Source organism: Leopardus geoffroyi, chromosome B1, assembly GCF_018350155.1.
Source record: "Leopardus geoffroyi isolate Oge1 chromosome B1, O.geoffroyi_Oge1_pat1.0, whole genome shotgun sequence".
In the NCBI taxonomy this organism is placed as follows: domain Eukaryota; kingdom Metazoa; phylum Chordata; class Mammalia; order Carnivora; family Felidae; genus Leopardus; species Leopardus geoffroyi.
The window spans coordinates 191,971,528-192,259,885 of NC_059327.1; the positions used below are offsets into that span (position 1 = coordinate 191,971,528).

General features: G+C 43.4%; 7 protein-coding genes and 1 long non-coding RNA gene across 14 annotated transcripts in view; 4 read left to right on the forward strand and 4 right to left on the reverse strand.

The window, feature by feature from the left end:
• The window catches only part of NCAPG (non-SMC condensin I complex subunit G), a 45,972-nt gene extending 42,085 nt beyond the window's left edge, over nt 1-3,887 (reverse strand). For 2 of the 3 annotated variants that reach the window (XM_045474442.1, XM_045474441.1), the window contains exons 1-3: nt 3,570-3,859; nt 2,162-2,365; nt 1,457-1,685 (exon numbers count right to left, since the gene is read on the reverse strand). In XM_045474442.1, coding sequence (XP_045330398.1) covers nt 1,457-1,685; nt 2,162-2,365; nt 3,570-3,680 — 544 coding nt within the window. In that variant the 5' untranslated portion in view covers nt 3,681-3,859. Of the gene's footprint in view, nt 1-1,456; nt 1,686-2,161; nt 2,366-3,569 lie in introns of all 3 variants that reach the window. The other variant, XM_045474443.1, reaches the window with a different exon arrangement.
• An 8,833-nt stretch (nt 3,888-12,720) lies between these two features.
• On the forward strand, nt 12,721-197,357 carry FAM184B (family with sequence similarity 184 member B). Of its 3 annotated transcripts, XM_045474438.1 has the most exons (20): nt 12,721-12,837; nt 20,758-20,883; nt 40,381-40,507; nt 115,976-116,728; nt 117,461-117,596; nt 118,919-119,058; nt 119,587-119,793; nt 141,072-141,182; nt 145,219-145,326; nt 157,405-157,508; nt 168,316-168,445; nt 169,198-169,410; nt 177,484-177,637; nt 180,409-180,572; nt 183,304-183,476; nt 184,555-184,701; nt 186,565-186,682; nt 188,260-188,364; nt 189,383-189,582; nt 191,332-197,357. In XM_045474438.1, the coding sequence occupies exons 2-20, from the start codon at nt 20,852-20,854 to the stop codon at nt 191,423-191,425; spliced, it is 3,216 nt and encodes a 1,071-aa protein (XP_045330394.1). In that variant the 5' UTR covers nt 12,721-12,837; nt 20,758-20,851; the 3' UTR covers nt 191,426-197,357. The 3 variants fall into 3 exon arrangements, with proteins under 3 accessions (XP_045330394.1, XP_045330396.1, XP_045330395.1); XM_045474440.1 differs by lacking the exons at nt 189,383-189,582; nt 191,332-197,357 and having other exon boundaries at nt 188,207-188,364; XM_045474439.1 differs by lacking the exons at nt 12,721-12,837; nt 20,758-20,883 and having other exon boundaries at nt 38,605-40,507.
• Nucleotides 12,837-15,509, forward strand: DCAF16 (DDB1 and CUL4 associated factor 16). The gene has a single exon (XM_045474444.1). It carries the CDS (start codon nt 13,092-13,094, stop codon nt 13,740-13,742), a length of 651 nt encoding a protein of 216 aa, XP_045330400.1. The 5' UTR covers nt 12,837-13,091; the 3' UTR covers nt 13,743-15,509.
• On the forward strand, nt 78,925-97,024 carry LOC123596135. The gene is made up of 3 exons (XR_006711551.1): nt 78,925-79,069; nt 94,434-94,437; nt 96,971-97,024. It is a non-coding gene; the product is annotated as an uncharacterized LOC123596135 (long non-coding RNA).
• MED28 (mediator complex subunit 28) lies at nt 190,882-205,791 on the reverse strand. 3 transcript variants are annotated; one of them, XM_045474448.1, is made up of 5 exons: nt 205,586-205,771; nt 200,649-200,715; nt 199,864-199,976; nt 198,155-198,380; nt 190,882-197,297 (listed from the first exon to the last, which is right to left on the reverse strand). In XM_045474448.1, the coding sequence occupies exons 1-4, from the start codon at nt 205,733-205,735 to the stop codon at nt 198,183-198,185; spliced, it is 528 nt and encodes a 175-aa protein (XP_045330404.1). In that variant the 5' UTR covers nt 205,736-205,771; the 3' UTR covers nt 190,882-197,297; nt 198,155-198,182. The 3 variants fall into 3 exon arrangements, with proteins under 3 accessions (XP_045330404.1, XP_045330402.1, XP_045330401.1); XM_045474446.1 differs by having other exon boundaries at nt 190,882-197,300; XM_045474445.1 differs by having other exon boundaries at nt 190,882-198,380; nt 205,586-205,791.
• Nucleotides 205,792-209,187: 3,396 nt separating this feature from the next.
• LAP3 (leucine aminopeptidase 3) lies at nt 209,188-237,746 on the reverse strand. Its single transcript, XM_045474449.1, has 13 exons — nt 237,416-237,746; nt 234,939-235,054; nt 233,559-233,613; nt 232,983-233,088; nt 231,753-231,912; nt 229,465-229,629; nt 226,734-226,892; nt 222,475-222,599; nt 220,957-221,045; nt 219,773-219,875; nt 212,657-212,736; nt 210,469-210,578; nt 209,188-209,737 (listed from the first exon to the last, which is right to left on the reverse strand). The coding sequence occupies exons 1-13, from the start codon at nt 237,515-237,517 to the stop codon at nt 209,548-209,550; spliced, it is 1,560 nt and encodes a 519-aa protein (XP_045330405.1). The 5' UTR covers nt 237,518-237,746; the 3' UTR covers nt 209,188-209,547.
• A 33,632-nt stretch (nt 237,747-271,378) lies between these two features.
• Nucleotides 271,379-281,748, reverse strand: CLRN2 (clarin 2). The gene is made up of 3 exons (XM_045450784.1): nt 281,282-281,748; nt 275,466-275,645; nt 271,379-274,820 (listed from the first exon to the last, which is right to left on the reverse strand). Exons 1-3 carry the CDS (start codon nt 281,532-281,534, stop codon nt 274,555-274,557), a joined length of 699 nt encoding a protein of 232 aa, XP_045306740.1. The 5' UTR covers nt 281,535-281,748; the 3' UTR covers nt 271,379-274,554.
• Nucleotides 281,749-286,199: 4,451 nt separating this feature from the next.
• Nucleotides 286,200-288,358, forward strand: part of QDPR (quinoid dihydropteridine reductase) — a 17,931-nt gene continuing 15,772 nt past the window's right edge. The window contains exon 1 of the mRNA XM_045474450.1: nt 286,200-286,397. Within this exon, the coding sequence (XP_045330406.1) occupies nt 286,299-286,397 (99 nt within the window). The 5' untranslated portion in view covers nt 286,200-286,298. The remainder of the gene's footprint in view (nt 286,398-288,358) is intronic.

The window sequence follows — 288,358 nt, forward strand, 5'->3', positions numbered from 1 at the left end:
TGGATTAAAAAAAATTATTAAATCTGACAATATCAAACACTGGAGAGAATATGGATCAACGAATGCTTTTATTCACTGTTACTGGGAATATTAATTGGTAAACTATTTTGTAGAACAACTGTACCTTATCTGATAAAGTTGAATGCACACATATCCCAACAAGTCCACACTAGGTATATACCTTAGAAACTCTTAAAAAAAATTTTTTTTTAACGTTTATTTATTTTTGAGACAGAGAGAGACAGAGCATGAACGGGGGAGGGTCAGATAGAGGGAGACACAGAATCTGAAACAGGCTCCAGGCTCTGAGCTGTCAGCACAGAGCCCGACGTGGGGCTCGAACTCACGGACCACGAGATCATGACCTGAGCCGAAGTCGGCCGCTTAACCGACTGAGCCACCCAGGCGCCCCCCCTAGAAACTCTTTAACCTGTGTACCAGAAGCCAGGTATAAGGAAGTTCATAGCAGCAACATTACTTTTTCAGAGCAAAATAACTGGAAACTAGAAGGTCTACCAATATTAGAAATAATAAACCGTGTTACATTTATACAACACAATGCTATAAAACAGTAAAAAAGGGGCACCTGGGTGGCTCAGTCAGTTAAGCATCTGACTTTGGGTCATGATCTCACGGTTCAGTTTGTTAGTTCGAACCCCACATCGGGGTTTCTGTTGTCAGCACAAAGCTCACTTGGGATCTTCTGTCTCTCTCTCACTCTCTGCTCCTTCCCCGTTTCCGCTCTCTCTCAAAAATAAACATTTAAAACAATTAAAAAAAATAAAACAGTAAATAAATATTATCAACATGGATGAATGTTACAATTATAATTGTTGAAAGCAGAAAAATATGATTCACATAGCATACAAAATGATAGGCAAAACTTTTTAGAGATACACACAAATGGCTGTTTAAACACAAAGGCAAAAGAATAATTAACACAAAATTCAGGGTAATCATGAACTGTGAGGGCAAGTGATGTAATTGGGGTGGGATGTAAAACAGGCTTCAAAGGTACTGATGATTCTATTTATTTTAATGTTTATTTATTTTTGAGAGAGAGAGAGAGAATGCGGCCAGGGGAGGGGCAGAGAGACACAGAATCCAAAAATAGGCTCCAGGCTCTGAGCTGTCAGTACAGAGCCCAACACGGGGCTCCACCTCATGAACCATGACATCGTGACCTGAGCCAAAGTCAGACACTTAACCGACTGAGCCACCCAGGTGCCTTGAGGCTCTATTTTTTTAAGCTGGGTGGTAGCTACTTGGGTATTTTTAAAAGTCATATATTTATACATATACATATAAAACCTATACTTTTCCATAGAGAGAAAGAGAGAGCCAGAGAGAGAATATATTCAAAAATAAAACAAAAAACAAAAAACAAAAAACCCTCTCTAATGAGAATTTAACAAAGTCAAGGAAACTGAAAAGGAATTTAGGAGGCTACACATACCTTTAACCACTGGACACTCATCATCTTTGGGATCCTGAAGTCGTGAAAGAGCCAGAACTGCCTGTATCCTCACATTTGGAATTTTATCTTTCAATCTAATAAGCATGGCTTCATTAATTTTATCAAACAAATCATCATCAATCTGGGCATTTTCTGGCATACTTCCCAAGAGCTTGTTTATGAGCTGGCATGCTCTAAATCTAACTGCATTGCTGTTTGCTTCATGAGACTGAAACGGAAACAAATCAAAATTTATTTACAATCACATACCATTTGAATTCTATAGGTTTAGAATACAAAAAGTTACCAAATCCATTACCTGCAGAGAAACAAGATTACCTTGATCCCTATGTATACTAAACATACATTACATCAAGTCCCACAATATACACAGCTCAAAGTAAGTATAAGCTCAACTACAAGAGCATACTTCTGTTGTAGGAATTCTTCTAAAATAGCTCATTTAAAACAAATGACGTGAGAACTGGCTCACAGAAGTCATTAAAAATTTAATGCTGGAATTACTTTAAGTCCACTTTTTAATCCTAATGACAGTTCTAATATTTCCTACAAAAGGCAGACTCATTCAGACATTTTCTCAGTTACGAAATATTTCATTCTCTAAAACATACAAACGTCCATGGATGGCCCTTTTAATATTGCAAAATTTTCTACAATGCTTCCCCGAAGTTCTAGTTTTCATACCTTTAAAAGAAAGGTAAACAAATAATTTAAAATGCCATGATCTTCCTCTTCCTCATCATCTTCCGTATCTGATTGGTGAAATGAAGTAACAAACTTTGCTGCAAATTCTATTACTCTCTCCACAGCTGGCTCACGTTTATAGACCACCATAGCATACTTAAGGTAATGAACAAACTCCTCATGAAAAATGGTCTTATCATCCATCTGAAAGACAAAAAGAAACCCTTCACAATATAATGCATTGATATAATCCCTTTTTCCCAAAAGTACCGTAAGACTGCTGAAAGCAATACTCATAATTGCTCACACTAAAATCATTATTTAGTAAACTCTCAGGTGAGTTTCCAAACTGTTGAAGGAAAAATATTTGCACAAATTTCTCTCCAGAGCAATTTACTTCTCCAAGGAAGAAAACAAACATGAATTTTGACAGTGAAAGGATCCCTTTCATTTTTTTTTTTTTTTAAATACCCTTGGGGGTGCCTGGGTGGCTCAGTCGGTTGAGTGACCGACTTCAACTCAGGTCATGATCTCCCGGTCTGTGAGTTCGAGCCCCGCATCGGGCTCTGTGCTGACAGCTCAGAGCCTGGAGCCTGGTTCTGATTCTATGTCTCCCTCTCTCTCTGCCCCTCCCCCGCTCATGCTCTGTCTCTCTCTGTCTCAGAAATAAATAAACTTAAAAAAAATTTTTTTAATTAATTAAAAAAAAAATACTCCTGAATCCTCAATATGCCTTGGTGCCAGTTTAGTTTAAAAAAAAAAAAAAAGAGAGAGATTCTTCCTGAAACAACCCAAAATCAACAGTGGCTTTCTTATTTTACCACAGTTAGCCTTCCTTTTCCACGGCAATTTCCTTTTCATATAACTTTCACATCCTATCTCACTCATATCCTTAAGCCCGATTATACTGACAATTTTTCTTGGACCTCAAGATAATTTCTTTTCCCAAAATTCAGTGTCCTATTCTTCTCAGGGTACCACCTAAAACAGTATTTACATAAATAGGAAGAGCCAGGTACTAAGGGTTAATTTGTTATTTGGTGATTCAACTCAGTTTAACTGTGATTAATTTGACCGACGGTCGGACTTCCCGAGGTGGGCGGTGACCTGAGGGACAACCACCCACGAACCACGTTCAGGATCTACTAAGCGGCCCAGCACTTGGCGCCGGGCCGCTTCGGTGATCGTAAACGTCGCTCTCCAAATTCACAAAGAATTAGCGGTCCGCGCCGGAGGCCGCAGGGAAGAGGGGCTGCGCGGACGACCTCGGGGAGGTCTCCAGACCTTTCCGAAGTGGGTGCGGAAGGTTAAGAAGATTGGAATCCGGGGGCCACCCACAGGAGACCCCTTTGGGAGGCTGGTCCCGGGAGCGCAGGGGGACGGCGGCCGAGGCTGGGGCCGCGCTTACCGTGCAGTAGGTGCGGCTCAGCGCCACCACGAGCTTCGCCTGGTTCTGGTGCGGCTGCTGCGCCAACTGAAAGGCCTCCTTAACCGACAGCAGCTTCTTCTCCGCCCCCATGGCGCCGTGACTTGGCTGGGACGAGCCTCGTCCGCGCAGGGGTACAGCGGGCCCCACCGACCGCAGGACAAAACTCCAAGGTCGCCTCAGGCTCCGGTCAGCCGGCTGCTAAGCACCCAGGGTGGGGTTACCGCCAGAGCGTTCAAAAAACTCCCGCGGGAGAACCAAATACCGCGAAACTGCCGCGAGAGCGGGAAGAGATGGCTCCACCTTCCTCAATTACGGCAGTTTGGACGCATGCGCTTAGAATCGTTGCTGCGGGTCTTTGAGAGGGAAGTGGCGTTTGTAAGAGGAGGGGGCGTTGGCCCGCCCGGAAGTGAAATCGGCCGCTCGCCGAACCGAGATGCGACTGTCGGGGCAGAGCTGGTGGTGCTAGGCCTAGCCGGGTCGTGCAGCTGGGCGTGGGGCGAGAAAGAAGAAAGGATCCTCCATGGGTGAGAACAGGGAATCTGCTGAGGGGAAGATTTCCTTCTCCGGCTAAAGGGGAGCAGGGGATCCCAGGTGTAAGGGTTCTTTTGGAGCTCTGTCGAGAAGGGCGTGCTGGAAGCTGAGCTGCGGCCGGGCTTCCATTGAGAAAGCAGAAGTTCTTGTTCCGCAGAGGGGGCGTTACGTGGTGCCCTGATGGAAGCGGGCCTCGGTCATTTTAACCCTTAGGTAGCTGGCGGAGGGTCTGCAAGAAGTACGCAGTTTGGGAAGAGTTGCGGAGAGAGGCACGATTTAATTTGGATCCAGCTTATTCCAGCTTTCGAGGCCTGGTTTACAAAGGTGCCTAACAGCGATGTATTCAACCAAGAACACAGGGGATGGTGTTTAGGTAGTGGTAACGATAAATTTGCAGTGCCTTCGAGCAGGAACTGACTCTTTAAACTAAAAAAAAAGGTGGGGGGCGCCTGGATGCCTCAGTCGGTTAAGCGTCTGACTTCAGCTCAGGTCATGATCTTCACAGTCTGTGGGATCGAGCTCCCCGCCCCCCCCCCCATCGGTCTGTGTGCTGACAGCTCAGAGCCTGGAGCCTGCTTCAAATTGTGTGTGTGTCTCTCTCTCTGCCCTTACCCCTCTCTCTCTCTCTCTCTCAAAAATAAATAAACATTAAAAAAATTAATGGAAAAAAAAGAGGGGTATTATATCAGACAAAAACAAACATCTCAGTACACACAGCCAGCTAAGATAAAGAAGATTACAAAGTCACCTGTATACCTTTTTCCTATTGAATTACATTCTCTCTACAGCATTAACGGCTTTTCTGAACTTTATATATTAAAGACATATGAATAAGTCTCTGAATAAATATACTGTATTATTTTTATGTTGTAACATTATATAATAATTTGCCAAAAAAAAAAAATCCTTTGCACCTTGCTTTTTTTTTCAGTTAGTATTGTTTTTGAGGTTTATTCATATGAATACTTTCATAATGATAACTTATACCTTATGGACCCTTATGTGCCAGACACTGTTCTAAGCACTTTACTAAGTTCACTCCTCACAAACAACCCCTGTAAGGTAACTTCTAGCTCCTTTTAAGGTAAGGAAACCAAGGCACAGACAGGTTGCTGCAGTATTCTTTTGTATGAATATGTGATAATTTATTCATCCATTCTCTTCATATTATACATACAACACTATAGGTATTCAAATGCCAGTTAAAGTAATGAATATGGTAGTATTGGGTTGCCTGTAATTTCAAAATTATCAAGAGGTCTATTATTGAAAAGGCAAGAAGGATGAGTGTTTTAGGTTAATCAGCTAGAGCAAAAGCAGAGGCCCATGAATTCATGGACACACTGCTAGCATAATCTAACTATAGCTAAAAGTATAGAATGCCTGGAAAGCTGTGGAGAGAGAAACCCAGAAAGGGCATTAATTTTTTAGCCAGTTATGACCAAAATATCATTTCAACATGTAATCAACAGATTATTAATGGAATGATTTACATTCTCTTATTTCCCTACTAAGTCTTTGAAATTCGGTATTATTTTACATTAGCCACAGGAGTGCTCCGTAGACACATGGGGCCAGTGACTACAGTATTGGACCGTGTGGAACTATGCTCTTATTTGAGAACCATTGCATATACCATTTGTTTTTCATGTAAAATTGGTAAACTAAAAATTATAACAAGTATTTGGAGACATTTTTCTATTTTGTAGCCTTTAATTGCTCAATTTTCTTTATACTTTGGATGCTTGCTACCTTTATTACTCTGTGAGGTTTCTAACAATATTATTTCCTCTACTATATTTTGCTTGGTAATCGACAAATGAGAGATGACTTCCTATCATGTTGTCGGATACTGAAAGATGAGGCATCTGGCCACCAGAGGTCAGCCTAACTGTTTTGATTAGCTTTTTTTTTTTTTTTTTTTTTAGGATTAACATGTAACGTTTTTGTTTAGTATTTTTAGAACATTATATCAGAAAAAGAGAAAAAGACACGTTATGAAGTGAAGAAGCATCCTTTGTAATGGGAGAAAATATTTGCAAACTATATATCCCATGAGAGGTTAAAATCCAACATACATAAGAAACGCCAACAACTCAATAGCAAAAAAACAAATAACCCAATTAAATGAGCAAACGACCTGAATAGACATTTTCCACAGAAGACATAAAGCCAACAGGTATATGAAGAGATGCTCAACATCATTGATGGTCAGAGAAATGCAAATCAAAACCTCAATGAGATACCACCTCACAACTGTCAGAATGACTATTATCAAAAAATCAAAAGATAACAAGTGTTAGTTAGGATATAAAGAGAACCCTTATACATGTTGGTGGGAATGTAAATTGATATGGCCATTATAGAAAACAGTCAAGATTCCTCAAAAAATTAAAACTAGAAATAACCTTGTGATCCAGCAATCCTGCTTCTGAGTATATATTTAAAGGAAATGAAGTCACTATCTCAAAGATATATCTGCAGTACTGTGTTTATTTCAGTGTTAGTCACAGTAGCCAAGATAGGGAAACGTTAGTATCCATAATGGATTAATGGATAAAGATGTGCTTTACATATAATGGAATACTCTTCAGTCTTAAAAAGGAAGGAGATCCTGGGGCACCTGGGTGGCTCAGTCAGTTGAGTGTCTGACTTTGGCTCAGGTCATGACCTCTCAGTCTGTGAGTTCGAGCCCCGCATTGGGCTCTGTGCTGACTGACAGCTCAGAGCCTGAAGCCTGCTTCAGACTCTGTGTCTCCCTCTCTGTCTGCTTCTCTCCTCCTCACACTGTCTCTCTCTCAAAATAATAAATACATTTTTTTTTAAAAAGGAAGAAAATCCTGCAGTTTGCTACACCATGGGTCAGCCTGGAGGATATTCTACTAAGTGAAATAAGCCAGACACAGAAAGGCAAATACTGTATAATCCTACTTATATGTGGAATCTAAAAAAGTTGAACTCATAGTAACAGAGTAGAATGGAAGTTATCGGTGGCTTGTGGGATGGAGGAGATTGGGGAATGTTGGACAGAATACAAAACCTTGAGTTATAAATTTTGGAGACCTAATGTATAGTATAGCAACTGTTGTTAATGTATGTATACTTGAAATTTGCTGAGAGTAGATCTCAAGTGTAGATCTCAAGTGTTCTTATAACACACAAGAAAATGGTAACTGTGGGCTACAGATGTTAATTAGCTTGTTCGTGGTAATCATTTCACGGTATATACATATATCAAAACATCACATTGTACATGGTAAATATATACAACTTGTCGATCATACCTCAATAAAGCTGGTAAAAAAAGATGCTGTGTTAAACATCATAGTATCACTGCCTTAAAGCTTACTGTTTCTTGACTTTGTGGGAAAAATGAACAAGTAATAGCAACTATGGGAATTTCTTCCTATCCTTGGTAAACTTAGTTCAGTTGAAGAGGAAATAACAAAACTAAAGACTTTGTAAGGTAAGGCTATTTAGTTCTGAAATCATGGTAAAAATCATTCTTTAAAGGCAAATTATACATGGGAGCATACAGAATAGGTTAATTCAGTTTTGATGCTGGAAAATTATGCACATGGAATGTAAAGGAGTAACAGTGGTAGATTCACTCTAGAATTTATATATGCCCCCAAAGAGACTTTCTTATTTCTGCTAAAAAAAGTGGAGTGGGCCATTTACAGAGTGCTTTGAGTAACACAATAAATGATGTATAGCCAATTAATAATCTTGCAGATGGAATCTAGTTGAAATGAAAATAGTAAAAATGTAGGAGGACAGGAGAATTAAAAGCCAACAGCTTCTCCTGTCTCAATTAATAAACTAAAGACTTAGAGTATATTTTGAGTTTTCTTTTGGTTTTCACATTGAACTGGGTAACAATATAAACTAAAAGTATTTGCATTCATTTTTCTTCTTGAAGTTATAAGCAGTTCCTTTATATTGCTTTAGTAGCATCATCTGTTGATCCTGCTTTTAAAAAAAAAAAAAAATGTTTCATTTGACTTTGTGCAACATACTACCAAATCACCCGAATATAATTTGGGAATTTTTGTCTCCCTAGAATAAATACAGAACATGCTTGTATAGTTACTTATAGCAGACCTTTGTCATTCTCTCATTTTCTTTCAAAAAACTTACTAAGCTATATGTGTCAGACATTTTGTGCAACAGAGTTAAATAAGAATATGCAGAAGCCAGAGAAATGTCCTTTAGAGGAATACTATTGACATGAAGCAATAGCGCAATACCCTCTGACCTTACTAGCACAACTCAATGTGTTTTTGAAAGTAGAGATGTTTACTAACTCATTTTGGAAATCACTCCTATAGAATGGGCATAAGTGGGATATTAATATTTTGCTTTCTGCTTTTTTCATTTAGAGTTAATGCCTTTAGTATATTCATGTGGCTATGTATACTTCTAGTGTCCTTTCACCACATTTTGCTTATCCACTCCCAATGATGGAAACCTAGAAGCTTCAGAATATATGTTGGTCTTACGGAGAATATCTTTGCTATATATACATAAGAGTAGAATTGCTGGATCATGAGATGTGCAAATAGTTTGACTAAATACTGCTGCCAAATTTCTCAAGAAAAATTACCCCAGACTGTAATATCACCAGCAGTACTGGTTCCTAGAGGGGCTATTCCTTTAGTTTCCTCACTAACAGTTGGCCTTGTCTCCAGCTTCTAATTTTTGCCAAATAGAGTAGAGCGATAACTCTTTATTCATCATATGGCTAATGGCCTGTTGATTTTCTCTTTTGTAAATTGAATATTTTTGTTTTAGCCATTTCTTTATGGAGGTTGCTACCTTTTTGTTGTGGATTTGTAGTTTACTTAGTTCTTGATATCTTTAGTTCAATCCAGAAATAACTTTGATGTGATTCTGAATTCATCATTTTTTGGTCTTGTGCTTTATGTTTTTTTATTTAAAAGTCTCCCTGTCCCCAAGTCACAATACTTTATATTCAGGTATTATATTCTATTAACCATATAGTTTTACCATTCTCATTTTGGCCTTTCATCCAACATGAGTCCTCCTTTGTATGTGGCATTATGTAGGTATACATTTGATTTTTCTTCATGTAATGGGCCAGCTTTACCAATATTGTGTACTAAATGTATCATTCCCCATTGATTTATATGCTAACTTTATTTTGTACTGCATTCTAAAACTATATGGCTGTGTTTCTCAATTTTGTTCTGTTACATTGGACTATTTGTCCAATACACTAACTCCACCCTATTTTAAACTCTGTAACTTTCATAGTATGTGTTAATATCTTGTAGGCCAAGAGCCCCTCTACTCTTCTGTTTAAATAGTTGGTTTGGCAAGATGTGGAATTTTACTCTTTCCGTATTAGGATTGTATAAATCAATTTGGAAAAAGTTTTTATAATATTCATCTGTTCCATCCAAGATTTTTAAATCCTCTTCTGTCCTTTATTAGAATTCTACATTCTTCATAGAGATCTTATATATATCATTAAGTAGTTCCTAGATCCTTGATAGGTTTGGTGTTGTTGGGTTTTTTTCTCATTATGAAAGATAGATATCTTTAACTTCTTTTTTTTTTTTTTTTTTTTTAGTTAGTATTGCGTGTGTAGAAGGTAAAAGTGTCTGGGTTTAAATCCAGACTGTCATTTAGTAGAGGTTTGACCTTGGGACATTTGAAGTTCCTAGAATAGTACCTGGTAAGCACTATATAAATAATGAATATCCATAGATTAATCTCAGATTCAGAAACCTTGTTGAGCCCTTTTATTAGCTCTAATCATTTATATGTTAGGTTTTTTTTTAATTACATGACCATATCATTTGTAAATTGTTACATCTCTTTTCTTCCATTTCTTACACTTGTCATTATTTTTTTCTAACATCGATTAAGACTTCTGGTACTATATCAGCCAGTATCAGTCATCATGGCCATCCTTATCTGATTTCACTTTTAGAGGGAATATATCTAAAGTTTCTCATTTAGGTTATATTTGCTAAAAATTTTTGGTAGGTAACTTAGGTACGAAGTTGAGAAAGTAGCTTTTCTTCCTGGTTTGGTTAAGAGTATTTTGTTACGTTTTTGAAGGAACTAAGAAAGGTTAAATATCCACAGTTGACAAAATTATCAGCCTTTTTGGTTTTTTGCTTCATTTTATTATCATAGTGACATATATTTGTACATTTTCTGAAGTTGAGGTATTCCTCCTTTCCCTGGGATAAGCTGTACATGATAGCATATTCTTTTTTATTTTTTTTTTCTTTAATCTACTATTAGATTTTGTTAGGTAATATTTGGAATTTATGCAAGTGAAATGAGACTGTATTTTTTTATTTGGCTCATCTCTAGATTTAGAGTTGATATTTTATTAAAATATTCCTAAAAGGAGTTTGTCAGTTTATATGTTTTTTTTCTTTTTTTTTTAAAACAATTCATATTAAACAGGTATTAATTTCCTTGGAAGTTTAGTGGAACTCACTTTACAAAACCATAGGGGCCCGCTGCTTTTAAAAGGAGGTTGGGGCCTTTTTGTTTTGTTTTGTTTTGTTTTTTAACATTTAGTTATCTGTTCTATTCAAGTTATCTATTTCTTCCTATATGAATTTTAGTATTTTCTTCCAGAATTCAGCCATTTCATCTAGATTTTCACATTTATTATGTATTTGTCATTTTTAAAATTTTTAAATCTTTTATTTTTAAGTCTCTTGATAAGTTTCACTAGTTTCATTTTTCTTACTCATATTTTCAAAAAACCATCTTTTAGTTTTATCAGTCTTCTCTATTCTCATATGCTGTTTCATTTCTGACTTTATTTCCTTCTTGCTTATTTTGCTCTTGCTCTTTTCCATTATTTTGAATTGAATGCTTAACTTGTAGGTGTTTAAACTTCCTCTTTTCTCATCAGTGTATTCAAAGCTATAATTTTTTTTTTTTTTTTTTAAGGGAGAGAGAGAGAACAGAAGTAGGTGAGGGGCAGAGGAAGAGAGAACCTCAAGCAGGCTCCACACCCAGTGCAGAGCCTGATGTGGGGCTCGATCTCACAACTGTGAGTTCGTGACCTGAGCTGAAATCAAGAGTCAGTCAGTTGCTTATCCTACTGAGCCACCCAAGGTGCCCCTAAAGCTATAACTTTCTTTTGGGTACTGGTTTGGCCATGTCCCACAATTTTGCCTTGTGTGGTTTATATCAGTCAGTTTTAATATTTAATATCTTTTGTAATTTCCATTTTAACCCATGAGGTATTTAGCTTCCTAACATAGGATTCCTTTTAACTAACCTTTAATATCTACTTTACTGCATTTTGGTCAGAGAATTTAGTCTGAATGAAATTGACCCTTTGGAATCTAGTTACACTTTCAAACCTAACACATGATCTATTTTCATGTGTGTGTATGTGCACTCTCAAGTATCTATTCTGTTTGGTATAGAGTTCTGAATATTTATATAATAATAAAGTATATTAATATTTTGACTTTTTCAGGCTTCTTATATCCCTGCTTAATATTTTCCCCTCAGTTCTATGAGTTGTTACTTAAGAAATTTTGAGGTTGTGCTTTCAGGATCATATATACCTCATATATGTTTATGATGAGTACTATATAATTTTATGCTGTTCCTTTCACTGGTATTAATGTCTATATTTGTCCCTTGTATTTTTTGACTTGAAATCTTTTTTTGATGGGTATTAAGATTGCTATCTCAACTTTATTTTGGTCCACAGTTGCCTGATACATCTTTTTTCATTCTTTTATTTTTTACTTTTCTGTGTCTTTTTGCTTTGAAGTATCTTTTGTTAGTTGCATGTTATTGAATTTTATTTTGTTTTTCTAATCCAGGCTGAATGTCTGTCTTTTTAACTGTGAGTTTTAACATGTTTACATTCATTGTAATTCCTACTATATTAAGATTTACACCTGCCATCTTCTCTCATATCTGTTGAGTATGGTTATATGACCACAACCTCTGGGGTCCCAGCAAGAATCCTAATGTCTAACAGCTCTGTAACCAAGACAGGTCCCCTAAAACTAATCCCAACAAACCCATCTAAAGGAAAACAGCAACAACAACAGTACCACCGCCTTTTATAGCTCTCTATCTGGAGTTTCGAGTTTGGAGCATAAAGGAACTACTTTTGCGGGAGTAATTTTCTGGGCTAGAACAGCATACTAAAAAATAAACTGACCCAGATATTAACCAATAAATGATTAAAATGACCCCAGTCTCTCCCAATAGAAAAATCTGCCTAAGACTAGGAGATAAAGATGGGAAAGCTCAGTAAACCTTCTTGGTCAGCATCCATGTTCTTAGATACAACCAATAATATAACCCATTGCTTTCAGACTTTAATATCATTTCTCTAGTCTTCTCATTCACAGGTTAAAGCTACCTTTCCAGATATTTCAACTAAGTCACCAGTTTCCAAGGGCATTTGCAACCTACGGAAAACATGAGATTCGAGTACACCAGGTGTCCTTGACAACTCATCCCACCGCAAAATTTGCTCCACCAGCGGACAACAAAGGCAACCACTGTGTTTCTTTCCATTACCAAGTAGATATAATATCCCTGCCAACAAGACAGAATACACGAAGTGTCTCCTCGCAGTATCACAACCAGTTGAGACCACGCTAAGAAAGTCAGCTTGCCTGGAGGAAGACCCCTTCTCTTCTTGGGTAGACACAGTTTGAAGGAGAAACTCTGACCTGTGCCACTGGTAAGTGACTTAACACTTTTACACACTGAACTGGTCCTGAGAACTGAGATACCTTCTTTGTAAGTGAAGAATATACAACATAATCTTGAAGAACTGCACAGTGATAGGAGCCAGAGGCATACTGTGTGTGTATAATGGACTGACAAGTTAATCTTGTTGAAGGATTCTTCATCTTTTGTTTCTATTTGATAGTTTTAGTATTTTGCTGGCTTAGATTGTTACCTTTTTCTGGTTTCTTCCTCCGTTCTAATCTAATGGGTCCCAGGAATCCCTCTCCTGACCCCTTATCAGAATCAGAAAGTGAGGAAGAAGAAAATGCTAACTACCTAAATGAGAGTTCTGGGCAAGAGTGGGATTCCTCTGAAGAAGAAGACCCTGTGGTGCCCAACCTGACACCTCTTGAGAGTCTTGCCTGGCAGGTTAAGTGCCTTTTAAAATACTCTACAACTTGGAAACCTTTAAATCCTAATTCCTGGTTATATCATGCTAAACTCTTAGATCCAAGCACACCAGTCCATATACTTCGAGAGATAGGTCTAAGACTCTCTCATTGCTCCCACTGTGTACCCAAACTGGAACCAATTCCTGAATGGCCTCCTCTGGCTTCTTGTGGAGTCCCGCCTTTTCAAAAGCCCCTTACAAATCCCAGCCGGCTTTCTAGAGATCATGCCACTCTAAATGGAGCACTGCAATTTGCCACCAAACAGTTAAGCCGAACGTTGAGTAGAGCCACTCCCATACCTGAATACCTTAAACAGATCCCTAATTCATGTGTTTCTGGTTGTTGCTGTGGCTGGTTAACTAAAACAGTTAAGGAAACAACCCGAACTGAACCCATCAATACTACTTACTCCTACACTGACTTCCAAAAGGCAGTTAACAAACTCCTAACTGCATCACTGTAAACGTCCACCATTTGTTCTGATACCTCTCATAGAAAGTCACACACCCGACAGTTGAGACACTAATGCCTTCTCAGCCAAACTATGCCCTGTCCTAATAAGCCCTTAAGCCCTACCAAGTACAGTAGTCCCATAACTCAGCTGCAGAAAATGCATGGTGAGCATCCCCTTTGATAGACCCTGTAGATAAAATGAGAACTTTAGTAGAGAATTAGATAAAAGGGACCGTATGATAAAAATTGACTGTTGTCCACACTCAGTTCTCTCCCCAATTTATTCTTCCTATCTGAATGGACTCTTAACTAGATATCTCATTGCTAATGGGAAGGAAGAAGCAGTGAACCCCTACCCCTTTTGTTACCTAACCTTCAGAACAGCCAGTGGGGAAAGTGGGGACTTAGCTACTCCCAATAACACCTTTCTGAGCACACTCTTTTCTAACACTAATTTCTATGAGATAGTTGAATTAAATTGAATACCTAGACAAAAGAAAATGGTGGGGCTATGGATTTACCTCCTGGCTTTTATATAGATAGTCTTGCACACGGCACCCTTGAGAGTTCCTATTTTGGGGGGAGGGAGTGCAGTTTCAAACCTAGCCCACACTACTTCAGACCAATTATATTACCTGCAATTACAGTATAAACTTTTATATCACAGGCTCCCACCAGGCCTAAAAAAATTGTAACTGGGGACTAATCAGACACCTGTTCTGTAGGGAAGATGTTTCCTGTATCTCGGCATTCAGACTTTAGTTAAGAGCAGATCACATTTGAAAAGGCCAGGGAAAAGATGAAGAGCATTTATGCTTTCAATATTAACTGCTTGTAAATTAAAATATTTCATCTATATAATGTTCCAGCAGTACTTTATGCACCGTTTACGTCCATTGCAAATTTTTCTAACTTTAAAGAACTTCACTACTACAGAACATCTCAGCCTAATAACAGTCTGAAGTTACAGTTTTTTTTAGCATCATTGTTTTTCTGCATAGATTAGCTTTAGATTTTCTTCTAGCTGAACAAGGAAGAGTATGTACCCTTGTAAATGAATCTTGCTGCATTTAATTAGATGAGTTAAAACCTAGAAATCCTACATAAAAGAAAATGCATGAGACCATTAAATCTTTTCACACACCTACAGTAGAGTGAAACCTGTGTGTGCCCCTGGTTGACTGGGCATCTGAAGGGAATCAGCAAATAGATTGTTAAAAATATATCCTATATCCTCTTTTAGTTTTACTTTTTCCGATTCTCCATAATTAAGTGCTGTATATGATATGGCATCGAAACACTGAAGCATTAATGGAATCACAAATTCTGTACATGTATAGCAACTTTAAGGAGAGAGGAAAATGTTTATAATCCAATGAGTATTTCTGCTGAGCCTTAGTTGTCTTAAGGAAAAAGGAGGGAACTGCAGTAGGTAGAAAAACTATCTGTTAGTGGAAAATTACTGAATTGAAACATATACTGTTAGTGTAACTGAATGTATCAGAAACTGTTCTGTGTACATGTTCTGTGAAACTGGGTTTTTTAAATGTTATAAGAACCTGTTTTTTGTTTTTGTTTTTTTTTAAGGGGGAGGTGGGAAGAGGTAGGGAGGTCTGAAAATTAAAAGATATTGATGTTTATGTAACCATAATATGTTCTTTTCCCATGTGTGTACATAAAAGTGCCTTGCTCATGAAGCATTTTTGCTATTCACTCCAAAAGGAAGCCTTTCCCCAGCTTTGCAGCTGAATAAACCAACGGCTTTGTACATGCTGAACCAGAGTATGGTCATTTGTTCTCAACAAATGAAATAGATCCTGCTTTGCTTAAGCCATAATCAACATTCACTAAGTGCTGAATAAAGTCAACTGACATATGTATATACGTATATATACGTGTGTGTGTGTATATATATATATATATATATATATATATATATACATACACATATGTATGTATATATACATATATATACATAAACACACACACATATATGTAAATAATATCTGTATAGTGTCTCTGATAGGAGGTGACTTGGCAGCTCTAGAGAATGAAACATACTTGTGAAAGAAAATGTTAGACATTCAGTCAAGACCTGAATTTGAACGTGTTTGTTTGTGCATGTTCAGTGATTACAGGTTACACAAAATGGTAAATACCTGAAAAAGCCCTAAGCCTTTACTCTTTTTGTGTGCCATGGACGCGGGCTGTGGGGTCAGGGCTGAGTGTACCACTTTGACACTCTCCCTATGAGGGATTAGGAGAAACAACAAACTTATGTATTTGTAGAATATTTGTCAAAGGAAACAGGATTTCTAAACCAACAGACATTAATGTTATTTAAAGGTATTCTCTCTCAGTGCAGCTAGGCAGCCTCTTGTTGAAGCAGTCCAGGTAACTTGAGCACAGAAGACCATAGTCATGTATTTTTTTTTTTCTAACGTTTATTTATTATTGAGAGACAGAGAGACACAGAGCATGATCAGGGAAGGGGCAGAGAGAGGGGGAGACACAGAATCTGAAGCAGGCTCCAGGCTCCGAGCTGTCAGCACAGAGCCTGACTCAGGGCTCAAACTCAGGAACCGTGAGACTATGACCTGAGCCGAAGTTGGATGCTTGTTTAATCAACTGAGCCACCCCGCCGCCACCCCCATAATCATGTCTTTTAAGCCCATCAGCTTTCCTAAGAGAAGAAACAAATTATGCATGCCTGCTAAGGAACAGGTCTTAAATACTAAATGGCCTTTTAGGGATTATCCTTCTGGGGCTCCTATCACAAACACCCGTTTAAAAACTTTTCTCTGTGATAAAAACAATGTTCTGATATTAGAGTAGATTATTAAAGCAATTAGGGACTTGAGAAGTCACTTGGGTTATTTTCTTACTGTTAGATAAATTCCCTCTTCTATCTAATAAATTATTTTCTACTTTTGGCTCCAGTATTAAAGAATTTAATGCCTTTTGGAGCAGCCCATTACTTTGAAATGTCTCTTAGAAATTCAGTCATTCATCTAATAACAGTACAGAGTGCCTACTATAATCTAGACACTGGGAGTACAAAACTAAATGAGATGCTATAAAGAAGAAATTAGCTTTAAAATATATTGAACCAATATAAATAACCCCAAAGCTTTTGGCCACTGATGCTATTTTTGCTCTCTAGGGTCACATTAAATAAGCCTCGTCCTCATACAGACCCTTAGGTATTTGTAAATGTGCAGTCATCCAAATATAGTGAAAATTCACATGGAGGGCACACTCCCACTAATTAAACCCCAAAAGGGGTGGTCAGCTAAGGGAATAGTCAAAGAGGTCCTTTACACACAGATTTAAGTTGTATTTGATAAGTTCACAAGGCAATGGCACACAAAAATCAGGGCCAGGAGCGTTTTGCTGGGCTGGGATATACAGAGTGAATGGCTGGGGTATACAGAAAAGCCCAGAAAGTTTGGATAACTCCTCGGACTGCATGATGCAAGTTTCTGCAGGCTCCTGGTAAATGACCCCACCAATGAGCAATATCCACTGGACCGAGGGAAACTGAGGGAGCCACACTAGCTGCCCTCAGCTGCCAGGTGTTTCTCCTGTGTCATCGACTTGCCGTTATCCAAAAGAAAACCTCCAGCATATCTTTGCCATTTTAAGCAAAGTTTAGTTAGTGGCTGCATATTTGAGTCTGATCATTGCATACCATCCTCTAAATTCTTCCAATTGGTGGCAACAGTGGGATTATATAACAGTTAACAGTTCTGGACACGAGACCAAGAAAATGGAAAGGATGAAGGTACCACGATGACCCGACACTTCCCTGGCTGCCCAACTCCTGTTGGCCCTGAGAGCAATGACCAGCCCTTCTCCGGGAGATGGGAGAAAAGAATGCCCGATTTTAAAAATAAAATAACGTAGTGAGCAGAGAGGCCCAGAGTCGTTGCTTCTAAACAGCATGGAGTCAGTTTAAAATGTCAGTGACAGTTTAGGGTTGGATCATAAAACAAGTTGACTGGAGTTTGGGCAGTTTATTTGGGAAAACATAGGTGATAACCCTGACAACATGATATGAAAATCTCTGGGATCATTTGGGAATTGATGCCCTATTCCCTGGAGTGGGACATAATCTGTAATCATCTAGGAGACTTGGGATCCTGGGCAGCCTAACAGGATTAAAACGAAGTTCCTAGTATACACAGAAACCAAACTGGTGTGGTGTCAGATTAGATTGCACCAGAAACCAGATGAAACTGTCAGAATCAGTGCTGCAGTTTGTAAATCCAGGAGCATGTTCTTCAGGGAAAATCATGTTTGGGTTAAGTGCTAAACCCATGCTCGTTTAGTACTAACATTCCATTCATAGTGTCAAGTGTGGGACCTGACATTCTAATATATCCACCGCTGTTTTACAGTGTTTTAATTAGGCAATGGTCCGAAAGGGACAACTTTCCTTTGAGAGGCAGCCAAACATTTGGAACAGTCCAAGGATATGGCCATTTTTCATGAAAGAAGACCCTGGATCGCACCCTGAGCAACCAGAGTGACTCGATTTTGCATCAGTGACAGAGCCCTGGTGACACAAGAGGCCAACCATCTACCTAAAGAACTAAATTCCTATATAATCGAAAGCATTAATGTTGACCAGAGCCAATGCATCCAATGGGAATTTATCACAAAGTAGGTTATGTGGTGTTAGCCCCTGGCTACCTGCCTAGTAGTAATGTATGTGGACTCCTGCTTTGGCCCAGATCCCACTTTCCTTCTTTGCCCAACTTGTTTATGTGGGTCACTTACCTACACACTGTTTCTTTAAATGTCTTGGGATACTGATTTAGCAAATAAAAATACAGGAGGCCCACATAAATTCGAATTTCTGATAAACAATGAAATATGGGACATACTTCTACCAGAAGAAAATTATTTATCTGAAATTCACAATCCACTTTTTATCTGGCACCTCTATAAATGTGTTAGCATTGATGAAGCTTGGGTTGTCGTCCTGTAGTTGCTTTTGGAGAGGAGTCTGGTTCTTCCCATTATGTGTTGTTTCCTTACCTCCAAATAGTTGATGTGGGGAGAGGTGACCCAAAGTTAGAATGGTTGTGAGTTTTATAGGAGACACATTTTATTTGGCTAAAATAATCACATAACCATTAAAACATTTACAGACATACTGTCTTAATAGGTAGTTTGGGTTTGTTGTTGTTTGTGTTCTGTTTGGGTTAACTGCTAGATCTTAAGCAGTGTTTTAAGCAGTTAATTTCTCATTTTGCTTTACCATGAAGGGAAAGATTAAGTATTACTTTTTTTTTAATGTTTTGTTTATTTTTGAGAGAGCGTGCACAGTGGGGGAGCAGAGAGAGGGGAGACAGGATCCGAAGCAGGCTCTGCACTGACAGCAGCGAGCTGGATGCAACGGCTCAAACTGAGCTGAGCTGAAGTCAAGCCCTCAATCAACTGAGCCACCCAGGTGTCTCAAGATAATGTATTACTTAAAAAAAGAAATACTTGTGGGGCACCTGGGTGGCTCAATTGGTTAAGTATCAGACTTCGGCTCAGGTCATGATCTCAGGGATCGTGAGTTCAAGCCCTGTCTCGGGCTCTGTACTGACATCTCAGAGCCTGAAGCCTACTTTAGATTCTGTCTCCCTCTCTCTCTGCCCCTCCCCTGCTTGCAATCTCTCTCTCCCTCTTAAAAGGAAATAAACATTAAAAAAATTTTTTTAATGTTAAAAAAAATACTTGATGGCACAGGTCTGACAGCCATTCTGCATTGCAGAAAAGGACGACAAATTTGGAACACTTCTCTTTTCCTTCCAGAACCCCCAAAAGACGCAGGGATTTGAAGCACCCTGGGAGATGGGAGTGAGGAGCAAAGTTTGAACACAGGTATTAAAGTTTATCTTTGTCTCCTTTTGTAACCAGGTTACCTGTCCCTCTTTCTAGCCAAAGACTGGAGGCTTATTCTCTGGAGAAATTGAACCAAACAGATGAGAAGTGGGACTTGGGGGAGAGCAGAGGTGGTAGTGAGGTGCTACACTGAAAACAGGAGACTGAGAGAATGTCAGTATTTGGAACATGAGCCTTCAGTCCCCTTCTCACCCAGCTAACGAACGTGCCAGCAGGGCCTCTACCCAGCCCGCCCACTCCACCCACAAAGATGAACAATTATAAAAACAACTTTCCACTTGATTATTTGTTAAAATGAAACCCAAGAGTCCACAAGTCCTGCCCATTCATGCAAGGCTTTCAGTCTCATGATTATGATAAACTGATAACTGAGGATCAATTGACATTTGAGGATAACTTCAACAATGAAACATAAGACCAAAACAAAAGAACCAAAAATAATAATAATAATGGAAGGAACATATGCTGTAATACTCTCAGAAACAAGAAAATATACTGTCTCTATGAAGTAAGAACAGGGTGCTAGAAAAAAAGGAACAATCAGAAAACGAAAATATTGGAAAAATCGAGCTAGAATTAAACATTCAGTAGATGTGTTGGAAGATAAGTTGAAGAAATTTCAGGAAGCAGAACAGAAAGGCAGAGACGGAAAACAGGAAAGAACAACAACAAAATTAGAAGATCAGAATGGGATCCATCTGATTAGTAAAAGCCCCAAATAGCAGAGAAAGGAAGTGAAAAGAGGTAACAAAATTAAAGAACATTTCCCCAAAATGTAGGTCATGAGTCGTATAAATTAAAAGGATCCAGAGTGCCCAGCACAATGAATTTAACACAGAAAAGCATATCATGATATTTCAGGATGCCAGAATTAAAGAAGATCCTGAAAGTTTACAAAGGAGGTGAAACGAGAGTTACACAAAAGACTTTTTCACAGTGATACTTAGATTTCTTGGTAGCAACACTGGATGAAGGAACACTGTGAAAGTAAGGCCTTCAAATATAAGAGGAGAGATTATTTCCAATGCAGAATTCTGTACCCAAACAATCCAATCAAGTATGGGGCTAAAATAAAGTTTAGACTTGCATGGTCTCAAAATGTTATCTTCCCATGTACCCCTTCTTAGGAGGCTACTGGAGAGTGTGCATCACCAAAACAAAAGAGTAAGTCTAAAGAAGGCGGCTTGGCATCCTGAAGACAAGATCTCACAAAGGAATGCAATGAAGGAAAGTCAGGATGGCTACCATGTCAAGTAAGTAAGGTGGGGGTCTCAGGAAGTAGGGCTCTAGGAAACTGGGAACCAGTGTTTGAGTACGTAGAAAATGCAGAAAGGAGTGAGTCAGATGTTAGGACATTAGAGGAAACAAAAAGGATAAGTACATGGGATACTTGGTTAATGTTAAAATGAGGCAATTAGAAGTACCCCAATACACATTTTTGGATTTTGGATTTTGGACACATTCCAGGGTGTCACTGTGTCACGAAAATAAATCTCAAATTTTATTTCTTAAAATGCAGTTATTTTATGACAATTTTAGTCAGAATTTAGAAGTTTGGCATTAAAAACGTAGTATCAAAATTGTAGTCGTGTCAGTAATTATATGGTTTCTTCAGGTATCATACTCCATAATTGCAACAGATGCACCAATAAGACATGCACTGCATAAGGCTTTTTCAGAAAAAAAATTACAGTAAAATCTTTGTTTGCGAGCATAATTGGTTCCAGAAACATGCTTGTAATCCAAAGTACTCATATATCAAAGCGAATTTCAAGAACCATTGGCTCAGTTGTGATCATGTGACACTCAGTGTCACGTACTACTCAGATTGCAAGATATCACTCATTGATCAAGTTAAAATTTTTTAGAAATGTTTGCTTGTCTTGTGGAACACTCACAGACCAAATTACTCGCAATCCAAGGTTTTAGTGTATTATAACTTGTTTTGTAAAAAGAACTTTGTCCCTTCCTTAGGCAAACCTCAAAATTTTCTTACTAACAGAAATGATACATAGTCTATAGCAGTAGGGTGAATAGCATTTTCATGTAAATTTTAGCCTCTGTTGTTTCAAAAGCATGCTACTTTAAAAATAATATTTTGAATTTTCATGTTATTTTTCATCTTCCATACTGTTTTTGCTATCAAGATATAGTTATATCCAGTGACAGCTCCATAACATATTCCCATATAATGCCTTTGGGTTTTTTTCTGAGTTATGATTGAGGGTCTTTCCTATAATTTGTTTATATTAATATTATATAATCAAATAAATTTTGATTTAATTGCAAGTGATTATGTGTCATGACGTGTGTTTTCTCTGTTATCAAATCTATTGAGGAAACCAGGCCAATTTATCTATCTGCCTTTTTTTTTTTTAAGAAACAGATAACATACCTACAGTGGAATACAAAAAGTGTACTTGATGATTTTTCACATGTATACACTTCACATGTATACACATTTCACATGTATACGTGTATACACATGTATACAATACATAAGTGTACTTGATGATTTTTCACATGTATACACTTGTATCAGGATGTATACACTTAAAGTACAAAAAATGTCCTGATTACCTAGTTTCCCTCCCCAAGAAAGAACCACTCTTCTTTTGTAAAACTCAATTAGTTATGCTTGTCCTCAACTTCATGTGAATGGGATCATGCAGTGTATATTGTTTTATACTTGGCTTCGTTCATCAACACGACTGCTGTGATTCATCCAAATGTTTGCATGTATCAGTGGTTGATTTCTTTTTATTGCTGTAGACTATTTCATTGAGTGAATATACCATAATTCATTTATCCATTCATGGCATTTGAGTTCTTTCCAATTTGGGGCTGTTACAAATAAAGCTGTAATATACATTTTTGTACCTGTGTTTTTTGTGGGTGTATGTACTCATTCCTCTTGGGTTTATACCTAAAAGTCCAATTGCTGTGTCATAGGATACGTGTATGGTTTTTTTAGTAAAACTGGAAGCTTCTAACACTTATCAAGGTGATTTTATAATTTTACACTCCCACCAGCAAAGTGTGAAAGTTTCAGTTGCTATACATGTTTACAAACACTTGTTATTGTCAGTCTCTAATTTTAGCCATTCTGACATTATGTAATGGTATCTCATTGTGGCTTTCATTTACATTACCATGATTAGCAACAGTGAGCACCTTTTTGTCTGCTTATTGACTATTCATACACCTGTTATAGAAGTATTTGTTCAAGTCTTTTGTCCACTTGTAAATGTTATTATCTTTTTCTTATTGATTTGTACAAATTCTTTATACACCTATTATATAGGTTGTCAGATATACAGTTGATCCTTGAGCAGTGGGAGGAGAAGGGGTGTTAGAACCCCAACCCCTGTATAGCCAAAAATCCACATGTAACTTTTGGCTCCCCAAAGACTTAAGTACTAATAGCCTACTGTTGACCAGAAGCCTTACTGATAACATAAGTTGTCAATTAACACACATTTTGTATGTTACCTGTATTATATACGGTGTTCTTACAATAAAGTAAGCTAGAGAAAAGAAAATGTCATTGCGAAAATCAAAAGGGAAAGAAAATACATTTACAGTACTGTACTGTACCAAAAAATATCCATGTATAAGTGAACCTGTGCATTTCAAGAGTCATCTGTGTATATGTGTTATGAATATCTTCTGCCAGTCGCTGCCTTGCCTTTTAATAGTATATTTTTTGAGTAGAAGTTTATAGGTTTTTTTTTTTAATTTTTTTTTTCAACGTTTATTTATTTTTGGGACAGAGAGAGACAGAGCATGAACGGGGGAGGGGCAGAGAGAGAGAGGGAGACACAGAATCGGAAGCAGGCTCCAGGCTCTGAGCCATCAGCCCAGAGCCTGACGTGGGGCTCGAACTCACGGACCGCGAGATCGTGACCTGGCTGAAATCAGACGCTTAACCGACTGTGCCACCCAGGCGCCCCAAGTTTTGATGAAATCCAGTTTATCTTTTTTTCATTGTGGTTAGTGCTTTAACAAATCATTGCCATCCTGAATGTTATGAATATTCTATGTTTTTTTTTAAGAAGGCTAATAGTATTAGCTTTCACATTTAAGTCTGTGATCCATCTCAAATTAATTTTCTATATGATATGAGGTAGAAGGGGAATTGTCTTGATTAAAATATTCTTGTTACAGCTGACATTTTGAAATTTGATCACTGAGATCAGAATATTATAGGCGTCTCTGTTTTCTCTAGTACTTTCTCCTTTTCTTCATACTCTTTATATTCTCAGTCTTATCCAGGTCACAGATGATTTATCTAGATGTGGTTTATATTTTTTAGAGTTTGTCCTTTTCATGAAATTTGAGGTAGGAAAGTTGACATTCTGGATTTTTTTTTTAATGTTTATTTATTTTTGAGAGAGAGAGAGAGAGCTGGAGAAGGCACAAGCAAGGGTGGGGCAGAGAGAGAGAGGGAGACACAGAATCTGAGGCAGGTACCAGCTCTGAGCTGTCAGCACAGAGCCCGATGCAGGGCCCAAACTCATAAACCACGTTTTTGGTTTTTTTTTTTTTTTTTTTTTTTAATGTTTATTTATTTATTTTGAGAGACAGAGAGAGCCTGAGCAGGGGAGGGGCAGAGAGAGAGGGGGACAAAGGATCTCAAGCAGGCTCCGTGCTGTCAGTGCAGAGTCCTATGCAGGGCTCTATCTCACCAAGTGAGATCATGACCTGAGCTGAAATCAAGTCAGACGCTCAACCACCTGAGCCACCCAGGTGCCCCTTGACATTGTGTTTTTAAGCTATCCTCAAAAGACTGAAGAATTCCCAAATTAAACTTTTTCTTGAAAATTAATTATCTAAGTGGCAAAAAATAAAAATCTAATGCAATTATTTGCTTAAAATTTTGAATGTTAGTATACCAATTCTGTAACTACTGGAATTATGAATAAATGTATTTATTATTCTGCCATGTACTGTTTTAAATGTTTTTATGCGTTTAAGATATTCTTCTAAATGTTATCTAATCTAATATTCTTACCATCCATTTTCCTGTTATTCAACTATAAGAAATTTCTCAATATCTGCTTCTGCACATAAATTTAACAGTTTTCACAATCAATAATTTGTTGCACTTTCAAAATACATTCACATTAATATTTTGGCTGACTAATAGAATTTGGCACATAAATCACATTCATTCAGTTGAATATTCAGCAGATATTTATTGAGCACCTTCCAAGTGCCAAGTACTATTCTAAACACTGGGACTTCAGCAGTCAGCAAAACAGACAAAAATTTCTACTTTCATCAGCTTACATTTTTGTGAGATTTTTTTGCACTTCAGTTTATATCCCAAATATTTACCTTTATTTACAAGTGAATGTTCAGATATGAACAGTAAGTCTGAATGATTTGCAGTAGAATATTATGTGCCCATCAGATTGTGTGTTCCCCTTTTCACAGTATGGAGTTCTTTTGAGCAATTGCTACCCAAGCAGGAATTTTATTTCCCAGACCCTTATATCTTTGGCTGTGCCTTTGGTGTCAGTTCTTGCCAAAGGAATGACAACAGAATTGTTGTGTCACTTCCAGTCCAGGGTATTTTAGAATTGAGTATACCTCCTCTATGTTCTCTTTACCTTTTGCTGGTTGAATGAGGATGACAGTGAGGTCCTAGGGGATGATGGAGCACAGAGGGAAAGAGCCAGCCACAGATTCACTTTAGACAGGAAAGGTGGGAGTCTAAAGACCAGTAACTCAGAGTTTATTGTGACCAAAAAAAACAGCCTTTCTGGTGTTAAGACAGTGAAATGTGAGTTTATTTTAGCAATTAGTATCACCATAACTAGCATACTTGTCTGGTTAACGTTGCAGACATTGTTAATCTGAAGAGATATGATGTCTACCTGAAAATAGAACCATTATCATTGATCTAGCATAATTTGAGGGTTGCCAAAAATGATATTAAAGAAGAAAGTTAGATATTCAGCCTTCCAAAGGGTAAGGCCAACACCTAACAACAGATTTTTGCTGAATATTGAGCCAACACAAAATTAATTGAATCCCTAGCAGTTAGTGACTTAGAAGTGGGGGGTGTGGGGTTGTAAAAGAAAGTAGGAGTAATCCTGGTCACACTTTGGCCCACGAATCATATTTATATAGTTACAATGTTAAACAGTTACTATTGGAATTCTGATAAAATAAAGATAAGGAATGTGGAGTGGGTACAGTGTAGGAAGCCATGGTCTTCATTCAGTATAGTAGCAAGCATAAAATGGGTCAGACAATAATACATACATACTTTATATGTTCATACAGAAAGAGAATTTGTTGCCTCTGGAAGTCGAACCAGTGGCTAGAAACAGGTGGGAGAGAGACTTCATTTTTTTCGTTTTTGAATGTCCCTTATATATTGATTGCCATGGGAGCTCAGAGAGAGCATCTCTGACTGGAATAGTCAGGTCAAACCTGCCTCAGAAGCGTGATCTGAGCTGAAACTTGGTGGATGACAGGTTTGAAATAGGAGAAAGGACAAGAAGGACATTATAAAGCAAGACCTAGAAGGAACTGACAAGGTTTGTTAGAGCCTTTAATGGCAATTTTCAATTTTCAAAGTGGGGCCTGGTATCATCCACAACAGCATCACTGAAGTGGTTATTTAAATGCCTTACTCATACCTACTAAATCATAATTTCTCCTATGAGGAGACTGAAATACTCAGGGTCCTGAGTTCAAACTCCATGTTGGGTGTAGAGCTTACTTAAAAAAAAAAAAAAAAAAAGTTATAAATCCATGTAAATACTCTAGACAATACTTGGAAATTTATTGCAGAAGCACCATAGATGATTTAAGGGGAGAAAAAAAGTAGTCAGTTCCAAAAAGAGAAATTGAGAAATTGCTACATTGAAATATTCGACCGTATACGGGTCAGTCATATTACCGATACTTAACTCAGTTAAAAACATTTGAGTTTCCATTGAGTGCTGAGCACTCTATTGCTGTTACAAAGAGAATTAAAAAGCATCGGTTCCATTCCTTTTTTGAGTGTTGGAGAGTTCTACGGTTTAATTCTCTTTGAACTCTAGAAAAAGACCAGAAAGGCAACAGTATTCACTTCCTACCTGTTTACCCTAAGGCAATGTCCAATGTACTTTGCAAATTGGTTAATATTTCAGGTATTGAAAAGACCACTTCTGCCATGAACTACTCTTAGGTGAAGTACTCTACTCTTTTATCCCTGTGTTTCACACCTTTGTTACCACTAATGCAATTTTAAGGTAAGAAGATGAAAAAAAAAAAAAAAACTACCAATGCTAGAGTTCCTGGACTCAGTTCCCACAGGCTGTTTCCAGAACCGTATGGAGCGCATGGTGTTCATACTAATATTAATGTTGATGAGGGATAGAAGCACAAAAGTGTTCACCTTTAGCCCAGAAGGCTGATCTATAGGCTATATAGTTCCGATAAGGATCAAATTGCAGGCTGGTTGCTACTTTCTTAAAGGGTGTCATGACTGACTATATATCTCACCAATAGTTAATATCTAACTGAATGGTAAACACCAGAGAAATCTTTCAAAAGTAGTTTTATGAGTAGAAATCTGAAGAAGACATTTATGATCTAATACTCCCTGTACGTCCCCTCCCCTTTGAGCACTAAGCATATAATCACCAGCTTCATACAGCAAAAGTGCAGCTCTTTTCTGCCCAGGGGTCCTGTCCCTATGTTTCTTACTTAAATAAACTTACTAAGTTGCACCATACAATGTCAAGAATTCTTTCTTGACCCTTTCACTCCATGACCCTGCAACAATATAATCTGACTATAATATTGTCCCAAACCATTTTATTCCAAAATGGCGTGTCCCGTGGTGTTATGTTGATATTACTGTCAGTTCAGCATAAGTCTTGTCATTTCCTGACAAGGGGTTTTGTCTTTATTTTCTTCCTGTGGAGATGATACAGAAGACCTCATTCCAGGCTACCCGTGGGGCATCCCGATCTGATTGGAGGCGGAGAGTCAGGTGGCTGGGCCAATGAAAGAATGCACCCAAGTCAGAACCAAAGAGATAAAAGTTTATTGAATACACAACAAGGGAGCAGCAGGCAGGACAGCAAAGGATAGACTGTCTGCCACGAGGTGGTGGTGAGGGGCTACACTTACAGGGCAGGGTGAGGAGGTATGGGAATGTACAGAAGGTTCTCTTTTTCTGTAACTATGCCTGGTTATAATTGGTCAGTTAGGGCCTAAGGTGGATAGCTAAATGAGGCTGTTTCCAGTCAACTCTGTAGTCACTGTGTGCCCTTTTCCCTTACTCAGGTTTCCATTGCTCAAGCTTATTGCCTAACAGTGGCCTCTACACTACCTTTATGGACACCCTGGTACTAATCAATGTGTGTGAGGATTATAACAAAGGCATAGTCCCAGTTCAAGCTGTGTGTTCATTTCTTACATTCTTCCCTCAAAAGGGGTTGGGGGGAGAGATATTTGACAAATAAATGTATTTTTTTAAGTTTATTTATTTTGAGAGAGAGGAGAGAGCACAAGTGGGGCAGGAGCAGAGAGAGAGACTGACAACGAGAATCCTAAGCAGGCTCCGCACAGTCAGCACAGAGCCTGATGTGGAGCTCAAATCCAAGAACCGTGGAATCATGACCTGAGCCAATGTTGGACGCTTAACCAGCTGAGCCACCCAGGCACCCCAACAGAGAACTTTAGCTTTTAAAAATATTATCTAGATGCTATACAGAAATGCACAGCCTCGAGCACATATTTTAGGGACTTGCAAGCCAGTCTGAAAGATGAGTAGTGTTAAAAAAAAAAAATTAAGCCGAGGGGCACCTGGGTGGCTCAGTCAGTTGAGCGTCCAACTTCGGCTCAGGTCATGATCTCACAGTTTGTGAATTCGAGCCCCACGTCGGGCTCTGTGCTGACAGCTCAGAGCCTGGAGCCTGTTTTGGATTCTGTGTCTGCCTCTCTCTCAAAAGTAAATAAACATTAAAAAAAATTAAAAAAAAAATTCAACAGAGTAATTTGAAGGTCTAATTGGCTTTTTAAAGCAATTCATGAATCGAGCAGCATCCTGTCAAGTAAGTAGAGGGAGCATCAAGGAGTTGTACTACAAAATGGAAGGTTTTTATAGGAAAGAGGGTGAGGCAAGGAAGCTATTAGCAAAAGAAAGAAAGGATTCTTCCCAGAAAGGTCACTTTCCCTTTGGGGGGAATGGCAGAGGATGTCATCATGCAGATTACCTCATCTTCCTTTGTGACAGATTACTTTATTTGTTCTTATAAACAAATTCCTGACTGACCAGTTAGGACTACATTTATGGGGGAGATTGAAACTGCACTTACACTAGGCATTAACCCCTGGTTTGGTGACTTGACCTAAGTAACGCCATTTTGGACCTGTGGTTTTCCTTTTAACAGTAGGAATAAGCAGAGTAAGCCTTCTACGTAAAGGGGTTAAGTGAAATAAATAAGAATGTGATCTTGGTTTTAGATGAGTAGTAGAAATATATTGGTAGTGATAATAATCAAGTTACCCATGCTACTTAACTGATAAGGAAATAAAATTATTAAGCAAAGGCTAAAAGATTAGTAAATTTCTACTGAAGAGCTCACCTAAGGCAGCACTTAGATTATCAATGTGGTAAAGATGAATTATTCAATACCCGTTGAGACAATTGCTTACCCATCTGGAAAAACAAGTCTGTATTTCAACCTCACTCCATATATGAACATAAATCACAGCTAGATCAAATTTAATAAACATAAAAAGAAAGAAAGAAACCATAGAATTACTAGGAGAAACTGATGGGGTCTTGGGGTGATGGTTTGGGGTTCGGAGCCAACGACCAAGAAAGAACTCTGGAAGGCATCTTTGGTGCAAAAAGGTGATTTTATTAAAGCACAGGGACAGGACCTGTGGGCAGAAAGAGCTGCACTCAGGTGGTGAAGAGTGACTCATGATATACCTTCACTTTGGGAGGGGGTTAGGGACAGTGCAAGTCTCTAAGGAATTTTGGAAGCAAGGTTTCCAGGACCTTGAGGGGCTAGCTGTTGTTAAGAAAACGTCATGTATTACTGTTTAGTAAAACCTCAGTCATGAGACCCTTCAGATGTATATCAGCAGGCCATAAGCCCCAAGTATGATTGATAACGTATACTCTGAGGTTAAAGATAAAGAAGGTTTGCAAAGGAATTTTTATGTGTTTAAGGATACTCACAGGATCCTGGGGGGGGGGGGGTGCGGGTTGTCAGGATAATATTAAGCCAAGATTCCCTTTTGCCCCTAGCAAAGTCTCATCATCAAGGCAGCTGAGCTCCTAGAGGGAGGTCACTCTGCCAGTTTCAAGGACTTGTCAGTGGGCTATAGGCAGTAAGGGAATTTAATTTTTCACTTGCCTTAGTTTCCCACATCACCATGGCAAGTATTTAAACCCCTTTCCTTTGTTCTTGGGTAGCCCGGAGTGTCCAAGGAATATCACACATAGTCCACCGGGATGGTGGGGGGTGGGGGTTGGGGTTGCTAGCTTGTACTTTGCCTTCAGCTTGTGTTATACTCCTCATCATATCCCCCATGAACAATTTTGACCCTTAAATCTTGAAGTTTGCTGAAGGTGGAAGGTCTTGTCTTCTGTAGCTTCTTCCTGCTAAGCAAGGGCATAGAGTTGTCCCTGCCTATGGGTCAATATTGATCAGTTGAGAAACATACAGGAGAGTTACAAATGGCAGAGACAGCTGGATCCAACGTGGACAACGTGAACCTCCTTGAATAGAAAGGATCATCTGTTGGCTTGAAGTTACTGCAGTGATGGAATCTTGGGACCAGGCGAAGAGACATGGGAGAAAACAGCAAAACATAATTAGAATAACTAGAAAGATTAGCTCAAATGAAAGTCCTTTGGTAGCTGTCAAAAATCCTCTAGTCTAGATGTTTAACCAATCATTAAAGGAAAGAGAGGGATTGTTTGTTTTTTTATACTTTTTTATAATTTTATTTTTTTTATTTTACATCAAATTAGTTAGCATATAGTGCAACGATGATTTCAGAAGTAGATTCCTTAATGCCCCTTACCCATTTAGCCCATCCCCCTCCCACAACCCCTCCAGTAACCCTCTGTTTGTTCTCCATATTTAAGAGTAAGAGAGGGATTGTTTAAAGCACCAATTTGAGAATTCATATCAGTTAAAATCCAGAAATATTTTTGTGGTAATATAGAATGTATACACAGCATTTTGTTTTTATGAGAGTAGAAGTTCCACGTTGTGCAGCAGCTAAAACATCTAATGCCATTCTATTTTGTAGAACTATTTCATGCATTTGAGTTATTTTAGTATTTAATAATGTAATGTTATTTCGAGAGTCATTTAAGGCCTTAACCATGTAACAGGTGGTGTTTAGCCATCATAAAGACTCTGTTTTGTTTAGTGAACAATCGGGTAATTAATAAGAGGTGTTTTTATGGAAACAAGAAAAATACAGTTTAATGGTTACAGCAAATTACAAACCCGGTGTCTGCCAGTGAGATTTTTTGGATGTCAGGCTTGAAGCATCCTCAGATGGGAGTGGGTCCAGGCAGCAGGTCAGATGGGTTTTTCTGGTTTGTAAGTTAAATGTCTGTGGTGATCCTTTTGAATGGCCCATTGTAAGAAGGAATTGTCCATATAAATTGGGGAAAGGAGAATGAAAAAGAAAGGTACAACCGGCCTAAGAGAAGTTTGCAGTCTTCTACAGGGTCACAGGAATAAGAAGACACATTAGTTTACTCATTAGTTTCCTGTTATGGGGATACAGGTTTTATTTTGGATACAGGAGCCCATGAAAAATGCCCCTCTAAGTTTATTGCAGTGGGAGTACATAATATGACCCAATAGGGTCCCTTCCATTTTGGAATTAAATTCCCTGCTATTTTGGACTTTCAATGCTTTCATTAAACCAGGTCTCCTGGGTTTATATGGGGTAGGCTTCTAGGAACTGTCAGTTCAGGTTTAGGAAGGATTTAGAGATTTATTAATTAACCTGGCCTCAAGTAAATAACTTAATAAAGCATTATAGTCTTTATCTATTGATAGATCTACAGTGAGTAAAGGTTTTTCATATACAATTGTTGGGTGAGTTCATCCCATTTTCCAGTTGTTTAAATAATATAGCCATAGGGTCCTGTTACTATCTCCACAAAATAACAAGAAGATTGTCCATACTTGTGCTATCGTGACAGTGTCTCTTAAGTTTACCTCAAGTTGTCCAGCTTAGGCAGATAATAAACATTTAAAGACAATCAGAACTAGAATTTAACATCCATGAATGTGTGTTATTGAAACATAGTTTTTCTCTCTAAAAACCCTCATTTCCAGAGATAGCCAAATCAATACTAATTTGCTTGTAAAACAAGTCCAGTTTTAATAAACTTGGCCTAATTATCTACATAAGCTCAGCAAGAATAGTGATTGATCATATAGATCTTTTAAAGTTTGCTTTGTTGGAACTTTTTATTTTTTTATTTATTTATTTTTTTTATTATATGAAATTTATTGTCACATTGGTTTCCATACAACACCCAGTGTTCATCCCAAAAGGTGCCCTCCTCAATACCCATCACCCACCCTCTCCTCCCTCCCACCCCCCATCAACCCTCAGTTTGTTCTCAGTTTTTAACAGTCTCTTATGCTTTGGCTCTCTCCCACTCTAACCTCTTTTTTTTTTTCTTTTTTTTTTCCTCCCCCTCCCCCGTGGGTTTGTTGGAACTTTTTATAAGGAATCACCAGATTGAACTTTTAGTAGCCTCTCCAGACCAGAAGCCAAGCCAAATACTTGCCATCAGACATGCCTGCAATACCTGTAGATTTGGGCAAATTCCTCTTCACCAGGTCCCCAAGATGTCCTGAGGTTCCTGCACCTGCCAGGAAGTAACATTCTTTACTCACCTGGTAAGGCTGCTGGGAACTCTGTAAGCAATGTATCAGGCCAACATTTCCAAGAGGCTCTATGGCTCCATGTTTCATAAAGTCAACCTTAGTTCCTTAAAGCTGTCTGGTCATATCTGAGTCTGTGCATATCACTCTCAAAGATGACATTCCAGCCTTGGTAAAATAATCAGCATTTTCAGTCATGTGTTGTTACAAGGAGAATAGATTTTTACTGAACTTATGCAAATAAGAATGATTGCTGGAAGAATACCCACTGAGACTTTTTGAATTTTAGAGGGTTTAGGTAAAGAAAAGAGTTATCTTTTGCTTCAGTTTACAAATGAACATTTTATCACATTTCTGTATATCATAGATATTTTAAGAGAAAGTTTCCTTAATATAGAAGAACAGACATTAGAGAACCAGCAATATTTCCAACAAGAGTCACAAAACTATAATCTTCCTCAGTTCATTAGTCCCATGTTCCTAATTCTTGTTCAGTTTGGATGCAACTTTTTAGTTCTGGAAATTCTAACCCATTTTAGTATTCATCTTAAAGATGTCAAATACCTGTATTTGTCCTAAAAGTCCTTTTTATGAATCTCCTTGAATATAAAACACGTTTTGTTACAGCCTAAGTACAAAACTATTAGTGACAAAATCTCAGAAATGGGCATTGTTAAAGATCTGGTAAGAGTTCATTATGATGCAAATGACAAGGAAATTCAGTTATTTTTATGACACATAACACTTCCATAATAAGAATATCAGTCAGGACCTTATCCCAAAACATTAAAACTTTAGGAATTGCGTATATATTTGAGCAGTTATAGCATTTACCCATGCAGTACAACCTAAGGTTTACCATTATTTGAAAGTTCTTTTCCAAGTAACTTAGCATACCAAATAAAAAAGCCTAATTGGTCACAAAGACTTCTTTTACAATTTAAATCTTGAAAGTTTGTTAAAACCTTAGATAGTTATAAAGCACATCCTAACTAGGATTACAGGTCATTACAAATCTCAAGACTTTAAATTATTTATTTAACCAAGATGGCAATAAGATTTCAAAAGCAAATATGTAGCATTATATAGTTGTTAGCAAAGTTAAGCTCCTTTAACATTGAGAAGTTTTAACTAAGTAATCAAAGACCTGAAAAAGACAAAAATACAAGCTTTGGTTTTCCCGGCAGACAAAAGAGAAAAAACCTTTGTTTATATTTTCTTATCAAGAGCAGATCAGGGGCCCCTCAGTGGCTCCGTTAGTTAAGGGTCCGACTTCAGCTCAGGTCATGATCTTGCAGTCTGTGAGTTCTAGTCCCACATCGGACTCCGTGCTGACAGCTCAGAGCCTGGAGCCTGCTTCGGATTCTGTGTCCGCACCCCCCCCCGCCCCTCCCCCACTCATGCTCTGTCTCACTCTGTCTCTCAAAAATAAATAAATGTTAAAAAAAAAAAAGAGCAGATCAACAGTCCAAGAAAATTTTGTGTTTTGAACAGAGAGAAAAGTGGGAACTTCAACCTTACACCATTATACTTTTAAAATCCATTCATCTCAATCTTAGTCTATCCTGACCACACATAAAATTCTTTTCCAAAGATTTCCCTTCACGAACCTTCTACAACTTTCCTTTGCATTCAGATTTTGTCCCAAGCTACTTCACTCCAAACAACCAGTCTCATTTAGGATGCAATTACTTTCTTTTACCTTCAACAAAAGTGGACAGTCTGTGTTCAGAGACTACAAAATAGGATAGAAGGCAGGAAGCTTTTGTAGAATAACGGATAAAGAACAAGCAGGAGAAAAAGAGAAAACACCTGATTGGCTGGGACCACCGAGTCAACCTCGTCTGGAGTGAGGAGGAACAGGAAATAAGCCCAGGGCCCAGAATTGGCTTGGGGTTTGAGGCTTGGCTGACTGCATACACTGATTCTGGTCAGGCAAAAAATTTACAAGGACACAAAAGGTATTTAAGTTTCAGTTGGCAGATGTGGCACTCTGGGCACTCCAACTTGGGCCTAGAAAATTATTCCAACATAAGGAAGAAAGCCCCATGAAAACAATGAAAAAAGGTTTAATTCCAACAACTGATCAATTTGTGGAAAGGTGTTCCAATAGCCCTACTAATATTCACAAAAATGGTATGTAGGGAGAGACATGCTTCACCTATTAAAATGGAAGATATTTGAAGATCAGAAGCTGCTAGTGTGGGGCCTCTGGGTGGCTCAGTTGGTGGCTCATCCGACTCTTGATTTCGGCTCAGGTCATGATCTCACGGAATAGAGCCAGCTTTGAGCTGGCAGTGTGGAGCCTGCTTGGGTTTCTTTTCTCTCCCCTTCTCTCTCCTCTGCCCTGCTCTCTTTCCTTTTCTCTCTCAAAATAAATAAATAAACTTAAAAAAAAAAAGCTGCTAATTTCAGCAAGGGTATGGGAAAACACTCATTTTTGTGCACTATTTAAAAAAAAATTTTTTTTCATTTTGGGGGGGGGGGGGAGAGTGTGCAAAAGAGGGGGAGAGAGGCAAAAGGAGACAGAGAATCCCAAGCAGGCTCCATGCTCAGTGTAGAGCCCGATGCGGGGCTCAATCCCACAACCCTGGGATCATGGCCCAAGCTGAAATCAAGAGTCAGACACCCAACTGGCATAGCCACCCAGGCACCCCTTGTGCCCTATTAATGAGAGTATAAGTTGGAATAACTTCAAGAGAACAGTATAGCAATATATATCAACATTTAAAATTTGCTGACCTATTGAAATTGGTTTATGAGGATTTATTCCTATAGAAATATTTGCACATGTATGCAAAGATCCATGTATGATGTCATGTAGGAAGTTATCTCGATGCAGTGGTAGCCTCCAAATACACTCTCCCATATGTCATGGACAGGAAGCTCCACAGCCCAAATTAAGGTGCTCAAAGGGGCGCCTGGGTGGCGCAGTCGGTTAAGCGTCCGACTTCAGCCAGGTCACGATCTCGCGGTCCGTGAGTTCGAGCCCCGCGTCAGGCTCTGGGCTGATGGCTCAGAGCCTGGAGCCTGTTTCCGATTCTGTGTCTCCCTCTCTCTCTGCCCCTCCCCCGTTCATACTCTGTCTCTCTCTGTCCCAAAAATAAATAAAAAAACGTTGAAAAAAAAAAATTTAAAAAAAAAAAAAAAGGTGCTCAAATCACAAGGTTTACTGAATCACTTTTCAATAGAAGTCAGCTGGAAAGTACAGTGAAGGTGAAGACATTGAGGATAAGGTGCCAGGGAGCTGGGAGGACCTTATTACCTGAACCCTGTGTCATGCAGTGTTATGTCCCGTCTGCTGCATCAACCTTCACTTCTGATAGTGCACTTAAAAGGGCAACAGCTGAAACTGAAAAGGGGGCTCAGCAGAGAGAGGGTGCCTAGAGCCGATAAGTGCTTCTATCAGAAATGTGCAGGGACAAGTATGCCTGGTTAGAGGTCTGCTGAGAGCCATGTTTTTTATCTTTTTCTGGACAGAACATTCATGGGGCCAGAATGGGTGTCAACAACGAATGGCATTTGAGGGGATAATGTAGCTATTGACCCAAAGTTGGTATCATCTTAATTGACAGCTTGGCCTTCCCATCATTTTCAGTAATACTCTTGTTTGTGCCATCCTTTTTATATACATTCCATTCTCTTTATCGTGTCTTACAGTATACTTTCTGTACTTAACACTTCTTAACAATTTAAGCTACTTGTTTTTCCTATTATACTTAACAGATGAATATCATATATCCTTTTTGTTTCTCCTGTCCTTTAGGACACAATTGAATATTCTCAATACAGAAAATACACACAGCAAATAGGAACATATAGGAAACATTTTGCTTAAAATATAAATTTTTTTTCAATAGGGGATAGGATAAATAGGATATTTTGTATACAACGGAGTACTAGTTGTTAAACATGGGATTGTAGATCTTTCTTGCCAAAAGAGGAAGAAGATGTATATTTTATGTTGAGTGAATAGGGTTCAAAAACATTATGTACAGTATCCCACTTATGTCTTAAAACTGCATATATGAACATAACATTTTTTAGATGTGTGCAGAGAGACATCTACAAGAATCTTCTCTAAAATATTAATAGTTATTTTCTCTAAGTGTAGAATTTGGGGTAATTTTTTGCCTGCTTCTTATATTTTGTCTTATTACAGGCGAGGGTCTTTTTTTTTTTTTTTTTTTTTTTTAGGCAAAGACTACTGTAAGAAGCTTATATTTTTACAATCTAAAGAAAGAAAAATCAATTATGGCTTTAAGAATTTCATATTGCCAGCATCGTGCTCTGGGAAAAATAGCCTTCAAAATCAGACCCAGATCCATTACTAGCTGTATAAAATTGGGTGCTTAGCCTCCCTTAACTTCATAGTCTGTAGAATGACAATAATAATAAGTACCTTAGAGGAAGTAAGAACATGTGCCAAGAGCATAGTACAATGCCAAGATCATGTTAGTGGTCTAATAATTGTTCCCCACATACACACCCCATATGTGATACAGTGCTTAATTCTCTTCTGCCCTCTCTTTCATTCCTGATAGTGTGAAAGACCTACTAATCATAGCCCTAGCAAATCCCAGCAGCTGCAGAGGACTCTTTCCAAAACAGGTCAGCTATGGTAACTTCCTTACAGCAGCTGTGGTCCAACAAAGCCTGATAAGGGAATCTGAGGTTTTCCCAGTCTTCCATTATAAAGTTGAAAGTATAATATATCCTACTGGAAAAGTATTTTGGCCCCTAGACATGATCATATTTAAATAAGTAAAACTTGTGGTTACATTGCAGTATTACTTTAGTGTGTATATGATCATCTACAGGAGTGATGCTCAATCCTATTCAGACCCAGTGTCACTTTTCTTTATAATGTTCATGTTACTATACTGAAGTTCAGAGATAATTTTAAAAATTAGTACACACATTTTAGGGGTGCCTGGGTGCCTCAGCTGGTTAAGCGGCAGCTTCAGCTCAGGTGGTCATCTCGTAGTTGCTGGGTTCAGGCCCACGTTGGGCTCTGTGCTGACAGCTCAGAGCCTGGAACCTGCTTTGGATACTGTGTCTCCCTCTCTCCCTCTCTCTCTGCCCCTTCCCCATTCGTGCTCTGTCTCTCTGTCTCTCTCTCAAAATTAAATAAACATAAAAAAATTAAAATTAGTACACACATTTTTAAAATCAATATAATTCCTTGACAGTAATATAAAGGAGAAATAAAAGGAAAATAATTATAATTAAGTCATATATATTTCAATATAGACATGCTCTGATATGATTAACCTTATGGTATCATATAGTATTCAGATGCTTGCACATATAGGTAAACCCCCCCATGAATGTGTCAAATATAGTACAAGGATGTTGCACTGGCAATCAAATACCATGAGTCATGTGGCCATTGTTGGTGTGACTTTCCGAAATGGTGCACAACTTTTGGTAAAGTTTTGCACTAAAAAGGCTAATTTCCCTCGAGTTTACACAGTGGTGGAATTCCAATAAAATTTAATGTGTAATAAGATCCTGCAGAAACTACTCTAAAGGGAACTTGTGTAAAATGTCGATTCCTGGACCCTCAACTCCAAGTATTTTGACTCTGGGAGTCTAGCTTAAGGCTGGAAATCTGTGTCAGTCTCCTGGTGTAATGCCCCCAATTTCAAATCCGAAAGATCACCAAGGAGCCGATTCGATGCAAACGCACGAGGGTTTATTTGCAAGCTCCAGCTTGGGCCCAAGTATACCCAACACAGCAGAGCAGGGACTTGGACCCCTAGGTTAAGAGGCATAGCAGTTTTATAGGGGCCAGTGGCCAATGAGATTGTAACACACACACAGAAAGTTGCATAGTCATGCCAGTCCACACGCAGGTGGCCAATTGAATTACAATTTACCTTATAGTAACTGTTTGAACTAGCCTATCACTCTGGTCAGAATTGGCGCGCAAGTTTGGCGGGAAAAAGGCGAGGTTTACATTCTTTGGCGGTTAGGGGTTCCGTATTCCTATATGAGCCGGTTTCCAGTAAGGGTGTGCTCAGCGGCCTGACTAGGGTGGGGGAGTGTCTTAAAGCAATAAGTAGGTCATGTGGGGGTTATACATGAGATGGTGGGTATAGCACAAAATGGAGTTAGTCTTGCTCTGCTTGTCCAGGGGTAGGGGATTTTTGTTAAATTCCTTGGGTCCCACATTGGCAGTGATTCTGATCCAGGCATTGTGTTTTCTAAATGAATCGGAAACTAAGATGTTGCCTTGGAGAGGGAATCTAAGATAATATACTAGGAGCCCAAAACCCAGATTGGCCATTCCTACCCAGTGTAGTATACTGGGGTTAAAGTAAGGAATTTAGAAGAGGAATATGTTGGTTTCAGACACAACTGGGCTACTTTTGCAACTGCCTGACTGTACAAATTTTCTGGATCTATTCCCTTATCTATAAAAATGGGTATAGTTACCTGCGGTGTAGAGGGATGGGATTGTGATTTCTGAAACCATTTGGAAGCTTGCTTGCTTTATCAAGATTATTAAAATTCTTGATATAAGGCAGTTTCTAAAATAAAATGCATTAACCATGAACATTGCTTATTATGTTGACGCTATTCTTCATATGTTAGGAAAATCTGATGAGGGTGCTATCACTTTCCCCAAAGCCCACTGTTTGAAACCAGAGAAAGCAAGTCACAAAGAAATTTGGCCGCTAACTCTTACATTCAACAAACAAAAAGGCACAAGCTCGAAATCGTGACAAGATCTGCCTCCAGTTGGCCAGTGGCCAAGAGTGTGGAGAGGGATGAGTCACTTCCCTTTCACTGGGCTCTGTGTACTTAGACTTTCAGCTCCATCTGTTACTCAACTACCCCATTCCTCTTTGCTTCCTCCTTTCCCACACCTGCTACCATCGTTTCTATCTCTCTGAGACTTTCCCTCTTCGCTCCTGCGGCTTCTGGTACTACGCGTTCCGCGCTCTCTTCCCAGATTTCTGTCACCAGCTCCTCGGCCGCCCCTTTGGCTTCTTCCCTTTGTTCGGTGATCTACGGCAATCCTCCCGCAACGTCCGGGCTCCTCCCCAAGATGGGGGAAGGGGGATTGCCACCCGCAGCCCCCGCTGGGGTCCGCACCGTGCGCCCTGGTCCCGGTACCTCCTTGCAACCGCGCGACTTGCTCTTTACCTCCCTGCCCCTCTCTCTATATCCCGCCCCCATCTCCGCCTTCAGCGCCGAGCTCCGAGGCTCCAGAGCCTCCGGCTGAGCGCGCCCATCAAGGTTGCCCGGTCCCTCGCCACCCGTTCGCCCCGGAGAACATCGCCGAGGGCCCCTTCCCAGACCGCGCGCCCCGGCTGCCCGAGGCTGAGGCCGGCTCTGCTTCTTCCTTGGCTTGGGATGCGCACCGCCGGCGGGGGCAGTCGCTGCTGAGTCCAGAGCCCTGCGCCACCCACGTGTCCGAGAGCCCGGCGCGGGGCCAGCGCGAACCTCTCCAAGGCCAGCGGCTCCTCGTCGCGGAAGCACTTCTGTTGCAGGCGAAACCCGCACGGGCGGGAGAGCGGCGCGCGGGTCACTAGCGGCACGTGCGGATCCTCGGCGTGTCGCCGCAGGGTGCGGGTGCCCGCAGAGCCAGAGACCCAGCGAGCCAGCGAGCGAGCGAGCGCCGGAGAAGGGAGGGTGGGCGCGGGGACCGCCGAGAGGCCGACACCTCGGGGCAGTAGGGGCCGCTCGGCGGTGCGGGCGGCGGGACTGCAGTGCCACCGCTCCGGAGGAAGCCCACACGCTCACACGCCCGCGCGCGCACGCACGTGCACACCACGGGCAGCGAGAACACTAGCGAGAGCCCTTGAGGGTCGGACGCGTTTTAGCCATGGCTTCTGTCCTTAACAGCAAAATTCACGCGTCCGGGACTTGCCAGGGCTCCAAAGCTGATGCCCGCGGTGGCACCGACTGGAGAATGGATTGGGATCCCGAGATGCACGTGAAAATGTGCAAGAAGATCGCCCAGCTCACCAAGGTAAGGTGAGGCGCTGCGGGCAGGCGAGCTGCGCGTCCAGGGGCCCCAGGTTGGGGGAGGGCAGACGCACCCAGGGGAGGCCCAGGACGAATCCGGGCAGAAACTTTGTCTGGGAGGCCAACCGGTTAGGGGAGCGGTCCTAAATCTTGGTAACTTGACCTTCTGGAAGCACCATCCTTAAAGCAGCTGAGAGGATCCTTGCCAAGGAAACTCCAACAGACTGCGTGCGCCGAGCAGGTGGTCTGTGTTCCCAAGGTGGGAAACCTAGTTGAATCAGTGTGTGTGTGTGTGTGTGTGTGTGTGTGTGTGTGTGTGTGTGTCTGTTTTCCTTTGGCAGCTCTGCTCAAGTGATCGTGCCTGGAATGTTGTGATTTTATTCATCATTGTACTTTAGAGCTGGGGAGGTCATGCGGGCTCTATTTAAACACTTGATTAATTTATTCCTTCATTCAACAAATATTTGAGCCATTTGTTGAGTGCCAGCAGCTTGCCTGGCACCGTACTAGACCTGGAAGGCAGCCCAGAGGACTTACTATCAAACTGGGTGCAGATGTGTGTGAGAGCATAAGTGGGGAAGTGTACGGCTCCCCCATTAATTATTGGATTACAAAAGACCTTGGGAGGTCAGCGGGCCCATCTCCCTACCTCCTCCCAGGAACTGGATTGAACCTCTCCAGACCCTGATGTCTTCCTTATGAAGACCAGCAAGAAAATACCACACTGGCCTTTGTTAGCCCTCTGCAGCTTCCCTATTAGGAGCTCCTTGTGGTAGGTTCCCTTTCTGTGCCTTGTGTATAGCTGGAAATAGCATCCCTCTCTGTTTTCTATACAAGGCTCCCAGTGTGAGAATGTAGCTTTTGCCTCAGGGTTTCCTTTTGATCTCATAATAAATTCCTAGTACCGTGCCTGCTAGTGGAAGGGTCAGGTCCAGATTCTGTCCAGTAGTGTACGGGACGTGCTCTCTTCTCTATCTTCCTCCACTTCCCCACACCCATTTTTTGGTAGGTTCACAGGCATTTTCCTCTCTATTTTGCTGGAAGGAAGACAGCAGGGAGACTTGGAATTGGCTTGGAATTGGGCACTAGCTGCCCTCTCCCGCCCCTCCCATCAACTTGTCCACATTCTTTGCATATGACCCCGTCTCCAAACAGTGATCTCTTTAGTCAAGGATTGAAAAAAGAGAATGAAGATACCCCTTGAGACCTTGGCACCACTGATCTACATTTACTCAAATATGACATTCATCCCCCCAAAAAGTATTGATTCAAGGTGCTAGGCACAGTATAAAACATCGTTATCTGTAAGGAATCTAAAATACTTTTGGAAAAACAAGGTTTGAAATATGAAAAGAAAACTAAAAGACACTATTGTGTAATCAGTTGCTAAATTGGATATTTCAAATTATGAGTTCTATAGAAGTGGAAACAAGGGGTAAGCCATTATAGGCAGAGACAGGGAGATTTTATGGAAGAGATGAACCTTGAATTCATTTAAATTTATGGAGTGCCTGCTGTGTGCTGGGCCCAGTGCTGAATATTGATGGCACAAAACTAAGACGGAGTCCCTACCCCTGTGTAGAACAAACACGTAAACAGATTATTTCAATACAATGTGGTGATCATTCCACTCAGTAGTATTTATGGCACACCTATTATGTGCCAACCACTGAAGACACAGCAGTGACGAAAGCAGCATGATCCCTAGCACATAGTAGGCAATGTTTCTCAAAGGCTATTTTGCATTAGAAGTCATATTGATTCTTATTATGTAATGCCTCTCTCCCTCTCTCTGTCTGCCCCTCCCCCACTTGCACACTCTTTCCTTCTCTTTCCCCCCAAATAAACATTAAAAAAATAAAAATCATTTTTATAGTCAAGAGTTATTTAAATTCACTGACACTTCATCAGGTTCTTCTCACTATTTTTCCCTCAAATCCAAAGCCTTCTCTTTGGGTTTGCTTTTCTTCTAGCTGAAGTTCATTTTTTAATAATCCTTTCTGTTGGGGTCTGGGTGGGGAGGGAATTCTTTGTATATTTGGAACTGTATTTTGCCCTCAGTGTTGGGTGAGAACGTATTTGGGTGTAAAATTCTAGTGAACAGTCATTTTCCCAGAGCGTGAAAATGTGTTTGGGTGTAAAATTCTAGTGAGCAGTTATTTTCCCAGAGCACCTTGATGAAGGTGCCCCATTGTTTTCTGGTACTGATTGTCACTGGTAAAAATTCTGCTGCCAGTCTATGTTTCATTCCTTTGTAGACAGTCTGCCTTTCTGTTGAAAGTATTCAAGATTTGTGTTTGTTTTATTTTGACGTGCAGCGGTTTCACCAGAACTCTCTAGATGTGAGTGAGTGTCCCTTCTGGTGAGGACTGGTGTGCTCTCTTTAATTCTGGAAAATTATCAATGATTTTCTCTTCAAATATTGTTTCTCTGTCATTGCCTACATTCTCTTTTCTGGAACTGCTGTTAGGTCAGTGAGGAAGCCAGCCACTTCATCTATATCCTGAAATGTGATTTCAAAAAAAAATTTTTTTTGCCTCTGCGTTGCCTCCTGGTGAATTCCTTAATCCAATCCTTCTGTGTGCCAGTTCTCTAAATAATTTATCCAGTCCAGAGTTTCTTCTCCCTGTTAGCTTTTAGAATTTCAATAATTATATTTTTCATTTCTAAGATTACTGTTCATATTTCCTTTCTGATTTTAATAACTTCTTAATTTTTACAGTTTTATTCAAGTATAATTTACATATTATAAAATTCATCTATGTAAGTGTATGATTCAACTTTTTTAGTAGATGTACAGAGTTGTTACTCTATAACCATAATCCAGTCTGGGGACATTGCTATCACTGTAAAGAAACCTATCCTAGGGGGGCACCTGGGTGGCTCAGTCGGTTAAGTGTCTGACTTTGGCTCAGGTCATGATCTCACGGTTCATGGGTTTGAGCCCCGCATCTGGCTGTGTGCTGACAGCTCAGAACCTGGAGCCTGCTTCAGGTTCTGCGTCTCCCCTTCTCTCTCCCCCTCCCCCGCTCATATTCTGTCTCTGTCTCTCAAAAATGAATAAAAATGTAAAAAAAGAAAAAAAAGAAACCTGTCCTAGGTACCCATTAGTACTTAGTCCCCATTCCAACTCCAACACCAGGCAACCATTAATCTACTTTCTGTCTATAAATTTGTCTTTTCCAGACATTTCATCTCAGTGAAATGATACAGTATGTGGTATTTCCATCTAGCTTTTTTCACATAGTTGCTAAATCTTAGCAGAATGTTTTTGAAGTTAACCCATGTTGTAGTATGTATCAGTCATTCATTCCTTTTCATTGCTCAGTAGTACCCCAATGCATGAATATGTACCTTCTGTGGCACACATTTGGGTTGTTTCCACGCTGGGGCTACTATAAATAATGCTCTACAAACATTACATTCCTGTGTAAAGTCCTTGTGTGGACACACATTTTCATTACACTCAGGTAGATACCTAGGAATAGAATTGTTGGATTGTATGTTAAGTTTATGTTTAACTTTTGAAGAAACGGCCCAACTATGTTTCAAAGCGACTCTGTCATCTTGCATTGTTCAGCCTACTTTTCCAAGAAAACCTAATCCAATTCCACGCACTCAGTTCTCAAGTCACAATGAAGTACACTTCTTTGCTTACTCCATGGTCACTCACTTCTCTCTATTGTCCTCTGGATGTCTCCTCTCCTGAAATGTCTTCATCTCTAAAAGTTGAGTCCTACTTATCTATTAAGTCTCACTGGTCCCAAGAAAAGCCTTTGAAAAACCTCACTTTTGAAATTAGCCATGCATTCATTCATTATTAATTGTGCATTGATTATTTTTTTCTTACATCTGTTTTTCCAGAAGTTCGTACAATGCCTGGCACATTGTACTCTCAGTGAGCTTGTTAAATTTAATTAGAGTTTCCTCCCACAGACTTGGTAAATATTCTTTCATGATATTTATCCATCTGATGTTATAGTTGATTTGTAGATAGTATGTCCCTTAAAAATCATAAACTCTAATTTATTCACAATACTTTGCACCTGGTAGACACTCAGTATGTATTAGTGTGGTAAATATTCATTTACATGGGTTCACATTACAGTCATCTGGGGAGCTTTTAAAAATACACCAGGGGTGGGGTGCCTGGGTGGTTTGGTGGGTTGGGCGACCAGCTCTTGATTTCAGCTCAGGTCATGATCTCACGGTTCATGGGGTGGAGCTCCACATCGGGCTCTGTGCTACCACCGCGGGAGATTGCGATTATTTCCCTCACGCCGTGGCCCTCCCCCGCATGCGCACAAGAGTGCTCTTTCTCCCTCAAAATAAATAAATTAAATTAAAAAAATATATACACCAGTGAGCCGACAACTAGATGCCATGCCTGATCCTAGACTGGAGTCTCTACTGGGTGGAAAAATTGCTGTGAGGAGACAGTGGAGTTGACTGGCAAACTGGAATTTGATGATAGAGAAAGTAAAAGCATTTATATCACTGTGATATAATAGGTCTTACTTTCCAGGACATGAGTGTGATGTCTTATTCTCAGAGCATTTTATCTTATAAATAAAATATAGAAAATAGAATATAGAAAGAAAGCAAACGATAAAACAAAGGGCACTGATGTTAAGAACAGGTGAAAACAAAGGGCACTGATGTTAAGAACAGGTGAATGGGTGTGGGGATGTTCTTTGTGCTGTTCTTCTGGCAGTTTTTTTCCTAAGTTTGAAATTGTTTCCGAATAAAAAGTTAAAAACAAACATGAAGCATACAACGCCCCAGGCCCCACCTTTGAAGGAGACGAGAGAGAGGTGACAGGCATTGCTGTTTTCTCAAGGCCAAGAACAACCGTTTCAGAACAAGTGAAGGTTTAAACAGTAAAGTGGACGCAGAAGGGTTATTTGGGCAACAGGAGGTTCCAAATCCATCCCTATGAAAGCCTTTGGGAAGCTTTCAGTCTTGAAAACATCAGGCAGCTTGGCCCAGCCAAGCCTGGGACAGTCAGGCCTACCTCTGCTTTTGCTCTGTCCCAGCAATCTCAGGCTGATTCTTTTTTTTTTTTTTTCAGGGCTCTCCACATCCTCATACCCAGAAGGCTTGGCATCCCTCATACTCAGGGATTCCCCAGTTTCAACTTTCGAGGGATAGAAAGTCTTGCCCCAAATAGAAGCTTTAATGAAGACCCCTTTAAATTAGAACAAGCAAATGAGTGGGAAAGTGTGCGTTCCCTGTCCATGAACCATTTCTCCAACTGAAGACTGACTCTCGGGAACCCGGACTACAAGTAACCACATACCCACGGCCCTCCCTCTCATCTCCCGATCAGAGAAAATGGGCCCGGGAGACAATGAGCAGTTCTGCTAGGTGCCAGAAGCTTCCCAGCTAAAAGTAGAAGGAGTAGACTAACCCTACGGGACCCTTTCAGTCACTGTTTTAAAAACATCTCCGCTAGTCTCTTGGAAGACCCTGCAAGCAAGGGCCTGCAACTTCCACACATTTGTGATACCTTATGATTTGTTAGTGTTTGTAATCTTTTCTTTTTGAGCTTCAAGGCTTTATATTAGTTCCCTACCCCCCCTTTCATTTTTTACTTATTTATCTTATTATTTTTTTTAATTTTATTTATTTATGGGGGGAGGGGCAAAGAGAGAGAGAGAATCTCAAGCAGGCTTTGCATTATTAGTGTGGAGCTCGTCGCGGGGTTCAGACCCATGAACCATGAGATCGTGACCTGAGCCGAAATCAAGAGTTGGACGCTTAACCAACTGAGCCACCCAAGTGGCTTTAATTTATTTATTTATTTTATTAAGTATAGTTGACACATAATGTTGTATTAATTTCAGGTGTCCCACACAGTGATTCAGCAATTCCATACATTGCACCATGATAATCATTGCATGATACAACATTATAATAATATTATTGACTACATTCCCTATGCTGTACTTTTCATCCCCTTGACTCATCTATTTTATAACTGGAAGTTTGTACCTCTTAATCCCTTTCACCTATTTCGCCCATCTCCCCGAATCCCCCTCCTCTCTAGCAACTACCAGTTTGTTCTCTGTATTTATGAGTCTTTCTGTATTTGTTTGTTCATTTGTTTTGTTCTTTAGATTCCACATATGAGTAAAATCATATGGTATTTGTCTTTCTCTGTCTTATTCCACTTAGTGTTGTACCCTCGAGATCCATTTGTGTTGTTGCAAACGGCCAGATTTCATTCTTTTTTTTTGTAGTGTGTGTGCTCTCTGCAAAGCCTTTGACACACTTACTCATCCTGTGCGCACAGCAGTTCTGTCTGCATGGCAAGGAGGGAAGCACCATCTCTAATTGAGAGAGAAGAAATCTGAAACCCAGAAGAGAGCCAGCATTCTTGCCCAATGTCACATTAGTATGTAGTGACAGAACCAGGACATCCAGAGCCTAGTGCTGGGTGTGTGTGGAGGGTGGGGAATATTTCTTCCCTGGTCATCCTTATGTGTCCAGACTTAACCTCTCCCAGTCATCTTTACTACTTTTTCCCATGGAAGGGGGAATGCGTATCCAATTACTGAGGCTAAGAGTAGGAATTGGGCAGAGCTCTTTCCTCTTCCTCCTTTTTTCTCATGGAGCCATCTGCCCATAGAAACACACGTTGTCTGCCATGCCGTTGGTTTACATGATCTCCCCCAGATCCAAGGTCTACTAAGACATATTAGCAGAGACAATGGTACTAATGTGTGAGGGAGATAGTGGATGTCTGTAGGGATGGAGTAGGGGCTATTGTTATGGAGAGATTAAGGAAAAACAATGACAATTTTTTTTTTTTTTTTTTTTTAATTTTTTTTTCAACGTTTATTTATTTTTTTTTTTTGGGACAGAGAGAGACAGAGCATGAACGGGGGAGGGGCAGAGAGAGAGGGAGACACAGAATCGGAAACAGGCTCCAGGCTCTGAGACGTCAGCCCAGAGCCTGACGCGGGGCTCGAACTCCCGGATCGCGAGATAGTGACCTGGCTGAAGTCGGACGCTTAACCGACTGCGCCACCCAGGCGCCCCAACAATGACAATTTCTACTCAAAGTTATCTTTTCAATCAATTTAAACTTGATTTGTTTCTAGAGGGATACTTCTTACTCTTATTTATGCTAATAAATAAAAATTAAATGAAAAAAAACATGAAGACACGTGGAGAGCTAGCTAATGAATGATTTAGGGGTTTACTGTGGACTGTTCTTCCTCCTGATCTGGACGTGGCTGGTATCAGCTTAAATACCATCTCTTTAGAGAGGCCTTTTCTGACCTTCTGAGCCAAAGGGGCCAACTTTCCGCGTATCTAATTGGAAAAAATAAATGTTTCTTCCTTGGTAATTTGACAGAAGAGGTTTTACTGACTGCAAATGGAGCGTCTCACCCAGGGCTGGTCATATTGTGAGCTTGATAGACACTGGCTTCCCATTCCTTTCTGGACTGGAAGAAGTGCCGAGGGACAGGACTCTTGCCCAGTTGTCCAAAGCAGCAATGGGAACAAAGCCAGCCCTTCTCTGGGACAGAGAGGCAGGGTCCAAAGGCAGTAGGAGTGATGCCTGTTGCCACAGGAGTCCTCAGCCACAGGCTGCCACTTGAGCCCTGGGCTTTCATGGCTTAAAGGTGTGGAAGCTTTATTGTACCCCCTGACTCCTGTAGCTTCTCTGAAAATACCCTCCTGCTTGTAGGAGCTTGTTTGGGGACAGATGTTCACTCAGTTCCATACCAGTTTGCTTTAGGATCCTAGATTTGAAAACTGCAGATCTGTTTTAACAAGTTCTCTCTGTTGGAATCTTTTCATTTAATGATGTGATTCATGGTATAAAGATGGCTTCCTCACAAAAATCTTTTTGCCATAAAACAAACAAATGAAGTACACCTTAAGTGGGGTGTCTGAACTCTACTAAGATAACCTCCACTTTTGCATGGCCATTCTGATGTCTGCATCAATCCTTTTTCCACACAGCAGCCAGAGTGACCATAAAACAGGATCAAAGCCTCGGGGCGCCTGGGTGTCTCAGTTAGTTAAGTGTTGGACTCCTGATCTCAGCTAAGGTCATGATCTCACAGTTCGGGAGCTCAAATGCTGCGTTGGGTTCTGTGCTGATGGCGCAGAGCCTGCTTGGGATCCTGTCTCTCCATTTCTCTACCCCTCCCCTGCTTGTGCGCTCTCGCTCTCACTCTCTCTCTCCTTCTCTCAAAATGAATAAACTTAAAAATAATTTCCCTTATAAAAAAAAAAAAACCCAAATCAAAGCCTCACACACTGTTGGTGGGAAACACACAACATTCCACCTGCTTTGGAAAACAGTCTGGCAGTTCCTCCAACAGTTAAACAGAGTTATCATATGAACCAGCAATTCTGCAGTACCCACGAGAAATTAAAACATACACCCACACAAAAACTCATACACTTTTCATAGCAACATTATTCATAATAGCCACAAAATAGAAATGAGCTAAATGTCCATCAGTGGAAGAATGGATAAATGAAATGTGGTACAAAGTACGAGGTGGGGGGCAGGTAGTGGCTAAGGGATACAGAGCTTCTTAGGGTAAAGAATATTATGTTTTTATATAATATATTTTTTAAGTTTATTTACTTTTGAGAGAGAGAGAGAGAGTGAGAGTGTGAGTGGGGGAGGGGCAGAAGAGATCCCAAGCAGGCTCTGTGCTGTCAGTGCAGAGCCCGACACAGGGCTTGAACTCACCAACTATGAGATCATGATCTGAGCCAAAACCAAGAGTCGGATGCTTAACTGCTTAACTGACTGAGCCAACTGAGCGACCCAAGTGCCCCCCTGAAGGGAATATTCTAAAGACAGTTGTAGTGATGGTTACACAACTCTGTGAATGTACTTAAAGCCACTGAACTGTAGTTTAATTAGGCAAATTGTATGGTATAAGAATTGTATCTCAATAAAGCTGCTAAATTAAAACAACATTAAACAAAATAAACTGAATCCTATCTTTCTCCTGCTTGAATCCAGTTCTGAAAGCAAGTCCTGGTGACTTCACCCCATAAACAAATAACGAATCAGTCCATCTCCATTCTCCTTGTCCACCTCCACCTCTGCTCCAACCCTGGCTGTGGCCTCCTCAGGATCCTGTGGTCTACCCTGGGCTCCTCACACAGTGGCGAGCATGAGCCTTTAAAATATAAACCAGAACGTGTCGTTCTTCTGTTTAAAATGCCGTGGCTTCCTGTTTCTCTTGGAATGAAATTTGTTCACCTAGAATACATTCTCAATGGTGGTCACTTGAGGTGGCTGCTGACCATGTCTCAGTGTCACCTACCGGGCCACATCATCCTTCTTTTTGGCCTTTCAAATGTGCCCAGTTTTTGCTGCTCGGTGTCTTTGTCCTGTGGAGTCTTCTGCCCGACCCCTGGCTTGGCTGACCGCTCTCGGCTCAGATGTCTCTTCGGACCCGGCCTCCCTGTGCCCCTAGACTGTGCTGCTGCCCTGCTCATTTCTGAGGTCCTCTTGGCTCTATCTGCTATTTTCTTCTTCTCCTCTATTTATTGCCTTCTCTTCTCCACAGAGGGAGTTCCTTGAGGGCAGGGATTTCTGTGTGCTTTCTTTTCTCCTCTACCTCTAGTGCCCAAAACAGTGCCTGGTTAGTGATCGGTGCCCACGTGTGCTCATTGATGGACTAAATGAATACAGCTCTACCCTGACCTTCCTCTGCTCCTAGGATAAAGTATCAAATTTTAACCAGAGTTTACATACATTTTGTGGGAAAGTGGGGAAGCTCTTCTCAAGGCCAGAACTCAGGAGGTGCTACTCTCTAATTTTCTGAGTGCCTTGGGGAACTGGTCAAATCTGACAAGTAAGTGGACTTCTTCCATTCCCTCCCAAGCCAGCATCTGACTTAGTCACTTCCAGCCCCTGACTACGGACACAGGGTCTGACCAAACTTGGTGCTTCCATTGGTCAGATTCCAATTCCTTCGGGACACCAGAATTATAAGGTAAAATAAAAGAGCAATGACCAATCATATACTATTTTAGAAGAACGCATCCAGGGGTACCTGGGTGGCTCAATTGCTTGAGTGTCCGACTTCAACTCAGGTTATGATTTTGCGGTTTGTGGGTTCGAGACCCGAGTCAGGCTCTGTGCTGACAGCTTAGAGCCTGGAGCCTGCAAGCCTGGAGCCGCCTTCGGATTCTGTGTCTCCCTCTCTCTCTGCCTCTCCCCTGCTTGTGCTCTGTCTCTCTTTCTCAAAAATAAACATTAAAAACAATTAAAAAAAAAAAGAAAAACATCCATTTTAGAAAAATCAAAAATACAAACAACAAGATTTTAAAGCATTTTCAAATATGTAGTAACTATAGTGATATAATAAGTAATATTTTTATACATCCTACTATATAATTCCCCATGCAAATATAGACATATAATTTCCAAAAATAGGGTTACATGATACATAACTATTGTGTTACCTTCACAATAGATCTTGAGCTCTCCAACATAATTTTTTTCAATGTTTATTTATTATCTACTGTTTTTATACAGCAAGCAAATTACAATTTTGATATGTTACCAAGCAAGAAGTATGAAAACACTGAACAGCCCGAGGCATCAAGGAAGTTTCCCTGAGAACTATTATTGGTGGGCATTTTGGTTGATTCCAGTTTTTCATTACTGTAATTAGTATTATGATGGATGTTCTTGAGACTGCACACGTGCTATATTATTTTCTTTGGTTAAATTTCTATGAGTAAAACTCACCTTCGTTACAGGTAGACTCCTATGAAGGAATATCAGGAAGTTTGGAAGGGAGAGACCTGGAGAGAGGGCTATTTTGTGACTAGTTGAAAGCAGTCTCATATACAAGATGTTCTCCTGACTTGTTAACTGCAAAGCTTGCCATTTTTAAAGGCATTTATTACAGCTCTCTACCTCTATAAACTGCTGGGACAGTTCCATGAGAGCAACACTCATAGTTTCTGAGACCATGATGTACAGTGGTCCCCCCTTCTCCGTGGTTTCAGTTACCTAGGGTCAACTACAGTCCAGAAGCAGATGATCTTCCCGATACAGTGTGATATACATGTCACAATGCCTGTGGCATTTGCCTCACTTTGTCTCATCATGTAGACATTTTATCATCTCACATCACCACAAGAAGGGTGAGGACAGTACAGTAAGACATTTTGAGAGAGAGAGACCACATTCACATAACTTTCATTATAGTATAGCATTAAAATTGCTCTATTTTATTAGTAGCTATTGTTGTTAATCTCTTACTATGCCTGATTTATAAATTAAGCTTTATCATAAATGTGTATGTGAAGGAAAAAACCTATAGCATGTACAAGTGAGTTTGGTACTATCTGTGGGTTCAGGGCATCCACTGGGGCTCTTGGAATGTGTCCCCAGCAGATAAGGGCAGGGAGAAGGGACTACTGTAATTACTTTCAAACTACAGTGACATAATCACAGGCCCAGATTGTCATTTCACATTCTGACTGTGTAATGGACCTATTTGAAGTTACTGTATTCTGATCCTCCAGAGTAAGAGGATGTCGCTCAAGGATGCTCCTGGGTTGCTCAAGCCATCAGAGAAGCAAGCAGCTTCCTCACAGCTCAGGGCTCCAGTGGAATCTGTGGCACATGAGCTGTTCTCCCTGTCTTGTCCCTGGTCTCCTGAGAAAACCTTTTCCTTTGCTGTGGAACCTTCAAAACAGGAAGCAGGGAGGCCTGCTTGTGAATCATTGATGTCATCATCAGACATAGTGTTCTCCCCAGTCTTTCGAAGCAGAATGGTGGTAAAATTTTCCTGAAAAGCTATGCCCCTGCCTGCCGAATTCTGAACAGCTACCATAATAACTTTGCCCCTTGAACTTCGGGCTCCCATTTGGTTAACAAGCAAGCCCAAGAGACTGCTCAGTCTTTTACTGCTTCGTGCTAATTGTATGTTTGGCAGACGCTGTCTTCTCTTGTTGGTGACTGTGGTAGACACACACAAAATTTGTGTCCCCGGTAGACACCAAAGCTCTGGAACCCGTGAATCCTACCTTATTGGGAAAACGAGCCTTTGAAGGTTAAGTGTCTTGAGATGAGATAGTCTTCTATTGTCTGAGTGGGCCCTAAATCCAATGACACGTGTCCTTACAAGAGAACAGCAGAGGAAGATTTGAGATGGAAGAGGTGAAGGCCCTGTGACAACGGAGGCAGAGATTGGAGAAGTGCTCCTACAAGCCAAGAAACGCCTGCAGCCACCAGAAGCTGGAAGAGGCCAAGAATGGATGATTCTCCCCCTGCACTTCAGAAGGGAGTGAGGCCCTTCAGGCACCTCGACTTTGAACTTCTGACCTCCAGGACTGTGAGAGAATAAAGTCCTGTTGTTTTACTTTATTTTTTAAAGTATTTATTTAAGTAAATTCTACACCCAGTGTGGAGCTTGAATTCATGACCCTGAGATCAAGAGTCCCACGCTCTCCTGACTGAGCCAGCCAGGCTCCCCTAAAGTTCTGTTGTTGGAAACCAGTCTGTGGGTGACTTGTTATGGTGCCACAGAAAGCAAATACACTGGGTTCTTACAATCCCCTCTTCACCATTACTGAAGGCTACTGCTCTCTCAGATATCTGCTGAGCTGCTCTCTTCTCATAACTGTCAGGGTTTTTTAACGAAAATTTAGACCAGCAAAGTGTGGGGCTCAGGCAGTGATGCATTTTGAAAACTGCACTGGTGGCTGTGACTTCAGCCTGACTCCGAGGCCACTGCCTCTGGCCTAGGCGACAGGTCCTGGTCCATTGCCGGGCGCTGGGCTTGGCCTGTCCGGTAGCAGCGAGATTGCATGTTTATCTTATTTCCTACACTTCTCTAGAAGCTCTTGAGGCCTGTGCTGCTCAGATGTTAGTATTAAACACATGCGGCTAGGCCCACCTTTAGCATTTTGCATTCAGTCAGTCCCCAGTGAGGGCTGAGAATATGCATTTTCAGCCAGCTCAGGTGATGCTGCAGACTTCAGGTTGAGCAAGCCTGTAAGATAACCAGGACGCTCTGTTTTGTCTTCCTCATTTTTGAACTTTCAACAGCTTGGAGCATAGGGCTCTGCTCTCAATAATAGTAACGGGAGTTGGATTAGTTTGAACTGTTAAACCTTTGAGGACAAGGTCTGCATCTTACACCTTTTTTCTATGTCTTTAGTGCTCCATGAGTGCCAGGACACGGCGAGTGCCAGCAGGAGACATGAAAGGGCAGGTGTGCCAGCAAAACTCCCATCTGTAAGAGGTGGCAGCACATCATAGGAAGGGCCCAGGGACGGCAGAAGCCGCTCCTTCAGAGAAGCATTGCATTGTTGGGGACCGTCATCAAAAAGACGACGGGACCACCAACTGACCTGTGAGCTGAACCCGGGCACCCCCTCTCCTGCCCTTGGAATGTGGGTTCCACTTGCCTTTCCAGCTCCCAGAGGCTGCTCCGAGGACACAGCCTTGAGAGGGTGATGTGGTGTTGAAAACCACCAGTATATACGTGACCGGGCCTGGTGAGGGCCTCTTAGTAACCTTTTAAGATTTGGAGGGTGGGTGCAGGCGTCCGTTTGTCTTACTGTCACCCAAGATAAGCCTCGTATGAAAGGTCCCTTTGCTGTTATTAAAACTGCCACCTACGCACCTGGAGTGGTCTGCCTCTTGGGTCTCTCCTCCTCATGTCATTCGCAGTGTCTTAAACAGGCCTTGGATCAATTCCAGGTTTTGAAGGAGTGGCAGGTGTTAGTCTGCTTAGTTTACCTGCGTGTCTTGGTCTAGTTTTGCACTCTGCTGATGGTTTTGTTATGATCAGGGTGACAGAAGCACTTGTGGGCGATATCAGAATGAGGGGCATGCCGAGAGGATGTTGGGGGTGGGTAGCATGGGGGCGGGTAAGAACGATACCTTGACATTTTGAAGACAAAGTTTGTCTCGATCATAGTTTTGTTAGGTCAAACCAGTTCCAAGAAAGTGTGAAAGAACCTGTTTTCTGGTTTTCGTGCATCATCTTGCCAGGGTAGCCTGCCCTTGAGAAGCACGCCCCTGAAGCGTCTGCTTTTCCTTGCTGTTGCAAGCTCATTAATGGCGTTTTCCCAGAGACCCAGAAATAGCAAATTCCATTAAAAGCCTTATCATTAAACACAATACAGCTCTTTATGTGGGAGAAGGATGGCCTCTGAATAAGAGTCCATTAGGGCTGTGGGCCGGAAAAAATGGGTCAGCTTTCTTTTAAAGGAGAAATTAATACAGCAGGCAAGAGCCAGCAATACTGGCGACATTCGTCTTGCAAAGCTTTTCCTCTCCATGCTGCCAAAGTACTCCTGTCCAGACTTGCTATTCCTGTCTTCAGCCTCCTGGAGCAGGGCCCATTGGTCCCAAGGAAGCCTATCAAATTATCTGGTGACAGCCTAAATAAAAATGAGTGGAGAAATTAGAACAGAGTATAGGGTTGTGTGTGTGTGTGTGTGTGTGTGTGTGTGTGTGTATTTGTGAGCAAATGTAAACTAAACCATGCCTCAGGAAAGCAAATGCTAATCAGTAACTCATGTGCTGACCTCTCTCCCCTTTGGTGGGTCCTAATGTGAGTTCCATGAAAAGTGGTTCATAGCCACATCCATGACATGCTGTCCCCAGAGAAGAGCTGATAGAGAGAAGCTTGTTTCCATTACAGCAGGTGAGTGCTCAAAAGGGCTGTGCAGTGTGTAGTATCCTCATTGTGACTTAGGGAAGCAGAGGCACAGGGCCTTGTGGGACCTTGGTAGCTGGAGTTGACTGGCAGGGAAAGAACCAGCACTGAACAACAGGAGCTGGGAAGTGAGCATCCCATTGAGATGCCAGGGACGCAGTGTCTGAAAAGGCTAGGCAGCACAAGTGTGAGTCAGGCTGATGTCTGCAATGGGAGAGTTCTTCAGCCGTGTGGGCCAGGACAATGAGGGGTTCTAGAAGGTGGGTGATTCAGAATTTAGGGGAGCTGGCTGGTAGAAGTAGGTATTTGGAATTCTGTCCAAATTCAGCAGGATCGCCTGCTAATAGGACATGGACAGGGAGACCCAACTCTACAAAAGGAGGATTTGGTAATGGCAGGTTCTTGGCAAATGACATGGAAAATTTAAGGACTTTGTAAGATATTCAAAGGGGAAATATCTTGTGGGAGATTCAATATATAGTTGTGCTAGCTTGGATGTTTGCATTAGTGTTCAGCAAATACTCCTATCCCCTTCCCCCATCCCATGAACAGAGTTTGCCTCCTCATCCCATTGATGATGGGCTGCTTCTTGAACCTGCTTTGGTCCATGGAATGTTAAAGGCTGTGAATATGGGCAGAGGCCTTCGATGTGCTTGTGCCATTTGGATATTGCCGTGAGAAAACCATGTGCTGAGTAGCCACAGTCCCTATAGTCTGGCCCCAAAGGAGCAGACCTGAATCCAGCTCTCACAGCTTGGAGCCAAACCCGGATGATTCAAAATCTGAAACGTGGGGCAGATCCACTCAGCCAAGACCAGCCTAGATCAGCTCAACCATAGTTAGCCTGCGTGAGAAAAAAAAATGCTTCTTGTAATAAGTCATTGAGTTCAAGGGTAGTTTGTTTTGCAGCTATGGGCAGTCCCTAAGACAGTAGGGTTGGACCTCAGAAGAAATAGCTAGGCTAGAGACTGGATTTTAGGAATTATTAACTTATAGAGGATAGTTTGTTTATTTCTTCATTTACTCCTTCACTCAGTAAATATTTGGTACAAACTGATTCTGGACTGGGTACTTCCATTCATTGCTATGGAGATTGTTTAAAATCCTTGTGGAAATAGGTCTTTTGGCAGCTTTCCCAGGGAGGATTTGCAGCATTAGAACAAAAGGCTGTCAAAAATGGAACCTTCAGGACAGCTATCCTATGAAAGAGAGAGCCCGAGAGAGATATTGGGAGACATAGGTGAAGCTGGTGTTTCACACGGGAGGAGAGGCCTTCAAGAGGGAGTGTTGACTGGTGGCAGGTGGTGCAGAGATGGAAGGTGGTTTGAGTCATGAAAAAGAAGCCATTATAATTGGTCATTGGTGACCTGGGTGTCATTAGAATGATGGGCCACGGTTGGGAGAGCCTGGCACAGGGAGCCAAATGTTGACATCTGTATTGATTGGCTCAGGCTGCCATAACAGAATACCACAGACCATGTGACTTAAACAATTGAAATGTATTATCTCACATTTCTGGAGGCTGGAAGTTCAAGAACAAGTTGCCAGTGATGTTGGTTTCTGTTGAGAGGGGTCTCTTCCTGGCTTGTAGACAGCCCCCCTCTTGCTGTGTCCACACATTGCTTTCCATTGTGCATATGTGGGGAGAGGTTTGTGGTGTCTTTTCCTTTTCTTATTGGGATGCTAGTCCTACTGGATTAGGGCCCCACCATTATGACCTCATTTAATTTTAATTACCTCCTTAAAGGCCCTCTCTCCAAATACACTTACACTAGGGGTTAGTAATTCAAAGTATAAATCTGGGAGGGCACCCAATTTAGTCTCTAAGAGCATCAGAAGACTTGGGTCTGGTTCCAGCTTTGCCACTGCTTAGATCACCTCTGTGAAATTCCCCGAGGACTCCCTGTCTGGATCTGTCTAATGGACACAGTGCCCACCTCACCTGCCTGCCTCAGGGTTGCTGCAGGGAGAACTTTGTGCCTCTTTGCTGCTGCTTCTGGTTGTCTTTTCCATCTATATTCCTTGGGAAGAGGAGCTCCCCAGCTGTCCCTGTCTACCCCCACCAAGGTTCCTGCCACTTGCCTAGCCCACTCTCCTGAAGATGGAGAAACATCCCTTCCCCCTAGTGTTCAGCCACCACAGAAAGAGCTCTGAAGGCTATCTCATACTTTAGTTCCCTTACATTCCCTTCTATGGGGGAACAAGCCACTTGTTTTTGAGGTTTCTATGTCAGAGAATGCATGATAGCCACCACCTTGAGCTTGCTTTGTGTCATGAGTCAACCAGGGCCCAGGATGGAGCCCGGGCATTACCTTAGGCTTATGGCAGGGTATCTCAGCCTGGGCCCTACTGACATTTGAGGCCAAATAATTCTTTGTTGTGAAAGGCTGTCCTGTGCATTGTAAATGTTTAGGAGCATCCCTGTCCTCTACTTATTAAATACCAGTAGCCCTCCCCTAGACAACAGAAAATGTCTCCAGATGTTGCCAAATAACCTCTGGGGGCTGGGAGGGGGGGTCCAATCAACTCCTGTTGAGAACCAATGACTTAGGCAGACTTTGTTCACTCAAGGCTCAAGCCATATTTGGACAGTGACTTTGAAGAGCCTTCAGTTCACTATCTTAGGACTTAATCAGAAGTCACAGAGTCCCCTGGAGAAGAGACATTTCTTCCCAGAAGCCCAGGAGGCTTCTGTGTAAATATGCAACAGTGTGGTGGTTCTTGCTGGTAAACCAGAATTTCCAAGGGAGACCTGGGGATTGGGCTCCCCATTTTCCCAGAGGTCTTTTAAGACTCTAAGTGCTCTTAACATTAAAAGGACAAGTCACACATAAATAGCAATACCTAACAATGTTGAATGCATTGCCTGAGTCCAGGACGTGTGTCTTGTTTGGTTATTTATTTGGCAAGAGACACGGACAGACAAGGGGTAGCCTGGATGGTTTTCTGATTTGAATATCTGGTTGACCTTGAATTTCCTCTAGAGCTTCAGCTCCTCATGTGCAAAATGGGCATTTCAATCCCTGCTTCCTCCACTGGACTGTTGCTCAGGTGAGAATTCGTATATGAATTCCTTACCAACTAAGCATGTTATGAAATCCTGAATTGTTTAGGGGCCCTAGTCAGTCAGGTCTGGATTCACATCACTCGTGTGCCCCAAACCGTCTGGAGCCTTAGAAAGTTACCCAACAGATTGCTTTGATTCCTCACCTGACAAATATTGGAAGCAGTACCTACCTTGATGTGTGAAGATGGCAACTAACTGACATAGCAAATAGATTTAAAACAACAGCGAATGGCTGAAGATTTTCTTGAATTAACTTTAAGAACCTAGCTAGATGCCCTATACCCAACTTTGAGCTGCTCGCTGAGCTCTGATGCCATGCAATGGAACACTTCTCCCAACATTTCAGGCAAGTCTGCCGCCTTGACCCCCATAGAGGTGGTTCTTGGGGGAGTAAAAGTGTCCGGGCAGTGTCCACTGCCTGACAATGTCTGAAGAAACTGGACAGCACTTCAAGGCAGTGAGCTAATCCCTAAAGGGAATGAGTCCAGTGGAAGCAGGGATGTGGAGCTGGTGGAGACCAGAAGAAACAGAAGCCAGTGCCCTGAAAACCCAAAGGATGGATGGTGCTGAGATTCCCATTGTCCGTTTAATGGGGGTTCCGGTCACATTTCCTTTGACTCCCAAGGATAGGATAGGATGCTCCAGCTGACGTCAGACTTCAACTGCCTCAGAGAAAAGATAAATGCATTATCTTTTATACCTTGGGGCGGGGGTGGGGGGTGGGGGTGGTGGTTCTGAATTGGCTGAAAGAGGCTGATCCACCTTTTCTCCACCTTTTCCCAACTATCTTTTATTCTCATTTGTTTTAACCTTTCCTAACTTTTTAACCCCTTAAATCAAGTAAACCTTCTAAGCAGAGAGACAGTGAAGTTGAACACCACCATCAGCGTGACAGTGTAGAGTGCCAAGGAAAGGGGAAGCGTGTTGTGATCCCTGAGCAGTGCGCACTTGTCACTCAGGCCTCCCTCCTGCTAAGTGCCATTTAACAGCCTCCAAGGATCTTATTTATCACCCCTTTCACTTTACTGTGGCAGTGCCCTCACTTAAGCTATAAAAATGACGTCACCCTTCTGCAGATGCTTCAATAGGCACTAGAGGTCAAAACCATCTCTTCTTCCTACCTTGGAAAAAAATGCACCTGTCACATTTCAGAAACGGATACAAAAGCCTGGACCTGAAAAAAAAAAACCCAGTCATCTAAATTATCTTCCCAACAACAGACAGGCCCTTGGCTGTTGCTACAGGGAGGCAGGTGGTTAGCTACTTGGCTGGTTGGTTCCAGGATGCATGAGCCCATAGTGAAAGCAACGATGGGCTATTTGAAATTTCAGCCAAATACACCGCAGTTGCCAGTACTGAATAAATAATCTCTGATGGCTAAGCTGATGCTAAGATTTATCATGCAGTATTGCTGCTTCCAAGAATATATAGGAACTTAGTGTTGCCTTAAAAGTGGTTCAGTTTTAGAAACAATGCACAATTAAATTAGTACTGACAAATGGGGGCAAGTTTTAGTCCCACACATTCCTTCAGCTGGAAATGACCTAGAGATAATTTAGTTATTGGCCCAGTTCACACACTGGAGACTAGACTAGCTAAGAGGCTTCTCTGAAGTCACACAGCTAATTAGTAGCAAGGCAGATTTAGTTGGGGGTGGGGAGGAGGTCATTTGTTTTGTTTTTGGCATGTTGAGTTTAAAGGTCTTATGAAACATCCAAGTCAAGATGTCAGGGAGGCAGCTGGTTATTTTTAATGATCCTTTAAGAGAGAGGTCAGGGTTTGAGTTACAGATTTGAGGGTGGACATTGCTAAATACCTTACTCACATATTTCACACATCTTTCAACCCTTGTTTCTTTTTAGTAGAAAATGGCATTAAGAGCCTGCAGTCTATATGCTGAGGGCACTCATTGCTACTAGGTTGTTCCTCAAATCTAGGCTTTTTTTTTTTTTTAAAGTAGGCTCCACACCTAGCGCAGAGCTCAACACGTGACTCAAACTGATGACCCTGAGATCAAGACCTGACCTGAGATCGAGTCAGACGCTTAACCAACTGAGCCACCCAGATGCCCTGAATCTAGACCTTCCATGCAGATATATGAAATAGGTATTTTTCTAAAGATAAATTACATCATGGTTTCATATTGATACTTGTAAGTCAAGCTGAAAGTGTATAGGGTTTTTAATTCAACCTTAATGATTTTATATCTGTAGGTGTCATGAACAGAGGCCTAACTTGCATCAAGCTATTTGAGAGTCATTGCTCCTTGAACTGTTACAGACCTGCATCAGTTCATAGGCCTAGAGCCCCTTCATCTAGGGGAGAACAGGTCCCCTTAAGAAAGAACTCACACCTCGGTACTGAGTCTTTCCCCAAGGGGAACTGTTGTGTGAGTGTATGAGGGTAGCTGTGTCCTGGAGAAAGTTGGATACCTAGACCTTTGAGGATTATTGGACATTGACTCTGAGAAAACTGAGGCACAGAAACGCTAAATAATTTTCCCCAAATCACACAACTAGTAAGTAGTAGAGCCAGAATTCAAATCCAGACATTCCATGCTATTAATTACTATGCTTCACAGACTCTCATGTAACCACCATGGGACTAGGATCTATTCTCACTGATGTTGGGGTGACCTCTCTGAAACCCACTGGATCATATACGCAGCTACATCACATCTGCATTGGCTCCCTATTGCCATTAGAGTAAACAGGGCCATCTGTGATATGCCTTTTTTTTTTTTTGCCTTTCCAGTCTCATCTTCTGAATACTTCCTGGCCTCACCCCATGCACAAGGCATGCCAGATGACCTAAAGATTTGTAAATACACCATTTCCTTCCACCTCTTCTTGTGTTTACACATGTTTCCTCAGTTTGATGTCCTCTCTACCTTAACACTTCCCAAGGTCATGTTCAAATGGCTTTGTGAAGCATTTATGAATCACCCAAGGCAAACAGATCCCTCCCACCTTGGGAACTACCACATATGGCACTCTCCTCCATGACAGCATCATGGACAATACATTCCACTGGCACAAATGCCCATGAGCAACTTGAGGATACTGTCCATGGCTTGTGATCTTTGAATCTGTAGAGCTTCTTATATAGAGCTAGAAACATGGTGGCCTTTCACATATTTGCTGAATTAATAAAAAAAATGAATAAACTTAAAGGAAAGCTGTGGCTTGATTATAATGGCCTTGAATACACTGCTGAATAGTCTGCTTTCCAGCTAACCATCCAAATGACTCTCCAGTGAATTCACTGTCAAACTAACTTCTATTTGTTTTCTTTAATGCACAGATATAAAAAATAAAACAAAAATGTCAAATTATTCCACAAGTCAGATAACCAATGTGAACTATTTCAAAAAATTGCAGAGAAAGACAATTTATACAATACAGAGAGGTAGACAATGAAAAATAAGTTCTTCTCATGAACCTATTGGAGGTTTCCTGTATTTTCTTCTGTGAAAACAAAATTTATACATATACTACCATATTATTTAGCTACACATAAATATATACATATCTATTTTTATGCATGTCTAGTTTTTAAAATTTTACACAAATGCTATTATGTACACTATTACTGCTTAAAGATTATATTAATATTACATTATACTAATTGTATTAACACATCTTGGAGACCCTTCCATTCTGCACATACAGTTCTACCTTAGCCTTTTTTTTTAAGTTTATTTATTTTAAGAGAGAGAAAGAACAAGCAGGGGAGGGGCAGAAAGAGAGAGTGAGTGAGAGAGAGAGAGAGAGAGGGAGAGACAGAATTCCAAGCATGCTCCGTGTGGTCAGTGCGGATGTGGGGCTCGATTCCAAGAAATGTGAGATCATGACCTGAGCCGGAACCAGTAGTTGGACTCTTGACCAACTGGGCCACCCAGGAACCGCTCTAGCTTAGCCTTTTTTTTTTTTTAACTTTTTCTTTCTTTTTTTTTTCTTTCATTCTTTTTTTAATTTTATTTTTTATCTTTTAAATTTTACATCCAAATTAGTTAGCATATAGTGAAGCAATGATTTCAGGAGTAGATTCCTTAGTGCCCTTCCCCATTTAGTCCATCTCCCCTCCCACAACCCCTCCAGTAACCCTCAGTTTGTTCTCCATATTTATGAGTTTCTTCTGTTTCTCCCCCCTCCCTGTTTTTATATTATTTTTGTTTCCCTTCCCTTGTGTTCATCTGTTTTGTCTCTTAAGTCCTCATATGAGCGAAATCATATGATTTTTGTCTTTCTCTGACAGACTAATTTCACTTAGCATAATACCCTCCAGTTCCATCCATGTAGTTGCGAATGGCAAGATTACATTCTTTTTGATTGCTGAGTAGTACTCCATTGTATGTATATACCACATCTTCTTTATCCATTCATCTTTCAATGGACATTTGGGATCTTTCCATACTTTGGCTATTGTTGATAGTGCTGCTATAAACATGGGGATGCATGTGTCCCTTCGAAATAGCACACTTGTATCCCTTGGATAAATGTCTAGTAGTGAAACTGCTGGGTCGTAGGGTAGTTCTATTTTTAATTTTTTGAGGAACCTCCATACTGTTTTCCAGAGTGGCTGCACCAGCTTGCATTCCCACCAACAATGCAAAAGAGACCCTCTTTCTCTGCATTCTTGCCAACATCTGTTGTTGCCTGGGTTGTTAATGTTAGCCATTGACAGGTGTGAGGTGGTATCTCATTGTGGTTTTGATTTGTATTTCCCTGATGAGGAGTGATGTTGAGCATCTTTTCATGTGCCTGTTGGCCATCTGGATGTCTTCTTTGGAGAAGTGTCTATTCATGTCTTTTGCCCATTTCTTCACTGGATGATTTGTTTTTTGGGTGTTGAGTTTGACAAGTTCTTTATAGATTTTGGATACTAACCCTTTATCTGATATGTCATTCGCAAATATCTTCCCCCATTATGTCGGTTGCCTTTTAGTTTTGCTGATTGTTTCCTTCACTGTGCAGGAGCTTTTTATTTTGATGAGGTCCCAGTAGTTCATTTTTGCTTTTGCTTCCCTTGCCTCCAGAAACGTGTTGAGTAAGAAGTTGCTGCAGCCAAGATCAAAGAGGTTTTTGCCCACTTTCTCCTCAATTATTTTGATGGCTTCCTGTCTTACATTGGGGTCTTTCACCTACTTTGAGTTTATTTTTGTGGATGGTGGAAGAAAGTGGTCCAGGTTCATTCTTCTGCATGTTGCTGTCCAGTTTTCCCAGCAGCACTTGCTGAAGAGACTGTCTTTATTTCATTGGATATCCTTTCCTGCTTTGTCAAAGATTAGTTGGCCATACGTTTGTGGGTCCATTTCTGGGTTCTCTATTCTGTTCCATTGATCTGAGTGTCTGTTCCTGTGCCAGTACCATACTGTCTTGATGATTACAGCTTTGTAGTATACCTTGAAGTCTGCGATTGTGATGCCTCCTGCTTTGGTTTTCTTTTTCAAGATCTCTTTGGCTATTCAGGGTCTTTTCTGGTTCCATACAAATTTTAGGATTATTTGTTCTAGCTCTGTGAAGAATGCTGGTGTTATTTTGATAGGGATTGCATTGAATATGTAGATTGCTTTGGGTAGTATTGACATTTTAACAATGTTTGTTCTTCCTATCCAGGAGCATGGAATCTTTTTCCATTTTTTTAATGTCTTCTTCAATTTCTTTCATAAGCTTTTTATAGTTTTCAGTGTATAGATTTTTCACCTCTTTTGTTAGATTTATTCCTAGGTATTTTATGGTTTTTGGTGCAGCTGTAAATGGGATCAATTCCTTGATTTCTCTTTCTGTTGCTTCATTGTTGGTGTATAGGAATGCAACTGATTTCTGTGCATTGATTTTATATCCTGCAACTGTGCTGAATTCATGAATCAATTTTGGCAGTTTTTTGGTGAAATCTTTGGGTTTTCCATATAGAGTATCATATCAGCCACGAAGAGTGAAAGTTTGACCTCCTCCTGGCCGATTTGGATGCCTTTTACTTCTTTGTGTTGTCTGATTTCAGAGGCGAAGACTTGTAATAATATGTTGAATGACAGTGGTGAGAGTGGACATCCCTGCCTTGTTCCTGACCTTAAAGGGAAAGCTGTCAGTTTTTCCCCATTGAGGATGATAGTAGCGTTGGGTCGTTCATATATGACTTTTATGATCTTGAGGTATGCTCCTTCTATCCCTACTTTCTCGAGGGTTTTTATCAAGAAAGGATGCTGTGGGGCGCCTGGGTGGCTCAGTCGGTTGAGCGTCCGACTTCAGCTCAGGTCACGATCTCGCGGTCCGTGAGTTCGAGCCCCGCGTCAGGCTCTGGGCTGATGGCTCGGAGCCTGGAGCCTGCTTCCATTCTGTGTCTCCCCCTCTCTCTGCCCCTCCCCCATTCATGCTCTGTCTCTCTCTGTCTCAAAAATAAATAAAACGTTAAAAAAAATTTTTAAAAAGAAAGGATGCTGTATTTTGTCAAATACTTTCTCCACATCTATTGAGAGGATCGTATGGTTCTTGTCCTTTCTTTTATTGATGTGGTGAATCATGTTAATTATTTGGTGGATATTGAACCAGCCCTGCATTCCAGGTGTAAATCCCACTTGGTTGTGGTGAATAATTTTTTTTAATGTATTGTTGGATCTGGTTGGCTAATATTGTGTTGAGGATTTATGCATCCATGTTCATCAGGGAGATTGGTCTGTAGTTCTTTTTAGTGGGGTCTCCGTCTGGTTTTGGAATCAAGGTAATGCTGGCTTCATAGAAAGAGTTTGGAAGTTTTCTTTCCATTTCTATTTTTTGGAACACCTTCAAGAGAATAGGTGTTAACTCTTCCTTAAATGTTTGGTAGAATTCCCCTGGAAAGCCATCTGACCCTGGACTCTTGTTTTTTGGAAGAATTTTGATTACTAATTCTATTTCTTTTCCAGTTATGGGTCTGTTCAAATTTTCTATTTCTTCCTGTTTCAGTGTTGGTAGTGTATATGTTTCTAGGAATTTGTCCATTTCTTCCAGATTGTCCATTTTATTGGCATATAATTGCTCATAATATTCTCTTATTATTATTTTTATTTCTGCTGTGTTGGTTGTGATCCCTCCTCTTTCATTCTTGATTTTATTTATTTGGGGCCTTTCCTTTTTCTTTTTCTTTTTGACCAAACTGGCTAGTGGTTTATCAATTTTGTTAATTCTTTCAAAGAACCAGCTTCTGGTTTCATTGATCTGTTCTACTGTTTTTTTTTTTTGGTTTCAATAGCATTAAATTCTGCTCTAATCTTTGTTATTTCCTATGTTCTGCTGGTTTTGAGTTTTATTTGCTGTTCCTTTTCCAGGTCCTTAAGGCATAAGGTTAGGTTGTGTATCTGAGATCTTTCTTCCTTCTTTAGGAAGGCCTGGATTACTATATACTTTCCTTTTATGACCACCTTTGCTGTGTCCTAGAAGTTTTGGGCTGTGGTGTTATCATTTTCATTGGCTTACATGTACTTTTCTATTTCCTCTCTAACTTCTTGGTTAGCCCATTCATTCTTCAGTAGTATGTTTTTTAGTCTGCAAATATTTGTTATCTCTCCAATTTTTTTCTTGTGGTTGATTTCGAGTTTCATAGCATTGTGGTCTAAAAAATATGCACAGTATGATCTCAATCTTTTTGTACTTACTTAGAGCTGATTTGTGTCCCAGTATATGGTCTATTCTGGAGAACATTCCATGTGCACTGGAGAAGAATGTCTATTCTGCTGCTTTAGGATAAAATGTTCTGAATATATATGTTAAGTCCATCTGGTCCAGTGTGTCATTCAAAGCCATTGTTTCCTTTTTGGTTTTTTGATTAGATGATCTGTCCATTGCTGTGAGTGGGGTGTTGAAGTCTCCTACTATTATGGTATTACTATCAATGAATTTCTTTATGTTTGTGATTAATTGATTTATATATTTGGGTGTTTCCACATTTGGCACATAAATGTTTACAATTGTTAGATCTTGGTGGATAGACCTCTTGATTATGATATAATGCCCTTCTGCATCTCTTGATACAGTCTTTATTTTAAAGCCTAGATTGCCTGATATAATATGACTACTCCCGCTTTCTTTTGTTGACCATTAGCATGATAGGTGGTTCTTCATCCCCTTATTTTCAATCTGAAGGTGTCTTTAGGTCTAAAGTGGGTCTCTTGTAAACAGCATATAGATGGATCTTGTTTTCTTATCCATTCTGTTACCCTATGTCTTTTGATTGGAGCACTGAGTCCATTGACGTTTAGAGTGAGTACTGAAAGATATGAATTTATTGCCATTATGATGCTTATAGAGTTGGAGTTTCTGGTGGTGTTCTCTGGTCCTTTCTAATCTTTGTTGTTTTTGGTATATATATATATATATATATACACACACACACACACACACACACACACACACGTATATGTATGTGTATATATTTTTTCATCTTTTCTTCCCTCAGAGAGTCCCCCTTAAAATTTCTTGCAGGGCTGGTTTAGTGGTCACAAACTCCTTTAATTTTTGTCTGGGAAACTTTTTTTCTCTCCTTCTATTTTGAGTGACAGCCTTGCTGGATAAAGAATTCTTGGCTGCATATTTTTTCTGATTCAGCACATTGAATATATCCTGCTACTCCTTTCTGGCCTGCCAAGTTTCTGTGGATAGGTCTGCTGCAAACCTGATCTGTCTTCCCTTGTAGGTTAGGGACATTTTTCCCTTGCTGCTTTCATGATTGTCTCCTTGCCTGAGTATTTTGTGAATTTGACTATGATATACCTTGTTGATGGTCAGTTTTTGTTGAATCTCATGGGGGTCCTCTGTGCTTCCTGGATTTTGACATCTGTGTCTTTCCCCAGGTTAGGAAAGTTTTCTGCTATGATTGCTCATATATCCCTTCTACCCCTATTTCTCTCTCTTCCTCTTCTGGGATCCCTATGATTCTGATGTTCTTCCTTTTGAATGAGTCAGTGATTTCTCTAATTCTTAAATCATGTTCTTTTGCCTTCATCTCCCTCTTTTTTCCTGCTTCATTATTCTCTATATGTTTGCCCTCTGTATTGCTGATTCTCTGTTCTGCCTCATCCATTCTTGCTGCCACGGCATCAATCCATGACTGCAGCTCAGTTATAGCATTTTTAATTTCATTCTATTTTTTACTTCTTTTATCTCTGCAGAAAGGGATTCTAATCTATTTTCAACTCCAGCTAGTATTCTTATTATCGTGATTCTAAATTCTGGTTCAGACATCTTGCTTGTATCTGTGTTGGTTAAATCCCTGGCTGTTGTTTCTTCGTGCTCTTTCTTTTGGGGTGAATTCCTTCGTTTTGTCATTTTGAAGAGAGAAAAGGAATTAATGAGGTAGAAAAATTAAAATTAAAAAAATATAAAAATTAAAAATATTAAAATTAAGAAATTAAAAACACACACACACACAAAATTGAATAAATGATGCTAGATCCTAGGTGTGTTTTGGTCTGGGTGTTGAAAGTGGTTTGACAGATTAGAACAAAAAAAAGGGGGGGAGGAAATCATTTGAGAATTTGAAAAAATGAATACACTGAAGTAGACTAAAATGAGATGATGGGAGTAAAATAGAATTTGAAAAAATTTACACAAAAGTAAGGATTATAGTAGAAAAAAATTAAAGAAAAATATTTTTAATAAAAATTAAAAATAAAAATGAATTTTTTCTCTTTCTGTATTCAAGAAAAAGAAATGAAAAAGAGAAAAAGGGAAAAAAAGGAAATCATTTGAAAATTTGAAAAAATGAATACACTGTAGTAGACTAAAATAAAATTATGGAAGTAAAATAGAATTTGAAAAAATTTACATAAAAACAAAAAATATAGTAAAAAAATTAAAGAAAAATATTTTAATAGAAATTGAAAGTAAAATGAAGTTTTTCTCTTTCTGCATTCAAGAAAAAGAAAAATGAAAAAAAGGAAAAAGAAGGAAATCTTTTGAAAATTTGAAAAAGTGAATACACTGAAGTAAACTAAAATAAAATTATGGAAGTAAAATAGAATTTGAAAAAATTTACAGACAAGTAAAAAATATAGTAAAAAAACTAAAGAAAAATATTTTTAATAAAAATTGAAAATGAAAATGAATTTTTCTTTCTGTATTCTAGAAAAAGAAAAGAAGTGAAAAAGAAAACAAAAGAAAATTGAATAGATGGACCTGCTAACAGATTGAAATAGGACTGAAATTACTTTGTTTTCCCCTAGAAGTCAGACTGTGTAGCACTCTATAGTCCATAAACTAAGTAGGCAGTGAGACCTGTGTTCTTGAAGAGTGAGGTTGGCCCAGCTGGGTGGGGCTCAGTGTAACGGCTCTGTTCTCCACTAGATGGCGCTGCTAGCCCACTGGGGTGGATTGTTGCGTCGCTCGTGGGTGTGTATGCGCATGTGCGGTAGTGGTGAAAATGGCATCATCCAGCTGATACTTCTCTAGTATCAGAATTCTGTTCTCCCCGATCGGCAATCACGGACCCGTCCTCTGTCTTCAGCTTTCGTCCACTCCCTGCTTGTTCACTGTCCGTGACCGAGCCCCAGACAGTACCTCTCTCCCAAGTTTTGTCTCAGATGCGGCTCTTTTCCCCAGCCCCTCACTTCTGAAGGACTGCGGTTTTGACCCGCTTCACCCCTCTGCAGGAGGGTCTCACCAAGCGATGGCCGAATGAGCAATGGCCGAATGTCAGCCTCACCCAGGAACACTTGCTGGACCCTGCTGCTGCCGGTACCCCAACACTGCGGCCAGGTGCCAGCTCGTCCCAGAAAATGTTTGCGAGACAGTGTAGCAGCAGCGTTTCAGGGATTATGGAGAATCACAACATATGTCTGGCACCAGGCTTTACCCTTAATGACCTTGTTCCAGCATCAGAGAAAGTGGCCGTTTTCTGGGGTCTGCTGGGACGAGGTGGCTTCAACAGTCTATACCAAATGTCCTTCCAGCAGTGGAACCACTTCTCCCTGTGTGGCCCGAGAACCTCCCGGACCCCACTCTGCTCCTGGGGATTCGCCCTTCCCACCAGAGCACCACCAGGTATCGAGCTGTGGAGTTGCAGCCTTTGCGCTCCCCTTGTTTACAGTCTTAATGGAATGTAAACCCTGTCCTTTCTCCTTTCTCCCTTTTTAGTTTAGTCCCTGTGGCTGTTTCCAATTTTCCACTTTCTCTCGAGCTGCTTTTGGGGAGGGGTGCTTTTCCTGTATTCTCCCCACCCCACCCCAGTCTGTGTCCTCTCTCCACCTGCAAAAGCACCTCCCTTCCCGAGGTTTCTCGATCCCCAAGTTCACTCTCTGTGCCGTGTACCTGCTGAATTCTATGGTTCAGGTTGTGCAGATTGTTGTGTTAATCCTCCAATCAGTTTTCTAGGTGTGCAGGATGGTTTATTGTTGGTCTGGCTGTATTTCATGGACGCGAGACACACAAAAAACTTCCATGCTGTTTTGCCATCTTGGCTCCTAGCTTAGCCTTTTTTAAAAAAATTCGTTATTTAAAGTTTGTTTGTTTGTTTATTTATTTATTTAAATTTTATTTATTTTGAGAGAGAGCACGCACAAACGGGGAAGGGACATAGAGAAGGAGAGACACGGTCCCAATTAGGTTCTGCTCCATCAAAACAGAGCCGGATGCAGGGCTCAAACTCATGAACTGTGAGATCATAACCTGAGCTGAGATCGAGTCAGATGTTTAATTGACTATGCCACTCAGGCACCTTAGCCTTTTTAATGGCTGCAGAATGTCCATAATTCATTATTTGGTTCTCCTTGGGCATCATAGTTGGGTTTTTTTCTTCCATTCCAGATGGTACTGCAGTAAATATTCATGACCTACATCATGTTATGGCACCCATAATATAAATCCTTAGCAGCGGAAATGCTGGATCAAAAGGCATATTCATTGAAAATTGTGGGAAATGTTGCTGAGGTGCCCCCCAGAAAGGTTGTGTTGATTTGTATACTCTCATCCACATGGAGAGGCCTCTTTCCCCAACCTGAACCAACAACCTCATGAAACTTTTTCCTCTGATCATAGTTTTAGAAAGTAATCTACTTAATTAGATTACCCTTTAAAAATTTTGAGTTTGAGCATTCATTGATTTGATTATTGGCTGCTTGCATTTATTTTTCTTTAGATTATGTAAGTCCCTGTCCATACTTCTATCGAGTTCCACATTCTTACAATTTATACATGCTTTTGTTAAGTCAGGTAATTGGTTGTCATGTCTGTTGAAAACATTTTTCCATTTATTACTGTCTTTTGACGTTTTTGTAATTTTCTCACTTGGAACTTTAAAGTTCATTGAATTTAAAATTTACTGGAATATATCCATATTCTTCTTACTGGCTTCTGGGTTTTATGTTCTGGTTATGTATCAGTTAGGATGGTCTTAGGGCAATTAACAGAAAACCTACCCAAATATGGTTTAAAGAATTAGAAAATGTCTTATTTTCTTTAACAGAAAATCCAATAGTAGGGAAGACTTTGTGATAGGCTGATCGAACAGCTCAACAATATCATCAGGACCTGAGGTCCTTCCTGTCCCTGCTTTGACATCTGTAGTGGTGACACCATACTGAAGTTGGCCTCCCTTCTTGTCATAAGACGGCTCCTAGTAGCAACGGGAGAGACACACCCCTTGTTCTTATTCAGTGAGAGTGAAATCTCTTTATCTGCCATGGAATATTAGTTCCCACTTTCTTGATTGTACCAATGAAATAGAGCCCATGACCATTCTGGATCAATAACCATCACTAGAGGAATGCTATGCATCAAATGTCTGGACCAGTCAAAACCCATTGTTGCAGCCAGACATGTGGTCTTCTTTTCCTGAGTCACCCAGACTGCATGGGGTAGAGGTGGCTACATGAATATAATTGATGTCCTGTTAATGAAGAAGGAAGGAGGGGTGCTTGGGTGGCTCAGTCAATTCAGTGTCCAACTCTTGGTTTCTTCTCAGGGCATGATACCATGGTTCATGAGGATCTAGCCCCATGTTGGACTCCACGTTTGACAGTGTGGAGCCTGCCTCAGATTCTCTCTCTCCTCCTCTCTCTGCCCCTCCCTCTGTGATGCATACAGACACACACACACACACACACACACACACACACACAGCCGTGCTCGCTCTCTCTCTCAAAATAAATAAGCTTTTTAAAAAGGGGGGAAGAAGGAAGGAGTAGCTATTGGGTAGTGCTGTGGTAGACAGAATAATCCCCCCCATTGACCAAGATGTCAGTGTCCTAATCCTTAAGACCTGAGAATATATTCCTTTACATGACAGAAGGGACTTTGCAGATGTGATTAAGTTAAAGTGCTTGAGATGGGTTGTTTTCTTGGATTATCCAGGTGGATAGAGTGTAATCACAGGGGTCCTTCTATGTGGGAGGTGGAAAGGTCACAGGCAGAGCGGGACCTGTGATAACAGAAGCAGAGATAGGAGTGATGCAGGAAGAGGCCATGAGCCCAAGAATACAGGTGGCCCCTAGAAGCTGAAGAGGCAGAGTCATCCCTCGAGCCTCTAGAAGGAGTGCAGCCTTGCTGACACCTTGATTTTAGGTCTTCTGACCTCCACAATTGTGAGATAATAAATTCGTGTTGTTGTAAGCCACTAAGTTTGTGGTAATTTGTTAAGGAATTAGCAAAAGGAAAATATAGTAGGTAAATAATACCTTAGGCCTTTATCCTTCTCTAACATTATAGGTTATATAATATATAAAATAAATATAAATTAATCTATAGCTTCCTCTAATACTTACCTGGTTTTATTTTTTACATGTAAGTTGTAATTTTGATATAAAGGGTGAAGTGGGGATCCAACTATATTCCTTTTCAAATGCTTGGCCAATTGCCCTATACCATTTATTGAATAATTCAGCCATTCCACATGGATTTGAAATACAATCTTTACCATGAATTTAGCAATCCGAACTCTCCTGTTCTTTTTTTTTTTTAACACTTCTTTAATTTATTTTGAGAGAAGGAGAAAATGCACATGTGAGCGAGTAGGGAATGAGCAGAGTGAGAGGGAAAGAGAGAGAATCTGAAGCAGCATCCACACTGTCATCGCAGAGCCCAATGCAGGGTTCAAGCCCACAAATTGTGAGATCATGACCTGAGCTGAAATCAAGAGCCAGACACTTAACCAACAGCCACCCAGGCGCCACTGTCCTCTCTTCTAATCATGTATTTCATGTCTAGAACCAAGCAATTTAATTTAATTATTATAACTTTATAATAAGCTTTGATATCTTACTAAATATCTACCATAGATTTATAAAATAGTCCCTGGATTATTCGTCTATTCATTTTTCTATGTGAATAGAAAAAAATCCTGTTGGTGTATGTATAGGGATTGCATTGCAATTATACATTAGTATAGTGAAAATTTACATACTATTATATTAAGTGTTCCTCTTCAAAACCACAGTAGGTCTTCTCATTTACTTTCACATCTCACAGCTTAAAATTTTCTACATATAAATTCTACATATTTCTCAAATTTGTTCCTCTGTGTTGTGTGTGTGTGTGTATTTGCTGTTGTTGTAAAGAGAACATTTCCTTTCTTAATGTTGGGAACCTTTGGAATTCTCGGGGTGAAAATCAAAAGAGGCCCCTGTATAGAAAGGACAGGGAGAGACTGAAGAAAAAGGCAGAGCACCTTAGATTGGTAGATGGCAGGTGTAATAAGCAAGGAAAACTTACATATAAGGCTTCTCATGGATGGCTGCAAGAGGAGGAGACTTTCACACCCATGCCCAGAATTTTAAAAGTTTATATAGAGGCCCTCAGTGGATTCAGTCACATATTCAGTTCAGATGGTGGCAACAAGTCCATGGCCTTGAGAATGGCTCCCAGTGTGGAAAGAATGGGCCATAACACATTCTGAGGACAGGGCAAGGTGTGAGGAACTTCCAGTCTCTCTGGTCCAGCTCATGGGTCAAGCAGCGGGAATGTCTTCTCTGTGACTACCTCCAACATTTAATCCTTTTCAACTGGTTATATTTTATAATTAGCAAAGCTGTTGAATCATATATCTTTATCTTAGTCAATTTTTAAAGGCCTGCAGAGAGTGACAGCCATCCCAGTATTTAATAACCTGTTTCTCTGAATTACTTAATTATGGAAATTTTTGACAACAGAAGAGCTGATTTAAGTGAGTGGAAAAATGGCTTTATCTATATATTTTCAAGAGAATATTAAATTGTTTATTGATTATGCATGATAATGAATGGTACACAAGCTTTAGTCCCATCTAATTTTAGCTGATACCATAATTCAATTTAGATAAATTGCCTAGGATGTGTCAACAATCATATAAATAAACAAATAAACTCCAGGACTTTGCTTGGATGGCCCTTTTAACAGTGAACTACAGGTCACAACACATTAACTGTCAGTCCAGTTACACCAAAGTTTGTGGAGATCATGGCTTCTGTGCCCAAGCAGGTTGCAGAGAAATTTTGAATCAAACCTGGCATCACCGTGAAGGAATTCTAACTTCACACTGTTGGGTTAGTTTACCAAGATGGCTTCAAAGTAGACTAACTTTACACAACACATTTTTAAAAAGACACATTTATTCGGCATCCTGGTAACACTATTTAGCAGTCAACAGCAAGGAGGCAACAACCAAAAAAATCTACATTAAAACCCTTTGTTGGAATGCTTTGCACTTTCCACAGATCAGCAACTAAAATGACATGTTATACAGTTAGTCACAAATACAGTCCTCACGGTTTTTTGCCCACACACATGAGTATTGTCTAAGACATGTCTTCTTTGTAGCAGCTAGGCCCTGCCACCACTATGCTGGGCTGAGTTCACCTTATAATCTGTAGCTTCCCTGTCACTTCTCTGGCTCTCCTTTCCTGCTATGCTTTGTTTCCTGACTGTAATTAAAACCTTCTGCCACTGCCATGGCTACTGCTCCTGCTGGAACCACGATAGCCACCTTGGTTTTGTGGTTTGGCAAAGTATTGGCCTCCACCAACATAGGGGCCAGAGCTCTGCCGCCAAAATTCTCTCCTTTCTTGGGCCCAAAATTTGAAAATTGATCATCAAAATCATTATAGCTTCCACCACCTCCAAAGTTGCTTTCATCTTTAACAAATCCATTATAGCCGTCCCTACTGCCACCATATCTATCACCCCACCTCGACTGCCACCAAAGCCACCTGGCCCACTGAAGTTTCCTCCATGATGAAAGTTGTCATTCCCACCAAAACCACCTCCATGACTGCTATGAAAGTTTCCAGAACTGCTGGACGTCTTTGGTTGAATGAAACATTAGCCATCTGTTGCTCAGATAGGGCTTTCTTATGTCACAGTTATGGCCATTCACAGTATGGTATTTTTGAAGGACAGTCCTGTCTATGGAGTCGTGGTCATCAAATGTTAAAAGCAAAGCCTCTCTTCTTGCCACTGCCTTCGTCAGTCATGATTGCAACCACTTCAATTTTCCCATTCTGTTCAAAATAATCTCTTACATGATGTTCTTCAGTGTCTTCTTTAATGCCACCAACATAAATCTTTTTCACAGTTAAGTGGGTACCAGGTGTTTGAGAATCTTCTCTGAGACAACCCTCTTTGGTTCTGCAACTCTTCCATCCACCTTGAGTGGCCTTGTATCATAGCTGTATCCACCTCCTCCACAGTGGCATCCATGACAAACCCAAAGCCTTTTAGACTCCCATTGGTTGTTTCAAAGCTAAACCTCTGATGAAGGGCTTCTACAGCTGTTCGGGCTCATTGGGAGACTCTGACTTAGACGTGATGGTGGTGGGAGGGGAGACTTTATTTTATTTTTTTTAATTTATTTTTTATTTTTCAATATATGAAATTTATTGTCAAATTGGTTTCCATACAACACCCAGTGCTCATCCCAAAAGGTGCCCTCCTCAATACCCATCACCCACCCTCTGGGAGGGGAGACTTTAATGATGCTTGCTTGGCGGCATCCATGGGGAGAAAGGCTGCCTTATAGCTATCTTGAAAATAATGCTACATTTCATTTCAACATGTTTTAAATTTTTTTTTGAGTAAAAGTTACATACAGAATATGTTTTAAAACCTTTTTAAATAGAACTTGGTCTTGTTAGTTCCAGCTAATGTATTTGTTCCTAAAACATTTTTGAGGTCTTTTCATGCTAGACACTTGGTCAGTAACAACCTGTTCTAGCTCCTCTCAACTACTGCGACTAGTACTGAAGATCTCCAGTCTTGCCCACTCTGAGACAGTGAAAATAGAGCCATCCTTCTATACCAAAAGCTTCCATGGTGGGGTTGAAATTCATCTGCTTCCCTGAACTCCTGGACCCTGAGGAGCAGCTTCCTTCCTGCCACACCTCTGTCTTTTTAGACCTGCTTACCTGGTTCTTTAGGACAAGAATTAGCTGTCTAGATTCCCTGCCCCTTGGTTGAGCTCTTTTCTTCAACTGGCTGGACCTTCTGGAGCCACGTCTCTGCTTGGAGATGGCCCTTGTGGCCATGGGCTGCCTATTGCTCCAACTTGGATGTTGGAACCCGCCCGGAGAGGAACCGATTTTGCCACCTCTCTTGGGCACTGTGTTTGGGGCTCCAGAAAGTCTGTTAGGATGCAAATAGTGGAAGACACAACAATAACAACAAGTAGTTTAAAAGTTTAGAGATGTGTTGTGTCATGTAACAGGAATCCAGAGGTAGAACCTCTCCATGGCTGGATGATTCAGTGTCTCAAGTAGTTCCTCATAGGCTAAGTGCTTTCCATCTTCTTAGTCTTCTGCATGTCAATGCTTTCTCCCTTCAGAGTTCCAAGGTGGCTTCAGCAATTCCAGGCAGCACACAGAGACATGACACCATCTGCTGAAGGTGAAGGCCATTTTCTCCTATGTGCTTCTTGTTGCTAGTAAGGAAATATTTCCCAGAAGTCCTTCAGCAGATATCTCCTTGGGTCCCATGACCAGGACAGACTACTCACCCAAACCAAAACTAATCACTGATAAGGGAAACAGGACTCTAGGGCCTGGCTTAGACAAGGCGTAATTAGTCCTAATTCATGTCCTGAGTCCATGGGAGGGGAACAGCTGAATGAAATAGGAGTTCTGTTGCAAGGGAGAAACCAAGAAAGGTTGTTAGGCAGGCACTATCAGGTCGAAGATACTAAGAAATAAAAGTATAATATTGGAATGGAAACCTGAGCTAACAGAACTCAGAGGCCATTAGTATTTTTGTATTAGTATTTTTCCATTAGTCAGAGGCCATTTTCTTCCTAGGAGACATTTGATTCTCAGTTAGGGGCTATTTTCCCCCAGGGGACATTTGGTAATGTCTGGAGCCATTTTTAGTTGTCACAATGGAGTCACAGGAGATAGAGCTACTGGCATCTAGTGGGTCAAGGCCAAGGATGCTGCTTCACACCCTACAATCCCTACAACAAAGACTTATCTGGTGCAAAATGTCAATAGTGCCAAGGTTGAGAAATCCATCTATATGAAAATACAAAACATGATGAATTGCAAGAATCAAACTGCTTTAATGAACATTTGTAAAATGTTTTAGTCCATTTTTTACATACCTCTGATACTGGTTTGCAATGTCTAATGGGCATCTCTGCGAATCAAGGGTCATGGGATTAAAACAGGACCATGGGAAGTATATCAACAATTTTTGCCAATCAACTTGTAAAGATTAAAGGAAAGGAAACACACAATGATGGTGAGGGTGTGGTGAAGCAGACTGGTGGCAGAGTGAAATGGTCCCACTGTCAAAAGCATTTTGATGATATGTATGATTACTCTTAAAATCGTGCCCTCTCACCTTCAAATTCCACTTCTGAGAATTCTCCTAAGGGAAAAATCCAAAACATGAAAAAAACCCTTATTGCAAATCTTTATTCTAAGCACTATTATTTATAAGCAAACATTGGAAATAATTTAAACTTCCAACGATAGGTGTATATAGCAATAAAATAGGATTGGGATATATGATGGAATTTTATGTCCACAGTAAGAATGATGTTTATGTAGGGAAAAAAACACTTATGTTTATGAAGAAAAGACACTTATAATGGTAAGTTAAAAGTAAGGAAATGAAATTGAATATATTCCATGATCATAATTATGAAAATACCTTAAAACGTTAAGTACAAAGTAACCTGTCAGGAAACACACCAGAATGTTAGTGTAACCATTTCTTTGTCCTAGTGGGTTTGGAGGTGACTTTTATTCTTCTTTTGATTTTTTTTATTGTGTTCGAGGCAATGAATGCAGAATATATAGGTTATGCTAACAATTCAATTTTTAGATCTGTTTCCAGTATTTTAGATTTATGATCTTTTCTGGCTTCCTTTTTCCTTACTGCAAAGGTTCCTGAACACGTGCCATAGACAGTAAGAGGCTTATAGATGCACTTCAGAGGGTCCTTAACCCCCTATGATTGTAGAATATGTGTACTCTTTTTTTTTAAGGATATATTTTTAAAGTTTATTTATTTTGAGAGAGACGGAGACAGCGTGAGGGTGGCAGAGAGAGGGGGAGAGAGAGAATCCCAAGCAGGCTCCGCACTGTCAGCACAGAGCCTGATGTGGGGCTCAAACTCATGAAACGGTGAAATCATGACCTGAGCCGAAACCAGGAGTTGGATGCTTACCTGACTGAGCCACCCAGGCGCCCCTGAGGATATTTTAATTGGGAGAAGATTTTTTTTTAAGTAGGCTTCATGCCCAGTGTGTGGAGCCCAACATGAATTCACAACCCTGAGATCAAGACCTGAGCTGAGATCCAGAGTCTGATGCTTATCCAACTGAGCCACCTAGGCACTCTGAGAGCAGTTTTTTTTTTTTAAATTGTGGTTCTTTTGACTTACTTTTACCTTGATCATGTACTACTTTTATAATGAAAATCAAATGATTTTTTAAAATTATACAAATGATTAAAATGTAAGGAACAAAACTGTGTCAAATGCAAGGTGACTATGGATCAGCTTTGAAGACTTTCAGTGAACCAGAGGATCTTGATTCCCATTTCTTCCAGGGACAATCCTCTTGAGGATGCCCTGATAGTTGGGCCAGATTAACCTTGGAAGACTGATGAGATGGCCAAAGCCAGTTAGATGCTCCCTCCTGGGACTGAGATGCCCCAGAATGTCCACTGAGGGAATGAGAGCAGAGATCCTGCAGCCTCACAGAGCAGTTTGTACAGAGCACCATTCTTTTTTTTTTATGTTGATTATAAGAATTCCATTTTGTTATTTTTATTTTTTAAATTATTTTATTTTATAATTTTTATTTTTATTTAATTATCTATTTAAATTTAAATCCAAGTTAGTTAACATATAGTGTAATAATGATTTCAGGAATACAATTTAGTGATTCATCACTTACATATGACACCCAGTGCTCATCCCAACAAGTTCTCTCCTTAATGCCCCTTGCCCATTTAGCTCATCCCCCCCACCCAACACCCTGCCAGCAACTCTCAGTTTGTTCTCTATCGTTAAGAGTCTCTTATGGTTTGTCTCTCTCTCTGTTTTTATATTATTTTTGCTTCCCTTCCCTTATGTTAATCTGTTTTGTTTCTTAAATTCCACATATGAGTGAAATCATATATTTGTCTTTCTCTGACTTATTTCATTTAGCAAAATACATTCTAGTTTCATCCATGTTGTTGCAAATGGGAAGATTTATTTCTTTTTGATCACTGAATAATATCCCATTGTATATATATACCACATCTTCTTTATCCATTCATCAGTAATTGGACATTTGGGCTCTTGCCATACTTTGGCTATTGTTGATAGTGCTGCTATAAACATTGGTGTGCGTTTCCCCCTTTGAATTAGCACTACTGTATCCTTTGGATAAATACCTAGTAATGCAATTGCTAGGTCATAGGGTACTTTTTAAAAAAAATTTTTAGGAACCTCCATACTGTTTTCCAGAGTGGCTGTACCAGTTTGCATTCCCACCAGCAGTGCAAAAGGGTTCCTCTTTCTCTGCATTGTCACCAACATCTGTTGTTGCCTGCATTGTTAATGTTAGCCATTCTGACAGATGTGAGGTGGTATCTCATTGTGGTTTTGATTTGTATTTCCCTGATGAGGAGTGATGTTGAGCTTTTTTTCATGTGTGAGCCATCTGGATGTTTTCTTTGGAGAAGTGTCTGTTCATGTCTTTTGCCCATTTCTTCGCTGGATTATTTGTTTTGGGGGTGTTGAGTTTGATAAGTTCGTTATAGATTTTGAATACTAACCCTTTATCTGATATGTCATTTGCAAATATCTTCTCCCATTCCATCAGTTGTCTTTTAGCTTGGCTGATTGTTTCCTTCTTTGTGCAGAAGCTTTTTATTTTGATGAGGTCCCAATAGTTCCTTTTTGCTTTTGCTTCCCTTGCCTCTGGAGACGTGTTGAGTAAGAAGTTGCTGCGGCCAAGGTCAAAGAGATTTTTGCCTGATTTTTCCTCGAGGATTTTGATGGCTTTCTGTCTTACATTTAGGTCTTTCATCCATTTTGAGTTTATTTTTGTGTATGGGGTAAGAAAGTGGTCCAGGTTCATTTCTCTGCATGTCGCTATCCAGTTTTCCCAGCACCGTTTGCTGAAGAGACTGTTTTTATTCCATTGGATAGCCTTTCCTGCTTTGTCAAAGATTAGTTTGCCATACATTTGTGGGTTCATTTCTGGGTTCTCTATTCTGTTCCATTGATCTGAGTGTCTGTTCCTGTGCCAGTACCATACTGTCTTGATGATTACAGCTTTGTAATACAGCTTGAAGTCCGTGATTGTGATGCCTCCAGCTTTGGTTTTCTTTTACAAGATTGCTTTGTCTATCCAGGGTTCCATACAAATGTTAGGATTATTTGTTCTAGCTCTGTGAAGAATGCCGGTGTTATTTTGATAGGGATTGCATTTAATATGTAGATTGCTTTGGGTAGTATTGACATTTTAACAATATATGTTCTTCTAATCCATGAGCATGGAATGTTTTTCCATTTTTTTGGCGTCTTCTTCAATTTCTTTCATAAACTTTCTATAGTTTTCAGTGCATAGATTTTTCACATCTTTGGTTAGGTTTGTTCCTAGGTATTTTATGGTTTTTGGTGGAACTGTAAATGGGATCGATTGCTTGATTTCTCTTTCTGCTGTTTCATTATTGGTGTATAGAAATGCAACCTATTTCTGTACACTGATTTTAAATCCTGCGACTTTCCTGAATTCATGTTATCAGTTCTGCAATTTTTTACAGTCTTTTGGACTTTCTACATACAGTATCAGTCATCTATGAAGAGTGAAAGTTTCACTTCCTCCTTGCTGATTTGGATACCTTTTGTTTCTTTGTGTTGTCTCATTGCTGAGGCTAGGACTTCCAATACTGCTGAATAACAGTGGTGAGAGTAGACTTCCTTGCCGTGTTTCTGACCTTAAGTGGAAAGCTGTCAGTTTTTCCGCATTGATGATGATATTAGCTGTGGGTCTTTCCTATATGGTCTTTATGATCTTGAGGTATGATCCTTCTATCCTTACTTTCTTGAGGGTTTTTATAAAGAAAGGATGCTGTATTTTGTCAAATGTTTTTTCTGCATCTATTGAGAGGATCATGTGGTTATCCTTTCTTTTATTAATATGATATATCACATGGATTGATCTGCAGATACTGAACCAGCCCTGCATCCCAGGAATAAATCTCACTTGATCGTGGTAAATAATTTTTTAAATGTATTGTTGGATCCAATTTCCTAGTATCTTGTTGAGAATTTTTGCATCCACGTTCATCAGAAACTGGTCTGTAGTTCTCCTTTTTAGTGGAGACTTTGGTTTTGGAGTCAAGGTAATGCTGGCCTCATAGAATGAGTAGGGAAGTTTTCATTCCATTTCTATTTTTTGGAACAGTTTCAAAAGAATAGGTATTAACTTTTCTTTAAATGTTTGGTAGAATTCCCCTTGAAAACCATCCAGCCCTGGACTCTTGTTTGTTGGGAGATTTTTGATTACTGATTTAATATCCTTACTGGTTATGGGTCTGTTCAAATTTTCTGTTTCTTCCTGTTTTAGTTTTGGTAGTTTGGTAGATCTTTGTATTTCTGTGGTATTGGTTGTGATCTCTTTCCTTCACGATTTTATTTATTTGGGTCCTTTTGGGTCCTTTTTTTTTTTTTATCAGTCTGTCTAAGAGTTTATCAGTTTTGTTAATTCTTTCCAAGAACCAGCTCCTGGTTTCATTGATCTGTTCTTTTTTTTTTTTTTTTTTCATATAATTGATTTCTGCTCTAATCTTTATTATTTCCCTTCTTCTGCTGGTTTTGAGCTTTATTTGATGTTCTTTTTCCAGCTCTTTTAGGTGTAAGGCTGGATTGCTGTATACTTCCCTCTTATGGCCACCTTTGCTGCATCCCAGAGGTTTTTAGGCTATCATGTTTTCCTTTTCATTGACTTCAGTGTACTTTTTAATTTTCTGTTTAAGTTCTTGGTTAACACATTTGTTCTTCAGTAGGATGTTCTTTAATCTCCAAGTATTCACGGTCTTTCCAAATGTTTTCTTGTGGTCGATTTCGAGTTTCATAGCATTGTGGTCTGAAATATGCATGGTATGATCTTGATCTTTTTGAACTTCTTGAGGGTTCAGTTGTGACCCAGTATGTGATCTATTCTGGAGAATGTTCCATGCGTACTCGAGAAGAATGTATATTCTGCTGCTTTAGGGTGAAATGTTCTGAATATATATGTTAAGTCCATCCAGTCCAGTGTGTCATTCAAAGCCATTGTGTCCTTGTTGATTTTCTTCTCACATGATCTGTTCATTGCTGTAAGTGGGGTGTTGAAGTCCCCTAATATTATATATAGTATTATTATCGATGAATTTCTTTGTGATTAATTGACTTATATATGTGTATGCTTCCATATTGGGGGAATACATATTTACAATTGTTAGATCTTGGTGAATAGGCCCCTTAATTATGATGTAATGCCCTTCTTCATCTCTTGTTACAGTCTTTGTTTTAAAATCTGGTTTGTCTGACAAAAGTATGGCTACTCCAGCTTTCTTTTGACGACCTTTAGCATGATAGATTGTTCTCCATTCCCTTACTTCCTTTTTTTAAATAAGATATTACTAAGTCACTCAATTCTTTATTTTTTAATCTTTATTCACTTTTGAGAGAGAGAGAGACAGAGTGCAAGCGGGGGAGGAGCAGAGAGAGAGAGGGAGACACAGAATCTGAAACAGGCTCCAGGCTCTGAGCTATCAGCACAGAACCCGATGTGGTAGTCAAACTCATGAACTGTGAGATCATGACCTGGGCTGAAGTCAGATGCTTTAACCGACTGAGCCACCTAGGTGCCCCTCCATTCCCTTACTTTCAATCTGCAGGTGTCTTTAGGTCTAGAATGAGTCTCTTGTAAGTAGCATATAGATAGGTCTTGTTTTCTTATCCATTCTGATACTCTATGTCTTTTGCTTAGAGCATTAGTGTTGGTTTTCTGGTGATATTCTCTGGTACTTTCTAGTCTTTGCTGCTTTGGGTCTTTTTTCAGTTGTTTTGTCTTTTCTTCACTCCAAGAGTCCCCCTTAAAATTTCTTGCAGGGCTGGTTTAGAGGTCACGAACTCCTTTAGTTTTTGTTTGTCTGGGAAATTCTTTACCTCTTTCTATTTTGAATGATAGCCTTGCTGGATAAGGAATTCTTGGCTACATATTTTTCCAATTCAGCATGTTGAATATACCCTGCCACTCCTTTCTGGCCTTCCATGTTTCTGTGGATAGGCCTACTGCAAACCTGATCTATCTTCCCTTATAGGTTAAGGACTTTTTTTTTTCCCTTGCTGCTCTCATGATTCTTTCCTTGTCTGTGTATTTTGTGAATTTGACTATGATATGCCTTGGTGGTGGTCACTTTTTGTTGAATCTAATGGGAGTGCTCTGTGCTTCTTGGATTTTGATGTCTGTGTCCTTCTCCAGACTAGGAAAGTTTTCTACTATAAGTTACTCACATAAACCTTGTGCCCTTTTTTCTTTCTCTTCATCTTCTGGGACTCCTATGATTCAGATGTTATTCATTTTTAATAAGTCACTGAGTTTTCTAAGTCTCATATTTGTTCTTTTGCCTTTGTTTCCCTCATTTTTTCTGCTTCATTATTCTCCATAATTTTATCTTCTATATCCCTGGTTTGCTGCTTTGCTTCGTCCATCCTTGCCATTGTGGTATACATTTGAGATTACATCTTGGTTATAGCATTTTTAATTTCGTCCTGACTAGGTTTTATTTCTTTTATCTCCACAGAAAGGGATTCTATGTTTTTTTCAACCCCAGCTAGTATTCTTATTTTCATAGTTCTAAATTCTAGTTCAGATATCTAACTTATATCTGTGCTGATTAAGCCCCTAGCTGTCATTTCTTCTTGTTCTTTCTTTTGGAGTGAATTCCTACATTTTGTCATTTTGAGGGAAGAAAAAACAATAAAATTTAAAAAATTAAAATTAAAAAAATTAAAAACAAAACAAAAAATCAAATAAAGGAAGCTGGATCCTAGGACTGTTTTGGTCTGCTTGTTGAAAGAAGTTTGATAGAATAGAGAAAAAAGGGAAAGAAAAAGAAAAAGAGGTAAAGAAAAAATTTTAAATTAAAAAATAATAAAATAGAATAAAATAAAATAAAGAAAATGGAATATAATAAAAATTTTTTAAAAATAAACTAAAAGTAAAAATAAATGTTCTCTTTGTGTATCCAGGAAAGGAAGAAAAAGAAAACAAAAACAGAAGCAAAGAACACAAACCAATAAATGGAACCCGAATGAAGTTACATTCAGTTTCCCCTAGAACTGAAACTATGAAGCCCTCTATAGTCTGTACATTAAACAGGTAGAGTGACTTGTGCTGGTCTTCTAGGGGATGTGCTTGGAGGGTGCAGTTTGGCAGGGTTTGACATAATGGCTCCATTCTCCACTAGGCAGCACTGCTTAGCTTACTGGTGTGGATTAGTGTGGCGTGCATCCACTCACATATATGTGCACAGGAGAGGTGGAAATGGCTTCAGGCAGCTCCCTAGTCTCTGGCACAGGAACTTCATGCTCTCACCGACCAGTGATCTCACCTTACCCTTCTTTGTCTCCAGCCTCCGTCCACTCCTTGCCTCTACCCTGGCCATCTCCAAGCTGTCCGCTAGCCAGGTGACACCTCCCTTCAGAGTTTTATCTCAGAAACCCCAAGCTTCAGAAACTCCCTCAGCTTGGACCTGTACCAACTCTCTGGGGGAAGGTCTTGCTGCATAATGGCCAGGTGCTGGCTTGCCCCAGAAAACATTTCTGCAATTGTGCAGCAGCAGAGGTTCAGAGATTATGGCAAATCCTAACACACAGTGCCAGGTTTCACTGCACTCTGGCATCTTTGTTCCAATACCAGCAAACATGGCTGCTCTGCACAGCCTGCTGGGACTTTTGCCTGTGGGGAGGCCATATGGTCTCTACCAAATGCACTCCAAGCAGGGGAACCGCTTCTCCCTGTGTGGCACATGGACCTCTCAGACCCTGCTGCCTGCTCTTGGGGATTCATTCTACTTCCTTACCAGGCACTGAGCTCTGAAACTTCAGATTCTGTGCTCCACTGTTTATCCAGAGCACCATTCTAAGTTCTAGCACATATTATGCCAGAGAAGAAAAATAACATTCACTGCATCTGACTTTTTCTCTACTCTTTGTTGACCCTGTGTTTCATCTAGATGAGAGAGATGCTCCCTAAACTTTGAAGTGACATTCTCACAGATCTTTAGAATAAGGTCCAGGGGCACCTGGTTGGCTCAGTTGATTAAACAGCTAACTTCAGCTCAGGTCACAATCTCCCTGTTCATGAGTTGAAACCCCATGTCAGGCTCTGTGTTGACAGCTCAGATCCCAGAGCCTGCTTCAGATTCTGTGTCTACCTCTCTCTCTGCACCTCCCCTGCTCCCACTCTTTCTCTCTCTCTCTCTCTGTCTCAAATAAATAAACATTAAAAAATTTTTGTTTTAAATAAAATACAGTCCAAGCCAGAAACTGAGATAGAACTGAGGGTCCACACTCCCTCCTGTGGTCTCTTCTTCCATTGCTGAAGTTTCTTGAAATTCCAGAATTCCTCAGCTCTCCCAGCTGTTATCTAAACATACTGGAAATATCTTCACCACATTGCCACCTGGGGAACAAACTACCAGCATCAGAGTCACTAGAAAGCTTGATTGTTAAAAAGTGGGGCAGGGGGCAGTTTCCCAGGAGCCACCACCCTCCTCTTGAGTGAAGCTTTCTGTGGGTTGGGTTCATGAATCTGCCTTTTTTTTTAACGTTTTTATTTATTTTTGAGACAGAGAGAGACAGAGCATGAACGGGGGAGGGGCAGAGAGAGAGGGAGACACAGAATCGGAAGCAGGCTCCAGGCTCCGAGCCATCAGCCCAGAGCCCGATGCGGGGCTCGAACTCATGGACCGCAAGATCGTGACCTGAGCCGAAGTCGGATGCCCAACTGACCTAGCCACCCAGGTGCCCCTGAATCTGCCTTTTTAAAAGTGCTTCTTCTGTGCATTGAAGTATAAGAACGATTAGCTCAGGCAAAGTGATGGTTCAAGCCATGTGTAGAGTTTTCAGACAGTCTCTAAACACTTTGTAGCCATTTGAAACATTGCCCAGAATTATTTACCTATCCTGATAAGGTATTAGCAACAAGAAGGTTCTTTATAGTGACAAAAATCAAACATAGCAAGTATCAGAGGCCCTAAGTAGCGTGGGTCCGAGATCTAGTTGCTTAGCCCTGTTTCTCTTCTTTCATCAAACAGGGATAATCTTCTAGAATCTCAAATATAGGTGAAATTTCAGAGCTAGAAGGGATGCTAGAAATCCAGCCCAATTTCTTTCATGTTATAGATCAGAAATAGAGCATTGTCATGAGTGTCAGTTTAGATCCTCCAAAAAGTGGATACCAGGACCAATTTAGATGTGCAAGAGATTTGTTAGGAGAAATGTCTGAAGAGTAAAGGAGTAGTCAGGGAGCACCCACTTGATTCAGGCCTGACACCCGTGAGAGGAGAGGGAAAGGGACAGGATTGAATAGGAGAGCCTGCAGACTGCAGTACAGCTTTAAAAAGGGTCTTGGCCAGGCCAATGAAGAGCTCCTGAAAAGATAGAACATTACAACAATCTTGTATTGGGCAGAAATAGCCCAGACTTGGCATCACCATCAGGCTTGGTTGTTGGCTCAAAGCAGATTGGAGGGATCATTGTCTTGGTGTGAATGTCACAGTGAATCCAGTGAATCCAAAGATGTGAAAGGTAGAAGCTGCCAAATGACTATACTCCTGATGTCAAGTTCTCCAGAAGAGAGTTCTGAGTTGCAGACCTCCATGGCTACCACATTGTGCTCAATGTCAGTTAGTAGCAGAACAAGAACTACTCTCTGGTGCAGAATTTTTTCTAGATTATTCTACAAGGCATTATCCCCTCACTGTCTAACCCCATCCCACACCCCCAACTGATGTAGGTTTGAACTTAATCTTGTGGGCAGTGGAGCCAGATCTCATTCCCTTGAGAGGTGGAGAAGGCAAAACTAGTCAAGTAAGAAAAGAAGGGAGAGATGCTGAGGGGATTTGAAGTCCTTGAGGGAAAGAGTGAGGCTGATAGCTGACTAGGGTCACAGTTGGTCTGTTTGTCTGTCTATCCAGCATACCTTCCATTTCTCTCCTTTGGGGAACTCTTATCCCTTTCCAAACAGCTCTGAAAGCATCTCAGTCTTGGTGCTCCACTTCCCATTCCAGCCATAGCACATGATCTAGTATCCTTCTCTGGATTGATATTCAGACATAAGGAGAAAGAAATCCACTTTCTGCTGGAATAGCAGAACTGTGAGAGAAGGAACTAGAGCAGTTGATGGCTGTCTTTCTTGTTATATGGGGAAGGCAACTCTGCAGAAGAAAAATGAGCAGGAGTCAACAGAGTTAAGAGGTGAATGGAGAGAGAGAATGAGTAAGTTGGGGGTGCAATGAGTCCTAGTACCAGTCCCTAAGGCTCTGCTTGGCTCCCATAGCTGTGCCTTCCTCTCTGGAAGGTCTTTCCCAGACACATGGGTCAGTATGTTCCCTTTTAGTTGATGTATTAGGCAGAATTTTAAGATGGCCCCAAGTTCTCAGCCCCTGGTATTCAGGTATTCAGTGAATCACTAATCTAGATTTTGCAGTGAACGGATTTTGCAGTTGTAATTCAGTTCCCAAATAAACTGATCTTAAAGTAGGAAGATTATCCAGGTAAACCTGACCTAATCCCATGAGCCCTTAGAGTCAAGTCTAGAGATTAGAGAGAGAAATCAGAGAGATCTGAAGTGTGACAAGATTCAGTGAGGGAGCTGGAGGAACCACGTATTCAGGACTGCAGGTAGCTACTGGGAGCTGAGAGCAGTCCCTGATGACAGTTCTGCAGCCACAAGTAACTAAGTTATTCCAACAACCTGAATTAGCCTGAAACAGATGTCTCCCCAGTGCCTCCAGACAGGAACTCAGCCGACCAACACCTTGATTTAGCCCTTGAGACCCGAAGCAATAACCCAGCCACTCCATACCTGGACTTCTGACATATAGACCTTATATTAAGTGTCTAAATTTATGGCAATGTATCAAAACTAGAAAATGAGTACAGTTGGATTAGTTTTACTTATACCACTTATACCTGAAGAAGTTCTGACCAAACAGTGGGAGATCATAAGCCCACTGTACTCCATAAAGACTCTACAAATTTTTGTTCATCATTTTGCTCTTCTTGGGTTTGAATTTGCCACAGTGGTATACATTGGTGACTATCTAGTGTGATTAAAGAAGCCCAAAATACATTTTGATGGGGACAGAAGAGCTTGTGGTTCTGAAGTGGCCTGGGGAAGAAGATCACTGAAAGAATGAAGAAGGTAGAATGGCTGGTGACAGACAGTGTCTGGAGATGCCTAAGAGAAATGAATCCTGACCAATCCTGCTTCCACCGGTCCCAACACAGGCACCAAGGTAATTGTTATAAAATATACATCACATAGTGTCATCATGCTCAAAACTCTCCAGGGCTTCCACCTCACAGCAGGTAAAATCCCAACTTCTTCAATCACCTGTGAGATCTCCATGACCTGGCCCCAACACTTCTCACCTGCTGAGTACTTGCCACTACTCACTCTGCCCCAGCCACACCGACCTCCTGCTGATCGTCTGCCCACACACAGCCTCTCACCTCTGCCAGGAGGGCTCTTCCCTTAAAAACTGCACTGTTTGCTCTTTCCCTTCACCTACACCTTCCCTCAAATGTTACTTTCTGAGGGAAGACTTCCATCACCACCCTGTGTAAAATTTTAACTACAATCCCCCAAACATTCCTTTTTTGCTCTATGCTATTCTTTAGCATTTATCACTAACAATTTGTTTATTTTACTTATCTAACATATTGTCTGACTCTCTCACTAGAATGGTTAGCTTTGTGCACACCAGTGTTTGGGTGTGTTTCAAGCACACTGTATCCCCAATACTGAGAACCATGCCTAGCATGTAGTGGACCCTTGATAAATGTTCACTAAACAATTGAACGAAAAGGGAATGTGTGCATAAGGAAGATATACTCCACTTCCTAATGGTAATTTCTTTTTCCTTCAAGGAAATTGGTACTAGGTATATTTTTTAAGAAAAATAGTGAGTTGAGGGGCACCCGGGTGGTTCAGTCAGTTAAGCATCCAATTTTGGCTAAAGTCATAATCTCATGGTTCATGAGTTCAAGCCCTGCATTGGGCTCTGTGCTGACAGCTCAGAGCCTGGAGCCTGCTTCAGATTCTGTGTCTCCCCCCCTCTCTGCCCCTCCCCTGCTTGTGCACATGCACGCGCGCTCTCTCTCTCTCTCAAAAATAAATAACCATTAAAAAAAGAGGAAGAAAAATCGTGAGTTGGCTCTTTATTTTCTCCAGCTACAAAAATCCAGAACAAGGGGCCATATGGTTTTGTAGTTTGCTTTATATGTGGAGCCAACAGTGAAGACCACTATGATGGAAAAAGAAATACATGATATAAAACACAACCCCCCACAAGGCTTTATGATACAAATTACCTGGTAGCCTGGAGATTGGATCCTGATGACAGTTATCTTTTATAAATATTAAATAAGTATAATCATGAAAACACTCACTCATCTGTCTCTCCCAGCCAGCTTCCAGCTGAGCAGCTGCCGCTCTTTCTTGTCTGTTTATTGTGACCAAACAATTAGGCCAGCCTGACAGCAGACTCTTCCAAAAGCAGGATTATGTGTTATTTCAAGAAATGAAGAGTGTAAACAGCACTCAACTGGGTCTTAACAGCTACAGTGAAAAATCTCTGTATGCCCCAAATGTTCCCTGAACTATAAATATCTTTGTATGTGTTACATATGTATGTACAATATTCATTTTGTTTTATCTTTGTGGGGTGGGTCATTTAATACACACCAATTTTTTTATGAACATATGGGAAGGGGAGGGGAGAAGAGAGGGAAATAAACCACAAGAGATTCTTTTTTTAAAAAGTGTTTATTTTTGAGAGAGAGAGAGAGAGCGAGAGAGCGAGCATGAGCGGGGGAGGGGCAGAGAGAGAATCCCACGCAGGCTCCTCATTGTCAACACAGAATCTAACGTGGGCTCAATACAACAAACTGTGAGATCATGACCTGAGCTGAAATCAAGAGTTGGACACTTAACCCCCTGAGCCACCCAGGTGTCCCGAGAGACTCTTAATGATAGAGAACAAACTGAGCATTGATGGAGGGAGGGGGGATGGGAGATGGGCTAGATGGGTGATGGATACCAAGGAGGGCACTTGTTGGGATGAGCACTGGGTGTTGTATGTAAGTGATGAATCACTGAATTACCCTGAAGCCAATATTGCACTGTATGTTAACTAAAATTTAAATTAAAAGTAAACAACAGCAACAAAATAAAACCAAACACACACACGCACACACACACACACACACACACACACAATCACTGAAAATGTCAATTCTGATGAGGAGGGAGGAGAGGAGGACGGATGTCCAAGGACCTAGGTATTGGTTGCAGTTAGACAGGTATCCTTAACTTTTCTCCCACTCCTGTCTCTGCACTGGTCTGTGTGGCAGTTATTCTTCTCCATGGCTTTTTCCATGTGATGGAGAATAAGGCCACAGGTCACTCTGAATTCACATCCTTCTAACCCTCAGACCCAACAGGGGAAAGGATGATTCTCTCCCACCTCAGTGAATAAAATCTCAGGAAGGACCCTGCTTGCCCTTGCTTGGATCACATGCCCATCCTCTGCCAATCACTTTGGTCAGAGGGATGGTATTCTAACATCAGCTTAGCTGAAAATGCCTACTCACCCCTCTGCCAGAGAGTCTGTCACAGATGGTGTATGAGGTATTATGTTTTCTGGGAAAATAGATAAAGTAGTCACCGTTCTAGATCCGGCCATTATGTCATTTTGCACTGCTTCATAACAATTGTTTATGTATTTGTTGCTAAATTGTAGGGTCCCAGGACAGGCACCATGGCTTCCATATCTTTGTATCCCTTCACCACTAGCATGTTCCTAATGAAGGGAAGGAGTTCTATAAATGGAGATTATTGAATTGTAACTGTCTAGATCAGAGAGTAACAGATTTCATAGGTAATGCCCGAGGAGGTAGAAGTGGGGTTTCCAGGGAATCGGTCACATGGGCTCCAACTTTATGGTGTTCTGAGGTCCCTTCTCCTTCTCATGAGGGACTTGAAGGTTCAGTGGAAGTAACACTGAAAATCGAGAGATAAAGCCAATCGTGACTCTTCCCCATATGCTGGATGACTATGTAGAAATCAGTGGACTCCTGAGGCCATAGTAGCCTTATTTATGAAATGAGGAAGATGGTCTTGGTGATATCTTGCTTACAATCTTAAAATTCTGTGAATATATTCACCTTTCTTTTGGCCTTTATTGACTTCTTTTGAACGTCTGTTCAACATTTGAGCAGGGTCACAACCGGCTGTCAGTCTTTTAAAGGTCATTGTGTTTATCTGGCACAACTTAGAATTTTGATGGTAACCTTTTCAATTTAATCTGAAGACTCAATTTAGAAAAAAGGAACATTGGACTGAAAGTCAGGGGACTAGCTCTAGATTCTTTTCTGCCCTAATGAGATGAAGGATACTGGCAAAATTGCTTAAACTCTCTGAGCCTTGCTTCTTAATCTGTACATAAGACAGTTGGTATAGAATCAGTGAAAGGCGCGATCGAATTTTTAACTTTCTAGGGCACTGGCACAGAGGAAACAGCCTGTCTACCTTTTTTCCTTTTAGTTTTGGAACCATCTATGCTTTAGCTGGACATATGGCAGCCAAGCCAAAGACTGCATCTCCCGGTCTCCTTGTTGGCTAGGTGAGGCCTTGGGAGAAAGTGCAGGCAGAATCATGGGAGGTGAGTGGGTGATGTATGCACCTCCAGCTTCATCCCCACCTAAGTTAAAGCTGCTTACCCTGGACCTCCTCTATTTCCCTTTTTTACTGATTGAAATGGCAACAAATGTGGCAGAGGGTGTGGGCCCAGATAACAGAGGCCGCAGGTTGAGATTGATGAAGGATGAGCGTGGCAGAACTGAGCTGTAGACCAGAGCCTTCCACCCACTTCTGACCAGCACTCACCTCGGGACTGTTCTGAGAAAGAGAAAAATAAATCCCACCTTATTTAACCCTCTGTATTTCAGGGAGTATTTTTATAACCCTTTACCATACAGCCCCTTACCATTTTTATAGCAACTACCATTGAATGAATAGGATTCAGCTGTACTTAAGGTTAAGTAAAGATTAAGAATAAGATTCACTTTGGGATGCGTAGGTGGTGCAGTCAGTTAAGTGTCTGACTTTGGCTCAGGTCATGATCTCACCATTGTGGGTTCAAGCCCTGAGTAGGGCTCTGTGCTGACAGCTCAGAGCCTGGGACCTGCTTCGTGTTCTGTGTCTTCCTGTCTCTCTCTTCTCCTCCCCTTCACTCTCTCTCTCTCTCTCTCTCTCTCTCAAAAATAAATAAACATAAAAAATTATTTAAAAAAAGGAATAGGATTCACTCTTACTTAAGACCTTACCAATCATAGATTTAGAATTCACTTTTACTTAATTGGCCCTCCAGTTTTGTTTAAATGGTTTATGCAGTGGTTAAGAACACGGGCCCTAGAGCAAGCCAGAACAGAGTCTTGGTTTGTTTGGTTGCTCTCCAGTCCCATAACCTCAGGCATATTTCCCAACCCTTCCTGTGCCTTAGTTTGCCAATCTATAAAATTGAGGCAATAATGTGATTTACCCACTGTGGGATTATTGTGAGGGTCAGATGGGAGAGGGTGTATCAAGCTGTGACCTCAGTGCCTAGCACCTTGTAAACCCTCAGGAAGTGTTAGTTGCTACTATAATTATCATCTGTATTATAAAGATCATCCTGCTATTACCATCATTACCACCACCACCACCATCATCATCATCTAGTTATGTCCTTTTAAAACTGGCTTGCTGAGCATCTCAGATTTTGGAAACCTGATGAGAACAGTCACCCATCCTGACTTCAGCACTCTGGGACTCTGTGTACCTCTGTTTGGTGCAGGATGAGTTTAGCAGCACCATGGATGGGTATGTATCCTAAATACCTGCTGCTTTTGCATTTATTCTGCTTGTAGTGTCATCTGCAGAGTGATTGAGCATGGTGTTCATTGCACCCATGGTCCTGCATGGTCAGCATCCTTTCAGGAGCCAGAGTACCTGTAATGAGACAGGGAGCAATGAGGAAAAATGAAGAGTTGAATAGAGAATCATTTCTCTTCATAATTGTCATCCTTATATTTGCTTTTTCACTACAGGAAAAAAGGCCAATGACAGAGATTAAGGAAGTTACCAGCTTTTAACTTAAAACTTATCTGCTTAAGTTCCTTTTTTTAAGTTTTTATTTTATTTATTTTGAGAGAGACAGAGACAGCATGAGTGGGGGAGGGGCAAAGAGAGAGGGAGAGAGAGAATCCAAGCAGGCTCTGTGTTGCCAGTGCAGAGCCTGATGCAGGGCTGTAACTCGTGAAACCATGAGATCATGACCTGAGCCAAAACCAAGAGTCGGACACTTAACCGACTGAGCCATCCAGGCACGCCTTAAAACTTACCCATTTAATCAAATAGAGTATGGGTTATAGAAAAACTACATGGTTAATTAGTTCATATAGTTTTTGCATTTTAAAAAATATTTTAAAATGTTTCTCTCCCTTGGTCATTTTATTTTTTCAAAGTAATACATACTTTGTAAGAAATTAGAAAATGCAAAAAAGCAAAAATTGCTTAAAAGTTCAAAGCCCCTGTAATGCCACCACCTAGAGCTAACTATGCTAGAATGCTGAGATGCCTTCTTTGAGTCTTTTTTTTTTTCTTTTGCCTTTTTTGAGTCTTATTTCTCCCAGCTCCCCACAGGCAACATTTGTTCTCCCTGCACACCTCGACCCACTCTCTCTCTCCAGAAACTTCCTCACTCTACTCCCCCAGTTCCTGGTCCCCTCCAGGACCTGTCTGTGCTGACTGTCCAGATGGAAAGAGCTCCAAGCCCTGAGCACTCCTACCATTGCTCTCCTGTGCCTTTGACACTTTACTTCACACAGGTCAAAACCTAAAGAACTCTTGGCCCAGCACCTCCCAAAATACAATTGAAAGGACATTAATTGGCATTACAGTGAAACCTTGGTTTGTGAGCATAACTCATTCTGGAAACATTTTTGTAATCCAAAGCACACGTATATCAAAGAGAATTTCAGGAACCATTGGCTCAGTTGTGATCATGCCATGTTCGGCATCACATACTACTAGTATTGCAAGACATTGCTCCTTTATCAAGTTAAAGTTTATTAGAAATGTTTGCTCGTCTTGCAGAACACTTGCAGAACAAGTTACTCGCAATCCAAGGTTTTATGCATAAGAAAAAGAACTCAATGGCTACCTTCTGTGGGTAGAGACAGCTAAACAAGTATCTTTATAACAGAGGTGCCCAAATCCTTTTCAGGCCTATTTGACCTTAGACTCCCTCGTTCACATCCATTCCCTTTGTGAAGTATCAGTTCAGTTTGACCATTCTGTTTACTAGGAGAGGAAACCATTTTCTTAGAGAAATTGAAGATCTTGTCTTTCCCAGGAGTACTGGCAGTAGTGGGCATCTGTTCGTGCTGGCACAGTGTCCCCCACTTCAGTCTCTAGACCATATGGTTGAGGCAGGTAGGCCCCATTTTCCTGGATCCCACATGACCTGAGCTTACCTGATCAGTGTATTTTATCTCATTGGCCACAGAAGTTAGTGTTAGAAACCATGACTCTTCTTGGGTGAATACCTTGAGACTTTGTTGAAGTGGTTGGCAAAGAGGCACTCTCTTTCTAGGGGCATGCTAAGTTGGTAAAATGTATTCTTGAAGCTGCCTGTGGCTACTTTGCTAAGAACCTCCTGAAGAATAAAGCCAGCTCAAAGGGAAGCAAAACTATGAGATGGAAAGAGATAGAGTCAATAGACATTTGAGAGCCTGGATCTATCTGTACCAGAAACCAGAACTGGCTCTGGACTTTTCAGGTACATGAGCCAATTAATTGCCTTCTTTTCCCCAACCTAGTGAATTTGATTTTCTGTTTTTGTATCTAGAAGAGCTCTGATTGTTAAATCTGTACATTTCTAGGATTTGGTTGCTAAAACATAAAGATTTTAATTTTTTTAATGTTTATTTATTTTTGAGAGACAGAGTGTGAGTGGGGGAGAGGCAGAGAGAGAGAGTGAGACACAGAATCCAAAGCAGGCTCCAGGCTCTGAGCTGTCAGCATAGAGCCCAATGTGGGACTTGAACCCATGAACCGTAGGATCATGACCTGAGCCGAAGTTGGATGCTTAACCAGCTGAGCCACCCAGGTGACCCTAAAACATAAAGATTTTAAAGGGGAGTTTCACATATTTTTACTGGACAAGAAGGATCAGACCAAGAAATGCAGGGAAGGCATTACTCCATGACCTTTGGATCTTTCTTTCTCTTTTAAAAGCAAAGAAGGGACTTTCAGGAGTATGTAACAAATGTATTTTGGGCTTTCTAATGCTGGAAGACTTAAGATTGATTCAGGGAACTCAGCCAAGAGAAAGAAGACTGTCATCATCAGTGAAAATAGACATGATTTTATACTTAATGTTATTATCAGAACCCATCCTGGCAACCTCTTAGATGCTCACCCACAGAATGTTCTATTAAGGGTTTTTGTAACCCCACAGATAGCTATTGGATTTGAACGGAGTGAAAAGAGCTCTAGATTCAAGGTCAGACTCATATTAGATGCTTACTAAATGTTTACTGAAGAATAATTTCTATTATTTTCTGACTTTACTACCTGGGGTGAGTAAAACTGTTTTCACTAGTTAGATAAAGATAAGAATTGCGTGCCTCTCTTCCAAGGCAGCTCTATATAATATCACTTGCGTGTATCACATTTGAGTGATGTCCCCTCTCTGTCACATGGAGTTCTTCATTCACTTGTCCGTCACTTATTCATTCATTTATCTTCTGTCAAATTCTGGACGAGGGGTTCTGCCAGGTGGGGAGGATACAGTGCTGTGTAACAGTCCCAGCTAGTTCACTTCAGCAACCTGTCACGGAGGACCTACTGTGTGCCTGCTAGTTGCCTGGCCCAGGGTTTGGCATCTGGACACACAAAAGTGAATAAGTCATGACTGTCCCAACAAAACCAACAGGCTCTACAGTGGTGAGTCCCCATAGACCATTTCCTACCATCGGGGACACTGGGACAGCAAAAGGTTGAGAGCCACTGCTGTGGGTGATGAGGAGCCTCTGAGGATTGTTAAGCAGGATTGTCATACAGTCAGCCCTTAGATTTAGAAAGAACACTCTGGTGAGCAAGGGGTGAAGGGGTTGTCAAGTTGAGTAGTTATGGGGAGAGTGGTTTGGAGGGGATTATTCCAGAATTGTTGAGGCAGTACAGACAGCAGGTTTGCCCTCAGGTTTACAGAAGCCAAATGCTCTTGCTGTTGTTGTTAAATTTGTTTCCCGAAGAGGTTTATGTGAGGTTGACCTCAAGAGCTCATCTCTGAAAGCAGAGAGTGGCCACCGAACATTGGCATCCATTATTTGTCTGTGACCTGTGGTTCCCTGTCTCCTGGATCGGAGTTTTTCACACCTCATTACACCCACAGCAGCAACAAGACTCTCTTAAACTCTTCTTTTTTTCTTTAACTTTATTTTTTATTTTTTAAAGTTTACATCCAAATTAGTCAGCATATAGTGAAGCAATGATTTCAGGAGTAGATTCCTTAATGCCCCTTACCCATTTAGCCCATTCCCCCCTCCCACAACCCCTCCAACAACCCTCAGTTTGTTCTCCATATTTATGAGTCTCTTTTGTCCCCCTCCCTGTTTTTTATATTATTTTTGTTTCCCTTCCCTTATGTTCATCTGTTTTGTCTCTTAAAGTCCTCATATGAATGAAGTCATATGATTTTTGTCTTTCTCTGACTAATTTCACTTAGCATAATACCCTCCAGTTCCATCCACATAGTTGCAAATAGCAAGATTTCATTCTTTTTGATTGCTGAGTAATACACCATTGTGTATATTTACCACATTTTCTTTACCCAGTCATCCATCAATGGACATGTGGGTTCTTCTCATACTTTGGCTATTGTTGATAGTGCTGCTATAAATATGGGGGTGCATGTGTCCCTTTGAAACAGCACACCTGCATCCCTTGGATAAATGCCCAGTAGTGCAATTGCTGGGTCATAGGGTAGTTCTATTTTCAGTTTTTTGAGGAACCTCCATACTGTTTTCCAGAGTGGCTGCACAAGCTTGCATTCCCACCAACAATGCAAAAGAGATCCTCTTTCTCTGCATCCTTGCCAACATCTATTGTTGCCTGAGTTGTTAATGTTAACCATTCTGACAGGTGTAAGGTGGCATCTCATTGTGGTTTTGATTTGTATTTCCCTGATGAGGAGTGATGTTGAACATTTTTTCATGTGTTGGTTGGCCATCTGGATGTCTTCTTTGGAGAAGTGTCTACTCATGTCTTTTGCCCATTTCTTCACTGGATTATTTGTTCTTTGGGTGTTGAGTTTGATAAATTCTTTGTAGATTTTGGATACTAACCCTTTATCTGATATGTCATTTGCAAATATCTTCTCCCATTCTGTCGGTTGCCTTTTAGTTTTGCTGATTGTTTCCTTCACGTGCAGAAGCTTTTTATTTTGATGAGGTCCCAGTAGTTCATTTTTGCTTTTGTTTCCCTTGACTCTGGAGATGTGTTGAGTAAGAAATTGCTGCAGCCAAGATCAAAGAGGTTTTTGCCTGCTTTTTCCTTGAGGATTTTGATGGCTTCCTGTCCTTTGTTTAGGTCTTTCATCCATTTTGAGTTTATTTTTGTGGATGGTGTAAGAAAGTGGTCCAGATTCATTCTTCTGCATATCGCTGTCCAGTTTTCCCAGCAACACTTTCTGAAGTCTCTTAAACTCTTCTTTGTAGAACTAGAGACCTTAATGGAAAAGACAACACATTTATCATTGGGCCATTCAGACCAAAATAGACCAGCCAGGTGGAGGCAGCATGGTCAGACGAGGCCTCAGGACTTGATTCTTCTCTGTCAGAATCTGTTTCTCTCTCCAGGGCTTGTGTCTCAGGCCCAGACCCTTGTGGATTAATTGATGCTGAACAGTTCAATGGTATATCCCAACCTTAAAATAAAAGAAAAACACCTAGATTTTTTTTCTGATATAACTGAAGTACACACTCATTATAGAAAAAATTGGAGAATGCACAAAAACAAACAAAAAACAAAAAAGGAGAAAAATTGATCACGCTTCATTTTGTACCATCCAGAGATCACCCTGGTCATATTCTGGTATATACTTGACCCTTTTCTTTGTTGATGTATGTGTGTGATTTTAAAACACCATCTTGCCTCTTCAATTTTATATCTTTAATTTTAACTGAATCTACTCTAACTTTTTGAGGCCCCTGCTGTGGCTGGCTTCTGTGGACTCTGTTTTCTCACAGATGCTCCTGATAGGACAAGCCAGAGACAAAAGATGGTCTGGTCTGTGAGCTTGCCCCAGTGTGGCTCTTCCATTTCTTGTGTGAAGGTTAAGTGAGCCATGTCTACCCGTCACCCATAAATTGAGAATCGAACAGAGCATCTAGCAGAACTCCCTGCTTGAGGGGGCACCTGGGTGTCTCAGTAGGTTAAGCGACCTACTCTTGATTTTGGCTCAGGTCATGATTTCATGGTTCATGACTTGGAGCCCCACGTCGGGCTCTGTGCTGACAGCATGGAGCCTGCTTGGGAGTCTTTCTTTTCTCTCTCTTTGCCCCTTCCCTGTTCGTGCATGCTTTTTCCTCTCTCAAAATAAATAAATAAACATTAACAAGATAAAATGTAAAAGAATTCCCTGCTGTAGTACTCAAGGCCACCCATGGTCACAACATAGAAACTCAGCTATGGCTGGGAAGACAATTTGCAAAGGAGACCCGAGTATTGTAAATGGGTCTTTGGTTTTTAAGGTGTTATTTGGACAAGAATATTTAGCTTGAAACATGCCATTTACTGAACATTATGCAGAAGGTACAATAAATGGATTGGAAAATTCTTAAGGAGATTTTTTTCCCCCAGAGAACAGTGAAGAAAATAAAAATTCATTTAGAATGAGCATTCAATATATTTATCTTTCATGCTGTGGGGTTTACCTTTAAAGTTGCTTTGTGAACTGTAAAGTGCTATGCAAAAATAACATTAGCACTCATTGTTACACCATTTGTATGGAGCAAATGGATGTGCATGTCTGTATAGATACACACACAATCTGCTTTCAGAATTTAACTTTATAAAATCGTAATTTAAACAGGTGAACTTGAAGAGCTGCTGTTTCTGCTTTTGAGTTCACACAATTTCATTTGTGTGCGCTGTTATAGATTTTGATGCCCCAGTTTGGATTACTTGTCTGTTACAATATTTCCTGTGAGCAGTGTTAAGATTTCTTTGTATTGGCTTTATCCACAAAGGAAGTATGACTAACATACTCGTATCCATTGACCAGGTTAGCTAACCAAGGGAACTATCCCTAGTCTTCCCTTTCCAAAAAGCTGTAAACAAATAATTCCATGTTTACAAGACAAGATGGCCACTTTCCAGGTCCCACATCTGCTTTAGTGCAGCTGACTAGAAGGCAGGAAGGCCCATGTCTGTGTGACAGCAGGCCTGGACCAGGAAAAGAAGGTGCTCTAATTGAGAGCCTTTGGAGAGGGGCGCCTGGGTTGCTCAGTTGGTTAAGCGTTGGACTTCGGCTCAGGTCATGACCCCCGAGTTTGTGGGTTTGAGCCTTGCATTAGGCTTGTGCTAACAGCTCAGAGCCTGGAGCCTGCTTTGGACTCTGTCTCCCTCTCTCTCTGCCCCTCCCCTGCTCATGCTCTGTTGCATTCTTTCTCTCAAAAATAAATAAACATTGAAAAAAAAAAGATCCTTTGGAGAAACTGCACTCACCTTTTAGCTAAGTCTCAGTCTAAACTGGTTTGAGAGACAGTGGGCGTCAGTTACTCAGAAGCCTAAGCCTCCCAGCACAGCCATGTGCAGCTAGGTACCTAGCAATGGCTCTCTGATGGGTTATGGGGAGATTTTTTTTTTTCAACATTTATTTTTGAGAGAGAGGGAAACACAGAATCCAAAGCAGGTTCCAGACTCTGAGCTGTCAGCACAGAGCCTGACGCAGGACTAGAACTCATGAACCATGAGATCATGACCTGAGCCAAAGTCAGACGCTCAACCAACTGAGCCACCCAGGTGCCCCAAGGTAATGGTGAGATTTTAATTAGCATCAAGGACTCCATCTAGGAATCCATCCCAAGCCCTTTTCCTGCAGGAGCCCAGCCTTACTTGGAACCTGTTCTATCCCATTTCCACAAAGGAAGGGGTAGCAATCTCATGACCTCTGCTCTTTCTGGGCATTTTGGCACTCAAATTCAGATCTTCCTTCTTAAGAGCTAGCTAGTCCTCTATTCTGACTTGGTGCCAGGAAGTTGGGGCTCCACCATGTGTGCAGACATTTGAGTCAAGAGTAAGGACCACAGCCTTTCCATATTCTGGCATCCCAGGATGCTATGTTTCCGAGGTGGGGTGGAATGGACACCCCCTCAGTCGTGCAAGCAGGAGAATCCTCTGGACTCTTTTCCCTCTTCCTTACCCCACATACAGAGCATCTCTAGGTCTGCCATCCTTCCTGGTATTTCTTCCCCTCTCTGGCTCTAATTCCAACTTTTGCCACCCCAGCTTGTTCTTGGGCATCCTGCAGTCCTCTTCCTGCCCCCATTATATCAGGACCCCACTCTGCAGCCAGGGCGGTGGTCGCAAACTTATGAACTGGAGAGTGTATTAGGTTCTCCACAGAAACAGAATACACACACACACACACACACACACACACACACACACGTGCGCACATGAATGATTTCTTTTTTTTTTAAATGTATAGCACCTAGAATAGTCGATGGAATTTTTTTTCTTTTTTGTTTTTGTTTTTTGTTTTTTGTTTTTTTTTTTTTTTTTTTTTTGTGAATGATTTCTTATAAGGAATTGGCTCACCAGGTTATGAAAGCGGAGAGGCCGCCTGATGTCTGGTCTGGCAAGCTGGAGACCCATGAGCACTGGCCGTGTAAATTTCAGCCCCAAGTCCGCAGGCCTGAGGAGAACCAATGGTGCTCTGTCCAAGGGCAGAAGACTGATTCCACATGCAGCAGTCAGAGTGAATTCTCCCTCACCACGGCCTTTCCTTCTATTCAGTCCTCCATTGGAGCTGCGGAGGCCCACCCACACTGGGGAGGGCAGTCCGCTTCACTCTGCCGACTGATTCAAATGTTAATCTCATTCAGAAACACTCACAGACACACCCAGAATCCTGTTTAACCAAATAGCTGGCATCCCATGGCCTAATCAAGCTGACACATCAAATTAACCATTACGGAGTGTGTTATTCACATTACAGACAGGCAGAATCTTATGAGAAAAGCTTCCTGTAAGACATGTAAACATAGCTCCCCAATGTATGCACACATCATTTTTCAGGGTCTGAGGACTCTGCAGATGAATGTGAAAAATGCAGATCCCTGCCCCACCGCCACCTCCACCCCACGACCTACCACACCAGGCTTCCTGGGGGGCAAGGTCCCATGGGAATCTACGCGATCACTACGTGCTAGGCACACAGGATAAACCCCTTAGCATGGATGCTGCAGCCTTGAGGGTCCAAGCCCTGCCTGCCTGTCCAGCATTGTGTCACACTGTCCTCCCCTTTCTGCTAATGTTCCTCCCCAGGAGGGCTCCCCTTGTGTGTCCCTTCCCAGCCCATTCTGTCATGCTTTTGTGCTACCTGCTGTTTCTGAGACTCCCTCTACCTGTATTCTCCTCCCCTCCCTGCCCACCTAGCTGACAACTGCTCATCTTTTTAAACCCAACTCATTCTGACGCCTTTCTGCTAGGATAAAGAGAAACTTCATTATTCGACAAATATTGACAGGGTCCTTTGCACATGTCAGGCACTGTTCTGGGATCTAGTAGTGGACTTGACAGACGAAAGTCTCTGCATACAACTCATTTTCTGGAGAGGGAGGCAAATAAGTAAATTTTTAAAAATATGTTAGATATATAATATGTCAGATGAAGGTGACATGGAGTAAAATCAAGGGGGAAAGATATGGGGAGAGCAAGGCTTTGGGGTAATCAGGGCAGGTACCACCGATAAGGTGGCATATGAGCAGAAACCCAAAGCCATGTAGATGTCAGATGGAAGGATGGTAATCCCCAAAAGGCAACAATATGTGCACAGATACAGAGAGAGGGGGCCATGGCATGACTGAGGCGTAGCAAGGATGTCAGTGCAGTGGAAGGTGGGAGGATTGAGAAAGAGCATGAGGTGAGCTCAGAAAGGTCATGGGGAGCCAGGTCAGGTAACCCCCTTTTGGCCATTTTAAGGCCCTGACTTTTCCTGAGTGCACTGGAAACAAGGGGAAGATTTTGAGCAGTGGAGGGACATGATTTGGCTGACTTTTAGCAGACTGTATGGGGAAGGCAGAAGCAAGAGTTGGGAGGTCATTGCAGTGGTCCAGGTGGGAGGTGCTCATGACTCAGTTTAAGGGGAGGATGGGAAGGCCACATTCAGGGAGTGGATGTGGGATGTGAGAGACATATTTGAGCCAGGAAATTTTAAACATGTTTTTATTCTGACAAAATATAAATAACATAAAATTTATCATTTTAAAATGTATAGTTCGGTGGCATTTAAGTACATTCACATCATGCAACCATTATCACCAGCTAGCTCTAGAACTTTTTCATCTTCCTAAACTGAAACTCTATACCTTGTCAACAGTAACTCCACATTCCCATACCTTCCTCCAGCCCCTGCAACCACCATTCTACTTTTTGTCTCTGTGAATTTGACTACTCTAGGATCCTCATATAAACAATCACACAATATTTGTCATTCGTGACTGGCTTATGTCACTTAGCATAATGTCTTCAAAGTTCATCCAAGTTCTGGCATATGTCAGAACTTCTTTTTTTTTTAAGTTTATTTATTTATTTTGAGAGAAAGTGTGTGTGTGAGCAGGGGAGGGGCGTAGAGAAAGGGAGAGAGAGAGAGAGAGAGAGAGAATCCCAAGCAGACTCTGCACCATCAGCGCAGAGCTTGACATGGGGCTTGAACTCATGAACGGCGAGATCATGACCTGGGGTGAAACCAAGAGTCGGACACTCAACTGACTGAGCCCCCCAGGTGCCCCAGAATTTCTTTCTTTTTAAGTGTGAATAACATTGTATGTATATATTACATTTTGTTTATCCATCCATCCACTGATGGACGCTTAGGTTGTTTCTGTCTTTTGACTATTGTGAATAATGCTGTGAACATGGGTGTACACATACCTGTTCAAGTCCGTGCTTTCAATTCTCTTGGAATTGAAACTCTAGAAGTATAATTACTGTATCAACTGGCAATTCTACCTTTAATTATTTGAGGAACCCTCCTACCATTTTCCAAGTGGCTACACCACTTTACATTCCTGCCAGCCATGCACAAGGGTTCCAATTCCTCCACATCTCATCTGTTTTCTGTTTTTTTAAAAATAACCATCCTGGGGCGCCTGGGTGGCGCGGTCGGTTAAGCGTCCGACTTCAGCCAGGTCACGATCTCGTGGTCCGTGAGTTCGAGCCCCGCGTCAGGCTCTGGGCTGATGGCTCAGAGCCTGGAGCCTGTTTCCGATTCTGTGTCTCCCTCTCTCTCTGCCCCTCCCCCGTTCATGCTGTGTCTCTCTCTGTCCCAAAAATAAATAAACGTTGAAAAAAAAAATTAAAAAAAAAAAAAAACCATCCTAGGGCACCTGGGTGGCTTAGTCAATTAAGTGACTTTGGCTCAGGTCACGATCTCATGGTGTGTGAGTTCAAGCCCTGAATTAAGCTATTAGGCTCTGCAGTGACAGTGCAGAGCCTGCTTGGGATTCTCTCTCTCCTTCTCTCTGCCCCTCGTCCATTTGCCCTCACTCTCTCAAAACAAACAAACAAACAAACAAAAAAACATCCTGATAGTTGTGAAGTGCTATCTTATTGTAGTATTGATTTGCATTTCCCTAATGATGAGTGACATTGTGTTGAACATCTTTTCATGAATTTGTTGGTCAACTCCAAAATTTGACCTAAGCAACTAGACGGAGGGAGTTGGAGAATATTGCATGAGGTGAGATGGAGAACATTGTGGGAGGAGCAGGTTTTGAAGGAAAAATCCAGAATTAAATGTGAGATGTATATTAGCTATCCGAGTGAAGATATTGGTAAGCAAGAGGATACATGAGTCGGACGTTCAGCTGATGGGTCCAACCTGGCCATTTAATTTGGGAGTCATTAGCAAATAAGCATGCATGAAATCATGAGCTTGGATAAGATCCCAAAGGAATGTTTGTAGAGAAGAGTAGCAATCTGAGGCCTAAGCTTTGGGGAACCCCTATTTGAAGGGTGAGAGATGACGAGGAACTAGCCAGATGAGGAGTGGCCAGTGGTCAGTAGGTGGATGATGTATTATGGGAGCCAAGTGAAGACTGTTTTGGGGAGGAGGAAGTGATTTCTAATGTCAAAAAGCTGCCAAAAAGTTGAACAGTTGGAGACCCAGAATTGGCTACTGTTTTAGCAATGTAGAGATCATTAGTGAAAGAGTGAGGAGTTGGCTTGGTGGATTGGAAAGCCTGTTTGGAGAGGGTTCAAGAGAGAAGAGGGTGGAAGGAATTAGTGACAATAGGTACCAACAAAGTATTTGAGAACTCTTTATAAAGGGGTGCAGAAAAATGGGGGACTGGGATTAAGAAGGATATTTGTTAATGAAAAAAAATACAGCACATTTATTTGTTGGTGGGAGTGATCCATTAATGATGATGCAGGATGGAAGGTGGGGGAGAATTACTGGGCAGTGTGATCCTTGCTTTCCTGTGCCTTTCCCTGTGCCCCTGAAGACTGCTAGCAAAGTACATCAGATACTGTTAAATATACTAGATGTCTTTACATTTATTTATCTATCTATCTATTTTTGAGAGACATAGAGAGGCAGAGCACAAGTTGGGGAGGGGCAGAAAGAGAAGGAGACACAGAATCCAAAGCAGGCTCCAGGCTCTCAGCTGTCAGCACAGACCCCGACATGGGGCTGGAACCCACAAACTGTGAGATCATGACCTGAGCCGAAGTCAGACGCTTAACCGACTGAGCCACCAAGGTGCCCCAATATACTAGTTGTCTTACTTGTTTCTTTCTCTCTCTCTTTGTGTTTTCCTGGCAATAACGCTGTGTTATAAACAACCCTAAAATCTCAGTGGCCTCCAACAACAGTGGTTTGTTTCATGCTCAGCCTGGCTGCTGCTCAGCGGCTCTCTGCTGAGCTTGGCTGAACCAGGATAGCTCAAGGCTTTGAGTTGAGGTCTGGAAGGTTCCACGTGTCTCTCATTCTGGGAACTGTGGCTACCCTGCGTGTACTCTTCCAGTGGCAAAAGGTAGAAGCACAAGAGGGCAAGCCAAAACACGAACACATTTAAAGCCTCTGTTTGCAACAAGTACTCTCAAATTCCATTTGCCAAAGCAAGTGATAAATAAAGCCCAACAGGATTCAAGTAAATGAGGTCCATAGACTGGGAGGGCCATGGCCAGGAAGGGGAGGGAAAGGGAAAAAAATGGACAAATAATACATCTACCATATCTCATACAAGTTCCTAAATAGAATGATTTTTAGTTTTCTCTGTTTTTCCGGGGCTGAGCACCATGACCGCTAAATTCTGCAAATGTGGTAAATGCTACAAAAAATCTTGTAGGGAAGAATATTACCAGCTCTTTTCTAACCACAGTTATGCTTCTGTTTCTTTTAATTTTGGATCCAGAAGGGTTTGGGGTTGAATCCCAGCACCCTTACAGCTCAATGACTTTTGGCAATAGTATCAATAATAGTAAAAATAATAACAGCATTTCTTGAGTGTTTACTGTGTGCTAGAAACACTGCTATAGGGTTTTAGGTTCACTATGTCATTTTAATCTCCAAGCAAATCTACGAGGTAGGCATTGTGTTTTCCATGCCTTAGATGAGGTTACTGAGAATCAGAGAGGTTCAATCACATACTCCAAGTCACACAGCTAGAAAGTGGTGGAGCTGTGATATGAAGCCAGATCCAGTAGTCTGTAAAGGCTCCTAGTGAGCACCATGCCGTAGGACCCTTGCACGTTAAGTTAGGCCACCCAATGTCAGTTTCCTCAAAATTGTCAGTTTCCTTCCTGTAAAATAGGGACAATCATGAGAATGGTCACTTTCTAGAATCATTAGAAGATTATTTGAAGGGGTGCCTGGGGGCTCAGTTGGTTAAGTGTCCAACTTTGGCTCAAGTCATGATCTCATGGTTCATGAGTCCGAGCCCCACATTGGACTCTGTACTGACAGTGCAGAACCTGCTTGGGATTTTCTCTCTCTTTCTCTCTACCCCTCTCTCACTTTCATTCTCTCTCTCAAAACAAATAAATAAACTTAAAAAAATAATAAAAAAAGATTAATTTAAAAATCCTATGTCAGTTACCTGGCCCAGTGAAGCTTATACTCTGGGCACTCAATAAATATTATTTCCTTCCTTCCTTTTTTATTTCACTTCTGACTCCTGCTTCCAGACTTGATGGAAAACTTCCTCAGGATCTCATGCACATAATACATAAATTATGACTTTGTTAAACCTACAATACTCAACCTCTAAGACCCTCACAGGCCCTCTGCTGAAATTTTCTCCGGAATCAAACCATTAGCAGTGGATTTCTAAAACCCTTGGGAAGACTGTGACTGGCTCAGTATTTCTCTTGGCTGCTAAATTATTCATGTCCCTTGATGGATTCTGAAGTCGGCCTCCTACTGAGGAGGTGGATTTATAAATGAGGTTCGGGCAGTTCCTTTGATGTTTCAGTTGGCTAGGTGGTGAGTGAAAGAAAGCATGGCACCAAGCCCAGAAAAAGGGTGGGTCTGCTCCAATTCTGCTCAACAATTGCAGACGTAGAGGGCGGCGGGAGGAGCAGATTGAGTCTCCAAAAAAGGGGGATGTTTCTTTTTGAGAGCAGAACATGAGAAGAGAGGAGGAAGAAACATTTAATGAGTACCTACTATGTGCCAGAACCTCAGAGATGTAATCCTATCGTATCCTTAAAAAACAGGTCTATTTTATAGGCAAGAAACAGTTTCCAAGAAGTTAAATAACTTGAACAGTTTTTTAAAAAGATAAGAGTCAGAAAGTATATATATCAACTGAATTAGGTTTTCTGAGAGTGACAGAAAACCCAAATGCAATCCAGTTGAAATCAGTCCAGGGCTGGCATGGCCTTCCACGGCAGCAAAGGCCCTGGCTCCTCTTATCTCATTGTTCTGCCAATCTTAGCCCATGGTGTTCATAACATGGTCCAAGAAGACCACTCAGAAATAGAGGACCCATCCTGGAAGAAAGGAATGACATGTCTGCTTATATCCAGCTGGGCAGAACTTGATCACATGGCTGTTCAGAGCTGGAAGGGAAGCTGAGAATTGTGGCAAACTTCCCATGGAAAGGTTAGGGCTTCTATTTTTTTTCTTAAGTTTATTTTGGGAGAAATAGAGACAGCACGAGTGGAGGAGGGGCAGAAAGAGAGGGAGAGAGAGAATCCCAAGCAGTCTCCACACTGCTAGCACAGAGCCTGATGCAGGGCTCGAACTCACCAACTGTGAGATCATGACCTGAGCCAAAACCAAGAGTCGGACGCTTAACCTACTGAGCCACCAGGTGCCCCTAAACCTTCTATTCTTAAGGATGTAGGAGAGAAACAGATACTGGGCACACCAGCAATCTCTGCTACCAGGAAGGTAAACCTACGCCCATCTCATTCCAGAGGATCCTGGCCAGCTCCATTGTTCCTACCATATTGCCTTCCTTAGGAGAAATGCCACTGCTGCAGGGACCTCTGTCAGGATTAAAGTGCCCTACGGGAAACCATAATAGTAACAGCGGAGTCTCATCAGATGCTTAATGTGAGCCCGGCACCATGCAACATGCCTTAGAGCAGTATCTCATTTAATTCTTCAATAACTCAATAAAGCTCCCCCTTATTCTCCCCCTTATACAAATGAGGAAACTGAGACTCAGCGAGATGATATAGCACGTGCAAGGTCACACAGATAGCAAATAGCATCTGGGTCCATACATCAAATGACAAACAGGATCTGAACTCAGGCAAGAGACATTCCAAGCCTAGTGTTTTCATTGTTATCTTTGTTTCCTGTATGTTCCCACTTGAGGGCCTCTGCTCCTGCAGGTCTCCCTTCTCGAATCCTACTCTTTTAGTCTTTCACCACCCCTTTACAAAGTCCTCCTTCTGTTTAACAGTAAACACTCTGAGAACCTGAATCAAGCCGGACATTGACTATACTAGGTGCCTGGGAACTATGTAATATAGAAAGGTCCTGTTGAGGGTCCCTGAGGTCCCTACTCTGATGAAGCTCACATTTTACTTCAACATCTAGCACCCAAGTGTCCATCCTGTGACATGAAAGGACCATAACAACCAAGTGCTGCAAAGTGCACTGGAAGAAAGATGAATGGAGTAAGTTTCTATAGTTTGTAGGGGACTGAAGGACACTTTATATAGGAAGTGAAATGTCTTATACTTTTTTCCAATGGTTCCAAATAAAACTTAGTTATATTGCATCTTTTCCGTTCTTCTAAATTCTTCTCATCTGCCTTTCTCTAGTGCCTCCCATTTGCTTTGATCCTGTTTGTCTATCTGCTCTGTTCCCCTTCCCTTCACCAGTGTCTTTGGGGAATAGTAGGCACCCATCAGTCACCTCCCTTTCCCTGCCCTCCATTCTCTCCTTAACTATACCAGTCTGCTTCTGCCCCAACACTGCACGAAATACTTTTTCCCAGCTTATGGTTAAGAATTCAAGTCTCTTTTTCTCTGGATCTCAGGTACATTAATTGTGCAGTTATTCAATATCTAGTGTTTCGGTGCATTCTCTCATGTAGTTCTCAATATAGCCCTAAGATATTGATGTTGTTGTTAATGTCATTTTTAAAAATGTTTATTTATTTATTTTTGAGAGAGAGAGAGAGAGAGAGAGAGCAGGGGAGGGGCAGAGAGAGAAGGAGAGAGAGAATCTCAAGCATGGGGCTCAGTCCCACAACTGTGAGATCATGACCTGAGCTGAAATCAAGTCAGATGCTTAACCGACTGAGCCACCCAGGTTCCCTTTGTTAATACCATTTTGCTGTTAAAGGAACTGAGCTCTAGAGAGGTTGAATTATCTTCCCAAGTCACCAGGTAGGAAACAGTGAGGCTGGAACTCCAACCTAGGTTGGCTAGCCCTGGAGCTCAAGCTCTTAATGACTACTCCTCCAAAAAGCAAGAGATAACACTGTATGGTAGAATAGGAATGGGCCAAGAATTGGGGATGTGGCCTATGAAATGTGGTAGAGAATTAAAATAGCCCTTACAGGGGAAAGGAATAAGGAATGACTTCGAGACATATTAATTAAAGGTATCAGCATGGAGACCACAGGTGAAGTCAGGCATATTTTTTCTTCAGTCTAACAAGGTCTTATTTAATGTTCCAGACTGCCTCAACTCCATACTTGTCAAGTTTCTTTTTTTTTATTTAACATTTTTATTTTAATTCTAGTTAGTTAACATACAGTATTACATTAGTTTCAGATGTGCAATATAGTGATTCAGAGGTTGGGAATCTTACGGACCAGTTAGGAGTATTTGACAAGAGTTGAGGTGGTTGGGTTGATCTGCTGTTTTAAATACCAAGGATGTGAGGCTAAAGATGAGATGGGCAGAAGGTTTGAGGATGTCAATAAGAAGGTAGTTGAAATGATTGGCCATGGAGTTCAGGTTAAAAATTGGCAGTGGTGGTGTGGGGCAGTTAAGATGAAAACAGACTATTGCACCAGGTAAAGAAAGAGAGGTTAAACTCAGAGAGCAAACTTACAAGAGTGAGGAAGTGGAGAAGATAGAAAAAGAAGATGTCTTGATAGTAGGTAGGATATCCCAGTGGAGCCCCCCAGGAATGCCCTTGCCATGGTCATAGTCGTGAACATTCACACACGTCTCCATGTTGCACAGGAAGACAAATTTGACACATTTGAACGTTCTGAAAATTTTTTGAGTTAGGTTTATGACACAAAATGGCGTCTCTTTCTCCTGCAAGGAGAGGAGACTCTTCCTCCGTCTCTTCACTAGGCTTCTGTATTAATTATGAAGATGTGGGTTGTTGTTTTTTTTTAAACGCCAAGCTCTAGAATTTCACTCACAAGCAGGGGCGCCTGGGTGGCTCAGTCAGTTAAGCGTCCGACTTCGGCTCAGGTCATGATCTCACAGTTCGTGAGTTCGAGCCCTGCATCGGGCTCTGTGCTGATAGCTCAGAGCCTGGAGCCTGCTTCGGATTCTGTGTCTCCCTCTCTCTCTGCCTCTCCCCTGCTCATGCTCTGTCTCTCTCTCTCCTTCAAAAATAAATAAAAACATTAGAATTTCATATGCAAAAAGCAGACCTCAAGTTTACTGGCAGGAATGGAAAAGGAAAAAAAAAGTTTGTTTCTTAACAGTGAAATGAGACACATCTCAATAATCTTCCATGGAGAAACACCTCAATGTCTATCAGAAAGCAGCAGAAAAATAAATTATAGCACATCCATACAATGGCATATGAAGCAGCCAAAAATAAAAATAAGGAATTGCTTTATGTACAGAATTACATAACCTCCAAGATCTATTGCAGGGTAAAAAAAAATCACGGTCTAGATTAATGCACATTTGTGTAAAAGAGGGTGAGAAATATGATATGAAATATAACATAACATAATATACTTTCTTATTTGTGCATACACTATCCTTGGAGTAACCTTCTGGGTGAGGGCATGAGGGGAAAGGGAGGAGGGCACTTCTGGACTCAAGGAGTTGTGTAACTGGATCTCAGGCAAACAGAACAATTGGAGCAGACCCTTGGTGGGGATTAGTTGGGGACTTTTCATTAGGAGCCGCCATGAGTAAACGTGCATATGCACAAGAGCCCTCAGACATCATGTGCCCACCCACAGTGTGATACCCTCTCTGCTACCTCTGATCTTGTGTTAATTCAAGGGTATGCACGTGGGGAGAGTTTTCACAGGACAGAGCAGACTCACATGAGCAATAGTCCTCAAAACCCAGAGGACAGTGGTTTCTACTCAAATGGGTGGAGTTCTTTCTTCTTTGAGTTCTTTGGCTTCTTTTTTCATTGAGTGCTTTTGTGACATCAGGATATGCAGAATCTTCAACTAAGTTTTCTGTTCCACAGCTGTAGATGAATGTAGGAATTCCATTCTTCATGATCACCACCTGCACCAGTTGATTTTATCCTTCATGGAATCACCTATGCCAAATTTCATGGAATAACCTTTTCAAGGATGTTTTGTTCTTCACCATGAGAAAGCCTTATTTATGTTCAGATTTACTCATGGCACAAGTTTGACTCTACTGAAGAGAATCTTTATCAGTTGGGTATTAGGCGCGCAGAAAGAGTTAACTTAGATGGCCCAAGATGGCTTATGCTTAGATTGGCTGTCTTGCAAAGTGGCCCTCACTTGGCATCTGGGAACTTAGCTCTCCAGAGGGTTCCCACCACCCAGATTGTTAAGAGTGACTCACTATGCCTAAACTGTTTATGCAAATGGTGTGATTTATACTGAGCACTTGCTTTCCTCCTGGGAATCTGGTATTTTTTTACTGCCAGTAGAAGTTGCCTACCTGGCTAGCCCCCAGTAAAAACTGTACTCAGTCTTTAATGAGCTCCTTTGGTAAACAGTATTTCACAGTTGTTGTTACAATGCTTTGATAGGGAAATTAAGAAAGTCCTGTGGGATTATGCTGGAAGAGGACTCCACTGGGGGAGGACTCTTGGAAGCTTGAGCCTAGTTTCCTCCAGACTTCTCCCCATTCATCTTTTCCCTTTGTTGAGTTTAGTTTGTAGACTTTCACTGTCATCATAGGATTCTGACTGTATGCTGAGTCCTGTGAGGTTTCCTAGGGTAACAGTAGCTGTTGGAACAAATAAATGCCAAGACTTCAGAGGCCCAATACTATAGGTTATTTCTTGTTTATATAAAGATCAGTGCCAGTGCTCCTGGTGAGTAGATGGTCTTCCATCAATCATCAAGGACCTAGGGCCTTCCATCTTGTATTCCACCTTCTTCTAAAGCCTCTGAGTCCTGTTCATTAAGTTTGTAGATGTAAAAAAGAGACTATGGAGAGTACATACCCCTTCTTAACCCTCCTCTTCACCTTAACTCCACTGTTGGCCCGAAGATGACACTACTACATCTGGCTACATTCCATTGGCAATTATGGTCCCATGTAGATACGAAATGTGGTCTCTGCTTGGTGGCTGTTCCCCTGCAGCAACTCTGTGGAAATAAAGCATAAATCCTTGATGGCCTGCAACAGGATCATAATAGATCTATTTATTATGAAACTGTGGCACCCTCAACTTCCTCCCAAGTGCTAGGAGACAATACACAGAAGCCACACTGTTCTTGCCTATATGCAGGTTGACATGTAAAAGGAAATAGGTCATCCCAAATTGAGTAGGCAAGGCTAACTTTTCCCGGGAAGTCTTCTTTCCAAATAGACCCCTTCTGTGTTTCCATAGTAATTGGTGCTGATCCCTCTCATAGTACTTATCACAAGGTATTGAAACTTCACCGATTTCTTGTCTGACTTTCCCATTGAATCATAATATTTTTGAAGCTACAACTTTAGTTGTCTTATCGACCATATGTTCTGTGCCCAGAACAGAATCTGATCCATCTGAGATGTGCAGTAAATGCATAAAGGAATAAGTGGTTGAATGGGACAGGGAGATGCAATCTAGTAGCAGGCTGTGAGCATGTGCTTCAGAGTTAGTGAAAATTTCTTATCTTCTGTGACCTTGCAAAAGTTACTAAACTTCTCTGAACCTCAAATTTTCATTCTTAGAATGGGGATAAAAATACTAACTTTGCAACATTGCTATGAGGATTTTCTGAGATTATGAATGTGTATACCGCACCTAACCTTGTTCTAGGGATATTAGTAAACTCTGTAAAAATGGTATTTATTATTGACACAAATGACAGCCAGTGGCATTACCAGTTTCAACATTCAGTTACTCCAGATACACTCTTAGATGCAAACTATTAGAAGCCGTAGAAACCCAAGGTGGCCAAATTGTGTGCAAGGGTGATGAGAGGAACGAGTTGTAGAGACAGCAGCTTCATTTCATTGGCAAGTCTTCCTGGGAGGACAAAAGGGCTTCCTTCCCTTGACCTTGACATCAAAGAGTATTAGATCCACATTCTCGAAACAGTGCTTATTCTCCCAAGACTTCACAAGATGTCAAGCTCATCTCACACCTTTAGAACAACATGGTTCAAGATAGAGCTCTGATTCCTTCTTCATTCACTCATCCACTTAAGAAATATTTTTAGAGTGTTCACTAGGGATCATTAGTAGTGAACAAAGAAGACCAGTCTCCTCTGTCACAGAGCCTACATTTTAGGAAGGGAGACAGACAGCCAACCAATAGGTATGTCACATGTAGACGGTGAAAAAGAAGATTTTAGGGGTGCCTGGGTGGCTCAGTCGATAAAGTGTCTGTTGATTTCGGCTCAGATTTGTGATCTCACGTTTCATGAGTTTGAGCCCCATGTCAGTCTCTGTGCTGACAGTTCAGAGCCTGCTTGGGATTCTTTCTCTCTCTCCTTTTCTCTCTGTGCCTCCCCTATTTGTGTTCTTTTTGTCTATTTCAAAATAAATAAACAAACTTAAAAAAATTGAGATTTTTGGCAGCATCCTGGATATGTGGTTTCTTTTTTTTTTTAATTAATTAATTAATTTATTTATTTATTTTTGAGAGAGAGAGAGAGAGAGAGAGAGACAGATAGATAGATAGAACATGAGCACGGGAGAGGCAGAGAGAGAGTGAGACACAGAATCTGAAGCAGGCTCCAGGCTCTGAACTGTCAGCACAGAGCCCAACATGGGGCTTGAACTCAGGAACTGCGAGATTGTGACCTGATCTGAAGTCAGAAGCTTAACTGATTGAACCACCCAGGCACCCCTCAAGTTCTGCAGTCTTAAGGTAAACTGTTATTAAACGTATCACAGGTGTCAGCTCTAGTGGTGCCATTTGGCCTTCTTCAATAACTATTTCATAATTACATATACATACATACACACACAGTTACCCCAAACTTTCTCTCATATCATGTTTCTGATTGATTTATTCTCATAATCATCTCAACCCCTGTGTTTTTTACTGTTTTAAAGCAATGGAAACCTTTTGGATTATTTATAAACTCCATGTCTGGTAACCCCCCAGTGTGAAAGCAGTTCTTCTCTGGTTCAGGAGGGTCTCCACCTGCTTTGCCTCCACCTTGATCCCTTCAACGGCCTTCAGTCTCACAGAGGAACTTGGGGATATAAGGAATAGGGTTTGAAAGCCATTAATGAAGTCTTAACTAAGTAGTGGGAAATTGATAATGAAATTCTAGTCCAATTCAATAGACAAGACTTATGAACAAGGGGAAAACAGCAACCTACAAAGGACAAGGGTCTATAAGTGTGAAACTGTGTGACAAGGCTCCTGGGTGGCTCAGTTGGTCAAGCATCCAACTTCGGCTCAGGTCATGATCTCACGGTTCGTGAGTTCGAGCCCTGCGTCGGGCTCTGTGCTGACAGCTCGGAGCCTGGAGCCTGCTTCCCATTCTGTGTCTCCCTCTCTCTCTGCGCCATCCCCACTCATGCTCTGTCTCTCTCTGTCTTAAAAATAAATAAAACATTAAAATTTTTTTTTAAATTTGTTCAATACAGATTTCTTGATTTTCTTCCCCATGCCTGTCCTACCTGTAGCTTTTCCCTTTTAGTAAACATCTACCTGTTGCTCAGGCCAGTTCCTGGGCCCTACCATGCTCCCACCTTCCTTCCTTCTCTTCTCTGCAATAACAAAGTGCCCCTGTTTTGTTCCCGAAGTTATGGAGAAACCGTGTTTCACCATGGATACAGCGCAAGCTGTTGCCTCTACCAGATTGAGGAGGCTCCCTTCTATTTCTAGGTTGTTGAGTGTTGTTGGTATTACGAAGGAGTGTTGTATTTTACCAAATGCTTGTCCTGTGTCTATTGAGACAATCATGTCCTTTTTGTCTTTTATTCTATTCATATGGTGCATTCCATTAACTGATTTTTAGATGTTAAATCAACTTTGCATTCCTGGGATAAATCCCATTTGGTCATGGTGTGTAATCCTTTTTATATACTGCCGAATTCTATTTTCTGATGTTTTGGTTTTTGGTGGGGGGGTTGTTTGTTTTTGTGCCCCAAAGTGTTTTCTGTTTTTAACAAATCTGAGCTTTAAACCTTTTGCTGGATTCCCATGGCACTCCAGAGCTCCCCTATGGATCTCTGCCACAGATATGTGGCCTTTATGCATTAATCACTCCCTCACTTCACTTTGCTTCCGCCACTTTCCTGTCTCACCTCCCTGCTTCCTTACTAGTCTCTCCTGGGGACAATTTTTTTAAATCTCTTTTTTAAAGTTTATTTATTAAAAAGTTTTTTTTAATGTTTATTTATTTTTGAGAGAGAGAGATACAGAGGATGAGCAGGGGAGGGGCAGAGAGAGGGAGACACAGAATCCAAAGCAGGCTCCAGGCTCTGGGCTGCCAGCACAGAGCCTGATTCAGGGCTCAAACCCATGAACCGTGAAACCGTGACCTGAGCCAAAGTTGGACACTTAACCAACTGAGCCACCCAGGCGTCTCTAAAGTTTATTTTTTGAGAGAGAGAGAGAGAAAGAGCAGGGGAGGGGCACAGAGAGAGGGAAAGATAGTATCGCAAGCGGGGATCCCCAACAGGGGGCTCAAAGTCACCAACTGTGGACTGTGACCTGAGCCGAAACCAAGAGTCAGAGGCTCAACCAACTGAGCCGCCCAGGCACCCATCCCAGGAGGGGTTTCTACTAAATCGTTTCTACTAGTTTCTACTAAATCATTTCCACACAAATCCTCCTCTCAGGTGCCGCTGGTGGGGATCAGCTTAAGTCACTACCATGGGGGAGAAGCATCTCTGGCCACGTCGTCCCTCACATATCCACACTCCTCTCACTAACTGGGCTCTCTGGATTTTCCTGCAGGTGATTTACTCCCTCAACACTCGCCAGGATGAAGCGGAGGCCAGCGTGGAGGCTCTGCGGGAAGCCCACCGGGAGGAGCTCCAGAAGGCCGTGGCGGAGACCGAGGCCAGGCTCCTGCGGGAACAGGGCCACGCAGAGGAGGAGGCCCTGCTCCAGCGCATTCGGGCCCTGGAGAACGCCTTGGAGCTGCAGAAGAGGCTGACCCAGGAGGCGCTGGCTCAGTCGGCCACGTGCAGGCTGGAGACCAAAGAGAGGGAGCTGAGGGTGGAGGCAGAGCACGCCGAGCGGGTCCTCACCCTCTCCAAGGAGATGCTGGAGCTCAAGGCCGACTATGAGAAGAGGCTCCGGCACCTGGCGAGCCACGAGACGCCCCAGTGGGGCCAGCTTTCCCAGGAGGGCCCGGAGCCCAAGGGAGAGCCAGGCCATGGCCACGAGATGCGGGACGTCCTCCTGGAGGTGGAGAGGCTGCGAGCAGAAAACCAGCAGCTGAGCAAGGACTACGCCCGGAAGGCTGAGGAGCTGCAGGCCACCTATGAGCGGGACACCGAGGCCATCCGGCAGGCCATGCAGCAGTCCGTGAGTGAGGCCCTGTGGCAGTGGCAGGAGAAGGAGACGGACCTCCGCAAGAACTTCCAGGTCCAGGAGTCAGCCCTGCAGGCTCAGGTCAGGAAGCTAGAAGGGGATCTGGAGCACAGGGGCCGCAAGATAAGTGACCTGAAGAAGTATGCCCAGAAGCTGAAGGAGAGGACTCAGGTAAAGCAGGGTCTCGGATGGCTTGCAAATGAGATCATATTCGTGTGTGTTAAAACTGTTTTTAACATCTACTGAGCTTTAAACTCTTTGTGCAAAGCCCTTGACTTCTACCAAAGTGACTCCTCTTATTTCCCTTGAGTTCAAGTACACTCTGTCAGCAAATATTTACGGAATGCCTACTATGTGCCAGGCCCAGGGCTATGGCCAGGAGACACATGGTGAGCTGGGTCCCTGACCTCAGAGAGCTTAGACACTTACAGTTTGCAGAAGAAAAGAAATTGGGAGGCTTAAAGACTAACCTCGCTGGTCAGCTGCATTCTATAGCCCTCTTCATTCCATAACAACTTGCCTGTCCTAAACTCCTTGGGACTTGGCTTTCCTGGACAGCCAGAACATTGACAAGGCAGATCATTGACAAACCCCACACGCTCACAACACCCTGTCTCTAAAACTTGCAGCAGCTAATATTCCTAATAATCCCTGAGCACTTTTTCTGTCCCAGACACTTTATCTCATTTAATCCTCACCACAGAAAGGTTAAGTATGTGCCCAAAGTCACACAGCCAATCTGGATGAGTAGGGATTTGATGAACATGAGCCACCTAATTGCAGGGACCCAGAGCTTATGCTGTGCACTGACCCACCTTCCAGATGTGACGCTGGTTCTGTGTATATTGGATGTCTCCACAGAGAACTGTTCCTAGAGAAATGAGACCCTTTCTGTCTGTTTAGGACCTAGATGTGCAGCTCAAGGAGGCTCGGCAGGAGAACTCTGAGTTGAAAAGTACTGCAAAAAAACTCGGGGAGAAGCTGGCCATTGCCAAAGACAGACTGATGCTGCAGGAACGTCATGTAACACCGAAAACCGGTCAGATGTGCTGCAACAGCTTTTTTAAACATTTATTTATTATGAGAGAGAGCACGTGCATGCGTGGGAGTGGGGGAGTGGGAGAGGGGCAGAGAGAGGGAGAGAGAATCCCAAGCAAGCTCTGTGCTGACAGCAGGGCTCAATCTCATGAACTGAGCTGAAAGCAAGAGTTGGATGCTTAACCAACTGAGTCACCCAGGTGCCCTGCAACAGTTTTGCAGCCTTGAGACTGTTGAGGGAGCAGAGCCAGGGGCGGGGCTGTTTGATCTGACCCCTGATGGGCCAGCTCAATCCATGCAGGACAAAGGTGAGCTGCCATCTGGAGCCACCACAGTGCAAATAGCTAAAAGGCATGACGCAAAGGGACACCTTGCCCCCCCAAATGCTTCGTCACCAGGCCCACCACATGCCTGAACTCCTCAGCATTGGCTTTTCCCCCACGCTTGGGCAACACTTCATTCTTTTCCCATCATTTCACACAGCAACGTTACTGGGTCTTCCCAGTTGTTCTGTGAGTGGGTGTTGTCAGTATCTCCCATGGTCCAGACAAAGAGATGAGGCTGGAAGGGTAAGTGGCTCGCTCAAGGCCACTGGTTAATGGGATAACTGGTGTGTGTGTCTCAGAATATCTGACTCCAGGAGGCCTTCCAGTAGAGTCCCTCATCAGAAAGTTCTTGAATGCCTACAGTGTGATCAACTTGATACTAGGAGATATAAAAAAGGCACAAAACATAGGCTCTTGCCCCAGGGAGCTTATGGGACAGTGACTCTATAGCCCAGAGCATGCTTTGGTATCATGCGGTGGCCCAGGCTGTAGGGAAGTGAAGCGTCCTGAAAAGAGGTCACCATGGGCTGGAAGGGTGTGGAGGAGGAGGTTCGAACTGGAGCCACAAGTGTGTGGAGGCTTTAGTGCAATGTTTTCAAAAGTAGGGCTTGGATACCTCTGAGAATATGGGAAGAAAACGGTGAGCATTTCTAGTTATATTTGTTTTTTGTTTTATCTTTTACATTTAAATATTTTGAATGTATATCTATCCAGGAATGTGTTCAATTTTTTTTTTTTTTAACCTATGGAAAGCACAATCAAAAAGCTTTGACAATGACTTGTTTAAGAAGCTAGCATTCGGGATGCTGCTTGAGCAAAGACAACAATCACCACCTTGACTATGCTTGAGGGGCCAGAAGGCCACAGAGCAGGGGAGTCCATCCGAGAGTTTGGGTAGAATAGTCAAACAACAGAATGGGTACCCGACCGCAAAAGACCTTGGACATGAGGCCAAGGCCAAGGGCATTTCAAATGATGTTGAAACTTATGCTTGCAGATGAAATGAAGACAGAGCTAGTTGCAGAGAATGAAGTCCTAGGGAAGGCGAATGACCTGGAAGGCCGCAGTCTCCATCCTCAGCAGGACCCGAACTTTCCCAAGGAGTGTCCATGTACCAAAGGAGGCCCAGAGACACAGGTAGTGTCTCACCCAGCCCTGGGAATGGAGAAGTCACAGGAGGCTTTGCTGGAATGAGCTTCAGGCAGAGGCCAGTCTCGTAACTATGACAGAGCCACTTGGAAGAAGCAGGTCCCATGGTTTCAGGGGTCAATGCATGGGTGTGAAGTTCCAGCTAACTTCTTGCATTTGAAATTAGGAGACTAAGAATATAGCAGAACTTCTATCGACGGCTCCTGGGAAACTTGCATGGGATTCCCACTGTCTGTTCCCAGTCAAAACAAACAAAGCATTCTTTAGACACTGCTATAGTGGGCTGGAGTATCTCCTCCTGTGACCATAGGTACACTATTCCAAAGGGCCCTTTGCTGATTCAGGTGGATAAAGTGGTCTCTTACGAATATCAGATATATAGTCTCGTGAACTTCATGGCACCTTGTGCTACATGCTGTAAAATCAGTGTGTAAATGTTGTACCCAAGAGAAATGGTAATTCCCTGCTCCTCACCCCACGCTGGCAGGTTTACAAGGCCCTTTTTCTTTTTTATAGACCAGGAAAGAGGCAAGTATTGAGACGGAATATATGAAGAAGCAATATGAAGAAGACCTTCGTAAAATCAAACATCAGACAGAAGAGGAGAAGAAACATCTCAAAGACCAGCTAGTGAAGCGCCTGGAAGACTTGGTAAAGAAGCACGCCATAGAAATCAAATCGGTTCGCTCTTCGGTGGAGGCCGAGAGGAGGAAGCTGCAGAAGGTGAGACCCCCTTTCATAGACTCTGTTCCGATTCTTTTTCCTTTCCTCTACCTCCCTCCTTTTCTCTTGTATTTCTTCTTTCCTTCCTTGGACATTTACTGAGCTCCTGCTGTGTATACATCTAAGTTATTTCTCTGCCCAAGGCAGTTCAGAGTCTTTTAGAGGAGACGGGGACATTCCTTAGACTGTGAGCCGGTCAGGGCCTAGAATCGTTGACACGACGTAGAATTGTGTCCTCTGAACATTTAACTGAGGAAATTCAACTCTCCTCAGCAAAGACAGAGAGAAATAACATGAAGCAAGCACTGAGGCCCTAGCAGACTTGCCTGGATTCAAATCCCAGCTCTGCTAGGAGCTTTGTGAGCACAGTGAGTTATTGAACTTGGGCCCCTCAGAGGGAAATCTTGTGTGCCTTAGGTTCCTCATTTATAAAGCAGATGACCATAACAGCACCTCCTAGAGTAGCTGCGAGGATTAAATGAGGTAATCTGTGTGAAAAGAAACAAAGCTTAGTATGTGCCTGGGGCGTAACAGGTAGATGAAGGTAATTAATCAGTGGCTTGCCAACGTGAGAGAAGATTCCCAGCCTCTGGGTACTTTTCCGACTTTCTACGGAAGGAGGCAGCTTTCTGCTGAGAAGAAATGCAAGGCTTCATCTCTTCCTGTTTACTGGGAAGAGCAACTCACGTCTGTGACATTTTAGGAAAAGAATGAAGTGTAAATCAATAATATCATGAACTTACTCTCTTTATAATGCAAGAGCCTGCATTATCAGCTTTGAGTTTTTGCTGAAAGACTATCAGATAGCACTGACGATTGCAGTGTTGTGTGGCAGTTACGAGTAGTAGGTACTCAATAAATGTGTGTGTTGGGTAAATAAATGAACTCATGAAAGATCCAAACTAGTCCTGGTCTAAGAAGTCCTAACACTTCCACTAGCTGTATGACCATGGCCAGGTCACTTAACCTCTCTGAGACATGATTTCTAAAATAAGGGCAAACACTTTGAAGGCTTGTTATGGGTCCCTGATGGTATTAAATAAAAACTCTTAGTTCAGTGCACAGCATGTAGTAAAAGTTGGATAAACAGTGGCTATGCTGAATTACCCTGAGCACCGGCTGACACAATGCATGTTAATATTGGTTAGTGCCTGCTATACTTTCTTTTTAATTTTTAATTTATTGTGTATGACCACCACACTTATAAGGCACTTCAGTCTCAGAAACACAGTGAATCTTCCCAACAAGATGACAAAATTGGTATTCATATTTTAGAGATGAGAAAATTAAGGCTCAAAGATGTTGCGTGTCAACTCACACAGACAGTGAGTGCTAGAGCTAGTATTAGAACCTGATAGCTCGAGGGTCACCTGGCTCAGTCGGTTAAGTGACCGACTCATGATTTTGGCTCAGATCTCACAGCCGTGAGATCGAGCCCCGCATCAGGCTTGCACCCAGCGTGGAGCCCGCTTGCTATTCTCTCCCTTCCTCTCTCCCTCTGCCCCTTCCCTGCTGGCTCACTCTCTCACTCTCTCAAAAAATAAAACTTTAAAAAAAATTTTTAAAAATCTGATAGCCCAAGTCCAGAACCCCTGGTTCCCACCCCTGCGCTGGGCAGGAGGCAGCTGTTTGGAAAGCATTTTCCTCCCCATGAGCTGCTGGTGGTCACGCAAACCCGATCCTCAGACAAATAGCTGACTGCTCTTTCTATCCAGAGTCACAGTTAGTGGAAGGAACCATAGCTCCCAGAGCTACAGGTTGCCCTGGTAACCTGTCAGAGAAGCCTGACTGACTGCACAAATCCCATTTTGGCTTTAATCAGGGGGCATGAATCCAATTGGGAAATGAATCACATAGAAATAAATTGTGTTTCTCTTCTGGTTTGGGAGAGGGGCGTTATGCTTTTTATCCCACCCCCTTTTTTTTGAGGGGCATTTAGACCATTTACATTGAATATAATTATCACTAAGTCTACTATCTTGCTGTTTTTGTATTTGTCACATCTGTTCTCTTTTTCTTTTTTACTTCTTTTTCTGTTTATTTTTGATTCATTGAATTTATTTTAGTATTCCCTCTTTTATCTCCACTAATGGCTCATTAGCTATTTTTCCTTTTTTTCTTCAGGGGTTGGGGGCTGCTCTAGTGGTTGCTCTAGGATTTACAACATACGTCTTTAATTTATCCCTGTCTGCTGCCAAATGTTATTTTATTTCACATATATAACTTCGCTGTACAAACCTTACAACAATGTATTTCCATTTATCCCTTCCTGACCTTTGTGTAATTGTTGTCATACATTCTAATTTAGACATGTTACAAACGAGACAGTACATTGCTTTTATATTTCCTTAAAAAGTCAATTATGTTTTTGAAGTTTATTTATTTAGTTTGAGAGAGAGAGAGAAAGAACACATGAACCAGGGAGGGGCAGAAAGAGAAGAAAAGAGAGAGAATCTCAAGTAGGCTCCTTGCTGTCAGCACAGAGCTGGACAGGGGCTGGAACTCATGAACTGTGAGATCATGACCTGAGCCAAAATGAAGAGTGGACGCTCAACAGACTGAGCCACTCAGGGGCCCCAAAAGTCCATTATTTTTTAGAGGAAAGTTTTCAATAAGAAAAAAATATTCCTTGTATATTTTATTTTTAAATTATAATATTATACTTATTCTTTCCCATTTCCCATTTCTACAGTCTTTGTTGCTTTGACCTGAAGCATTTCTTGTGGTGTAAGTCCACGCACGGCAAATTCTGTTTTTGTATGTCTGAAAATGTCTTTTTTTTGCCTTTATTTTTGCTGGATACAGAATGCTAAGTTTACAGTTTTTTTTTTTTTTTTTCTTTCAGAACTTTAAAAATGTCATTTGACATTTTTTGGTTTGCATTTTCTTCAAATGCAAGAAACCTTGGCAGTCCCCCTTATCATATTCCCCCTATTCATAATATGTCTTTTTGTTCTCTGACTGCTTTTAAGAGTTTCTCTTTGTCACTGGTTTCCACACCTTGATTATGCTTTGCCATGTATGATATTTTATATGTATGTTTTTCTGCTTGGGATTCATGGAATGTCCTGGACCTGTGGGTTTATAGTTTTTTCCAGTTTGGAAATTTTAATGCCATTATCTCTTCTGCTTCACCCTCCTTCCAATATTGTCCCACAAGTCACTGAAGCTTTGTTCATTTATTTATTTATTTATTTATTTATTTATTTATTTATTTTCTGTTCATTTATTTTTGGTCTCCTTGTCTCTCTGTGCTTCAGTTTGGATAGCTTTTATAGCTGTATCTTTTAGGTACACTCATTTTGTTTTTGTATATTATGCAATTTTTTTAAAGCCTATTTGGTATATTTTTTCATTTACAATATCATATTTTTCAGCTCTTGAAGTTCCATTTGGTCTTCCATTATGGTTTCCCTTTCTCCTCATTATCCTTATGTCTTCCTTTAAATTCTTCGGCATGATTGTAATTGCTCTTTTAGCATTCTCATCTGTTATTTTGGATTTTTTTTTCCTATGATTGATTTTTCTCCTGGTTACAAGTCCCATTTTCGTGCTTCTGTGGATATTTAGTAATGTTTTATTGGGATGTTGGACATTAAGAGTGTTAACTTATTGAAAGATTGCATTTTGTTATCACCCTTTTAGGAGTGCATTTTGTTTTGGCAAGCGGTTAAATTACTTGTGACTCAGCTTCATCTTTTCCAGACTTATTCTTTTTATTGTGTTAAAAGGTACCACTTTTGAGATTTATTTTTAAACTTGGTTAGGATGAGTGTAGAGTAGCATTTGGGCTGGTGCCACTTTAGCTTTACTACTGAAGTGTGACCCTTCATGGGGTCTAATACCTCATGTATTGATTAATACTGGTGTTATTGTGATTGCTGACATTTTTCACTTTGTACTGGTTGACTGTTGTTGCCGCACCATGAACTTTATAGATAGATTCCAAAAACAGTAATGTTTCTTCTCCAAGCTAGTTAACATATTTTCCTTTAAAAACATGGAGGCCAGGTGATGACAGCAGGTGGGCCACGGCGAGAGCCATCTATGATTGGCTAGTTGAGCTGCCTGGTGATTGGCTGCATGAGCAAGACCAAGCTGAGAGCCCCCTGGTGATTGGCTGGGGCACAGTGGTGCCCTCAGGAGGTGTTGGGATGAACCCTGATTGTTGGAAAGGCCCAGCACTGACCCAAGGCTGCACTGGAGAGAGGGCTCCTGGGTCACAGCTCCTCCTATTCAGGTACGCTTCAGGGTTCTCCACCTCCCACTGATCCCATCCCAGCCTCTCACCCACGCTCTGCACTCCACCTTCATGTTTGCTTCTACCCTTCTGCCCCTCTGGGGTTGCATGAGTCCTTATACCAGCACTGGGCCCCACCTGGACCCAGGCCCCACTGCAGGGCTGGCCAGAACACCCAGTTACTCTGGCCCATTTGGCAGAAGGGTAGGGGGTTGTGAGAATCAGAGTACAACAGACCCTTACCCAGCCAGGCAGAGCCTCTCCAGTGCTCTGGGGTCATAACCTGGCTCAGCATGAGGAAGCTGGGGGCATGTCCTGAGGGTACCCTGGACATTCTACTGACATGGAGTCTTCTGTCAAGGGTCAGCACAAACTAGTCCTCTAGATACATGACCAAGTGCGAGCACACCAGACCACAGTGCAGGATAAGAGACTCTCCCAGAAAGATGGCTTGTGAGGACTTCTCTAACCCAACTCATCATGGAGCCAACAAGTCTCCAGGACTCTAGGCTGACCAGGAACCCTCTAGTTGGGAGCTCTCTCAATCAAGACTACAGGGCAATCGAGTCTTCCAGCTGGGCCAACCAGAAGCCCTGCCACCAGGAGCCAACTGACCTTCATCAGCACAAGGCAATAAAGTTTCCCAGACCCCCGGGCCAATATGGAATTCTCTGAACCAACTTAGCATGGGGCAATGGAGTACCCCAGACACTGGGCCCACCAGGAACCCACCGACCCAGTTTAGCACAGAGCAAACTAATCCCCTGGATACCTGGCTGATGGCAAGCCCTTTGACCTAGATCAGTAGAAGGCAAGCAATTCCCCTGGACACCCAGCCAACAAGGAATTCTCCCAATCAACTCAGCATAAGGCTAACGAGTCCCTAGGACAGTGTGCCCACTGGGCACCCACATACCGCAAGCCCTCTGACCCAGCTCAGCATGGTACAGATGATTTGCCTGGACGCTGGGCCATCTGGGAGCCTTCCAGCTGGGAGCTCTCAACCCAGAAGAGCACAGGGCAATTGAGTCTGCCAGACACCAGGCCATCCAGGAGCCCTGGGACCTAGCTTATCACAGGGTGAACTAACCCTCCGGACATCTGGCTGACCAATACTTTCTGACCCAGATTAGCCCAAGGTGAACCAGTCAGCCAGATCCCTGGCCAATGGGTTCTCCTAACCAACTTAGCACAGAACTAATCATTCCCAGGGACAGTAGTCCTACTGTGCGTCCTTGCACCCAAAGCCCTCTGACTCAGCTCAGCATGTGTCAAAAAGTTGCTTGGACGCTGGGCCAACTGGGAGTTCTCCAACCAGCAGAGCACAGGGCAATTGAGTCTACCAGACACCAGGCCAACCAGGAGCCATCCGAACCAACTAATTGAAGGGTGAACTCATCCCCTAGACATTCAGCCAACCACTAGCTTTCTGACTCAGATAAGCACAAGGCAAAGGCGTCCCCCAGTCCATTGACCAATGGGTAATTCTCTGAACCAGTGTAGCACAAGGCAGTAGAGTCTCCTAGACATGAGGCTGACCTGGAACCCACTGACCCAGTTCAGCACAGGGTAAACAAATACTCTGGACACTTGGCTGATGGCAAGCCCTTTGACCCAGATCAGCACAAAGCAAAGAAGTCTCCTGGACCCTCGTCTTCTAGGGAATTCTCTGAACCAACTCCACATAGGGCTAATGAGTTCCCAGGACAGTGGAACCACTGGGCACCATTGTACCAAAAGGCCCCTGACCCAGCTTAGCATGGGGCAAACAAATTGCCTGAACACTGGGCCAACCAGGAGCCCTCCAACTCGACAGAGCACAGGGCAACTGAGTCCACCAAACACCAGGCCATCCGGGAGAGGAGCCCCCCAACTCAGTGCATCACAGGGTGAACTAATTCCCCGGACCTCCATCTGACCACAAGCTTTCTGACCCAGGTCAGCTCAAGACAAATGAGTCCCCCAGATCCCTGGCTAATAGAGAATCCTCTGAACTAACTTAGCACAGACAGTGGAGTCCCGCAGATGCTGGGCCCACTGGGAGCCCACCGACCCAGTTCAGCACAGGGCAGACTAATCCCCTGGAAACCTGGTTGATGGCAAGCCCTTTAATCCAGGTCAGCACAAGGCAAGCAAGGCCCCTGGATTCCCAGCCAATGGAATTCTCTGAACCAACTCAGCATATGGCTAACCGGTCCCCAAGATAGTGGGGTCACTGAAGACCCACATACCACAAACCTTCTGACCAAGCTCAGCATGGGGCAAACAAGTTGCCTGAATACTGGGCCAACCGGGAGCCCTCCTACTCAACAGAACACAGAACAATCAGGTCTTCCAGCTGGCCCAGCCAGGAGCCCTTCGACCAAGAGCCAACAGACCCTCATCAGCACAGTGTGAACGAATCCCCCAGACACTTAACCAACTACAAGCTTTCTGACCCACATTAGCACAAGGCAATCATGTCCCTACTGCCCCCTGGCTTGTGGGGATTTCTCTGAACCACCTTAGCACAGGGCAAAGGAGTCCCCGGGACAGTAGGTTGACTAGGTGCTCTTGGACCAGGAGTACTCTGACCCACTTGGAATGGGGCAAATGAATTCCCCAGACATCTGACCAAGTGGGAGCCCTCCATCTCACTCAGTTCAGCACAGTGCAAACAAGTTTGCCAAACACACTGAGGACCAGAAGCTCTCCTACCAATTAGAGGAGGGCAAATGAGTCCCTGGAACCCTGGGACAACCATGAGCACACTGACCTAGTTCGGCACAGAACAAGTGAGTCTCACAGACACTCCTGTTTGGGAGCCTTCTGACTCCCTGGCTCAGTTCAGGGCCTGAATACCTACATGACTGGGAGACTTTTGACTTGGCTCAACACAGGGAAAATGAGGCCCATGGATACCTGGCCGACCAGGAATTCTCCAAACCCGCTCAGCACAGGACAAATGAGTCCCTTGGACCACTGGCTGAATGCAAACCCTCCAAAGTGGGAGCCCTCTGACCCAGCTCACCACAGGACAAAGGAGTTGCCTGGGCACCTCACCAACTGGGAGCCCTGCCACCCCAGCTCAGCAAAGGGTGAATGAGTCTTCCAGACACTCGACAAACCAGGAATTCCAGCCAACTCAGCATAGGGCCCAAGATTCCCCTGCATGTCTGGCTGACTGAGAGCTTAGTGCAGGGAAAATGAGTCCCCAGAACATCTGTCTTTTAGTGGAGGAGCCAGGATAGAGGCTGTCTGCGAAGGTAGAGGTTCCTCTCTCTGCTGGAAGCTTGCTCCCAAATGTCACTCAGCTGTGGCTCGAGGCTGAGGCCTGACGAGTGCTTGAAACCACTCAGACTGCAGTCCCCACAGTCAGACCTCTGGCCCGGGACCAACTTCAGCCTGGTATCTTGATGGCACTTCATTTGAGGAGCCTTCATCTTCTGGGGAGTTGTCTTCAGAGGGAGCAAAAGATACCATGCCTTAAACGAGATAGACTGCAAGCTGGAAGAGTTTTCCATGGAAATGAAGTGTATGGATAAATCTTTGACAGCATTTGACAGAAAGTTTGAATTTATGAAAGAAGCTTTCAATATAAGGAGGGAGAGGAATAAATCCTTCAGAAAGTGTCTGAGCTAAAAGATTTACTCATAATGTGTGAAGAAGAAAACCAAACATTGAGAAATCTGCTTTGTCACTCGGTGTCACAAGAAGGACACAATTTAAAGAACACCTTGCCAGAGAGCCAGGTCTCCCTGGACAGGGGCATGAGATGCAGAGGGGGCTGAGAGCAAGTTCCAGAGGGAACCCAGTCCCTGAGCATGGAGAAGTCATCAGCTGAGCTTCTCCAGGCTAAGGAGAGGTGCTCCAGCCTCACAAGAACAGGCCGACCAGTGGGGTCAGAGGCAGGCTGATGTCCATGAGCCGGAGAGCTTCATCAGCAACATGCCTGGCTTCCTGGGAGCATTTGCCTTGTAGGCAACATTTTCAAAGGGGTGATGTCCCTGCACACGCCCACCCTGAAGGGCATAGAAAAGGAGCTGGGGTGGATTGGGGGTCACCTCCCAGAATGGGAGATGACATGAGTTTCAGGATTTATATGAACTTTAAATAATTTTAAATAATTATTTATGTTTTTAATGTTTATTTTATTTTTGAGAGACAGAGAGAGAGACAGAGTGTGAGTGGGGGAGAGGGAGAGAGAGGGAGACAAAGAATCTGAAGCAGGCTTCAGGCTCTGAGCTGTTAGCACAGAGCCTGATGCGGGGCTGGAACTCAGGAACCATGAGATCCTGACCTGAGCCAAAGTCAGATGCTTAACCAACTGAGCCACCCAGGCGCCCCTCTGAAGTCTTTTTATAACGGTGCTAATTCCATCATAAAGGTCCTACCTTCATGACCTAATCTCCACCTAATTACCTGCCCAAGTACTACCTCCACAAATTCACAGAGGTTTAGGACTGCAATATGTGAATATGGGAGAGGACACAATTTAGTCTGGAACATGTGTCTTCGTGTGAATTTCTTTGGGTTTATCCTGTTTGGGTTTTTCTCAGTTTCTTGAATCTTTAGGTTTATATCTTTTGGCAAATTTGGGAGATTATCATCCATTTTTTCTTGAAATACTTTTTCATTCCCACTTTTTTTCTTTTCTCATTCTTGGATTCCAATTCGGCAAATGTTAGAGTTTTTGCTACATTTTCACAGGTTCTGTTCTTTTTTTCCTTTTTTTTCAGTCATTTTATCTCTCTTGTTCAGATAAAGTAATTTCTGTTACTCTGTCTTCAAATTTATGACTCTCTTCTAGATTCCTCTCCTTTCTGCTATTGAGCCTATTTATGGTATTTTTAAAATTTCAGTTCTTGTATTTTTTTCAGTTCTAAATTTTCAAGATAGTTCTTCTTTGTATCTTTTGTTTCTTCGCTGAGACCTATTATTGTACTTTTGTTTCAAGCATGTTTGTGATTGCCAGTTGACGCATTTTCATGATGGCTACTTTACAATACATCAGGTAATCCCAACACCTATGTCATTTTGGTGTTGGGCATCTTTGGATTGTCTGACTTGTACAAGATGACATTTTCCTGGTCCTTGGTATGATGAGTATTCTTAATCATATCCTGGATATTTTGGGTGTTGTTATGAGACCCTGGATCTTCTTAAATCTGGTGTGTCAGCAGATAGTGGGTCTACAGAAGTGTGGCTAGCAAGTGCAGCCCCAGACATGTGCCCAAACCAGAGGGAGTACGTTGAGGCCTGGACAGAGCTACAGCCGCTCAGTCTGGCCAGACACAACGGGGAAATAGAGGACAAACTGTGTGGAAAGTCACACCATCGTGGTATTCTTCCCTGCAGGCAACAATGAGGACACATGACAACTAAAAACATGCTGTTTGCTGAATTTACCCCTAAGGATGGATGAGAACCCTGTAGTGATCAAAACTCTGGTTGGAAATGGGGAGTCCTCAGGAGATGCCTGTTTCTGTGTGTCAAGTGCATTTGACCAATTTGGTGTATGCTGGTCGAAATCAGTAGGGATGGGCTTACTGGGATGGTTGGTATTGACATTGGACTTGCTCAAAACTTAAATCAAAAAGGCCCTGTCTTGCGGTGCCTGGGTGGCTTAGTTGGTTGAACATTCGACTCTTGGTTTCAGCTCAGGTCATGATCTTCCTATTCGTGAGATCCAGCCCCAGCTGGCAGTGTAGTGCCTGCTTGGGTTTCTCTCTCACTCTCTCTCTACCCTGCCATGCTCATGTTCTTTCTCTCTCTCTCTGTCAAAACAAATAAATAAACATTAAAAGGAAAAAGGCCCTGTCTTACTAGTGTCCTCATCCTAGGCTTCATCCCACCCAACACCACTCCCCACCCTCTAGAGGGAACCTGACCGGGTTTCCAGCCCAGGATGGATTGGCTGGCTCTGCCGGTGGGCTGGTGTGCTCCACTGATGTGAGACACACGTTCCCCTCCCCACCTACTCCCCCCAATTTCCGGCTTGAGGATGACCTCTGCCCTCATTCCCATTATCAGAGTATAGCTATAGAGGAAGAATAGTGTGGCAGTCAGCCCATCTGGAAACCCCAAAAGTCAGTGTCTCCTTCCTCCACATCAGCTTGGGGCAGCCTTGAGGTCTTCCCATACTCCCCTGGACACTCTCTCAGGGAAGTGAACCCCTTGCCAGTGACTCCAGGACCAAGGGTCTCATAGCGGGTTTTCCCTCCAGGCAACCACCCAAGGCCATTCTGAGGCCTGGCCCCAGCTGGGAGCCCCAAAAGCCTGCCTCCCGACAGGTTCCCTCTTGCTCAGGTTGGCCAAGGCTAGCCTCTCCACTTGAACTGAAGAACCCAGGTGGCATAGGATCAGACAGTTCAACCCAAATCCATCTACAACCAGAACACCTGCCTACATGCCCCATCATGTCTGGCCCCACAGACAGAGGAGCACATTCATTCAGGGCTAATGAAAATGTATCTTTGGGAAATTCTTTTACCGAAAATAACCCTGAAGTTTTCCTGCAAGGAAGTGGGGTTTTTTTTGATTGTAGGTGATGGCCCGAGCCACACTCTCAAAGTCAGGCATTTCGGTTCCACGAGAGAAAACTGAAGATGAGCTCACCCTGTTCACGCCACACTCCTCAGCCGGACCACAGCCGGAGTGCTGACTGCAGGGTGGCAGGCTGAGGGGGTGGCTTGGGGGCAGCTGCAGCGTTACTGAGGGAACAGAGTTCTGCGACTGTCACAGGACAGTCAGCCCGAAGGGAGCATGGCAGCACAGCACCTGCAGAAGCCTTTGTAGACGTCTGCTTTCCACTGTGAAAATGAAGGAAACACCTTGGGACAAAGGTGCACAAATCCACAGAGATAGTCCCCCTGACTCCCCGTTAGCAGGTGGCCCCCTTCTCCCACTTGCTCATGCCCCAAACCAAAGTGTCCTCCTTCCTCCCTCCTCCCAGCACATCTGTCACCCAGCTGAGCTCCTGTGCACCTGGCTGCTGGCTGTTGTTCTTTCCCCAGGAGACTGAGCAATGACTATGTATATTCACTGCATCCTGCCTGGCCATGTTTGGACTTCTAGCTTCCAGGGCACATGCTTCTCACTCTGCCTGACCCTGGGGAGCCCCCCCCCACCAGGCCTGTGTGTCACCCCCTCCTTTGCTGGCCACCTCCCCTGAAGTGATCTTCCCCATCTCCGTGCTTCTGGGCCTCCTGGGGACCCCCCCTCCTGAGAATCCCCACTTAGAGGACCTCCCCTCACAAACTAGCCCAGTGCCCAGCCCAGTCCCTCCATCCCCTGAGCTCACACACTGGCCCCAGTTGGCTTTTAGAGCCACTGTGATTGCTTTGCTTGATTGTAGTCCATCTCCTAGAATGTGAACTTGGTGGGCCCGGGGACTGAACCCCTCAATCTAGTTGGTGCCCAGTAGGTATTTTGCACTAACAAATGCATTGTTCTTTAGGACAGGTTATATTTAAATAAATAGTCGAACTCAATATAGTGCTATGTGGTAGAGAGTAATATTTGAACAAATATTTATTTATCACCTATGTCTTAAAGCACTGTGCCAGTGAACAGGACAGGGTACGGCCCTGGACACAGTGTGGGCCTGCTCTGTAGTTGGGTGAACTTAAATTGAATGCAAATAGAGACACCCAGCTCCTGGCCAGATGGAGCCTCGAGACAGAGGGACGATGGGGTTGGGTGGGATGAAGCCACAGCTCCAAGGCGCCCGCAATCACACATGGTAGTCACCTTCCAGGCTCTGGGGACTTCACACAGACTTGGAGGAGGTACCTGCTTGCCTGCCTTCCAGCACAGCTCCTCAGGGCAGCAGGGCTGGCACAGCAAGGTGGCCGGCTTTTGCCCTTGTGTCCGTCTTACTGACTCTGTGTGCCGCCCCCCAGCTTTTACATTTCTGGCCCCTGCAGCCTCTATTAGTAATTTTTATTTTATTTTTTTTTTTAAATTTTATTTTTTTCAACGTTTATTTATTTTTGGGACAGAGTGAGACAGAGCATGAATGGGGGAGGGGCAGAGAGAGAGGGAGACACAGAATGGGAAACAGGCTCCAGGCTCTGAGCCATGAGCCCAGAGCCGGACGCGGGGCTCGAACTCACGGACCGCGAGATCGTGACCTGGCTGAAGTCGGACGCTTAACCGACTGCGCCACCCAGGCGCCCCTCTATTAGTAATTTTTAATTGGATGCTGGACATTCAGAATGTTAACTTCATGGGTCGCCTGGGTGGCTCAGTTGGTTAAGGGTCGTACTTTGACTCAGGTCATGATCTCACAGCTTGGGAGTTCAAGCCCCACATCGGGCTCAGTGCTGACAGCACAGAACCTGGAGTCTGCTTCGAATTGCCTCTTGTCTCTGTCTCTCTCTGCCCCTCCCCCACTCATGCATATTCTCTCTCTCTCTCTCTCTCTCAAATATGAACAAATAAATAAAAAAGAATGTTAACTTGTTGGAAGTATGGATTTTTTAAAGCATCCTTTTATGAGTGCTAAATGTTTTGGCAAGCCGAGAAGTTAAATTACTTGTGAATCAGCCGCATCTTTTCCAGACATTTTTTTTTCATTGTGGTCAAATGCATATAACAGAAAATTTACCATCTTTCCTGACTTATTTTTAAGCTTTGTTGGGATGAGTTTAGAGTAGGGTTTACGCTAGTGCTGCTCCAGCCCTACTACTGAAGGGTGACCCTTCATAGAGCCACATGCCCCACGTATTGATTAATATTGGTGTCATGGTGATCGCTAATGGTGGCTCAGAGTGACTTAGGTCACTTAGGTGGCTTAGGTTTTGTACTGACTGACTCTTTCATGGGCTTTACTATAAGTGCATTCCAAGTCATAATTTTTCTTCCTGAAAAACAGTTAATACGTTTTCCTTTAAAACCCCTGTTGAGGGGCGCCTGGGTGGCGCAGTCGGTTAGGCGTCCGACTTCAGCCAGGTCACGATCTCGCGGTCCGTGAGTTCGAGCCCCGCGTCGGGCTCTGGGCTGATGGCTCAGAGCCTGGAGCCTGTTTCCGATTCTGTGTCTCCCTCTCTCTCTGCCCCTCCCCCGTTCATGCTCTGTCTCTCTCTGTCCCAAAAATAAATAAACGTTGAAAAAAAAAAATTAAAAAAAAAAAAAAAACCCTGTTGAAAGGTCTGTTTGGTAATTTTCTGTGGTTGCTCATTTATTGTTCCCATTACAGTGGCTCCTTCCTGTGTCTTTTTTTAAAAATTACCTGTAATTGTGGACAATCTAGACAAGGAAGCAGAAGATGGGTGTGAGTCCTGCTTCTACCTTATGGGATTTCTTCCATGTGAAATGGATGTACTAAAGCTTTTTCCCTGCGTACCATGAGAGTTCAGTGAGAACAGAGTTTCTGGAAGTGCTCTGTGAATTCTGTAAATTAATGGCTCATGGAACCCTGTTCCAGGTATGGATAGGAAGCTGCAATTTTTAGATTTGAAAGCACGAGTCTCCTTTTTCCTCATGTTCATATCCTGGTAGTTGTTTTTCCTCTTTGCCTAGCTGGGAGGATGTTAAAATGTCCTGCTGAAATCCTCAGGTTCACTTTGGCCTGAGCTGGCTATGGGGATGCTTTCTTCCCAATCTGTGTTCTGGAGGCAACCCGGAACCATTCATCTTCTGACAGTAAGTCTCATTATTCAGCACCTAAAATGAAGCTTACTGAAATATCTCCAAAAATTATTAATGAAATCAGCTATTTCCATCTGTGGGGACATTTTTTTCCACTTTAGGTCCATTTGTCAAGGCGACAACTGAAGCTGTGATTGATTACATGGACCCTTGGAAGGTGGGCTGCATAAAATTAGAAATAGCCATTGCTTTCTGCTAAGAATCTTTCTCACAGAAGTCTATACTGTCGTTGTAGTGAACATGCTTTGCCAGAGTCAGTGAGTATCTGCACCAGGAAGCATGTTAAACAAAACTTTTCAACAAAAGCTTCACTGACTGAGAAGTTAACGAAGTAAAAAAAAAAGAGAGAGAAAACAAAAACTTTGCTGGGGGGATGGCTTTGTTTCTGATGGTTCTTGGGACAAAAGGATAATTTATATATATATTTTTGCAAGTGATCTCTCCGAACAACAAGCCATGCAAGAGGGATCATAGATTCACTGAAGAGACTGTAGGCATGCTAAGTGTCCACCTCATGTGACCTTATAATCTAATCACTTCCCCCTTTTCTTCTAAGTGACTGACCCCAGGGCCACTGGCCTGACCTGGACTTGGCCCCACAGGAAGTGCAAAGTGTGTCCTCCAGGTGATCAATAGCAGCATCTTTTAAAAAATTTTTTTTTTCAACGTTTATTTATTTTTGGGATAGAGAGAGACAGAGCATGAACGGGGGAGGGGCAGAGAGAGAGGGAGACACAGAATCGGAAACAGGCTCCAGGCTCTGAGCCATCAGCCCAGAGCCCGACGTGGGGCTCGAACTCACGGACCGCGAGATCGTGACCTGGCTGAAGTCGGACGCTTAACCGACTGCGCCACCCAGGCGCCCCAATAGCAGCATCTTTTTAGATGCCCGAGTCAGAAACCCAGGAGTCAGACATGACTTCTCTTTCATGCATTACATTCAGCCAGTCATCAAGCCCATGTCGTCCACTCCTTTGATGGCCCTGAAATATCTCCATTTCCTTCCATCCTCGGTGGTAGCACAATGATCCAGTCACCCACCATTTCCTGCCAGACCATGCGATGATCTCCTTACTGGTCTCCCTGTGTCCCCTCTCCCACTTCCTTGAACCCAGTCTCCATTCCAGGGGGGATCTTCTGAAAACTCAGCCTTGGTTTCAAACTCTCCAAAGGCCCTCTATCGTCTTCACAGTGTAGTTCAAATTCCTTAATGTGGCTTTTTAAGACCCTACATCACTGGACTCCTGTTTGACTCTCTTGCTTCCTCCCACACCTCTCCCCGGTTTAATTCTGCCTTCCAGCCTTTTAGGTCCTCATTCATGACAAATCCTTTCCCTTCTTGGCCTTAATGCATAGCTCTTCCTTGATGGGGAACACTCCCCCACCAACTCCCAAATTCATCTGTCTCATTTTGCCTTGTTTTTGCTGATCCTATTGGTCTTGGTTTAAATATTGATCTTTCTAGAAGCTGTCACTTGCCTGACCTAGTGTTTGGTACGTGGTCCCCTCTGTACCTACCTTAGCTTGGCTGTTACTACACTTCATTGTAATCACCTATTTGCTACTTGTTTTCCCCACTGGGATACCCTGTTCACTACTACCTCCAGTGGTGTGTTAGAGTCAACTTGTACTGACTCCTAAGAGACAATTGTTACATCTTTTCCCAATTCTGTGTTCAGTGACATCATGGCAGTAGCTTGAAATTGGCCACAGTAGGAGTTCTTATGCCACAGAAATTAACAAATGCTACAAATCAAATTGATTGATTGTTTGGTTGGAAGCCAGCTAAACATTTATGAGTACATAGTCACTATATCTTTAGCCTCTTCAATACTTGGCCTGTAATAGACATTCAGTTAATTTTGGTTGGTTGAATGAATGAATGATAGGTTTCCATTTAACCCCAGGTCATCCCCCCTCACATAAGCCTTTGCCTCTCCACATTCCCATATGTCAGCTCAAGTGCTGACACTCCTTGGAAACAGAACAAGGCTCCAGTTTCTGAAGACTGGACTTCCAGCTTCTTCACCCTGCTTTGGGGAGCATCTGGGGCCTGCCCACAGGACCTCCCTCAGCTTTGCTGTAGCAGAAGTAGGATGGCCTTTAAGTCAGGCGTTTGCCTGTGCTGCATGCCACATTTCCCTTAGGATGGCGGGGGAGAAGTGCAGCCAAGCAGCCAGCCTTCCCTGAGTTCAAACTTTGACTTCTCCACTTACTGGCTGCACAACCTTGGGCAAATCACTTAACCTCTTAGAGCTTCATTTCTTCATTATCTAATGACCATTAACACTGGTACCCAGTTGATAGGGTTTTCATAAGGATCAAAGTGATTATTTGTGTAAAGGAGCAGCAGATCGCATGCACTTGGTAAATGTCAGCTGCTATCACTATGGCCATCTCTCAATGAGAGCATAAAGGTCTGTAATCAATTGACAGCATAGAAGAACTACACTCCAGGTAGCTCTCAGATACTATAACCTCAACTTCGCGGGAAATTCTTGAGTGTCCCAGGGCTCAGTTCTTGAATCTCTCCTACTTTTCCTTTTTATTCTCTCTCTAGCATTTTCATCCAAACACATGGTGTAATACGTTCTGTATGCTGACTCCCAAATGCATACCTGCAATCCAGAACTCTCCCCTGATTTCCAGACCCATGTGTCCACCTGCACACAGGACATCTAACAGAGGTCTCAAACTCAACAGGTCCCCAACGAACTCCTCTTGCTGACCGTAAACCTGCTTCCTTGTTTGTGTTAATGGTGGCACCATCCTCCTCCACCCCGCTCAGGTTAGAAACCCTGGTGTTGTCCGTGACTCCCCCCTTTTCAGCAGGTCCTTGCAGTGAACACTGAGAAAATATCCGTGGTTTTATGCCCGTCACCAGCCACGCTGCAGCCTCAGTCCGGCCCCCTTCTGCTCCTGCTTTGGTTACTGTAGCAGCCTCCACACTGGCCTGCCTGCTGCCCCACCTGCCCCATCCCCCCTTCAGTCTGCCCTCAAGACAGAAACCAAGTGACCGTGTTAACGCCGAATCATCTCACTCCACTTTCCAGCTGTTGGCTGGCCTTCATCTTACTCATCTGTCTCTACCACAACGTATGAGGCTTCCTGTGGTCTCCTCCGTGTCCTCTAACCTCATTGCCCACCCCTTCCCCCCTCAGTCATTCCATTCGAGCCAAGTGGCCTCCTGTCTGCGCTTAGAACATGCCAGGGTGTGTGCAGGTCCAGGAGGGCTCACACCAAGACATCTCATTGGTTAGCCTCCTCACTTAACACAAGCCTTTACTCCAGAGTCATTTCTCCTGAGGACTTCTTTGGCCAACCTATGTGAACTGAACCCAACCCCTCGACCTTCCATAGCCCCCTTTCCTGCTTTGTTATTTCTCCTTGGCACTTGTCACCGTACAACATAGTGTATACTATGTTGAGCCTATTGACTTTGATGCCTGCCTCTTTTATGCCAATGTAAGTTCCTGGTGAGTAGATGTTTCATCCGTGTTTTTTTTTTTTTCTTTTTGAGTGTGTGTGTGTGTGAGAGAGAGAGAGAGAGAGAATAAAGGGGGAAGAGGGATAAAGAGAGAAAATATTATGTGGATGTGGAGCCCCATGTGGGGTGCGTCCAAATGTTTCATCTGTTTTTATCCCCAGCTCTGAGAACAGTGCTTGGCACATGGTAGGTTTCAGTAAGTATTTGTTGAATGAATGATCTGTTTTCTACTTATAAAGACCAGCTAAGAGGAACAGAATATTTCCTCCACTCCCTCAAAATAAGCTAAATTGGAAATACTATGCATCTGTCAGAATAAGAGTAGTACTTCTTATTTATGGGTCCCTCACTAATTATTTATCCACCCCTCACCTGCTGGCACTGTGCTGGGCATGGAAGGAACACACTGAGTCACAGAGAAGTTAGGAAATGTGCTCCAGATCACATAGATAAAAGGCTGTGCCACTCACATGGTCTCCAGAATGTTCCTCTACCTGGATCTTCTATGTGAGGTTGTCAGTCTATGGTGAGAAACTGTGGAGGAAGCAACCCTGTGAGCCTCATCATTTTGACTAAAGTATGGAAGCTATTGAGAAGACCACAGGAAAACTTTGTTCTGACTTTAATATTTCCCTGCATCTGAGAATGTAGTTGGCTTCTTGACTTACGGAACACTGAGAGTTATGTCATTAATGAGTTGTGTCATTTTCTCATTTGACACTACAAAACTTAAACCTGGGTGTCTACCATGCCCTCTCCAATATAGGTCAGATTTTGGGTATTATCTTCACATTTGTTTTCTTTTGACCTGCGTATGTATCTCTAATTTCTATTTTCCTGAAGTATTTTATGATTAAGTTTCTTTTTTTAACTTGAAGTAGAATTTAATAACTTTGCAGTTATTTCCTTTAAGTAATATTAAAAGCTGAGCTGAGGTACAAAATTAAATTGGTGCCAGGAATGAAGTAATGGTTTATATAAAATGCTGCTGACTCTGGACTTGCTCATCCCAGCAACTTTTTTAAAAATGAATTATTAAAAAAAATTTTAATTCCAATATAGTTAACATACAGTGTTGTATTAGTTTCAGGATACAATATAGTAATTCAGCAATTCTATACATTACTCGGTGCTTATCATAATAAATGTAGTCTTAATCTCCTTCACCTATTTCACCCATCCCCCCACCCACCTCCTCTGCTAACCATCAGTTTGTTCTCTATAGTTAAGAGTCTGTTTTTTGGTTTGTCTCTCTCTTTTTTTTTTTTTTTGTATATTTGTTTTGTTTCTTAAATTCCACATATGAGTGAAGTCATGGCCATTCTGACTTATTTCACTTAATATTATACTCTCTAGATCCATCAATATTGCTGCAAATGGCAAGATTTCATTCTTTTTTATGGCTGAGTTATATATATATATATATATATATATATATATATATATATATACAGCACATCTTCTTTATCCATTCAACTATTAATGGACACATGGATGCTTCCATAATTTGGCTATTTTTTAAGTTTATTTATTTATTTTTGAGAGACAGACAGACAAGTGGGGGAGAGTTGGAGAGACGGGGAGACAGAGAATCCCAAGCAGGCTCCATGCTGTCAGAGCAGAGCCCAATGTGGGACTCAAACCCATGAAACTGTGAGACCATGACCTGACCCTAAACCAAGAGACAAACGCTTAACTGAGCCATCCAGGTGCCCCATTTTGGATCTTTTAATTAATGTTGCAATAAACATAGGGGTGCATGTATCCATTTGAATTGGTGTTTTTTACTCTTTGGCTAAATACCTAGGTGGAATTACTAGATCATATGGCAATTCTATTTTTAATTTTTTTGATGCACCTCCATACTGTTTTCCACAGTGGCCACACCACCAGTTTGCATTCCCACCAACAGTACACAAGGGTTCATTTTTTCCCCACATCTTCAGCAACACTTGTTGTTTCTTGTGCATTTTTTAAATCATTCTGACAGGTATGAAGTGGTATCTCATTGTGGTTTTGATATGCATTTCCCTGATGATGAGTGATGCTGAGCATCTTTTCATGTGTCTGTCAGTCATCTGTGTTTCATCTTTGGAGAAATATTTGTTCATGTCTTCTCATTTTTTTAAAGTTTATTTATTTATTATTGAGAGAGAGCACAAGCAGGGGAGGGGCAGAGATAGAGAGAGAGACACAGAATCCCAAGCAGGCTCCAGGCTCTGAGCTGTCAGTGCAGAGCCCAACTTGGGGCTCTAACTCACTAACCATGAGATCATGACTTGAGCCAAAGTCATGCTTAACCAACTGAGCCACCCAGCTGCCCCTCTTCTTCCCATTTAAAAAAATTTTTTTAACATTTTGTTTTATTTTTTGAGAGACAGAGGACGAGCAGGGTAGGGGCAGAGAGAGAGGGAGACACAGAATCCAAAGCAGGCTCCAGGCTCTGAGCTGTCAGCACAGAGTGCAATGCAGAGCTCAAACCCACAAACACAAGATCATGACCTGAGCTGACATCGGATGGTCAACCCACTGAGCCACCCAGGCACCCCTCTTCTTCCCATTTTTTAAATAGATTATTTGGGGGTGTTTTTGGTGTTGAGTTGTATGTTCTTTATATATTTTGGATACTAACTCTTTATTAGATATGTCATTTGCAAATGTCTTCTCCCATTCAGTAGGTTATCTTTTAGTTTTGTTTATTGTTTCCTTTGCTGTGCAATAGCTTTTTGTTTTTGTTTTGAAATTTTTTTCATGTTTATTTATTTTTGAGACAGAGAGACAGAGCATGAGTGGGGGAGGGGCAGAGAGAGGGAAACACAGAATCTGAAGCAGGTTCCAGGCTCTGAGCTGTCAGCCAAGAGCCCAACATGGGACTCAAACTCACAAACCATGAGATCATGACCTGAGCTGAAGTTGGACGCTCAACCAGCTGAGCCACCCAGGTGCTCCAGTAGCTTTTTGCTTTGATTTAATACCAGTAGTTTATTTTGCTTTTGTTTCCCTTGCCTCAGGAGACATATCTAGAAAAATGTTGCTACAGTAGATGTCAGAGAAATTACTGCCTGTGTTTTCTTCTAGGATATTTATGGCTTCAGGTCTCACACTTAGGTCTTTAATCCATTTTGAATTTATTTTTGTGTATGGTATAAGAAAGTGGTCCAGTTTCAGTCCTTTGCATCTAGATGTACAGTTTTTCCAACTCCATTTGTTGAAGAGATGGTCTTTTTTCCCATTGCATGTTCTTGCCTCCTTTGTCAAGGATTAGTTGACCATACAATTCTGGGTTTATTTCCGGCCTCTCTATTCTGTTTTGTGCCAGTACCATACTGTTTTGATTACTAAAGCTTTCTAGTATATCTTGGAATCTGGGATTGTGATACCTCCAGTTTTCTTTTCCTTTTCAAGATTACTTTGGCAATTTGCAGTCTTTCATGGCTCCTCCATGCAAATTTTAGGATTATTTGTTCTAGTTTTGTAAAAAATGCTCTCAGTATTTTGATAGAGATTGCATTAAATATGTAGATTGCTTTGGGTAGTATTGACATTTTAGCAATATTGGTTCTCCAAATTCATGAATATGGAATATCTTTACATTTGTTTCTGTCATCCTTAATTTCTTTCATTAGTGTTTTATAGTTTTCAGAGTATTGGACTTCCATCTCGTGGTAAAATTCATACCTAGGTATTTTATTTTGTGGGGTACAATTGTAAATGGGATTGTTTTCTTAATTTCTCTTTCTGCTGCTTCATTATTAGTGTATAGAAATGCAACATATTTCTATATATTGATTTTGTATCCTGTGACCTTTATTGTAAGCTTCTTTGAACTCTTTTGGGAATAAGGCAGGGTGTGAATAAGTATATGTCCTGTCCATGCATTCGTGACTTGTGTGGATAACTCTACTAATCATCATTTAGGAAGTAGAAGCACAGTTGGAGGAAGTGAAGAAGAAATCAGAAAATGAAATCAAGCAGCTGGAAGAAGAGAAAGCAGCCTTAAATGTGAAGCTCCAGAATTCTCTGCTCGAGGTAAATCCTGAATTAATGCAGTGTTTGGGAGTGATGGTTCTGGGTGGGAGTCTTGGTTAACTGAGATGCCAGGAATCTCAGAAAACTGGCCCGACTTCTGTACGTTCAGCATCCTCAGCAGAAAGGAAAGGACTTCAGCCTGACAAGAAATATGTCTCAGGAGGCATAAATTTAGCTGCAAGTAACAGAGAGCCTGATTTATGGAGGCTTAACAAAGAGGCGTTTAATGTCTCACATAAAAGAAGGAGGCAGGAGGCTTCTGGGGTTGATTCTGTAGCTACATTATATCAGGCCTGATATATCTGAGATTCCCATAGTCCTGCCTCCTCCTGGGCTCTGTCCTCACTTTCAGGAGTATTAGGTGCTTTGCCTTCATGGGCTCCTTCCTCTACTGGAAAAAATATCAAAAAGCATATTTTATGACTACATTGGTATGAAGATGAATATAGCCAAGCTGTATTTTTACCTTCTGACTTTAAAAGAAATTAAAACATTGTCGTGGCCCCTAAAAGTATTGTGGGCCCTAGGCCCTGTGCCTTCTGTGTCTAATGGAGAAATTAGCTCAGATTCCCCCAGACTGGGAAAATGACTGTCACTGCTTCATTGTTGAGCCCAAATTTACACCAAGAAATGGGGAGAGGCAGTGAAGACCAGGCCTGTCCACTTCATCAGGAAACCACCAGCCTCCACAGAGGGCTCCCACTGACTCTTCCTCCCACTGGTAATGTCTGCATCACGTGACCAGCCTGGGAAGCGAGAGTGGAGGCAGGGAAGGGAGAAAGGGGTAGAGAATGCCTATAGACCAGCTGAACATCACAGTTTGCTTGGTGGGGAAGTCCACCTACCCAGACCACCCAGAAACCAACATCAAAGTTTAAAAGACCTGTTGACCATGTTATGGTGGGGGAAGAACTCTTGGGAGGGCCTGGAAACAGGATTCATTCTTTTTTTTTTTTTAATGTTTATTTATTTTGAGAGAAAGAGAGAGCATGAGCGGGGGAGGGGAAGAGAGAGAGAGGGAGAGAGAGAACCCCAAGCAGGCTCCATGGTGTCAGCACAGACCCCCATGCGAGGCTCAATCTCACAAACTGTGAGATCGTGACCTGAGTCGAAATCAGGAGTCGGATGTTTGACTGAGCCACCCAGGTGCCCCCCGGCTTCGTTCTTGAGCCTAATTAGACCCTCAAAAAATGTAAAGAGGTTTCCTTACTTCCCCTGCCCTCCTTCACACATTCCAGATGAGCCCTGAGTCCACCATCCCCTCAGGAGCCCATGAAATTGGTTCCTCAGCCCTGATTGAGCACTACAACCTCCTGTATTTTTGAGAATATAGAAGCCGTGTGCAAAATAGTCTGGATTGTTTAAGGATACCTCTAATGGAGTTCGGTCTGGAGACATGCATGGTGAGAGAAGAAAACCTGAACTGGTGGTTATTTCTAGAAGGGAGAGGGGTTGGTGGATCAGGGAGAAGCTCAGGGGCCTGCAGCGGTGTCTGTGATGTGTTCTCCCTTCAGCTGAGTGATGAAGGGAGAAAAACACATTCGGTTTTTCTATGTCACAAGTTATCATTTTTCTAAAAGGTGAACGTGCCAAGCCTTGAACTTGATATATCAGGGGCTCTGGAGGAAAGGTCCTGGTGAGAAGTCTCTGCTCCGGAGGCTTTGGTTCCACCTCAGCCCCAGGTGGCTGCACAGCAAAGATGCCCGTTTCGCTCTCACTCCTCTCTCCCTCCCTTCTGAGTTATACTGCCGATCTTTACACCGGATCTGGACTACTCTGTGCTGCAGAACTTAGGGAGGCTTCAGCCCAGTTATCCTTCTGACATGGGACCCTGGGGTCACCACGTGATGATTTCCCCGAATGCCCCTCAGAACCCCTCAAAAAATGACAAGAGTGAGTTTCATCAAGTGCTTGCTTTAGTTCAGGTACTACCTGAGCAGTTTCCATATATGAACTTTTAGTCCTCACAACTGCCACACAGTAGGTGCTGTTGTGATCTGTGGTTTACGGATGAGTTAACTGAGGCACAGAGATGGTAAGTCACTTCCTCAAAGTCACACAGGTAATGAGTAGTGGGTCTCAGATTCCAACCCAGGTTATGCGGCTCTGAAGACCCCACTCTTAACCGTTATGCCAACACTATGTGCAGCACAGTATGCCGTGTCTCTGATGCCCCAGGATCACTCAGGACATGAGTATCTGCAGATGGCTGTTGTGACCCAGAGGCTGACCTTGACAAAGTGCCTGCCCGTCACCCTCCATTCCTTCCACAGCCTTGGTGGCGACATCATCTCTTCACCCACTTACCAAAGCGAGAAATGGAAGCGTCAGCCCTGACCTCCTCCTCTCCTGCTCCTCCGTCCTTACCTACGGTCCCTGCCCTGCCCACCCTCACAAGCACTCAGCTGTCAAGTCCCGTGTGTCCTACCACCGAAGGCTCTCAGTCCCCCTCCCCTGTCTTTATCAGCCCCCCAGGATGGCTCACCTAGGCTGTTTTTCTTTACCTCTTACAGACATTGTGTGAAAAAGTGCATAGAACTCATTTGAGTATTTCATAAGCCTTAGCAAAATGTAGTGTGAGTAGTTTCATAATCTTCTTCTTCTTCTGTGATGTTGCTGGAGTCTTGAAAGTCTTGGCCTGTATCTCCCTGCCTCTACCTTCTCCCTAGGCTGGCTAATTCCAGAACTAGCATTCTAAACCCCAGATATGCTCAAGGTCCCACTCCTCCTTCTCCCAAATCTTTTAATCGCCATGTTTTTCATAATTTGGGCCTAACCTAACTCTCCACCACTACCCCCCAGGACTCTGTTTTCTCTCATCCACTCCATCATGCTGGGCCCCTGACATGGAACTTTCCTCCAATTCTCACACACATCCTACCTTCCCTCTGCCATTGTACCTACTATTCCTACCACCTGGAATGTCTTTTCTCACCCTGGCCACGGATGGACTCCTATTCATCCTTCAGTGCCCATAAAGCTGCCCTGGACTCCCCTCGGCAGAGTTTATTGCTGTAAATTCTCTGCAGTAGTATGTATCTCACAGTAATTGTTGTGAGGGTTAGAGGAGTTTATACTGTCAAATGCTTAGGTCTGTTCCTGGCACAGAGCAAACTCACCATCAAAGGTACTATTATTAGTTTGTCTTCTGAATGTTGCTGTGATTATAAACATGTATCTGCCTCCTCCATAAGATGACAACTCCTAGAAAGCATGGGCTATATTTTATTCTCTTGCCATCTTGCTCTCACTCTGTCCCTCTCCCTTATCTCCTCATACCTGGCATGATGCCTGAGGAGGACTAGCTTTCCTACAAAGATTTGTTAGCAACATCTGAGTTTCCTGTATGGTTCTAGGCCTTGTTCTTCCCAAAGTCTAGAGCAGAGAAACCAGTCTGTTTAATTGAGACTCTACACTTAATTGGTTAATAATAATCATCATAATTAAGGCTATACAATTTAATAGCACCTTCTAGCCACTGTTTCATTTTATTGGTATAATTCTTTTTTTTAATATTTATTTTGAGAGAAAGAGCAGGGGAGGGGGAGAGAGGAAAGAGAGAATCCCAAGCAGGCTCTGTGCTGTCAGCACAGAGCCCGACATGGGGATTGATCTCATGAACAGTAAGATGACCTGAGCCGAATTCAAGAGTCGGCCGCTTAACCAACTGAGCCTCCCAGGCACCCCTTATTGGTATAATTCTTAAATACTGTTCCTTTTCTTTACCAACTTTTTAAAAAAAGAAATAGAGTGACCTTCCAGGAATGGTATGAAAGCCAGTGAAAACCACCCTGCAGCTCTAGTATAAGTGTATTTATATAAATAATTTAAAAGGAAGTATAGGCTCATCTATTCCAGGAAGACGAAGCAACTTGCCAATTAGAAATGCCCTTTCCAGAAGCACATTTGGAATTTGTCTAATGGAGCACTGTCCCCAGAACTGACTGACCCAGGAGAATGGTTTCCCAGATTAATGACCCCATCAGGAGATGGGACTTTGTTTCCATTACCAAGCATTTCTTTTCTTCCATTTTAGGTTTTAAGACTGGAAGAATTTATCCAACAGAATAAGGTACATCCCCGAAGAGGCAAAGAAAGGCCCCAGGAATTGGACAGCCAGCGCTGTAGTATCTTAGAGACCCAGGTAACCTCTGTTTTTTCTGCTTTAATTAAGGATATTTCTCTTCTTTCAGCACTTCATCGTCCCCAGTGACACATGCTGGCATTAAGAGGTTCTTTTATTTCCCCCCTCAGAGCTGCCAAAATGCCTGGAAAATAAAAAATCACCACAAAATCCATTTGCACAAACCGTGAAGAAAATAGAGTTCAAAGTAATTATGCATGTGGTTTGAAAAAGAACAAGGCTTGTCAGATGAAACCTTCTCTCCCTCTCTGAGAGCAGCTTGCCTGGCAGATAGAAGGGCACTCACCAAGAGCTGGCCTCCTGTTCTGCCCAGCAGGAAGCATAGTAATAATGCTGTCTGGCCACCCCCCTCCACCTCTGTGGTATCAGTCACTCTCATACTAGCTCTTCCCCACGATGCTGCCCTTTCAGGGACTCTGCCCCAGGGCGGAAGCTGGTTCCTGTTTGTCCTCTGTCAGCTCATGATAAGCTATTTTATTTTCCTAAGGACGCCATGATGAATTACCACACACTTGGTGGCTTAAGCCACAGAAATGTGTTGTCTCACAGTTTTGGAGGGGAAACATCCCAAATCAAGGTGTCAGTAAGGTTGGTTCCTTCCTGAGGCTCTGAGGGAGAATCTCCTGCATGCTTCTCTACCAGCTTCTGATGGCTGCTGGCAATCTGTGGCACTTATGGTTTGCAGATGCATCACTCCAAGCTCTGCCTCTGTCATCACGTGTGTCTGTGCATCTGGCTCTTCACTAAGGAAGACCTTCTTCTAAGGACCTTCTTCTAAGGACACCAGTTGTTGGGTTTAGGGCCCACCCTAATGCAGTTTGACCTCATTTTAACTAACTACATCCACAAAAGCTTATTTCCAAATAAGGTCACCTTAGTAGGTACTTGGGGCTAGGGCTTCAATATATCTCCCTGGGGGCACAATTTAATGCAAACCACAGGCACTCATTTAACATTTGTTGCATGATGTCAAAAACAGATAATTCCTGTGAAGTTAGTGTTTGAGCGCCCTGGCTTGGATGATCCTCTTGCTTCAGCTTTCCTATTATTAACCTTCGCATCTGGAGCCATCAAAAGCCCACCACTGTAAAATTTTATTTATTACTGCCCTAAATTTTCAGTCCGCTTCATACTCCATGTGGGAAAACACACGTGAGTCTGAATAAGGATAAGGACTTGAATAACATTTGTATGGGACCTGGTCAGTTCTAGAGCACGGTCCCCATCTATGACTTCATTGGAGTTTTACAACAACCCTGTAATGTACTCATTTTACAGAGGAAGAAACTGAATGACAGAGCAGTTGGGTGACTTGCCCATGGTCATAGGCATCCAAGCAGCCAGGACAGAACAGAACTACTTGTCTATGGTTCTGATCCTCTACTCTCCTTGTGAAAGTATCAACACATGCCCAGACGCCTCCCAGATAAAACTGACCTCAACTCTGTCTTGAGGTTGAGAAGAGCGGCAAGGATTCCCTGTGTTTCCCTTTCTGACACCCAGAGACTGGGGAGAATCCTTGAGCCGCCCTCATTGCTCCCACATAAGCCTGTAGGAGAAAGCTGAAGGCACCTTCATCCATAGGGCTGGTCCTTCCTGATCTGGGGCTACCCATCCTTTCTGACGATGTCTTCCTGAGAAGTAGGCAGATATTTTCATTCTTCTGCAGTTTCTCAAGAACCAGCCTCATGAGCGAGCCTTCTGTTAGAAGAACTGCTAGCCCCAGGGACAGCTGAACTTCCCACCAGCACACTGTGCAGTTTCTCAGAAAGACTCTTCCTCAAATATTTGAATATTTCTCAGCTCCTCACACTGACTGTGGCAGGGAGATGGGATGGAGTTGGCTGGGATCCTGAGTGAGGAGATTCCAGTGAAAATAAGGTTAATAAGCTCAGGAATATTGTGCATTGGCTGCATTTTCAGGGGACAATACACAAACATAGAAATTCTAGGTATGTTCCAGGACTGATGAACAAGGGCCAGAGCTGGTATGGCAGCTCAGGGTTTCTCTGCCTGATCCCCAGTCACTACCCACCAAGTGCCAACAGCATCTCCCCAATAAAAATGTCTCAGCCAAAAATGTCTCCAGATGTCATCAAGAGTCTCTTAGGGACAAAATTGCCCCCAGTTGAGAACCACTGATGTAGCTAAGAGCCCTGAAGAAGTTCAAAATCCAAGTGCATGTTGACAACCATGAATTGGTTCACCATGAAACTGGCTCTCCTACCACCCTCCTTGGTCTAGAACATTGTCCCTTATGAACCCAGTTTCTAGAGAGTGGTATGTATCTCTCCTACATAGAAAAGAATCCCTCCTCCCCCCAGTTCCCTATCTTGTCTATCTGCTTGTCTATCTGCTCAGAGCTATACTGTGCATATGCAAGCATAATTATGAATATATTATTTTTTCTACAAATGGTAGCATACTGCCTTGTGCTCTATTTTTTGTACCTTAAAATTTCATAGAGGAAATTTAAGGAGATTGTAACACAGCAGTAAACCTCCATATCAACCTCATTTTTTTAAAAAGAAAAAACGTAATATATTTAACCTTTCCCTTATGATAGATATTTTGGTTGGTTTTTCCATTACAGGGACTACTTCACTGGATAGCTCTGTAGTGGGATATAGTGTAGTATAGTGGTTAGGAAAGCTCACCCCTGAATCAGATGCTTGGGCTCTTATTGGCTAAAGAATCTCAGACAAATGATTTAGTCTCTTTGCTTAAGCTTCTTCATCTGTAAAATGGGGCAATGATACCATCTATCTCAGAGGGCTTTTGTGAGAACTAAATGAATTAATATATGTATAGTGTCAGAAAGTACCCAGCATGTGGAAATGCTCAGTAGGTGCCAACTCATGATTGCAGAATTTTCTGACTCCAGTGGCATGTGATTTTTTAACTTTGATAGTTATGCCACATTGCCTTCCATTGATGATGTCCCATGGCACACTCCCAATGGCAGCACATGTGAGTGCCTGTTTCCCCACAACTTGGACAACACAGCACATTACAAAACTTTCTGAACATGACCAGTCAGAGAAAATTTAGAATTTAGTTTAAATATTCTTGACACGCCAACTATATGCCAGCCAAGGGAGTTGAAGCTTTGCTCAGGCTCTAGAGAGACAAAGTCCTAGAGATTCTCTCAGGCTAGTGCAGAGGATATGTTAATGGCCCTCTGCTGTGCAGTGATAGCTTTCACTATACAGGAACCCGCAAGGGGCAGAGTCTGGAAGAGAAGGCTCAGAGGGGATTGAACCATCTGGCTGCTCATCCAGAGGTGGAAACAGGGACAGGACGCCAGAACCAGATGTTATATGACCACTTCCCCAAAGATATTCTTGCTGAACTGGGGGCTATACAATTTAAGTTTGTTCAAGACTCGGGCATTCCGGGGTGTCTGGCTGGCTCAGTTGGTTAAGCATCTGAGACTTCGGCTCAGGTCATGGTCTTATAGTTCATGAGTTCGAGCTACACATTGGACTCTGCACTGGTGGTGCAGAGCCTCCTTGATATTCTCTCTCCCTCCCTCTCCCTCTCTCTCTCTCTCTCTCTCTCTCTCTGCCCCTTCCCTACTTGAATGTGTTCTCTTTCAAAATAAATAAATAAACTTAAAAAAAAAATACTCAGGAGTTTTAGTTTAGGCCATTGGCTCTTCTGCCAAAGCAGTGCAGAGAGTCAATAATAGAGAGATATAAATAATAATGCCGATTGAGAATCGAGCTGTTTTCACTCCACTCCCAGAACATGCAGAGAGAGGGTTGCCAAGCCTGGGTGTGGCTCTGTCCCTGGGACAGTTAGCTGGGACTCTGCTGACACTTTTGTCCTTGTCTCTCATGTCAAGCCTCTTTGATTCTCTTAGATTCATAGTTTTATTCTCTGGGTTTCAGAAAGCCATGCCAGTCTTGCTAATTCTGGAGGAAAACTTTCTTTTTTTTCTGGAAGACTCCTCTGTTGCCTGGGTCACAGTGAACTAGGGAAGATAAGGGAGAAGTTTTCATATTCTTGTGCCTATACCTCTCCAGAAGAGAAAGAAGAGTCATTTGTGGTAATTATTATTCAAGCCTTTTTTGCCTCAACAAATATTTCTGTGTAGTGTCTGTGCAGAGCATGGGGGCTGGATGCTGGGGTAAATGAGATCCTCAGAGAGTTGGTCCTCAGGGAGTTCCATTGCAAGTGGGGGAAATAAATTTTTATTTAATAACCCGGTATGAGAAATACTGTAATAATGGCAGGAAGATTCTTTGCAGCCAATATGAGTCCAGGAAGGTTCCACAGAGGAGTGACATCTGCTGCCATCTGCCTGGACACTGAAAGTTGAAGATGACTTCATCAGCAAGGGGAAGGACCACAGTGAAAGGTCCCAAGTCGAAATCGCCAAGACTGTTAGGAAGGGAGATGAGGGGTACTCCAACACTTTCCCAGGCCTGAGAAGTGTCCCCTGGTCACAGGAGGCCCTGTGCACTTTGCCGGGTAGCTGTCACCAAGTACCATAACTGGATCATATGAATCCAAGGGTGTCAGCTGTCCTGAGGGCGGGCAGACAAATAATCACTAAGCCCTTGAACAACTGCAATGTCTCTGTGTGATGTGAGTAGAGGGGTCTGGTTCTATCTGACATGGAACAGGCAGGCTGCCCTGAATAGTTACTCTGTGGAGAGATTCCTGGCCGAGAATCAGACTGAGATCTGCTGATCCTGGGAAGACAGCATAGGGAGGGCAACAGCTCCTGTCTGAGATTAGGACATGGATTCCACCCCAGCTGTACCCTAGACCTACTTGGGGACCTCAGGCAAATCCACAAACCTGAGATCAATTTCCTTATTAATCTGATAAGGCCCTGACTATGTGCCAAGAACTTAGTGCTTTACACAGTCACACAACAACCCTAAAAGACAAGTGTCATTTTTATGCTCATTCTGCAGGTAGGGAAACTGAGGCCCAAAGAGTAGCATCAGGGCCCATGATATCATTCCATACTGCTTCTCATTAGTAAAATGGTGGCTATAATCCCTGCTTGGCTCCACACCCCAGGGACTTTTGGTAATGAACAGAAGAATGCGTATGAAGGCGCTTTTCAAAACTGTTCAAGATTCTATAAATGTAAGGTGACTTTATAGTATCTATTACAGTCCCCTGTAATCATTTCAGCAAAACCCCATTGCATTAGGTGTTCTATTTTAAGATGTACATAATGCTACTTTTGAAAGATTGTCAACTGAACTTGAGGATGACTTTGAATATTCCCTTCCAGGAGATTTCCTGGGCGTGGGTGTTCCTTTAAAATAGAAACAATCCAGAAGAGGTTAGCTGCCTGGAAGATGAAAGATGAAGACCTAATGTGAACACAAGTTTAAAATAACCAGCTATTTGCTTGGGAGGAGTTGGGAGGAGACTTTTATGATGGATGGTTGCAGAAGAAGCAGAACTATTTATTTTTCTGTGCATACTTTATGCCCAGGCCACTTTGGCTCTGGACAGAGAGTGCTGGACTGAACCGGAGCCTGATGGGGAAACCAGGAGTGTGAATTAGGGGTGGATAACTTAGAATACACCAGGAGTGGCTCAGGGTCCTTCCTGGGAGGAACTCACTGAGACCCTAGGCAGATAACCAGGAAACGGGCAGCTGGAGAGTCTGTTCTATTTGAAGGTCAGAGAAGAACACACCATTGACATGAGTAGTGGTGGGCTTGAAAGCATTCATTCAGCCAACTGGTGATCTCCATGGTCATATCCATTTGTGAAATATTCCAATGGCACCCTAGTGCCTTTTGAATGATGTACTTTGACTTCAAATGCCAGGCGCACAGATAGGGGGAGAGAGGGGGGAAATATTTTTGACATTTGTATGGTCTATTGGTCCACACCCCACCTCCCCACACCCCCCACACCCCGCTACACCAAAAGTTTGCTGAAATCAAGAACTATGTGTTCTTAATCTTTACCCTTTCCAGTACTTAATGTATCTGCCTGTGGCAGATGTTTAGCACCATCTCATACACAAATTGATACATTACATGACAACTGAATGAAGGGAATTAAGGGTACCATTTTGGGTCCTGATAGTTAAAGGTTGGATTAGGAACCCCATACAAAATTTGCCTTGGCTGGAGGATGATTTAGAAGAACACTGGGGTCCTTCTCCAATTACATGTGGAGGAAGAGGAGGATTCACCTTCCTCTTTGGGAAGGATGTCCCTGTCTCTGGCCCTAGGGGATGGAAAAAAAGCGAATAGACAGAAAGGATTACTGAGTTCACCTCCCTGTTGATTAGGAAAACAGCTTTCATCTGTCAGGTTGATTTTGAGCATGTTTCACAGACAGTTCTCATATCACATTTGTACAATGTGGTTTGAACTCATACCCAGTTAAGTCCCAGTGCTGGCACCTGGCAATCTTCCCAACATGGTGATCACATGGAATCATGGCAGGGAGTGGGACAATCCAGGAGTACAGTCCTCATGCCACCCTCCAGGCTATGTGACCTGAGGCAAGTAGCTGGACTACTTCTCTGACCTCACATCCCCATCTGTAATGTAAGGATGGCAGTGTCTTTCCTGCCCACCTTACAGAGCCATAGGCATCCATCAGTTAATGTATGGAAATAGAAAATGTGATGCAGCTGGGAGCCGGTGCAGTCATCTGGGTGCATCATCAGCTCTTTATAGCGTTTTCCATTCTCTCCTGTTTCTGGACTCCTGCCCAGGATGCCTTTAAATATATCAGTTGTTGATAAGGTGGCCCAGAAATTACATCCTGCACATTCCCTTTCATGATCTTCACAATGGCTCAGTACATTTGAAATTCTTTTTCATCTCTATAATAACTTTCGTGAGATATTTGTTCATTATTCATATTGCTTTAAGTGTCTTCTTTTTCCCTTGATCAGGCTTCATGTGTCTTTTCAAAAAGTCACCTTTCAGATGTGTTGGCTGGATCTCTTCTTTTCTATGTCGTTAATTTTGTCTTTCATATCTCTTTCCTTCTACTGACATGGGGTTTATTATGTTATTCTTTTTCTAACCTCTTGAATGTTTTCTAACAAATACATTTAAGGCTGTAAATTTCCCTGTAAAAATGTATGTCTTTAGCTGTATCCCATAGTTTACTTTTTAAAACTTACTTTCTTGTTGCTTTCTGATTTTATTGCGTTGTTATCAGATCACATGGTTTGTAGAACGTTAACACTCGGAACCATGGTGAGATTTCCCTGTAGACTGCTGTGGGGTCATTTTTAAAAGTAACCAATGTGATAGAAAAAAACCTATATTCTCATTTTAGTAACTTAAGTATACAGTTGACCCATGGACAGTGTAGGGGTTAGGGATGTCAACTGCCCCACATGGTCAAAAATCCACATGTAACTTTTAACTTCCCCCAAAATGTAACTATTAATGACCTACTATTTACCAAGAAGCTTTACCAATATCATAAACAGTTGACTAACACATATTTTAAAATAAGCTACAGGAAAGAAAACGTTATTAAGAAAATCATAAGGAAGAGAAAATACATTTATAATACTGTACTAGATTGTGCTGAAAAAAAAAATCCACGAATAAGTGGACCCTCACAGTTCAAATCTGTGTTGTTCAGGCGTTGACTGTATGTTGGAATTGTAGCTCTGTGATATGTTCACTGTATGATCTTGGGGAACTTATGTATTCTCTCTTGCCTCAGTTTCGTCACCTTTAAAATGGGATGATACTGCCCATCTCATAGTTGAGGGCCTGGCAACATGTAGTACCATGTAAATGTTAGCAATGATTAGTATTTCTTTTTTAGCTATTATGTTTGGGTTACTAACTTTGTTGTTCAAATATTCTATATCCTAGCTCATTTTGTCTACTTAATATATCAGTTTCTGAGAGGTGGTTATTAGATTCTCCCATTACAGTTACAAATTTGCCCATTTCTCCATACAATTCTGAACATTTTGCCTTATGTTTTCAGGTTTGATTGTTAGATGCCTACAGGTTCATTATTAGAGAGTTTTAGTGAACAATTCTTTTTACCAGGATAGATACCATGTTGAATTTAGCCAGTTCATGTTTATCATGCTTACTGATACCATTAAGATTATTTCTGTCAATTTATTTTGTGCTTTCTATTTATCAACATTTCCTGATAACCTTCAGTTTTCCTTTAGAAACTTGGACTAATTAACTTTATCATTATTTATGTACTTGTATTATACTATTCTGATTTATTGTTGCTATTCCACATTTACTGTGTAATTTTCCTTGGATTATATCGAACATGTATTTATAACAGGTGTCTCAAAAAGCTGTTTTGCTTAGACTGTGATATTAGCTCCTGGCCTTTGTAGGAATTAGATATCCAAGATCCTTTTAATGCCCCAGATACCTCATAGCGGGAGGCGAAGGTGGGTCTTTTAGCTTACAGTCCACATGGAGGTTGTAAGCTGGTCAATGACAACATTTTTTAAAGTGCACAGCCAGGAACCAAACTCACTGGGCCCTGCAACTAATGGCATGTCAGCCAGCTGGAATTTAGTATCCCGTTACACACAATAAAGAAAAAAGATTCAGGCGAAGGAAAATGGCCATGCAGAATGTTCTCAGTTATTGGCTGTGGGATTTATAACATTTTAAAAACTGTATATGGGATTACTTTTCCCTTCTAGGATGGAAGACAGAGAACACTCCTATAACTAACACAAAGCAGAAAAACTATTTTCTGTTTTATTTATTGCCGTGTCTCTGGAATAGTGTTCGTCACCTAGTAAATGACTCATAAATATCTGTGAGCAATTTACAGTAGCAAAAAAGAAAAAAAATTGTTATGGGAACTTCAAGGGCAGAGGGTATAATTGCAGCAAAAGAGATTGTGAAGGCTTCATGGAGGAAGTGGCTGTTGAGTGGGGCTTTGGAAGGATAAGCATGATCTAGAGATTAAAGAAACAGAGTACTAGAAGTGATAGAAAATACGGGATTCATTTTAGGAAACAACATGGTATGACTGTGGGAGACATTCCATATTCGACTGTTGCATCTGCGCCCGGTGTTGGGCTTAAAGAGGGCCTACAGCAGGGCGGGCAGTCAGAAGGACAGAAGGACAGATGTGGAATGGGGAAGACCAAGGACGAATACAGCCCAGGAGGCTGAGCTGAAATGGTATCAGTTTCTGAGGCCGATGAGCCTCCATCTCTGATGATTTTGGTGACCTGTAGGAGAATCCGGCATCCTTCATCATAGGGCTAAACATGCCCTGGGCCCAGGGTGTGAGAAGCCTATGGAGGGTCTGGTGAGAGGTAGAGGAGCCGAGAGCCCCAAGCAGCCCAGGCCAACCAGCCGAGCCAGCAGATCGGCGACAACGTGCACCTACATCAAGCATCCAAGCATGAAAAGAAGCAGGCTGCTCCTTCACACCCATATTCCAGGTCTTAAGCAAAGTCACATGGCCCAGAATTATGCAGGGAAGGAAAACCTGGAAAAGGTAGTTTTGGCTTAGCTAAGGACCCAGACAGGGTTTTGAAAGTTTGGGTGTGGGAGGCAGAGGGAACTCTTACTCTCCAATGGGCCACCACCTCCGGGCACCCCTGAACACGCCCACCCAGGTAGAGATGGGCAGGGGTTCCCTGAGGGCCACTTCCACCCTGATTCTCTGGAAATGAAGGGTCCAGGATCGCATGGTATCTGCTATGTTTAGAGGAAACACAAATGATTCAAACAGAACTTGGAACTTAAGAATCATAAAGGCACAAAGGGCCCCTGAGTAGCGCTGGAAAACACCCGAACTCTGGGCCATGGGATGTAGTGGGAGTGTGGGGCAGGTGTGGAAGAAAATGGCCCTCCTGCTATCCTCTAGTGGCCCATGATTTGTTTCGGTTTATTCATATAGTGTGTACTGAATGTTCTCCATGTGCCACGCACTGTTCCAGGAACCAAGGAAAGGAGCGTGAACAGAGCAGAGTCCCTGCCGCCCTGGAGCTTACCTTCCAGAAAGGGAAACTGAAGAAAGAAGTAGACAAGTAATTAACATGAGACCATGATTTGCACTTTGAGGAAGTTATAGAGCAAGGTGGGAGACAGAAAGTGAGAGGGGTGGTATTTTAGAGAAAGTGATCAGAGAACAATAATCTTGGGAAATCTTAATGTGAGTATTCATTCTATTTCAAGGACTTTACATTTATTGGTTTATTTAATCCTCATGACAACTTAAATAGTTTTTCTATTTAGTATTAGATACTAGGTAGGATTACTATCATTAGTAATACAGAGAACTGGGATTTAAACATAGGTATCTGGTACCAGAGCCCAGAATTTAAACCAGGGAAAGTCTCTCTGTTGTGGTGAGTGAAGTGAAGGAGCAAGGCATGCCAATATCTTAGGAAAGAGCATTGCGGGTGGTGGAACAGTCTGTGCAAATGCCCTGAGGCCAGTGCATGCTTGTTGTTTAGGGAGGATGAGACCAAGAGTTTAGATCGGGACATGTTGCAGTTTGAGAAGCTTGTTAAGCATCATAGTGATATCTGGTATATCTCTTGGAGATAAGCATCCAAGAGATATCTGGAGGACAATTGGATATCCAAGTCCAGACTTCAGGGGAAAGCTTGGAAATAGATTAAATTTCTTTGTCATCAGTATTCTTGGAACTAGATGAGATTCTGGGGAGTGAGAGAGAGAAGTCCAAGGACTAAGGTGTGGAGCAGAAGAGCAGGTGGCTTGAGCAGAAGAGACTAAGAAGGAGCAGCTGGCAAGGGAGGAGGACAGAGGGCCGCATGCAGAAGGGAGTGACCAGATATTTCCAGTTCTGCAGGGACTGGAAATGGCCCAAGGAGTGGCCATTGAGTTTGGCAGCACAGAGGTCATCATTGGCCTTGACATTGGTGACTTTTAAACACTTTTTTAATGTGTATTTTTGAGAGAGAAAGAGAGACAGAGCGTGAGTGGGGGAGGGGCGGAGAGAGAGGGAGACACAGAATCCGAAGCAGGCTCCAGGCTCCAAGCTGTCAGCACAGAGCCCGACGCGGGGCTTGAACCCACGGGCCTTGAGATCATGACTTGAGCCAAAGTCGAACACTTAACCGACTGAGCCACCCAGGCGCCCTGACAATTAGCGACCTTTGATAGACATTGCAGTACCTGGAAATACAACCAAAGCAATTTCATGTCAGGTTGAGAGGGAATGGGAGCCCCAGGCCCCATCCTCCAGCCTCTGTTCTGCCCCTTGCAAACCCTGAGGGTCCCAGGGACATGTCCCAGGGTCTCTGGAGCACAACCTGAAAACCACAGATGTAAGCAACCCGTTTATTTCACAGCTGATGAAGCTTTTGTCCAGAAAAGGGAGAAGGAGGCTGGCTCAAGGCCATACAAGTAGTTAGCGGAACCCCAGGTTACAATTTATCATTATTTAATGAGATTTGCCCATAAAGAAATCTGTTCCTAGCTTGTCTTATAATAGTGTGTTCCATAGACAGTGGTTACTATGACAAATAGAAAAATCAAAATAAAAAAGTCTTTTTCACCTTTTATCTCTTTGGAAAGGGGAGAATGCTAACACGAACAAATTAGATTTACAGAAAATTCTGAGGCCTCAGTGATCATTCCTGGTTTCCACATTCTTCTCCTACCACACCTTGTGTCTCAACACGTACGGTCATTCAGAGAGTCCCATGTTCTCCGATCCTATGTAATGAGATGTCACAGGCTGCCACCTTAAAACAGGTATCATAATAATAGCAGTTGTTCACACTGATCGGTAAGCTTTGCTGGCAGTGTTCTCTGATCCCCACAGCAGCCCCAGGGTCAGACTGCCTGATTGTATGTCCCATTTCTGCCACTCACTGATGGTGGGACCCTGGACAGGTTACTGATTGTCTCTGAGCTTAAGTTTCATCAGCTATGTGAAATGCTTGGTCAGCTGAAAGACAGGACAAGGGGACAAGGGCTGCTGCTAAACAAGGCACTGTGCTGGGCACTGAATCAAACCAAGCTGTGCACCGATCGTGGATCTCTGGGGGCCCTTTCTCCTCCACTCTCTGGTTTGATAAGCCACAGGCTGAATCAGGGAAGTGTACTTGGTCTCATCTTGCAACTGTTTTTGCCTTAGGATCCATGCTCGAAGCTGAATAAACCTCAGACCCCACCCAAAGGAGAAGAGTACCAGGATAAGTTAGCAGCTGAAGAAGGAACCAGCAGTGATGAAGAAGAAAGGTACAGGAGGCCATACAGGCTTGCAAGTGCTCCAATGAATGAGAACTCAGATTTGGAAGGACTCATTCATTCATCCATCCATCCATTCATTCCTCAAGTATTTATCACTGCCCTTTACATCATGTCCTCAGTGCAGCTTTGGGTTTTACACAATTTATCTTATTTAATTGTTATACCAACCTGGAGAGTCCATTCTATATATTAAGAATCTGAGACTCAAAGAGGTTAGTAAGCCTGTCTAAAACTCAGACCTGGACTAGCCTCAAACCTCTATTCCTTATTCTTCCAAGTTTTTTTAAACTAGGGGAGATGGGGGGACTCTGTCACAGATGGGAAACCCCCATCTCTATCACCTATATCAGTCAGCTTTAGCTGCTGTAAAAAACATCCCCAAAATATCAGTGATATTTAACTCATAGGTCAGCTATGTATAATCTTGGCTCCTGGCTGAGGCTCCCATGTTATTGCCTGCCCCAAACCTTGGGTAGAGTTCAAGTCTCATCCACATGCTTTGTCATTCTGGGACTGAGACTGAAATATTAGCCCCTATCTAGGGCATGTTGTTGTCATGGTAAAGGGAAGAATCTCAAAACAGCTGATGAAAATATGCAGTGGCTTTTAAAGCCTACACTCAGAACTGCATTCTCTCATTTCTATTCGTATTCCACTGGCCAAAACAAGTCACATGACCCAAACTATCACTGGACAGAGAATATGCTGTCCACATGCCTTATAGTCAGCTCTGGCTGCTATAACAAAACTCCACAGATCGGGTGGCCTAAACAACAGAAATTTGTCTCTCATAGTTCTGGAGGCTGGGAAGTCCAAGGTCAAGGTGCTGGTCCTGGAGAACTCTGCTCTGGCTTGCAGGTGGCCATTTTCTTTCTGTGTCCTCACATGGTGAGCAAGGTTGAGGAAGGGGGGTTAGAGGAGAGAGAGGGTGGGAGAGGAGAGGTCTCTCTCATGTCTTTTGTTTTAAGGGCATTAATCTCACCACGACCAGCTCCACCCTCATGACCTAATCACCTTCCAAAACCCCCATCTCCTGACACCATCACATTGGGCAATGGGTTTCAACATATAAATGGGGGAGGCATAAACATTCAGATCATAGCCTTGGGAAAGCAGAGTCTACACCCCTAAATCAGACCGATGGCAGTGTCAGGTGGTGTAGAGCCCAGTGAACTCCCAGCTACCAGTATTTCACAGAATCCTCCAGATTCTGCCTCAGGATCTATGAGGCACAGAAGAACAGTAGTTAAGGATGGCAGACTAGAGCCAGGTCTCCAGGTTAAGTCCTGGTACTTCTGTGTTACCATTGGCAGCCACAGACCTTGTCCTGTTTAGAACTCATAATTCCAGAGGGAAAGATAAAGCCTTTTTCTTAAAAATACTGACAGAAACTTCAAAGAAGTCTCTAAGTTGCCCAGCTTGGGTCACATGTTGATGCCTGAGCCAAGCTGTCAGGCCTGGCCTTTGTCACCTGCCCTCCCCTGGGCCCATCTGGGGATGAGGGCAGAGTGAACTGCACCTGAACCCTGTGGACTGAAAAGAATCATGGGGAAAGAGGAAAAGCTTTCCCCAGGGAGAGGATGCTGGGGCAGCCTTGTCTTTTTCTCCCATGGTGGCTATAGTGGTAAGGGCTGTCCTCAATTATAGAAGCAAAACGGAGGTGGGGGCTCTGAAGGTCATTCCCACAGGGGTGTTGGTGGGAACAGAAGAGCTAAACAGTGATAGGATAGGAACAGAATGGTTGCCTGAGCTCTAAGATCAGGAGCTGCAGGAAGGGGCGAGGTTGCATATTCAGTAGTTGCCCTCATGGGGAATGCTTGTCAGGAAACCGGGCTTTTTGGAATGGTGGCTCTAAGAGGGAAGTGGCTTTTCCATTGGCTTAAGGTCATCGTCAGAAGAGCAGATTAGGATCAGCTTTAATGGGCAGGGACAGGGACGTCAGGAGAGCCAGTTCGCTTGGTGATGGCTGGATGAAAGTGGCTCCTTAGGAGGTGAGGGAGTTGAGGCAGTAGAATGAGGTCAGAAAGGGACATTCCATGAGTGGTGTTCCAGGGAATAATGATGGTGATGAAAATAATAATAAATATTTACTGAATGTTGGCATATGACGTGTGTGTAACATGTTGGCACATCGAAAGGATTAACCCATTTAGGGGCGCCTGGGTTGCTCAGTCGGTCACACCTCCAACTTCGGTTTAGGTCATGATCTCACAGTTTGTGGGTTTGAGCCCCACGTTGGGTTCTCGTCTGTCAACACAGAGCCTTGGAGCCCGCTGTGGACCCTCTGTCCCCTTCTCTCTCTGCCCCTCCCCCCTCACATTCTCTCTCTCTCTCTCTCTCAAAAATAAATACTTAAAAAAGGATTAACCCATCTAATTATTATGTAAATACTATTTTTGAAGTACCTCACTTGAAAGATGAGGAAAATAGAGGAAAGGGAGGTAACTTAACAGGGAGGTTATTGTCTCCCAAGGTAGACAGTAGGATTGGATGGGTGTCTCTGACTTCAGAATCACGGTCTTAGCCACATCTCAATTTAGGGCAGCTAAATTGAGTGTGTGTAAAACCAAGAGCCACAGGCCTTCCACCTCTCCAGGGTCACTTGATCCACTAATAGTCACTAATAAGAACTGAAACTTCCACTTTCAGCCATGGGCTTCCAGTCTGGTACTAGTTACTGTTTCTGGAAACAGCTATAAAACTGGAGAAAACAGGGGCCCCTGGCTGGCTCAGTCGGTTGAGCATCTGACTTCAGCTCAGGTCATGATCTCACGGCTCAAGGGTTCAAGCCCTGCGTCGGGCTCTGTGCTGACAGCTCAGAGCCTGGAGTCTGCTTTGGATTCTGTGTCTCCCTCTCTCTCTGCCCTTCCCCTGCTCAGGCTCTGTCTCTCGCTCTCAAAAATAAATAAACGTTAGAAAAAAAATTTTTTTTAACTGGAGAAAACATGAATGCATGCTTGAGTAATGGGACAACATGCAGGGAAGGTTTGTCTTCTTGAGAAGGGAACTGTAGGTCCAAGCCCACGACCGCCCCCTCTTGCCCCTGGTCTTCTGCCTGTGGGGAGATGCCAGCTGCAGCGGGGGGAGGTGAAGTCAAGCTGAGCTGAGAAGGCAGACAGCAGGGCTCAGGGCAGCTAAGGCGGCTGGAATTTATAAGGCAGGGTATCAGAGGAGATGGCCCTGTGGGGGGCAGGAACGGCAGAGATCTGTTAAGAGGACTTTCCACAGGTCCTCGGCCAAGGGCTTCAGAGAACATCTACAAGATGAGACCCCCACGGGGCCCAGATGTGTGCCTGCTGCCGTGGCACTGAGAAAATGCGAATACCAGAGGCGGTGCTGAGCTGGGAGGTGGTGCCGTCTCAAGCACTACGGGCCTTCGGTGGAGACGTCGTGGAGGTCATACTTTGGGGGTATGAAGGCCGTGAAGAACAGAGTTATAATCAGGGAACAAATAGGGAACTCAGCCGAGGAATGAAAACCTTGAAACAAAAGGAAGTTCTGAAGCTGTAAAGGATAGTGTTCAAAATGAAAATCACACAGGTGTGTATAATAGCAAATTGGAGACCATGGAAGAAAAGTTAATCACTTAAAGACAGATGAATAGAAACTACCTTATCCAGAGAATGAAGAAGAAGAAAGAAAAAAAACCCAACATTTTAAGGAAGAGACCTGTGGGACAAAATCAGATGGTCTAACATGCATGTAGTTGGGGCCCAGGAGGAAGAAGAGAAAGAAAATGGATCAGGAAAAAATATTTTAAAAAACAGTGGCTGAATATTCTCTCAGAGTGATGAGGAATGTCAACTTACATATTCAGGGAGCTCAGCAAACGGCCAGCAGGCTGAATCCAAAGACAGTGTCACAATACATCCTAGAAATCCCTAGATACATCACAGAAAAGCTGCCAAAACAAATATACCCCCCAAAATCTTAAAAGTAGCCAGCCTTTGAAAAGACATTACAAATATAGGGGACACTTAAATGCTCATGAGTACTAATGACAACAAACTTCTCTTTGGCCTTCCAGCCTTATTCTCTTTCTGCGTTCCAAAAAAAGCACTTGAACACGATCATTAAAGTACTAAAAGGAAAAATAAAAACAAAAACAACCTGTCAACTCCAAATTCTAAATCCAATGAGAATATCCTTCAAAAATGAATGTGAAACAAAAACATATTTGGGCACACAAAAGCTAAGAGAATTTTTCACCAATCAACTTTCAGTATGATAAATGCTAATGGAATTTATTTAAGCCAAAAGGAAGTGACTGGATTTAAACTTGGATCTAGGGGGGGAGACAATGAAGAACAACAGAAATGGTAAACATTTAGGTAAAAGTCTATTGTTTTACTTTCTTTCCATTTCTTTAAAACACATCTAACTGCTTAAGAAGGAGCATAATGATCATGATATTACCATTTTACTGTGGGATTCATAATGTATGTTACTGACAATATATGACTACATTAGCACAAAGGACAAGGATAGGCTTTTTTTTTTTTTTCATTTTTTTGTTTGCTCTCACTTCTTTTTTTTTTTTTTTTTTTTCAACGTTTATTTATTTTTGGGACAGAGAGAGACAGAGCATGAACGGGGGAGGGGCAGAGAGAGAGGGAGACACAGAATCGGAAACAGGCTCCAGGCTCTGAGCCATCAGCCCAGAGCCCGACGTGGGGCTCGAACTCACGGACCGCGAGATCGTGACCTGGCTGAAGTCGGACGCTTAACCGACTGCGCCACCCAGGCGCCCCAATCTCACTTCTTTTTTAATAGCAGTATAGTTGACAGGCATGTTACATTAGCACAACACAGTTATCCCAAAACTCTATGCATTATGCTATGCTTTCCACAAGTGTAGCTACCATCTGTCACCATACAACACTGTTACAATACCATTGACTGTGTCCCCTGGGCTGTGCCTTTCAACCCCATGACTTCTTCATTCCACAACTGGAAGCCTGAGTCTCCCTCTGCCCTTCACCTGTTTGCCCAATCTCCCCACCTCCTCCCCTCTGGAAACTGTCAGCTTGTTCTCTGTATTTATGGGTCTGTTTTCTGCTTTTTAAGAAATTTGTTCATTTGCTTTGTTTTTTAGATTCCACATATAAATGAAATAATTTGGTATTTGTTGTTCTTTGTCTGACTTATTTCACTTAGCATAATACACTCTAGGTCTTTCCACATTGTCACGCATGGCAAGATCTCATTCCTTTTTATGGCTGAGTGATATTCCATTATATATGTATATAATGTACCATAATATACATACACACATTATCTTTATATACATATATATCCATCCATCCCATATTTTCTTTATCCATTCATCTATGGATGGACTCTTGGGCTGCTAAGATTAATGGAATTATATTGTTGTAAGGGACTTATGTGTTACATCAAGAGGTACCTTTTTTTTTTTTTTTAATGTTTTCATTTACTTTTTTGAGACAGAGAGAGACAGAGCATGAGCAGGGGAGGGGCAGAGAGAGAGGGAGACACAGAATCCGAAGCAGGCCCCAGGCTCTGAGCTGTCAGCACAGAGCCCGATGCAGGGCTCGAACTCTCGGACTGCAAGATCATGACCTGAGCCGAAGTCAGCCGCTTAACCGACAGAGCCACCCAGGTGCCCCAAGAGGTACCTTATTAATTCTAATAGATTGTGATAAGGATACAAATTGTAATCCATAGAGCAGCATTAAACATTAATACAAAGAAGAACTAAAACAATTCAATAAAAGAACTAAAATGGAATACTGAAAAATATTTGCCAGGTAGGAAGACAGAAAGGAAGAAGAGAAGAAAAACAGTTAAAAAAAAAAAAAAAAAAGATTGGGCAAATAGAAAGCAAATGGCAAGACATAGATTTAAGCCCAACCATTTGAATAATTACAATGTACATGAACCAAACATAGCATCTAAAAGAAAGAGATTGTCAGGAAAACAAGGCAAGATGTTGCTATGCACTGTCTACAAGACAGACATTTAAATACACATGAAGACACTCACGAGCAAAATTGTATCCCCTGCAAAACTTCTATGTTGAGGCCCTAACCCCGCAGACTTCAGAATGTGACATATTTAGAGCCAGGGCCTTTCAAGAGGTAATTAAGTTACAATGGGGTTGTAAGGGCCGTCCTACTCCGACATGACTGGCGTCCTTATGAGAACAGGAGACCAGCACACACACAACAGAGACGGAGGAGCCACCACATAAGAACCCAGCGAGAAGGGAAGCCTCGGGAAAACCAAATACGGCACCTTGATCTTGGACTTCTGGCCTCCAGGATTGTGAGAAAATAAATTTCTGTTTTTAAGCCGCCATTCCTGTGGTATTTTGTTATCGCAGCCCTTGCAAACTGATAGAGGCACAGAGAGGTCTGAAGGGAAACAAATGAGCTATACCATGCAAACAGCAGAAGGAAGCTAACGTGGCTACATTCGTATCAAAGTAGGCTTCAGAACAAGGAATGTTGTCAGGGCTGAAAGGAGGTATGTCCTAATGCTAAAGGGGTCAATTCATCAGGAAGACATAACAATCCTAAATGTGTTTGACCTTATAACAGAGCGTCAAAAATAATGAAGCAAATAGTGGGAGAACTAAAGGGAAAAACCCACAGTCGTAATTGGAGATTCATGTCCTAAAAAATACTGCCTACCCCAAATTGCACAGATGTTCTGATTATGCTTTATAGTTTTATATTGTATATTTAGAGTTAATTTTTGGGAAGGAAGGGTCAAAGCTTATTATTTTCATATGTTTGTCCAGTTCCAACACCATTTGTTGAAAAATTTTTCCTATCCCCACTGAATTGCCTCAGCACTTTTTTTTTTAAAGTTGATGTATTTATTTAGAGAGAGAGGGAGTGTGTGTGCGTGCATGCATGGGGGATGGGCAGAGAGAGAGGGAGAGAGAGAATCCCAAGCAGGCGCTGCATGGGCAGCACAGAGCCCGACTCAGGGCTTGATCCCACGGACTATGAGATCATGACTGAGCGAAATCAAGAGCTGGATGCCCGATCTACTGAGCCACCCAGGTGCCCCAAATTGCCTCAGCACTTTTAGCAAAAATGAATCTAACATCTTTGCATGCATCTGTTTCCGACACTGCATTATTTTTCATTGATCTATTTGTCTATCTGTACATTGATACCATACAGTCTGTATTATTTTAGCTCCATAATGTCTTGGAATCAGTGTAGCCTGCCTCCTCCAACTTTGCTCTTTAAGATTCTTTTTTCTTTTTCTAGGTCCTTCACCATTCCACATCAGTAGTCAAAATAGCCTATTTATTTCTACAAATAAGGCTGTTAGGATTGTACTCTGGACTGAACTAAATCTATAGTACAGGGGCACCTGGGTAGCTCAGTGGGTTAAGCGCCCAACTCCGGCTCAGGTCATGATCTTGCAGTTTGTAGGTTCAAGCTCCTCATCAGGCTCTGTGTCAGCTGAGAGCCTGGAATCTGCTTCGGATTCTGTGTCTCCCTCTTCTCTCTGTCCTTCCCCCATTTGTGTGCTTGCTCTCTCGCTCTCTCTCTCTCTCTCTCAAAAAATGAATAAACATTAAAAGAAGAAAAAATTAAAAAATAAAAAAATAACTCTGTAGTTCACTTTAGAGTAGACTAACATCTTAACAACATGGAGTATTTCAATCACTATCATTCTGTCTGTAAATAAAGACATTTTTACTCTTCTTTTTCTCACCTGTAGCTCTTTTTCTTACTTTATAGGACTGGCCAGGACAATGTCAAGTAGTGTGAGCAGAATTTTTGCCTTGTTTCCAATCTTAGGAGGAAAGTGTTCAACATTTCACCATTAAGTATGTTTGCTGTAGTTTATCATGGATTATCTTTTTCAGGTTGAAGAACTTCCCTTCATTAGCCGTATCCCCCCAAATAAAGATGTGTCCTTTTTTAATTATCATTGAATTTGAAATAGGCAGTTATTTTTTAGGACATGAAAACACTAATCATCCAAGAAACAATTGATAAATTGGTCTTCATCAAAATTAAAATTTCTGCTCACTAGAAAAGTACTGTTAAGAAAATAAATATACAAGCTCAGAGAAGTTATCCAGTCTGTATCCAGAGTATATAATGACTTCCCATAAATCAATAATAGCAAAGATAAATATATTTGTAAGTGGATAAAATGCTTGAACAGACACTTCCATTAAAAAATTACAAGAAACAGGGGCACCTGAGTGGCTCAGTCGGTTAAGCATCCAACTTTGGCTCAGGTCATGATCTCATGGTTCATGAGTTCAAGCCCCGCGTCAGGTTCTGTGCTGACAGCTCAGAGCCTGGAGCCTGCTTCAGATTCTGTGTCTCCCTCTGCCCCTTGGCCACTTGCACTCTGTCTCTTGCATTGTCTCAAAAATAAACAAACATTTAAAACAAATTTTTTTTAATTACAAGAAACAGACACGTCCAAAAAACAGTTCCATAAGCACATGACTATGTGTTTCACATCAAAGTCATCAGGGAAATGCAACTTAAAGTTACAGTGAGATACCATTTCACACCCACCAGAAAGACTAAAATGAAAAGGACCGAAGACCCAAAACATCGGCAATGATGTAGAGCAACTGAAGCTCTCGTACGTTGCTGGTGGGAGCGTAACATGGTGCAGCCACCCCAGAAAACCATTCGATGGTTTTGTAAAAAGTTAGTCATACATCTACCAGCAATTCCCATCCTAGGTCTTGAAGCAAACGAAATGGAAACACAGATCCATGAAAATACTTGTACAGGAATATTTCTAGCAGCCTTATTCACAATAGCCCGGAAATGTAAACAACTCAACATGTCTATCAGTAGGAAGATGGGTGAACAAATTGCGGCATATTCACATAATGAAACACTACTCATCCACGAAAGTGTGCCCCACTGATATGCTCAACAACGTGGGTGAATCCTGGAGACACCATGTTGAGGAAAAGAACCAGACAGAAGAACGCATACCATATGATTCCATGTGTATGATGCTGAAGATTAGGAAAAAGTATTCTGTAGTAATGGAAGTCAAAACACTGGCTACCTGTGAGTGGACATTGGCAAGAAGAGGGTGCAAGGGGAGCTTTGGAGTAATGAAAGTGTCCTGGATTTGGATTGGAATGTTGGTTTTATAGTTGTATATATTTGTCAAAACTCATTGAATTGTAGGCTTAAGATCTGTGAGTTTCACTGTATGTAAATTTTATCTCGATAAATCATTTCAGGGCACCTGAGTGGCTCACTCGGTTGAGCATCCAACTTCGGCTCAGGTCATGATCTTGCAGTTTGTGGGTTCGAGCCCCACGTTGGGCTCTGTGCTGACAGCTTGGAGCCTGGAGCTTGTTTCAGATTCTGTGTCTCCCTCTCTCTCTGCCCCTCCCCCACTTGTGCTCTGTCTCTCAAAAATAAATAAATGTAAAAAAAATTTTAATATATCATTTCAAAAATAATAGCTGAGCCCTGGGAGGAAGTCCAGTGTCCTCCTCAGGAGTCGTCAGGGTGAGCTAACCTGGTCCACATATCCAACGTGGTCACATGGCTTCTCACTCTTGCTGGAGGCCTCTTCTCTGCTGATCCCCTTCTGACGGTCTCCTAATCCTTGGTTTGTTTCATACCCAGAGCTCAGACCCAGGAGACTTCTGTTTGTTTCTCCTTCAAGGTAGTTATCCTCAAAAGCTTAAAGGATTACCTAAAAGAACCAGAATGCAGAGAAAGAAACCTCTCTTTGCTAAGTGTTTGGTTAATTCTTTATATAATTCTTACTATGTGCCTGACATGGTTGTAAGTTTTTAAAAGATATTTACTCTATTAATCCTTACAACATTCCATGTGAATGTTACCATTACTAACCCCATATTACAGATGAGGAAATTTAGGTCCAGATAGTGTAAAGGCCTCCCCCAACATCACATAACTGGTCCACAGTAGGACTGAATTTGACTCTGGGGAATCTGGTTCCAGTTCATGCTCTGAACCACATTGCTGTGCTGCTCTTGGCTTCCTGTCTTCCCTTTCAGGGGTCCCTGCTGACTATCTATTCCTTTGCCCCCCAGCTTGTGCCCATGTTGCTGGGCCTCCCTGCCTCTGCCAAGCCAGAGTTCCCCCTTCTCAATGCCTTTCTTCCCAGATAAGGGCCCTCCCCTCTTAACCTCTGGTCCTCTGGCCTAATGTCCTTGCTGGAAGGAGAAAACCCCACCTATATCCTAGCAATCTCTACAGAGATGCCCACGGCATGGCATTCTTTCACACTGCTACACAGGATAAATACTTAAAATCCCAGTTCGCAGTCAGTTATATTTGAATTTCTCTGCTGGTTTAAAAGTTCAGCATTAAGTAAAGGAAGGTCTGCTCCAAAGACCTCCTTGAGCATCTGTCCTGGAACACAGAAACTCCTGCAGCTGTAACCCAGCATCTTCTTGTTCGTGCTGTATATGTAAAGGCCTCTTTGCAATCCTCCTATGTATTCCTGGGACCGTCAATAAATGGTATGAGCATGCTTTGAAAAGTGTAAAGTGCTGTATTCAAGTAAAGCATTATTATTTCTTTTTTTTTTTCATCTTCAGGAAGAGTTGTGAAATTAGGCCATAGAGACCTCTTTTTTGGAGCTCCCAAGGGCCCCATAAGTAACTCATAACTGAGAATTGTGATAACACTTAGAATTGTGTGTCAGGTTACTTTTTAAAGCTAAGGAAAATGTTTCTCACCCCACTCACTGCCATGGCAGGTCCCCTCTCCCAGCCCGAGGTGGTCCTGTCATTCTCCACCCAGGACTTTGTGTGATTTGGGCCTCTCTCTCTTCAAAGGATCAAAGTGCCCCTCAAGGAAGGAGATGGCCTGCAACCTCCACTGAGCTCTTTGCTGGAGGAGAAGGCACCCGACATCCAGCGTCTGCAGGAGGAGTGGCAAAGCCAGAAGGCCAGATTGCAAGCCCAGGTAGGACAGCCATGGGTGGCGGGGGGGGGGGGTGTGCCCTCACTCTGAGGGAGACCCTGCCTCCTTCTCATCCCTACAGACAGCCTTGGAAATACATGCAAGGACTGATTCATGGGGAGGGCACTCCGGGTCAGGGCAAGGTGGGATTCTTGGCTTCATTCATTCATTCATTTATTCATTCATTCAACACATCCTGTGGCTCATGAGTACCTGCCATGAGCCAGGAACCCTTCTAGATGCTTGGGATACATCAGTGAACAAGTTAAACAAAAGTCCTGCATTACAGCGTTTATATTACAGTAGAGGAAGTGGGTACAGACTGTAAATACTAGACATACAAATCAAGTAAAGCTCATGGTGTATTAAGAGGATGATAGAGTTTCAGGAAAAAGGAAAAGCAGAACACGATAAGAAGGATTGAGAGGCTATCTGGTGATGGGCGGGGGCGGGGGTGTAATACTAAATGGGATTGTCAGAGAAGACTTCAGTGGTCCCCTCTTTGGTTTCTCTTGGATAGTTTACATCCCAACCCCCCTGCCCCTCTCACCTGGCATCTGTGATTCTAGCCAGGAAGCCCCCCGGAGCCTGGCCATCCCCAGGTGTTTCAAGGTTACAGGTGCCCTCCTCAGAGTTCCCACAGATAAAGGAGGCTCAGCTGGGTTGAGACGCTCAGAACACTTACTTTTTTAAAAGTATCCCAGGAAGGGGGAGGGAGGGGAGCTAGCCTGAGGGCAGGATGCCCTGGCGGGCAGGTCTCCCAGATGCAGCAGGCTCTGGAGCAGTGCGCCAGCAGCTACCGGGCGGACCTGCAGGAGCTCAAGCAACTCTCCGACCACGAAAGGGAGAAGCTGCAGCACGAGCTCCAGGAGACCGTTCAGCAGAACCAGGCCATGAAAGCTCAGCTCGAGGCCTCCCACCAGCGAGCCTTGCGCATGCTTGAGAAGGCCAAAAATCAAGAGCTCAAGGTAAGGGTGATAGTTATGAGATCCACTATTTACTGAGCGCTCACTATGCAAGCACCTGCTAGGCACTACATGGGTGCCTTTCTTTTTGTACATTATCTCCAATCCCCACGTGAATCCTACAAGGTCAGTGTTCTCATGCTCCCTTTTTTCAGATGAGGAAAAAGGTTCAGAGAGGTTTATTAACTTACTTAGGGTCACACGACTAGTAAGCGGCCAAGGAAGGATTCACACATGGGTTCTGTTGTGCTTCTTGTGCTGCTTCTCCTTATTCGCGTGTGATCTTGATAACATGAGAACTACTTTCTTTATGACTTGGGCAATGTCGTGTGTGATGCATGCTGGGAGAGGCAGGCTTGGCCCAGAGGTAAAAACAGAGAGGACAGCTTGGAAAGTTGGGATGAGGTGGTGAGGCCCACGACAATGTGTAATCCAGCAGGAGCACTTTTCATCGATCTCCTACCTCCTGCTCTCTCAGGAGCTGAGTCTCCTACTATGTCACAACACACTGTCTTCCTTGGTCATGGCAGTCTGCATGCACTAACGAATGACTTTTTTATATGATCAGATCTACTAAATGAAGCTCCTTGAGGCAGGAGCCATCTGTATTTGTTCATCACTGATTCTTCACCTACTTCACAATAGTTGCTTAGTAAAGTGTCTCACTGAATTAAAGTCTCAAGTGTTTTTTTTTTAAGTTTATTTATTTATTTTGAGAGACAGAGAGAAAGCATGGGTCGTGGAGGGGTGGACAGAAAGAATCCCAAGGAGGCTCTGCACTGACAGTGCAGAGCCCAACACGGGCCTCGAACCCACCAACCATGAGTTCATGACCTGAGCCAAAGGAAACGCCTGGATAAACTAAGCCAGAGAGATTCTGAATTAGGAAATACCAGTCACAGAGGCTGGGGTGAGGCTTGGGTCTGAGAACAGGTGTAGGTGAGAATCTGTATACTGAGCCATTAGACAGACTGCTGCCACCTCTGTCCTGTCCCAGAAGTGCGTTCTCCTGCTCAGCTCCAGAAGGCAAGTAACTAGAACTTAGACCCCCTAAGTAGGAGACTGAAGAACCTTCTCTGGAGAAATTAAACCGTCCTGGAGAAAAGACCTGTAGATTCTCACATTTGTGGGCCTCTAGTAAAATTGCTGGTTGGCCATCTGGTCAACCTCCAGAGGGAGCCCACCACCCAGTAACTTTCAGTGCTTCATCTAAAATATGAAACGACAGCTAAACTTTTTTATGGAAGCCACTAACATGGAAGTTGGAATCCAAGAGTATGGAGGGAGAAAGAAAAGATGCAGAAGAAATGGTTAATGCAGTCAGAAGAAAAAGAGGAAAAAAAGCTTCTGAGGATTGATCTCCTCAGAATTAAAAGATGATATTTGCATCCGTGAAACAAGAACAACATGCTATTTGTAAAGGAGGGGCAATTAGAGTAAGGAAGAGCTCTTTATATTATATATATAATGTCAGAATTTCTAAAAATCAAGAAACGATTTATGTAAAAAATGAAGAAACTTTCTGGAAAGCAAAGATAGAAAGAACATGAAATGGATGATGGAGGAGAAGGAACAAGAAATGGAGAGACTAGATGTCAGCTAGGACCCTGATAGCTAACAAATGGGAGTTCCAGAAAGAGATAATGGAGGGGAGAGTATTTTCAAAGAAACAATGAAATCCTTAGACCTATATGAGAAGGACCCCTACCGAGGTTCTTCTTGAAATTTCAGGACACCAGGGAAACAGAAGCAATTCCAAAGCTTCTAATGCGGAAAAGCGATACCAGGCACAAAGTACTTGAATCAGAACGTCATCAGATATCTCCACAGCCAACACAAGAAGCTAGAAGCCAACGGGCGATTTTGAGAAATTTAATTAAAACTATTCATAAGTGTGAGAATTGATTACAAATATTTACTGGGATATGAAGTATTAGGAAATTTACCTTCTGTTATCAATTTATTGCCTCTCAGCTCCGAATTCATTCTTCAGTGCTTGTCCTGAAATAATGACCAGATTCTTGAAGCATTTCTCCTTTGCAGAGGGCTCAATATTAAGCTTTGTCAGTAGAGGGCGCTGGAAACACCTTGGAGGAGGAAAGAGGCTTCTGTTCCTGGTTCTGGCAGCTGTGTTTTTGCTGTTTCTGGCTTCATTTGTACAGTTGAACAGTGATGTGGCCGTGTGAGAACATCAGGTGTTACTCTGCCCCTGTAACCTTGCAGTGACCCCACAACCATGGCCAGTGACTACCTTCCTGTGGCCTCCCCTTGTGGACACAACACACTCCAGCCCTCACGCGTACACACCCTGACTCTCCCTGGGATCCTGCCAATGTCCACTGTTGCCTACAGCCCAGAGATCGTTCTGTGCAAGCCTCCTGAGAAAAATATTGTCTGCTCTGGCTCTCATGCCTTCATGGTGCCCCCATGTCCTCTGAGCATCACCAACTGTGGCTCATCTGTGCCATGGAGGGTTGTTCCTGCTTGACCAACTCTGGCCTGGGCAGCCCAGTGATCTTCTCCACCAGTGAGCTGCCAGCATGCCTTCTCCCACAAGGTCTGGACCCAAACTGGGGAAGGACTCCCCCCTTCCAAGTTATCCTTGTCTTGGGTGCTCTCTCTCAGCCTCAGGACACCTGGAGTTCTCTTTGCATCTCTAGAGTTACTCCCCTGTCATAGCACAATAGTTCTTTATATTGAGCTTCCCCAACTTAAAAGACTGTGTGGTTTCTGTCTCCTGTTGGACCCAGACTGGTATACCTTCCATGCGCTTTTTCTTAGGAAGTTTCTTGAAGAGTGGCCCACAAAAACAAGGGAGCAAACCAAGGATGAGGGAATAAGAGAGATCTAGGATAGAGGAATCCAGTGTAGGAGAAGGAAAAGGGAGGAGCTCAGCTATGCTGCTGGCTGAGCCACAACTCAGTGTGGGCTGGAGCAAGAGGACTGAGGTCCTGGGAGAAGGGCTCTGGGGGAAAATAGAACTGATGGATTCTCTGATCAACTTGGCCACGTGGAAAGTTGTATTGGCAGTGTTTGCACACACACACATGTGGGTTTTTGGATTTTTTTTCATGTTTATTATTTATTTTGAGAGAATGTGAGGCAGGGAAGGGCAGAGAGAGAGAGAGAGAGAGAGTCCCAAGAAGGCTTCATGCTGTCAGCACAGAGCCCAACACAGGGTTCCATCTCATGAACCGCAAGACCATGACCTGAGCTGAAATCAAGAGTCGGATGCTCAGCCAATTGAGCCACCAGGAGCCCCCCAACACACACACACACACACACACACACACACAGACACACACACAGACACAGACACACACACACACACACACACACACAGACACACACACAGACACACACACACACACACACACACACACACACACACACAAATGTTTTACAAAGCTTTTAGATGTTATAGGAAGTTTTAGCCAAATATTCCAAGAAAGCTAAGCAACGTTTTTTAAGCTTAGCGAAGAAAGCTAAGCAAGTTGTTTTAATACAAGGAAAAAGAAAAAGTTGTGCAGGTAGGCTTTAATCATAATAGTTTATTTCACTTGGGAATGAACTGTATTTACTCATAATAATAAAGGTATTGAATTTATGTCACTATACTGAAAAAGTAATTTAATGAAATATGAGGAATGGAAGGGGGAGAGTGTATGAGTCCTGAAATCCTCATCTACCCTAATGGGAAGATAATTCCTAATGTCTAAAACAACTAAGATGAAGCAGAATGGAGATTCTAGCCTGGTGATGGTGGTAAATCCCAGAAGAAGCAATGAGATTTGTCATTGGCGGCCTCCAGAGAACAGAGGGAAGAGAGGAAAAGGAGGGTTCCAAGGTGCTGGTTTTCCTTACTTTTAATACTATTTAGCCCTTTATACTATGTGTATTCATTGCCCTGATAATTGCCCTGATTCATTGCCCTGATAAAAATAAGCTTTAACAAAAAAAGAAAAATGAAACAATGCATGTGGACTACTTGGCACTTGGTAGGTGTTCAAAAAATGTGAGTTCTCTTTCTTCTTTCACAAGAGCTCAGGTTGATGAGATCCTAGGCTGTTAGGTGGTGGGTAATTCTGGCCTTTGTGTTTTCCTGAACTTTACCCATTCAGGCTGCAGACCTTGACCCCTGATTTCAGGCAGAGGAAGCAGGGAGGCATGGCCCACTGGTGGGGAGGAGAAGTTCCAGGGGCTTTGGTTGATTGGAAGAAGGAACATGTGAGGTCTGGCCTCGGGAGAGGGGGATATCCTGCACTTCTTAGCTCCAGTCCCTGGAGACCCTGCAGGCTCACGGGGTCCTTGTTGCTGGCTCAAATCTGATGGTTCCAAATGACACCAAAGAAAGCAAGTTCCAATTCTAATTAGAAATGGCAGATAGAGGGGCACCTGGGTGGCTCAGTTGATTTTCAGACTTCAGCTCATGATCTTGCAGTTTGTGAGTTCAAGCCCCGCATCGGGCTGTCAGCACAGACCTTGCTTTGGATCCTCTGCACCCCCCCACTCTCTCTGCCCCTCCTCCACTTGCATGTTCTCTCCCTCTTTCTCTGTCTCAAAAATAAATAAACATTAAAAAAAAAAAGAATGAAATAGCAGATACATAGTCATTCCTGGGACAGGATAGTGATGAAGGGTGGGATGCATGCGTTCAAATCCTGGGTCTACCACTTATGAAGTGTGGGCTCAGGCAGTCACTCAGCTTCTTTGTGCCTCAGTTTGCTCATTTATCAAATAATAGCTAATAGGACCATTGAGAGCATCAAAAGAGATAATACATGTCAAGTACTTAGAACCATATGTGGCTAAGAGCTTGTCTTTGTCCATTCAGGCTACTGTAACAGAATACCATGGACTGAGTGGCTTGTAAACCACAGAAATTTATTTCCCACAGTTCTGGAGGCTGGAAGTGCAAGACCAAGCACCTACTGGTTTAGTGTCTATTGAGAGCTCACTTTCTAGTTCACAGACACCTGTCTTGCTGTCACCTCACATGGGAGTAGGGGCAGGGAGCTTTTTAGGACGTCCTTTACAGGTGCACTGATTTATGAGGGCTTCACCATCGTTGACCTAATCACCCCCAGAAGCTCCACCCCTAATACCATCATTTTGGGGATCAGGTTTCAACATATGAATTGGGGGGATGGGAGGTATAAACATCCTGTCTATAGCAGAGCTCAAGTTTTTGAAGATCCCCTGTCACTGCTCACTCATGATTCTGCAGTTACTTATTGAGCAGTGACCGCAAACTACCACGGTGCTGAGCTCCAGAGATTCCAAGATGATAACACACTCCTGTCTTTATGGAGCTCACCTCTAGGGGGAAAGGCAACCACTCAAACAGGCTGCTGTAATTCAGTGAGTTGGAGCTATGAGGCAGTTGCCCAAGGTATTTGGGGAGCACAGGGAAAGGAGACTTTGCCCAGGATGGGGCACGGAAAGAATGATGTTGTGATTTATAAAAAGAAATATTATTTAGTCTTAGTCTCATTTCTGACACAGAGCTCCTAAAACTCTTGGAACTTCCTAAGTGATGAGAGCAGCTAAGGTGTCTTTTGTTATGTTAAGGAGGTGGCTTCTGGACCCCACCTGAGGGTTGGGGAGCTGGTGGCCAGGGGAACCAACCTTAGGATTGGAGGGTTGGAACTTTCAGTCCCACCCCTGACCTCTGGGGAGAGGCTGGAGATCCAATCAATCAAATGGCCAATGATTTAATTAATCATGTCTATGTGATGAACCCTCTTAGAAACCCAAAAGGAGGGGGCTCAGAGAGCTTGCAGGTGGGTGAACACATCCAAGTACCAAAAAGGTGACACACTCCAGTTCCCTGGGAACAAAAGCTCCTGCGCTTGGGACCGTCCCAGACCTCTTCCTGCACGTCTCTTCATCTGGCTGTTGATTCATACCCTTTAATATCCTTTGCAAGAAATCGATAATCTAGTAAGTAAATGGGTTTCCTGAGTTCTGTGAGCCACTCTAACAAGTTAATCGAATTCAGGGAGGGGGTCATGGGAACCTCTGACTTATAGCTAGTTGGTCGGAAGCACAGGTAACAACCTAGTCTTGCAATAGTTACCTGAAAGGAGGAGGAAATATCAGAGTCTGAAAAGCAGGAGACTCTTCTTTCTTATTAAATAAACTCAGCACCGTTTGAGTTTCCCATGGGAGGAGTAAAACTGGTCCCGTTTCTAGGAAGCCAAAGGCACAAGTAAGCATCTGGAGGCCCTGCTACATTCAGCTAGCTGCCTGGGGGTGGGGGTGGGGGGGGTGGGAGGTGGGAGGGCTCAGTGCTCCCCAGCAGGAGCCTCCTGCCTTTGCTGAAACCCCATTTCTCATTGGGCCCAGGACCGCTGCCGCCCAAGGTTGCGATCCTGCCCCCAACTTTACCTGTCTGCAGTCAGGTCAGTCCCTGCAGCTGGCTCTTAAAAAGGGGGAGGGAGGCGATATTTGCCGCATCTTTCCTGTGTGACTTTCAAAAACCAGTCCATCTCCCCCAGCCTCAATTTCCTCATCTAACAGGTGGGCTGTGTCTTAACTGGAATTCTCTGTTGTAAACAAACAAACAAAAAATAAAAAACAGAAACTTAATACATTTCCTATCGCTGCTGTAACACATTGGTGGCTGAACACATCAAAGATTTATTGCCTGACAGTTCTGGAGGTCAAGGTGTTGGCAGGAATGTGCTCCTTCTGAAAGCTCTCAGGGAGGGTCTGTTTTCCTGCCTCTTGAGGCTTCTAGAGGCTGTCTGCTTTCCTTGGCTCCCAGCCCCTTCCTGCATCATCAAAGCCAGCAGCCTAGCATGGAACATCTTCCGATACCCGCCTCCCTTCCCCTCTCCCCCATCACCCTCTCAACTCCTCTTCCCCTCCCCTCTCCCTCTGCTTCCTCTTAGCACCTCTCCTCTCACTGGCTCTCCTGCCTCCCTCTGGTAAGGACCTTTGTGACCACATTGGACCCTCCCAGATAATTTGGGATAATCTCCCATTTCAGGATCCTTAACTAAATCACACCTGCACACTCCTTTTACCATGTAAAGTAACATATTCACAGAGATTATTCCAGAGATTCCAGTAACATATTCCAGGGATTCCCACGTGGACATCTCAGGGACCATTCATGGTTCCTACCCCAGAAACCACCTTGAGCTAGCTTTGCTGTGGACAGATTTCTATTAAAGTTTACACAGGGGCGCCTGGGTGGCGCAGTCGGTTAAGCGTCCGACTTCAGCCAGGTCACGATCTTGCGGTCCGTGAGTTCGAGCCCCGCGTCAGGCTCTGGGCTGATGGCTCGGAGCCTGGAGCCTGTTTCCGATTCTGTGTCTCCCTCTCTCTCTGCCCCTCCCCCGTTCATGCTCTGTCTCTCTCTGTCCCAAAAATAAAAAATAAATAAATAAATAAATAAAGTTTACACAGCTGCTCATAGAACCCGCTTTGGGTGTTTGATATATAAGAGAGTTTCAATAAATGAATGTTGAGTAAAAGAATGACTGAATGAATGAAATAATTATAAATGAAGTAAGTAATAAAAGAATAAGTGAACCTAAAGGCAGAGACCCAGCCAGTTCTGAGGACCAGACTAGACCAGAGACTGAAGAAGTTATACGGGCCCCTCCTTCTGTCACTGCTGCTCTGCTCTGCACTCAGCCTTTGGCTGTCCTCACACACAGCTCTCTGCACCTCTCTGGTCCTGGGGCAGGTGCGAGTGAGATGGTCACCTCACTCCTCCGAGTGTGTTAAAATGAACCAACCAGTCAGTGTCTGTCTGTCTGTTTCTTGCTCACTCTCTCCCTGGCCTCCTAACACCAAATTCCCAATGACTGGCTCAGGTTAGAACAGGTGTCCACTCTGGTCTAATCAGCTGTGGTTTGGGGTCAGGTTCACATGGCACAAAATGGCTGCTGGGGCCCAGCTGTCACTGTCATCCCAGATGGGTTGGGGAATGTCCCCTGTAGCCTGATAAGGCCTCCACCCAACAGTGGTGAGTGCTCTGCGCGCCCTGGTGCAGAGGCAGAACTTGGCAGAGGGGACAGGTCTCCCCTCCGTTCCCACTTTCTCCCACTTTCCCCCCCGCAGGCCGCAGAGGAGCGCCTGAAGAAGGAAGCCAGCCACAGCCTGCAGATTCAGCACCAGGCTCACCGGCTGGAGCTCCAGGCCCTGGAGGAAAAGGCCCGGCAGGAGCTCCAGGGAGAGCGGGAGAGGACGCAGGCTCAGCAGGCTCTCGTGTTAGGTAAAGAGCCAGCCAGCCGCCCCTGGGAGGGCCTGGCTACCCCGCCGAGTCCGCGCGTGGACACCTGGGGCAAGATGGGGCCCGGGGGTCTGTGGGCACACAGGTCAGGGTGGGACACCGGGGTTGGGAGGCGGGTGTCACTGCCAGTCTCAGTTTCCTTTTCTGGAAAGTGGAGTCACAGTTGTCCCTACCTCATAGGGGCGTTGTGTGGACTTGAAGAGAGATTAAATATAAAGTGCCCAGCATATGACAGGAGCCCAGTGAATGCGGACTGTAGTGTAGGTTTTCTGCTATCCCCAAGCAGAGCGTTCCTATGAAACGTGTCATGAGCCGAAATGGCAAAGAGCGAAGAAGCAATTACCATTAATTTAAATGGAAGAAATTTTGAGCGTTCCCAGGCCCCCCAAATCACCTCTCTGAGGCTTTCCTCATACCGTAGGACACATCTGGCTAACGGATGGACACAATAGAGAAACAGCCCAGATGCTCACAGACACCGCTCGGAGCCCCGGTGCTTGGGCCCGAGATGCTGGGTGTGGTTCCCGCGGAAGGCGCTGGGGGGCGCGCGCTGCCTCTGGACCTCTCCCTGCAAAATCAGCAGTGAACGCTGTTGTCGCTTTTCACTTTGTTATATAAAAATTAAAATCCTCTTCAGATTTCTCTGGGTTAGTGAAAATAGGTTCTAATGTAGGTGAACTTTTTTTTAAGTTTAAAAAAAATTTTTAACGTTTATTTTTGAGAGACAGAGACAGAGACAGAGCACGAACGGGGGAGAGGCAGAGAGAGAGAGAGAGAGAGAGAGGGAGGTGCAGAATCCTAAGCAGGCTCCAGGCTCTGAGCGGTCAGCACAGATCCTGATGCGGGGCATGAACTCACAAACTGTGAGATCATGACCTGAGCTGAAATCGGATGCTTAACCGACTGAGCCACCCAGGCGTCCCTGGAAGTGAACTTTTGAAAAGTAGAGGCACCTGTATTATCACCATCATCATTATTATTAAATATAACCACATCGCTGAGCCTTCATGAGAGTTTCATGGGATTGTCTCAACCTCTCATTTCCGTTCGGAAGATTCCTGAAAATCTGGGCAACTTACACCTCCAGACTCCTGTAGTTACTCTGCTTCCTTTGCCTACCCGGCCCCCCATGATCCTCAGCATGAAACTCACCTCCTCTTTCCACATCCAAAACCAGTCATACAAAGCATTCTGGAAGTTACCAGAAGCAGTAAAGATCTCCTGAGTCAAATCGTCTGGACTTGAAGCCCAGTTCCAACACTCACTAGTTGTGTGACTTTGGGCAAGTTACTTACCTACGCTGTGCCTCAGTTGCTCATCTGTAAAATGGGAATAACAGCATCCACCTAGTGTGCTACACAGATGTGGCTGACCCTAGAAACTTCTGTTTTTGTAGATCAACTTTTCCCTCATTTTCTCATCTTCCTTCTCTCTTTTTTAAAAAATATTTTATTTTTATTTATTTATTTTGGGACAGACGGGGGGGGGAGGGGCAGAGAGCAAGGGAGAGAGAGAATCCCACGCAGGCTCCGCACTGTCAGCACCCGAGCCTGATGCAGGGCTTGAACTCTTGAACCGTGAGATCAAGGCCTGAGCAGAAACCAAGAGTCAGATGCTTAACTGAGCCACCCAGGCACCCGCCTTTCTCACTCTTAGGAGCAAGACAAATGCCTCCCCTTATTTCATGCCTAGCATTAAAGATCATATTGGCCTTACTAAAGAGGCAGATTACACAAGATAAGGCCCAGAGTGTACCATATGTCTCAGGTACACGACAAAATTCAGATCCGGTTGGACACCCCTGGTGATTCCAGCACCCAACAGCAGGTGTCCGTGCTGCCTGTCCCCTGGCCCCTCTGATCCCACAATAGCCTGGTCCTTTCCTGGACAAAAGAGTCAGGAGAGACCCTGGGTACATGCCGGGATTCTCAACACAATCCCAGGAAGAAGGGGGTCGGTGGACTCTATAACAATGAGAGCGAATCACTGGCTTTATGAGTGGTATTGGGTGGGTGAGAGCACCTGCCACAACAAGGGGGTATTAGACATTCCTGGTCCCGATTAGCTACTGCACTGTCTGTATGAGACACACCTGACCTGCTGGTCAGTGTGTGAGGCGCAGGGAGTGTCCATCAGATTACCTGATACACTGGGGTGGAGACCCAGACATGCTGGACGGACAGGTGGATGGGTGTGGAGGGAGGAAGGGAGGGAGAAGGAGGGCAGGGGAGAGAGTGGGTACTAAATGAGCCCACTGTAGTTATGCTTTGCTAAAGAGTTTTATTGCACATATTTTTGTGATGAGGGATTTCAAAATATTGCATTGGGTGTGGATTTTTTTTAAAGAAAATAAGCTGTAGAAATCACTATATTAAAATCCTAGTGGGGAAGAAAGATGATCAAGTAAAATTTTCAACATATCATCAGAATAACTAAGCTTTGCTGTGTTTGATATACTCTAACTTTCAGAGAAGTAAGTTTATGGGAAGTGTTTTGCAATGGATATGCTTTTACACTGTCATTAATTTCCACTCTAAACATCACTTGGTTATTTAACAAATGTGTGTGGAGTATTTGCCCTGTACTATCTTATGGCTATCTTATGGCTTACGGAATTATTGGAACGACGTTTCCAAAGTTAATTTGCAATAACTAAAATACAGAGTCTCGAAAGTCCGTAACAGGAAAGTATCAAACTTACTAGCCTTGAAAATCATCTTCTCTTTAAGAAATGACAGTCCTTCCTTCTGCAGAGTCCCTGAGGCAGGAGCTGTCGGAGCAGCGGGCCGCCTGCTCTGGGCACCAGAAAGACCTGGAGGTGCTGCAGGCTGAGCTGAGGGCTCTGGGCAGCTTGGGCAAGCCGCAGGCCACCGCCCAGTGTCCAGGGGACAGTGAGGACCGCGCTGTCGCTGCCGAGGTCAGCACCCCCACTCTGCCCACACCGCACCCCTCTGGGAGCAGTGTCCAGGCTGCAGAGAGAAACTCCTAAAGGAGGGGCCCCGGGTGCTCCTCATTCCCGTCTGAAATGGGGAAGAGCCTCTCTCCACGGTGCTGGGAGACACTCGATGGGCTTGTAGGCTCCCGTTTTGAAAAGCAGAACACAAGTTTTTTGTGCTGCGTGTTATTTTTAATGCAGATACAGTAGCATTTCAGAGTGTCACTGCCTGATAGGCCCTGGAGACAGTCAGGGTCACTCCCTCAAATCTGCAGAGAATGTCTCAGAACACCTTTCCAGACAGACTCCCTGTCTGCTCCCATGAGTGGGAGCTGCCTTTTTGTCACTGAGGTTCAACACTGACTCTCTTTGAGCCTCGTAGTCAGACTTGGCCCATCAACCCCTTCCGGGTACATCCATATTCCCACATGGCTGGCAGTACAGTGACCTCCTAACAGCCCAGGCCTCTCTCCCCACTCAGCCCACCATGTACCATATGGTGTCAGCTATTCATCTGTATAAAGGCTTCAGTGACTCCCTATTGCTATCAGAATGAGCTCCAAATGCCTAAGCCTGGCAAGGAAAAGCCTTCACCCACTGGCTGCACTTTGTACCTTCAGTTGTATCCCCTTCTGCTCTCAACGTGGGGTCTGCATCCTGCCTCTGGGCCTTTGCATGTGCCCACTCCCTGCTTGGGATGCCGTCCTCCCTCAGTGCCCAGCTTACCCTCTGTGCCAGTGGTCTCCTCTCCAATTTTAGTATATGTGCCGCCGAAGTCAGCTCTAGGGGGCTCCCCTCCACACCTGGGACCCCACCAGTCTCTGAGTACTTCTGGTTATAGTTCAGCTGGCACTGGTGTCTACCGCATGGCCCTGTTAGGGAGCCAGCATATCATGCGTGTTCTTCGTGGATGTTCTCAACTGGATTAGGAGTCTTTCGAGAATCAGCCATGTCTGCCTCATTTCATCCCTGCCCCCACTCAGCACTCTGCCCGAAGACTGCACACGGGAGAGTCTTCTCCAGGGTTTGCGGTGGCCAACAGTGGGTTCATGTCCCAGCCCTGCTGAAGATCCGGGGGACGTGGTCATCGTTTGCTCAGGATTGTGCCAGTACTGAGCACCTGAAGACAATCTGTGTTTAATGAGAAATTTAGTATATGTGCTGCCGAAGCGAGCACGTTTAATGAGAAATTTAAATGATGACTCACAAGGAGCTCAGCCCAGTCAGTAAAGTCTAGCAGAGGGAAGACAGAGTGTGCCCCAGTAAGCATTCTAGATTGGTGGGAGCCACCCGTACCTATGGGAGGGGGCAGGAGAAATGTGGGGTCGTGACGTCTGCAATGACAAACTCCCTCCCCAAGTGCTATGGATCCTTGGATGGGTGGGATGACACCCGGCCACCAGGTGCCAGCCTTGACCTTCACCTCATTGGAGGGAAGCCCTGACCCCTCTGGGAGGAATAGCAGGGCCTCAGATGAAAACCCACACAGAGAAGAAAGGTGGGGGCGTGAGCCAGGAGGAAAGCAGCCCTGGGCAGCACGAGTGAAAGACGGAAGGGAGGGTACCCAGTACAAGGATGCGTCCTTAAGTTGGCCACCACTGCAGGTAAGTGGTGTCCCACCTGCTGGGATCTTCCGAGGAGCCCTGTGAGATCATCCTCATACCTGTCCCAGCTTGGGACAGAGGGGGATGCATTTATCCGGCAGGTTCTTTCTCCCATTAGTCAAGCATGGCCCCCCAGGACCTTAACCAAGCTCTTCCTTAACCAAGCTCTTCCATGGCCCCCCAGGACCTTAACCAAGCTCTTCCATGGCCCCCCAGGACCTTAACCAAGCTCTAACCATGGCCCCCCAGGACCTTAACCAAGCTCTTCCTTAACCAAGCTCTTCCATGGCCCCCCAGGACCTTAACCAAGCTCTAACCATGGCCCCCCAGGACCTTAACCAACCAGGTGAGTGCCAGGTGCCCACCTGCCCATGGGTGTCACACACACACAAGCCCCAGGGCAGGAAGCAAGAGGTGTGGGGCATGGGCCACAGATGTTCCCTGGGCAAAGCTGTTCTGTGTGGAATGAACAAACGCAGAAACCTTCAGGCATGTTTGAGTGAACTTGAAAACTGTAACATTCACTAACCAGGGGTTAACCCTGACCCCATTTCATTTGGACATAGATTTTTGAATTTCTATCTGAACCACTGGCGTTCAAGTATCATTTCATTTAGCAAGCATTTATTTGGCCCCTTCTGAGCCCAGCCCCCGAGCCAGGTGCCATCAGATTGGAAAACTCGAGGGGAGACTGTGCCTTCGGGAGGCCCTCCCAGGCTAGTGGAGGAGACCACCATTAAACAAATGAGCGCACTTCGGTGTAATCGCTCCACGGACGGGATCGGGATTCGGTGATAGCAGAGGAGAGCGGGCTTGTCGCTTCTTCCCCGAGGCAGTGCTGTTGAAGTGGGGAGGGCGCTCTGGGTGGAGTGTTTGGCTTGCCTTGAGTCACGTTCCTGGCTCACCAACGTTATTAGGCTTTGTGAGGGCGGATCTGGCCAACTCGGAAAGCGGGAAAACCTGAAGAGCCTGGATGTGAGCTCCTCAATCGGGAGCAGGAGGCTGGTGAGGGCTCCAGGCTGGGCGGAGCACGGGTCCCCGTCCTTCGGCGGCGCATCTGGGGCCCTTGGCGCCTCCTGAAAACGCCTCTCCTCGGTGCTTCTCCCCAGGACGCGGGCGGCCCGGGCCAGGCGGGCTCCCCGAAGGGCGCCGCGGAGCCGGGTCCGAGCGAGGGCTGCGACCCCTGGGAGGAGAACTCGCAGCTCAAGGACGCAGTGCAGCGGCTGCGGGCCGAGGTGGAACAGCATCAGCAGGAGGCGCTACAGCTCCGCGAGCAGCGCAGGTCGGTCTCCCGGCGGGGCCGGAGCTCCCTTCTCCCTCGCTCCCTCCAGCGCCCCGGGGTGAGCCTCTGAACCTAAGGCTCACCCCCTGGGCTTCTCCGCAAAGGAAAGACTCCCTAACACGCTAGCACTTCCCTGATGTTACTCCCGACGCATGAAAAGGACCAGTGCTCTAGGAATTCGTCTCAAAACTGCACGGTTTGCCCTGGGGTAGAGGAGGGAACGCTGTTTCCTACAAATCAAAGAATTTCTGGGATCAGACCTTACCGTACTAGAAGTCCCTTCAAAACCAGCCTTAGGGAGGCAGTGCGGTGAAATAGCTCAAGCGGTGCGGTGTGAGCTCAGGCGAGTCCGCGAGCTTCTCCACGCCCCCGCCCTCATCCGCGAAGGAGGTAAGACCGCCACCTCTCAGGGCTGTCCTGGAATGCAGTGACATGTGAGCAGGATTTAGCACCCGCCCCGGAATGCATGGAGGAAGCGCTGGGTGAACCGCTGTTACTTTGTTCTGGACATGTGTTAGCATGATTCATCCTTGCACTAACCCTGGAAGGTAGCCACTATCATCACACCCATTTAACAGGTGAAGAAACTGAGCAGGGTGTGGCTTGCCTTAGGTCACACAGCTAGGAAGTGATGGAGGAAGACCTACCCCCCATCCCTCCCTGCCTTTCAACACTGGACTGGTGACTCCCCAGGCCTCAGAGTCCCAAGGATCAGTAATTCCGATACACAATCTCAGCCTCCAGGCCTCCATTTGCCCCCCGTGAAGGGAGGATTTCCCAGAACCCTCCAGAGCTGTCCTCCACTGCTTGCCCCTGAAGGCTTCACAGTCCGGTTTCTCCTTCATGGGATGCTGGGACAGGAGGTGCTGAGAAGGGGTCCCACAAGCAGGGTTTATCCTGGACCCCACAACTCAAGAGATCCCAGGTCTCCTTCCCAGCATCCTGACCTCATTCATAACCACCCCTGCCCATTGCCTCCCACCCCAGGCACCCAGCAGAGCGGGGAGAAACCCCAGTGCCCAAGAGGCTCAGTCCCTAGAGCCTGGGCCAGCCCAGCTATGCTTCCCTCCACCCACAGGCTGCTGGAGGAGGATCAGCAAGCCCAACGGGCCCGGGAGACGGAGAAGCTACGCCAGGAACACCGGAAGGAGATGCAGGCCATGGTGGCGGATTTCAGCAGTGCACAAGCCAGGCTCCAGGCCCGGCTGGCTGCCCTGGAAACTGAGTAAGTGAGGCCTTGGGCCCCAGGTTAGGAGGCACTTGTAGAGGTACATTTTATTAGGGCGGCCAACTCATCCCACTGTGCCTGGGACGCTCCCAGTTTTAAAACTACAAGTTCTGAGTTCCAAAAGCACCTCAGTCCTGGGCAATTGGGGATAGTTTGTTACCCCCCATCATTTTATGAGACTGCATTCTCTCCATGCAGGGCACTGGGAATCTGTGAGGAATGAACACTGCCTTAATGGCTTGGTTTGACCCCTCACCCTGGGAAGAAATCAGCGGGATCAAGTCTACTTTTTAATGAACATTTGCCCCATTCTAACATGCATCACCTCACTGAATCTTCACAGTCTCCTTCATGGACAGATAAAGAAACCGAGGGGGTCTTGTGCCTGTATGCATACATCTTTATTACTTATTCAGCAGATGTTTATTAAGAGCCTACTGTGTGCCTGGAGTTACAGCCAGAACTAAACAAAGACCATGCTCTCATAGAGCTCAAAAATTCTCGATGGGAATTCAGACAAGAAATAAACAGATGAATATTTTTCATATCAGGTACTGGAAGTGCTAAAAGAAAAACGGGATCAGTGTCTAGGGAGTGGCAAGGGTGGGCAAGGAAGGCTTGTCTAAGGAGGTGACATTTAAGCACAAGGAGGCGAGGGAATGAGAGAGCCGTTTGGAGGAGGAACATTCCAAGTGGACACAACAGCAAGTACAATGGCCCTGGGGCCTGCTTCACATGACTGAACAGCCAGGAATAAGTGAGAGGGTGAGTGGCAGGAATTGAGATTGGTGGGCTAGCTGGGAGGGATGAAGGAGACCCGCACTAAACAGGAAGGAGTTTGGATGTGTTCAAGATGCACTGGAAGCCATTGCAAGGCTTTGAGCAGGAATGACATGGTCAGATTTACCTTTCAATAAGGTCACTCTGGCTGCTGAGAGAAGAGACTAGGGGGTCAGGGTTAGCAGCACGGAGGTGGAAGATGACAGGTAAAGCCACCTGCCCAAGGTCAAGCCGCACTAAGTGAATCTGTTACCTGTCTGTGCTCTTAAAAACATGTTCTCCACTGTCTCCAGTACAAAGCAAACCATCCAGAATCCAGAGTGAAAGGTTTTATCAGCTACCATCTAATGGGCACTTACCACAGGCCAGGCGGCCATTATCTCGCTGAATGCTCAGAACCACCCAGTTTCGTGCCCCTTTTAAAGAATAGGGAACTGATGATCACAGGGAAAGGCTACGCAAGGTCACATAGCCTTTTCCTAAAGGCAGAGTAGGGGTTAGATCCCAAGTTATCTCACCCTGAAGTCCCGGCCCTCTTATCAACTACACTCAGTAGGTCACCTGCAGCCCTCACCCCCTCCCCCACCGTGCGCAGAGTTACTTCTCTCTGGCTTCGTGCTGAAAGGGCTGGGGGAACTAGCTGCCCGAAGCTCTGAGGGAGAACCAGCTCATGCCGTGCTCCATTTCGGCCAGCAGATGGCGCCAGAGCCACGTCGGCATCAGCCCAGACTTCGGGCGGCCGCAGTGGGGGACATTTTTCTGCCGAGGCCTCTCTGCCCAGGCATCCCTGGTTCTTGAAGCTTCACTGAGGGCAGTGTGTGCATCACCCACGGGCCTTTGGTTCCTTGGCCCCGCAGCCTTGGGGTAACTGGCAGACGTCAGACTTGGAGTTGGGGTCCTGAGCTCTGCAGCCAACTCACTGGCTGGTCCCGGGCAGGGTCTCTCGGCTTCCATTTCCCTTTTTGTGAACGGAGACATTAGCTGGCCAGGCTAAGCCCACAGCAGCGTCCCCACCCCATGCACCTGCTTGTTGTTGGGCAACAGCAGCAAGGAGACTAACTGCATGCCTGTTCCAAACAGACTGAAGGATTCCGGAGAGAAACCAGGGAAGGGGGCGTCCAGGCCAGAGGACGTTCAGCTCATAGGCCGCCTGCAGACCCGCCTGAAGGAGAGAGAGGAGATCATCAAGCAGCTCATGGTGAGGCCGTCAGGGCCACCAGGGGGTCTGCAGGGTTCCTTCTGGAGGGCCATCCACTTTGTTCTTGCCATTGCTCTGCCTACCTAGCAATTTTAATTCTGATAACTCTAAAACCACCTTCAGAAGATCCTTGATTACTTTTGTATATTATCTGAAACAATATATACTCACTAAAAAAATTAATACAGAAAAATAGGGCCCCCCCTCCCACCCCCCAAGCACTCAAGTCCTACAGCATCTGCCCATGGTTGATTGGTTCAGTTTTTTCATCTATGGAATTTGGGAAAATCCAGAATGGCTTGCCTTCTGTTGGAATTTTAGTAGACTCAATCAAGCCAGTTATTGTTTGTTGATCTTCCTTTTGTAAAAATGACTACCTGTTTTCCAGTTCGCAAAGCCGCCCCGGGGCCCCTTAGGAAGAAGTTTTCTCCCTCGGGGTCTGTAGCCCACAGCCACCAAGGCCTGAGGCCATTTCTTTGGAGTGTCCCTCCCTCCACCTGCCCCTGAGCTTTCACGCAGTCCACCTCCCTCACATCCCTGTCTCCTGATACTCCATCCATTGCTTTGGGCTCTAACCCGGCCGCCCCGTGCTCCCTGGTCTGGTGGCAGGTTGCTTGTAGCACCCCAGCTGAACCGGAGGGCGCTGCTTCCCCTGGCTTCCGTCCAGCTCTGCAGACGGTGGCTCTCGACTGGCGCCTGTCAGTGCAGCCCACCGTGGGAGGGCTAGTCGGCCACCTGAGAAGTCCAGCCACCTTCCCCACCCGTCTCTGCCTCCACCGCTTTAGTCCAAGCCCCTCTCACACGCGCAGTGAACCACTGGACTCCCCACTCACTCCAGCCTTGCCCGCACGCTGACCTCACATCAACCAGGGCAGTCTTGGGGAAGCGTGTCAGATGAGAGCTCGGCTCCATTCTGCACCGCTCACGGCCTCCCGTCCTTCCCCGAGTGAAATCCAGGATCTTCGGCAGCCTGCCAGCCTCACACACACACACACCCCTCTCCTCTCTCACTCCCATCCCTGCCCCTGCCACGCAGTTCCATGTCAGGACGCTGATGAGACAGGAAAACTTCACCACTAACTGAAAATTAAATGATACTAAGGAATAGCTTGTTTGCTAGGTGTGACAAGAGAATTGTGCTATTTTTTTTTTAAAGAGTCTTTATCTCTTAGAGATAGATGTGGATGTTTTTAAAGATGAAATTATACAATGATTGGAATCTGCTTTAAAAATAATACAGCAGGAGAGAGGAAAGTGGACAGTGACATGCATAAACAAGGTTGGTGATACAGTGATTGTACCAGCTTTTAACCTTCAGATGCCCAGAGTACCTGGTTCTCTAACTGCCCAAGACGGTTCAAATAAGCTCACCCTTCCCTATACAGAAGCTGGGGACTCAGGCCACAGGACTAAAGGTGCTTCCTCAAAGCTTCAGTGGACGGCAGCTGGATCCCCACACATCCTCCCCCTTCCCCTGGGCTTTCCCTCACGGTGTTCTGCCCTCACTCGACCATCTTCCTTCAGGTCAAACCCAGTGGTGTGGTCAGGCTCATTTGGACTCAGTTGTGTTTTTCCAGGAGGAGAGAAGATTTCACTGTGCAGCCTTCCCCAGCGCCATGTCCCATCGGAACCGCTCTTTCTCTTTCAACCCTCACCCAGGATATTTGACCCCCTCCATGAAGGTAAATTGGTTCTGCCGATTTCAGGCATTACAGTGCTGCTGGTTTCATTTTCCTGAAGGTAACTACAGCTTACTTACCGGCGTGCTGGCATACAATCAGAGGAATGTTCACTGAAAATAAGACTCATGGGGAACGGTCCAAATTATTAACAGTATTTATATCTGGCGAGGCAGATTATGTGTACTTTTAATTTCTTATGGGTTTTTGTATTCTCCGAGTTTCCTATAAACATGTCACTGTTAATAATGGTTATATCTGGATGATGAGAGAAACGAACAGGAATCTCCCCCTTTTTAAAAAATGTTTGAGAGAGAGTGGGAGCGAGTGCAGGAGTAGGGGAGAGGCAGGGAAAGAGAATCCCAAGCAGGCTCTGTGCTGCTGTGCTGTTAGCAAGAGCCTGACACGGGGCTCGACCTCACGAACCATGAGTTCGTGACCTGAGCTGAAATCAAGAGTTGGATGCTCAACCAACTGAGCCACCCAGGAGCCCCAGGAATCTCCCACTTCCTTTTTTTCATTACATATTTTTGGAATTTGTTATAATGAGAATATTCACATCCAAATCTCTCATCTGCTGTAACAAAATCCTAAAAGTGCTTAAAATGTTTAATAGTTCAAAGGACAGTAAACCTACCGTAAGCTGAACAGATGTGAGCTCATTTGTGATTTTTATGTATGCCTCTCAGTGAAACAGTGTTGTTTCACTGCAGAAATATTAATGCATTTGAAGACAATGGACCCAGCTCCTGTTGGGGGTCTTATATGGCCTTCTAATGTCTAAAAAAAAAAATTTGAATTACCAAACACATGTCCCCAGAGATTTTGGGCAAGAGATTGTGAACCTGTGTTTCATAAAACAAAGTAGACTGGAGGAAGAAATGCTTTAAAAATAACATGTAGGTATATAAATACAATTACTGCCTCTTCTCCCATATAGTTTTGGTTGGGTGGGCCTTTTTTACTTACAATAATGACTCTTTAGGGTGGAACTAACTGGCCTTTCTTTTAATACGAACAGAAAAAGAAGCTGGAGGAAGTGCCCAGCCGAGTGGTCAGCGTGCCAAACCTGGCCTCCTACGCAAAGAACTTTCTGAGTGGTGATCTGAGCTCCAGGATCAACGCCCCTCCAATAACGAAGTCACCCAGCTTGGACCCAAGCCCTGGCTGTGGCCAGCCTTACAAACCCACCCAGGCTCTAGATGTGAAAACTGCCACAAGGTAGGGGGCAGGGTGGGGAGTTGTTGATTCCAGTTTTCCATAGATAGGGGGAAATTCAGATTCCTTTCTGGCACCTCTTCAATACCCAGACTTTGGGCAGGTAAAAAGGACAGGGAGACAAGCCCCTCCCTGCCTTGGACAAATTACAATCCAGCCAAATGGGAAGGTGGTGTAAGAGGAAGGAAGTATGTCATTCTTTAGACAAGTACTATTCTTGGTACCAAGTTCCAGAAAGTCTTTTTTTTTTTCCTCTCATGGATGATTAGATCACTTAGCTAGCCGTGTCAGTGTGGGTAACACAGAAGATGGACTCTAATCACCTGGCCCTGAGGTCTGGATTCAAATTCTGGTCTCTTGTTCTTACCTAGGTGACTTTGGGCAGGTTACTTGACCTCTCTAGGTCTCCATTTCCTCACCTCTAAAACAAAGATAATACAGCACCTGCCTCACCAGACTGTGAGACTGAAGGAATTAATCCACAGGACGCAGTTAGCACAGAACCTGGTACAGAAGCATTCAGTCGATTTCCACTATTATTACTGCCACTACTATTATTATTAAGGTTATTTCTCAAGATTTATTGTATCATCTTGAGATTTTAAGGCCTCTTAATCTGGGTTGGTAGCTCATGCATGACCAATCATCTCAGATACCACCTTATTTTTCCAGAAACCCTTGCAACATGTTTCCCTTTCACAATCATTTCCCTGTTTATTAATTCTCCCTCCTATCCAGTCTTCTTTTCAGAGGCAGAACTTGACATTCTGTGCTTTGAATTTTGCATTTCAGAAATGGCTCCTTCTAAAATGTTCTTTTTCCAGGGATGCCTGGGTGGCTCAGGTGGTTAAGCATCTGACTCTTGATTTTGACTCAGGTCATGATCTCACAGTCGTGGGATTGGGCTCCAAGCTGTCATTTGGGATTTTCTCTCTCTCTCTCTCTGTCTGCCCCCCGCCCCCCACCCCCACTCGCACTTGTCCTTTCTCAAAATATAATAATAAAAATGAAGTGTTCTTTTTCCAAAGGCCCTGCATACCTGCGGCTATTGGGACAAATGGGAGGCACAGACCTTTATAAATGTTGAGTGGCAAGGACCTCCTGTCAGTCAATGAAGGAGGCCAGCCCTTTTGTTTCAAAGCTGCAGAAACGGAGGCCTGGAGCCCTAAGCACACCCCTGTATTAACGGCTAGAGCCAGCTCCTGACTCTGGCTGTGGGTTCATCTCAGTATCATACACCTGTGAATAAGCTAGGTTCCCAGTTTTATATGAAGCTTCACAAATGCAGACAGAGACCAGTCAGCAGGTATACATCATACTTTCTTGCTTACGGTTTCCTCTTTTCAATTTATTAGGCTAATATCACAGTCTTATTGAGGTGCGAACACATTAGATAACTTCTGAAGAAGCCAGACATTATAAGGCTGTGTTGATTAACTGTTTCATTCCTTACCTTTTTTATGAGGTTTAGTGTTCAATTTGTGCCTGAAATATAAGTTTATACAATATGCTCATTAGTCTTAAGTAAAACAGTGGACAACCTCATTTTCGAAACAGGAATTAGATGTTCCCTTCCCACCCCATCTTTCACACCTTGTTTCTAGCCATGAGTGTTGGCCAGTTATACTCATGGTCTTTCAAAGAGTAAAGCAACAGCTTTACTCCCTGAAAGATAGTGGGGTATTAAGTTGTTTACTGAATAATTTTCAAAGCCATCTAAAACAATCTTTTTGTTTGTTGGTTTGTTTTTAGGACACAAGATGGTGAAACAGCCCAACACAAAGAAGTCCAGCAGAAACAGGGCTCTGCCCACCAGGAATGGTTTACCAAGTATTTCTCTTTCTAAACTGAGTCTCAGGATTCCATCACAAAGAGGACACCTGAAACACATGTAAAGCATCTGACTGAAGGAATGAAGTAAAAAACCAAATTAACTTGCTTGTGACATGATTTATATGTAATAGCCAAAACAAATTTTGGCATTAACATTTCATACTGTTTCATTGTGAAACCAGTGCTTAAACAAAATTCTTGACATTAAGGTGAAAATCAAAACAACATAAACCAGTGTTATCAAAATGCACCCACAGAAAATATTAATGTTACTGATGACCCTCACATTGTATTTCTAGTGTCCATAAGATTTCATTCCACTTTGTGGAATATCAGGCTTTGTGATTTCCATGATCTACTTTAAAAGTGGTTTCACTTGTCCTTAGAATGCTAGTCATCTCCACTTGAAAAGTATTTCTGTGTAAATGACAGAATTACAAAATGCACATTCAACCTCACTAGGAAGAAGAATAAAAGTTCGAAATACTCATGAAAACCAATTACAAACACAAAACAAGGCAAAACTAGGAGTGGATGACAGCAACCCTTGGCACACTTCGACCGAGTGCTCTGACTTCCTAAGTCCAGGACCTGAAGTAGACGAGAGAGGGGATAACACCTACCTCAAAAGGGGCTTTTGGAGAAGTAAGCAAAATAGGATAGGTATGATACCAATCACGAACTGGAATTAACCACTGCCAGAATTTTTCTGTGAATAACCGAGCCTCACTCTGTCATATGACTGTAGTTTCAACTTGGTCACTTGTGAAAGTTTCTAGAGTATTCTTTGAAGTCAAAGATCTACTGAGCCCATAGTCTTTGAGCCTGGGCCCTTTGCCTCATGGTGCATTGCTTCCCCATCACATGGATGCTCAGTACTGTAAGGGAATCGGGACTGGCCATTCATGGTGCTGACCCATGTCAGTCCACACTGAATAGTCTGACCTTCTGATGGAGCAGTGTGATTTGACAAGACTCAATACAATTTGGGCAAAATATGTTCTCAATCCTTTGGTGCTGGCCCCACACGTGGCCATAAACATTTATTCTATGCACTGTCAAATCTTTGCTCTTTGAATAAAACTTTAAACTGGGCAATTAAAAATGGCTGTGACTTGTATTGTTTTCCCAAAGAAAGGTGAAAGTAGATGAAGACAGTTTGGAAATAAGAAATTCACATTAATCTCAATCAGCTCAACTTTAAATGAAAAGTAGCTGCTTACATAATTTTGGGAGAAATGCAATTACAACTCAAATTACAACTGACAATTTAAAGGTAAAATCACTATCTTTTTTAATGTTTTTAAGGTTTATTTGTTTTGAGAGAGTGAGCACACGTGAGAGGGTAAGGGGCAGACAGAGAGGGGAGAGAATCCCAAGCAGGCTCTGACACACTGTCTCCAGGGCTCAATCCCACCGACTGTGAGTCATGACCTGAGCCGAAATCAAGAGTCGGACACAAAACCAACTGAGCCACCCGGAGGCCCCTAAAGGTAAAATTCCTATCTAATCAAAACACGTGGCCCCAATAAGATAATTTCTTAAATGAAAATACTTGTTACCATACATGTAACATGCCATGTTATTTCTCAGTATCAATTTTTTTTAGTGATCTTGTTTCCTGCTTAGGGTGAGCACTGTAGGATTATGCTTGCGTTCTGTGTTTTAAGAACTAAACTAGTTTTGTGTTTTAAAAACTAAACTACGTACAGATAGTTGTACTGTTTATCGAAACATTCTTCCAACACTGCAACTACTGATGACTAGCAACGTAGGCTGCACTTTAACTCAGCATGACACCTGCTGCAGGGACAGAATTTTATTGAGACTCTACATCTGTTTGATTTCTTTCTTGTTGCAGGTGAGTGAAAGATTGTTAAATTTCTAGATTCCACACTACAATAATTGTATCTGTTAACTAAATCTGAGCATGCTTCTATCATTTATTTCCTTAGGACACATTCCTTGGGTATCTAAGTAAAGCATCAAAGGACACATGCTTAAGCTTTTTGATATAGCAGAATTATCATCCAGAAAGTTTCTCTCAAGGTTCCACCTTCACCACAGTGAATAAAATCCTCTCTGTACCCTAGATAATACTGACAAAGAAACTCAATTTGATAGATAAAACATTCTTCTGGTTTTTGTGTATATAATCAGATTCCATCAATCTCTCAAGAGTGAGTGGTCCAGACGTGACAGTGATGGCTTGGGGAAAACAGTGCAGATGAAGAGAAATGAACTGATTCAGGATTGAATCAGGAGGGAGAAACAGCAAGATTTGGTGATAAATCTTGTTAGGCTCTTTTAGGACAGAAGGAGGGGCTAACATACGGCTGGAGCAAAACTGTAAAGGAAGATTGCTGTAAAGTGTTTCTTAATTAGGGTAGAAAAGACTGAACGCGCTCAAGAAATGGCTGCATATAGTGTGCCTGAACCCTTATTAGTTGCTCTAGCATTGATGTAACATCCAACACAGTAGTTGTGAGTGAGGCTACTTGGTCTATATTCTCTCCAGGATCCATCTGGATTCTGCAAGGGCGACGTTAGGAAATTAAATGGAGCTGTGATAGGGAACTGTCCCTGCATTCTTCAGATTTCTTAAGTAGGGCTAATCTCCACCATCACCCCTGGGGATGCAATACTATTTTTGATCTACTCCCTCCTGCTAGTTCCTCAGCTGTCTCCCCTCACCCTACAGGTGATAATCAAAGATGCCCCAGGCACTCGGAGTGGCTGTTGACTGTTAAGTCCTGTTAGTCATTATCCCTCCATGGGGAGTCAAGACAGTGAGATGCTAACCAGCCAACTCCACTGTTCTTGTACACAGTATGCCCCCTTACCTTCCAATGTTCGGTCCTTGTACTGACAATGTTCCCTTCCACTGGGACGTCTCCCTGTGGCACCACTGGTGGAATCTTCAGCAAGTGGGCCATTGGCAACTACACCGCCATGGGTCTTCCTTGCCAATTGGGACAGTGCATGAGCCAGTCCCCAGGCCCCATCCTACTGCCTGCTCTCAGACCACGTCCACTAACAGCCATGTCAGTCAGGTCCTCCAGGAGCTATCTCCCAAGACACAATTAGAATTAGAAGACATTTATTGGGGATTTCAATGGCCCTCAGCCAAGGACCACCAGAAACACATCTGCAGGGAACAAGTTAGGTTTATTACTTGTTGCAATAGGGAGAATGCTCATTGCGGAGATGGTAGGGCTTCTCAGAAAGAGGGTGTTAGAACCTATTTCAGAATTCTGGCTTTGGTGAGTGATTTCAGACAGCCTAAGGATGCAAGGGTGCACTCTAGATTGGATGCTGTAAACAAGTCGGGGCAATTCTATGACTGGGTGCCTGAAAGAAAATTTTATTTGTTCGGAGCACAGACTAGAGTGAAGATAAAGCTGAAAATAGTTAAAAAAAAAAAAAAAAGGCAGTTACTCACTTCAGTCAGAAGAATGTTTGGTGGGTTAACACTGTGACCTTATTTTTTCTCTGAGCCTAGACAAAATGATGAGGTGCTTTTGTTTTGTCCTACTTTATCATGGTCTTGGAGCAACTCTGAGTTGGTATTCTGAGACTGTTCATGTCCAACAGGAGAATAACATGGCCTAGTTGGATAAGTGTCCACAACACAGATCAGTATCTGGATGTCAGGGACAGGTTTTTCTTCCCCTTCTCAGGAAAAACCACCTGTAACATAAAGGGAAGAGGAAGCCTAAGGCAAGAAGAGCCTTCAGACCATGGTGCAGGTTGACACCAGTGAAAGGGAGGCCAAGGAAGATTTGGGCAAAGAAGCTCAGACAATAAGACAGCACCAAAAAGTCTTGGCCAGGCCAGTGGGAGCTCCAGAGCAAAGACTGCCCATGAGGAGTCCCATGTTGAACAGGAATGACCTGGCTTCAGTACCCCACCTGTGTCTGATCACAGCCAGGGAGAGTAAAGAAGATGAAGTGGCCAGTAACCATCATGAGCACAGTGATGGTGGTATGGAAGGGGCAGGCTGAAAAAGGAGGAAGAGAAGGAGAGATGCTGGAGACTGTGAACGAGGGGCAGGGAGATAGGGCATCAGCTCAGGTACCGAAGGAATGTTAAAGATGGGAGATGAAGAACTCTTGTGAGCCGCAGGGAATGATCCAGGAGACAGGGGATGCGGAAGACGGACACCACCCAAGGATTAAGCCCTAGAGAAGGTGACTGCCCTGGGGCCCAGAACCCTGGTGGAAAGGCTGGTCCTACACAGGGTAGGCACTTCAGGAGATGGAACAGGAAGGAAAAAAAGGAGACCCTGAAGATGTGGGTAGGTTTGTCCTTCTGGGACTGGAAAAGTAAGGGAAATCCTAGCTGATGGTTTCTTCTCACTGAAGACAGCAACTCAAGAGCGTTTTCTACGTTAATCACCAAGAGATTAAAATGATATTCATAGCTAAGATTGAAAAGTTGTATTGACAGAAAACTCTCAATTCATAATAAAGAAATGGCAATAACTGGTACTTGCATGAATTCAAAATATTTTCACTAAGCACCAAATAGAATAGTTCTCAATCTTTTCACTAAGAACCTCTTTATTATTCAAAGACTGCCTAAAACTTAAGCAGTTTATTTAGGTTTTTAACCAAGAAATCAAAGCTGTTGGGATGCCTGGGTGGCTCAGTCGGTTAAGCGTCTGATTTTGGCTCGGGTCATGATCTTACATTTCGTGTCAGGCTCTGTACTGACAGCTCAGAACCTGGAGCTTGCTTCAGATTCTGTGTCTCCCTCTCTCTGCCCCTCCCCCACTCATGCTCTGTCTCTCCCTCTCTCTCAAAAATAAACATTAAAAAAAAAATTAAAAAGGGGCACCTGGGTGGCTCAGTCGGTTAGGCGGCCGACTTCAGCTCAGGTCATGATCTCATGGTTCATGGGTTCAAGCCCCATGTCGGGCTCTGTGCTGACAGCTTGGAGCCTGGAGCCTGCTTCGAAATCTGTGACTCCCCCTCTCTCTGTGTCCTTTTCCCAGCTCATGCTCTGTCTCTGTCTCTTAAAAAATAAATAAATGTTAAAAAAAAATTTTTTTTTAATTAAAAAAAACAAAAAAGAAATCTAAAGCTGCCAATCAGAGCTTCGAATTGGCATGAAGTGACCAGGTTAACAACCCTGAGGTCATATATTGTGAGTAAAACCTTTTTTTAAAAGCTTTGTTTAACCTATACTGAGGGAATTTGTTAGCCTCAGGCTGTGTACCCCACACACGGGCACACAAACAAAAATGAGTAAAAAGTATTACGCATAAAAAATAAATAATAAGTGGTTCCTGTACATTCAGAGAGGAACAATGCCTACTTCTAATGAGAGGCACTGAGACAGATGCAAATCACTAACCTCCGCAAAGAGAACCATGCAAGGTTGGTAGAGAGAGAGGTAGTCCTGTGTCTTGAGGGGTGAGGCAGAAAGCATGCAGTGGCTTCAGGGACCAGATGGCATCAGACCAAACAACCATGAATGGATGGGTATCAGTGTTATATAGGGAGGGCCTTCAAGGCTGAAGGAAATAAAACACTTCAGGACACTGAGTCACAGAAGTATTGCCTGTTCGGAAGACAATAGAGCATCTGTTTTGGGTAAAGAGATGTAATCTGATTAGATTGTAAACAACGAGAAAGGAAAATCTCATCCAAGGAGCACCACACACAATGCCGGTCTGGACTTCTCAACGGCAGCTCAACAGAGAATCTCACTGGCCCATGTAACCAACAAGAGGGTAAAATGTCTTCCCAAATGCTGAGATCCCATGATCTTCGAGGATGGTGAGTCGCTGAGAGTCACCTGCAGCCCATTCTCCACCCCAAGACCCCAGTCCCTTGGAATCAATGTCACTCATTAGCAAGATCCTTCCTTAATGAGAAATTCTGCTACAAAAAAAACAGAAACAAAAACAACACAAGCAAACAAAACTGAAAGTGAAAAGAGACAACCAACCATAGCAAGCTTTAACCTCTCATACTGCGCGTACACCTCAACTGTTGTGCTGAGCACAAGGTCTACCCCCTTACTTAAAATGGATGCATCACTGCAGAACCTAACAATTTACCATATCACTGCTCTTGCTACACACCCCCACCCCAAAAGTGAAAAAACACCACACAAAATATAAACTTACCCCAAATAAAAGTCAACATCAACTTACTTAAGGATTCTATGTATAAATACTACACTAACTTAGGATATGATAGTCCTTTCAACCTATTTACAAAATACCCTCATTTTGAGAGCTCTGGAAGCCTTGTGGACATTGCTGCATTAGATTCCTCTTCTTGAGGTAATTCAAAGTCTTAAAATATGCAAATTTACCTATTTTACTATATTACCATTGAGGGGTAATTGTTATAAAAGGTCTACAACCAAAATCCTCATCCTCTGATTCTCAGATCAAATCATACAAACTTTTCCCTTCATATTATATAAGCTAATCTAAAATTGGAAACACAAAAAGACTTAGTCATAAAAAAAAAAATACAAAGAAACATAAAAAGGAATCTGTAAGTGGCATCATATTAACAGCCTAAACTTTGCTAAAGACAAAAATTTACTTGATCTACCAAAACCATTTTATAAAGTACTCAAGAAAAGATGTTTATAAAACTAGGGGAACATTTTAGGTGAGACCATCAAACAAAAATCATCTCATTCTTTGGCAAAGAGTTCTTCCAAAATGTCACGTCCACAAGAAGTGATGTTTGTCAAAACTGTGCCTAGGCTGACTCACACCAGATCCCCTTCAGGCCCGCTTTGACTCAGCTTTGCTTCATGGGTGCAGGGATGTTAGCAGACGCCTGCTCGAGGTAGGCCAAGGAGCCCTGAGGGATTTCGGCTGGCTTTTTGTGCTGAGCGTTGATGTCCTCCAGCACCTGCTGCCAATGCCTCAGTTTTGTCAAGTGCTTCTGGACCAGAGCATCCTTCCGCTGCAATTCATTCCTTAGCTCTGAGACATCCTACAAACAAAGACGATTAAGTCAGGGCCAACTCATGAAAAATGAAAATAGTTCCTGATTAGGTAAGAGCACTAAGAAGTAAACTCAAAGAGAATCAATTCAACCTTTGTACATCCAACACTCTGCTTGGCTCCTCTATCCGAATAATACACAGCAACTCCTCTAATGGAAGATGCTGCGTAACACTGGGAGCTTTTACTTTTCATTTTCTTTTAATAAGTAATACAGATGTTCCAATATTCCAAAGTACCAAAGGGCAGGCAGAGAAAATCAGGCTCTTTCCCAACCTGATCCCCAGGCACCCAGTATTTCTGTCCAAAGGTCACTGCTGAGAATCTGAAACATATGTTAACAACCGTTTAAAAGAGTCCACACCACTATTCTATCAGTTTGGGCTGAAGTGTTAAAATCTCATCTTCAAGAGCTTTTTAAATGAATATCAGCATTGTAATTCTTTATGAAGGCCTGGCATTGAACACACCTATGTTCTTAGTCAAGTACTCAAATCAGGAAATGCTCTGACATAATAAATTATAAGAGTATCATCTTATCATTCACATTCTCATCAGCTGATATCAATTAATAAAAAGAAGGTTTTCAATTAATTCAGCAGCTCGTGGGAGTAGTTACTTCAAACTACCAAAAAACAATCATGTCAATTTAGTGTTTCTCATCAGGGGCACGACTGGTCTCTTGGGCAAGACAATTCTCTCTTCCACACTGCATGGGGCAGGCTTTGGCCCAACACACTAAATGCCAATGAAGCTTCCCAGTCATCATGGCAACTCCAACACATTTCCAAATGCCCCCGTTTCAAACAACTGAGATAAATGAAACCCTGAGTCTCAAGGAACCTGGGACAGAACATTTAAGTTTTGATTCCTTGAACAAAACTTGAGCCCTTCCTGTGTGTAAGGCAGCCGGGGATATACACAAATCAGTTTCTGTCCAAAATGAACTTATCATCTATATTAATGACTTTTCAACCTTTTTCAAGCAGCAGAACCTTTTCTTTAAGAGAAGTCGTCCATGGGGCGCCTGGGTGGCACAGTCGGTTAAGCGTCCGACTTCAGCCAGGTCACGATCTCGCGGTCCGTGAGTTCGAGCCCCGCGTCGGGCTCTGGGCTGATGGCTCAGAGCCTGAAGCCTGTTTCTGATTCTGTGTCTCCCTCTCTCTCTGCCCCTCCCCCGTTCATGCTCTGTCTCTCTCTGTCCCAAAAATAAAATAAAACATTGAAAAAAAAAAAAAAAAAGAGAAGTCGTCCAGCAAATGAAACTCTGTTTGAAGCCCAGCTTTCCACCTTCACCCCTGGCTCCACTACTTGCCCAACTTGTCGTGAACACTGACATCTAGCAACATGTGTATTCAATCTGTAAAGCCTACTATAACTCATGGGAAAAGGGTGTATCTCATTTAAAGCACAGATGGAATCCTGACCATATGTGCTCTTCCTGAAAGTTGAAGAGAAAGTTGAGTTCATACCTCTTTGATAACTTGCTCTGGTTTCTGGACAGATAACTGCAGTCTTTTTTGTAGGAAAAAACATTCCGTCTGTCTTGCAATATCCAGAAATTTCTGGATACACTGATCAACACCTTATAAAAAAAGACCAAAATATGAAGAAAAACACTAGACACATATATCGTCCTCATAAATGAACAGTCAAAAATATCAAAACAGCACCTTCCCCAAGATGTAATCTGGAATTTTAATTCTGACAACAGAAATACTGACTCCCAACCCCCATGTGTTAACCAACATTAAATAGCAGATAATTTGCGTTTATATAAGGTTAATGAGACCTCAGCACAACACAAACGTTCTTCTGAGGAAAGACAATCCTGACATCCAGCAATTAGAATCATGACTTCCAGTTAAAATGTAACATGTAAAATATAGTACAAAACAATCAGAAACAGTGGTTGCTTCTTGGGACAGAACTTGGGCAAAGTCAGGGAAACACAAGAGACTTTTCTCTGTAACACCTTCAAAAAATAATCAAAACTTATTTTTTTAAAAAAACAGCACGCATTGTTGGTTATTACTGTCCTATACGATATGGACAGCACATTATAACTAGCTCATTATGAGTGTGACATGTCAGTTGATAAACCGAACAAAGAACCAGCAGTATATAGAAATGACTGCATAAATCTCATTCCCTGGAAAAGTTCTCTAAGGATACAAACAAAACCGTAAAGTGTAAAATAAGCAATCAGGAATCTTGCTGAAGGCAAGAACGTGGTCTACAAAGAGTGAATTCTTACCAGTTCTAATTTCCTCCTGATCTGTGCCATTGACATAGTCCTGACTCACAAGAGAAGCAAAGCAAGCCTGTGTGATTCAAACATATAAGAAAAAAATGTCATTCACATGTCAAAAATATTACTTCAGAGTAACAAACAACTTCTCTTGAAGTTATTCAATGAGTTGACACAGTCTGGGCTTACACATTAGCTGACAAGATATCCTGCTAATGAAATAACTTGGTAAACTAAGTCCATGAGACACATGGAGGGAGAGCCTCCAAATGAGGCAGCTGGTATTTGCAAGCATCATGACCTGGCCTCTCTCCTGCCACTCGCCCCTTTCACCAGGATCCCATTCCATACCAGAGCCCGGGCCCCTGGTCCAACTCCACTTAAAGCCCCTCCCTCTGATGCTTACATGAATTGTACCATCACCCTATAGGGCTCAGATAAATCATTACCTCCTCAGAGAGGCCATCTCTCTCTACTCTTTTGAAATGGCTTGCTCTATCCTCATGCCCAGCTTTATTGTTTTTCACGCAGTTAACTGACATCATTCCATTCTTCTAGTCCATTATCAGTTGTCCCCTGCCAGCAGGTGGGAATTTTGCATATCTTGTTCTCATACTCCTAGAGCAGGAATACTGCTCGGCACTAAGCAGGTGCTCACTAAATACACGTTAATGACAGACGGGACAACCTAAGAGCTTGCTATCACATGGGTAAACAAGTCCGAGAGAATTTCTCTCAAGGGGCACCGATCTAGAGGAATACATGATTCAGCCAAGCACTTCTGTGCACAGGAAACCGTCAGGAAATGCATAAAGAAGGTCTATCACAGGGCAGTGGGATCAGAAAGAGAATGGGAGAGCTGGTGGGGAGCAGTGGTCAGAAAGGAAGCCTCAGGGCGTCTGGGTGGCTCAGTCAGTTAAGCGTCTGACTCCTGATTTCTGCACATGTCATGATCTCGCAGTTCTAGAGATGGAGCCCCATGGGCAGCTCTGTGCCAGCAGCACAGAGCCTGCTTGAGATTCTGTCTCCCTCTCTCTCTGTCCCTCCCCCGGCTTGTGCCTTCTTTCTCAAAACAAATAAACGGAAGGAAGGAAGGAAGGAAAGAAGGAAAGAAGGAAGGAAGGAAGGAGGGAAGGAAAGAAGGAAGGAAGGAAGGAAGGAAGGAAGGAGGGAATGAAAGAAGGAAGGAAGGAAGGAAGGAAGGAGGGAAGGAAAGAAGGAAGGAAGGAAGGAAGGAAGGAAGGAAGGAAGGAAGGAGGGAAGGAAGGAAGGAAGGAAGGAAGGAAGGAAGGAAGGAGGGAGGGAGGAAGGAAGGAAGGAAGGAGGGAAGGAAGGAAGGAAGGAAGGAAGGAAGGAAGGAAGGAAAGAAGGAAGGAGGGAAGGAAGGAAGGAAGGAAGGAAGGAAGGAAGGAAGGAAGGAAGGAAGGAAGGAAGGAAAGAAGGAGGGAAGGAAGGAAGGAGGGAAGGAAGGAAGGAAGGAGGGAAGGAAACCTCAGGAAAGCACAAACCCACCAGCAGTGAGCAAAGTACACTGGTGTGAGGCAGGCATATCTGGGCCCAAATTTAGGCCATCACCCACATGTGAGGGCCCTTCGGGAAGCAACAAATTCTGCTGCCAGAAGTTTCCCCTATTTGATTTATAGAGAAAAATCACAGGACTCCTCCTGGGAAATCCCTGTAACACCTCAAGAAATCCGAAAAACAAATTGCCCATTCTGTGTATTACGTGGAAAGATGATGCCTGTTGGATTTGGGATATGACTAGGGCACATCTGCTCTGTGAAACCTGTGGGTACTGGAAAACATCCCACCCAGGAGGCCAACCAGGCAAACCAATCAACAATGCTGCTCCCTCACAACCAGCAGGGCCACCAGGCATAGTGAAATTTGATCTCAGGAATTTTTGCTCCCTCTTCCCTCTTTTAAAAAAAAAAAAAAAGGAAGAAGAAATCAGGGGCCCCTGGATGGCTCAGCTGGTTAAACATCAGACTTGGGCTCAGGTCACGATCTCGTGGTTCGTGAGTTTGAGCCCCGACATGGGGTCTCTACTGTCAGCATGGAGCCTGCTTCAGATCCTCTGTCCCCCTCTCTCTCCCCTGCTCTCACGCTCTCAAAAATAAACAAACATTAAAAAAAATTTAAGGGGCGCCTGGGTGGCGCAGTCGGTTAAGCGTCCGACTTCAGCCAGGTCACGATCTCGCGGTCCGTGAGTTCGAGCCCCGCGTCGGGCCCTGGGCTGATGGCTCAGAGCCTGGAGCCTGTTTCCGATTCTGTGTCTCCCTCTCTCTCTGCCCCTCCCCCGTTCATGCTCTGTCTCTCTCTGTCCCAAAAATAAATAAACGTTGAAAAAAAAAAAAATTAAAAAAAAAAAAAAATTTAAAAATTATACATACAGGTCTTCATAGACAGATGAGCAGTTGTATGGAGAAATGTGTGGTAGTCTATAAAAAGAATATGCTTGGGGCGCCTGGGTGGCTCAGTCGGTTGAGTGTCCGACTTCAGCTCAGGTCATGGTCTCAGAGTTCATGGGTTTGAGCCCTGCGTCTGGCTCTGTGCTGACAGCTCAGAGCCTGGAGTCTCCTTCGGCTTCTGTGTCTCCCTCTCTCTCTGCCTCTCCTCCACTCACACTGTGTGTCTGTCTCTCTCTCAAAAATAAACATTAAAAAAATTTTTTAAATAATTAAAAAAAAAAGAATATGCTTCTTAGAAGTATGCGTAGGGAGGCACCTGGGTGGCTCAGCCAGTTGAGTGTCTGTCCAACTCTTGGTTTCAGCTCAGGTCATGATCTCAGGGTTTGCGGGTTTGAGCCCTGCATCAAGCTCCGCACTGACAGCACAGAGCCTGCTTAGGATTCTCTCTCCTTCTTTCACTGCCCCTCCCCCATGTGCATGCATGCTCTCTTTCTCTCTCAAAATAAATAAATTAAAAAAAAAAAAACAACTTTAGAAGTACGCGTAGGATGGACAGTAGGGAGGCCCAAGTAATAGTCCTCATTTGCACAAGCCAAGGGGTTGGCTTTGGGCAAGTAATTTCTCCTCTGAGCCTCAGTTTCTCCATTCATAAAAGGAGAGGATGGTCTCCAAGACTTCCCCCCACAAGAATGCATGATCTCAACAAACTCATTACATTGAAGAGCATTTACTGAGCAACTAGAATGAGAAAGCTAGAGACCTAAAGGGAGAGCCCCCAAATAGAAACGAAAAGTGGGCAAGCAGGTGCCATGAACCACTGCAGGTTACAAAACAGAGGCCCACACAGACCACTGTGAAATGAAAAGGAAATGAAAATGTGGCCTTTGAGCAAAGTCCTGAGAAGACCAGATGGGTGATCGCGCAGCAGCAGAGAGCCAGCCCAGGTCGCACCACTCACTCCCTTTCAGCTGGCTTTGTCTGAACACCCTTTTGGGTTTCACATTCCCTGGGAAGTGCCTTCGGCAGCCACACCCATGTGTGCTCTCAGAGTACCCCAGGTTTCCTTCTACCAGAGCGCTGATCCCCCAACACAGCAACTGCCTGCCACTCATCTGTTTCTTCCACCCGGCTGTCTTGAGTTCCTTGATGGCAAGGACTGTTTTCTCTGCATTCTAAGCACCAAAGACAGGGCCACAACAGGCTCCTTCACTGTTTGACAAATATCCATCAAAGCAATTGCTACCTGCTGCCATTGTATTAGCACTGATGGGAGAATGAAGGACAGATCCATTGGGGAAGTGATGCGGGACTTGGAAGAAGGCAGCTGGAAACCCAAAGGGAAAACAAACAGCACATGCAGAAGGAGTCTTATGTGCCTAGAAGGAAGAGAAAATTGGAATGAAGCAGAAAGCTGAACATGCAGAGCTGGGAAGACCACAGTAACCTTTTGGCTTTAACTCAAGAGTGACAGCATTAGGACACTGGTGGTTGGCTCTGGCCAAGACATCTACAGGGCCAGTCTTTCAACAAGCTCTCATGACTGACGGCCACCTCACCTCAACGCTAAATGCTGCTCTAAAGCTTACCAAACCCCTTCCTTTCTGGCTTGGTACCACTGCAAAAGCATCTCATTCTCCTCCCAGATAGATTTGGATATCCTTCAAATCAGTTCGTTATCTCCAACCTTTTCAATGTACACTGCCAAGTAAAAACTTTTTTGCCCATGCAGCCCCAGTAACAGTCATTTACAAACCATATTCATGTTCTACTCTGCTATTACACATAGTATAAAACTCACACGACTAGGATTTAAAATGTGGAAAAGGGGCCTGCACTTATAAGTTATTTGATTTCCGCACAATAATGGCTCATCTTTCACTTTAGGGACCACTGGAAAGCATCTTATTTGTAAGCACTAACTTATTTTTACCTCTCCTTTGTCTACTACCACTCCCCATTTTCCAACTTCTAGAGCAGAACTCGGTTTGGGTCATCCCTGCCTCCCTCGCTCCCTAACCCCCAGCTTTCCTTCTCCCCCCTCCCCCCAGTACCAACTTCCACACAGCAACTTTTACGTAAGTCCATTTCATCTCCAAGAGTCCATCACTCCAGGGCCGTTTAAGGGTGCAGCCCAGCGGAAAGGAACAGGACGTAGCAGTGTGTCGTTACCCTTCGTAGATCCACCAGTACCCTACACGCAGGGATGCGGGGAAGAGCGCTCAGGGATGGGGCCAAGAAAGAGTAAAACGGGAACCACCGACTGGGAACCTAGAAGGGTCCAAGGCTGGGGGTGGGCAAGCTTGAAGTCCACGTGCTTCCAGAAACAAAGTCTAGGTCTCCGCCAGCAGACCTGCGCACACTTTCGGCCACCACTCAAAGTGGAGATTAAAGCAAGTAACTTACGTTCTCTGAGCCTCTTCCCCGATCTGGAAGCCTGTCGCGAGCATCACTGAAAGGGGCAAACTGCCCAGGTGCAGCTTAGGTTTCAGGTAAGAAAGGAGGCTGGGAACGGACGCCGCAGTCTCATCTTACCTCAAAAGAGGACTCCAACTCGTCCACCAACGTACTGTTAGAAGTTCTCGGAGGGCCTGGCGCTGCCTGAAGAAGCGAAGCCTGGCCCCTGGAGTCTCCGGGATGTCCAGGCGGCTGTCCGGAGAACATACCTCCCAGCGGCGCCGCCATTTCTGAAAGGGTGGGCAACAGGCCCACTGCGGCTGCGCAGGAGCTGGCGCCCGCGGGTCACGGGGCACGCACGGTCACGTGACACCGCAGGCCGCCGCGGGCTTCTGTCGAGCTGCAGGGAAACCGTAGGTTTGGTGGCATCTCCCTTTTCTTCTCGGCCAGTAGGCAGCCAGACTTTTAGTGATCTTAACTGAAAGCTTTGACCGGATTTGACGCAGTTGTGGGAGTGGAGGATTCAGTGACTACGATGGAGCGAGCCCTTCTCCAGGAGTCAGGATACTCCTGTGCAACTCCCGCCTTTGCCCTTAAGATTTGGAAGGACTTTGGCCAAAGCTTCTCTCTATGGGCTCAGGTTACCCGTTGGTAAGAAGGAGGGAGGCGCCCCTTTATTCCACAGTTACCGAGCGTTTACTGTGTACCTATGACTAATCTAGTCAGTGTGGGCAGAGCTGGAACAAACTGGCAAAGTTACCCCTACATTCTCTGCGCGGAGAGACCGGTGACAGAAACATTAACATTGTTCAGGCTCCCTGTGTGCCTGGCATTGTTCACCTTAGATATGTATAGTTAATTAAAGCCACTATGCTAATGTCTTTCAGTAACTTGCTTTTTAACACTTATTTATCTTTTCAGAAGCTAAGTGTTTGTCCCATTATATTTAATTTCACAGTTTTCCACCACATTTATTCTTGGTCCTAGACTCTGTTTACTCTCGGATTTTAACAGTCACCCCAAGTCTCTGTTCTCGTGGAGTTCACTACTGTTTTTGTGGGAGAGAGAGACACATATATAGCAATATCATGTAGAGATAAGTGTTTTAAAAAAATGAAACCCGGTAAGAATATGCATAGTGATGGATTTGAGATGGGTGGCTGGAGAGGTCCTCTCAGAGATTCTGCGCTAGAGCCGACGGAAGTAAAAATTTACGTAGAAAAATCTTTCTAGACGGGGGCAGGGGTGCCTGATGAAAGAAACTGCCTGACATATTTAAGGAACCACAGAAAGGCCAGTAGGGCTGGAGTGAGGGAGGTAGGGCACAAGTAATCAGAAAAAGCAGAGGCTCCCCTTTGCGAATCAGGTCTCAGATCAAAGGTCATATTCCCAGTGTCCATCAAAATTAGCCCCACACGACCAGCCACTTCACCCTGCTTAATTTTCTTTACAACATTTAAGCATCACCTGAAATGACCTTGTTCATTGTTCTTCATTAACAAAAGTCACCAAACACATGTGCACCAACAGGAACGCAAGCTCCATGAGATCAGGGCCTGCCTGTCTTGTTTACCTGTACTCTCAACACCCAAAACTGCCTGGCATGTTTGTTGACTGAACAAAAATATAACACCATAATAGAAGTAGTGGACTCCAGGGGCGCCTGGGTGGCGCAGTCGGTTAAGCGTCCGACTTCAGCCAGGTCATGATCTCGCGGTCCGTGAGTTTGAGCCCCGCGTCGGGCTCTGGGCTGATGGCTCAGGGCCTGGAGCCTGTTTCCGATTCTGTGTCTCCCTCTCTCTCTGCCCCTCCCCCGTTCATGCTCTGTCTCTCTCTGTCCCAAAAATAAATAAACGTTGAAAAAAAAAATTAAAAAAAAAAAAAAAAAAGAAGTAGTGGACTCCAGCAGTTCCCAAACTCTTTTTGGGTCTTAAGACCCCTTTATGCCTCTACAATATTATTGAGTACGACAAACATTTTTGTTTGTATGGTTTGTCAGTATTCAATTAAAACTTAGAATAGGTAAAATATCTACCTATTAAAACTGAGAATTTAAAATATTTTTTTAAAAATAAACCAGTTAATGTTACCATCAATGTTTTAATATATATAACTTTTATAAAACCAAAAAAAAAAAAAAAACAACCCATCGGAACAGTGGGAATCACTTCACTTTTTTGCAAAAGTAAAAGACTTTAACGCTTCCCATTCTCATGTGGTCTCCAACCCCAACAGCCACCTGGGACCGTGAGAGAGACTTGAGGCTGGGGGGTGATTCGCATTTCCCAGTCTGGATATCCAACCACCATGGATGGGGCCGCTTCGGTTTGGGGGTTTTCTACTTCAGCTACCACGTCACACTATCGTATTCTAAACCACTACTGTTTTGGCGTGCACCGCAGCCATGCCTAGACCTCCCTGATAGACTTGGGTACTACCACCTGCCTCAGAGCGTGGTTCTGAGACGAGCAAAGGTATTGTGAAATACCTGGCAGCCAGATGCATGTGCAATGACAGCTAAATTTCATCTCAGCCAGACTAAATAAGCACATGAATCCAGGGCTAAGTCAGGCTTTTTGGATCCCACGCTTTAATAAACACGAGAGTTGTCGTTCCTCTCTTTATAAAATGCCTTTGATAGAAAGCTTTCTATGAAATCCCTGCTTCACCTTCTGAGTCACCTAGAAGAAACCAAAATGCTTCTAGTTTCCCTTCACAAAGTGGTGGTTCCACCTTTTTCCATCTTTCCTGACAAAGTACCTTCTGGACATGGATAATCAGGGGCACCTGTGTTTCCTCACTATTCCTGCATGATTTTAATTCTAACACAAATGTGCATTCCCATACCCATTCCCTCTCTATAAACCACTTAAGACACATAACATCCCCTTACATGTCACATTTCTTAAATATTAAAAACAACTCCAATAAACATGTTTTCTGTCAAATGTTCAATCTTAAAAAAAAAGGTATAGATAGATCCAATTCATGGGTAATTTGTTCACCTAGATACAAAAAAGTAAAAAAGAGGAGAGTTTTGTTCTATCCTAAATCTGCACAAGTAGAATTTTGTTGATTGTAGTCCCAGGTGATAAGCAATACTCTACCCATGAACATTCCTTTTATTGGTGTTCTTTTTTTTTTTAATGTTTATTTTTGAGAGAGACACACAGTGTGAGTGGAGGAGGGGCAGAGAGAGAGGGAGACACAGAATCTGAAACGGGCTCCAGGTGCTGAGCTGTCAGCCCAGAGCCCAACGCAGGGCACGAACCCACAAACCGTGAGATCATGACCTGACTGAAGTCGAACGTTCAACCGACTGAGCCACCCAGGTGCCCCTCTTGGTCTGGTTTCTTCACTTAAATATATTCCACATCTATTCAAGCCACCGTATTGAGAGAAAGCACTACAGTGTAATAAACAATTAAGAATGCCAGCTCTGGAGAGAAGCCCCCTAGTGTTTAATCTCTGCTTTCCCACTTACTAGCTTGGTGACATTGTTGGCATGTTATTAACCCTCCCTCTGGTGCCTCATTTTCCTCATCTGTAATCTGGGGATAATAGTACCTACCTCACCAACTGATAAGCTCATCACTGAGACTCTAAAGTGATCATTAACATTGGAGAAAATACTGTATCACTATGCCCCAACTTACTTAGTTCACATAACACAGCCAGAAGAGACAAGTTATAATTGTCACTGAGTTGACAGTAATACAGAATACCAGAGCCACACCAGCGAGCATAAAAAGTTGGATTTATTTTTTCTGACAAGTACATAGGAACCTTTAGTTTGTTCCTAGCATCACAAATCTAAAATACATTTTGCTCCTCACTTAAAAACATCTACTCTGAAAATCAGGTAGTTTTTCAACATGTAATCATTTATAGAATATCTTAAAAGTCATTGCCAAGCAAGATTATTAGCTTTACCTTTATAAATCTCTACTTAAAACGGAAAAAAAATCAAGATAATCAAATTTTTCTACATTTTTAAATACCATCCTTTGTTTCTTTTAAGATTTTCATCCATTCATTCAAAAATATTTTGAGGCTCAACTGCTCATTTAAGAGAACTGAAAAATTTTAGAGGATCTGAACTAAGCACTATCTTGACTGAAATGAAGCAAGAACTCTATCAGGGTCCTTGTGGGCCTCCCGGTCATGCCCTTCCGCAGATACGGAACCTCATCTTTGTTGGTCATCACACCTGCTATATCTAAATGTGCCCACTTAGGATGAGTCACAAATTCTTTCAGGAATGCTGCAGCCGTACATGCTCCTGCAGACCTGAAGAGAAAGACAAAAGCCATTGTTTAATGCCATGTAAATGTGCAATGACCGTTTCATTAAGATCCTCCATTCGTGCTAAGTAGCTCCTATGAGCAGACAGCAAAAGTCAAGCTTATGAGATCTACTAAGAACTTAACCCAGAAACCACTTTCAGAATATTTATTCTCAGACACAGCTTTAAGGTAAAGAATAAATTCCAGATTCCTCTTCCCCATGGTAATGAATTCACTTATTTTTCATCATTTTCCCTTACCATTTATTTAAAATAACTTTTAGGGGTGCCTGGGTTGCTCAGTTGGTTAAGCATCCAACTCTTGGTTTCGGCTCAGGTCATGATCTCATGGTTTTGTGGGTTTGAGCCCTGCTTCAGGCTCTGTGCTGGCACTGCAGAGCCTGTTTGGGATTCTCTCTCTCTCTCTCTCTCTCTCTCTCTCTCTCTCTGTCTCTCTCTCTCTCTCTCTCCCCCCCTCCCCTTGCTCACGCTGTCTCTCTCCAAATAAATAAATAAACTTAAAAAAATAAAATAACTTTTAGATTTGAAAACATACAAAATTTTGAGAACCAGTTGGAAAACACCTTGAAAATTAAAGACATTAGGAATTAGTGCTTATGAACACTGCATCAAAAGAAAATTGGCTATATTTTTCTGTGAAAGGGCATAAAATTAAAGTGATCGTTTTGGTAACCAATGATTATAAAGGTGTACTTTTATAGCTCATTTTACATACCTGTATTTTCCAATGTTATTAACATCAGCAAGTTGGCAATCTACAACTTGTCTTGTATAATGTTCAAAGAGAGGCATCCTCCAGACACGGTCCCCTGTTTCAATGCTGGCCTAGAGAAGAAATAGGTACAATAGTTAGAAGACTGCATGAAGTAGGTTCTGGTTAAATTCATGGCACTGATGTATTCAATGCAGGAAAGAAAGAACTGTTCTCTCTGACCTATTACTCTAAAACAGGAAACTATACAACCAGGTCCAGAATCATTTCAGTTAATTCAAAGATTTACTTAAGAATTATAAAAGAAACCAGGAATGTTGTAAAATGCCCCACAAATTTGTAGGATATCTGCTAAAACCATCAAATATTATGGATTTCAATTTACAATAATCTGGTATCCAGCAGTACATCCAGGCTTTGTGGGACTGATTAGGGGGAAATAGTCTTCGTGATGCTCATCACCTCAGTGTGCTGGGGAAAGACATGTCTGAAACTGCACCACTGAAGACCAGAGCCTAAGACAAGGTGAGCTTATTCATTCACATAATCAAAACCACACTCGTTCACATTCACCATTTACTGAATCGCTACAGAGCACCACCAGGTGTTGGGGATATAAAGAAATTTAATGTCTGAGCCATCAGAGGGCTCAAAGGCTAGTAGGGGAAACAGATACACAGACTGTTTTAATACACTGTGGTCAGAAGTAAGACCCAAAAGTGGAAAGTCAGGAAGCGGCAACAGAAGCTGTTATTTTGAGACATGAGTAAATAGATGAATCAGCCCCAGGGTTGAAAGTGTCTGCCTCTGGGAAAACAGACTGTAGACTGTTGTAGATTGCTGACTGGGATTTAAATGTTTATACACATATAACTTTGATTTTTTTTAAAAAGAAGCTTAAATTTTAAAAAGTCAAGGGGCGCCTGGATGACTCAGTTGGTTAAGGATCCGACTTTGGCTCAGGTCATGATCTCACGGTTCATGAGTTTGGGCCCCGCATCGGGCTCTGTGCTGACAGCTCAGGGCCTGGAGCCTGCTTTGGATTCTGTGTCTCCCTCTCTCTCTGCCCCTCCCCTGCTCGTGCTGTGTGTGTCTCTCTCTCAAAAATAAATAAACGTTAAAAAAATAATTAAAAACAAATCAAAACAGCAGCATTGTGGGTGCTTGATAAAGAGGGACATGGGGTGCATGGCAGGCTAGAGGAGAGTCCCCCCACCTGCCCAGCCTGGCAGGAGACAACTGAGCTGAATGTCCCAAGTGCTGGGCGGGGAGGGCAAATTCTTAAATATCAAGAATGTATTCAGAGACATTTTGTATTTGTCCCCCAGTGGCACGCAGGAAGCTCCCATTCATTACTTGTTGAAAGAGGAGGGGTCAGATGGAGCTGTCTCGTTACCCAGCAGATACACCGGGTCTGGAGCTCAGGAGAGAGACGGGAGCAAGCAGCAGAGAGGTGCCCGCTGAAGCCGCTGGGCTTCCCCGTGAAGCCTGGGAAGAGCGTGTAGCCTAGGGCTGAACGCCCATCAAAGGGGCAAAGGAAAAAACTGGCAAAGGAGGCTGAAATAGAAGTCAGTGAAGAAGGGAACCCGAAGAAATTGTCACAGAAGCTAAGAGTAGGGTGTCACCAAAAGGCCGGGGTGAAGTGCTGCCCCCAGCCAGGCTAGTGAGGCTGAGTGGTGCTGACTGGGGAAAGCCACCGGCAGTGGGGGAGCGTGGGGGAGGGGCGACAGAGACTGCTGTCTGGAAGAGGCAGGCTGGCTACGAAGGGGTGTGGAGGAGGCACAGAGCACAGCGGTCAGTAGACATACTTCACACCGCCCACAAATAGCCAGGACAAGCCCTGTCGACTCACAACACGCATTCACTGAAGGCTATCCCTTCCTTTACAAAGCTGTCCTCAAAACCTTTCCTACCTCAGGGATTCTACACGGTGGCCGTGGTATTTGAGTCACTTTCACATCAGTCTGAGGCCACAAAAGGAGAAGAGAAATGTGGTATCATAATTATAATTTTGGAATGTTTATAGAGAACCCAAAGCACATTGAATAGAGTGTATTGTATTTTCAATTCAAAGGCAAACCTGTGACAAAAAAATCACTAGGTCACATAGGGGTTGAAGAAAGAATAACTTAGGTTTAATCATGATAATTTAATCATCTCTGTAATTTCAGTCTCTACATATTATTCCTACCTCAAATAGTCTGTTCCACAGCCAGGACGAATTGGTGAAGACCCCAGTGGCACCGGACCCCAGAGCTATGTCCATGGCACCTGCAAGACATAAGCCCTCAGGTCAATGTTCAGCGTCTTCAGGCACGATGTGTTTCTCTGCTGCTCAAACCAAAAGTTCAGTCTTTAATATGATTTTAATGTATGCTTCATTTTCAAAAATAGGTAACCTTAGAAAATCCTTACTGTATACACTTAAGATCTTCCTAGTTCCTCAACTGGAAGTCAGCTTCAGTGATTAGAGAAAACGTAAAAAAGGAAACAATACCAAACATCACCAATAATCTCATCCTCAGCATAACCATTATATATTTTAAATATTTCCTTCCAGATTTTTTCTAAACTTAAAAAAAAAAAAACAAAACAAAACATAAGACCATACTGTTCATGTCCAAATATGCATTTTTCCTCTTATGCTTTAAGCATTTATTCCTCTTGGGGTGCCTGGGTGGCTCAGTTGGTTAAGCATCTGACTCTTGATTTTCGCTCAGGTCATGATCTCATGGTTCCTGAGTTCATGCCCTGCATCAGGCTCTATGCTGATAGTGTAGAGCCTGCTTGGGACTGTCTCTGTCTCTCTAGCTCTGTCTCCCTCTCTCTGTTCCTCCCTGGCTTGTACTCTCAAACAAAGTTAAAAAAAATTTAAACATTTATTCCTCTTTTATAAACAAACATTAGAAAGTAGTTTTAATGACTTTAAAAGTCCACTGGGTACAGGTATCATAATTTACCTTTTATGGAGCACTTAAGCATCTCTAATTCCTCGGTATTTCTAACCACATCTGCTGTAAGACTCTGCCTTTTAAAAAAACGTGTTCTTATTTTACCATACTTAATTTGTTTCATCTTCATTTCCTTCTCCAACAAATTTGCATCACCTTGGAAGACTTTTCTTTTTACATTAATATATATATATTTTTAATGTTTATTCATTTTTGAGAGAGACAGAGCGTGAGCAGGGGAGGAGCAGAGAGAGAGGGAGACATAGAATCCAAAGAAGACTCCAGGCTCTGAGCTATGAGCACAGAGCCTGACACAGGGCTCAAACCCATGAACCATGAGATCATGACCTGAGCCAAAGTCAGACACTTAACCGACTGAACCACCCAGGCACCCCTTACATTTATATATATATAAATGTATACACATATATATACACACATATATATATGTTTTTTGTTTTTGTTTTTGTTTTGTTTTTTGAGAGAGAGAGAAAGAAGAGGGCCAGAGAGAGAGGGAGACACTCTGAGCTGTCAGCACAGAGCCCGATGCGGGGCTGGAACTCACAGATGGTGAGATCATAACCTGAGCTGAAGTCGGATGCCCAACTGACTGAACCACTCAGGCGCCCCACATTATTATACTTTTTAAATCAAGTTAAAAATCCATATTTCCAGGGTTTTGTGGGTACATGTTCCTGAACGCCAACCACAAGTAGATGCTACAGCTTAGCGGCACCTTTTCTGGTTCCAGTATTGGCTCCAGGCAATTTTGTTTGTTACCTGCCTGGTCCTGCTGCAAGCTCTGGGGCAGGGATCACATTAATTCCTAAGTATTCACATAGGGCCTAGCACTCTGCCTGGGACACAGGAGCTCAGTATTTACGCGAAGGGAAAAGCCAACCCTAGTACCATTCGGTACTAGGATACTCCTGGAACGTCAGAGGAGACACCACAGAAGATGAGGGAAATTCTATAATTTTCACAAGGTGGCACCTGCTACCTATAACACAAGGCATGTCCAGGGTGCTCCTTAATCCTTAACTATAGCTTTGCGTGGTGGCTTTTCATGGACCGGTTGTTAGCATCTCCCACATGAAAAACTGAAACTTGAAGAGAGAATTATATACACTGTTTTGTAAACTTTTTGACAATAAACAATACTTCCCACATTCTTCCATTTCTTTGCAGTTGGGATTAGTGGCCATATGACACCCCAATGAGTGATTCCCTACACTTCCATGTTTGTGGTATTTGCACACTTCTCTGACTTAAATAAAGCTTAGCAATTCCTACCAAATAACAGCAGCATTCTTCACAGAGCTAGACAAAACAATCCTAAAAATCTGTATGGAACCAGAAAAAAACCCAAATAGCCAAAGCAATCCTGAAAAAGAAAACTGAAGCTGGAGGCATCACAATCCTGGACTTTAAGAAGTATTACAAAGCTGTAATCATCAAGACAGTATGGTACTGGCACAAAAACACACAGATCAATGGAACAGAATAGAGAACCAGAAATGGACCCACAAACATATGGCCAACTAATCTTTGACAAAGTAGGAAAGAATATCCAATGGAATACAGTTTCTTCAGGAAATAGTGCTGGGAAAACTGGACAGCAACATGCAGAAAAATGAACCTGGACCACTTTCTTACACCATACACAAAAATAAACTCAAAATGGATGAAAGACATAAACATAGGACAGGAAGCCATCAAAATCCAAAGGAGAAAGCAGGCAAAAACCTCTTTGATCTTGGCCACAGCAACTTCTTACTCAACACGTCTCTGGAGGCAAGGGAAGCAAAAGCAAAAAGGAACTACTGGGACCTCATCAAAATAAAAAGCTTCTGCACAGCAAAGGAAACAATCAGCAAAACTAAAAGGCAACCGACAGAATGGGAGAAGATATTTGCAAATGACATATCAGATAAAGGCTTGGTATCCAAAATCTATAACGAACTTTTTGAACTCAACACCCAAAAAACAAATAATCCAGTGAAGAAATGGGCAAAAGACATGAATAGACACTTCTGCAAAGAAGACATCCAGTTGGCCAACCGACACATAAAAAATGCTCAACTTCACTCATCATCAGGGAAACACAAATCAAAACCACAATGAGATACCACCTTACTCCAGTCAGAATGGCTAACATTAACAACTCAGGCAACAACAGGTGATGGCGAGGATGCGGAGAAAGAGGATCTCTTTTCCCTTGTTGGTGGGAATGCAAACTGGTGCAACCACTCTGGAAAACATTATGGAGGTTCTTCAAAAAATTAAAAATAGAACTACCCTACGACGTAGCAATTGCACTACTAGGTATTTATCTGAGGGATACAGGTGTGCTGTTTCAAAGGGGCACATGCACCCCCATGTTTATAGCAGCACTATCAACAATAGCCAAAGTATGGAAAGAGCCCAAATGTCCATCAGTGGATGAACGGATAAAGAAGATATGGTATATATGTACAATGAAGTATTATTCGGCAATCAAAAGGAATGAAATCTTGCCATTTGCAACTACGTGGATGGAACTGGAGAGTGTTATGCTAAGTGTAATTAGAGAAAGACAAATGTCATATGACTTCACTCATATGAGAAATTTAAGATATAAAACAGATGAACATAAGGGAAGGGAAACAAAAATAATATAAAAACAGGGAGGGGGACAAAACAGAAGAGACTCATAAATATGGAGAACAGAGGGTTACTGGAGGGGTTGTGGGAGGGGAGATGGGTCAATGGGTAAGGGGCATTAAGGAATCTACTCCTAAAATCATTGTTGCACTATATGCTAATAACTAACTTAGATGTAAATTTAGAAATAAAAAATAAGAAAAAAGAAATAAAGCTTAGAGGAATCACTTCATTTTGTTAATCTTGGTCAACCCATCACCACACCCATGCCATGAATAAGCTGACTCTTCAGGAAAGAGAGCAGTACTTTGGTATCCGATTACTCTGTGCCATGAGTGCATGGATTGTACCTTTTGCCCAAAACATCACAAGTAAACTACATTAATAATTGGTTAATAATAAGGAATTTTGAACAGTTGACAATTTAAAACAAAAACTGGTGACCCATATGCAAAAACCCATAATTCTGCACGACATTTGGTAACTCAGGTCTGTTTGGGTCATTTGTTCCTTCAGGTTTTGTTACTCTCTACCTCCCAATTCTCTCTCAAACCTATCTGCTGCTCTCTTCCACCACTGTTACCACTGTTATCCACCACCTGGACTACAGTAATAATGGTCTTTAAAACAAAAAACAAAAACCTCGTAGAAATGTCCAAATATACACAAAGAGAATGGTACCTTCCATGCACAGATACCCATTAACCAGCATCAACAGTAACCAACTCACGGGCAAGCTTGTTTCATCTATACCCCCCACCCGCCCAACGCCCTCCTGCTCAACAGATTATTTTGAGGCCACCTGCAGATACGACAACATTCATCCTAACACACGCACTCACACATCCACAAGAGTCAGCAAGTACACACTGCTCACCGCCTAGCTGGCCTGCCAGTCACCTCGCGCCCTTCTCCAGTGCATTCTGCACATGGCCAGCATGAGCCCTGATGGCACCAGTTTCATGGAGCAAACTTGATCTCATTGTCCCAGAGTTTCCTGCTGCACTTGGCTCAGGACAATACCCAGTAACATGCCAAGGTGGAGCCGGGGTCTGGCACCTCCTAGAATGTCGGCCTTGTGTGCCTGCCCCAGCTGCACTGTGCTCTCCTCAGTCCCATTCACCGTTGCCCCCACAAGCCCTTAGGTGAAGGGTGCCCTATGCTGGGATGCTCTTCCTTCCCTCCTCCACCCAGTGGTGCCTCCGCTTTCAGATCCCAGCTCAAGCAGCAGTTCTCAAACAAGATGCCCAACCCTCAAATAAGAATGTGATATCTTCTACTAAAGGAATAGGAAGTGACAGACATAGATATTTAATATGATCCAACTGAGATCAAGGCTCTGAAGCTGACTTCATTACCTACTTTAGAAAATGATCTATTTTCTTTTTTTTAATTTAAAAAAAAATTTTATTTATTTATTTATTTTTTTTAAATCGTATTTTTTTTTTTAAAGTTTATTTATTTTTGAGACAGAGAGAGACAGAGCATGAACGGGAGAGGGTCAGAGAGAGGGAGACACAGAATCGGAAGCAGGCTCCAGGCTCTGAGCCATCAGCCCAGAGCCCGACGTGGGGCTCGAACTCACGGACCGCGAGATCGTGACCTGAGCTGAAGTTGGACGCTTAACTGACTGAGCCATCCAGGCGCCCCTTAAAAAAAAATTTTAATGTTCATTTATTTTTGAGAGAGACAGAGTGCAAGCAGGGGAGGGGCAGAGAGAGAGGGAGACACGGAATCTGAAGCAGGCTCCAGGCTCCCAGCTGTCAGCACAGAGCCCTACATGGGGCCTGAACTCACAAACCATGAGATCATGACCTGAGCTGAAGTCGTATGCTTAACCGACTGAGCCACCCAGGCGCCCCGAAAGTGATCTATTTTCTACATAATTACAGAACTGGTACCATCACCAATTTCAGAATTACCAATAGCAGAGGCATACTTTCTGTTTTCTTTTCCAAGGCCCATTTGGAGTCATTTATTGAGGTACTAACTGATCAAGTTACCAGAACTGTCATAGTCTCATAGAAACATCAAAGCTCCAAGGATGTCACCCCTCTTACTCCATCCCAAATCAGAAAGTTGCACTAGAAAAATGAAATGAAATGAAATAAAAACAGGTAGCATGACTGAATGGTCATCCCCTAAACACGCCATCATTCCTACGGTCTGACACGGGCCTACCTTTTCAAGGATAGTAACACTGGTTCAGCGTCTGGCAGGACAGTAACATCAACCTATATCATCTCACCTCATCTGCACAGAAACCCCTCCTGTTAATGGGGTGCTATTATACCCCTTTTACAGATGAGACAACTTGAGGACTTGTTCAAAGTCACATGCTGTTAAGATGCAGGACAAGTTTCCAAATCAGGTCCTTTATCTCTGAAGACTATGTACCTCCTCCCACCATGAACCTGGGGTTGGAAAGTGTTTCTTACTGTCCCCTTTGATCACAGCTACTGGAACTCAGAAGGGGCCAGTCACTGTGTGGGGAGCTTCCGCTGGGCCAACATCTGGGCAGTGTAAAGGCTCACCTATCAGCTTGCTCTTAGTTACCGGAGACCAATTTTCTCACCCTCAGACTAGACAAAAAAAAAAGGTGGGGGCGGGGGACTGTGCTTCCTCATTTACGGGAAAGGTGCACTATACCACCCACCTCACTGCCACCCCCCAAACACCAGCCTCAGCACCTCCACCCTTCAGCTCACGTGTTTGCTAAATCAAACAGAAAGACAAAAGACCACAAAAATACTACAATGCTAGCTTAAAAAAAGGCCTCCCAGCAAATAAATCTATGCAGTATTGTTACAGTCACATAAAAGGGAAAACATGAACTGATTTCTGCTAAAGTAAAGGCTCACATGATCAGAAGAATAAAAACCGAAAGAGAAAAAATGGTCTGAATTTTAACCTTCACAGAGGCAGAAACAACAAATCTCGGCAAGAGAACTGCTGGATGAAAGACTCCTAACATTCGCTTTGTGCAGCAAGGCAGTGTCGGCTGTCACCCCTTTGGGAATGAATTTGTTACTCTACCCAACAGTGGTGTCCCAGCCTTCCTTCATCCAATGCCCGCCCCGTGTGGGCACTGTATTAGGCTTTCTAAAAACTCCCTATCTCCCAATCTGCCAGGCAAATGCACTTTGTCCCAGGTACTGATGCTCTAGGGGGTCAGGTAACTTGCCCAAGGCTGAACGACTGTTAAGCGGGAGACGCCCAAAGCCAGCCTTGGAGCTTACGCTTCGCACCACACCGCCTGTTAAATGAGGACCTCCCTACCCACCCTCCGAGGTTTTTGTTTCTTTGTAACGTCAAGTACAGGAAGTTCAGAAAACTCAGCTGGCATCGGGTACGTTATGATTAACGCAAACAGCTACTGATTTGGGGATTTATCACTAACCTTTTCGGGTCTGTATCAAACAGCAATAACACCACAAACATCTCGTGTAATTTTTAGATGTCACTCTGGGTGGGCTGATATAACCCACTTGTTATTTCTTTTTTTTAAGAGATATAGCCTGAGAGGTTTTAAAACCACAAATCCAACGTCCAAACCAGTTTAAGCTGCAGAACGATTCCTCTGGTGAAAGATGTCTGAATGCAAGTGGAGCGAGCCCACGTTCAGCAAAATCACGCCCTGAGTTAACGTGTGCGCCCTATGCCAACAAATACGGCTTTCCTCAAACAAAGGTAGGAAAAGCAGGCTGTTTGACCTGTTAGGGTGGCAGCATTGATGATGACCTTTGGGTTAAAGGTGTGCGCATAACAAAGTGCATCAGCCAGTATGAGCCTCCCCTCTGCATCCGTGTTATCGATCTGCAAAGAGAAGGGTCAAAAAAAAAAAGGGTAAGATAACACAAACAATGAGTATCAAAACTGGATACAACACTGTTTAACTTAAATGTAAGAAAAGCCAGTGTGACATCTGTTACTCAGTATCAAAACATACTTCAATTAGAATAGGAACGGATTTAGGGGCACCTGGGTGGCTCAATCGGTTAAGTGGCCGACTTCGGCTCAGGTCACGATCTCACAGCTCGTGAGTTTGAGCCCCACATCGGGCTCTGTGCTGACAGATCAGGGCCTGGAGCCTGCTTCGGATTGTGTCTCCCTCTCTTTCTGCCCCTCCCCTGCTGGCACTCTGTCTCTCTCTCTCAAAAATAAACATTAAAAATAAAAAAAGAATAGGAACAGATTTAATCTGAAGAGCAAACATGCTTTCATAAGCCCTGTACCAGAGCTGATGACCAAATGCTCATTCATGGCTTTGAAAGCAAGAATAAATAGAAAATGTCTGGTCCATTTTACCAACAAGTTTCTCACAGGATAAAGGAAGATTTCAAGATTTCTGAAAACAAAGAGGCTAAAGAGTTTAAGAAAGTTACAGTGAAAGGGCAGCCTGGATCTCCAGACAGAACTCTTTGCAACTTAAGCAACTTTATATATATTATATTCCCTACTTTTACACAGAGGCCCAGGCATTATGGGCAGTGCGTGCATGCATGCAGGTGCCCCAGCAGAGAACCCGCTGCCACATCACCAGGAGTGCAGAGTCCATGATTCAGGTCAGTGTGCCCCGCCTCAACAGCAAAACGGAAAAAGCTAATCATGGCACAGGTAAAGACAGCTCTCGCTTTCCTGTTTTGCTGTGCTCTACAGGGCCTGCTGCAGACTTGTAATTTGTGTGTATAGCACATAGGAGGAACAGTAAGACAGGGAAAATGTTCTTAAAATTCCCCATAAAATACTTCTAACTGCATGGAAGGCCACTTAAATAAAGACACCACCCTCCTCTAAATGGAGCTCACGCTCTGCTTCCCTTCAAGTGTGTTTATGTGGCCACTGGGGATTCCTATAGGAACACCCGAATGGGGAGGGCTGTCTTCCACTCACACACCTGTATGGTCTTCCCGTTCCTGGCTTTAACGACATCCCCAGGCTTGTTGGCCTTACCGCTGGGCATGTTTTCACAGAGAGGGGCCAAACCTATTGGAAAGCATATATGAATGAACATGGAATGTGCCAGGTCCAAACTCACCCCCCTGAGGACCGAGGACACTGGTGGGCCATCAGAAGTATGCCAGAGACATTACCTTAAGCAAGTGATCAAATTTAGCATCACCAGTGACCCAAATGACATCACGTGCACCAGCAACAGGAAGTGCACACTCATGTAGCGTTCTTATCAAGGAGTCTAATCTGATTCTATCCTGAAGACACAACCAAATAAATCCAAATTGTGGACCATCAGAAGACAAGCCTGAACCCTTCAAAACTGCCAATGTCATGAAAGAATAAAATAAAAGGGGAAGAAAAGATTCCAAAATAGAAAAAAATTGGAGACATGGCAACCACATGCAATGTGTGATCCTTAACCGGCTCTCAGATTTCAAAAATAAAAACTTGTGTGTGCCTGTGTGCACAAAATAAACATTTCTGTGGACAACTGGGAAGTCTGAATTAGGGGACTGTGTATCAAATTCCTGGAAATAATGGTATTGTTGTTGCACAGGGTGTCCTTGTTCTTAGGAGACAGACACACGCTGAAGCATTCAGGGGTGACCTGGCATATGTCTGCAACTTACTTTTGAAAGTTCAGCAAAATAGGACGAGGATATTGGCAGGACGGGGGAGGCACATGTGAAACAGACCTGACTTCCAAGTTCACCTTCCCTTGGTATAAACCACGGATGGGACACCGGGCAGTCAGTTAACCTAAGTCCTCCCCCGCCATCCCCACACTCCTGAGACACAGCGAGCCCCCAGCAGCGTCTGTCATCCTGAATGACACAAAGAGTGGCTGTGGACGGAACACTTCTTGTGTCCCAGGCATTTTCTGTATTTCATGCCTTGTAATCGGCCACAAGCCCGATGAGGCCACCCCTGAATGAGCTGGAGGTGTTCTTCCACCCAGACTGCTGAGCGGTTTTCACTGGAGTTAAGTCACAAGCCCCACATTGGGTGCCCCTGACTGCTAACCACTGTCTGCAGAAGTACAAAAACTCAATTCTAGTTACGGCCCACATTTAACTCCACCAGTTCAGACAAGAAGACACTTAGCTACCAGCTTCTGCTTGAGGAAAAGCTATTTAAAAACCATTTCCTGGGGCAGCTGTTGGTTAAGCTCAGTCAGTTAAGCGGCCGACTCTTGATACTGGCTCAGGTCATGATGTCATGGTCGTGAGACTGAGCCCCTCCTTGAGCTCCATGGTGAGCATGAAGCCTGCTTGGGATTCTCTCTCCCTGTCTCTCTGCCCCTCCCTCGCTTGCTCTCTAAATTAGTTTATTAATTAAATCTTAAAAAAACAAACACATTTCCTGATTTTTTTCAGGTTAGAGGAAACTATGTTTGCTGCCCATTCTGCCATTTGACTGGATTCCAGAACTCTCCAGGACACGCCCCTTGTCCCCTCACCTATGATGTTAATGGGTAGGTTCAGCTTGGCAGCAGAGACGATGGCTGAGCAGATGGTGGCAGCTCCTCCCATGTCAGCCCTCATGAGGTCCATATTTGCAGAGGCCTTGATGGAAATGCCGCCACTGTGGGGAGAAAGGACAGCAGCCATATCAGTGGCGAAAGAGAGGGCTCACGTCCCTTTAAGAAAGAATATATAAGCTAAGGCATCATCTACCTGGCAAAGAAAATTCAAGTTTCTAAATTGAGAATCTCAATGACTTAAATGGGTGTCCTGGCTCATTTTATTTCTTGTTGAATGAAACACAGCAGTGTCGGTGGAGCCATTACTAAGTCACGTAATCGGTGCTGTTCAAACCCATCTCTGTATTAGCTTATTAGCTCCTGACACCCACATAGACGTGTCTTTTCAGCAAATTTTGTGAGTCAGTCAACTTATTGAACCTGAGGGTCACAAACTGTTAAGAAAAGCCAACAAGCTCAGAAGACTGGGAGGATCCCTCGCAAGCCACAGAAGGACACAAGGACAATTCCTTCCGACACCCCTAAGGTGCACTCCATCCTGCTGATGGCAAAATACAACCTGAATCAGGCAGAGGCATGAGGAAGATGCTCCCCAGAAGCCTTAAAGACAGTGCTCAAACCCGAGAGCCGAGATGGGTTTCAGTTGGCAAGAAACCTAAACTACTGCCCCAAACAGGCTTCTCTGACTACCTAGTGACTTTTCTGCTTCCAGTCTGCAAGAGTCCGGAAGCCACAGGCTTTGCAGGCTGGGCCTGGAGCTGGGGCTCGCACTGTGAGTTCTGAGATGTGCTGCTGACCTAACCTGGCGGTTCCAGAGTCTATTCCCTGCACTGAGGTCTGCTTTCCTTAGAGATTGGGTCCTAATTCTCACTCATCTCAGAAGCTGTGGATAATTAGATGGCTGTCAATTACACCTAGAATTAAAGATGATCCACTGGCTCAGAATAAGAAAAGAAATACACTGTTGGTCCAAGAAGTCCAGGGAGAACCCCATGGGGGCAAAGGAAACACACTGGTACATGAGGTCATTCTGTCTACTGGCCACATCCTTCTCAACCTTCCATTCATAGGACTACAGTTCAAAGTAACCACCAAAGAGCAGCAGTTCTCACTGCTCACCTGTTAGACTGCTCTCAAATCCATCCATTTCTTTTCTATTGAATCCATCCTGGTGAGGACATCATCACGTCATGGAGATGTCTGCCGCAGCTCCTATATATTAAGGTCTCCCTATGTCAATCTTATTACCCCCTTCATTTCATTACCCACACAATGACTATTCTTACCAAAATACAAAATGTCTCAACCAACATCCCAGCAGGATTTCTGTGTGTGTGTGTGTGTGTGTGTGTGTGTGTATAAAATCCTAAGTGGATTCTAAAATTGATATGTAAATGCAAATGATGCAGCCAAAAGAATTTTGAAAAAGGAGAGCAAAACTGGAGGGTCATGTTACAACATTTCAAGACAGAGCTGTACTCATTAGACACTTGGTTGCAAGGTCCTGGGGAAATGACAAAGAGGCCGGAGTTAGACCTGTAATTATATGGTCAACTGATTTAACAACGGTGCAAGGTAGTTCAATGGAGAAAGGACAGTCTTTCAAAGAGATAGGTTTGCAACAAAAAGACATCCATATGGAAAGAAAAAAAAAACGCCATGCTTTTCACAGCATATGCAAAATTTCAAAATGGATCATAGTCTTAAATGCTAAAACCGTAACACTTAGAAAAGAAAACACAGACCTGGGCATTGGCAATAATTTCTTAAACAGGGCAACAAAAGCATGAAGTATAAAAGTAAAAATTGATAAATTACACTTCATCAAAATTAAAACTGCTCCTCGTAAGAGGTCACTTAAAAAAATGAAAAGGCAAGCCTGAGAGTGGGGGAAAAAAAGATACTTTCAAATACTGATCCCACAAAGGGCTTATTATCTAGAATACAACAATGTATACAATGTATAGTTTTAAAAACTTCTAACTCAGCATGACCATCAGTCCTATAAAAAAAAAAAAGGCGAAAGATTTGGACACTTCACTAAAGATATACCAACAGCCAATACTCACAGTGAGAATGCTAAACACCATTAGTCATTAGGGAACTAATCACACTCAAAATGAACCTCCGAGCTATGCCACACATCCCCAGGAAGAGCTAGAATCCAAGAATGACAGTATCAGAGGCTGGGGAGGACGCGCCACAGCTGGATCTGTGTGCAGGAACGCAAAATGGCACGAGCACTGTGGAGAAGTTCGGTCACTGTGTATAGTGAAACACACAGTTACAATGAATATACTTTGGTGTTGCCATATAACGGAATACAACCCAGTGATAAAAGGCAACCAATTACTGATGTGACCAACATGAGTGAATGTCACAGACACGATGCAGAAAGAAAGAAGGCAGACTTCAAAGATCCCATGAGAATGAATTTCTGGAACAAGAAACACTCATCCACAGCCACACAAAGATGACCGGTGGCCTGAGGCAGGGGTGGGAAAGGGACACCTGCAAAATGCACCAGGCTGGTGTCTGGGGTGATGGAAGGATACTGTTTTCACAGGAGCGGGGGCTGGTGCAGGGCTATGCATGTTTGTTAAACTCCTCGAACTGAATACTTCAAGGATGAATTTCACTACATACATCAATCCCATGTCATTCTTTGCCTTGGCTGGAAACCCTTCAGTTACTTCATACTGTTCTTAGAGCCAAGTCCAACATGCCGCCGGTCCCAGAAGGACCCGGCTCCACCAGCTTCTCCAGCCGCTGCGTCCTCTTCCCTGTGAGGCTCTGCTGTAGGTGCTCTTTCAGCTCCAGGGGCTCCCTCGTGCTTGCTGCCTTGCAGCCTCCGCCGTCCTCCCTTCCCCTGCCCGACTCCCTGCTGCGCTACCCTCTCCTTCCCTTCCCATCTTTATCTGAGCCTCTCACTCCCGCAAGGAAGCTTTCTACTTCACCAAGGTCTCCTTGCTCAAAATTCTCACAGCAAACACGCAAGTATGGAACTGAATTAACAATAAACTTCACACTGAACGTTAACGCTGCATTGAGATATGAGCCCAAGACAATATAAAATCATCACAATTGGCAAGACCATTAAACACAGCACCACTTTTGTGCTCTAATTTTTCCTTGCCATAGTGTTTTAGAATAAACACTTAAGTGACAATAGCATATGAATGGAACTGAAAAATCAATGTGCATATTTTGAACAGTAGGAGCCTGAATCTTTTACTGAGGATCGTTTGGAGCCCAATGCTTCAAAGGAGAGGAGGTGGACCTGTGGGCGGAAGACCCAGGAGGCTAACATCAGGAAGACTCTGCTGGCGGCCAGCTCTGCCCAGGACGGGCGTCACCATGCCCAGCACACTCCTGTAAGGACACTCCATTCACGTACCAGAGTCTCTGAATGGGTGTGCACGTGTACTGGAGACACCCAGATTTAATGGACACGTAGCAGCATTTTCCAAAGTAGTTTCCAGGGACCGTGAGTCCCGCGAGAAATAAATTCCCACCGAAGGGAATTTAGAAAATGCTACATCCTGTGCCCTGAGAAGTCCCGTAGTTAAAACAAAGCAAAACGAAAACCTCACGTGTTTTATCCACCACAATCTTTGGCCACGTAATCCTTTTTAACTCTCACACTTAATTGGCATCTCTGAACTAGCATTCAGCAGCCAACGCTTCCTCCGGAAATACCCATACCATCTTCTCCACCTGTTTCTGCTTGCTTGAAATAATCAGTTTCCAATTCTAAGGAATACTTATGGCTTAACAGGATTAATGGAAGCCAGGCCGGTCAGCTAAACAAAGCAACGTGAAACAGGGCAGACAGGAGGCTGTATGATCCAAACAGCTGCATCCCTCCACCCACACAAGGGATCTTTAACATCCACATGGAGAATCAAAGTGTATGGTGGAAAGATCAAGTCATTTTAAAGACAGACCCAAGTTTGACTCCCAACACTAGGTATTAGTTATGGGGCTCTGAGCAAATTATTTCACCTCTCCAACTCGGGGTTTCCTTATCTATAGAATGTCTGCCTAACTCCTAGAGGATAGACCAGGGGTGACATATGTAAAGTGCCTAACAGAGTCTCTGACACACAGTAATACATTTAAAGTAACGTAAGATTTGACCAAACACTGTGCTTTTGAAGCAAACTTTACATAAACAATACAAGTCCACACAAAGCATTCACCAAAATACAAAGCAAAGATGCATAAAGAGGTACCTGTCAAAGGTAATTCCCTTCCCAACAAACACCAGGGGCGCTTCGCCTGCATTGGGGCTGCCTCTGTAGTGAATTTCCAAGAAGACTGGAGGCTCATCGGATCCTTTGGCCACACTTAGGAACGATCCCATTTCCTGTTCCTCAATCCAAGATTTGGGTCTACAGGGCAGAAAAGGTGAAAAGTCAACACACTTGCAGTTAGCTCTATTTCAAAGTAGCTTAGAAAAAGCTCATCTGCGTGCAAAACTCCTAAAATGTGCGACATAATGCTTCAATGATCACTTCCTAATGGCTTTCTGCATGTTCTTGAGCCAGTCACTTGATTCCAAGCATTTCCTCATCCATTAAATGAGGTCAAAGATATATCTGTCAGAAGATTAACTATAGAATTACTAAGAGAGCTCATCCATGGTGCGTAATACAATGTCGGATAACAGTACAGACTCAGTAAGTGCTTATTACTTGATTTGCTCCCCCTCATCTGCTCACACATATCCAAAGTTTGAATGCAAGATAAAGTTAGCGAGGCTCTGAAACCACAAATGGTGCTTATAAAGTTACAGGGTCCACTGCTTTATTTTTTGTATTTCTAAAATGACAAAAAAAAAAAAAAAAGAACAAAAAAACCTAACGAATAAAAGAAAACAACAAAGAAAAACCCTCACAAAGCTACACTTCAATGAGTGAACTAAAGTATCGCCTTTCTTTGCTTTTTTAGAATTGCTGGAATTTGATCTTTTCAATGTTGTGACACCATTTCTCACAGTTTCAACTGCAGTTTGAGATGTCTGCTTGAAATGGGAAAACTAGTAATTATTTAACAAACACGGGATCGCTGGGGATGATCTAATGGTGGTGCCAACCAGAAAACAGACGCCATATCGCTATTCCTCGTAGGCAAGGGATACAAAGGGCTTTGTACTGATTTCTGGCCACAGTAACTAGGCCAGGAGAGAAATCCTACACTCCTACCGGCCAAGCAGAAACAGCCATATCCAAGGAGTGCTCCTCCCACACTTGACTACCCATTCGTTAAAACTATTAAACTAGGGGGGCGCCTGGGTGGCTCAGTTGGTCTGACAGCTCAGAGCCTGGAGCCTGTTTCAGATTCTACGTCTCCCTCTTCCTCTGACCCTCCCCTGTTCATGCTCTCTCTCTCTGTCTCAAAAATAAATAAATGTTAAAAAAATTAAAAAAAAAAAAAAAAAGAAACTATTAAACTAGGGTTGTGTCATGGAGAGATGGCCACCAGACTCTAGAGAGAAAAGAACATAAAGACAGAAGGATGACAATTAAAAACAAAACAACACCCACTTCAAAAGCAGCAAGGCTGTATAACATGGGCATTTTTTAATCACAAACTCAGTACTTGATGCCTTGTTAAAATCCTGTCCTTCTGGAAGTCCTGTCTGTATTTCTCTGATTCGTACCCATCCACACTACAGCCGTCAGATGCAGCTGCCTCAGTTTAATGAATTATACCGACCTGACCCACCTCCTCTCTGGCCGAACCTCCCCTTGGCTGGGCCACCAGCCCCGCAGTTTCCAAGGGATCACCAAACACCTGCTTCTGCACCTGAAATGCCCCACCCCACTCTCTCCATCTGCTAATTTCCAAGGAACCTCCAGACTTTGCTTAGGCACCCTTTTCATTGGCAAACTTTTCAACTTTCCCAGAACCCTCCTTGACTATCTGCTTGGGCAGGATCCTCCGCACACCCCCATTTTCCTGCCTGTTCCTTCCTATAAGCTCCTCACTTCTTTGAGGTCAAGGACCACCACCATCCGCATGTGCGTGCCCAATTCCCAGGCACACAGGAGGCACCCTCACTGGTGTGTAACCACACAGTTACTATCTGCTGACACAAAGTAGCTCTGGTGTCTCCTCAGATCAAAAAAGTAACAGTCTTTGCCAAGACACCTTTATAGAGAGACTAAATGTTGCTACAAATTAAACATATGCTAACTGTTCCAAATATCTTATCAAGCTCTGGATTTTATCTTATCAAGTGCATCTTATCAAGTGCTGCATTTTCTAAAAACTATACATTTTTATTCACTCTATCTAGAGCATAGGGATTTCCCCAAATAACGTGAACTCCAGTCACAACTAAGTACTGAAGATATTTTAAATGGAAGCTCCCCTGAGATACAACACTGGTAGTAAACAATTATCTAGGTAAAGCAAATATCCAGTGACTTATTTGAATCATAAATTTCCCCCAAGGTCAGACTTGTTTTGCTTACAGGGTTATGGGGAGATTACAAGAGGGTAACAGAACCTGGAGGGGTAGCTTTTACCTCCCACAGCCCAGCTGCTGACGATGACCACACAGGGCTGCCCAGGAACCAGCTCTGGTACCCAATTTAGGAATCTACAAGGCAGAGATTCTCATTTCATGCCAACTTAGGCATGCTGTGCTCTTTACTTATGTCAAAAAAAGATAGAAATAATTCACCAAAACAAGATATACAAATTATCAAAAAGCCAAACGGTTACAATTTGATCCAACAATTCAACTCCTAGGCACACACCTAAGAGCCATGAAAACATATGTTCATACAAAAACATGGACATCAGTGCTCAGAGCCGCATTATTCATGGTATCCAAAAGGTAGAGAAGCACCCGAATGTCACCAACTGATGGCTGGGTGGGGAGATGGAAATGAAGAGTGCCTGCTAATGGGCACAAGGTTTCTTTTTGGGGTAACTGACATGACGCTGAATTACCTGACATGAACCTCTGTCTTACTACTAGCACTCTTGAGATTCTTCTCAATAATTTCAGCAAATCTGGTTGGCGTCATCTCATTGGCTGGAGTCTCCATCAGGTGGCGTGCCAAGTTCTGTCCAGAAGCAAAGAGGACTCCCTTCTGCCAGGCCTCCTGGTCCCCACTGGTAGAAGAAAGCACAAGGTCACCACGAGACAGCCTGTCAAGACGCTAACTGTGTCGCAACTAGGAGGGCCCTTACCCTATAAAAACAAAAGACAGGGGCGCCTGGGTGGCGCAGTCGGTTAAGCGTCCGACTTCAGCCAGGTCACGATCTCGCGGTCTGTGAGTTCGAGCCCCGCGTCGGGCTCTGGGCTGATGGCTCAGAGCCTGGAGCCTGTTTCCGATTCTGTGTCTCCCTCTCTCTCTGCCCCTCCCCCGTTCATGCTCTGTCTCTCTCTGTCCCAAAAATAAATAAACGTTGAAAAAAAAAAAAATTAAAAAAAAAAAAAAAAACAAAAGACAAAGACTACAGGTGCAAAACGGACACATGGGACCTGGATCATTCTCTGTGCTCCGACCTGGGGCGGGGGGGGGGGGGGGAGGGAGGGGGGGCAACGTACAAGAGCTAGAAAACACAGCCCTTGCTGAGCTGAGTCAGAGGTGGTAAGCATTTTGCATTTCATGTGCATGAACAAGGGGTGGACTGATGGGTCTCTGAAGCCCTAACTCTAACACACACTGATGGAGGAGGTTTCCACATTTCCAAAGGCCCATGTTGTCCTCCTTCACTGCATCAGGGATGATGCAGCCTCCAGTGCTCACTGGACAGCAAGCACACTGCAAAGTCCTGAAGTGGACGTGAAGGTCTTTCTGCCTTCTCTGTGCCTGGGTCAGGGCTCTGAACACCACCGCACCGAAGGGCAACGACCAGCTTTAAGAGAAAGGACATGCGCATGTGTCTCACGATCCCAGCTCTTCTTCCTTTCTTTTTTTTTTAAGTTTGTTTGTTTATTTATTTATTTATTTAGAGAGCAAGTGCGCATGGGGGAGGGACATAGAGGGAGAGAGAGAATCTCAAGCAGACTCCTCACTATCAATGCAGAGCCCAACCCGAGGCTCAAACCCACAAACCATGAGATCATGACCTGAGCTGAAGGCAAAGTCAGATGCTTAACCGACTGAGCCAACCAGGCGCCACCAGCACCCCCTACCCCCACCAGCTCTCCTTATGCACAACAGGAACTAATACAGGTGGCACAGAGACAGATAAAACAGCTCGTAGTTTGGAGGGTTTACCATGTGCCACACACTTGACAGTGTCTTTCCATCGTCATAAAGGCCCTAGGAGGCTGGAATTACAGCTCTACTGAACAAACGAAGAACGTGTAACAGAGACTTCAATCACTTCGCTGGCGTTACTCAGCCAGCAGGCAGGGGAGCCAGGATTCAAAGCCCGACTGACTGGTCATGGGGCCCTCATTCCAAACCAGTCCACGACAGCTGCCAACCACCGGGCTGTGTCCTCACAGCCCCACGTCTTGAAGGTCTCACCTCTGTCTGTTCCTAACAAGACAGGCTTTATCTCCCAGACCCCAGGATAGGGCTGCAATATAGCAGGTGCTCATTAAGTCGGCTGAGAAATGAGTCTCCCCGCTAGACCACAAGAGCAAGGACCATAGCTCTTCCTCTGTGTATCCTGGAATTTAACTCAGTGCCTACAGATGCTGGCTAAATGAAAACTGTATCAAAACCCGCTGGGGGGCGCCTGCGTGACTTAATTGGTTGAGTGTCCGACTTCAGCTCAGGTCATGATCTCATGATTTGTCAGTTCAAGCCCCACGTTGGGCTCTGCACTGAAAGCATGGAGCCTGTTTGGGATTCTCTCTCTCTCTTTCTCTCTCTCTCTCTCCCCCTCTCTCTTCTCTGCCCCTTCCTGGATCATGCTGTCTTTCTCAAAAATAAATAAATGAATAAACATTAAAAAAGAAAGAAACAAAGAAACCTGCTGGGACCTACCTGTCACTTTATTCCCTCCCTCTTCAGAGAGCTAACTGGGTCTGGCTTCCTAGTAACCAGCAAGCATGGAGGGAGTGGGAAGCCATGGGTCAAACCGTGCACATGGCGAAAGCCAGGAGCAGAACATGGACAGTTACCATACTCTTAAAATGGCTAAGGTGATGCAGGAGGTCACAGATAAGCCATGTGGCAGTGCCCGTACTGAAAAGCTCGTATGTGGTCATATCCAAATGTCCCACTATCTGAAGGTCAAGAAATGCAACCCCGGGCCTGGCTTCGTTCCATCACCTTCCGTGGAGCTTTGCCGATACAACTACTTTCTTCTTCTGCTTCAGGTCATCATACTCATAGAGACCGAGCACTGCTCCTTCTGCAGCCGCCTGCGCATCTCCACAGGGATCCACCTCTACCGAAGAGATCTCCAGGTCCTGAATCTGCCTGCACCCCGCTTCAGAAGGACAGAGGAACCGGAAAACTGGAGTCAGTCAGAGGCAACTCACTAGCGAAAGGCAGAGGCATGGTTGTGGGCTGAGAAAAGAGGACTGGGGTTCAAATCCCAGCTGACACTTGACCTTTCTGAGCCTCCATTTCTCCTTCTGTAAAGTGAGGATGTGTACATGCCTCACAGGTTGTGGAAGACAGACTCACAGATAAAAGGACGCATCTAGCTCCTGGCAGAGTGGGCCATCAGAAGTGGCTGCTGTCACCATATTACTTCAGAAACACTACAATCTCCTGATGAAGCTTCCCAGTCACCAAGAGCTTGCCAGATTAGAAATAGCAAAGAACTGAGTCAAGTACATTAGTAACACAGCACTTTATTAAGATCAGGTCAGCAAAAAGTTGCAAATAAAAGTTATGAACGAATCACTCCCCGTGAACTTTGAAAGTAGATTTAGCAAGCACAGATGAAATACACAGAGCCAAAGATGATTCAAGCTAATTGCCACCGCCTCAGCGATGTCTTCAAAGCGTCTTTAACCACAGTCTCTGTGGTAAAGGCCTCACTCTGCTGCTCAGCTTTGCAGTGACTCAGCTGCGTCTTCCTCAACTTGTAAACCATGCACACGGCCAAGTGGGACAGGCACCTACCTTTGGTAAGCAGTAATAAACAAGCACCCTGCACTTTGCAGCCCTTTTCTCTGACTGGTAAAAAAGAGGAATCCACATCATTTAGAAGCTGGGCAACAACAGGTTTGTATTACAAAAAGCAGAAAATCCACTGTAACTTTCTGGTAAAATCGAGCTCTAAGGCCCTACTACACGAGTGAATAAATGGTCTGAAAGCTCCAAACACAAGCTATGGAAATACCCAAACTAAAACTCCATAAGCTAACCTTCTGTAGCCAACATAAGGCCAGGCATACGGTGTAAGAGAAACTGAATATTTACTCAGATGAGGGTTTTCTGTGACCGCAGTCGGGTGGTGATTAAGAGGATAAAATGAGGGGAAGAGAGAATTTAAAGACGACATCCTCAAGACTCTCCATCAACCTCACACTTCACAACGGTAATGACCTGCCACAGCAGCTCTGATGTTTTCTTTGCCTTCATGCCAGTTTTCCTGCTCATCAATTCCAGCTGTCTTTCTGCCGAGGCCGACCACCACCACGCTCGGGAAGTCCTGTTTGGCACACACACAAAATCAACCACTTCCTGTCTTTAAAACATCCTTTTCAAGCAGGAATGGTACATGAGCTCCCACACAACTACCTTCGCCTCAGCACAGGAACTTCACTGTGTAATTTGGTTATTTTGGTTTTTTTACCCTGTATCTTGGTAAAATTTTATCACTTGTGTATTTAAAAAGTAGAGTGAAGATAATCCTGCAAATAATTCTATGTAATTTGAGTACAGAAATTCTATGGCAATTGAATAAAGAAAGTCGATAGACTGAGGAATGCAGGAGATGCTGTGCTATTTGACCGCAAACTGCCTGTCAAATCTAACTAGTATTTATGGCTTAATACGGTGACAAAAGCATGCAAACAATCTGATAGGAAATTTTCTCCATGACTACGCAGTCCCCATACTTGGCACTCAGGAGGGTGCTCACTGAGGCTTTGCCAAATGAACCTAATCTTCATCTCATACCTCATGCAGACCATAAAAGGTTCGGGTTTTGCCTGCCTTCAGAGGAGGTCCAGATCTAAAACAAGAGGAAATAGGTTTTAAAATCTAGTTTGCTCTGCTCCTTTGGGCAGTGACATATTCACACCGTTAGGTTTACTATAATACTCTGCTGCTTCTGTGAGTTTGCTGCATTTATGCTTTTATCAACATACAGAATTCTCACAGGTCTGATTTTTCAGCTGCAGCACTTCTAATTCTAGCTCAAAAATTGTTCAGCAAACTTCCACATTACAGTTCATACAAATTTATATGAAAACAACTACAGAAAGCAACACCATGGATGGGTAACGTGTGGCTACAGAGGAGAGCGGAGCCCCAGATGAAGGCGAGCCTGAATCTCCCATCTTCGTCATGGTTGACCTGACTGTGGTGTTCAGCCTGGAGACTGCTGGGGCGGGTGGGGGGTTATATACAGATGGGATACAGTTCAATTTCAAAACAAAGCAGATGGCAAAGCCTTATAGCTAGAGGGCTGGATGCCCTGGTCCCACAGCTGGTAGTTATCGGTCAGGAAGGCCAGGTTGAACTATGCTTTGTCAGGCTGGCTTTTGCATTAATGACTTAATCACAGCATTTGAGAAGGTGGTCTACTGGTGAAGGACTGGTCATTGAGAAGGGACACAAGTTCTGTTGCCCGGTGATGAGACAATTACTATGATTATCAGATTACATCTATTAGATTCTAGTAGGTTGATCTATACCCCACATAGTATGTACTTGCAGTGGCTTTATGTTAACACTTCTCTTTCTGCCAAAAGTGGCCCGCAGCTCAGAGGACTTAGAAACTCCAATGTTTCCCTACCTTCTTTAAACTGTAGCTAAACCAAAAGTGCTCCAAGTATAGGCCCCACCCAGACTTATTGACTTAGAATCTGTAGTCCAACTATAACCCCAGGTGATTCACTTTGAGACTCTGAGAAGCTCCTGAAACTCAAGGCATGCCAAGAAAGGAGTGACACCCTCAAGCAGTTTTGAACTAGTCCAGGGACACTGTCCCCCATAAGTGAAGGGGCGTTAGAGGAGGTAGACAGGCTGGTGGGAAAACAGACGGGTAGGAAGAAGGTGAGCTAAGGAAATCTGGTACTTTCCAGATCCTTCTGAGTCAGTCTCTCATAACGTGTTTGTGATCTGAAGTAGCCTGACTTCCCAGAATTGTAGACCCACCCCTATTAAAAGGCAAAGTACCAAAGTGCATTCCAGGCATGAATACTTTCACTTCTACTGAGAAGATAGCAGCCAACTTACTTCCGTTCATTTTTATCTACTAACAAAGCATTAAAAAAAAATTCTCTTTCGATTTCAGGGCGTTTTAAAAACCAGGACCCATAGGTGAATACTTACATGTTCAAAACTTCTCTCAACTTTCCAGACACTAATTTATCGAAATTCTCTCCCGCACTTGTAAACTGCGGCACATCGTCTTCTTTTTCTTTGTTATAGATTCCTAAAACAAGACCCTGAGAAAGAATAAGCCGGAAAAAAAAAAAGAAAAAAGAATATAATTACAGTAGATCCCTTAGGGAGACTCAAAGGTCCCCACATTCCAGAAGCAGCAAATAATTCCACCCAAACTGCGTTCCCCTCAAGGACAAAGCTGAAAAAGAAGCAGGTGCTGGGCAGTCCACTACACTCACATCCGGCCTAAAAGTTTCAAATTCCTGCCAAAGCAAGGCTGTAAGTACTACCTGTCCTGGGTCTTCCTGGTCTCTGCCAACAAATGACTTCCACCAAATAAAGCGTTTCCTTTTTTACTTCCAAATAAAGAAGGGCAGAAAGGTGTTTTGTGTAAGAAAACAAATTCATTTTTTAACCAAGTTAGACCTCAAAAGGGGTTCAGAACAGGCCACCCCAAAATACATCACTTGGGCATATTGATTATTTTGAGCTAAAGACACATGAATAAAAGGCAGGTGCAGGAAAGGCTCTCTGACATCCCACTTTCCACCTAAAAGCAGGGCAAAAAATTTCCCATAAGAAAGGTACTTTCCTGTACTGAGAAGAGAACAAACATTCTTATCACCAGAAACTGGGAGTTGACATTAAAATGGACTTACACAAACAAACCTACTACAATCACCCTTATCTTCCATTAATTTCCCCCATATACTTCCTAGTCAGTTACATAGCTTACTGCCCAGCCCAAGCCCCTTTGTCTTGTCACACCCCCAACAATTTCTCACTGTTTAATAAAGGTATGTAAGCTTTTAGGCTTCAGGCACTTTGGGTCTTCATTTTCCTTTTGAAAATTCCCATGTACGTGTAAAAACATCAAAAAAATCTTGTTCGCTTTTCCCTGTTAATCTGTCATATGTCCGTTTAATTGCCAGGTCCAGCCACAGAACCCAGCCAAGTAGAGGGAAGTTTTCCCTTCCCCACAATCTTCAAATGCAAATCTCAGGTATCCTGGGACACGATCACAGCAAAGCCAATGGCTGCACCTGCCAATACAAATAAGCACTCTGGCCAACTCATAGGCTGAAAGAGAAGAAAAGAAAAAGGAGGCATCTTCACAGAGAGGCAGGAGGGGCAGGAGCAGAGCACTATGCCCAGTACTTAGGCAGCTTACCCGTCAAGTCTCCAACAACTGAAATAAGGAAGTCACCCTAGGAATCACTATTTGCCTTTGCGAGACAATTTTTGACTTTAAAATGTTTTCTGCCTTACAGCAACTCTGTGAGGTAGAAAGGACATGTACTCTTCTTCCCACAGACCAGGAGACAGAAACCTGGTGCAGTAATACTAGCCCATGTGCAATAACAGAACTGAGCAAGAATCCTAATTACCTTCTCTGACAGTCCTTCATCTTTGCCACAAAATCACACTGGTACTTGGACCAAACAGCATCCTTTCTCTTTTCCATCAAACAAAAACACCGCTTCCTTGGCATAGCTTTCCTGGCTTCTAATCTTCCTAAGACTGCCCACTGCCCGTATTTGGTGAAACCAATGAGGAACTGAGGAGACAGGAGCCAGCTGCTGTCTGGATAGGATGTTGCACAGTATTGGAAAGAACACGGGATAAAGTATCTGGTCCACCTGCCATACAGAGGGAGGCCTGAGCTCAAGCCGCATCTAGAATATTCCTCACCAGGGTCATTCTTTCTGGTTCTCAAGCATGACTCCCAAGTCTGTGCTCCTTTCACCGAACCATCCCCCTTCCAGATCCTCACCGCAATAGTGACCTTCGTAAGTTTTTTTTTTTTTTTTTTTATCAATTGGATGGAAAAGGCTTTTCTCCCGCCAAGACGCTCTTCTTTTGATTTCACGAAGATATAGGTGTCTGTGCAAAGCCCTTTTCCCTAGAGAGACACTATTTTCCCTCTAGAAACTCTTTCAGGCAATTTGCTCCCGGTGGACCTGTTTTCCTGGTCTTCCACTTCAGCAGGCGGTGGGAGCTGGTGGGAGTGGGGCCCGAGGCTGGCCGCTTCTGGGACCTTAGAGGACGCTGCGCTGCACCTCACGAAACGTGAGCTTCGTCCTAGCTACGGTGACAGCCACACTGGCACCATCTCTTCCTGGGGCACAGCGAGGACTAAACAAAACAATGCATCAGGACACGGTAGCTACAGCTATCACTCTCTCTCGGCCAGAGCTCGGATCCTAGCACTCCCCCAAGCAAAAGAAGGAAGGGGGCGCACCGCTGAATGCTCGGGGGATGGGCAGCCCAAAGCCGCCCGCCCCTGCCAGAGCCCAGCTCGGCAAAGACAGGGAACTTTTGAACTGGTTTCGGCAACTTGGCGCAGAAGCCCGGACACCGCGGTCTCGACCCGCCCCGAAGCTCCGGTCGCCCCGCGCAGGACTCCCGCGGCGGCCTCTCACCTTCGTCATGTCTGCTGCAGCGAAACCCCGTCCCCAGACACGATTCACGCCCAGACGTCGGACGACGACTCGACCAGCAGCCGGAAGGGGCAGCAAGAACATCTTCCCGGCTCGGCCCCAGCACCGCCCTCCAGCGAGCACGTGGCGCTTTGGGAGGACGGGCGCGTGCCTGGGGGGGTGGGGCTTTCGGGAACGGCGGGCGCGCGCCCAGGGGGCGGGGCAGGTGCCAGAGAGCGTGCGGGGCTGGACTCAGAAACGGGGCACAAGGTCATCAGGGGCGCGGCTTTTGGGTGCGGCCGGCTTGCGCGTGCCCGAGCTTGGGCGGGACCGAGTGTGCTTGCGCCTGGGGTGGGAGAGGGCAGATGCCAGGGGGCGGAGCGCGCAGGCACGCACCATCAGACTGGACGGTGATGGGACGGACGCTAGGGCGTGGCGAGGGCTCGGGGGCGTGCCAGCTCTCCGACGAGAGCGCGAGAGAGGGGCGGAGTCGCGGTAATGGCGTACCACTAGGGGCGGGTACGGAGGCGGGGCTCCAAGGAATCCCCGGGAGCTAGGAAGAGGAGTGTGGTTTTACCCTACAGGTGAAGGTGGTCCTATCGAGTTATTTTTATTCAAATCCTCTTGGGGAACGTTTTTGAACTTCTGTCCGGTCCAGCAGTGTAATACGTCAGTTAGCCCAATGCTATTTTTGAAAACAGGAGCTTTGTGAATAGTGTTCGCTGTTTTAACATCATTTTCCTTTTTCTAAAAAAAAAAAAAAATTAATGTTTATTTTTCAGAAAGAGACAGAACACGATCAGGGAAGGGGCAGAGAGAGAGGGAGACGCAGAATCTGAAGCAGGCTCCAGGCTCTGGACTCAAATCCACAAACCGTGACATCATGACCTGAGCCAAAGTCGGAAGCTTAACCGCCTGAGCCACCCAGATGCCCCCATCATTTTCCTTTTTTTGAAAGGGTTTTAGGGGTTTCTGGGTGGCTCAGTTGGTTAAACATCGGTGGGACTCTTGACTTTGGCTCAGGAAGGAAGAAAGAAAGGTGTTTAAAAATATAAATAAGAGGATTTTAAATTTTTATTGTAAAAAAAAAAAACCCACACATGGTTGAATGCAACTCTGAGAACTTAGAAGCACAAGGTGAGTTACAAAACCATCCTTAATGTTATACCAGTGTCTGATCCTAATTTTAGCTGGATCTTTGATTTTAGCTTAGGGCACAGGGTGGTAGCAGGGATCCACCAGCTGAAGTGTGCTTCAAGGACCACAGCATTTACATTTTCATATACTTAATGGGAAGGAAGAAATAAATCTCACAGCCCCCAAGTAACTTTAGTCCTTACCAAACAGTATTATTGGCCACTTAGGAATGTAAGACAGTCTTTGATCAAACCTTAATTTCACAAAGTGTTCACTAAGGTACAACAGGATTTTAAAGTGTCCCTGGCCACAAGGACTCTATTATGTAGTAGAAGCAAGATATATCATGACTGTGAGAGATAAAAATAGATGGTATTTCACTGAGTGATATGTGCCTATGCTCCAGTTCTTTCTGCCCCCTTCTCTGCTTGACTAAGACTTTGTCTGATGCCAGGAAACCTTCAGTAACATTCCACATCTGGGTTATGTGCACTTCTTTTGCTCTGAAAGCAGCTTGTATCAGAGAACTGATTACTGTTTGCTCATTGTATGTTTCCCCTCAGGCATTTTGGGAGCCGAGGTTTTCATGTCTTGATTTCCTGTCCCTAGATGTAGAGTATAGATGGTGGCTGGCACATAAACAAGGTGTTCATAAAATGTTTGAATGAAAGCATTGATCAAGGTCTAGTGGACATAGCTTTGATAATTAAAGAACAGGATAGGTCTCACTTGTAGTCTTTAGATACTAAATGCAAAACTAAAAAAAGTTTGAAATGAGCCAGGCGAATGAGAAGGATTTAGATGATTGAGGAAGATATGAAAATAGGGAGGAGTGTGTGGGAAGTTATTGGCTTGGCTTGGGGAGAGTGATCAGGCCTGCCTAGAATGAAAGGTGGTTATAAAAGAGAGTGATGCTGGATTAAAGAGGATCTTGAAAGGCTGGCAGAGTTTATTATCAATGTCCACATGGACTCAATAATGTACTTTATAGAAGCTGGAGGACCTAAAACTTATGTTTTAGTACACCTGATAGAGGTTGGCGTGAAGGGTAGAAGAAGATTGAACAGTTTAGGGGAAAGTTACACCTTCATGGAAACCTGTGCATTGTCCAGAGAGACTATGAGGAAACTCCTCTGGCATATCTGATTTAGATTCCAAGGAAGTTCTTTCACAACTCTGACAATTGTTGGGCAATGCAAGTCTTGTTTATAGACATGCAAATTATGTCCTGTCCAATAGAAGTGAGTTGACTGCCCTCTCTCTCCCATGGAACCGCATCCTCCACACCTGCATTTAGATGTCTGAGGGAGTCTCATACCTCTGACCACACCCTGCAAACCTGCTCCAACCACAGCCTTCCTAGTCAATAGCCTCCCTGTTCCCATCCTCACTGATGACAACTTGTCTCCATGTGCATATTCATTTCAGTATTCTTGATCTATAAATTCATGGGTTCTCAGAATTATCTTTTGAGCTAGTTATAAACAACAATCTGTTTCCTTCATGAGTTAAATAAAATCTTTAACATGTATTCATCTCTATGTCCATATAAGAGCCATGATTATAACTTTTTTGGGAAAATTATCTTCTAACAGCAGGGAGGCTGACTAAAGGCATGAGTTTTTGACAGACTTTCTAGATGACTCAATTTGGGAAATGAAAGTTAGAATCAGCTAGACACAGCTTATGGATGTGAGACAACATACACCACTACCCTGTTTAGGACCCAAACACTCTCTTCTTGCTTGGGGAAAAGCGATGAAGGTAATGGGCGATGGGGAGTTTAATTATAAATGTTAACTCTCTGGTGCTTGGGTGGGTGGCTCAGTCACTTGAGCATCTGACGCTTGATTTTGGCTCAGGTCATGATCTCAGGGTCATGAGATTGAGCTCATGTTGTGCTCACCACTGAGCATGGAGCCTGCTTAGGAGACTCTCTCTCTCTCTCTCTCTCTCTCTCTCTCTGCTCCTCCCATGCATGTGCACCCTCTCTCCCTCTCTCTGTCTAAAAAAAAGAAAAAAAATGAAAAAATGTTGACTTTAACGTAACAATGGGACATTGGAGGGAAAAGCAGAAGGAAAGAAGTTCAGTGGAACTTGAGCTGATTATGCAGACTTTCACAGAGTGAGTTCAATAGCCAGGAGTCTGATGGTTTCCCTACAGATGCCATCATGGAGCAAGATGAACAAAGGGAAAAGACAGAGCTTGTAGCAGATATCCTCTGTCAGGAGATGTTGAAACCCAAGAAAGAGGCAAAGTAGGGAGTGGTCAGAGAGGCAAGAAGAGGACCTGATCATATAAACATTGATGAGTAACAGTCATTTAGCACCTCATGGGGCACCCTGGACAGGTAGTAATTCAACACTGCTTCTAGCTGGTACATTTAAAAAAATCAACATTTATTTAGAGAAAGGGAGAAGCATTTTCTAGTAATAAAAATTATATACTTTTAGCTATGTTCAAGTTTAGGAAGTTGCTACATGCAATAACCCTAGCATAATATTTTAACTTGTTTCACATCTTCTTTCACTTTATAGCCTCCCTCCCCCCGCCAAGCCAAATCATGACTGGATGATGTTAGTCACTCACAGTCACTGAGGATAAAGGTAACCTTCACCCTGTGGTAGAGTCTGTGAGTGGTCCCCCAATATTAGTCTCCCTCCTTTCTCTAGTATTGGAAGCTTTAGCCAGGCACTTTGCCATCCAATGAAACTATATTTTCTAGTCTCTTGCTGGTAGGATGGTTCTGTGATTGGGTTCCAGCTAATGGGAGGGAATGGAAGTGAAGTATGCATGTGAGACTTACAAAGCACGGCCCTTCTTTGTCCATTTATTCATTTAAAAATATTTATTGAGTATCTATTCAGTGCCAGGCACTGTTCTAGGCACTTGGGATCCATCAGTGAATAAAAGAGACAAAGATCCCTGCTAATTTGGAGCTTATATTCTAGTTGGGAGAGCCAAACAATAAACATAAGGATTATGAGAAGTTATCTACATAAATTATGTTGTGTGTGAGAAGATAATACATGCATGCAATAGAAAAAAGAAAAGGCAGAGCAGAGCAAGGGGGTTGAGAGCAATCGGTGAAGGGGAATGTGATGCAGTGTTCAATAGGGTGGTCAAGGTAGGCCTCATTGGAAAAATGACATTTGAGCACAGCCTTGAAGGAGGTGAGAAAATGAATAGTGAGAATATCAGGGGAAAGAGCTTTCCTGGCTAATGTCATCAGCTGGGAAGGCTGTGGGCAGAGCAGATTTGCAGGAGGTGGTCAGGGGTATAAGATGTCCATTAGACATCCAAGTGGAGATGTGGAGGAAGTAGCTTGACAGAGGGGTCTGGAGTTCAGGAGAAAGTTCTGGGTTGGAGATACATATTTGAGAGTCATTGGCATGAAGATGGTACCTAAAACCATGAGTCCACAAAAGGAGAAGTGTAGATAGAGGGGAAAAATGGAAAAGTAAAGCACCAAGGACTGAGCTCTAAGGTCCTTCAACACGAAGATGTTGGAAACAAAGAAGAACCAGCACACAGAATAAAATGTCACAACCAATGGGGCAGGAGGAAAACTGAGAGAGTAGTTCCTTGAAAAAAGCCTTAAGATTTCTGTAAAATGGAAGAGGGAGACTTCCTCCTCCTCTTCTCCCCTTCTCTGTCACTGGAAACACAGCCTTAGTGGAGGGGCGAGAACAGCAGCCCTGTAAAACCATAAGCCACAGGAAGCTGGTCACCAACAGCAGGAGGCCAGTGAATCGTATCTGGACTGCTCATACCCCGACTGTCACTTTGTTTAGGCCACTGATATTTTATCCTTTGTTATAGCAGCTGAATTTGAATTCTAACTAAAACACAGAAAACAGATAACATTACAAAGCTTTGCTTAAAATCGGTTTTCAATTCCGGGACACCTGGGTGGCTCAGTCAGTAAAGCGTCTGACTTTGGCTCATGGCCTCATCTCACGGTTTGTGAGTTCCAGCCCCGAGTTGGGCTCTGTGCTGACAGCTCAGAGCCTGGAGTTGGCTTTGGATTCTGTGTCTCCATCTTTCTCTGCCCCTCCCCCACTCACACTCTGCCCCTCTCTCTCTCTCTCTCAAAAATAAACATTAAAAAAAATGTTTTCAATTCCCCCACCCTAGTTTCAAGCTGAAGTCTTTCCCACGTCTTACTCGTTCTCATTCTTACTTTGGTTTTCTTTTTTCTTTTCCAAACTGGACAGATTCTTGTGGGGGAGTATTGGACGTTGTACAATTCAGATGATAAAACAAATCACTATGCCATAGCACTGTTTGCTTTCCTTTGATGGTGAGTCTAGACAGAGAAGCTGTCAAATGGGCTGGTCTGAAAGTGTGGGGTGGGGTCTGCCGCTGCTCCCCTTAAAACATACACGTTTAAACTAATATAACATTGTATGTTAATTATACTTTGGTAAAAAAGAAAAAATTTAAAGCCTTATACATTTGTATCACACAAAAAATAAATTCACAGAGAAGAGGAGCATCGTGAGGAGAATTTGATTTTCCTTTGAAGGTATTATGTACTTTAGCAGGAAGTAATCAATTTTTATTTCACTAGATGTATGGTCATCAAGATGGAGGGGAATTTGAGTTAGCTGGCACCATATTTCTGATTTGGTTCATTAGCATGTTAGAGTCTTTTACCAGGCCTAGCTACCTGATTTTCAGAGCCCAGTGCAGAAGGAAAATGTGCGGCCCCCTCTTCAAAATGATTAAGAATTACAAGATGGAACATTAAACCAAGTGTTGGGCCCTGCTAACTGTGGGGACCTATGCATCACAGATCACCCGCCCACAAAGTTGGCCCTCCCCCTTATGGTACAGGTTTGTGTGCTGAGAGCCCCATATGTAGCCCTATCACCGAACACCATGCACAGCTTCCTAACATTCATGGTGCAATGTCACAAAAGCCGAGGAAGGAAGGAGGTTGACTACTGATTGAGAGTTCAAGGGTTTCAAATGCTCCCAAGATTAAGGAGTCCGGCGACAACATGTCATCCTATCTGTCAAGAAAGAGGCCCTTCATTCACATCTCCATGACAACACCTACCACTTGCTTGTTAGTAACTTTGCCCTAAGTTAGGAACAATTTCAGGCACAAACAGCAGAATATTTGACCAACGGAGGCCCAAACGAATAGCAGTTTGTTTTTCTCCTGTAACAGTAAGTCCAGTGATAGGTTTTTCCAGTGTTAGTTCAGCTGCTTAGTGATGCCTGGCTGTTCCTGCTCTTTGCTTGGTCTTTCCTTCATGGTTGCAGGAGCTTATCAGCAGCGTATCTACACTCAGGGTAGCAGAAAGGAATGGCACCGGCTGCATCTGTCTTCCATTTGCTTCAAACCTACCCACAATTCTGCTCCCACACGGGCCTCCCTCCTCAGGTTGCTCTCCTCTGAATTGAAATCTGCTGAGGGGGCCACCATGGGCAGAGTGGGGCCACCTGCCCGCCCCCAGCTGCTGGGAATGTGAGGCCTCTGGCTATTCCCTAAGGAGGCAGGGCTCCCAAGGCGGGCTGTTCCCTAAACGGAAGGAGTTTGTAAGAGGTACTGGGAAGCCACCAAACCTGAGATGCCCACACAGCCCTATACGGTAGCCACCCCCCTTCTTTGCAGTTTTGTTTTCCATGGTTTCAGTTCCCCTCGGTCAAAGGTGGTCTGGAAGCAGGTGACCCCCGACCGTATCAACTAATGGAACATCTAACCTAACGCTCTATCAAGCCCTTCACTTTATTTCATCTTGTCACGCAGGCATGTTATTGTCTCACATCATCACCAGAAAAAGAAAGGTGAGTCCAGTACAAGAAGATATTTTGAGACACACCTTTTATTACAGAATATTATTATAATTATTCTATTTATTAGTAGTTATTGTTACTAATCTCTTATTGTACCTAATTTATACATTAGTATGTATAGAGTTTGGTACTATCTGTGGTTTCAGGCGTCCGTAACCCTTACTGTTACGCAACTTCCTGTGCGTTAAGAAATTCTTCAACAGAGACTTAAACACATTAGAAATTTATCTTCTCATGTGAGAGAAGACAAAGGCTGGTACCGCAGCTGCCTAAAGTTCTCAGAGGCTACATTTCTTCTGTCTTTGTGCAGTACCATAGTGTTAAGCAAATGACATCTGTTGCCTCTTATCCAGAGTAGGAACCTAGGCTCTTCTGCCCACTGCATCTTGGTATCCAAGTTTTCAAAGAAAAATGCAATGCAGTCAAGCACTGGATGGAACTACATTATACTCACAGAGAGGAGACAGAGCAAGGTAAGGTTCAGCAGTGGGCGTCAGTCCCCGATGGCCAGTGGGTTTCCCTGAGAGCCAATGCAGGGCAACTGGCTTACCAGCACTTCTCTCTTGCCTCAGTAGCAGGACCCCTCCCCTTCCCCAGTGGAGTCTGAAACACTGAAAGCTAGGGGCATGCCTGTGGGCCATTGACACACACGCTTCAGGAGAACAAAGGAACACTACTGAGCCTACCCAGGATGAAAATCTGCCTTCTGAAACTAACAATGAAAGGGAAACTGGATATTGTTTCCACCACAAGCAGTGTCTGCCCACACAGTATTTGCTACTCCTCTCTCAGGTCACAGTTCCAATTTCATTTCCCACAGGAATTCTTTCTTGATGCCCTCGTTAGATCAGGTCCTCTTTGTCTATGTTCTTTAACGTTGTAGAGGAGGTAAAATTTCTCCTTTACCCTCTTAGGGTCTCTGGTTGGGCCTGAAAATTAAACTGACATGACTGATTAACAGGAACAAAGCATACACATTTTACTTATTAATTTTTACATGGGAGCCTTCACAAGAAAAACAAAGACCCAAAGAGGCAATTGGGGCTGCAAGCTTATACACTAGGTTGTTAATGTTGTTTAAACCAATGCATTGCAAAGTATATTGCAAAGGCTGAGCGAATTCATTGCTGTGTACAAATCTAAGATTAATGTTTTAAAATAATACACGTGAAACTTTGAAATTTATGTTTTTTTAAATTTTTTTATGTTTATTTTTGAGAGACAGAGGCAGACTGTGAGTGGGTGAGGGTCAGAGAGAGAGGGAGACACAGAATCTGAAGCAGGCTCCAGGCCCTGAGCTGGCAGCACAGAGCCTGACGCGGGGCTGAAACTCACGAGCCGTGAGATCATGACCTGAGCCGAAGTTGGAGGCTTGACCGACTGAGCCACCCAGGCGCCCCAAAATTCAGGTTTTAATAAAATATCCCTAGAAGACACATTCCAGTTGGAAGGAATCTCATGTGCAAAGATTACTGACACATTTATCTTTTGAATGAGATGATAATAGCTACTATATATTAAGAATCTATTGTGAACAAATAAAGGCTGAACATTTGCTTCATATATTTTTTTAAGTTTATTGAGAGAGAGAGTGAGAGAGCAAGCATAAGTTGGGGAGGCGCAGAGGGAGAGGAAGAGAGAGAATCTCAAGCAGGCTCTGCACTGTCAGTGCAGAGCCTGACTCAGGGCTCGACTCACCATGAGCTCATGACCCGAGCCAAAATCAAGAGTCAGACGCTTAACTGACTGAGCCACCCATGCATCCCTTAACACGTTTGTTTGTTTGTTTAACATCAATCCTATTTCTCATCTTCTTGGATTTTGCCCTTGAATTTCTTATTTCTGCTATCAAAATTTTTCATTTCCTAAAGCTCTTTCTTTTCTCATTCATGCCTTATTCACAACTATTTTTCTGTAGACATTAATAACACTTTCTCTGAAGTTTGCTCCTATTCTCTGAATTGTCTGTTTCCTCTGAGACCTAGCTCTTCTTTGTTTTAATCTGACTTTGATGTTGGTGGATTCCCTCAAATGCCTGGTGATCTTTGGCTGTCTAATAATATATAAGAGTGAGGCACTACAAGGCTAAATGGAACCTCTTTGACAGTTAGTAGCTGTCACCTAAGGATTTAGGTAGAATCCAGTCATTTCATGGGGACGTCCCCAAATATCAGAATTGACAAGTCTTTCCCCTTGGGCTGCCCCTTTTCCTCAAAAAGGATCCTTCGATTGTCTGTCCTTCAATAGCCTGACTGCTAGTTTTTCTGGAGCATGTCAAGTGGAATGTGTCTTGACTCATATAATTCAGTCTATAGATTTTCATTTAATTTCCCTATTTTCATTTTTTTAAGTTTATTTATTTATTTTGAGACAGGAGGTGGGGAGGAGCAGAGAGGGAGAGAGGGAGAAAATCCCAAGCAGGCTCCAAGCTGTCAGCTCAGGGCCTGACACAGGGCTTGATCTCACAAACTGCAAGATCACGACCTGTGCCAAAACCAAGAAAGAGTCAGATGCTTAACCGACTGAGCCACCCAGGCACTCCTTCCCTATTTTCAATTATGTGCATCCCCCTGATGGATCTGGGCCCCCCATCCAATCTGGAGTATCTATGATTCAATCCCTTTAGAGAAAGAATCTAGTCTTCAACTAAATTAGGAAAGAAGCATTTATGTGGGGGAGAGTGAGTATAATGTGTAAAGATTTATTGAGGTATCATTTCATGTTTCTGTTTACAGTTTCTTCATTGCTGTGTAATTTGGCCTCATGATGACTCTGTAAATTAAGGATTAAAAGGATGGTTCTCAATATAATCTTATCACAGACTGAATAATTTACTACTCCTCAGACCACTGGAATGGAATTTTGCTATATGTATTTGTTCATTTATGAAGCAAATATTTATTGAATACCTACTTTGTGTGAGATACTGTTCTAGGAGCTGGGGAACACAGCAGTGAATAAGACAAGCAAGAGAGTCCTGAGTTACACGAGCCCTAGGATCTATTTACTTCATTCATTCACTTCATAAGTATTTTCAGGGCTTACAATATGGCAGGTAGTGAGGTAGCCCCAATACAAGATAAATAAAAGACACAATCTGCCTTCACTCAGCACATCATGCAGGAATGGAAGAAAGACCACTAAACAAGGCAATCCCAAGGGTATGTGATGAGTGAGGGCTGTGATAAGGAGAATACAAGAGAACAGAGTAGGAAGCTCTCACCTGATTTGTGGGGGCAGGAAAGTTCTCCCAGAGAAATTAACATTAAAACTGAGACCTGTACAATGATTAGGACAGATGGAACTGAAGAGAGAGGAGGTAGGTGAAGAGCTTGTTAATAGGCAAGAGTGTGTGGCTGGTCTTTCAAGGAACTGAGAGTCGATGTGGCTGCAGTGTAGACAGTAAGGGAAAATGGAGCTGTACAGGTAAGCAGGGTCTAGCAGTTGAAGACTTGTACTCTGGGGAGAGCTAACGGCGGCTTGGACTGCATGGTGGCTGCAGCAAAGGAGGAAAATGGAGAATTATCATGCACTTAAGGTGGAGTCAAGATGACTTGGTGATGGACTGGATTTGAAGAGTGAGGGACAGTGAGGATTCAAAGGTGACTCCTAGATGTCTAGCTTAAGCAGTAAGGTGGATGTCGTGCTTTCAGCTGAGATTGAAGACCCAGGAGGAGAAGCAGTCCTGGGAATGGGTTTAAACCAAGAGGCAGTAGTAAAAAAAAAACAAAAACAAAAACCAACAAACAGTTCCATTTTACTCAAGGTGAGTTTGAAGTTGGAGACATCCAAGTGGAAATATGCAATAGGCAGCTGGATGTAAGGGTCGGGAGTTCAGGTGAGTCATGCTGGCTAATGATACGATTTTGCAAGCATCAGCCGGAGTGGAACCAGGGGAGAGGGTAAGATTGCCCAAATGGATTATTTGTACTTAGGTAATATGACAGCCACATACATAATCTTGAGAAAGTCCAACATTAAGGAACAGATAGAGGAAGAAACAGAGAAGGAGCGGCCTGAGGGGTAGCAAGATAAAGACAGTGATTAGAGAACAACAGTGGTCAGCAAGCTCCAACACTGCCTGAAGATGAGTCAGCAAGAAGAAAAACCGGCAAGAGTCCAACAGATGATACAATGTGGAGGTTCCAGTTTACTTGGCAAGAGCCATTGCAAAGGTCTATTCCATCCGCAGCAGATTCTGTAAAAATGTAGGTTAGCTCATGTCACTCCTGAGTTCAAAATTCACCAAGGTCTTCCTGATCATTCACTTTCAGACTTACAATGTCCAACAAGGGATCCAGTCTCTCCATCTCCAACCAATTATCTTCTGGGTCTCATCTCCTACGACTCCCTCTACTCCTGTCACTTTTACCACCTCATTGTGTCTTGAAAAAGCCAGGGAGGCTCCTGCCACAGGGCCTTTGCAGTTGCTATTTGACCTGTCAGGAATGATGTTCCCAGATTTCTGCCAAACTCCTCCCTTTGCTTCCTTAAGGTCTTTGCTCAAATATTACTTTTTAGTGAGGGCTTATCTGACACTCTGTTTAAATCACTTTTGTAGGGTGTCTGGGTGGCTCAGTAGTTTGTGTCTGACTCTTGATCTTGGCTCGGGTCATGATCTCACGGTTCGTAAGTTCAAGCCCCACATCCGGCTCTGATCTGATAGTGCAGAGCCTGCTTGGGATTCTCTCTCCTCTCTGCCCCTCACCTGCTTGTGCTCTCTCTCTCTCTCTCTCAAAATAAATAAACTAAAAAAAATACCCCAAAACATAAATCACTCTTGTTTCCATGTAAGCACTATTCCTCCTTACTATTTTATTTTTCTTCATGGCTTTTACCACCATTGAACATACTATATGTTTAATTTATTTACTTTATTGCCTGTCACCTCCACCTTTCCTCAAATGTAAGCTGCATAAGAGAAGAAATTTTGTTCATTTATGTGTCCCAAGAAGCTAGAACAACGCATATGACATCATCATCACTTAATAAATAGAAACTAGAATAATGCATATGGCATCATAGTCACTCAATAAATTGTTGGTGAATAAATTAATGACTCAAGTAATGGTTCAAAAAAGTAGATATGGAGAATGTAAATTAAAATTTTTTCAAAAGTTTGGCTGAAAGAAGTGGAGAAAGATGTTTTGTTTTTTTTTTTAACGTTTATTTATTTTTGAGACACAGAGAGACAGAGCATGAACGGGGGAGGGTCAGAGAGAGGGAGACACAGAATCTGAAACAGGCTCCAGGCTCCGAGCTGTCAGCACAGAGCCCGACGCGGGGCTCGAACTCACGGACCGCGAGATCATGACCTGAGCCGAAGTCGGCCGCCCAACGGACTGAGCCACCCAGGCGCCCCAAGATATTGTTGTACTTAGAGGGAAATGCGGGGTCTAGGGAAGATGATATGTTTTTGTTTTTGGTTGACACTCATATTTTTCCTTTTCTTCTTAATGTTTTATTTTGAAAAAAAAAAAATGATCAGTTTGCAGAAAGTTGGAAAGGAAATCCAGGAGACTCCATTTACACTTCACCTGTTTTCCCCAGGGGTTACTTCTACATCTACATAATTATAGAACAATACCAAACCCAAGAGGATGACATTGGTATGTGTATGTGTGTCTATACAGTTCTATGTTTTATCACATGAGTAGGTCTACGTTCGCATCTATATAACTACAGTACAATATCCAAACTAGGAAACTGACGTTAGCATAATGTGTGCGTATATTTCCATGTTACTTTATCACATCAAACTATTACAAAGATCTCCCTCATGCTCCCTTCTCCTCCATCCCTAACCCTTGGCAACCACTAATTTGTTCTCCATGTGTAGAACGGTATCATTTCTAGAGTGTTATGTCAATGGAATCATATCGTATGTGACCTTTTAAGATTGGTTTTTCCTACTCAGCATGTGCTCTGGAGATCTGTCCAATGGTTCATTCCTTTTTCTTGCTGAATAGTATTCCATGGTATAGATGCTCCACATTTTTTTAGCCATTCACCTGCTGAAGGACATTTTGATTGTTTCCAGTGTTTGACTATTCCAAACAAATCTGTAGGACACTTGGGTGGCTCAGTGGGTTAAGTGTTCAACTCTTGAATTCAGTTTTTAAGGAAACCATCAAACTATTTTCCAGAGGGGCTGTACCATTTTACATTTCTCATGATTGTTTATTTTGTTTTTTTTTTTTAAGTTTTATTTATTTTGAGAGAGACAGAGACAGCGTGCGCAGGGGAGGTGCAGCGAGAGGGAGAATTCCAAGCAGGTTCTGCACACGGTCAGCGCAGAACCCAATGCAGGGCTCAAAACCATGAAACCGTGAGATCATAACCTGAGTCTAAATGAAGAGTTGGATGCCACTGAGCCGCCCAGGTGCCCCAGATTGTTTTGTTTCTTAAGGTGGGTGATGTAAAACATGTTTATGTGTTGTAGGGGAGGAGCCAGTCACCAGGAGGGGGAAAGGTGCACTGTTTGGGGGGTGGGGGGTGGGAGCAGAGTCCAAAGGCAGCAAGAGGGGTGGCCCTGGAGTGGAAGAAAGGGACATCCCTTGACTGAACAGCACACACTAGTAACCAGAGGAGGAAGGAGTGAGGTCAGACACAGGCTGCTTTATAGGTTTGGTGGCAGGAACTTACTGGCTTCTCTTCTCACTAGTAAATAGAGAATGAAGGCCAGGCTGAGAGTGAAATGCTCTAAGATCAAAGGGTTCTGAGTTCAAACACAGTTGGGAAATGCTTCTTCTTAACGCTGAACCCTAGCTATGAGCTAGGTGGGAAAGGTGAGAATGAAAACTGGCCACACTCTGTGGTTTGAACAAATGAATGTATGTGGTGAAGGATTAATTGTTTGCTCTCCTCATATATTTCTAGGCCCTCCCCTCACCCATCCAGAGAACAGTGTTCTCAGCACACCCCTTGGGGAAGCTCTGGAAGAAAGGATAGTTGCCATGAACACTCATGGGCTTCCAGCCTCCCCAACAGAGGCAGGAGTCCAGCAATGTGGGATTAGAGTATTGTGCTCAGATTTTTAGTAAAATCTCCTAGTATTTAAAAAGTATCCCAATATAATTTGGCATATGCACTAGTTATACCAAACTGATACTTAAAAATGAATTAACATCTGGGGCGCCTGGGTGGCTCAGTCAGTTAAGCGTCAGACTTCAGCTCAGGTTATGATCTCACAGTTTGTGAGTTCAAGCCCTGCGACGGGCTCTGTGCTAACAGCTCAGAGCCTGGAGCCTGCTTCCGATTCTGTGTCTCCCTCGCTCTCTGCCCCTCCCCCTCTCACCGTGTGTGTGTGTGTGTGTGTGTGTGTGTGTGTGTGTGTCTCTCTCTCTCAAAAATAAACAAACATTTAAAAAAATGAATTAGCATTCTTAGGGGCACCTGGGTGGCTCAATAGGTTGAGAATCCTACTCTAGATTTTGGCCCAGGTCATGGTCCCAGGGTTGTGGGATTGCATCAGGCTCCGAACTAAGTTTGAAGGCTGCTTGAGATTCTCTCTCTCTACCTCTGCCCCTCTCCCCCACTCACATGCTCTCTCTCTCTAAAATAAAAAATAAGGGCCACCTGGGTGGCTCAGTCAGTTAAGCCACCAGACCGGCTCAGGTCATGATCTCACGGTTTGTGGGTTCGAGCCTTGCATTGGGCTCTGTGCTGACAGCTCAGACTGGAGCCTACTTCGGATTCTTTGTATCTCTCTCTCTCTCTCTTTCCCTCCCCTGATCATGCTCTGTCTCTGTCTCTCTCTCTCAAAAATAAATAAACATTAAAAAATTTAAAAAAATTAAAAATAAATTAAAAAATAAGAACAAAAATGAATGAGCATTCTTCTATCAACACTAGGTTTGTTATAAAAGTGGTGCTGCAGAGCAGCAGAGAAACAAGTCTTTCATGTAATTGAAGCCCTTGGATCCCAATTAATGAAGTGGGGCCAGGTGGGTATGTGTCCAGGAAAAAATTAGTTTTGACCCTTACCTCACAACAAACACAAATCATTTCCAAGCAAATGTGAAAGGTAAAACGGTAAAATCTGTGGAAGAAAACAGAGGACACTATTCGGATGAACTTGGGATAGGCAAAAATTTCTTACACATGATTCAAAAAGCACGACCAATAAAGGAAGAGTGATGAATTACATTAAGAACTTCTGTTCAACAAAAAGACATTCGGACAGTGAAAGGCAAACCATAGCTTGGGAAAAGATATTTGCGAGCCATGTAATCAGCAAAGAATTTGTATACAAAATAAATACCACACATCGGTTACTGACAGACAAGTCAATAAAAGCTGAGCTCTGGAGCCAAAGTGCCTGTAGCTACATCCCAGTGTGACTTTGGGCACATTATTCAATGCTTCTCTGTCTCCCTTTCCTTACCGTAAAGTGCGATTAACAGTACACCCACCTCCTAGGCTTGCTGTGAGAATTAATCCATACAGAATTAATCTACTTGGAGTAGAGTTTTGCACACTAGAAGAGTCTGACAAAAGTTACCAATTATTATGTGTTCTCTACGTTTTCAAAGAAAGGTGAAAGCTTGATGCGGAGACTTTACTACTTAGTGTACTTCCATCATCAGGGTGACTGTCGTTGATGCGCAGGACGTGCTGCGCATCACATTTCCGATCACACAGCAGCCGTGTGTGCGCATGCGCGTGGGTACAGGCAGTGAGACGCCAGCAAAGGTGCCCCACCCCTTCCGTAGTAACTGAGAGGCATTCCGGCTTAACCACCAGGTACCTGCAGCGATCTTGCCTTTATCCTCCTCCACCCAATAATTTTGACGCCTTTATGATACCCTTAGACAATATCACAGCATCAATTGTAGAATCGTGCAATTCACTGCTTCTATCCGTGTTATATTTGACAGTTTTACAGATATGTACAGAATTCCTGGAGAACATTTTAGACTTACCCTTGCCTTGTTAGGAGTTTGCACTTGTGTAGGTGTTTATCTTAAAGGAAATGCTTTCCTCAACTTTACCATTTCCATATGGGTGGTCTCGTGAGTCACTGTTCTCCCTTTTGAAGGCAGAGATTCAAGTTCAAGGCGCCCTTGCCAGGGAAGCATTTTCCTTGGCTAAGGTTCACCAGGCAATTTTCTCCAAGTGCCATAGGTCAGCTGGATTTCATTGGCATCACTTGTGTAACAGAAGCACTTGTAAAGCCAGTATGTCTCTGGGGCTTTCTAATTAATCTGTCTTCACTCCTCAGGGGGTAGCCTTGTGTTAACAAGAAATGATCATCCACAAGCAGACCCACGTTTATTAAAATGTGGTTGTGGCCCATGTGGGTAAGTCGCACTGGAACTGCTTGTTAAAAATGTAGATTTCTAGGTCTCACCCTAGACCTGAATCAGAATCACCCTAGAACTTCTGAATCAGAATCTTCGGGAGTGTCAGTTGAAAGTTTGCATTAAAAAAATATTTCTAGGTGAGTCTGTAATTTAAGAACTACAGAAATGTAGGGGTGTCTGGGTGGCGCAGTCGGTTAAGCGTCCGACTTCAGCCAGGTCACGATCTCGCGGTCCGTGAGTTCGAGCCCCGCGTCGGGCTCTGGGCTGATGGCTCAGAGCCTGGAGCCTGTTTCCGATTCTGTGTCTCCCTCTCTCTCTGCCCCTCCCCCGTTCATGCTCTGTCTCTCTCTGTCCCAAAAATAAATAAACATTGAAAAAAAATTTTTTTAAATAAAAAAAAAGAACTACAGAAATGTAAATTTCTGAGTTCCACAGAATCTGCTTCTAGAGCTAGAAAATCAATGCCCAACAATGCCGCTCGAATACAGTTTGTGAAAAATTGAGGCGAGTTGAATCTATGTAAGGATTACATTCACGGAGGATGAATATGTGAAGTGGGTAAAAAAGTTACTGGAGCAGGTGAGTACCCAACTTGTCATAGTCAGGAACTTCCTAGAGCTAAGGGAGTGTTTTGCCCTGCCACTGAGAAGTGAATTACTCAAAAAAATAGATTTACTTCATCCTTATCAATTCTACCAATGAATAAAAATATAACTAAGTTTCTATATCTCGAGCTCTCTGTTTAAGAAATGGATTCTTTTCTGGGGCGTCTGGGTGGCTCAGTCAGTTAAATGTCCAACTCTTGATTTCAGCTCAGGTCATGATCTCACGGTTCACGAGTTTGAGCCCCACAGTGGGCTCTGTGCTGATGGTATGGAGCCTGCTTGGGATTCTTTCTTTCTCTCTCTCTGCCCCTCCCCTGCTCTAGCTTTCTCTCTCTCTCTCTCTCTCTCTCTCTCTCTCTCTCAAAATAAATAAATAAATAAATAAAAGAAAAAAAAAGTGGACCCTCTTCTTATGTGGGGATACAGAGGACAGAAGAGATAAAGGCAAGAGCAGCGTGGGCTGAATGCAACACACGCTGAACGCGGTATCTGCTCAACCAAGGAAAAAACAAGACATGCCGGAAATAGCAGAAATGTTTTTCCTTCCAAGATGAAATGCTTAGGTTACTAAGGAATGTCGAGCCCACCCTTACCCATTACTTCACCCCATGCATTTCTTCCTGAGTTTGCTAATGTATATGCATAAGCAGTCACGTAATTAGAGTCATGGTATGTCAGCATGACTTAGTAACTTATTTTTCTGCTTTCATTTCCACATACTACTATTTACTCCCCAACAGATACAGGAGAGCTACCCAGGTCAGGGCTGCACACAGCCCTCTCTTGCTTAAGGGAGTTTTTCTTGGTGCAGTCCCTCTGGGCCTCTCATTGTTCCAAACCATTTGGACTCTGAGTAATCCTTTTGTCTCACATCGCACGGAGCAGCACAACATTCTTATGTCCAGGGAGTGTACTGATCAACCTATGGAGTCGGGTAATTCTGCACTTACATTCAGGCACTGTATATTTCAAACACTGTATATTGTCTTGATTGTATCAGTAATTCCCAAATGCCAACTCTTAGCTATCAGCTGGAGAACTCAGGAAACACACACACATGCACACACACACTCACTCAGAAATCTACCTTTCCTTTTCTCCTTCCTTCCCCACAACAGATTCTGATTTAGTTTTTAAAAGCTCAGCAGGTAATTTTGACCATCATCCATGTTTGGAAACTATTGAGATGGTTCCTTTTTCCTATCTATCCATCTGTAGATCTATCAATCTATCTATCCTATTTATTCTGCTTTCCTTATTCCAGAAAACATTTAAGATATCAGCTTAATTAAATACAGTATCTTAGGAAACCATTTATTTTATTTTATTTTATTTTTTTAAATTAACGTTTATTTATTTTTGAGACAGAGCATGAACGGGGGAGGGTCAGAGAGAAGGAGACACAGAATCTGAAACAGGCTCCAGGCTCTGAGCTGTCAGCACAGAGCCCGATGCGGGGCTCGAACTCACGGACCGCGAGATCATGACCTGTGCCAAAGTCGCCGCTTAACCGACTGAGCCACCCAGGTGCCCCAAGAAACCATTTAATAAAATAAAATATTTATAGTAGTTTAATTTTTACCTTCTCTCCCATAATTTTGTGCTTTCCAAATTTTCTTAACGTGTTTTTTTTTTTTTCTTTGACAGAGAGAGAGGGAGAGAGAGAGAGAGAGGGCACAAGCAAGCAAGAGGCAGAGAGAGAGGAAGAGAGAGAGAAGCAGGGCTCACCTGAAGCAGGATTCGTGCTCACCCAAAGTGGAGCTTGAGCTCAACCGATTGGGGACTCGAACTCATGAACCCTGAAATCATAACCTGAGCAGAAGCGGACGCTTAAACGACTGAGCCACCCAGTCGCCCTGGCATGTGTTATTATAATGATAATAACTTTTAAAGTTTTCTTAATGTTTATTTATTTTTAAATGTTTATTTATTTATTCTGAGAGGGGGAGGCAGGGAGAGAGGGAAAGAGAGAATCCGAAGCAAGCTCTGCACTGTCAGCCAAGAGTCACAAACTGTGAGGTCATGACCTGAGCCAAAACCAAGAGTCGACGTTCAACCAACTGAGCTACCCAGGTGCCCCTTATTTGTTTATTTTTGAGAGAGAGAGAGAGAGCATGCACATGTGAGGGGCAGAGAGAGAGAGAGAGAGAGAGAATCCCAAGCAGGCTCTGTGTTGAGCCTGAGTCAGGGGGGTGTCTCACAAACTGTGAGATCATAACCCGAGCCGAAATCCAGAGTCAGATGTTTAACCGACTGAGCCATGCAGGTGCCCCATTAAAGAGTAAATTTTTATGGATAAAAAGTTGATCCAGTGACTTGTCATGGTTGCCCTATCTACTCTTTTATGCTTGGTGAGTTATCAGTTAACAAAATATTTTTAGTTTTAGGACTCTCTTTTCCCTTAGAAGACTTAAAAGGAATACTTTAATGGCTAAGACTTTACAGATTAGTGGTAAGATAGAAGACCTCTAAAGTTCTAACAGTTTCTGTCTTCTTAATGGTCTGTCAGCACCCCCTGAGAAATGATGGCCATTGTACTTAGCCAGCAATGTTATATGTAAAATATAGAAAGGGCTTTCCTTCTCTGATTGGAACTTGAAATTGAAATCTATCCTGTTAGAATCATAGACTGAATCTTAGTTGGAAGACCCGTTCAACATTCCTTATCCCCCTGGAAATCACACCCCAGGACACGATGTATTGGTTTCCAGTGGATTGCTTCCCCCCAGTGGTGAAAGATGGTCCTACCATGTCAGTTTTTAAAAGTAGTTCAACTTCAAAATCACAGTTTATCAATTTTTGCACAGCATGCATTTCTTTGACTATGATTATTACAACCTATGCTTTTGTGACAATATCACGTAATATCAGTGCTAAAACAGCCCATGATTTTAACAAAGCAACAAGGCAGGTGAAGCTCATTACTTCTCTAATTTCTTTTTGACTCACTGTTTCAAATGAAACGACTTATCTCTGATTTACAATACTCCTACTGTTAAGATATCTTACAGAAATGCATGTAATTGTTATAGTTAAAAGTCAGCCCTTATCATACTAAGACAGCATTATAAGCCAGTGTGGTTAAGTTTCCAGAAATGGCCAATTGCCACCCTGTGGTTATAGCCTTCAGTGATAGAACAGAACAAAACGAAAAGAAGCAAAACAAAGGGATCTGGACACAGTTTACTATCAGATCCAGGATTTGGTAAATGGTTCATGCCTAGAAAACAGTCGTTATTTGGAGGCAGATTGCTCTGAAGAACCTCAATGAGCTTGGCGAAGTTTTGAAAACATCCTTTGGTATCCTGGAATAGGTAGATGTAATTATAAATTTTTCTTAAAATAACTGCTTTTCTACCATTTTCAAAAGGTGTTTGTATACATTGTATTATTATTTGATCCCTCAGCAACTCTGCGAGGTAGACAGGGAAGGTATTATTATTATTATTATTATTTTTTTTTTTTTCTGGTTGAGGAAAGAGCACACAGCAAAAACAGTCCCAGAAATGAGGCAAGAATCACAGGTGTCCAGTGTTTGTGAAATGCTTCAGACTCAACATTCAATTTCCGGCTGTGTATTACTTGGATGACCCGTCCACAGGCTTGAAGATGTAACTCATCCCAAACTATTCCTTCTCCTGGACTCCTGTGACAGTCAGTGGTATCACCATCACTAACCTCCTCAAATGAGAAATCTGGGAGGCCTCCTGGATCCTTCCCCTTCCTCTGTCCCTGCTTGCAACCAACAAATCTTGTTGGTTTTCCTGACCCTCCTTCACATCCTGCTCCTCCCTCGTTATTATTCCCTGGAGCTGCCATAACAAAGTGCCACAGCTGCTCAAGGGTTCAATCAGAGAAGTGGCCCTGCTTTCACATTTTAGCCAACCCCCAACCTCATCATAAAGGTTAACCCTATCTAACCTTTAAAATGACACCATGTGAGTACTTCCATACCCACAACTTTGTTGGAAACTTTACCCTCACTCCAGCACATGATTACTATTGGTGACTTTACTTACAAACCCCACCACTGTCCGCGTGAAGCCGTGTCAGGAACCAACTTGGTCCACGCCCCAAACTCATGTAATAATCAAATGGAATGTTTGTGTTTTTGCTTTCTGGTCTATAAACTGCCCAAACAATGTCCTATTCATCTTTGTGCCCTCAGGACCCAGTGCTGGACACATAGTGATTCTCCCCAAATATCTATTGAAAACAAAGTTAAAATAATCGTATCAGTGGGAGGATAGTGTAGGGGCATCCCAAGGAAATATTTGAAAATAGCTTTAGTGAGAAGCTACAAGGTGTCCCTGGAGGTGGGAGTGTGGAGGTGAAGATACAGACGAAACAAGATTAGCCATGGGCTGATCATTGAAGCTGGGTGATGGGACTGCATTATAATAGTCTGTCTGCTTTTAATTAGATTTGAAAATTTCCCGATTAACCTGTGAAAAAAAAAAAAAGAAAGTCTATTTGTTTATAAACAGGCATGAGAAAGAAGTGTTAATGTTTTAATGAAGATGCCCAGGAAAGCGGGAAAGCTTATTTTTTGCATTTTGTCATAATGGCCCTTTGTTGAGGAACGATGGCAGTGACTTCCATATCTTCCGGGGAGAAGCCCAGGCAAGGGTGTCACTGCCGTGGAGCTTGAGATGGTGTCACAGTTTCCCTGAGGATAAAACCTTCATTTAGCTGCAGAGGGAACAATTGAGTATTAGAATGATCATTGTCACACGCTATCCTTTGGCTCCGATTTTGTTTTGTCTTTAATGATGTTTTGTCTTTAATGATGGCATGAGTAAGGGATTATAAGATCTGATGGGATCGTCTGAAATGTCAGTCCTGGAAATTTCCACTGCAGGGGGAGGTCATGAGGTTAGATACTGATATAGCCCTTAAAAGTTATAAAGAAGAAAACATGGAAATTAAAAAAAAAAAAATAGGCTTGATATTTTTATGTGAAGAAAAGGGAATGAAAATAAGTACAGGCTGTACACTATGTGGGACGAGAGACACAATGATGGCATATAAAAATTATAATTTGGGGGGCGCCTGGGTGGCTCAGTCAGTTAAGCGGCTGACTTCAGCTCAGGTCATGATCTCGCGGTCCGTGAGTCCGAGCCCCGCGTCGGGCTCTGTGCTGACAGCTCAGAGCCTGGAGCCTGTTTCAGATTCTGTATCTCCCTCTCTCTGACCCTCCCCCATTCATGCTCTGTCTCTCTCTGTCTCAAAAATAAATAAACGTTAAAAAAATTTTTTTTTAAATTATAATTTGGGGACATTATGCTACAACATGGATGAACCTTGAGGACATTAGATTAAGCAGAAGAGCCCAGTCACTAGAACCACATATTGTGTAAATCCATTTATAAGAAATGTCCAGAATAGGCAAATCCCTAAGACAGAACGCACATTAGTGGTTGCCTACACTGGGCTTGGAAGAGAGGGAGCAGAATGCTAGAGGACCTGGGCTCCTTTTGGGGCCCTGAAAATGTTCTAAAATTGTGGTGATGTTTGCACACAATTCTACTAACACTCTCAATTGTACACTTATTTATGTATTTATTTATGAATTGTCTACTTTAAATGACTGCAGTTTATGGTGTATAAAGTCATCCTCAATGAAGCTGTTAAAAATGCTGGGGTTTTGGGATATAAGATTTCTTTAAAAAAAAAATTCTTATTACCTCATGATGTAATTCATTACATTATCTTCTCCACAAACACTGCACAATTTATCATCACTCATAGTGAAAATCCAGCAAGGATGCATCCCATTCACCAATGGTAATGAATTTTTATTAAAAGAAAATCCCAGAGACTATGTTTCTGATAAACCATAAAATTGAAGACACTTTGTTTTTCATATTATTTTTTTTAATGTTTATTTGATTTTGAGAGAGAGAGAGAGAGACAGATTGCCAGCAGGGGAGGGGAAGAGAGAGACACACACACACAGAATCCAAAGCAGGCTCGAGGCTCTGTGCTAACAGCCCCTATATGGGGCTGGAACCCATGAACTGTGAGATCATGACCTGAACCAAAGTTGGATGCTTAACCAACTGAGCCACCCAAGTGTCCCAAATCAAAGACTCTTAAAATTAAGTTCAATCAGCTTTTCACTGAGTGTAAGCACCTAATGACAATGACGCAAGGTGTGTTTGGCTTTCTAGCGGATGCTGCACAGTCTGCTGACGCCATCTTCTCTCTTTCTTCTCTTGCTTTGTCAAGGATAAGGTTGTCAGGGAGAGTTCTCATCCTAGTTGGTCCTCCATGGTGGGTGAGCAGTGGTCCCTCATCCCAAATGGGACTTCAAGCCACCTCCCCCCAAACAGTTGTTATTTTAATGGCAGTTCCCTTGCAGTTTTTTTGTCTGATGGCAAAATGTTACTGAACTGACTTCCTTTTTCTGATACCTGTAACCACATACCCAACTTCTTGAGCTTCTGTTTCTCGTCTAAAAAATAGATGCATAGTATGAGCTACCTCAAAGCACAGCCATGCTGATTCAGGGCTGGGACAGGGAAAGCACAACGTAAGCCTAGAATTTTGCTGTGCCACAGGTAAAGAAGTGCTTGGAGAACAGTGGGGACCTGTCAAAAGGAGCTACCAGAAGGCTCTCTCGCGGGTCACATTCGGGACAATTTGAGCATCAGAATAAACAATGAACTAAGAATGGATACTAAACCATAGAATGACATAGGAATCTATGAGTCCATATTCATGAAAACAAATGAACAAATACATAAATAAATTCTACCTTACAGTAAAATGCCAACTAATACATGTAAGAAGGAATAATGCAATTAGGAAAAGAACCATTTGGCAACAATCACGATAACAGTGGATTCAGGCAGGAAGCAGTCAACAGATACTAAAACTAGTGGGTGAGAGGGGCGCCTGGGTGGCTCAGTCAGTTAAGCATCTGACTTCAACTCAGGTCATGATCTTGCAGTTTGTGGTTCGAGCCCTGCGTCGGGCTCTGTGCTGACAGCTCAGAGCCTGGAGCCTGTTTCGGATTCTGTGTCTCCTCCTCTCTCTCTGCCCTCCCCCGCCCCATGCTCATGCTCTGTCTTTCTCTGTCTCTCAATAATAAATAAACGTTAAAAAAAAAAAAACAAAAAACTACTGGGTGAGAATATGATGGGAAATAAGATGTTTACATAGGCTCAAAATATCTCTCAAGAAGATACTGACTAATGTGAATGGGAAAGGTAGTAACCACAGTGGAGAAATCTGACAATACCACTCTCCAAGCTATCACAGTTAATACCACCAGTAGGACAAAAAGATATCAAGCGCCTCCTGTAGGTTGTACTGAGATGGTTTCCAACGTCATGTGAAAGGTGATTCCTGCCGAGAAGGCACACCTAAATCTAAGGAAACACAAACCCAGAGAGAGTCTATAAAATAAATGTCCCGTGTTCTTCAAAAAATGTCAAGGTCATGAGAGAAAACAAAGGACTGATGGATTGTTCTAGTTTAAAGGACACTAAAGAGATATGATACTAAATGCAACCTGGCCCCTGCATCATGTTAAAAGGAAACAAACTATAAAGGACATAAGAGGACTGTTGGCAAAATTGGAATAAGATCTGTAGATGAGACAACAGAACTGTGTCAATGTTAATTTCCTGATTTTGCTGATTGTTCTGTGGTTATATAAAAGAATGCCTTTAAAAATATTTTTAAAGGAAATACACACTAAAATATTTAGAGGTAAGTGGTAAGATGTCTGCAACTTACTCTCAAATGCTTTAGCAAAAGTCTACGCACACACCCTTGCGTGCATACACACATGTACATAGTGCACATCACACACACACACCTGCATACATATGCACATGCACACACATATGCACACACATGCACATGCGCACACACAGAAGAAGAGAGAGGTGAAGAGAAGAGAGAGAGAATGTAATAAAGAAAATATGGTAAAATGCTAACAGTGGAGAATCTAGCTAAAGGATATGTGGGGATTCCTTGTACCACATTTACGAGTTGCTGTAAGTCTAAAATCATGTCAAAATTAAAAGTTAAAAAATTGCCACAGGAATCAAATGTGATAGCGTAGGTAAAGCTCATCAAGTGCTTAGCATAGTGCCTGGGATATAGGATATATTTCCTGCAAGACTGCTAATATTACAGACTTATCTTCTGATATGCAGTCTTCTACTGCGTGCAGCCCATCGGCTCACTGCCCTCAGAACACAGCCCAGTCCATCTTTCCTGGATGCCCTGCTTGCTTGTGTCTCTGTCTTTTCCACGCATCCTCTCTGCCAGCATGAAACACATTTACTTGACCTCCAGTCACTTTCCCAAGAAACTTTATTGACCACTGCAATATGTACCTTTCTTATGTGTACCTTTCTCTTTCCTGAATTCTTACGGACCAAATGATCTAAAAAGTAAGCAATAGGGATGCCTGGGTGGCTCAGTTGGTTAGTATCCGACTTCAGCTCAGGTCATGATCTCACAGTTCGAGAGTTTGAGCCCCGCGTTGGGCTCTGTGCTGACAGCTCAGAGCCTGGAGCCTGCATCAGATTCTGTGTCTCCCTCTCTCTCTGCCCCTCCCCTGCCCACACTCTGTCTCTCTCTGTCTCAAAAATAAATTAAAAAAACATTTAAATAAATTAAAAAAATAAAAAGTAAGCAACAACTCATTTGTTGTCATATATGATTTATCTGTTTATAAAAAGAAGATAGTTAATACTATTCCAGAAGAAGTTGGCTTGTTTAGCCCTACATAGGGCTCTGTGCTGACGCTGTAGAGTCTGCTTGGGATTCTCTCTCTCCCTTTCTCTCTGCCCTTCCCCTGCTCTCTCTCTCTCTCTCTCTCTCTCTCTGTCTCTCTCAAAATAAATAAATAAACTTAAAAATTTTAGAATTACAGAGCAATATGTATACAAATAATCCATTGTGTAAGAAAAAAGTGGATGTATATTTATAAAAGAGTATAGGAAAATTTACATAGAGATTTTAGAAATGGTTACCTTTAGAAGTGGGGGTTAAAGGAGGAAAAGGGGCACTTTAAAATTTTTATTGGTGTTTTAAATTTTTTTGTGTATATAAAATCTTTGTTTTCTATATAATTTTTTTTTTTAATTTTTTTTTTTCAACGTTTATTTATTTTTGGGACAGAGAGAGACAGAGCATGAATGGGGGAGGGGCAGAGAGAGAGGGAGACACAGAATCGGAAACAGGCTCCAGGCTCTGAGCCATCAGCCCAGAGCCCGACGCGGGGCTCGAACTCCCGGACCGCGAGATCGTGACCTGGCTGAAGTCGGACGCTTAACCGACTGCGCCACCCAGGCGCCCCTGTTTTCTATATAATTTAAGAACAGTTCGGTATGTTTTAGATACATCAACAAGAGAAAAACCTAGAAAGATCACTGTCTTAACAGAGATGACATTCTTTTTTTTCTAATGTTTTACTTATTTTTGAGAGAGAGAGAGAGAGAGAGAGAGCAAGCTGGGGAGGGGCAGAGAGAGAGGGAGACACAGAGTCTGAAGCAGGCTCCAGGCTCTGAGCTGTCAGCACAGAGTCCAATGCGGGGCTCGAACCCCAAACTGTGAGATCATGACCTGAGATAAAGTCAGACACTTAACCGACTGAGCACCCCCAGGCACCCTGAGGTGACATTCTTAACAGAGAAAAAAGACAATAATAACACAACACACACGCCAATTATGTGGCATGTGAAAAGTAAGTAAAAGGCATATGTAGAGCAGAGCAGGCCGATTGGCAATACCAAGGAGGTGTGAAGCAGGTTTCAGTATTGAATTGGGTTGTCACTTGGAAGGTGACATTTGAGGCCAGACTTAAGATCCTCATGTGACCTCAAGCCTTCTAAGAGTTAATTCCCAAAATATATGGGAAAGCAATTCCTAAAAAGTTGGTATAATTATTTACTTGGTTAGTAAGATTTCTCATTGAGTGCAAAAATATCTAAAAGGAAGAAAATCGAAGTAGTGATATTTTTGAGTTTAAAATCTGTGCAATTTTACTATTTTAGGTATTGGTGATGATTAAGAGGAGTTGGTCTGTGAGAAATAGGTCAGCCTTGCAATTCCAATTGATTTGGAATCCTACTCCATTTATGTGTAGTGTTAGAACAGCTACAAGAATTTAAGGTTCACAGTACTTTAAGTTTCAGTCATTAGAAGACTTATCAAATTTTGTCAGTTAATTGGAGTGCTTAGAAAAGAAATTGATTAAAGGTATACAGGCTATTTCAAGATGTTTATTTAACTACATTTGTAGATGGCACCAAGTAATCAAAAGCCCTTTGAAAGTGACCATTAAAATTTGCTAGCCTTATAAATAGAATAATGTGATTTGTAAGCTAAACTTCAATTTAAGAAAGAACTGATTCTGGGGCGTTTAGGTGGCTCAGTCGGTTGAGCGTCTGACTTCGGCTCAGGTCGTGATCCCGCGGTCCGTGAGTTTGAGCCCCATGTTGGGCTCTGTGCTGACAGCCCAGAGCCTGGAGCCTGTTTCAGATTCTGTGTCTCCCTCTCTCTCTGACACTCCCCTGTTCATGCTCTGTCTCTTTCTCTGTCAAAAATAAATAAACATTAAAAAAAAATTAAAAAAAAGAAAACTGATTCTTTGTATGTATAACTTTAATTTTTTTTTTAACGTTTATTTATTTTTGAGACAGAGAGAGACAGAGCATGAACGGGGGAGGGTCAGAGAGAGAGGGAGACACAGAATCTGAAACAGGCTCCAGCTCTGAGCAGTCAGCACAGAGCCCGACGCAGGGCTCAAACTCACAGACAGTGAGATCGTGACCTGAGCCGGAGTCAGACGCTTAACCGACTGAGCCACCCAGGCGCCCCTTTGAATGTATAACTTTAAAAAGTGTAATACTATTTGTCTGAATGTAGTATTTTCATTTATACTGATGGGTATAAAACTTGATACATAAAGGAAACTTGAAAACGTAATGCATTCCCACTCTATTTTCTCAGCTATAAAATAGTGTTTTTGCTATAGCTTTATAAGTTCTAAGTAACTTATTAATATTTGCTATAATGATGACTGACAGAGAGAACACCTTCTAGATGTGACTCTCAAAGAAAAAAAGACACACTTAAAAACAAAATGAAAAAGTGAACAATTTATGAATTTTCTAGGATTTTTTCCACTATGAGAATCTACTAGAGTGGAACCCCTAAAGTTGGGTGTTTATTTTTTTTATTTATTTCTTAGTAATCTCTATTCCCAATGTGGGGCTCAAACTCACAACTGGAGATCAAGAGTCCCATGCTTTACTGACTGAAGCAGCCAGGTGTCCCTAAAGTTGGGCTTTTAAAATGGCTCTGCTGACCACTCACCACAGAGAACACTGCTTTTCTTTCTTTCTTTCTTTCTCTCTTTCTTTCTTTCTTTCTTTCTTTCTTTCTTTCTTTCTTAATAGCAATCTAGCTTATTTTAAAGTTTATTTATTTTTGAGAGAGAGAGATAAGCACGAGCAGGGGAGGGGCAGAGAGAGGGAGACACGGAATCCGAAGCAGGCTCCAGGCTCCGAGCTGTCAGCACAGAGCCCGACTCAGGGCTCGAACTCACGAACCGTGAGATCATGACCTGAGCCAAAGTTGGGTGCTTAACCCACTGAGCCACCCAGGTGCCCCAGAACACTGCTTTTCAAAACCAAAGTAAGGGGGCGCCGGGGTGGCTCAGTGGGTTAAGCAGCTGAATCTTGATCTCTGCTCACGTCACCATCTCACTGTTTGTGAGTTCAAGCCCCACATTGGGCTCTGGGCTGGCAGTGGGGAGCCTGCTTGGGATTCTCTTTCTCCCTTTCTCTGCCCCTCCCCGGCTGGTATGCGCTCTTGCACTTGAACTGGAGCCACGCTCTCTCTCTCTCAAAATAAATAAACTTAAAAAAAAAAAAAAACCCACAAAACAATACTTTGAATAATTTGCTCTGGAGACAGAAATTACCCTGACAATACAGTTAATAAATAGTGGGTATAGAGCCAGCTGCCTCTCAACATGGGCTGCTCTACCTGGAAGAGCCCAGGGTGACCATCAGCAGGGACATCAGGGTTTCCTTACTGATTGGCTCCCCATTCCATAGAGCAGTAGTACCAAGAAGGTCTGCTGGCCTCACATAATCCTCTCCTTTTCAGTAGAATGGACACGTTTTGGCCTATTCACTTCCTCATGCCTCCCACCCTTTCAAAATCTTCAGGGTTGAGAGACTTTCTACAAAAGAAAAAAAAATAGGGGCACCTGGGGGGCTCAGTCGGTTGAGGGTCTGACTTTGGCTCAGGTCATGATCAGGGTGCCTGAGTTTGAGCCCCATGTTGGGCTCTGTGCTGACAGCTCAGAGCCTGGAGCCTGCTTCGGATTCTGTGCTTCTCTTTCTACCCCTCCCTGGCTCATGCTCTTCCTGTCTCTCAAAAATAACTAAACATTAAAAAAAAAGTTTTAAAATAAAAAACAATAAAGAACAAATGCATTACATCCTATTTGTTCTTCCCCAAATGGCAAAAGAAAAATCGCTGTTGTTGCAAAGTTGTTTGTCATTGTTGCTTATTACTTTTTCCAAAACAAAAAGCAATGAAACAAATAATCACATGCTGTGTATAAATTTGTTTTATTTAGCTGAGAATTCAACCTATGACGATTACAGAAATGCATTTTTATTCAAAATATCATTGAATTGTGGTTGGAATCCTCCAAATGTTGAATTTTTAGTTTATACATGTAATATCTCCATCACACGTTACCAAATAGCCCACATGAAAATGCTGAGCTTAGTGCCGGGGATATACGAGGTGCTCCATTGATGATAAATCTGAACATATTTTATAGCATTAAAAATCATAACATGTTAGAGTGGGAAAGAAAATTAGAGATGATCTTATGCAAGCTGGTTATTTTCCAAATGAGAAAACTAGATTTCTAATTTCAAAACCAGTAATTAGAGTAAGTGCTTCTCAGGGTTTTGGTGGGGATGAAATGACATAATGCATGTGGAGTACTCAGCACAGAGCCCAGCAAATGCTCAGTAGGGATCCAATGGTGTTCACGTCAAGTGGAGACTCTTATTTGCTGACTGTTGACATTATGGTAGAAAATAAATTAGAGGAGCAATTATAGGAGCAAAAGAGAGCGTGAAACCTAATTTATTTGGCGAGAATTTTATGTGCGTCATGGTTACATAAGTTACTTATGAAACTCTACTCTTAGTTCAACAACCAAAACTAAAGGGAGGAGGAAGAGGAGGAGGTGGAGGAGGGGGAGGAGGAGGAGAGGGGAAGGGGAGAGGAGAGAGAGGAGGAGGAGAGAAGGGGAGGGGAAGACGCCTTTCCTATACAATAACTCATCTAAAATGGGCACAGTAACTTCTCTAAGTGGCTGTGTCCCTCTCCAGCACCAAATCCTGAGATCATGGTTCACCTTGAGATTCCCTGTGCCTTACTTAGTCTCCTGTCCCTCTCTGATTTTCAAAGATATACTCCGAATATTATATAAGTATTTGAACTCCATGTAGGTGGTGTAGGTGAGCACTCCACTTCCAGCAAAGATTTTCTAAATTATGATGCTAATCTACTAGTGTTGACTAATAATAATATACTATTTTGCTCATGTATTTTATATCTAAATATTTTTTTTCAGGAATGTTGTGAGAAAGAACAACAGGAATGTTGTTAGAAAGAAATTCTGGATTTGAGTAGCATTGCTCTGGTAGGCAGAAAAATGTCCTCCAAAGATGTCCTGGATTAGCTGAGTGGGCCCGATGGAATCACAAGGATCCATATCATGAGAGGGAGGAATAAGGGTCAGAGTTCTCAGAATAATCACCTGTATGATGGAAGCAGAGGTTGGAGGGACAACATTGCTGGAAAGAGCCATGAGCCAAGGAATCCAGGCAGCCTCTAGCAGCTGGAAAAGCGAGAAAACAAACTCTCCCCTAGAGCTTCCAGAAGGAACACGGCCCTGCTGATGGAACAAAGCCCAGCTTTACTTACTCTAGTAAGACCCATTTTGGACTTCTGGCCTCCAGAACTCCTTGTTTTTCTTTTTAAACATTTTATTAAAATTCTAGTTAGTTAACATGTAGTGTAATATTGTTTTCAGAAGTAGAATTCAGGGGCGCCTGAGTGGCTCAGTTGGTTGGGCGTCGACTTTGGTTCAGGTCATGATCTCACAGTTCGTGGCTTCAAGCCCGCGTCGGGCTCTATGCTGACAGATCAGAGCCTGGAGCCTGTTTCGGATTCTGTGTCTCCCTCTCTCTCTGCCCCTCCCCTGTTCACACTCTTGTCTCTGTCTCAAGAATAAACAAACATTAAAAAAACATTAAAAAAAAAAAGTAGAATTCAGTGATTCATCAGTTACATATAACACCCAGAGCTCAGCACAAGTGTTCTCCTTAGTACCCATCACACATTTAGCCCATCATTCACCCACCTCCTTCCATCAACCCTCAGTTTGTTCTCTATTGTGAAGAGTCTCTTATGGTTTTTCCCCCCTCTCTCCTTCCCCCCTGCCCATATGTTCATCTGTTTTGTTTCTTAAATTCCACATGTGAGTGAAATCATATGGTATTTGTATTTCTCTGCCTGACTTATTTCACTTGGTGTAATACTCTATGGTTTCATCCACATCATTGCAAATGGCAAAATTTCATTTAAAAAAAAAATTTTTTTTTAACATTTATTTATTTTTGAGAGAGAGCGAGCAAGCGAGAGAGCGAGCATGAGCGGGAGAAGGGCAGAGAGAGAGAGAGAGAGAAAGAGAGGGAGACACAAAATCTGAAGCAGGCTCCAAGTTCTGAGCTATCAGCACAGAGCCAGATGAGGGGCTTGAACTCATGAACTGAGCCAAAGTTGGACGCTTAGCCGGCTGAGCCACCCAGGCGCCCAAGGTTTCATTCTTTTTGATGGTTGAGTAATATTCCATTCCAATCTACATTCCATTCCAATCTATATTCCATATATTTATATGTATAATATATATTCCATATATAATCTATATTCCATATATTATATATATTCCATATATTATATACATATGTTCCATTCCAATATATATTCCATATATTATATATAGTCCATTCATCAGTCAATGGACATTAGGGCCCTTTCCATAGTTTGGCTATTGTTGATAGTGCTGCTTCAAAACTCTTAAGATAATAAATTTGTATTGTTTTCAACCACCAAGTTTGTGACAATTTGCTTCAGCAGCAATGGAGACTAATACAATTGTCATTTTGGATTATGTAGGAAACTTCTGTTAAAGTTTAGTTCTCATTGATCATCAACTGTCGTGCAGTGACCTTATGATTTAGAGAATGGTTTATTTTTTTCAGTGGAAGAGCTAGCATTTTCATTACATGCTTTGGAAGTATGAAGACTTGTTTAATTCAGTTTTCGGAGAGTTTCACATTTTTCTGGAATGAGAGAGAAGTGTATTTGTAACATAACTCCACTCTGATTTGACATGGAAGGGTTCTTGCTATCCAAAAGTCTTTGTTTAATTTTATGCTTTTTTGGTACATTTCCATTAATGAAAATCATGTGTTATGGCCTGAGCACATCCCCCCCAAATCCATCCATGTGTTGAAATCCTAACCCCCGATGTGACATATTTAAGGGGTGGGGTGTTTGGCAGGTTCAGGTCGTGAGGGTGGAGCCCTGATGAATGGGATTTGTGCCTTTATAGGAGGAGAGAGGAGATCTTGCCCTAGCTTTGTCTCTGCATAAGGCTACAATGAGAAGCTGGCCATCTGCAGACCAGGACCCAGGTTCTCACCAGCCAGCAGGGTTGCCAGGCCCTTGATTGTTCTTCTAGCCTCCAGTACCGTGAGAAATAAATTTCTTTGTTGTTGTTGTTGTTGTTGTTTATTTATTTTTGAGAGAGAGAGAGAGAGAGAGAGAGCGAGCACGAGTGGGGGAAGGGCAGAGAGAGAAGGGGCAGAGGATCCAAAGTGGGCTCTGCTCTGACAGCAGTGACCCCAACACGGGGCTTGAACCCACAAACCATGAGATCATGACCTGAGCTGAAGTTGAACACTTAACTGACTGAGCCACCCAGGCACCCTGAGAAATAAATTTCTGTTGTTTAAGCCAGTTTACAGTAATTTGTTATTGCAGGCCAAAAGGACTGAGACATCAGCTATCACCCATACGTCCCAGAGTGGACATAAAGTGGGACTTCATTTCACTGATCATGAATTACTTCTCTGAAATTAGCTAAGTTTCACTAGCTTTGATCCCCCCACCCCCCAGTTAGTGTCAGTAATACTATATCAATGTATGCATATGATAGCTACCTTTAAAGGACATATGAAAATTAATCATTATTGTCACACTCTAATCAATATCATAGGATAGTGTTATGATTAACAGGTTGACTTTACGTGGACTGCTAGGCTATAAGGCAAGGGACACTGTGACCCCATCAGACACTTTGGTGAGCATTGGGAAAATACACCCCCTCTGACTGGAAACATTCCTGAGGGTGCAGGCCATGACAAGCCAAGGGAGCATGGGCTAGACTTGAAGAGTTACCTCTTGGACAGGGTGTAATCTGCACAGCCACCTGTAGAAACCCTGGGAAGGAGACTTAGAAGTCTATCATTCAGAAAGGCAGTTATGGTGCAGTGAAAAACGGTGGCCTTGATGTTACATAGTTGGAGGTTGAGTCTTTTCTCCGTTATTTACTAATAGTTGTGGCCTGAGCAAGGGACTTCAGTTCTTCGAACCTAAAATCGCTCATCCGTAAAGTAAAAACAATGATATTTATTTTGAATAATTGTGGTCAGAATGAGGGAGACAGCGTGGAAAGTGCCTGGCCCACAGTAGACGATGGTCATTATCATCCAGTGTAACTTCCTCATTTTGTAATCAAGGAAATGGAGACCTCGAAAGGGCTGGGCCTCACCTAAGGCAAATTACCACCTTTCCCCCCGTTGGACCTTTGGTTAGCAGCAGGGAACCACTCAAGTGCCAAGTGTGGTTGGGGGAAATAAGAGCTAATGAATCACCTTAGTTACTTCATAAGAGGGAATGAATGGAAAGGTGTCCCCAGGGCCTCATGGGACAGGATGCTGTGTTGACACCAGGTGGGGCTCCTAGACTGCACGTGGGTGACTGCAGCAGAGCCTGGCTGTAGACAGGTGACAGCTTGGACAGCAGATGGCGGACTTGTTTGTCACTCAAGGTCTGCAGCCAGTAGGATCCAAGATGAGGGCAAGTCTTCCAGGGAGTGACCAGGCTCTGGCCAGTAGACAGAACATTTCAAAAATTACTCCTGCCTGAGACAGCCCTGGGATGACTAGCAGGTAAGCAGCAGCCTGGGGACAGGACTCCAAAGAGCCCAGCCAGTGTACCGCCACCAACCAGGAGGACAGGGGATACTTCCAGGGAGTAAGTGTGTGCATGATCTGCTTTCCCATAACTCTAGAATCATCTTCTCTCCCATAACCCTAGTACCACCTGCAAAAGAGAAGTTACCTGAAGAACTAGCCATTTTATCCCAGAAAGCTTCACATTACCAGAATGATGGTATAAATGATAAGGTTGGGTTAAATTTAAACTGGACTGGGCATTTATTATTATTTTCTCCTTACTCAGGAAAAGAGCAGATTAACTATAGTCAAAATAAAGGGGCTACATTTTCTCTATAGGTTTGAGTGATCATGTGAACAAACTGTGTGACCCAGATAATGCTTCCCATTCTTTCCTCCATCAAAACTGGCTAAATTCCATACAGGAATCTCTTTGGCAATAACCCTGAGAGATGCCTTTCAGACCGAACCTGATTATCTCTGGTAACATCATGGCTGCTACATGATGGGTCACGGTTTGAAGCTTTTAAGGTGTTACAGATGCTTTTGAAACCCAAAAAGCTCTGGACCCTGTCACCGGGAAAATTCACAAACGCCTGCACTTTGGCTCCTTGGAACACATCCATCTTGGTCAAGAGTACCATCTTAATAAGGGAATTCCACTACTAGAGGCAAAACTCAATTTCCCCTGCCCCTGTGTGGCAGTCTGCACATACCTGAGCAGTGATCAGGTTGAGGGCTGTGGCCGGGCTACCGATGTTATAAGCGGTCTCCGTGTGAATCACCCCCAGGCGCTCAGAGAATGAAACCTCTGGGGGGGCAGACAGGGATGTTTGTCTGTTCTCTGCTCCACTCCCAACCCCTAGATCAGTTTCAATATGCACTGAATGAATAAATGTACCAAGAGTCTCACATATTTATCGTAAAATAAATTGTTGCCGCTCTTGTGTGATTTTTTTTCTCAACTGTCTGCAGGACTTTATGATAAGCTTGAGAGGACATTGACTTTTCCACTTGTTTTCAAGACAGCACTGCGGTCTGTCACTATCTTTTGGATCCGTTTCCCATCACGCTGTTAGCTATCCCTTCCAGCCATGTGCTATCTGCATATTTGATGAGCAATGTCAGTCTGTTAAACAGTACTGCAGCCCTGTGTGGGATGGGGAGAGGGCTGGAAGGGGCGGAGGGGCCCAGCAGGGAATCACAAGCAATTAGAACAGAAGAGATGCCATGGAAACCTCCTGAAGCTCAGCATTTAAGCAAAGGTAGAGCAAGTCCAAATCGGGTGTCATGTTAGATGGAGCTAATTCCGGGGATTAGATGACTTTTACTTGGCATGAAGACAGCAGACCTGAGAAAGGATTCACCCCAGCTGGCACTGTGGGAAGATGAACAGACGAGTTTTGTACCTGTATGAGGAAGGGTTGTCCAGACAAATAGGACCAGTTGGATGTGTGTGTGTGTGTGTGTATGTGCATGCAGAGACAGACAGGCAGAGAGAAAGATAATTTTTTTAGAATTGGCTCACATGATCGTGGACACTGGCAAGTCCAAAATCTGCAGGGTGGGCTGGCAGGCTGGAGGCCCCGGGGAAGAGTTGCAGCAGCAAGCTGCTGACAGAATTCCCAATCCGTTGAGGGAGATCAGTCTTTCCTAAAGCTTTCAACTGATTGGATGAGGCCCACCCACATGATGGAGGGCAACCTCTTCTACTCAAAGTCTACTGATTGAAATGTTAATCTCATTCAAAAGATACCTTCACAAAAACATCTAGAATAGCATTTGACCAAATATCTGGGTATGGTGGCCTAGCCAAGTTGGCACATGTGATTAACCACCACAGGACCACTTAAGGGAAACCCAACACAAAGCAGCAGGGTTGATCTAACTGGTGAGTTAGAACAACATTCTGATACCATTGCATATTCACATGCTTCCAAGCCCTCTTTGTAATTTCATACCTTGTGCCTCCCCCTCGTTACTGACTCATCCTGAAATGCCCTTCTCCAGACCTGCTTCCTTCACCACTGGAAAAAGTCTACTCATCTTTCAAAGTTCAGATCAAATGTCAACTCTGTGATACTTTCTTTAATACCACATCGCATCTGGAAGAGTTAATCCCTTCCTCAGTCTTTTATGCATTTACCCTCACAGTGTTTATCACATTGCATTCCAATTGCTTGAACCTCAAACAACAGATTAGCAAAGTGGTTACAAGTATAAACTCTGGTTGCAGGCTTCTTCAACTGAATTCTTGACGTCAGCAAGTTACTCAATGTCTGTGTGCTTTAGTTTCTTCATCTATGAAATGGAAATAAAGTGGTACCAATGATCTGAATTTGTAGTGAGGACCTAATATATGTAGAACTCTTAGGACAGTGTCCAGTGTGTAGTAACTGGTAAAAAAAAAGGTAAGTTACTTTCATTCTGAGTGTTATTGTTGCCATCTGATTCCTGTGTCCTGCGGAAAGTTTAGATGTTTCTGGCGGACAGACAGGGATATTACCATATGCCTGTTTACATCCCCCGTAACATTGTGTGGAATAGAGGGGTCTGCAGGCATTTAGTGGAATGTTCAGTACCTTGTGTTTGTAGAGTGCTCTGATTGTAGATACATATATTGATTCACAGGTTGGCAACATTACTGCCCCTTTAAACTTCATTACAGCCTTGTGAGGTCCTTACCACCCCCACTTTACAGAGGCGGAAACTGAGAAGCAGACATGAAGTGAGTCGTCCGTGTCCACACAGCTGGCAAGAAGCAGAGTCTCTAACTCCAAGGTCAGTGAGAGGGAAAGGCAGGGATGCCAGGGGTTGGGGAAACCTTTCTGTTCTGGTCCAGGCACCGTTCTTTCTCCTTCCATTTCCTTCTTCTTAGGAGCACAGGTGTTCTGGACTGCAAAGCCAGCACAAAAAATGAGGTCCCCGTTCACACTGCAGAACTGACTCAGGCTCGGGTGTGAGCAGGAGAGGGCGATCAGTACAGGATATCCTCAGCCGTGACCGTGGCCTCTTCGATTTTGGTCTTAATCTCGGGGAGCGGAATTTGACTGATCGCCACCACTACCAGATTTGCTGCATGGGCCGAGGCACTGGCCACACAGATCCAGAAGGACTCTTCGTACTGTTCTTCCACCACCACGAAGCGGAAGAGCTTCTCCTGGAAGTTGGCAATGCGCTCGGTCAGGTCGTGAAACTTCACGGAGGCCATGAAGCTGGCGATGGCCAAGGCCACGACTCCGCCTGAAAGCCAACACGTCACCCTCATACACCTGTGATGGTGGTATGTGAGGTGGCATTTCTGTGGCACAGGTGACAAGCTTGCTTTGGGTTGAAAAAATTCTTAGGATTTTGTTTTTTTCTTAAGTAAACTCTATGCCCCCAAGGTGGGGCTCGGACTCAACCCCAAGGTGAAGACCTGTAAACATGGGTGTGATAATTCTGCCTCCTAAGGAAGCTGTGGGGTTTAAATGAAAAGAGGCCTGTAAAATCCCAGGTGCCTCCCCTGCTGTCATTTAGAAGGGCCCCTCCCACTCTTGCCGCGGTAGCCCCACCTCCCCACCTCCTCCCACAATGCCCTCCCTTCCACCTTCCACCCCCACCTCTCGGTCTTCTCTTTTCTCCTCTTACCCCAACCTCTCTTTTTTGCTTTAAGTCCTCAGCCACTCATGCGTGCCACCAATTTGGCTCTTTACTGTTACAGAGATCCTTCAACTTTCAGTGAAGAGGACATTCATGCCCATGAATGAAAGGTCATAGACCAGGGAAGCAAAGGCTGAGGCAGGCATTTTAATTCCTTCATGCCTCCACCCATCTACTTGGAATTCAAGGGCCACCACCTGGTGGTGGCAGTGGCCTTGAATTTCTCTCCCTGGGGGCCTTCCTTACCTGCGAGGACGTTCCATAGGCAGATGCCCCCGGGGCCGTTGACTGCCCTGTATGGAACCTGGATCATGTTGAGAATGGCAAATCCCATGCTGACCAGAGCCAGGGCCAAGGCCAAGAAGAGGAGCAGCAGAATGGTCACGTGGAGGCCTGCATTGAGTTCCTTCACCAGGTGTGGGAAGACTGGGGAGAAAAGACACAGACAGTATTTCCATGTCAGAGCTCGGTTGGAGCTCATAAAGTCCAGGCTTGCTTACCACTGAGGCTGTAATAGAGGGGAGTGAGGGCCAGGCAACATGTACTGGGTTTTCAAAAAGCAGGAGAGTTCTGGAGACAATTCACGGAGCCCGACTGGCCACTTGTCAGTTGACTAACAGTCCTCTCTTCCTTGCACCGGATGCAGAATCAAAATGTGCCCCAGCTGGCGATTTAAGTGGCACTGCCCTCAAAGCCCCGGGATCGGGGTAAGCTGACGTACATAAGCCCCACACGGTGCCTCTTTAGCAAAGGTGGTTGGTGAGAGAGTCAGCCAAGGAGGGCCAATTGAAAAGCTTTAACCTGGGTCAGAGAGTTGCCTTCATTAAATCTGAGCGGTAGAAGAGATTTCAGGTACATCTGTGAAGAGTATAGAAGGGCGTCCCAGAGGGAAGCCTAGACCTGGCACCCAAAGATCTGGGTTCAAATGCCAGTTTTGCTCATTTGCCACAAGTATAAAATAGGATCCTCTAAGCCACTCCCCTACCCATCTTACCAGGTCGTTGAGTGGATTGACTGGAGTGCATAGGAATAATAATAGCACTTAACAAGCACTAATAGGAAGCCAGGATCATCATCTTGGATCCCGCAGCAAGGTGGGCATTTTTCCCATGTATGATGGACACTCATTCTCATATTGCACAGAATATATGCTGTGATGAATAATATTCTATCAGAATATTAATTTCCCACATTAATGTGGCAGGATAATTTTGTCAGATATTAATTTGTAGCTGATTTCTCTCTATTGGCCACCACACAGTGGCTGTGGAGATGAAATGATACGATATGGTCGATATGGTAGATACTGACTGGGAAAGAGTGAGCTCTCAAAATGGCGGCTGTGGCTGTGGCTGTTATTACTGTTACTCTCTGACTTGGGGAAAGCCCTCAGAGCCTCAGTTTTCTCATCAGTCCAGTGGGGTAGCAAAAGCTGTGTATGAACTGAGGGTAATCAACGTTTACTGGACACAGTCATGACAAGAGCTGAACCCTTTACATGGTTATCTCATTCAGTGCTTGTGACAAGGATATAAGGTGAATTTTATTAAACCTGTTTCCCCACATGCTTGAACCTTAGGTCCCTTCTTTTTGGGCAAGGTGACTCTGAATTCTATATAGGATTACAGACCTAGATACTATATGACATATGCAGTTTAGATCGCTGTTTTCAGTAGTTACACATGAAGAATGAAAAGTGGCAGAAGTTAGAGTGCCCGGACATACCCTTTCCTCTGAAGCTACTGCAGGGTTTCCACTGAGCACCTGCTGGTTAAATTGGGGTCCACTTTGTGAGCTCGAACTCACTGCTTCATCATTTGATGTCATGACCTGCCCCTCCTTGTCCCCCCTTGGGAACCAGGACTCAAAGCTTTCCTGGTTCCACTCACCCACCCCCAGCCCCTTTCCCCTCTGGTCCTTTGCTGGCTCATCAGACTCCCTATATTCACAAGAGGTTGGTGTCTCCCAAGCTTGAGAACTAGAATTGTCCTTCTCCCTTTAAAGTCCTTTCCACTGAGAAGTTTCTAGACACTGCACATTTACATCCTAGTTCCAATCTAACTTTCTTTCCAGTTCCGTATTTCCATTTGTAGTTATCTCCATGCGGTTATCTTGCCAACATCAGAAACTTTACCCAGAGCTTCTTTCCAAGGGATTTTTCTTGGCAAGGCTTCTCTTTAACCTTTGCTTCTCTCCCTTCTTAGTGTCCCTTAGGGTTTTTTTTTCTTTCCTTTTCTTTTTTTTTAACTTTCAGCCCTTCCTGAGAGAACACTTTGTGATCAGTGCAAAGTCTGTCCCTGACCAGCGGCAGGTGCAAGGCCGGCCCACACAGGAGGAGCCCGCCCCAGCTCCAGGGGAGTCACATTCAAGTGCTGGGAATGGAAGTTTTATACCCTCCCCTGGGACACCCCCACGGCAGCTGCGAACAAAACTTTCTTGAATATTGTCCTACTCAGAGGTGACATTAAAATGTCCTTTATGATCCTCACACAGTTCTGCTGTTTCAGAGATGAACCCTGGGGGCTGTCTCCTATCCACCTGGGAAGGAAGAGGAGGAGGAAAGGAGCATTTACTGAGTTCCTCCAGAGGGCAAACAGAATGTGCTCATCTGCTTGGGTAGCTTACGTTTCTGTGAGCTGGGATGGCAGGGGTTTACTTGGTGCTGCCGTGGAAGGGCTCAGTCTGTCTGTTCTCCTTGGGTCCCCTTCTCCCGCAAAGCTGGCCTCTGCTCTAGCTGCTTCTCCAGAAACAGTGTTTGTGCTTCAGGGATTCCTAAATTATGCCAGGCCCACCGTCTGCCACCTCAAACCCTCTGTGACAGGTTGAATTGTGCCCTTCCTGCTATCCCTTCCCCCAAAAGATGGGTTGAAGTCTTCAACCCCAGAACTCCAGAATATGACCTTATTTGGAAATAGGGTCTCTCCAGAGCTAATCAAGAGGAGGTTCTTAAGATGGGCCCTAATCCAATGTGACTGGTGTCCTTATAAAAGGGGAAATTTGGACACAGAAACATGCAAAGGGAAGACCATGTGAAGAGACACAGGGAGGATGCTGCAAGCCAAGGAAGACCCAGGGCTACCAGGAGCTGGAAGAGGCAAGGAGGGGTCTGCCTATAGGGTTCAGAGGGAGCACGGCTCTGTTGACAAGCTGATTTCTGAGTTCCAGCCTCCAGAACCATGGGAATACATTTCTATTGTTTAAGTCACCCAGTTTGTGATAGTACTTTGTTATGGCAGCTCTAGGGAACTAATACACCCACCATTTGTTGGGGTAACCACTCAGTCATTTCTAATGGGATCTGTCCACCCTGGCTTCTCCCACCCTTGAGAACTCCCCATTCTTCCACCACCTCCCCATTTCCCTTTGCCGAATCCCAGGAGAACAGTAAGGACTGCTAGGGTGACGCCCTGCTTTGGGAAAGTTGCCAGTCACAAATTCCAGAAGGAGCAGCATATGGTGGAAAGTAGGAAACTTTGGGGTCAGGCATACCTGGGTTGGGGTCAGCTCCAGCATTCGGGGCTCTGTGACCTTCAGCAAGTTGCTTAACCTCTGAGTCTTAGTTTCCTTCTAATTAGCAGGGTTGTGGAGGATTGGTGTAGCACAGGTCACAAGTTTGGTGTCTTGCACGTGAACATTAGTACAAATGAATTTAAAAGTACTTATTGTTATTCATTCAGCCAATGCTTTTGAGTGCCAGTGTTTTGACGCACTCTTCTGGGAACTTGGGATCATGGATGAAAAAACCACAATCTTTGCCCTTGTGGTATTACATACCAAAGGGGTGGAGGCAGATAATAAATAATAAACATAATAGATAAATTATCTAGTAGATAAGAAAGCAGTTGCTATGGTCACATGACACATCTGATATATAATTATATATTTTTACTACATTCCCTAAGCAATCTCTTACTCATTAAAGTCTTTGGAACTGTGCTGCTTTTGATGGTCCCTCCCTAATTCAAGCTTTGGAACTTCTTTTGTGAGATTTGTTAATTTCAATTACCTACAACTATTAAAAAGTGTGCCATTTCTCCCTCAAAACGTGTGTGTGTGTGTGTGTGTGTGTGTGTGTGTGTGTGTGTGGTTTTGTAAGAATCTCAAACTTCAGAAAATTGCAAGAATGGTACAAGGGATTTTTTTTTTCTCCTGAACCATTTAAAGGTAAATTGTCCCTGCATCCCTCAGTACTTTAGGGTCTATTTCATTCAAGAAGAGATTCTCTTACAGAACCACAGCACTAAAATCACTGAGTTCACTGGTACAGGCCTGTCATTTAATCCTGATGCCCCATTCAAATTCTACCAATTGTCTCACCAATTGACGTCTTTAACAGCAAAAGACCTAATTCAGAATCACCTGCTGTGTATAGTTGCCATGGTCTCCTTTTTTTTTTTTTTAACGTTTATTTATTTTTGAGACAGAGAGAGACAGAGCATGAATGGGGGAGGGTCAGAGAGAGGGAGACACAGAATCTGAAACAGGCTCCAGGCTCTGAGCTGTCAGCACAGAGCCCAACGTGGGGCTCGAACTCACAGACTGCGAGATCATGACCCGAGCCAAAGTCGGCCGCTTAACTAACTGAGCCACCCAGGCGTCCCTCCATGGTCTCCTTTTAACATGTCCTTTATTTTTATTTATTTATTTATGTTTTGCTTTTTTATTATAAAATGTATCTTTAAAATTTTTAATGTTTGTTTATTTTTGAGAGAGAGACAGAGAGACAGAGTGGGAGCAGGGGAGGGGAAGACAGAGAGGGAGACACAGAATCTGAAGCAGGCTCCAGGCTCCAAGCTGTCAGCACAGAGCCCAAGATGGGGCTTGAACTCACAGACCCACGAGATCATGACCTGAGCCAAAGTTGGATGCTTAACTGAGCCACCCAGGCGCCCCTATTCCTCTACGTGTATGTGTTTTCAGTTTTTTGTGTAATGTTTTTAATAAAGCTATTTTTACAATATCCCTGGTCCAATTCCATTGCTGGGTAAATAGAAATATTCCCAGAGATTTTTTTTCCTGGATATCCATAACAAATATGTATTTCCTTCATGTATATAAGTAATGCCAATTCATATTATTGTGTTTATCAATGGCTTCAGTTTTGTGTCTTTACATATTTAATAAGATACTTACCCTGGGCAGGATTCTAAAAACTACAATGCTGAAATACCGAAATCAAATGAGTAAGATTCCTTATCTCCTTGCATTGCATTATATTAATTATTGTTGTGTAGGACACTGTTCTTGTGAGCTATCTAATGGATTCTAAAGGCTTACAGAAGATTGTCTTTTTTTGCTTTGTTTTTCAATTCCCAGAAGACCCTCCATAAGCTGGGCTTGGATTCCTGCTCTATTTACATGCAGAGCAGCTGTGACGTGAGACTGGATGCCAGCAGAGGACTGTGCCTGCTCATGTTCACGGAGAGCCCCCAGTGCCTTGCCCCAGGTCTCCCCTCCAGTGAGTGCTCAACTTGGGCTTTCAACCCAATAGTCTGATTCCAGAGCCCAGGCACACAGACATTGGCCCGTTCTCAGATAAGGGAGCTTTTATATAAACAGAAGTGGGAACGTGCGTGCTGGGCTGTCTGAGAACACCCAGGTCATGTGGCAAGGGTCTGAAGTCTGGCTCTGCTATTTCCTGGCTGAGGGACCTCAGGCATGTTATATAACCCCTCCAAGTCTCAGTGTAGTCCTCTGCAAAACGGGAACATTAAGAATTCCTTCTTTATAAATGTGTTATAAGGCTTAAAAGAGAGAAGCCATGTAAAGCATTTAGCAGAATGGCTGACACATGTAAGTGCTCAACATGTTAATAGTTATTCCTAATAGAGGTCAGTTACAGAAGTATAGAAATCCCTATTTTTAATGTTTCTATAAGTCTCTGCAGAGAGAAAAAAGGTCTCTTCTTGGTGCCGAACAGGAACCCTTCGGTTACTGTGGACTTTGTCACTATGCCTTAGGTTGAGGCAGAAGTCAAATTTCACAGTTAGACATAGGCACCCTTACAAAGTAAAACAAAATAAGTGTTCTAAAGCAGCTTGCGTGCCCCCCAACATACTCACTCGTGAATTGGGACTGGCGGCCCCCCAGCCCGCACTGTCGTACTTTACATCCTCGGAAGAGCCCGTAGTAAATATCCCCAATGAACTTGATGAGCTCTGGATCCGTGGCATTGACCAGGTCCACTCCAGTCTGACAAAGAATTTTCCCACTCAGCCAGTGGGGCACTGCCAGGGCCACAATGATCAGGATAAAGGAGGAGAAGCTGAGTAAAGACGCCAGCCCATACCACGCCTTTTTGAACCATCCAGGCATTCTAGGGGATGCAGGTCAGCCCACAGGTGTCCAAGCAGTGGCGGGGGTCGCTGACATTTTCTGGACACTCTGCAATCCCCTGCTCCAACGTCAGCTCTTCCAAACACATCATTTCAGAATTTCAAGCGCATCTCCTGGTCCTCCCTCAGTGCCTGCCTCCACAGCCCGTGTTTACTACAACCACATCCGGAAGTCTCTACAGAGGTCGCCTTCACCGGACTCTCGAGTGTAGAGGAGTGTGTTACTGAAGGGAGTAACCCTATATCTCCCACTAGACTAATGTTTCAGCAGGAGGTTTAATTGTTCCCCAGTTCAGGTATTTGAATAACCCTGGTGTGGACCTCTTAATGGCCAGGAAATTATCAGCAGGCAAAACTAGGTAGGTCTGACTATAAAGAGACACTAACTATTCTCAAAAAATGCATACAGTAGAAGGAAAACAAACATGTAACGATTAGCACTTGAATACTGCCAACGACGCATGGTGTCGAATGTCCATCTCTTTGCTGCTCGCCTGGGCATTTCTTTCTCTAAAATGTCACTGCTGTCAGAATCTCCAGAACTGTTATTAATACCACGGTATGACCTCTGTTCTCAAGGCTTTTAACTGAAATGCGTATACAAGGCTTTATGATTCTTGGATTTACCACGGGGTGAATCTGCCATGGGTAAACCTGCAGGAGTGTGTGTGTGGCTGCTGGGGAGCCTGGACCCCAACACTCACAGTCCTCTCCCCACCTCCACCCTCGTGGAGAAGCGTTTTCCTAATGTGTTAGCAAATGATCACCTTGCTGGGGGCTTTATTTCTTCTAATACTAAAGATCTGTTTTTTTTGTTTTTTCCTTTAATCTGTACCCACTAGTAATGAAATATTCCCTACTTTCTATCTTATTCTGTGACTTTTCAATTTTGATTTTTAGTCTATTACTGAATGTCAACTTTATGTCACATGAGATTGGCGACAACAACTATCAATAGTTTTGGGTAGTCAAATTCGACAGAAGTGGCACAAACATTTTTTTTATTTGGTCACAGAAGTCTGGAGGGGGGTTCAGGAGTTTGCATTGTTAACCAACAAGAGTTCTGAAAACCTCACCTGGAGAACAGCGGAAGGGCCAGAAGGACATGGGAATGGAAACGTCAGTTTCCTTCCCTATACCCTGTAAGTGGGGTTCACTTCTGTGGTTTCTCCACAATGAAAATGAAGAAGAGTGTCTCTGAAGCTTGTGTAGAGCTCTCTCTGCATACAAAGGGCTTTTATTATAAGCTTGTTATCCCTTGATGGTAGTAACCCTTCGGGGTAGTCAAAGGATGTACTATTCTAATGATTTCTTTCATGAGAAAACTGGATGTCAGGACTGGGGCTGGAGTTCAGGTCTTTGAAATACAACCGTTTATCATCATAATCTTGAAATAGCAGATGCTTTTCTGGTAACAAATCCATATGAAAGGCTGGTTAATAAATGACACGTTATAATAATAAAATATAATATATAATAATATAATATGGCACATTAATAACCAACGTTACTTATTCTTATTGTAATGGTAAGCATGCTTTGGACCTGTGTAACACGTTTGCATTGTATTTCAGCCCCAGATGATGGACCTTTGTCAACTTTTGGGTTTTTAGGGATTAAGGAATTATTTTTAGAAAAATTATTTTAGAAAAATACAAGAAACAAACGATTCCTAGCAAGCTCTTGCCATGCTGAATGGAAGTGTGGTTAAGTAAGTAGAACTTTATTGAAGACCTGGGTTCAAATTCTTATTCTTCTGGGCAAGTGCTTGAGGTTCTCATGGCTTGGTTTTCTAATTTGTCATGGGATTGTTGTACAAAGCAAAATGAAATAGTACATGCACACCGTGGCATATAGAGAGGACACCAAATAAATAATGTTAACCTCCTCATCCAGTCTTCCAGCAATTCTGTTCCCAGTAACGAAGGCTTCTCTTAATAAACTGCATTGTGGACTGTATCCTGTTGATGAGGTTTTTTGGGGTGACAGTGGGGTTTGTGGGGTCCAGAGCCAATGACCAAGAAATAATTCTTCAAGACATCTTTGGTGCAAAAAGGTGATTTTATTAAAGTATGGGGACAGGACCCGTGGGCAGGAAGAGCTGCCCTGGGACCATGAGGAGAGATTGGTTATATACTATGGAGTTGGGGGAGGTAAAGTCCAGGGGAAGTTTCCTGTGAGATTTTCATATGCTAAAAAAGACTCCCAGGATAGTGTCCTAGCTATTATCAGGCTAAGGTTGTTTTAGCATTAAGCAAATAATTAGCATTAAGACAGTGGGGAGTTCCTGGAGAAAAGTTTTACTCTGCAGGCCTCATGTATTTGTCAGCTGGCTGCAGGTTTATAAGGAAATGTAGTTCTATCTGCCATTTCCTTCTGCCTTTGTTTCCCAAATCACTATGCGGGGGTGATGGAGACTTAGGTCCTGCAGGACTATGATCTCTATCCGTTAACCATTTGTTTTTCTCCTTTCCTTTGTTCTTGGGTAGCCAGGAGTGTCCGAGGAATATCACACATCCCATCTAGGAGTGGGGAGGCTGTGTGAGTGGCCTGTCAGCTTGCCCCTTATGTTCCTTCATCACTGTTCCCCAAATGAAAGTATTTCTGTGTGCCTTATCTGGCAAAGTATATTGAGCAAATATCTGTGAGTCTTTTGTGTACAACACACTGTGTATGGGTGGAGGGTGACACAAAGATGTACAACGTGGGATCCTGCTGTCAAGAAGGTTACAATAGTTTTAGGGCACTAGTTCTCAACAAAGGGTGATTTTGCCCCTTTAAGGCCCCCGCCTTGGCCCCTCCAGCCAACTTAGTAGTCTTTAAAGTTTTTTTTTTTTTTTTTTTATAAACTAAGCCGTTGGTGAGACTTGTGTTCTTTTTTTTCAACGTTTATTTATTTTTGGGACAGAGAGAGACAGAGCATGAACGGGGGAGGGGCAGAGAGAGAGGGAGACACAGAATCGGAAACAGGCTCCAGGCTCTGAGCCATCAGCCCAGAGCCCGACGCGGGGCTCGAACTCCCGGACCGCGAGATCGTGACCTGGCTGAAGTCGGACGCTTAACCGACTGCGCCACCCAGGCGCCCCAGTAGTCTTTAAAGTTTTAGCAAGCACCTTTAGCCTGAGTGACTGGTTAACTAAACTTTTCTCTGTATATCTACAGATCATGCATTGTTTCCTAGGAAGAACCAAAGCCTCTTGCACAACCTTTCTCCTGGGGCACCAACAAATTCCAACCTCCAAGAGATAACAGAGATACTGTCTGCACACAATCAAGAAGTGTTACAGACCACTGCGCTCCCCTTTTACTGAGTAACTGCCCTAAAGTTCCTCAAAAGTCTTTGCACCAGACAAAAACCCTGGAGTTGGTTTTTGGACAGGAGTCTACCTTCTCCCCAGGTGGCCAGCCTCCCGAATAAAACTCATATTCTTTTCCATTCAAAACTCTCTCTTTTCCAGTGAAGGGCAGCCGAACTTGGGTTTTTCTGAAACACTCTCAGGGGACACGTGGCAAGATTTGGAGATACTTTTCATTGTGATGACTGGAGGGGCGGGGAGGCCTCTACTGGCATCTAGGAGGTAGAGGCCAGAGATGTTGTAAACATCCTGCAATGCACAGTACAGCCCTCCCCTTTGCCCCCACAAAACTGATAGTGCTGGGATTGAGAAGCTCTGTATTAGGGGCACATTCCATGGACAGAAGTCACTAATTTACAAGAAAGAAAATGGTAGGCTCTGTCAGTGGGGACAGCTGGTACCATTTGGTGGCGCTTAATTGTGGACCTTCAACATGCTCGTCAAATGGGGGCTTACAAAGAGTTATAGAGGTCCAAGGACAGTATTATAGGACTTCACATCTTCAGCTGTGTCTCTACCAGACCCTTAAAGGCCTGTTGTGTCAAATGTACTCATATTTTTTTGAACTGTTGTAATAATTTTCGTAGTTTTTTTGGGTTTGTTTTAAAAGCATTAATTTGTGAAGTGTTCGACATTTAAAATATAGTATACTATAATTTTTGTATCGTTTTGGCAATTTTTAATTTTCAAATACGGCCCCAAATAGATATTTAAATATCTCCACCTCCAAAATGGAAGAGCACTGAAATTCACAATCTCTAAGAAGTCCAGCGAATTGTAACAAAAGTAGCGGCAAAAACAATAATAATGCTCAGTCGGCATTTTTTGAGCTCCTACTACTAGCCACGCACTGCTCTCAGAACTCTAGTATTATCCTTTAAAATCCTTTCCAAAACGATAGGAGGACAGACTATTAGTATTCCCATTTTACCGAGAGGAGACTGAGGCACAGAGCGGTTAAGCAAGTTGCTTAGCGCTACAAAGCTATTAAATAGGGGGCCAGGCATCGGGCTTCAGAGCCTTCACTCTTATTTAAAGGTTAAAACATATACGTGGTTTGTCCTGTCTTCCCCACAGAACTCAGCATCGTGAGGGCGGGCGCCACCCACACGCGCGCACACCTGTTCTCCACCCTTGCGCCCTGCACATCCCGGGGGCCCAGCGCCTACAGGCCGGCGGGCGCCGGGGCGCGGCTTGCGCACCCTCAGGCTGTCAGGTGCGTGGCCGCGCGCTAGGGGGCAGCAGCGGGCGCGGCTCGGGCTCGGCGGCCGCGCGGTCCCTCTTGGCCCGGTGGGTGGGCCGGCCGGGGCGGGGCCGGGCGAGCCTGGGCGCCGCGTTCGGGCTCCGGGCATTCGGAGCTTCGGGAGCCCAGCGGGAGGTGGAGCGGGATGGCGGCGGTCGCTGGAGAGGCGCGCCGGGTGCTGGTGTACGGCGGGAGGGGCGCGCTCGGCTCCCGATGCGTGCAGGCGTTCCGGGCCCGCAACTGGGTAATTCGGCCGGGTCTCCGCGGGGCTTTGCGGCACCTTCGGGTTGGGTGGCGGGCGGGTACGCTGGTGACTGGGGAGCGGAGGGGCTTACCGGTGCGGCCCTGGAGGGCAGTCTGGTTAAAGCCCGGGGCCCGTGTACAGGGCCAGACGTGAGTGCTTGCACGTGCGTGCACAGGTCTACTGCTCTGTGCCTGGCTACGAGTGCGTGCCTACGCCGCATCCTAGGTGCGGGGCCTTTGCTCTGCAAGGAGGTGGGGGATGGGGCTGCCCGCTCCGCCAGGCCCAGAAAGTCTGGAATGGCTTCGGAGAGAATTCCAGAGGGGAATAAAGAGGAGCGGGCTTGAGGGTACATGGAGAAACAATGAGAAGGAAGGCTCTGGAATTAGACTGCGTGGCGCGGGTTACTAGTCGTTAACTGATTGATTAAAGCCCGCGAACCTCAGTTTCCCCGTCTTTAAAATGGGGATAATACTAGTATTTACCCCTTAGGGGCTTGTGCGAATTGAATGAGATCATTGGGGTGCTTGTAAAGTATCTGACTTGTGGTAAAGGCTGTTTAAATGTTAGCTATTAGTATTACTATAATTACCCCGGTTCTTTCAGCCAGCCTTGCACCTGATTGTTGGAAGGCTCAGCCCCACCAATGCTGGTGGCTTCTTTGTTTTGGAAAGACCATTTGAACTACTTTGTATAATCGGGTATTGCTTCTTGTAGGGGGCTAGTAGGAGCGGAGCTGACGTATGGCCAGGGACCCTGACCCCAGCAGCTCTGGAGGGCTCAGTGCTTTTCTGGTGGGGACCCCGCCCTCTGTCTCCTCCCTGCAGCTGTCACTTGCACAAAATGTGCTGGAGCTCTGGGGAGTTTTGCCTCTGGGTTTTAGTTTGTAGCAGCAGCCTGGGCCAGGGTAGCCCCGGGACCAGGAAGAAAGGGTTCCAGGATTTTCTTTTGGCTCAGCCTCTGGTATAGGACTTTTAATGGGTTCTAAGCACACCACCGTCTTTTTACTCCACTTGGAAGACTATTTGAGCCATCTTCCAGGGTCTGTGGAGGTGGATGGTGGTGACAGTGTTATTAGGAGTGTTGGCTAGGCACTGTGTTCTCACGTACTCTTATTAATTTCACTTACTCTTCCCCAAACTTGAATTTAGTGAATCCTGTTGGTATCCATGTGTTACAGATGTGAGAGCTGTGCCTTTCCCCGGTGGGGGCACTTCCCCCTGTTGGGGCCACTTTGGTTTATTTCTGACTTGGCAGAATCTGACAGGCTGATTTACCTTGGACTCTGTCTCCCCTGTCCCCACCCCTACATTTCTAGGTACTCTGGGAGGGACTGGGATACAACCTTTTCTTTGTGTCTGTATCCCCCCGTGGCTGGTGACATAGAAGTAGTGAGTGTTCTTAAATAGATGCTGTGTTCTTCATAGCTTGTGGTAGAGATATATATCTCAGGGCCCTGGAACTTTCTGAGTAGGAACTGTGTGTCACCTGTGCCAGGAGCTGTAGCATGCTCCATTTCAGTGAATTTTCACATTAATCCTGTTAATTGTTAACCTCTATGAGAAAGCCACTGTCTTGCAGGGCCAGGATTCAAACTTTGTTCTGATTCCCAAACCCAAAGCCATCCCTCTGTGCTCCAGGGCAGGGGTCTGAAAACTTTAGTCCTCCCGGGAAGACTAGGCCTGTTGTCTATTTTTGTACAACCCAAGAACTAAGAATGGTTTCACATTTTTAAATGGTTGGGGAAAAAAATAAAAAAAAATAGAATTTTGTACCATGTGAAACTTACATGAAATTCACATTTCTGGGGTTTTAGTGCCTGAAGTTTTATTGGATGTAGGCACACTCCTTCATTTATCTATATTGTCTGGGGTGCTCTGCCATCACAACAGCAGATTTGAGTAGATGCAACACAGACCATATGGCCAGCCTAAAGTATTTACTTTCTGGCCCTTTACAAACAA

Coding starts and splice junctions, on each gene's coding strand:
- DCAF16 (XM_045474444.1), top strand. CDS start 13,092: ATGGGTCCCAGGAATCCCTCTCCTGACCCCTTATCAGAATCAGAAAGT.
- FAM184B (XM_045474438.1), top strand. CDS start 20,852: ATGAAGGAAAGTCAGGATGGCTACCATGTCAA. Junction 168,446..169,197: donor AGGCCAGATTGCAAGCCCAG/GTAGGACAGCCA, acceptor CCTGGCGGGCAG/GTCTCCCAGATGCAGCAGGC. Junction 180,573..183,303: donor ACCGCGCTGTCGCTGCCGAG/GTCAGCACCCCC, acceptor GCTTCTCCCCAG/GACGCGGGCGGCCCGGGCCA.
- MED28 (XM_045474445.1), bottom strand. CDS start 205,735: ATGGCGGCGCCGCTGGGAGGTATGTTCTCCGGACAGCCGCCTGGACAT. Junction 200,716..205,585: donor AGTTGGAGTCCTCTTTTGAG/GTAAGATGAGAC, acceptor TGAATCACACAG/GCTTGCTTTGCTTCTCTTGT. Junction 198,381..199,863: donor CAGAGCAAGTTATCAAAGAG/GTATGAACTCAA, acceptor CTTTGTTTGTAG/GATGTCTCAGAGCTAAGGAA.
- LAP3 (XM_045474449.1), bottom strand. CDS start 237,517: ATGTTCTTGCTGCCCCTTCCGGCTGCTGGTCGAGTCGTCGTCCGACGT. Junction 231,913..232,982: donor CATCAGAGCTGCTGTGGCAG/GTCATTACCGTT, acceptor GTCCTTCTGAAG/CGGGGTGCAGGCAGATTCAG. Junction 209,738..210,468: donor AATAACATTGGAAAATACAG/GTATGTAAAATG, acceptor CTTTCTCTTCAG/GTCTGCAGGAGCATGTACGG.
- CLRN2 (XM_045450784.1), bottom strand. CDS start 281,534: ATGCCTGGATGGTTCAAAAAGGCGTGGTATGGGCTGGCGTCTTTACTC. Junction 275,646..281,281: donor CCGCCAGTCCCAATTCACGA/GTGAGTATGTTG, acceptor TTTTCTCCCCAG/TCTTCCCACACCTGGTGAAG. Junction 274,821..275,465: donor CCTATGGAACGTCCTCGCAG/GTAAGGAAGGCC, acceptor GTTGGCTTTCAG/GCGGAGTCGTGGCCTTGGCC.